This window comes from Falco biarmicus, chromosome 9 (genome assembly GCF_023638135.1).
Source record: "Falco biarmicus isolate bFalBia1 chromosome 9, bFalBia1.pri, whole genome shotgun sequence".
NCBI classification, from domain to species: Eukaryota; Metazoa; Chordata; class Aves; order Falconiformes; family Falconidae; genus Falco; species Falco biarmicus.
In genome coordinates, this window is record NC_079296.1 from 9,822,262 (window position 1) to 10,049,916 (window position 227,655).

At 51.0% G+C, this 227,655-nt stretch overlaps 4 protein-coding genes and 1 long non-coding RNA gene across 24 annotated transcripts; all 5 read left to right on the plus strand.

Moving 5' to 3' along the window:
* Window positions 1–17,985: 17,985 nt before the first annotated feature.
* Window positions 17,986–18,897, plus strand: LOC130155055 (P2Y purinoceptor 4-like). The gene has a single exon (XM_056351983.1). It carries the CDS (start codon window positions 17,986–17,988, stop codon window positions 18,895–18,897), a length of 912 nt encoding a protein of 303 aa, XP_056207958.1.
* A 16,329-nt stretch (window positions 18,898–35,226) lies between these two features.
* On the plus strand, window positions 35,227–43,125 carry LOC130155317 (glutamine synthetase). 2 transcript variants are annotated; one of them, XM_056352451.1, is made up of 7 exons: window positions 35,227–35,251; window positions 36,943–37,118; window positions 37,688–37,849; window positions 39,581–39,727; window positions 40,629–40,756; window positions 41,905–42,104; window positions 42,383–43,125. In XM_056352451.1, exons 2-7 carry the CDS (start codon window positions 36,953–36,955, stop codon window positions 42,702–42,704), a joined length of 1,125 nt encoding a protein of 374 aa, XP_056208426.1. In that variant the 5' UTR covers window positions 35,227–35,251; window positions 36,943–36,952; the 3' UTR covers window positions 42,705–43,125. The 2 variants fall into 2 exon arrangements, with proteins under 2 accessions (XP_056208426.1, XP_056208425.1); XM_056352450.1 differs by lacking the exon at window positions 35,227–35,251 and adding an exon at window positions 35,258–35,405.
* Window positions 43,126–44,417: 1,292 nt separating this feature from the next.
* Window positions 44,418–52,978, plus strand: LOC130155143 (uncharacterized). Of its 4 annotated transcripts, none has more exons than XR_008823930.1 (4): window positions 44,418–44,485; window positions 44,761–44,843; window positions 45,372–45,714; window positions 47,645–52,978. It is a non-coding gene; the product is annotated as an uncharacterized LOC130155143 (long non-coding RNA). The 4 variants fall into 4 exon arrangements; XR_008823931.1 differs by having other exon boundaries at window positions 44,434–44,485; window positions 44,742–44,843; XR_008823928.1 differs by having other exon boundaries at window positions 44,429–44,843.
* A 4,427-nt stretch (window positions 52,979–57,405) lies between these two features.
* On the plus strand, window positions 57,406–97,038 carry ARRDC1 (arrestin domain containing 1). 2 transcript variants are annotated; one of them, XM_056352112.1, is made up of 8 exons: window positions 57,406–57,602; window positions 75,426–75,536; window positions 88,707–88,757; window positions 89,315–89,469; window positions 89,952–90,134; window positions 90,507–90,683; window positions 90,867–91,323; window positions 92,228–97,038. In XM_056352112.1, exons 1-7 carry the CDS (start codon window positions 57,485–57,487, stop codon window positions 91,302–91,304), a joined length of 1,233 nt encoding a protein of 410 aa, XP_056208087.1. In that variant the 5' UTR covers window positions 57,406–57,484; the 3' UTR covers window positions 91,305–91,323; window positions 92,228–97,038. The 2 variants fall into 2 exon arrangements, with proteins under 2 accessions (XP_056208087.1, XP_056208086.1); XM_056352111.1 differs by having other exon boundaries at window positions 90,867–91,278.
* A 2,862-nt stretch (window positions 97,039–99,900) lies between these two features.
* Window positions 99,901–221,363, plus strand: EHMT1 (euchromatic histone lysine methyltransferase 1). 15 transcript variants are annotated; one of them, XM_056351290.1, is made up of 28 exons: window positions 99,901–100,035; window positions 159,206–159,293; window positions 169,992–170,548; window positions 173,137–173,178; window positions 180,196–180,373; window positions 181,835–181,971; window positions 182,932–183,120; window positions 183,783–183,863; window positions 185,799–186,039; window positions 187,738–187,869; window positions 189,786–189,931; window positions 192,635–192,778; window positions 194,347–194,573; window positions 195,269–195,433; window positions 195,935–196,017; window positions 197,326–197,432; window positions 199,384–199,506; window positions 201,918–202,019; window positions 202,794–202,898; window positions 205,576–205,730; window positions 206,562–206,729; window positions 207,114–207,258; window positions 208,226–208,303; window positions 209,476–209,591; window positions 211,917–212,003; window positions 216,331–216,409; window positions 219,382–219,557; window positions 219,852–221,363. In XM_056351290.1, exons 1-28 carry the CDS (start codon window positions 100,015–100,017, stop codon window positions 220,033–220,035), a joined length of 4,056 nt encoding a protein of 1,351 aa, XP_056207265.1. In that variant the 5' UTR covers window positions 99,901–100,014; the 3' UTR covers window positions 220,036–221,363. The 15 variants fall into 15 exon arrangements, with proteins under 15 accessions (XP_056207265.1, XP_056207268.1, XP_056207264.1 ...); XM_056351293.1 differs by lacking the exon at window positions 99,901–100,035 and adding an exon at window positions 120,627–120,710; XM_056351289.1 differs by lacking the exon at window positions 99,901–100,035 and adding an exon at window positions 120,762–121,301.
* Window positions 221,364–227,655: the final 6,292 nt, after the last annotated feature.

The following is a 227,655-nucleotide window of genomic DNA, read 5'->3' on the forward strand; positions in this document are numbered from 1 at the left end:
GGGAGACTTGGTATGTGGCTTTCCCTGTAAGCGAGAATCCCTTATCCAGCTTCCTTGGGATGAATGTCTTGCTTTGACTTTGGGAAAGTGGTATTTAGCCTAGAAAATGAAATGGCATGAAAATTCTTAACTCCTTTTTCAGGATAGTTCAGCCGTTTGAGGATGGAGAGCCCCACAGATTTTGTCTGCAGGTATATATAAATGTACTTGTCGCTGCCCTGAATTTTAGGTCTCCTTACGCTGGGGTTGTTCCTCAGAGGTGACCAGCAGCAGGGCTGTGTGGGGCAGGAGCTGTGCCACCGCCTGCACCCGAGTGCTCCAAGTCTCTCCCAGATGCAGAGAGGAGACTGAACACCATGGCAATTCAGAGAGCTTCTGGCCTTCATCACAGTTGTGACTGATGCTGCTTTATGTTTTCTTTTGTACAGTGGTAGGAAGCCTGTCCTGGCATACAAATGCCATTATTAATACAGCTGTCTCTCTGGGGACACGTCTTGATGGAGCAGCTTTTCAGGAGGAGTATTTCTGCAATTATCTTTGCAGCTCTGGTAGATCCCACTGTGACCACAGAACTCTCTGCATTCTCTGGCTTTGTTTTCTCACCTTTATTTCCCCTTCAAGCTGTTATGTTCATAAGGGCTGAGCCCAACAGGGCTTGTGGACCAGTCCAGACTGTCCCCATGGCTCCGAACCCACAGACATGCTCAGGGTCTCCTTGCCAGCACGCTCCCTCCACCAAACCAGGCTCAGCATTAAAAATCAAGGGGTGAGTCGGCTTCTGAGAGCTTCAGGTGGGTGTAAAACACTGATTAAGGGCAGCTCCACCCAAATTCAAGTGTTGAGGGCACATCAGACAGGGTTTCAGCTCCATGGTTGCTCCAGACTTCGCCATCCATGGAGATGCTCTGCATCCACTGCCCTTTCCCATGTCCTTTGTCCTCTGCTTCTTGCCCTGGGGCACCTGGCACTTATTGCCACCACCTTCGCCTCCATTCTCTGCTGCTGCTTCTGGTCTCTGAGCTGACCCCAGCAGACCAGGCAGTTCGACTGCCAGAGGTCTTTCCCACCTGGATGAGGGCAGGTGCCTTAACCCTTCCCTCCAGCAGGCTCCTGGGAATGCTGGCTCCCGGTGTCGTGGTGGCTGGGGCAGTGGGACAGCCGGCCGCGTGCTGGGCTTGGCTGGGTGGGCAGGGGGGTGATGCCTGGCTCTGTGTGCTCGAGCCCCGGCTCCCCCTGTGCTTACAGCCCAGGTCTGTGCCTGGGGCAAAGCACAGCTCAGCCTGGGGTGTTGAGGGACCCGGGGCTCACACGCGTTGTGAGCAGCGTGTTCTTGCCTGTTAGTCTCGTGTGCTGGGAATTCACTTATAAACTACCTCTAGGTTTGTGCTGGGTTTATATGTCAGCCCTTAAAATTAAGATTTTTCTGGCAGGAGACACTGTTGTTGGAAAGTTTCTTGCTTTCTAGGGGAATCAGATTTTAAACCTGGCTGATACCCCGCTCGGTAATGCAAGAATGACCGTCAGTGAACAGAGGATGCATTAGCACGTGGAGACCATGCTGAAGGCAACGAGGTCGGTTCAGCTTGAAGAAAGCAGCCGAACCATCCGTGTGGGTGGGTTTTGACCTGCTGGACCTGCAAGGGGAGTTTGATGAGAAGGACAGAGCTGAAGAACTGGATGCAGTGAAACCAGCTTCCTTGCAAAACAGTTGCACAAGGTGGAAGAGGCATCTCACCAGGGCTTATGGACAGCTGCACCCAGATGGGTCCATGTTGCTGCTGCTCCCGATCAGCAGGGCCGGTCCTCAGGGAAGGCGAAAAGCATCAGCATGGGACCACAGCGTCTGCACCCACCTGGGTTAAAGGCAGCAGCCCAGAAGCGAGCATCAGTGCCTTTCTCACCTCCTCCGGGTTCTGTGAACATCAGCTCTGTGGCAAGGAAGGTAAGAAAGGTAATTCCTGTAATGAGCCACCCAGCTTGAGCCAGACTAAACTCCTGCTGGTTCTTGTGCCTTTGTCACTGAAAAAAGTCCAGAACTCAAGAGGCAATTATTATTACTTGTCGTTTTAATATTAATTTTTTCCCTCAGACTAGCATCAATTCACTGTGCCAAAGCTGTGTTTTCTGATCAGAGTTAACAGAATTTAAAAGTAGTGAAATGTTTATCAAACCCTAGTGATGAGTCATTAGCAACCTGATACAAAGCAATCTGATGATTAAGAGCGCAAGTTTCATTTTTCAACCACATTTGTAGGTAGAAGCAATTAAAAATCCTCCGAAGAAATATGTCTCAGAGCATCTGTTCTTTGTCTTTTATTAACTGTTGACTCACATGAGGCTGTGGAAGGCGCTGATGGATTCTGCACTACCTCTTTTTCTTTTTAACCCTGAAAATCCCTTTTCCTGGCCGCTGTGAAGGCTGAGATCTGCTCCCTCCTGGCTCTGTTGGCAGTTGTATTGCCACTTGCCCGGCTGGTTCCAGATCTGTTCGACTTCTGAGCTGAGGAAGGCAACACTGATGTGGATGAGGGAGGAGAGAGGTGTCTGCACGTGGTGTTTGTTCCCCTGCTCATGAAGCCTCATGTCGGTGTGGGAGTCACTGGGCTGGAGTCGTTACTGGCTTGTTGCTCCCCAGGCTTCGTTTGACAACAAAGCAGCTGGTCCAGTAGGTCACAGCTGTTACCAGCCCACCGCCCACTCCAAATGAGCACCGTGGTCTCTCTTTAATCTCTAATGAATAATCTTCTAATTACAGAGGGCTTTTTACAGGCAGGTTCCTTGCAGGGCAGCCAAAGGGCAGAGAAGGGAAGCTGTTACCGATCTCTCCTCTCCCGGCAGGACAGCACTCACACCCTTTGGCTGAGGGCAAGTGTGTACGGAGATGGGGGAAGCACCCCTGCAACTAACAGCATCCTGCTCAGGGTGTTTGGTGACACCAGACCCTAGGACCTCAGGTGCACCTTTACTAGCACAGTACCTAAGTAGAGATGCTTCTACTTACAGATGCTTGTGGCCCGACTGCTGCCTGTGGGGGATCACTGTGTCTCCTGGGCACCACAGGGATTTTGGACCATGACCCCATCTAAGAGCTGCTTGGGCCTGATCTTCTCTTTAAACTTGTGTGTGTGAGGTTTGATGTTTCCAGCCCTTGACTATCCTGTTGGCTGGAGGGATCCCTGCAGCCCCTGAGCCCTGTGCAAGGGGAATGCAGATCACTGTCTTGTCAGCAAAGCTCTGAAGTTCCTTCAAAAAAGCCAGTAATTGCAACAAGGTCAACACACAGTTTAGGTCCACCCTGACTTACTGTAACAAAACAATTGCTGCTGCCTTTCTGTGATGCTGTTTGGAGATTCTGGGAGTTCTGGATCAAAGGTGAGCCTTGGGAATGGTGGGGTTTCTGGTTAAAGTCAGTTACACCATCTTCCAAGTGGAACAATGGGGTAATGGGTGCTTCCAAGGAGCCTGAAGGAGGGTGACATTTGGTGTTGCACTGTGCCCTTGGGGCTGCAATGAATATAAATGCTGACTGGCACCTGCCACCTCTATTTTTTTTTTTTTTAAATCTCTTCAGCAGTAAAGAGGCTTAGATTGTCATCCGACAAAGAGGGCAACAAGCCCTGAGTAGCAGAATGACCTAGTCCCATTCCTCAGTGCCTTTGCTCCAGCAATACACAGCCCAAAAGAATGGGAACGCTGCAGCAGTCAGGCTTGCAGGGGATTGAAGGGCTTGGTGACTACTCAAGTGTTGGGGGTTTTTCTTCCAGCCCAACTAGCTGGACTGAGTGCCTTGGACAGAGGAGCTCGGCCCCATCTCCACCCTGGTTTCACGAAGGAATTGCAAACCTGCACGTGCTAGTTCCACTGCTTCTGACTGAGATTGTGTCAGTGCACCAGTGGCTCAGCTATGTCACGGTTCCTTGTGTGTCTGCTTAAACTGTGGGTTGAAAGAGTTGTCCTCTGCATGGGTTTCTGCCCCACTGAAACTGGGGCAGGCTGCTTTGTATCCAAGAAGTTGCTTTTCCTGTCCTTCTGTTCTTCAGAGCCCACCTGAGTTCCAGGCTCTCTCAGGTCCTGCTTCCCTCTTACCTCAGGCTTGGAGAACTTTCTCCATGCCACTTCTTTCACTCAGCCTTCATCCATATTTGACCTGCTTGTCATTTTTGTAGACTTGCCTGAAAACAGCAGGAGAGAGGGATGATGTACCTGAGGAGTGCTGACTCTCAATTACAACCATTTGCAGAGCAGTGGACAAGTCGAGAAGCAGACCAAGGCTGCTCTGCAGGTTCAGGCTGTTTCAGCGCTTGGGTGCCTACGTCAGGCGACAGCCTTGCATGCCTCTGTGTATCTGTCCTGACTAATGACTGTACCAGGGTGTGCAAGAGCTGCTGCCGGCTCCGACCCTTAGGAGTCCCCAGCATGTTTGCTAACCGCTTCTTGGCCCTGCCGAGAGTACTCACGCGGGCTGAAAGACCCACGTCGGTGCTTCTGCTCCCACCCCACCGCTCCAGGCCGACGCCGAGGCTGTGCCCTTGGGCTGAGTTCAGGCGCTGGTGTGGGCTGGGGGAAGAAGGGAATCACCTGCAGCTTGGGGGGGATCTTGGGGTGCCACACAGCTTGGGCAGGGGGGTCCTGGACCCTCATACCACATGTCTGCTGGTGGGGCCCTTCAGTGCCATCCTGCCCTCCCCTCCCAAACTGGGCTCCAATCGCTCTAAAATCAGCCTCTCCCGTTCCTTGTTTGAGTCGTTTGCCGAAGAACTTGCTGCTGGTGACCAGTCACCAAGCTGCTGGAAACCAGCTGCTCTATCAGGAGCTCTTGGCTCTGGCAATAGCTCACAGGCTGTTGGCTTTTCTACATGACATTGTATTCAGGATAAATTGGTGAAATTTTTCACACAAAAAAATGTGTGTTAAAGTTTAGGTAGCTTTTTTAAGACTCAAAAAGATTTTCAGACCTAGGTGATGTTTGCTTCGGTATTGAGGATGGTCAAAGAGCAGAGGCAGCCTGCTGGGATTTTAGAAGGAGCATCAGTCCGTCAGGCTGTGATGTTCAGCAACAAGCAGATTTTTCAAAATGACTTTGTGTTCATCAGATAAAGCACCTAATACAAAACTAGGAGTAAGTTGTAGCGAATTGTCCTGCCGCTCTTACCTCAGCAATTTCTCTCTTTGATTTTGTGTAAAAAGCTGCTCTCCCCAGAACAAAAGAGTCACGTTGCCTTTACTCATTAAAAATTGCACATGTATAAAATATCAGTGTTGTCTTTAGACTAAAATCCCTTGCTACGTATGACTTGTACCATACATCAGAACCCATCTCCTGCAGCCTGGCAACTGTCTCTGTTGCTATAGGGACGGCTCCACTATCCTTTCGTGGAGAACCTCAAGTATTCCCATTTTTGTAGCTGTTAGAACACCTTCAGTCCTTCTTTGTTCCATTCACTTGCTCACTCCCATCCATGAGATCTTCTCCTCCCAATTTAGAGTTACTCAGCACTTCTGCACTCATAAATGACAGTACATCAGCCAGCTGGAGGGAAGTCACAAGCACTTCGAGGTGCATATTTGACTGGGGCGTTGATACTTTGGTTTATTTAATATGCAGGCATACTGTCTAATTAGCATTCCCCAGTGTGTATTAAATTTGTATTTAATAGAAAACGATGAAAATCCCTGGTTTCTGCATGCTTGTCTGCAGTTATATACCAAAGGGCAAAAGTTTCTAAGAAAACTCTGGCCTCAGGTGTTGGACCCCCAGGTAACGTAGCCGGAGTGAGCTGGGAAGCAGCTTCCTCGGGTGAGCTGGCTGCGACGTGGCACATTACGTGGCAGCCGTGCACGGCCTTGAAGATCTGCACAACCCAGCTCCGTGCTGGAGAGCAAGGCCAGCAGTGCCTGCGTGTCGGAGCTGTGGAGTTGAAGGTGACGAGGGTCCCTGTGTTTGCTCTCCTCTGGGCCACCTTTTCTGCACCGAACGGGCACAGCTCCATTAAGCAAAGGTAGGCTGGTTGATCTGCCTTCTTGCTTCTAGATGACCCTGATAATTAAGTAGTTGCAGAGGGCTTACTAGTCCACCTTTGGAATTTCACTGGAATAACATGAACTTTGAGCAAGATGGTTTTACTCATAAAAAACACACTGGGCGGGGGGGGGGGGGCATTTTTTGTTGTATTTATCCAAGTGTCTAAACAAGACCCAGTTATGCTTTTATCCTGCTAGAAATACCAGGCACATGTATTGCACTGTGTCCTGGTGGAAGGGAGAGGCTGAAGTGATCTAGTGTCGTGACCAGATCTCAGCTGAGCAGGATACTACGCTGCTGAACAGAAACATGTCGAGGGGCTGGGAGAGGAGCCGTGGTGTGGAAAAGACTGGAAGCTGTTGCACCACGGTTTTCCTGCACATCAGGTACCCCACCAGAGCTTTTCCACTGGGAAAACAGCAGCTGAAGGAATCAGAGGTAAGGAATAATGACAAGGAGAACAAAAAAGTGTGAGAAAAGTGAGTAGAAGAAAAGATTTCTCAGCTGCAAAATACTCGGTCACACTCCCAATGAACACTGGCTCGGTGCATCCCAGAATTCTGAGACACTGGGAAGAGGCAGCTCAGAGAATCCCTGGTCATTGACTGAGGGTTTTAATTTATTCCTTGCAGCCAGACAATGCTCCCCTTGCCGGCTTGTGGGCACCGCAGCCGCCTCTCCCCCCGCCACCGATCAAAGGGGCGCTGCCGAAGCCAAGCGGCTCTGGCGATGGAAGGGTAGGAAGCTCATGGCTGCGGAGTAATGCAGACAAAGCATGAGTGAGAGGGAGACAAAAGGGATGGAGTCCCAGAAGATGTGATCCACCCCGTTAAAGGAAACGTCCGTAGGCTCTGCAGCTGTGTTTATGCTGCTTCACGCAATAGGCACCAGCCTCTCATCCCCCCCGGGGAGATTTTTACAGCATTAATTCACTCTGCACAAAACCCAGCCTGCAAGGCTCCTCTTCAGCAGCAAACCTTTCATCCCTCCAGCTCCCCCCGTTCCCGAGAGCCCTGCCCGCAGGAGCTGCACCCCTCTGGCTGACCTCCCATCGCTCTCGATCAAATGTCACCTGTACCCAATGAAGCAGACCCCGAAGTGCCACGAATGGATCCCAGGATTCTTATTTTCCTTCTCTACGTGATGATCCTTCACGAGCTGGTGAGTGGCTGGATGGAGTACCAGAAGCAGATAGCCAAGCCAAAGAAGCAGGCGGGTCCGGTTTGGTCTTCTAGGTGAGTTAATGTCTATTCTGTTTCCAAAAGGTGAAGAACTCTGGTATGTGTTGATGGGGAGTGTTGTCTTTTGTGTACATACATCGGTCCTTATAGCTGTGTGCGTGCGTGTATCCTCCGTGCGCATTAATGCACAGCAGGAGGATTAAGGTCCATTAATCTTTCGAGCCTGTGTTGTCTGAATGTGTCCTGCACATTTGACACGCTCGCAGATAAATTTGCCCGTGATTTGTGGGATTTTTCTTTTGTGTGTGGAAATGTGCCGTAACTCAGCACAGTTATCATCGCTCAGATTCCCAATCAACACACCTGGAGGAGAAAAATGTGGGTAGCACAAGGAGCTACGCTTCATGCATGATATTCATCAATGAGGCACAAGCCTCTAGAGACTCTTTGCAATCAGAGTATTTCATGTTAAATCACTAGTGTGCATGTCACTATCTCGCCGTCTCCTCCCACTCACTGGGCTGTGCCCACTACACTAATTCCTTCCTTGTTTTCTGCCCAACAACAAAAATGAGCTGGAGAAATAAGGACACGAAAGAAAAATGCTGCGTGTCCTTAAAATTCAGCTGTTTCTGCAAACATGGTTTACTTGTAATAGTGGTCTTCATATTGTTGGGGTCTTGTAATGAAAGGTATCTCGGCAGCTATATATTGGCTGTGTGATTAGAGATGTGCACCCCAAGACCCAAAATTCACCTCCTGGCAGATCTCAGGCACCGGCTCACCGACACCTCGTAGCTTTGGACCGACAAAGACGCCTGTGACCCAGTTTGCTCTAGGTGTGACAGCTGCAGCGCGAGCGCATGGAGCTCGCCGCTTGCTCCTCACCCGAATCCCCTGACGTGCCGCAATCCCAGCCACAATCCCAGCCCCACTGTGCCTGGGCTGCACATCCCCACCCCAAAGGTATCTCCAGAGGTGAGACCACCAAGAGTGGCGCGAGGATGCGCCCACGGCTCGCTGGAAGTCAGCAGCCAGCAGGTACCAGCCTCTTCGTCTGCAGTTCAGGGATAAATGCACTGGTGGAATTTCCAGCCCACCGAGGCTGAGCTGCACCTTGCGCTGTCTGGTTGTACCAGTGAAATGATGAGCACAGGGAGCACGGCCATGGGTGGAGACAGCTCTGGTGCAGAAATAGCTTGAAAACAATGGAGCTGGCAGGGCTATAATTGAGGTGAGAGGCAGAATTCCTCGCTGTCTTCAAGGAGGAGGGGAGGGAGGCATTGAACAATTAACGTATGCTGAGGGACCCTGGTGCTAGCAAAAGGATGCAGTGCAGAAAACCTAACGGAATCATTTTATTTACGAGAGGCCACCAAACAACTTGCATCAGGCTGCTGGGATCATGTCACAGGACTGACTTTTTTTTTTTTTTTTAAGAGAACCTAAGGAAATTAGGCACACTCACTCTCAAGACACAAAATCTCCAGTGGTGCCATCTAACCCAGCCTCCTCTGGGGAGGTGGGACCAAGCCGGATGATTTGTGCAGGGCCCTGTACCCTGGGGACACCCCAGCCACCTCCAGCTGAGCTGAACGTGCAGCCCTTGCTGTGACGGCAGTCTTTGCCCAGCCTGTCCCTGCCCTAATACCTGCTCCTGCTGCTCCTCCAGCTGACTCCAGCCAGCCTGGGAAAGGAGAGCCACCAGACCTGCATGTCACACAGGTCATTCACAGGTTGCACGGTGAAGAGGTGAAGCTCTGTGGCCCGGAGAACTGGAAAATTACAGGATGAATTGGGATCCTCTCAGCAGAATTATGGTTGCCCTGCATGTGCACCCTGGTTCTGGTGTAGCCTGGGCTCATCCACCCCCACTGCAATAATGCTGAAGCTTTCTTGAGTGATGACCCCCATGATGTCCACGTGTGTGGACGTTGGGTGATGGCCACGTTTCCATGCTCAGAGAGCACCGCTGGAGCAGCACGAGGAAGGTTCCTCACGCCTCGCATAAGGTCAGGAGCAGCACAGCACCAAGCCGGCTCAGAAGCGAGGTTTGCACCAGTTGGTTCGATGCTGGACCAGGTACCATCCAGCCCAAGAACTGCCTGTCTTCTTGCAGCTGGTACAGTACCAGTATGAAAGCGTAAAGCACGCGGCAGTATCAGCTTTGATTTAATTGACAAAGTGACTGTACGCCCACACCTGTGCCAGACAAAGTACGGAACTGGGGCACCAAGCCCAGCTCAGCCCTGGTGTCAGCGGTGGTGGAGCGGGATGCTGCGCGCACAGCCACCAAGCATCAGCGCTGCTGGATACCACCTCCAGCTGGGAGGGATGGGAGCAAGGGGCTGGTGTGGTCTGGGATCCGAGGATTATTGAGTTTTAGGAAGGGTTTGCAGACATTGCTGAGGTAGCTGCCCGAAACTTTCCTGTAAGAGCTTAAACCTGAGCTGACAACAGGGCAGACCTCCCCAGAAGCGGTGGATGTAAGGCCACCCTGCTTCCCAGCACAGCCTCGAACTGGGCCAGTGCTGTGGTGGTGAAGCTTCACCTCCTGCCACGGGGCCTGAGTTGCCACCTCCCCAGCCTGTTAGAAGTGATTAACTTGAAAACCAATTAGGAAATTAAGTTATAAAGCAGCAAGCTAATTAGGGCATGAGGAAGCTGTCTCTTGCCTGTAGCCTCAGCACAGGCAGGGATTTCAGGGCTCTTCCTCCTTTTGTGGATGTTGAATAGTAACAAGCTCTGTTGTAAAGCAGCTTTTTCTCACATTCACAGCTTTTCCGCAGCGCTCTCTTCCTCCGCTCCCGGAGTGGCTGGCGGCTCCCCCACTGCCTGCCTCCATTCATCAGCTGCTGCTGGCGTCCAGTGTCGCTTCTGCTCCCCGCTAGGCTTTCCTCCACGACAGGCATGGGGGGAAAGGATACCTGGATGACATTTCTTGGTAAAACCACTGGGGATCAGAGGAGGAATAACTCTGAGCAGGACCTAGAAAGAGGAGAGATCACCGGACCCAGAGAACACTATTGCACAGCCCTTTTTGCAGGGAGGGGGAGGGGATGCGCTTCATCCCGTATGAATTTCACTGCAAATTCCTACAGAGACAGTTGTGCTTCACATCACCCTCTGCACTGGCAGGAGAAAACGCACGTTCACTGCACCAGTCTTTTGCAATCTTTGCAAAAGCTAGATAAAAAAGTGAATAGTGAAGGTGTTAGTGAGGAGGAAGAAAAGCAAAACCTGGGACCGAGTGCTTAGGGAGAATAGAAATGCCCAGGACAAGCGGGCCTGAGCATGAAGTCACCCCAGAAGAGCCCTAGGTGGGCACAACCCCACTGCTCCTGCAGCCGAGCCAGCTCTGCCAGGCTGTCCCGGGGGTCTCTGCACGTAGCGTGGTTGCTCGTGGCGTGGTTGGACCACCCCCCGGTTAACCCCCGGGGAGAACACGGGCTGTAACAAGGGCGGCAAAAGCCCAAAGAGCTGCCGGGTGAGGATGGCGTTGGGTCTCATGGTTTTAAGGAAAGCTGCTCAAAGGGGTTTGAAGGGGAAGTTTCGGCAAGCCAAGGGGTTTGGTTTCAGTGACCCCCCTGGCCAGAGTGGTCGGTGCCTGGGGCTCTGCCAGGCTGTTCATGGGATTCTGAGCTCGCATTTGTGCACCTGTAGTTCAGCAGCTGTTTGCAAGACCTCCAGTAGCTGGGACGGGAGGGTCCCCATCACCACTTGAGGTGCGTAGGAGTACCTCACCCCTAGGTCTCTGCAGCCCCGGCATCTGGAGCATCAGGGGCTGCAGCAGGGTCCAGTACCAGCCCTTCTCTCGGCAGCAGTGGTGGTGAACCCCTTTCTGCTGGCCAAAATTCTCTACCTGTTTAGGAGCCTCCACTAGCAGCAGGAGACATGTCCCGGCTCTGACCCACACCAGTAACGATGTCTCACTTTGTTCCCCACTAGCAATGCCACCAGATCAAACCGCTCCAGCTTCTCCCGGCCTCTGGTCCACTCCGTGCGCAGGGAGAGGTACCGGGACTGGAGGAAACCAGGGCGGATCATCCGGAAAGCGTGAGGGAGCATCCACCAGGGAGCGATTACTGAGCCAGAGGCAACCGTCCCTCGCAAGGTCCGCACCGGCACACCACCCTGCACCAGCCACCGGCGTGAGAGCATCCTCCGGGATCTGCAACCTGCTGCTTTCGTCCCATCGCTGAGCCTGGCACGACCGAGAAGGAAGGAGCCCCTGTCTCCAGGGAACCCATCCCTGCGCTGGGAGGAGCTGCGGGGGAGACACCCCAGCAGCACGGCCCGAGGTGGGATGAGGCTTTTGCCACCCAACACAGCGAAGTGACTTTTCTTTCTCCTTCCCAAAGGGTTGAGTAGATTCCTTGGGGGAACAATGAGATTTGCTCCTGCATGGGTGGCCCTGGGAAGCCTCCAAATGGTTTCAGGCTCCTCTCCTCCTGCTCGAGGATTGCGTGCCCAGTAAGCAGCATTTCCCAAAGTGACTGGAAGATCATTGGTGTCCAGTTTGTCACTGTTCCCAGGAGAACTTGCTTTCATTGGGGCACCCACTTTGGGAATGCTGGCTCCCCGTCAAGTCTCATGCACTGGGAGTCTGTAAATTTTTTTCTGCTTTTCCTCACCCTTGATAATTGAGTTACTCCAGGGTGGAAGGGGGAAAGCGCCCTGAACCAGTGACTCAGAGTTATGCTACCAAATGCAATTTACTGCAATGACCTTGTAATTAGCGTTCTTTGGAGCATTCTCAGCAGTCGAGCTAAATGAGAGCGACTTTCCAATGAGCAGATAGATGGGAAAGGAACACAATATTGCTCTTTTATCAGAGTCTGTGGTTTAGGAACAAAATTAGATTTTAGAGGCAAAAGTCAGTTGTCTCATCCTGCCACCCCACGGTAACAGTTGGCGCAGGGTGGGAATTGCTGGGCACTGGAGGGATGCTGACACTGAGCTCTAGCAGCCGCTCTCCGTGGCAGCACTGCCTGCTTTATTTGCTGAACAGAATGTTTGGCTCAGACGCAGCCTGTTTTTCTCATTGCCAACCATTTGTAAACCTGACTCAGATTCACAGACGCATTATCCAGAGGTAGATGGGGAAGGGAGTCGGGATAAATTATGCATTCATTATCCAGAAGCAGCCACCAGATACATTCGCACGTTTGTCTGCTGCTGGGTTGTTTGCAAATCATTCCTGCGGGTTGATGCTGTGTTTGTTCAGTCACCCAGGCAGGAGTCCCCTGGCCCAAGGCAGAGCTCCGTGCCTGAGCCAGGCATCCAGACCTCTGTGCCGCAAAGAGGGGCACGCGAGGGGCTGCCGTTTGTCTCCTCCAAAGTTAGACGTCAAAAGAAAGCTGGCTCAACTGTGCTCCAGGAGCGCCCAGTCCTCTATCCCAGGCAGGCTGGATAAGTAACTCGGATGTACACCTCTGCTGTTAGGGGGGATGAAGTTTTTGCCTTGGGAGATGAAGCTCATGCCTTGCATTCAAATATTTTTGAAAAGGGAGATGGGAGTGGCAGTTAACGCTTTCTGCACGTTTCCAAGCATGAACTCTGCAAAGATGTGCCTCTGCTCTGTGACGTGGTGGCTGTCTCCTGAGGTGTCCACTGCCCAGCCCAATACGTGCAGGTGCATCACGTGCACAAGTAACAGTGCAGCAAACGGAGAAGATGTCAGGAGGAAAAATGCTCAGAAAGCGTTTCTGGGTGGTGGGAGACTTTGCTTTCCTGGAGTTGTCTCTGGTCTTACGAGGGATGTGCAGCTGGGTGTTCTCCCTGCTCTTCTGCTAGAGCGCGTGTGAATTTGCTGGGAGCATTTGCTATGCAAAAAGTGTTTGAGTTAATTACTGAAGTGGTGCAGGGTCAGGCTGGGCTCCCAGCCTCAGCAGGACAAACGGACTCGAACGGGGACAGACCGACCGAATGGGGCAGGCAGATATCCCAGCTGCTGTATCCTTCAGGAACGGTGAGGGGACAGGTAGGCCTTGTTCTACTGATCACATGCTGGATTTACCCCTGTAAATATAGTCATGCTTATTTCCAATAAACTCTTTTGCATATACGATGTTTAGGTTGTTTCCATTCTCATTCGGGCTGTGCATCTCTCTACTGGTGTTGGCTTTCCCAGCCCAGGAGCCAGCGAAGGCGGTGGCTGGAAGCTACCCCAGAGGGACAGGTGGTGGTGTAGGGGGTGAGCCAGTGCGGCTGAAAGCATCTTTGATGCTGAATTGACAGCACAAACGTTTGTTCTCTCATCCTGTAAGCAGAGGAACACGTGATGCAGACCAGTCTCGCTTCAGATGGTTGTAGGCTTGGCTTTGGTTTTTTGCAAACATTCCAGTTGCTTTGCAGCTCTGTTGGAGAAAGTCCTGCCCAGAAACACACCTGGTGGTGGGGGCCGATGATGGTGGAGGGCTCAGGATCCACCAGTCGCCAGTGGTGCTCAGCCCAGAGACCTGAGGGAGCGTTGCAACCCAGCAGCCTCAGGCCAGACCCCCGCCGGGGCTCAGGGTTGGTATTTGCACAATTAACTGGGTTGACTAAAGGCTAATGAGGATGCAGCCAAGGGCAGCCAGCTTGCGTCTGTCTGCTGGGGTAACTGACGCCCCCGGTGGCGGGGGCTGGGTCTCATTCTGCACTCTCACCCCGCTGCTCCCCCATAGCACCCTTGGACGCACATTTGCCACCCACGGAGGGGAGAGGGTGACACCTCAGCGAGGAAGGGCTGTGCCATGACACCACCATGGCAAGAAACGACTCCGCACAGGAACCCCTGAGATGACACCCCATGCGCTGTGGCCAGCAACGTCTCTGACACAAAACCAGCACAGCCACTGTTCTTTATCATAAAAATAGAGAGTGATCTCCCTCCAAAAAAAGAATTGAGCGTGCTACTTGGTGCTCACCGCAGGCCACGGAGGCAGTGCTGCTCCTGGAGGGCCATGTAGCCCGGTGGAAGGGAGTCACCTCGTGTGGCCTCAGCCGTGTTAGATGAAGTCCCAGGGCGGCCGGCTGTGGGGGCTGCTGGCTCCACTCTAAACAGGCTCTGTGGGCTGTAGGCTGTACGCCAAATGCTTTTCTTAGAAACTTCCTTTTTGGCTTGAAATGGTTCAGAGAAATTTCTAGCCCTTCCACGGTGAGCCAGCGAAAGCCCCGCTCCTCCCGGGGCTGGCTGCTAGCAGGAGCATTCGGGGAGGTGCTACAGCATCATGTCTTGACCATCTGTGGAGTAACCTTCCTGCAGCGATTGTTTCCATCTGGTCCCAAAGAGTTCATTGGGATGGAGCATTAGGATTTCACCCTCTGGCCTTTTGATGTCAGCTGCGGATGCTGTCCTGCCTTACAAAGCAAGTGTGTGTATAAGTTAGAGCTGGTGGCAGTGAGTTTCATGAGTTGGGCTTGGATCAGAAGATTGCTGGAGTCAGCACAACTGGGGTCATCTTCTGAGTATCTCAGCAAAGCCCCTTGGGTTTTATCTTTTGCTTGGGAAAGAAGCAAGGAGACAGTTTCAGAAAGTCACATTTTCTGGCCTACAATATGATGCTTGTTCTTGTATCTGGTGTGACTCAGGGGCATGCCTCGCCATCCAAATCTTATGATCCCACCGAATCTGCAGCTTTTACTGAGCCAAAAGAATAATAAGCAGCACCTCAAACCCACTGTATTTAAATGCTATAGCCGAGTTCTTGGGCTGAAGCCCTCCCTTTGGTGTCAGATCCTGCCTTTGAGGTTATCACTACTTAGCTATTAGTGTCTGCAGTACCTGGAAACTCTGACTGCCTGCCCAGCTCACCCACGTGGCCCTGCTGCTACAGTCACCTACCTGCTGGCACCCCAGCGGTTTGGGGGAGCAGTATCACCTCAGCCCTGCTGAACTCTGCATCCCTCGATGCTTCCTGCTGTGGCTGTGGTGCTTGGCTGGGGTCAGGCTACGCACGTCAAAGCAACCGCATCACCTGCATCCTCAACTTGCAGGGACTGTGCTCCCCTCCCCAGCGTCTCCTAGTCCTTCCCCTGGGGAGAGCAACCCCAGAGGTTCTTGCTTTTGGAGGATTTTGAGCAAAAGCAAGCTGTTCTTGTAAATCAGCTGCTGCTTTTCCTGCCCGCAGTTCTTCAAGCTGCTGCGGTTTCATCACCTAGCTCTCCTTTCCATCGTACAGCCAAGGGTCACCGGAGCCCATCGGTTCCTCTCTCGGTGAGTCTGAAGGAGCTCGGCCACCAGCTGCAGCATGGACTGACTCTTGTGGGAGGACAGGGTAAGTCTCCCCTGCGGCTGTGCGTGATGCTTTATTCATATTCTGTTTTAACAGGAATCCGTTTCTAAAACTCTCCATGGGTGTAATTCCATGCAATGCTGTTGAGGTTTTCTAAGGGCTCAAACAGGTGAGGGTTTTTTACATAAAGAACAAGCAAAACCCCTGCAGTGCTCAGGGATGCAGGGCTGGATGCTGGTCCTCATTCCTCCCCTTCACATCCAGATTAGCTCTAATTCCGCTGCTGTTTTCCAGGAAAGTGTTTGGCTAATGGCTCAGGTAATTCACCTTCAACTTAAATGAAAAATAACTTTTTTTTCTCCTGCTTTGCCTTGTTAAGTTAAAGCAAATTTCAAATGTTTCAGTAATTCTTATGTATTTTCTTCTCACCGCTCAAAACGACTCCTCTCAGAGTACAGATCCTCTGGCTCTTTCATTAAGGAATTATTGTATATATTAAAATTTGCTTTCTACAGAGTGGGCATCAATTCTGAGCTGCAGCTAGTGTGGGGAAAATGAAGCCCATGACCTTGTGGATTTTTGTCACCCCAAGAGCTGAGCTGGTCATTGCCACCGCAGCAGTTCTGCTTTGAGTAGAGAAGAAAGGATCCACTTGCTGCCAGCGTGGCTGCTCTCTGCAACAGGGTAGGATTTCTGGAGCTTTGGGGATGATGATAATGATGCCAAAAGGCAGTAACAAAACAATATTAAAAAGTCCTTAATTTGGAAAAGTGTGCTTTTTGGGGAAAAATTGTGAGAGACAGAAAAAAGCCAATGGTTGATGGCTGCAGTAGCCGTAGACATCTCTGTATTAGAAGCCACCATCTTTAGCTAATGGCTTAGCAAATAGTAATTGGCATTCCCCAACCCCCTGGCTTAGACTCCCAGTTTTACCAAAATGGGCGATAAAGGCTAGATTAAGGAAATGGCACTGGTTGAGCCAGGTTTGGGGAAGCCCTGGTGAGGATGAGCTGGTTCTTGACCCCTCCTGAACTGTTCAAGCCGCATTCAGCCACCGCAGAGCGCACAGGAAGGGGCACTTCAAGTTCCTCTGGCTGACCAAAGCCAGGAGAGGTCAGAAGTGCCTCTGTCTGAAAATGCATCAGTCCTAAGAATGCCTTTAAGACTGTTTTCTCGCCAGGAGCTCACCCACGTCTCTCAGGATGTGGTGCAGAGCTGTGAGCTGTGACCGCAGCAGGGCAGGCTGAGAGCATCTTCCTGGAAATGGCTCATGACACGGAGCCATTATCCCAAAGAGCATTTTGGGGAGATGCTGGGATGCCACACAGTCATACCCCAAAGGTCAGAGTGAGCAATGACTAAGAGCCAGGGTGTAAATCCAGGTGTTCAAACATAATCAAAACTGTCTGATTTCAGAATTATCCACATATGGATGTGAGGGTCCCAGATGGCCAAGGAAATGTTTTACTGCTGGTGAGACATCAATGGGCTTAAAAGCTGCGTCCCAAAAAGGGACAGGCTTGGTGCCTGCCAGATGGGGCTCAGTGCTACCGTGACAGTCTCACTCCTTGCCCTGCCATCGCTCCTGCCAACGGGAGCCTGGCACAATTTTGGGTCCCCTCGTGATTACAATTGTGCTCAATGGAAAGAGCAGCTTTGGAGGATGCTGTGCCCCCAAACAGCCCCCCTAGCTGTTGGTACCACTAGCAACAAAGAGGTTCCCAAAGGGCATGAGCTGGTGTGGGTGGAGAGAGCATCAGCCACCTGCCCTGTGGTCCTCCCTCCAGGACAGAGACCCGACACGCACAGCAGAGACACCCCCTTCACCAGGCTGTGAACTAACAGCAGCACCTTGGACCCAGCGGGGTGTCCTGCTGGGCAGGGCGATGGGAGAAGTTTGGGTACGGCAGCTGAGCAAGGCAGACGGAGGGTGCACGGGGGCTGCTCTGTTTGCAGGGCTGGCAAGCCTGGCAGCGGGAGAGGGAGTAGGTCGGCGAGCTGCTTGCCAAGTGCACTGTAACAAAACCGGCTGAAATAATTGCACCGTGGGTGATGCTGGGATCTCACCAGTGATTTTAAATGCAGAGGCTTTTGGAGCCAAGCAGTAACAGCATCATCTATTTCATCTTCCCCCATCAGCAGTTAGTAGTGGTGAGCATTAAAGCTGCTCCTGCTGTTCCTTTGGAGCCCTTTCTCTTTCCTTTGCAGCACAATCAGAGAAAGTCGTGCTGAGCATGGCAGGTTTGAGCCCAGTTCCCACAAGGGTTATACACTTGCATGTGAAAAGCAAGACTTGGCCCCTTGCACCTGCCAGGTCTCCTCCTGTGGAGGCTGAGATAAACAGTGGTCAGCTTTTGGCCACAGGTCTTCAGGACCAAGGATCATTTGAAAACCTGACCCTGCTGCTTCAGCCACTGCTGCCTCTGATCCAGCTCAGCCTTAAGATGATGAGCTCAGGTGGTTTCACTGCTTGCTTTTCTCCACCCAGCCCTTGCAGGTCAGCACAGAGGGTTCTCCTAAGTCCTTGGAGCTGCTGGACTCCTTCATCTTCATGAACACTAGCATGGACTGCGTGGCCCAGAGCCTGCACCCCGCCATCCCTGCCCTGGGGACCCTTCTCCTGCTGGGCTGCATCCTGCTGAACGGCACAACCCTCTGGGTGTTCTGCTTCCGCATCAAGCAATGGGATTCAGGCATGATCTTGCAGTTCAGCCTGGTCCTGGGAGACGTCCTGGTCATCCCTGCTACTCCACTGAGGATTTCTTACTTCAGCCTCGGCAATCAGTGGCCATTTGGGCAGTTTCTCTGCCAGTTTGAAGTCTTCCTGCAGAGCATCCACATGTACAGCAGCATCTATTTCCTGACACTCATCTGTGTTCACCGGTACTTTGTCATCGTACGGTACAAGAGCAAGTCCGTCTGGAAGAAGAAGAGCTTTTTGAGAAAACTGTGCTTCTTCATCTGGCTCATCCTCTTTGTCCAAGGACTGCCTTTCTTCTTCTTCCTTAAGACTTCAATTGTCAGTGGCTCAGCAAAATGCCTAAGCATTTATCAGTCAGAATTGGCCTCTTTTTACTACTCCTACAACATGGTTTTGGTCGTGTTCTCTTTCCTCCTGCCCTTTGCCATTTCCTTGACTTGTGGAGCTCTGTTGGGAGCTGCCATTGCTAAAGCAGCAACAAAAAGCTCCAGAGGCAAGAAGATGAAAAGCAGGTCTCTGCAGATAATAACAGTGTCTCTGGTGATTTTTGCCATCTGCTTTGGCCCCCTGCACATCTTGAGGACTGTTGGCGTCGTTGTGAAGTACTATGGCATGTCTTGCAAGCTCTTGCACCAAGTGGAGTTTGCCTATTACATCAGCTGGCTGTTCACCATTGCAAACACCTGCCTGGATCCCCTGATTTATGTGTTCGCTAATGTCAAGTTTAAGAAGAGTTTTGCTGACTCCTTTCGCAAATGCTGGAGCACCAAGTGAGTGCGAAAGATCCGGGAGCCACTCTAGACATTCCTGGGAGATCCCGTGGAGTGGCTGCTGAAGATCCAGACCCTGAGCTTCTGCCTCCTCCTCCTCCCGTTCTGTCACACGTCCCCAAAGCTAGTGGTAGCAGCGCTGCAGGGGTTTCAGGGTTTCTCTGTGCTCCTCCAGTGTTATCGAGGAGTTGTTCCTGTGGGCAGGGACTGCCTGGGCTGTAGCAGCTCCAGCAAGGTGCTGCTCCTGCCGGTGCCTGGGTGGCTGGATCTCCCAGACGTGGGCTTCTCTACACTGCTGAAGTGGCCAAACCCTGTTGGGTGCAAGGGGAGGAGTAGGGGAAAAATTTACACCTAAAGTCCTAAATAATGAGAAAGTCCTGCGAAAACTGCCTTGAATTTCCTGTCCATTAATGTTTTGTGTTTCTTCTTGTCTGCGTGAAGCAGGGTCTGTGCGAGCGCTGAGCTGAGGAGTGTGCTACTCTGAGCCCAGCACCCCGGCACAGGGGAAAATAACCTGTGTCCAGGCACCTGCTTTTCCCTCGGCCACCCAGAAGCTCCCCAGGCCTGGAGACAATCCCAACCCAAGTGATGGGATCAGACAAACTCTTACCTATCAGTCGGCTCTTTTCAGATGAAAGGAAAAAGTGGCAGATGTTAAGCCATGGATGAGCAGTACAGGAGGGAGATGCACACATGGGGAAAGGTGCTTTACCACTTGCTAGGAAACCTGTTGGAAAGTCCTGTGAAACAGGAGTCAAGCCTTATCTCCAGAAACACTGGTCTGAAAGGCTGTGAGGAGCTACCCTCCATCCTAGCCTGGGTGGCAGCCAGCGAAGAGCAAGGCCTTTTACAAGAGTATGGGTGAAGAATGCAGAAAACTGGAGACTGGAGACAAAGCCTGTGTCCATCTCATTTTGGCATGTTACCTAGTTCACGTGAAGCTGAAGGTGAGCAGGGCCAGACCCCTGCCTCCTGCCTGCTGCCACCCAATGATCCCTTTGCCCTGCATCAGGGAACCAGCCTCGTGGTCTTCTCCTTCCTCCACTGCCCTACAGAGATGGGTGCCTGAGCCCTGGGAGCCCAACCACCCCGGCAGGAGCAGCTTCTCCTTCCAGGTGGTGGGAAGCGGCCCATCTCAAGGAGGGAGCCTGGCAGGAGCAGAGGGAGTGGAAGAGACTGGGCTCATGGGGACAAAACTGGTGAGCTGGGAGCTGGGTTGACCAAGACAGAAGAGGAAGAGTTGTGGGAGGCAGCATCTCTCGGGCTGGCCAGGGTTCCTACAGATCCTAAATACAGTATAACTGTGAAAAACATTATAATTTGGGGGTAGAGGTGCTCTTGTAACCCCTGTGTTTCACACTGAAGGATGCAAGAGGGCAGTGCTGGAGGCACTGGTTGCACGAGCTTGCAACTGGAGTTTTGTAGGGGAAGGTGAGGTACAAAAATGACATTACAGAGCTGTCACATTGTTCCCTTCAGTGCCGTGTGCTCCAGCCCTTCCCCTGCCTTGATTCACCTGTGTGAAAGAGACCCAGAGACCCAGCAGAGCTCAGTTGTGCTGAATAAATGCACTTGCACTTTCAGGCAAGTTTTCACATTGTCATAGTGTTGCAAACTGTGGGAAAGAAGGCAACAGAGCAAGTACAAGAGCCAGGGGCCAGAGAGAAGAGATGCTCCTCTGGTTAAGGCAATGGCCTGGAAGTTTGAGGGTTGTTTTTAGGCTTTGCTGTAAACTTAACTGTGAGCATGACACAGGGTCCATATTTCACTTCTCCATCTCTCAAATTGGTCTGAATTGTCCTTCTTCCCTTTTCTGTCCTGCCTCTTTCAAAGGAAAACCTGTGGTTACAGTTAGTAGCTGTAACTTGCTTTTTGTATCAGCAAAGCCAGAGAGACCTTGGTTTTGTCCAGGTTTTCTGGAGAATGCTGTGGTAAGTGCTGCTATTAGGGCAACAGGGAGCAAGTCCTCATCTCCCAGGAGGAGTTGGGTAGTAGTTGGGCTTTTCATCAAGGTTTTGGTTCCCAGTGCTCCACTTCAGCTTGGGTTCGAGTATCCTGGTTGTTGGATCTGCCTCCATGGCCACCTCTGACCACCTCCGCAAATGCAGCCCGTGCCAGCAGAGCCCCCCAAGTTGGCAGCAAGTTTCCTTAGGGCAGGTGTGGTGGGTGCCGTGTTTGTGCCCCCCTGTGAAGAGATGTCCTGGTTTTGCCTGGTACAGGCTAAATTTTTCTCCCCAGTAGCTGGTACAGTGCTGCGCTTAGGATTTAGCGCGAGAACAGCGTTGATACCACAGCGATGGTTTAGTTGTTGCGAAGTCGTGCTCACCCTGAGCCAAGGACTTCTCCGTTTCCCATCTCTGCCAGTGAGGAGGGGCACAAGGAGCCGGGAGGGAGCAGAGCCAGGACAGCTCACCCGAACTAGCCACAGGGCTATTCCATACCACAGGCCCTCATGCTCCGTACAGAGACTGGGGGGAGCTGGCCGGGGGCCACCGATCGCTGCTGGGGGACCGGTTGGGCATCGGTCAGCAGGGGGTGGGCAGTTGTATTGTGTCACTTGGGTGTTATCCCTCTCTCCCCCTCTCCTCATCATTAATACTATTATTATTGTTATTTATTTACTGTATTTCGGTTATTAAATTCTTCTTATCTCAACCAACAGGTTTTGCCTTTTTCCAATTATCCTCCCATCCCAGCGGGGTGGGGAGTGAGCGGCCGCCCGGCGCCCGGCTGGGTTCAGCCATGGCAGGAGGGGTGCAGCCCCCTTCCCCGGCACCCCTGGCACCCACCGTGCTGGCACACCGAGGCAGGTCTGCCAGGGTGACTATTCGGGAGGTTTTTAGTGCAGCAGCAGGTGCAGAAAGGCAGCTGCAGGGGTCTGCCTGTAATGTAACCCAACAAATAACATGTTTATCCTAGAAACTCCTATCAAGGGTAGGGTAGAGGTGACGGAGAGACTCACTTTCTAACTCAGCTTCTCTCTGCTAATTAATTCTTTGACTAATCTCCGCCTGCCTACCTCACTGAGGGCTGCTGTGAAGCTTAATTGAATTTGTGTCTCTAATGCACCTTGCAAGCTCGGGGGAAAGGTGGTGTTCCCTGCTGTTGGTAACATTCTGTTGGATAAATCCTGTTGCAAAACCCAGGCAGGCTCCAGAGCCCTTCCCATAGTGTGTGGGTGGCAGCAAACAGCAGCTCAGTTTGGGGCTCTTACTTAGAGGAGGAAATGTTTTTGTGTTGGTGATTTGATGCTTAAATAAGGGGACGTTTGTGTATGTCTGTGGAAAAGGTGGCTGTTCCTGTCCCCGGTCAAAGAGACAAGTCTTGTTTCAAAAGCCAGGTGAGCAAGATGGGAGAAGCAGAATCAGGATAATCCCTTTTTATTCCACCAGGGAGCACAGCTCTAATGATTTTGATGCGTCAACATTCGCCCTTCTGTTCTTAACTAACCGACAGTCACTCACTCAGGACAACCAGCTTTAAAATCCATCGTTGTTCAGGCAAGTACAGATACAGAAATTATTGGGAACCAAAACACATCTGCAGTCCTGCAGGTGAGTGTCATTACACCATCCTGCATTTAAAACCCAAGCCCTACCCTAAGCACTACCACAAATCCTATTGTCCATCCTTGATTCAAGCAGTTACTGAGTTTTTAGTAACCCCAGTAAAGTCACCCCATTCCAGACATGTTTGATTTGAAGAAACTTTTGGGAACATGGTCCCTATTCACTTGCTATGGGGAAAATGGTTTTAAGCTTTTAATGTTTTAAGGTGATTTTCTTATGCTTTTCTGAGATGAACTTGTGCGCTTACAAGGAGCATGATGATACCATCACCTGGTTAAATCCAGATTATCTATCACTGTTTGATCACTGCATCTTTACTGGATCTGGCCTCTCACCCTGAAGGAACAAGACAGACCACTTGCCCAGGGCACTGAAGGTCTGGTTCACAAGGCAAACGCGGCTGGTTCCTAGCGTTGAGCAAAGATGAAGATACTGATGGCTTCAGATGACTGACCTCTGCCACTTTCAGGTTTCCAGATCTTGACACCATCTTTTCCACCTTGGTTTAACTGACCTTGGTTCCCCCCAGCCCCAAGCCCTGGTTCACCCCTGAAACGCAGCCAAAGGTTGAGATTGGGAAAAGGGGATCAACTAACTCTCTGTAGCTGGGCAGAAGGGGAGAAGGAAGCCTGAGCTCAGCAGGAACGTTGCGGGTGATGGAGACTCATCCCCAGGCTGGTTCGCAGGTGGAAGTGGCTGCCTCGGGCTGACTGATCCTTCATCCACCCAGGGAGGGGGATTGCCATTGCCTGTTCTGCACAGACCAGCGCCTGTGAGTACCCCAGAGGTTGCTGACCCTCCCACAGGGCCATGATGAGCACCTTGTGACTTCCAATGATATTCCCTAGTTTTGAGGCAAGAAAGAGGCACCAGGTCCTCGCCCACTGTGCGCGTGGCAGAGCTTTAACGGGACAACTGAGCTCTTGTGAATGGTGGTGAGCAAGGGAACAACATTCATAATCCTGTTACTGGTCTCCTGTATTACTGGTCTCCTAAATCCTCCTGACTGTTTAGAGAATGGCTGCTGGTGGTGCTGTGGTGGATCTCAGCTGGGCTCGGGCTGGGAGTCCGCTGCGGCACGACCACAGCAGCACGTGCGGTGTTGCTTCAGTGACCTGAGCCCTTGCACTCACAAGTGAGAGACAGGCAAATAAACAGAACTCTGATGCCAGCATTGCAGCTGGTTCTCTGTAGAGCATAACGACCTTCTGGAAAAGCCCTAGTGAACCCAGCCCCAGAAAACTACCATGGCACCAAAGCCCCCTGTACAGCCTGGCAACATGGAGGCCCTGGTCCTGTGTTGATCCACCAGGTTTTATTTTAGATTTTGGTATTTAAGCTCACCAAGCAGCACAGCGAGGGTGGTGCTGTGGGAGTGAAGCCTGTTAAAAGACTATAAACCATGGAACCATCCCGGAGCACAGGCCAATGGTGCCCCTCCACGGGGCAGCTGGGTTCAACCTCCGGATTAAGCCAGTAGTTTCTTCCCAGATTGACACCAAACCCAAACCGTGTGGCAGGCTTTGCAAAGTACAACAGCGCTGTATTAAGGCTTGCCCTGTAGAGTTTCACACTGTACGGCGCATTGCACTGAGGTTTGCATCATATGGTGCTGCAGCACATGGCACACCTGGGAGCAGGGGTGTTATAACCAGGTCCTACCCGAGAGGCTGGAGAGCCGCTTCTCCACTTTTTAGCAGAAAGCTATCACTCCAGACGCAAACAATTCATTCTGTGGATTCCCTGGTTTTCCCACAACCTTTTCTCCCCCAGGGAAATATCAGCCTATTTGCATATTAAAGATGCTGGATGATGAGCTATTGAGAGGTTTTCTCATGATGTCAGAGCCCTCCTGAGCATTTCCAGTGGTTGCCGGTGGGAGGAAGGACTCCCTGGGGCCAGCTGGCTGCTGCAGTAGGGTTGGGGAAAGCCCTCAGCTTCATCCCTCTGTGCAGGGCTGGGGATCTGTTCCATTATCGCCTGAGGATCCCGACAGTACCGATCTGGTGTGTGGGCAGTCCATGCTGACAGCCTGCTGGCCCAGCAGGAACGATGGCCACTTACCCACATTTTTAGCTGGTGACTCGCAAACGTGCTTCCTGTTTATGAGTTGATAAAACCACAGCCTGCATGAACAAGCTGTGCCAAGGCTCAGCTCATCCCCCTCTGATGGTATTTACTGGATGCTGCCTGGTGCTACTGTGAAAGCTTTCTTCCTCTTCTGCGGACTGGTTGAGGTGGGAAGGGACATCTGGAAGTCATCTAGTCCAACCCCCCTGTTCAAGCAGGGTCACCTAGAAATAGTTGCCCAGGATAGTGTCCAGGTGGCTTTTGAGCATCTGCAAGGATGGAGATCCACAATCTGCCTGGGCAACCTGTGCCAGGGCTTGGTCATCCTTGCTGTAAAAAAAGTGTTTCCTGATGTTCAGCTGGAGCCCTCCTGGGACACACAAGAAGAAGTGTCCCTTGCTTCTTGTTCTAACACTGGACACCACTGAAAAGAGCCTGGATCTTATTTGCACATTCCTTCAGGTATTTCTAGACACTAATGAGATCCTCATGAGCCTTCTCTCCTCCAGGCTGAATGGTCCCAACTCCCTCAGCCTCTCCTCAAACGTCAGATGCTGCAGTGCATTCACCATCTTCATGGCCCTTCCCTGTGGATGGCAGGATGACCCTGTGATGTACCAACCACACCTCCTAGTTTGGTATCATCAGGAAAAATCGCTGAGGGTACGCTCTGCCCCATCATCCAGATCATTAATGAAGATGTTAAACAGGACTGGACCCAGGATTCCCAGGACGGACCCCTGGGGTACATAACTCCAACTAGATGTCCTGCCACTGATCACCACCCTTTGGGCCCAACCATTCAGCCAGTTTTCAATCCACCTCACTCTGCTCATCCAGCCCCCACAGCTGGATTTAGACCCAAGAGCTGGGGCTCCAAATCACTATGAGGGAGGAGATGAGCCACATTTTCAGGTTTGTGTCTGCATCCCAACCAGCTGGGAAATGGACTTCGGAAAATCTGCAGGTTGGTCATCAAGGGCAACTGAAATGCCACATCCCTTGAGACGTGCAAACCAGGAGCTTCATAGCAGCTTTTCTTGCTTCAAACACAAACAAAAGCAGCTTTAAAAGCTCCTGTCCTGGTGAAAGGATGAGCATGCCAGCACCTCCTGGGCTGCTTGCTGAGGGAGGCTCATACAGAATAAATGTTTGCGAGAGGGATTTGTGTGAAAAGGCACCTTTGAATGCTGCAGGCACTGCTTTTGGTTAAAAAAACCCACCACCTTCCCTGAAACCTGCCCCACCAGCCTCTGTCCAGCTGTGCACTGGGTTGGCTCGTGGCACCTGCTAGGGTCAATCCCACCAAAACCAGCACAAAACCAACCCAAATCCACTTCTGCTGGGAAAGGAGCCATCGCTGGCTGCCTTGTGGCTCAGTTTCTTTCTAGAAGAAGTCAAAGTTTATTTGCTACCCGTTATCCGATGCGGTTGCACCCTGTGAAGCTGCTCAGGTCCGGGCTGGGGCTGGCGTGTGCTGCTCAGCATCGTGGTCCTGTGGGGAGCAGCATCGCCCCAGCATGTGCTGAGCATGCGATGGCAGGTCCATGCCCACAGCCTCCCCCGCACCTGGCTGCCCCAAGCAGGTACCAGCCTTTCCAAGCCCACCCAGCCCAGGTAAAAAGGATTAACCAAAACAAAATCAGTGCCAGCCACCATCACCAGATTGGCACATGGGTCCCAGGGGAATGTCCCTCCCCAGCAGCAGCACGGGGAGACCCTGGGGCACTGTCACAGGCAGAGACATGCTGCTTCTTGCCCGTGCCAAGGAGCTGCTGAGGGCACCCCTCGCCCAGGCTCAGCGCCGCAGTGTGACCCCTGCTTGGGCAGCCGCAAGGTTGGAGGAAACACAGGTCGTGCCTGTGCAAAGGGAAAACAGGACACACGGCAGCCGTGTCTGTGCCTGGAGGCTTGTCTGTCTTAGAAGAAAATAACAAAGAAATGTATTTTTGCAGCCACACCGAGGAGCTGGAGGGGAGCAAAGGCCAAGGAGGGGCTGTGCAGCTCCTGGGGCTCTGTTTAGTGCCAGCTGCTGCAGAGAGCTCGCCCCAGCTGGGGGGAGTCCAGCTCAGAGAGGAGGAGAGGCATGAAATGTCACCACGGCCCCAGTGCCTCTTCCAGCCAGCTGCCAGGCATCACAGTGCCGTGCCTCAGTTTCCCTCCCTGCCCCTATCTGCTGAAGACTGTCACCCATCCCGAGGATGGAGAACCGGGGGAGGGATTTCCCTCTCTGCTTAGGAAAGCTTTGGGGTTGGGGTTCCTGATCCTACCCCCAGCCATTCCCCACTCCCAAGGGCTGCATCAACTTCCCCCCAGCACTGCTGGGGAAGGTGAGGGTGTGGGATGGAGGGTGATCATCCCCTGCAGCTGGAGGTGGGAGGTGCTGCTCAAGGACATTAAGCCCCAGGGGTGGGAGCAGCCCAAGGATGCTGCTTGGGGCTGGGCAGGGCTGCAGGACCCTTGTTGTGAGCACCAGGACCTACCTGGTAATGGCCAAACACGGTGTTATTTTAGCTTTCTGCAGCAGTGGTTGGCATGGGGAGGGTGATGGGGGTGCCTGTGGGCAGCTGGGGCTCAGCCAGCAGTACCCCAGGGGACTGGCACTGTCCCACCAGCCCCAGTGTAAGTGTCCCAGCACTGGCTCCAGGTGATGGCTGAGCTCCCCAGGGTCACCCAGCACAGCCTGCAGCCGGGCACTGGTTCCTGGCCTCCAGCCTCCCTTATTTTTCTAGGTCCACTCCCAGGTGAAGACTGATGAGGCCACCAGGGATGGAAAGTGGATGGCACCTGGGCCAAGGGCCAAGAGGAGGGTCCCCACCCAGGGCTCACCCATTGGTCTCACAGGATCTGGAGCACCTTGGCACCCTGGCAATGGTCCCCTCTGAACTTGGTGGTCCCTGGCTTGGTGGCACATATTGATGGCCATGGGCCCTTCCATGGGCAATATCGCTCTGACCAATATGGGAATGTTTCTGGATGGAGATCCCACCGGTGGCAATGCCACAGCTCCCTTGTGTTACAGCATGTTTCCCTGAGCTCTCCCAGTGGGAAACTGTGGGCTGCACTGGCTCGGCTGGGACAGAGGCTGCTTTGTTCCCACCTCCCCTCTGTCCCTGCTCCCTCCTGCCCCAAGCTGGGTCAGGCGCAAACAAGCGCATCCAGCCGGCTGCGAGGGATGGGTGGGTGTGTGTCCCTGCCTGGGGCATTGCCAGGGGCAGGTTTCCACCCTGCCTGGTTGGGATGGTGCTGCAAACCCCATCGGGGGGAGGGGCCATGAGCCTCCCTTGGCTCTGGGTGGGCACCCCCAGGGGGTTCCCATGGGCAGGCACAGAGCTGTGGGCTTATCGTGTTTTGGTGTTTGGGGGGGTTGGGTGGACCCCCAAGGGGTAAGGTTGGCACTGCCACTGCGGGATGGGGAACATTGCCCTTCCTCAAGCTGTCCTAGCTCCTGTATCCATCCCTCTTGGCCACCCTCCTCTTCCTCCTGCTTGGCCCCAGGAGGCTGAAGCAGGTCTGGATCTGCAGACAGGGCTGTCCTCAGCACTCACAGGGGACCCTCTGCGCCCCCAAGGGCTGCCTTCGCTGCCACCACCCAGCTTGGTGGCCCTGGCCAGGGCAACCTGAGCAGGTATTTACTTCAGTCCCATTAAATGAGGAGCTGTCCCCACTCTCACAGCAGTGGGTTTCATCTATGGGCAGCATATACCCCCTTGTGTTAGGGGCTTCTTTACTGTCTCCATTAATTCTCCTCACCCTTGCAGTGTAGAAAACCAGCAGTCATTTCCCTGAAGGTGCAATGAGATGGATGGATCCTCAGGCAGAAAGAGGCTGAAGTCCTCATAGCATACAGTCCATACATAGCATCGCTGTTGTCCCCCCAGGTCCCCCATGTGCCAAAGCAGGTGATGGAGCAGCTGGAGAGGGCTCAGCAGAGGGACCCTGTCTGCAGGAATTGTGGTTGGCTCTGGTAAAAGGGGCAGAGAAATACCTGGAGGTTTGTCCAGGGCTGAAGCAGGCTCTCGGTCCCGCAGGATGCTAAATTCAACTTTCCTCTGTGACTTCTGCTCTGACTTGTCTTGTGGCCACCTCAGCCTTTAGCCAAGAGGGCAGCAGAGCCCCTGTCTCCAGCAGCAGCTTGGGTAGAGGTGACATTACACCTGTAACTAGACCATCTCTGCCACCGTGCTGGGAGGCGAGCAGCCCGTTAGGAAGTTCTGCTGGTCCCAGACCGCTTTGTGTTCATGAGTAAGGAGTAAGTAGTGACTTCCCAGTGTCTCGAGGCTGAAGGGTGAAAGGGAGGGTTGGTTTAATGTTAGCAGCCTTGCTCTGGCTGTGCGGGAAGCAGTGCAATGGCCATCGGCCATGGAGATGCCAGATGAAGGGCATCAGTCAGATGAAGGGGGAAGCAGCCAGCTCTGGTCCTTGCGATGGGGTTTTGCTGTCCAGTTCTGGGCAGCAGAAGAAAAAGGTGCTGGAGGGGTGTTTTGTCCCATCCTGGGATGTGAAACAGGGAAAGGGGATGGGGGCTGCAGAGGGGGGCAAGGGTGGCCCAGGGCAATGGCTCTGGAAGGGTTAAGGCAGGCTGTGCCACCCGCTCCAGGAGGCTCCCAGGAACCAGCTCTGGATGTGGTGGGATGTCTCCAGCCACGATGGGGTGCTGCAGCCCTGCTGGCCAGGCTGGATGCTCAGACCTGGGAGTGCAGCCCCCCTGCCCACACATGTGCGGGGGCTGCCATGTGCGGCTGTGCCAGTTCTGGCTTCGGGGCTTTTCTGCCTCATGCCATCGGTTTGGCTGTTAATGGGCTAAGGCAGGGCAGGGGACGATGGGGGGCTGCATTGCCAGCTCGCCCCAGGGCGATGCTGGGAGCAGTTCCCAAGATTTGGACAATGAAAGAAACTGTATTTTGGTCTTGGTACTGTTTGGAAGAGGGTCATGTTGGGACAAGCACCCAAACCGGGAGTAACTCTGGGGTGCTTGTTGCTATGGCAGAAAAACGAACTTGCATCAGCTTAGTCTCTGCCGGGAAGGGATGCTCTGCTAGGGAAGAAAAGTACTTCCTTTCGAATCAATTTATTTGTGAAATGGGTTAAATGAGACCAAACTGAAGTGCTTGGCGGGCCTTTTTCCCCAGAACAAGGGAGTTTCTAGGGCCAGCAGGTTTGCTTTAAATTCACGTTAAAGCCCTCCTGAGAGGGGCTTCTGGGGTTACCTTTGTGGGATACAAAATGAGTCACAGACTCTGCAAGTTCAAACCGTGCTGCCCAAGGTGCTCAAGTGCAGCTGGCAGCTTTGCTCTGGGTTAGCTCAAAGTCAGCTTTTGCCAGAATTTGCCTTTTGTTTGTGCAAAAGGCTGCAATAAGCCGGCAATAAGGTGGTTTTCTTTAAAAATCAGGCTTTTGCCCCCCAAATATCTACCCAGCTGCACTAATGGCCTCAGACACCACACAGAACCACTTCAAGGCAGCCTTATTTTGTGTATCTAAGGCCAAATCCTGCAAGCTGTAGGAATTGCCTTAAAAAGTGCCTAATTTAGGGTTTTTTTTCTCCTTTAAAGTTCTAGCTCCTGAAAGCACGTGATTGCAAGGCGATGGCATTGCTTCTGGGGAGAAAAACACTGGTCTTGGGTAAGAACCAACCTAACAGAAACTACCAACAAAGAACCTCCCCCTATTTTCTTTGGAACCCCCCCTCGTGGCCTGACCCAGTAAACAGTCACGCTGGTTTGAGTGCCCAGGCTGGAATCAGGGAGGGCTTGATGTGAGCAGCGAGGGAAGTGAAAAAGCTTTGCATTTGTGTAAGACTGCAAAATCAAGTTGCCAAACAGGATATAGGCTGGGAAACCAGCTGGGTGAGGTGGCTGCGGCTGTCTTGCTCGGGTGCATCGCTTGCTGGTGGTTATAATCCTATTTCTGATAAATGGTAGTTAATCTTTTTGGTGGTTCACTGCTTATTTAGAGACTCTACTCAGAGCACTTTGCTGCTACGGCATTTCTGATGTGCTCTGAGATTTAGTTTTGTTAAAATAAATGCTATCGGTCAAAAAAATCCCCTGGCTTTGCATCCTGGGAGGCTGGCTGGAGCCTCTGGAGGGGTTTCAGAGGGTGGCAATGGGACCATTAGTCCTGTCCCCAAAGCAAAGAGCTGCAGAAAAAAACAGGAGCTGGGCAAGACTCCCACGGGACAGGGCTCCCAGCTGTCATGTGGGGAGCTCCAACTCGTGATTTCTTTCTCTAAAGAAATGAGAAGGAACTCTTCCCCATAAGTCACAGCTTGGTGGGTCCATCTCAGCAAAGATCATGGAGAAACTGGTCCTTCTGGGTGGCCAAGATACCTGCAGGCACCCCAGCCCCACCGCCTGTTCCCCGGCGAGCTGGGGCAGCCCTGCTCTGTGGCTGCTCCCGGCAGCTTTCCTCCCCGGCTCTGGGCTGTGGGTGACCCAGGGGAAGGCTTGGGTGAAATTTAGCCCGGCTGTTCACCTATCTAACGGGTTTTGTGCTCCTACTCATGCTGAGCCACCCTCTGCTGCTTTTCCTACACCATCAATCTGCAAATCGTAGCTCCTCGGCTGGAGATCGCCCCCTTCCACTTTGGCTTCCCAAGGTTGTGCATGTGCCGTATGCCCCCTTTTTTTCCCCCCCGGTTTCTTTCCTATAGCCTGAAGTGACTACCAGATGATTAAAACATAAATTCAAACAAAAACTTTGCAGGAGGAAACTGCTTGGGGTTTATACCTGGGGTTTGTTCTGTCTGTGGGCTGGAGGGGTGGGCATGCTCAGGGGTGGCGTGAGGATGCTCAGGGCAGCCCACGCCCTGTGCCCCTGCTCTGTGAGCCCTGTCTGCTGCTTGCTGAGAGCAACATTGCCCTACAAATGCACACACGTCCCTGAAGCTGAACAGAACCTCCAAAATAATTTGTAATAGCTTCCTGCAAACAGAGCCTAATGCACCGTCTGTGCTGCGAGGAGCTTGGGCTGTTACTGGCAGCTCACACCAGACCCGCGAGGCTGGATGGGGATCGCTGGCCTCGCAATGGGGTTTCTCTGTGACCTTGAGCAAGTTCCTCATCCCTCAAAGTCTGTAGATGTTGCAAGGTGTTACCTCCCCGTTGCCAAGAGGAGACCTCTCTTCCACAGCAGCTGCCCCAGGGGCGCTGTGAGCATGGGAGGGCATCCTTCCAAACCAAACCAGCCCAGCAAGGAGCTGCCAAAACCAGCCCGGGTGGCACGCGGAAGAAGGGACAAAGCTTTGCCACATTGACATTGAGCTGCTCCAGGATGAGTGCCTGATCATGCGCTATGAAGGTGGAGAGGCAGCTACACTACCCCAGGCCAAATACCCCCTTGTGTGTGCATGAACAGCAGGGACCTGCTTGAAATTCCTCCTCACCTGGCTCAGAGCAGGGTTTGAAGCCCCCACCAAGCCCAGGGAGACTCCCTGTCGTGGGCTTCCCCTGCCTGGATGGGGCTGGCTGTGGTGGATCTGGAGCCACCAGTGGATTGAAGCTGTCCCAAGGGGATAACGGAAGAAAATAATGGTTGGGGCCTCCTGGGCTTCCCTTGGGGTAGGAGTGAGTGGTGTGTGGCTGGGGTCTCCTGCCGCTGGCTTTGCCAGTGTGCGTGGGGGGAAATGGGTGGGATAAGTCTGAGTGGGAGGATCCCAGCTTTACAGGAGGGATGCAGGTTGGTGCTGTGCACTTTGGTGGCTGCCAAAGTACTGTTTGAGTTGGGATTGTGTGTTCCCAGGCACGTTGCTTGATGACAGACATAATTCTTTATGTGTATACATATCTATATGTGTGTGCGTATGTACAGAAGAAGGTATAGCAGTACTGCTTGAATGAAGAGAAAGTGGTTTGGGTGCAAACATGTAGACATAAGGAGATTTGTTGTTGCTTAAATGTGTTTTAACTGTAAAGGGAAACTGTCAGTTCAGCTGTTCTGTAGGAAAAATGTAGAAGTGAGTGTGGGGACAGGGAAATGTCAGCACAGCCTCCCCAAACAGGGTGCTGGGTGGTCCCTGCCAAACCGTTCAGCAGTGATCTGACCCACCTTGGCCACCTCCTGCTGCATCCCAGCAGCATCCCTGCAGACTGGCTGGGCCATGGACACCCTCCCGCTGGCCTTTCTTCACAGCATCCCCCTCGCATTTTCTTGGCTAGAGAAAATGCCTCTTCCCCAGCAGTGCACACAGGAAAATTCCCACCCACTCTCCCCCCACAGCCTCTCTAATCCCTTTATGGTGTTTGTGCTGGGCTCCCCCGCGCTGACCCTGCTCTTTGCCTTCCCTCTAATCTCCCCATCAAACAGTTTGGGTAGAAGAAAAAAACCCACAGATTGTTTGGTCCCAAACCTGAGAAGAGAACATGCTTTCCCCTGGGGCTCTGGGAGATGCTTTTGGGGTTTAACAACCTGGGTGAAACCCCCTCAGTTCTGAGCAGCAGCTTGAATCCTGGAGGATAATTTAGAGTAAAACCCAAACTCTCCATCCCAGTACTCTGCTTTCAGCTGTGCCCAGGGACGATCCCTTCTGGGCAGCCATGGGGAGGGGTCTGACAGCCAAGGCTGCAGGGTCCCCAGCCCCAATCCCCTGCCCTGCTGTAGCACCAGCTTGTAGCTGTGGTGAAGGGGTTAAAAGTCATGCCAGGAGGTAAGTCAGTCCATGTTTAACTCCTTCTTGGTAAAGCATATTGTGTTACTGACGTTTTTCAACTTGGAAAACTTGCTAAGGCTTTTATTGCTACTGTTAAAGCAAAGGCTTAAATAATATCTTCGGTGTATTTTGGCAAGGCTGAAAAACACTTGGGCTGATAAAGTCTCAAAGTCAGAGAGATAAAAACAGAAAATATTTAGGCCTCGGCCAGCGTTCCGCAGGAGACCTCTCCGGGCTTCGCTGGCTGCAGCTCGATGGCCATCACCCAAAAAAAGGTGTTGGGAAAGAGAACAGCCCCACCGTGTCCCACAACATCGCCTGCAGATGCCAGGCTATCCCTGTGGGTACCGGGATGGCATCTCAACCACAGCGGCAGAGGCGATGGTTCGTCTGTAGCAACAAGGTGGAATCAGCTTCTCTTCCTGCTGTCCTTTGTCTCAAGAAACGCTTCTGTGCCATGCCACAGCTCTGAATGGTCTTCAGCAAAGTCCCTTGGAGATTTGATCTGTGACCTTTTACTTCCACAAGGTCAACCCTGCTCCCTTCCTGCCTCCAGCCCCTCCGGCCACCTGACCTTGGGCCAGTCACTGATTCCCTGAGTCGGGTGCCTCGTGGTGGTTAATATTTACTGTACCTGGTGCAGAGGGGAGCAGGCAGGAACCCACTGATTGCAAAGAGTGTGGGTTTGCTTGGGGCATAAAATATTGTTCAGGAGAGGTAAGGATCCAGGTGTGAATTGCGTTTGGCATTATTAGAGTAATGTAGAGTTGATGCCGTAGAAATGGCTGAAATTAGACTGTGGTGAGGTAAGACTTGATCCCAAGAAAAACTGAATAATCAGGTGCCCTACACCGTATGGCAGAAATACTTTTTTCTGCTTCCTAAAATCCCTTTTGACATGAAATAATTCGGCATCAATTGAGCTGCTTCTGTTGCAGTGTTTGGGCAGAGGTGGGACCGTGGCCATGCGCCTTCAGGTTGGTGTCATCCCTACTGCCCCCAAACAGCCATAAACACATGGTGTTTGCCCTCCTGGGGCTGGGTGGGCTTTGACCAGGTGAGGGATTATCGGTGTTTATTCTGTCTTCCCCATTTGGGTATTTTGGTGCTCAGTGGTTCCAGCTGTTCAAAGAGGAGCTCTGCTCCCCAGTCCAGATTACTAGTGAGCATTAGCACAGCCTGAACTTTGCTTTGTTCCTCCATGGTTTGGAGTCCACTCATGCTTTGGGGTGTTTCCAAGCAGCTGGGCATGGCATATCCAAGAGGGAAGCTGGGGCTTTCTTTGGGGATAAAACAAGGTTCTCCCACACACAGCTGACTCGGGGAGGTGTGGGGTCTTGGCTGAACCATGGCATCTCACGTGAACACACTGGTTGCTGGTCCTGCAGTCTGCCATGAAGGATGCAACGCATCGGGCTCTGGAAAGGTGGCTCACCTCTCCCTGGGCTGGGGATACTTCCCAAGGGATGCAGGTCCATCTCCATCCTCCTTGCTTTTCGTGAAAGCTCAGCATCAGCTCCTGCTTTGCCAGCCCTGAGGCTGGTCCCATGGGCTCCAGCTCCCCAAGCAGGATGGAGATGGGTTCACAGGGCTGAGGGACCCGGCCAAGCCACTGACGCCTCTCTCACTCGTGCTGGCTTGGCTGCATGTTGCAATGCCTCCAGGAAATGCTGCTGCTGGGTTGCACACCCAGGGGTACGTTTCCTCCTGCACTGCCGCCCTGCTTAGGATGATTTCCAAACAGGAATGAGGAAATGCTGAGCTTTGCAACAACATTTGTGGAAGTGGCCCTAAAATACCCCAGAAAGGGAGGTGGCCGCTTTTGAGATGCGCCCCAGTTTCAGCTTCAGGAGACCCTGCACGTCACCTGGGCAGCATCAAGGACATGAGTGACACAGAGGAGGCTCACGTGGCTCTGCCACTGCTGCTGCTCCGCAGAACCTCAGGCACATCCCTGGGTGCCAACCTCCTTTGCACAAGCTCTGCTGGAGGCAGTGCCCATGGGCAGTGGGGTGGGTGACGTCTGGGCTGCCTGCAGCCACTGATGTCACCATCTGGGACCAAAATTGGTAATTAAGTTTTGCTTCCCTCTCTGCCAATCTCATTTCCTGGTTCTCGTGCAATCGCAGATGCTTTCAGATTCCTTCTCGGCTCTTTATCTGCCTGCCAGACCAAAACACCTTCAGAAGAACGACAGAGCTGAGGGTCCGGAGTCGGTGCCTGGTGAGGAGATGTGATGGGGGGCAGTTTGTGGGTCTGTGCCAGCGAGGAGGTGTCCTCGGTGAGGGCAACAACTGTTAAGGGATTTTTTTTAGCTGCTTTGGCGCAAATGTTTTACTGTTTAACAGAAAAAACATTCCTGGGGGTGAGTCATGCAGCCGCAAGCATTTGTCTGCCTTAAAGACTGGGGGAATTAGCAAAACCCCAAACTGCCTTGGAGCCCCATCATGCTTTAAAGCCTTTTCTCCTCTTCTAACATTGAAAAACTGCTTAAAAACAGAGGTTGGAGAGTCACGGTGAGCTCACCTGGCTGGGTTTGCTGGGGGTTTGTTTGAAATCCTACCCTCCTCCCAGAAAAAAAAATATACCGGAATATTTGAGATAACACTGGAGAGGCGCCGGCTGTTTGCGCTGGCACGTTTTGGATCTGTCTGCTCTAACAAATGTGAACTCTGTAACGCAGTATTATTTTCCATAAACAGAAAAGGCAGCAGCCCTTTTAATGAATCTAATTGAGATTTGGGTTCAGCTCAGTAGCTGGAAATTGCTGCTATATGGAAATAACCGACTGAAATTCACACCTGTTGGCTTAGATTTTTTTTTTAGGTGCCCATAAACCAGATCAGAGCCATGGCTGTGTGTGGGTAGTTTGGGGTTTTGAAGGTGCTTAGCTACACTCTGGTGTTTAAAAGTGTAAAGGAAATTGTACTTGAGCTCAAGGATTTATAGATGCAAGGGGCTGGAGCGGGTGATTTCGGTGTTTTCCCTGGAAAGCAAAGGCAGCCCTGCCTCTGTGGGGTGCCCAGGGCAGGATGGGGGGCACAGGGGTGGTGGTTGGGCTGCCAGGCACCTGGTTGCCCCCATCGCCAGATCTGGTTGCCCCTGTCCCCAGGGCCAGCCAGGCACACCCTGCTCTGTCCCCAGGCATGGCATTGTCCCAGCCAGGCTGGGGGTGCCCGGGGGGAGCGCACCCCTGGGCTCTGCACCCCGGCAGGGCTGGGGGGCACAGCACCCGCTCCGGGCATCCCTACTAAAACAGAGCCGGGGGGAGGGCACATGCAGCCAGGGGGTAAATAATATTTTCAATGAGTAATGCTTGTTCTTTTTTAATAAATAACTAGTTAATCAGCCTGTAACTTGTTATTTATTCACAAAGTGATATTTTAACAATATGAAAGTTGTTGTTTTTAGTAAGTAATATTTTAATAAGTAAGAAAGAAAAATCGTGCTGAGCGCTTTCACTCGGTACCGGGGGGTGGGGCGGGATCGTGCCCGCCTCGGGGCGGAGCCTCCCCGCGCCGGCGGCCGCCTATAAAGCCCGGCGGGCGCGGGCGCGGGCAGCGCTGGGGCCGGTGAGCGACGGGATCGCGGGTTCGAGCCCCGCGAGGGGACACTCGGCTTGGGAAGGGGACAACCGGGGGGGAGGTTAGAGGGTGACTTATTTTGGAAGGGTGGGGGGATGATGTTGCTTTTTAAAATAAATGGGAAGGGGGAATATGGGCTGGGGCTGATGCCACACTCACCTGGCACGCTCTCGCAGGGCCATCACCATGTCGGTGTCGCACAGCTCCAGGCTGAACAAACTGGTGCGGGAGCAGTACATGAGGCTGCCCCAGGATGGGTTGGTGCAGGTCACCTACGTCTGGATCGATGGCAGCGGCGAGGGTGTGCGCTGCAAAAGCAGGACCCTTGATAAGGAACCCAAGAACATTGAAGGTAACACTGCTGCTTATCCCCCTGGGTGAGGGGGGTGGGTGGTGGAGGGCCCTGAGCATCACCAGGGAAGAGCTGTGGGGTGCTTTGGACAGTGGAAGTTGGCACTTGCTCTTGCTGGTTGCGTGGTGCTGGTGATACCCGCTGCAGTTATCTCGTGGGGTGATACCAAGCAACAGGGTAAATATCCGGCCTGTGTCTCTGCGGTTTGCTTAACCTGCAATCTCTGTCATTAGTGCTGGGTGGAAGGGGAGGATGAGATCCTCACCCCTTTCCACCGGGCAAACAGGCATGGAGGCATGTCGGCATCCGGATGGGGTTTGCTGGAGGGAGGTGAAGTGGCAGGGCTGATCCTGCCCCAGTGGTACTGGGGGGGTGAACACACTGATGCTTGGTGAGCACTGCGGGGCTCCAGGGTTGTGCAAGAAATCCTTTGAGGCTGTCATCCCACGGCACTCTGTGCCCTCTGGGCTCTCCATCCCGGGTCTAAGCCTCCAGCACTTGGCACAATCCATATGTGAGATACCTTTTCCCAAAGTTGCTCCCACCTCTGTCCCCCTCCTGTATCACAGATGTCCCGGAGTGGAATTTCGATGGCTCCAGCACGGCGCAGGCAGAGGGCTCCAACAGCGACATGTTCCTGGTGCCTGTCCGCATGTTCAGGGACCCTTTTTGCCTGGACCCCAACAAGCTGGTGCTCTGTGAGGTGCTGAAGTACAATAGGAAACCTGCAGGTGAGCACCTCCAGCGAGCACCCCCAGCTCCCAAGGGTCACCCACTTATTATTTAGGGTGGCATCTCTCCAGGGGGCTGCTCGTTCTGGACCGCTGGCATGGGGGAGCAGCTCTCAGCACTGAGCACTTGGCCTGAGGCTCTGAAATTCAAGCTCTGGTGGCGGCGGTTGTTTGCTGGAACCTGTTTTAGCAGCGCAGGGTGAGAAGAGCAGTGAGATGTGGAGCTCGGGGCGCTCACCAGCTCCAGCATGCCCAAGGCGTCACCGGGCTTTTAAGCCCCAGTGCACCCAGCCCCCGGGGGGATTAGGGGGTGGGGGGCTGGAAGCTGCAGGGGTTTTAATGTGCTGGGTTCGTGGCCATTCTCGTTGTTAACGGGCAGCTGCAGAAAAGGAGGGAGAAGGTGCTGGGGTGGCGTGGGGTGGCTCGGAGTGACCTTTTCCAAGCATCCCCAGAGCGTGCTGCCTCTTGGTCTTATCACACAGGCAGAAGCCTGCAGTCCCGGTAATGTTCTGTCTGTCTGATAAAGCCTGAGTTGGAGGAAGGGAAGCCGGTTTGCAGGGACATGCCGAGGGGCTCCCAGAGGGGTTATTTGCCGGCAAATAGCCGGTTATTTACCAGTAAAGCGGGGCCAGTGTCCCCACTGGGTGTGTGGGGGAAGGGAGATTATCTGCGGGATGATGCACACATCTGCCTGGGAATGGAGAGGCTGTGGGCAGCTATGGTGAAAGACAGGGCTGGCTCCTTTTCAAATGGGGTCATGCCTTTTGGCCACGGGGGAAGCATCTGGGTTGAGATTGCTGCCCGGCAGCTCCTCTGTCAGAGCAATTTGGCAAGAGAGCTCCTGGGGCTGGAGCCGGGGCAGAGAGCTCAGCCCTGAGCCCTGCAGATGAGGGGGGTGCACCCTCCAGCTCTTCCCACAGTGGGTCTCTGTGGGTGTTAAGGTGCTGTTTGGGCTCTGGGGGGGAATTGCCTTCCCCCCTTCTCCCATCAGTGCTAGGGAGATGTCACCACTCTTCTCCAGCCCCATGCTCTGGGCGTATATCGTAGCTGCTCTGGGGTATGTTATTGTTATTTAAAGGCAGAATTGCAGCCTGGAGACTGCCTGTCTCTGCAGCAACAGTTTTTCAGCCTTCTTTTCCCCTGCTGTTTCAATCCAAGCTCTCGTTCCCCTTGCCTGGCATGTTGTCCCATGTCAGGATGGTTCTCTGGTATCTGGTATCTGTGTCTCCCTGGCAAAGCCCTGGTTGCCCTGAGCACCACGAAGGACCAAGGCAGGGCCAGCCAGCCTGGGTGCTAACCAAAACCATAGAGTTGGAGAAAGATAAGGATAATTAAGCTGGTAGAAAGAGGATGGGTGTGAAGTCGTGATGGGAGATGTACGGTGCCTGTTCCCAGATCTACCTGAGGCCAGTAGGACAGGGCTGCAGTATGGCTCCTGGTCTCTCAGTGTCTAAGAGGAGGATGTTCCTGGACCATTGGCAGTGTTTTGGAGAGTAGGCTAATTAAGCCCTCTTGGTCTGTGGCCTGATGCTGTAGTGATGGGCTGTCTCTGTGAGGAGGAAACCTGTGAGCAAGGAGTGTTGCAGGGAGGGGGGATTCACTCACCAGTTTCCTTGAGGCTTTTGTGGGAAGCACTTGGCAGTGGTGGAGTCTCAACCTCTGAGTGGGATGGAGCAGTGTGGTGGGTGCCTGCCCATGGCGTAGGTCTAACCCAGACCTCTCTGCTCCCAGAGACCAACCTGAGACACACGTGCAAGAAAGTCATGGACTTGGTTAAGGACAGCCACCCCTGGTTTGGGATGGAGCAGGAGTACACGCTGCTGGGCATCAATGGCCACCCCTACGGCTGGCCTGACAACGGCTTCCCCGGCCCGCAGGGTAAGTCCTCCCTCCCTTCCCCAACCCAAATGCCCCCCTCGGCTCCCACCTGCCTGCGTGGGAGCACTGCCCAGCAGCAGGCATCCTGTCCCTAACCTCAGGCACAGCTTTCCCGTCACGGCTGACACCCGGCAAGAGCCAGCACGAAGTCAGGAGCTGTTTGCCCAGAGTGCCGGGTGGCCCGTGGCTCACGTGAGCCGGCCAGCAGTGCCGCTCCTGCCGGACCCCAGTTGCACAAACAACTCAGCTGCATGACTTGTTTGGCAAGGGCTGGAGATCTCGGCTAGGAAAACCTCCTCCCTGTGGCTGTTTGGGAAAGGGCTGGCACATCTTGCCCTCATGCAGCAGCAAGCAAGCCCCAGCGCCTCAGTTGCCTCCTGGGAGAGGGCCAGGGGTTTCCCAACCTGACTTAATCAGTCTTTTGTGGGGACTGGCTGCTTTCAACATCTCCCTTCCCCCAGGCAAAGATCTTCCCCCAGATCTTTGTCTGACCTACTTGAATGAGGAAGAGCCATATACAACGACAGGGAGCTGCATTTTCCAGCCATGAACAATGCCGGCTGTTGTCAGAACCATCTTGGACACTTGATGTGCTCAGAGGGTCAGCAAGGTGCCGGGGGCAAACTGAGCCAAGCTTTTGTTATCTCCTGGCCACCTCCCAGTTGATGCATTGCAAGTCCTGTTTACTTGCCTAGATAAGGCTGAGGTTGCACAGATGAGCTGCTCATGCTGCTGATCCTGGAGAAGGGGTCGGTGGCTCCATGCATTGTGGAGGGCAACACCATTTACTCCCCACAAATCCACTGCAGATGACGGCTGGTACCTGGGAGTGGTGGGATTTCGCTGCACTGCTGTTGCTCCCAAAAGTTTTACATGGTGGTGACTCCTCTTTCCTTTCCAGGCCCCTATTACTGTGGGGTTGGAGCAGATAAGGTGTACGGGCGTGATATTGTGGAGTCCCACTACAAGGCATGTCTCTACGCGGGGGTGAAGATCTGTGGCACCAATGCAGAAGTGATGCCTTCCCAGGTACGTGTGGATGGCACCATGCAGCTCCTGCTTCCAGTGATGGATATGAGTTATCGTGAGGCTGGAATAACCCAGCAACTCCCAGCTCTGCTGGGATGCTAAATCCACTCCCCACATCAGTTTTGTCTAGGTGGGAGCAGGTGCACTGCTAGGATGAAAATGTACAAGTTTGATTTTTTTTCTCCTAACCCACCCTGGCGTGCAAATCCTTGCTTTTTGGGGCAGGCAAGCGAAACCGCAGCTGAGCCAAACTGCAGGTGAGCTCCTTGCAGAGCTCAGCCTGAGTCCTGGCAGCCTGTGCAGAGCTGGGTGCTCCCCTGCACTTCCCTTCTTCCTCAGAGGGGGGATGTAGGGGACAGCATGAGCCAGGATGGGCTGCGGGAGCAGCATGTGGAGCAGTGGGTGTCTGCATCCTGCTCCTCTATCCTGGGAGCTGGGAGGCTTGGATTTATTTAGGAGTCAGCTGGAGGGAGTCCCTGATTGCATTAGTGGGTGGCCAGACTGGCCGATGGTAATTTGGCCCTGCAGCCTGTGAGTCGCTGACTCTCCTGCTGCTGATGTGGCAGCGATAAGTGGGGGGCTTATCTGCAGTGTAGCTGAGGCAGGACTTTTAACAACCCTGCTGTTTGCCCTGACTTTTTCAGGGTCCTTCTTGGCTGCCTTCTGCATCCTGGGCTCGGCCAGGCCAGGCCAGGCCATGCCAGCAGCCGTAAATGTGTCACCCTCTGCTTAGTCACCGTGGGTGGCGCAACCCTGGCTCCAGCTGGGGAGGGAGCAGCACCGGGAAAGGCTAACAGGCTCCTCGTTAGTCCCCTGCCCTGTTTGCAGTGTGGGTTGGGGATCCTGCATGCCAGCAGCCCCAGCCCCAGCCTGGAAGGCAGGCGTGGTGCTTATTTCCCTCCATTTTGATTAAAACCCCTCTGATTTGCTCAGTTTAGTCATGAGCGGTTTATTCCCATTTCTTTTGTGTGCCAAAGCTGTCCTGTTGCTTAACTTCATACTCCCCATCCCTGTTGCTGATTCCCAAGGGGTAAAGCTCAGCCGTCGCCCAGGCTGGCAGCCCTTGCTGGAGGTGGTGGCAGGGATGTGATGGCTGGGGAGGCACAAACCTGCCCACCCTCACCAGCGCATCTGCTTGCCCCTTCCAGTGGGAATTCCAGGTGGGACCGTGCGAAGGCATTGAGATGGGCGATCACCTCTGGATGGCTCGGTTCATTCTCCACCGTGTCTGCGAGGACTTTGGGGTTGTGGCTACTCTGGACCCCAAACCCATGACTGGCAACTGGAACGGCGCCGGGTGTCACACCAACTACAGCACCGAGGAGATGCGGAGGGAAGGGGGTCTCAAGTGAGTGCTGGGGGAGTTGCCTGGGAGGTACCCACGAGTTTTGGGGTGTCCTTGGCCATGTGGCAGGTCCCCATAGTGCATGTGTCTCTGTACCTGTGCCAGTCAGGGCTGAGGCTGTCCCAGCTCATTTTATTTTAAAAACAGCTGGTCATATGAGAGTGTCCCTTGGGCTGTCCTCATCCCTGGACAGAAGGAAGGGGTGACAGCCTTCCTGGCCATGGGACCCCCCCTGCAAATGGACCTACTGACAAACCCCACCCCATTCTCCTCTCCCACAGATACATTGAAGCTGCCATTGAGAAGCTGAGCAAGCGGCATGACTACCACATCTGCGTCTACGACCCGCGAGGCGGCAGGGACAACTCCCGGCGGCTCACCGGCCACCACGAGACATCCAACATCTTCGAGTTCTCTGCCGGTGTGGCCAACAGAGGTGCCAGCATCCGCATCCCACGTCAGGTCGGACAAGATGGCTACGGCTACTTTGAGGATCGGCGGCCGGCGGCCAACTGCGACCCCTACGCGGTCACCGAGGCCATCATGAGGACGACGGTGCTCAATGAGACCGGGGTGGAGACCAAGGACTATGCTGACCCCTGAGGCTGCGGGGTGGGTGGAGGTTTTCATTTCCACACTAGCTTCTCACGTGGGATTTGTGCCTGTGCGGTGTCCTCGGCTGCAAGCTCAGACTCTTTAGGAACCTCGCTTCTGGTTTTGTGAAACGTCGCCTTAGAAATATATATATATTTTATAGTAAGAGGGAGGTGCCCAACCTATTTTCTCAACCACTTTTTTTTCTGGTTCCTGGTTTTAGATTGTTCATGGGGAGTTTTTTTTAAAACTTGGATTGAATTTTTTTCCTGATGGACTTTACACTGTGATGTACATAGATCCCTACATGGAAGCTGCAGCTGCTGCTGTTTGCACCTGGGGAGGGCGGGTGCTTTTTTTCCATATCTGTGTTGCAAGGAAATGATAATAAATAATTTTCCTGGCTGCGTGGCAGCCAAGTTATGCGGCAGCCAGTGCATTTTTCTGTAGCTCCTAGAGCTCTGTGGAGGATTTAATTTGGGTCTTGCTGATGAATTGCAGCTACTGAGCAGCCTGCACAGGGGCTGGAGGAGCTGAGATGCTGGAGGATCCTTGGGACAGGTGCCTGGGGCTACCTTGCCCCATTTGCCGGCAGCCGAAAGGCCATCATCTCCTTCCATCGTGATCCCCCGAAAGGCAAACAGAGTGGCCGAATGAGCAAACAGTGGCTGGGGCAGCAGCTGGCGGGCGTTTACACAGGGTGTGTGCTGCTGAGTCAGCAAAGGCTGCACAGCGCTGGGCACAGTGAGCAGCAGCTCCCCTGCAGGTACATCTTTGGGTGAGAGAGGGGAGCCTGGGACACCCCCGTGCTGCACCCCAGGCGATGCCTTGCTGCATCAGAGGGATGTGGTGCAGGTCTTTGGGTGGGAATCTCTCTACAAGGTGGGGGTTGTAGATTTTGTTCAAAGTCAAACCGTGACATAGGATGCTCCCCTGTAGATGGGGTGTCAAACGCATCTCCAACAGCCAGGCTCTTGGGGTCCCTCCATGCTGCCGCTGTGGGGAGGAGCTGGATGGAAGCATGGGGACAGCTCTGGTCCCAGTGACACCCTGAACAGGCAGGTCATGTCCCATGGTGGCAGTCACCAACAGAAGGGTTATCTGTAGGCAAGGGGAAGCAACAGCATGAATGGACAGGGGATGTCATGTTCGTTCCAGTGCAGTCATGAGGATTATGAAACTGGTTTTATGTATTTTTTAATCTAATGCAGTTGACAAGCCAAAATAGAGGACCCTGAGTCCCTCCTGTAGGTCACGGTGCTGCAGGGAGTGGGAGTAGCAGGAGCTGGGGAGGGAGGTGGCCATGCCCCGAACCACAAGCAGCCAGGAGCCCGCAGTGTCTCTGAGCTGCTCAAGCATAAATGTAATCCGGTCCCCACCCTAAGAAGCATAAATTTTCTTTCCAGAAATTGCTGTTTGGGATGTTTAATGTTTTTCATCAAAACCACAAGGCTGTCTTGTTTTCTTCTCATTTCTATGATGTCTTTAATGGGTAATTTGAGCACTGGGACAGTGACTGATGGATGCAGCTGGAAAATCAATAAAGAGCTAAATCTGGAACAGAAAGATTCATGTTTGTTTCCCTGACTGTACCAGTGGCTTAAAGTACTTCAGCTTTCATCATACTGTGCTGTACAGCCCTCGCTAAATTTGGGGAATCACGTGAATTTGCATTGCCAACATGCAAATGTCTTTGGTCAGACACAGCACTGTGGTACAGCTGAACACTTTGTACCTGTTCCTGGCTCTCACCCTGCGATTCCCCTCTGACAGAGGACTGTCCTCTTCAGGTGAGGACAGTGAGGCTCCAGGGGAGACCCAGGGACTCACCCCCAGCCACAGGTGGGGCTTTTCCCCAAGCTGGGATCAGCCCTGGCCACTGTTCACTGGGGATGCTGCTTGCTGGTCCCCACGCGGCTGGAGCAGTTGCGTGCTTGGACAGTTTCATGCTATCTTTTGCCAAACACAGATCTTCTTGTTTGTACTCTTTGAGGTCAAAATGGGCCAGAAACTATATGTCAGGGTTTTTTTAATTTCTTAAAGCAGGAGTGGTTCCTACCCACAGGGCCTGCGGCAGAGGGGAAAGGACACCAGCAAGTTCCCACAAGAGATGTTCTCAGAATTTTGCTGCGTTTGCAGATGTCGAAGGTGGGTTGTTGGGTTCAGCCAGCGGAGCAGGCACTGGTGATGGAGCCAGCCCTCAGGCTGAGGCTTGAGGCCGGGGGGGGGGGGGGGGGGGGGGGGGGCGGTGCCCCCAACCCCACCCAAGGGTTGGACAGTGCCCAGCTGAGATGCGCTCAGCATCGCCTGGAGCTCCCTGCTGGACCACCATGGGTGGGAGCGGCACGGGGACCCCCCAGCTGGAATGAACCCCCCGGACGGGGCTGCTGGGGCCGCTGCAAGGTGGGAAACCGTTTCCCAGGGCTTTCCCGAAGGCTTTCCCGACGGAGCGGGGCGGGGGGGGGGCAGGATGCTGCCGCGCTCCGCCGCCGCTCGGCGGGTCCCTGCTGCCCTCCGCAGGCGCAGCCCCGAACCGCAGCGAGCTGCCCCGCTACCCGCGGCTCCGCGGGGCGGCCGGCGAGAGCCGTGTTCCTAAGAAAGGGTTGTGGGGGACGAGGCCAGGAAGCTCTTCAAGAGAAGCTCCTCTTTTTTTTTCTTTTTTTTTTTTTTTCTCAGGCGCTGACCGTGCCTACCTGCCCCCCAGGACCACCCTGCGCCCTCTGGATGGATGTGTTCACCTTTACCAAATTTTGCATTTCCACATAAGCCCTCATGGATAGTGGCAAATAAATCCCGCTTTGGGCTCTTTCGCATACCCATCCCACCGCTCAGCTGGATGCATGGAGCTGGGTGCTACCAAGGGGTGCATTACCCCTCAGGACAGTTGTCCCCGGGGCTGTGACCGAGCAGATGGACAAGTGGCTCTGGCACAAGGACCAGACACCCACTGTGTCCCTTCCTTCATCTCCCACCACCGAGCACCCCAGGAAGGCACTGCAGAGGAGGACACACCGGGTAGGTGAGCATCACAACCACCCCGTGATAGGGAGTGACAGCATGGGAGCTTGCAGGCTTCTCAGTCTTCAGATCTCTTTTTATCACTATAAATTCCATTACTTCAAATTCAGTCAAGTCCTTCAGGATTTTTTTTTTTAAGCCAGTTATAAAAAGGACATTAGAATTACAGTTCTGGTGCTAACAATAGCATTACTCAAAGCTGCTGGCCAGAAGTAGAGAGCTCTGGGTAGAATAAAGACCTAAACTAAATTGTCAATAATAACTTCTTTTTTCCCCTCCCTGTCTTCCAGCCTCCACAATCTGCCCGGGTCTGTCCATCTTAATGAGTATTACAATGGTTTCAAATTAGATCTACAGAAAATTGAATTTTTTCCCCTCAGAAGCTTATTCTGGCCTTTAAAGGCCAGTGATCATATTTTGGTTTGTATAAGAGCATCTTTGATCTCAAAGGCTCTCAGCTTGTAGAGAGATACGGCTCATTACCAGCAATTCGATGCTGTTGAAATGCAGCCACAACTGAAAGGATGACAGGCACCGTGCTGCAGCACCCAACATGTCAGGAGAAGAGTTAGGGAGACGTTTGGCCAGGGGTGCTCGGTCCTGGCCCCGCACTGCCCTGCGTGGCTCTCCTAGACAGAGCACCGCTCTACTGACACCCAGCTGGCATGTAGGTGATCACCCTCCCCCAGGCAGGTGCTGGGTTTGCAGCCAGAGGCTTTCAGCACCGTTTGACTCCTGAAAGTATGGGATGAAAGAGCCCCAGCAGCCCAACCTAGCTCCAGGTGGGTTATTGGGGAGCCCCTGGGGACACCCTGGGTGACAGCAGTGTCTTGCTGAGAGGGTGATGCAGCCAGTAACCTGGCAATGCACAAGGGATTTTCTCATCTATTTGACTGGCCCATGTAGCATCGCTGCTGACCCAAGCATGGGGCTCAGGCACAGGTGCTGTGCAGGGAAGGGATCATGCTGGCTGCAGGAGACCTGCTGCTTGCTCACTGCTGGAAAGGTACAGCAATTAGACTTTCCAGGAAAGCCTGTTACCATAGCAGGGCACTGGGAGCAGACAGTCACTTACCTCATCCACAAAACAAGGGGGATTTAGTCTTGGGGGGGGTTCAATGGGCCCAGCAGCTGCAATTAGACCTCCCATCTGCTTCGCATCTAGATAGCGCAAAGCCGAGCAAATCGTGAGCAATGTGATGCCCTGTGGCAGCATCCACAGCCTGGGCGTTGTTTGTAGGGGCACTGGGGACAAATGATTTCATGGTGCGTGGTTGGGGGGTAAGATGGGGCTTGCACCTGGGTGTAAGAGAGGCCAAGGGGTCTGCCCTCCTGCTCCTGGGAGAGAAGGCAGCAGAGGCTGCAGAGTCTCTGCTCCTTTCAGCCATACTGAGGCAAGTAAAGAGTCCCCAGTGCCCTGGCAAGGATGGGGCAGGGTCTGCCTTGGTGCTCCCTGCTCCAGTGGGGGCTGCTGCTTCGTATGGACAAGGCTTTTTCATAGAGCAGTGCCATGAAGCCCACAGCAGTAGTTTGATAGTTGGTTTGAGAAAGGTCTGTAAAGATATCGACTCCCCCAGGTATTCCTAGAGCAGCCTCCACAGAGTCCTTAATGACCTGCAGCAGCCACCTCTGCTCACCCCAGCACCCATCCTGAGCACCCACTCCCAGTGATGGGTGAGTAGGGCCAGATAAGCTATCAAAAGCACCCTACCAGCTGGGGGCTAGATGAGGGCCAGGAGCTAAATAGGGTGTCAGGGCACTAACAGGCTTTAATGACCCTGACCAGCCTCCCCTGGAGCCACAGGCCCTGGGGGATCCATTTAAGCTCTGCCAGGGGCATCAGTCACTGCCTAAGTTGTTTTGAGGAGCGTTGGTCTCCTGACCTTAACCCATGGACTGATTTCCCAACTTGATCTGCTTTATCACTGTAGACCTGCTGAAAGATGACCAGGTGCCTCTCACTGATCCTGAACTGCAGGCTGATTTTCTGGCTTGATTTTAGACCTGTCTCATTGTGGGGAACTTCCCTGATGGTCTGTCTGGACTCCTGGTTGAACATTTCTACTACCTCTGCATCTGCCACGATTTGGAGCAGAGGAATGGGGTCCTTGCCGGTAAGACTGCCCCATAGCTGTGGTGTCTCTTCTGGCTTCCTGGACCTTTGGGAGCCCCTGGCCCTTGCTGTGCCCTAATGGGGGGTGGGGTGGTGGGGGTTGTATAAGGACTACCGGAGCACATACAGCATTATGAGAGAGGGAACTGTGGGGTATAGGTGTTAACAGGGCACTATCTGCTGGGGTGCTGTAGGACAGTCTCCTCTGCGATGCCCGTTGCAGCACTTGCCAATGCTGCTCCAGTGCAAGGACCTTGGAGACGGGTGTACCCACAGCTGGGGTGCAGAGGAAGGAGGTGACATGTTAAGCTGTGCAGCAGCAGTTGAGCTGTGAAGCTGCAGCTGATTTCTCAGGCATGCTGGTGCAGGGATGCAGACTTTGCACTTGTGGGTCTGGGATCAGATTCCTCACCGGTATCTGTCTCTGTTGTGCTGCCTTTTGAAGCACACACCGAGATGGCCACATTTCCAGCACGGAGTCAGCTCCCTGTAGTGATAACCTTGTGCACAGGCACCCATGTGAGGAGCTGGGAAACCAGAAACTTAGACCCCACAGAGTGCTCTTACCAGAGAAGTCCCCTGACTCTGCGTGGGGACAGGCAGTAGTAAACGGAGTCTGGGGAATTTACTTTCTTCTTCAATCCTTACTCCCCGCAGCTGCTGAGATGGGATGCCATGAGCAGGAACGTACTTGCAGAGGATGATGAGATGCAGTTGCCGTAATGTCTTTCTCTTTTTCAAGCCTATTTCATTTAAGCTTTTTGCAGCTCCCGCAGGTGCTTGGGTTGCAGCAAGGAAGGCAAGTGGTGAAATTATAATGGCAGAGCTTGCTAAGAGCAGGAGGGACAGGTTAAGCTATAGCTGTGCTGTAGTCAGGCAGGTGTCTGGTGGAGAGATGATTCAAACCCAAATGAAGTGATTTCTCCTGGTGCTGATAACTGTGATAACACAAATTGAATGCATTTGTTGGCCTTGATTCACATCACGGTGGGTGTTTTCAGTGGCTGAAATGTCAGTGCAAGGCAGGTTTTAGGAGGACTTAAAAAATAGCTGTAGTTAGGGCTGGGCTTGGAATATTTGCCCGTGGGAGGAGCATGCAAAGGTGATGGGTGCTGTCAGGAACCAGAGCTGCTAGTGAAAGAACTGGTTTCATCCTAAACCATCTCAAGCTCACAGGATATAGGGGAGACAGGGAAATGCAACTGTGATGACATAGTTCAGCCAAAGTGAGAGAAGTTTTGACAGCTTTGGCACCAGCTGATCTGTAAGGCAAACTCCAGCCCCAAGGAGAACGGTGAAGTAAAATCAATCTGGGCAGATTTAGCTAGGATGACTGTCTTCTCCATGGAGCTTAATCCAGGACATGGACCCGCAATGCCTGGGATGTTTCCACCTCACCCACATACTCGGAGAGAACTGAAGCACGCTGTTAACAGTTATCCTGGCTGTATTAAATCAGGCATACCATGCCTTTTCCCTCCTTGTCCTCAGAAAAGGGTTCCATGGCTTTTCCGTGCTTAGTATGTCCCGTTCCCATCTCCCAAGCCTTTTGAGGGAGGGAAAGGCTGTCAGGTCTTGTACATAGCTCACTGCTGGTCTGCCCTGAGCTGCCTTTCTCTGCTTTCTGACTAGTTGTGCTGTTATAACACACTGATCTACTCTTGGCTTTCAGTTTAAGGGGTGAAACTCTCAGATGCCGTGTGTGGCTCTCCAAGGCATGGGCTCTGCCCTCCCAGCTGCACCTGCTGGATGCTTCTCTGCTGCTTTCCTGCCAGGCTACACCCTTGTACCAACCCGGGGTTTGGAGGCTCTTGTCACTGCCTCTGTTGCGCTGCTTGTCTCAGCCCCTTTGGGACCCTGTGCCAGGACAGTCCCCAGGATGGGACAATGGCTTCAGCTCACACTGTCCCAGTAGGTAAACTGGGTGACTGTAGCTTGGCAGGCTTCCCCCACAGAGGCAGTGTTGGGGGAGTAGACATGGACACGCAGAAGCTCATCACGCTCAGCTCCTGTCACTGAGAGAGAGAGAGATGTGGAGGCAGACAGAGCAGTAAGGATGTACTGACAGCTTGTTGCCTTCACTTACCTCATGGTGGCAGGTGCTGGCTGCTTCCCCAGGGCAGTTTTGCCAAATTTATGTGTATTTTTTCTGCTGTCACCACCCTGCACCTGCAAATATAGACCTTTGAGGTGGGCTGGGCAGCTATCCTCTGTGCAGAGAGCTGGGGGCTGCTGGCAGGAGCAGTGTCCCAGGAGCTGCTCCTAGAACCTGTCATGAGCTGCTCGGTCCTCTGCTTGTGTCCCCCTGGGGACAGTGGGTTTGACTTTTTCCAGCTGGCCAAATACAAAGGCCACAAAGCAACTGGCTGCACAAGCATTGTTGTTGCCTGGTCAGCTGGTGAAAGTGGGTTGTAGACCCACCTTCAACAGCTCAGCTGGCAGTGTCATGGGCTGGCAGGAGACTTCCAGCACATGGTTCTACCTCCATGGAGGAGCCTCCATCAGCTCTTCATGTGAACAGCACCGTGCGGATGTGTGGCTGGGCAGGCGTTGCACATGATGTGCCAGTGGAGGACTTTTTAATGATGCCTCCAGTACTGGCCAAGGCAGGTTTGTCAGATGTGACTCACCTGCCTCATGACAAATCTGGCTGGCCAGACAAGTGACCTTTGAGTCTTGTGTATTAGCTCATGGAAACCCGAATCAACAATGACTGAGGAAAGGGAAATACCTGACAAGGAACAATCCCAGGACAGCCCCGCTGAGGAGCTGGGATGAGCAGGGGTAAGAACTGCAAGGTGAGGGGGGAGGGACACCCATGCCCCCCTGCTTTTTCCAACCAGCATCCACCCATAAGCCAGCCAGCCAGCAAACTCTTTTGGAAAGCATTACTTCACAAAGAAAAATGCTCAGTGGCTGACAGTGCCTCGGGCAGAGCACTGCTCTAGCAGAAGTTTAGGCTCAGAGGCCAACTCCTTCCCCCTCATGCCTGGGTCTGGGTGGCTTTCTGGCCCACCCTGTAGGGTGTCCTTGGGGCCAGCGCTGCTGGCGTGCTGTCCTGTCCCTTACCCAGGCCCTGGGTGATGGAGAAGGAGCTCTGCACGTAGGTTAACCTAATGCTGTAGAGGGGTGGTTTTGTTCAGAAGGGGACTTTCAGCTGTGTCATTAGGTGTTGGGCTGCTTGCTCTGCTGGAGCCGCTTGCAGCAGCAGATCGGTGGCTGGTCAACATCATCCTGAGCCTTGGTCCTTTGGGTGCGTCTGCCCCTGCACCAAGCCATGGTTTGGCTCAGACATCCCACTCCAGCATGTGCCAAGAGTTGCTCTCTGTGTTCCTGCAGGAGCAGCTGCCGAAACATGCTTTTCCATGCTGGGGATTGACATTTTTTGCTCTGGACACATGGAGTGACTGATGATGAGCAGGAAAATGAAGTGTTTCTCTCGGCAGCAGGGGGTGAGATGCGTGCAGAGGGAAGGAGTAGAATTCTCTGTGAATTGGCAAAGGCAGCCAGGTGTGAGAGAGAAGCATGGGTGTTGTGGGGTGCCCCCACCCCAGGGGTCTCAAGCTGGGTCATTGACATGTACTATCTCCTCTCCCTGGACACCTCCTCCTGGGCTGCGTGGAGGGTTGGGGGACTTCTTGGTGAGGACGGGGTCCATCCCACAGCTTTTTATCAACTAGAAGTGGGACATCTGAGCTGGGTGAGCAAATTAATCCAAGCAGGGGGCTGCTGAGCCACACAGAGATCCACTCCTTTAGTTGGCAGCTGTGGTGGTCTCTGATATCACTGTTGCTGCCTTCTATCCCTGGATATTCATCATTGCTTCTCTGCTGGAGGCCATCTCCACCACAGCCAACAACATGGGAGTGCTCCTCAGCCGATTCTGGGGGGAGTCCAGTGGATTTAGGTGAAAGTGCTGGAGGAGGTGTGATTGTGGACTTTGCACAGGAGTGGCTGATGAGATGTCACATCCCTGACAGTGAGTCTGTGGTGGAACAGGGGTCCCCACCAGGAGAGACGGTACCAAATGTCAGGAGTGTGGGAAGAGCTGGTGCCTGGGGTCGTGGCACATTGCTGTCTCAGCCAGCTATGCTGTGATGTTGTTAGAGGAGCCTGTTATGGGGAAAAGGGAAATAGAAGAACTGGGCAGTGAAGGGAAGGGAGACACGAGAGCCAGTCAAATACACATGTCTTGCACCTCAGGTGGTGATGAGGCAGGGTTAGCGACCTCACTGCTGCTGGACCCTCTGGCTGCCCAGGACACCTCTTGGGATGGCAGATGCCAGGTGTCGGGCCACCCTGCTCAGGCGGCACCGCAGTCCCCTGAAGGGATGCCCATAAGCCTTGACCTCAGCCTGCTCACGCATGTTAAACAGCGACTGCTGCCTTTCCCTGGCATTGTGCGAACCCCAGCCCAAATATGTGTAGGTTTGCAGTGAGGGAGAAATGAAAAAGCTGCCCAGTGCTGGGGGTATGACGGTGCAGCCCTTGGCTTTTGTTTGGCCCTTTTCTCAGGTGAGGTCCCGCTGGGATCACCAAGGGTGAGTAAATCCTCCCATTCCCAGAGCCCATAGGTGAGGGCAAATAAACCGTTGTCCCGGCTCTGCCTGTGCACAGATGCTGAGCCCTGGGGGGAAGGGAGGACAGGCGTCCCACCATCTGATCCTCCTCCCCAGTCCCACAATGAGCGAGAAGCTCTTCCAGCAAGAGATCAGAAACCCAGGCAGCACAATTAGAATTATAATAATAGTAATTACTGCCTTGCCTCTCTCTAAGGATTTTCTAGTGAGGCTCACCAGGTGCTGGCTGGGCATTAACTAATTAAAGCAATAGCATCCACGTGAAGGGGATGGGTGCCAGCTGGGTCACGGGACTGCAGCAGCTCAGCTGGGGGCTCGTGTTCTCCCTGCCCTCATCTTTATCCAGGCTTGGGGGGGGAAGGTTAAAAGGGAGGAGCTCGATTGGGAGGTACGTCCCCGAATGGGCCCTCTTACCGCAGGGATGAGGGTTAATGTATGGGAGAGAAGAAGAGCAGGTCAGGAGCACTCCGCATGCTACCCACGGGTGCTCCTCTGGTCCCCAGTGATGTGAGCTAAAGGGCTTGCGCATACCTCTGTGTGCGTTTGGGGATAAATAAACTCTAATGCATCAACTTCTGTGTGTGCACATGTCTGTACGTAGGAGGCTGCTCCTGCACGCAGATTTCCATCAACACACAAACGCCAGTATGTGGGCCTGCGTAGATACAAGCCAGCACAATAACACAAAGGCTGGAGAAAATGTTTCACAGGGAGAGACCTGAAGACCTCAAATTGCTCAGTTTATCAAGGAAATTGAGAAGTGTCTTGATTTTGGTGTGTAAGTATCACCACAAGGAGAAATTGCTTGGTGCTAAAGGACTCTTTAATGTCAAAGAACGAGAAGCCTGCCAAAGTCAGACTAAAAAGCAGGCACACATGTTAGCAGCTAAAGGGATGAGCAGCGGAAGCAAACTGCCAAGGGACATGGCAGGACTTTCTGTCTGTGGGTGAAGGGCAGCCTCATCTCTCTGGCGGAGATGTGTCTGCCAAATTATTCTGTAATCAGGCATGCAACATGAGTGTAAGCGGATGATATTTATTATGTTTTTACAGCCCCTTAGATCTGGTTTTTTTTTTTTTTTCTTTCTTACTCCTTGAACGAGGCCTGGGATGCTGTCTCAGGGTATGGGGTCATGAAGCATCCACGGGACAGAGCCCAAAGCTGCTGCCTGGCCTCTGTGCAGTGGCGTCTCCCAGCTCTGCTGTGTGGATTGTTCCTGATCACTTACTGCCCTTTTCTCATCAACCCCGGGAGCGGGGCTGCCACGTGGCCCTCACGTCTGGGAGGCTGGTGCAAATGTGGGGTGTATCAGGCAGATGCAGTTTCAGGCGCTGCTGCAGAGCCCTGGGACATCGAGATCCCAGAGCTTCGTACACCACTGGTGGGACATTTAGCTCCAATGTCACCGCATGCCCTTGCCTGCAAGCTGCCTTGCTGGCCCACAGCAGGGACACAGGGGACCTCTGCTGTGGCAGCCTGCGAGGAGAGGGCGGATGGGCAGGCTGAACCAGGCTAAAAGTCACTGTGAACTGGTGAAAGGTGTCAGCCCAAAACAAAGGAGTAATTGTTGTTGCTTTTAGTATCAGATGATGTGGTTGACTGGCCAGGGAATCAGCTGAGAAGCAGAGAAATTATTTGGAAAGGTAATAAACGTAAGTGTAATATAAATATGCCTGTATTACGGATTTTATATGCATACATAGGTATATGGAAAAATTATCAGTGTATATAGTGTAACTGTATCATCAGTGAGCCCTCTGTGGGCTCGTTGTTCACGTGTGTGTATTTTAGTCCAAGGGAAGCTTAAGAAACTTAATGGCCAACTTCCTTGGCCGTGCTGCTCTGCTGCTTTCTCTCTTCCTCCATCACAGCCGCTCCCCCGCGCGACCTCGCAGGGTGTGGTGGGCTGCCCAGCCAGCAGCAAAGCCCCTATCGCTCCCCTCAGCAGGACCAGGGAGAGGGGTTGGAAAAGCAAAACCAAGGAAACCTGAGGGTTGAAAGGCTCCTCATCTTGTATCAGAGGGGCGAGAGAGCAGGAGAAGCTAGGAGTGTCCCCAGGGTGCCCGGCAGCACCCTGTCTCGTCTGTCTCCCCAGCAGACACGCACCCTGAAGCAACAGAGCGGGTGGAAATCACTGTGCGCACTGCAGGCTGCCCCGGGGTGACATGCTGCTGCCTCACCCAGGAGTGTCCACATCATTAAACCCGCTATCAGTCACAGCTCAGGTATTCACCACCATTTCCGCGCTGCCTCACCCTGAGCACCCCCGGGTCCCTCGCTGGGCTTGGCCCCTGCCCGGTCAGACTGTTGCAGCCAGCGCAGGGGAAACTGAGGCATGGTCAGGTGAGGCTGTACCTCCTCTGTGTCACCAGGCACAGCTGCAGGACAACAGCTGGAAAGCCAAAAGAGGAACAAATTTGTCTGCAGACAACACCTATGGACTTAACCGTGAAGCCTTTTACATCTATAGATCAATACACGTAGTTATTACAAAACTCGCAGCTACAGCTGATCCCTTCGTGGGCATGTTTTGCCCACGCGTGACAGCATGTGCAGCTGCTCTCCCCCTGCAGGGCCTGTGGGCAAAGCTCTGTGCTGCAGGCACAGCACGGCTAAGGTGCCAGCAGGGGTATTTTATTGATAAATGTGGGGGTTTTTTAATAACTACTATGTTCTTTGTCAAGAAATTTCATGTTCCATGAAGTTAGGGGAATGTGATGGTGTCTGAAAGGAAAATTGTATTCTAAAACTAAAGTTGACAATTGTTTTTCTTTTCTCTTTTTAAATTTCCCTTTTAATAAAGGAAAAAGGAGGAAGGGAGAGCAGACAGAACCCAGAGGAAGTAAGATTTCCCACCACCACAACAAACCCTTCAAAACATTTTTTTTAAAGCATAATAATGGTTCAAAGTTGCAGGAAAGCGAATCTTTTGCAGTTTAACAAACATCCTTAGGTGATGGTTTGGTTTGGTTTTTTTTTTAGCTGCTCTGAATTTCAGCGCTGGTGAGTCCACAGACAATTAGATAACAGGCATGACTCTGGAGCACGGGCAGATGAGCAGGGAGGCAGGAATGCAAATACACATTTGACTCTAATGAGTAAAATCCTCCTGAACCTAGCACCACCGGGCCCCATACAAGGAACAGCAGGTGCCCTGGCATCGGATATATTGAATTATTCCCATCTAGTTACGTCTTACTAACTGCTATGCACAGTGTAGCTGTGGTCTGGGGGGTTAGTGCTGTTGCTGACCGTGCCATGAGAAGGGCTCCTGTATTTTGTGTCTAAGTACACTGTGCCTGTCTTGCAGTACTGTAGCTGTGCCACAGCATGCACAGCCGGGGCCGGAGCCCCAGTGCCTCTGTTCAGCAGCTGGCGCAGGAATCCTTTTTATTCACGTTGTGACCTTGGGCAAGCAACTTCACCACGCTTAAAATTAACTTTCCTGCAAACAAGGCGTGTAAGTCTCTTTGCGCCAGGAGAGCTATGGCACAGCGTGAAGGGCTTGGTTTTGGCAAAGGGTATTTTTTCACCCTGTTGTCACGCCTGTGGTGTCCCTCTGGGCCAAGGGTGCCATGCTGCCCCGGTGATGGGGTGGCCCCAACAGTGGAAAAAGCCCTGAGTCTTTGGCTGCTTTCCATGGGGGAACAGGGCTCAGCAAAATCTTCGGTAGCACAGGGTGCTTTTGCTGTCCCCCCACCCCCCAATTTGTTTGTTTTTGCTGGCAGAGCTAAACAGGGGCTGCAGAGACTGATGAAAGAGGCTGCAGGCTCGTCTCACAAAAAAACTGAGATGAGAAAATCAGTGAGCTTAGCTAGCCTGGCAAAACAAAAGCTAAGGGCAGCCCAAGGAGAGCGGTGTATGGATGCATCCCGGGGTACGCCCTGCAGGAGGAGATGAGCTGTTGAAAGCCTTGGCACGAGACCCTATAGGGGTGTACGTTGCCTGTGACTACATGCAGGCTGGAAACAAGGCAGCTTTAAACATCGGAGGAAGGAGGGCCTGGAAGGGCTTCCCAGCAGGAGCCTTGTGCACTGGGAGCTCACAAACTCCTTTGGTGCTTTATGAGGGATTTTAGGTTGTGACACTCACCATAAGGCAGCACGGAGGGTCCTGCAGCCCTGTGTGCCCGGGCTGGTATTGCTGCAGGTCCACGGGAGGATGTCTGTCTGTCTGGCCAGGTCCAGGCTGGGTGTGCTCTGCAGATAAACAGCCCGTTTCATACTTATTAATTCTGCCTGTGTACACAGCCTGCGTGCCAGTGGCCGGGAGGCCTCGCCGGGAGGTGCCTTTCCTCAGTGCTGCCTTTGGTGTGGATTTTACAGATGTTTTTTTATTCAATCACACAGCTCAGAGGGGGAACACGGCAAGTGTGATGGAGGGAAGCCGGCTGCTCGCCCTCAGCTTCCTGGGATACCTCGGCGGGGTCAGGCACCTTCACCCTGACCTGCTGGGAGCATGAGGCCGCCATTTACCCCTCAGCCCCAGGCGGCCATCGGGTCCCCTGCATTTGCCCCTTGCTGGATGCTTAAAGAGATTTGGGTTACAAAAATAGGAGGGGGAAGATGTGACAGCTGGGCCGGGAGAATTACAGGGAGGAGATCAGATTAGATGGAGAAGGGAGCACTCGGAGGCAAGATGGCCCCATGCTGGGACAGCTCCTTCCCTCACAGATCAGCCCTACAGGCCGCCCCTTCCCTCACAGCCCGGCCCCATAAGCTGCCCCTTCCCCCACAGCGTAGCCCCACACCCAGCTTATTCCCTCATAGCCCTGTTCCATAGCCGGCTTCTTCCCTCACAGCCCAACCAGACAGCCCAGCCCCACAAGCGGCTCCTTCCCTCACAGCCCGGCCCCATAAGCTGCCCCTTCCCTCATAGCCCGGCCCCACAAGCTGCCCCTTCCCTCACAGTCTGGCCTCACAGCCCAGCCCCACAGCCGGCCCTTCCCGCGCGGGGCGGGCCGGGGCGGGGCGGGGCGGGCGGGCGGGCAGGGCCGGCGCGGCGCGGCGCGGGGCGGCAGGTAGCGCTGCCGGCGGAGCGGAGCGGGCCGGGCCGGGCCGGTGGGGCCGGCGCGGCCATGGGGAAGGTGCAGCTGTTCGAGATCCGCCTGGGCGACAGCCGCGTCGTCTACAGCCCCGGCGAGCCGCTGGCCGGCACCGTCACCGTGCGCCTCTCGGGCTCGCTGCAGTACCGAGGTGAGCCCGCGGCCTGCCCGCCGCCTCCCCGGGGCCGTGGCTGCCCCCGCCCGCCTCTCCGGGCGGCGGGGCCGGGGGGGGGCCGGGCCGGGTTCCCGCCGCGGGGCCGGGGGGCGCGGGCTGCCCTCGCCCGTGGGGCCGCTGCCGGGGCGGGGGGGGACGCGGGCGGGAGCCGGGTCCGTCCCCCCGGCGGTGCTGGGGCCCGGGTGCTGCGGGGCTTGCAGCTCGCTTCCCCCGCTGCGGGACGGGCAGGAGCCGCCTGTGCGGGGGTATTTTCTCCTTTGCTTCCCTCTTACTTTTTACTTTTTCCCATGAAAAAAGCAAACAAACCAGCACCCCCGGAAAAAAAACCCCAAAAACACCCAGGGCGAGGGTGGCTCACAGGCACCGCCGGAGCCGGCGGGTGCAGGGCGGTGGCACCGGGGGAACCTGCGCCCCCCGCCGGTGCCCGCAGCGCCGTGGCGTCGGCCCCGGGGCGGGGCGGGGGGTCCCGGCGGCCCGTGCCCGGCAGGGCGGCAGCCACCCGTTTGCAGGCGGCTCCGCGGCGAGAAGGCGTTTGGTAACGTCTCACACGAACGTTCTGAGCTGTGGAAGTGCCGGTTCGGGAGATACCCAGGCTGTGTGTGCCGGGGAGGCAGCAGTGCCCCCCGCTGTGTGGGGGCTGTGGGCGGCTCTTGCTTCGAGGGAGACCCAGGCCCGGCTGGTACAGCGTGTTAGGGCAGGGGGATGGGGATGGAGCGTGTGTGTGTGTCGGGAGGTGAGCTGAGCTGAGCTGCTCGGTTTGGATTTTCCAAACTGGGAATGTGTTCCCCCACCCTAGGGAAGTCATTCGCATTTCCAAGTTACTTTTGTGCTCGATGCTGTGGAAGTGCAAACTGGTTTGCTGGATTTTGTCTTGCTTGCTTCCATGTGCACACTTCTTCCTTTATAACAAATTGTTGGGGTGGGGGAAACCGAAGACTGTAAAATGCAAAGTCCCTTGAACAGAGACGTCAGCCTGGGTGACGGTGGATACGCTTGCCTATGGCTTGCTTTTGCAAGCAGCTCTCCCCGTTGTCTGCAATAGCTTTTTGGAAGCTTCCTGAGGAAAAAGGTATCTAGGACAAGTGCAGACTTGTAGTCTCTTTCACTCCTCTCAGAGCAAAACAGTTGCACGGTCCAGCGTTTATCTTTGGAGGATACTCCCAGATGTACTACTCCCAGCAAACACGTTCTTAACGAAGTGTGGCTGACTTCCATCCTCGGCCCATCCCGTTGACTTCCACGCCTGTTCCTGAAGGTGCCTTTTGGATGAGATGAGAGCGTTTGGCCATGGAGGGCTCGGTTGTGCCAGCCCCTCGCACAGCCAGCTGACCACAGTTACACCTTACTGTTTTGTTTCCTCTACAGCTCCCATCTTGGAGGGGAGCAGCCAGGTTCTCTCTACACCAGATCTTTGCTTCCTGGTGTGCTGCACCTGATCATTGTGGGGAAGGAAGAAGGTGTCTCTTTGTTGTAGACCTTCTTTCTGCTTCCTTATTGCTTTGACTCTGTGAAGCTTCAGGGTCTGGCATCAATATTAGCCCTGAAGCCAGGAGGGGTTTTGCTGTTGGATCTGGTGTTTGATGCTGGGGCAAGGATTTTAGTAAGAAGCTGGGGCAGTTGAGCTCTAGGAAAATGGGCAGAAGTATGGAGCCAAAATCTGAGGTGGGCTGTGTGTGGCTGTTCCTTCTGCCTTGGTGTAGAGGTGACTTGAGCAGCTCTGTTGGGCTGAGGTCCCTGCATGTTGCCTCCACCAGCTGGGCTGGAAAACTTTCTGTTACTGGTGTCTGAACCTGCCCGAATAAGTCACATTGGGATGTGATGCCAGCATCTGCAGAGCACAAGGGTGACTTCTTGCTGTGCATCCTCCCTGCTGTTCTGGTGTTTAAACCCACACGCTGGGGCTGGGGATCTCTCAGATGGGGCCTCTCGCCTTCCTTCTGGCTGAAGGAAGTGTCTTGCCCTCCGAGGAGGAGGCTTGTGTAGCTGCTGAAACATCCTCCTTGGTTTGACAGCAGGCAACAACCTGCTGGGGAGAGGTCTCAAAGGGACTAGTCAGCCCCGTTGAGCTCCACAGGCTCAGCACGGGAGGAATCAGACAACCCCTGACACGCTGTAGCTTTCCTCTGGGATGTGAGGAGAGGTGGGTGGCATCAACTTTTCTGATACAGTATGTATACCTACACCTCTGTGACCAGCTATGGCTTTTCAGATTAATAAACAGCTCAAAGGAGAAGACACAAAGTCCTCGCCCAGTGCAGGTCTGGCTCACAGCACTGCGGCATGGTGCTTTCCATTTCCTGAGCTGGACCAGTCTGGTGGGGTGGCTTCTCTGTGTTGTGGTTTTTGAGATCACAGATGCCAGCAAGCCTGCCGATGACTACTTCACAGAGTAACTCGTTTCATGGCTCTTGAAAATTGCACCTTCTAAAAGGTGGACAATGCAAACAAACAAAGCTCGTTCTGCTTTTAGCTTGCTAAACAACCACCCAAGAAATCTTGGGTCATAGGAAAGCGTAACTGGAGACACACCTTTTGGGATCATAAATGCTTCCACCTACGCTGCCTTCTGTGTCAGCCCTGCTGACTAGCAATAAAGGCTGTTCCGTAGCACACCTTCAGCTGGCCTTGTGGCAGTGTCACAAAAGATGACTGACTGCCCTTTGATGACCCACACAGACCATTTGGGGTGGCATGCTTCTCCCTGTGGCTGTGCTGGGGTTAAGGTCCTTCCCGGAAAACTTCTGAGCCTTGGGGGAGAGCGCTAATGGGAATGCAGAATTCCTAATCATTGTGCCTGGCTTGCTGGGTAAATCATCAAACTCGGTGTACAAAGAATAATTAAGCTTAACAGGAAGCTGGCGCTGGGACAGCTGGAGAGGGAGTTAATTCGGGAGGAGGGAGAAGGGAAATAAGTTTGTTCAGAGCAGGGCAGGCGGCCCGGTTGCTGGCAGGAGCGTGCTGGGACAAAGGCTGGTGCTGCTCGGGGATGCTGGAGCACTTTCCTCTCAACTCTGCGGCTTCCAGGGCCCGTGTAGATTATTTCAGTCCTGCTGCCTGCCATTCGGCAAGCCTTCATGCGGGCAGAAGTGTAATGTTGAAATAACAGCCCTCTCTTGTGGGTCACTAAAGAAACCTGCGAGTGCTTTCTGGAGCAGATTTCAGCACTTTGCTATTCCCTACTCTATTATTTAGCTGTCCAGGTTTATGCAGTGATGACTTGACTTTAAAATCACTACCCTGAACTACAAAGCTGCAGACAGAAGTACCTATGTCTGTTCGTGCTCTAGAAGTACCCAGGTACGTAATTCCCATTTCTGCAGAGCAGAGAGCCTGTGAATCATAATTTCCTTCTCTAATCTTAAATGTAGTAATTTTTCTTACTTCTTATACAGAGAACCAAGAAGGCTGGTGGTGAAGAAGGGGTTTGAAAAGCAGGTCACTTGAAACCTAAGTATGTATCCGAACTAAAAGATGGCTTCTGTTTCCCTAGAAGGGCAGTAGGAAGAAGTTTGCGTTTGGCTAACATGTAAGGTGGTTTTGTTGTGTGTGTAACCTGTGCTGTTCCCGAGGGGAAGAGGTGACACTGAAGGTCACTGTTGGCCACAATCCTTTCTACTACCTGACCTCTGAAACAGAGGAGAATACTGTTCCTGCAGAAAGGCTGTGGCTTGGGCTGCTTGGGAAAGTGATGTTCAAAGCATGGATTCGGTCCCTGGTTCATAGTCTGAAGCTTGCTCTGTCCTGAGTCAGAAGTTTTTCTTCTGTAAAGGTGGATTTGAAATTTAGGTATAAATTTAGGTGTAAATGTAGGTGTGTAAGGTCACCTATACATCATCGGGGTGGGAGGAACCCCATGGTTGGTCTCCGCTTTGGGTGGCAGTGTGGAAGGGAGCGTGGCGCCTGCAGTGCAGAGCTGGGCAAGGGCACGGTGGGTTTGGAAGGCAGGAGCGGATTCAAAGCTGTTGCTGCCCCTGGCGATATAGGCAGTGCCCGGTGAGGTCCTTGAGCCATCCGGCATCCGCTAGCAGCGGTGGGTGCCAGCATGAGGGGAGGCTGGCACTGATGTGCAGGAATGCTCATACATCGTTCTGCAGCATCGCTCCAGCAGGCTGGATGGCTCCTGCTGTAGGCAAAGTGGATTAACTTTCTTTTCTCATTGTCTGGAGTGAGACAGCAGGGAGCTGTGTGGCCAAGTCTGTCTGAGGCTGTGGAACAAAAGAGGGATTTTTGCTCTCCTGGCTGGCTTGCTGCTAGAGCTCCAACTCCTCTGGAGTTAATAACTAATCACGAGATTGTTTTGTGTCTCTTGTCGCTGCAGTGTGTGCCTCTCTCTGCTGCTCCCCCCGCCCGCGCACCACTTGTGCTCATCTGAAAAACTCTGCTTGCTGCTTTCCTTGGCGAGGAGACGTGCTGCGGCCTCCCATCTCTTGTTTAACAAAATGGGAGAACAAGTGGAGCAGAGTTCTGTCTGTCTGATTTGCTTCCAAGTGTGACAAACGGGGTGTGAGTGCTTATTCCTTCCCAGCAGCAGTGCAGGGCTGTCGGAGATGTAGCTTGTCTTTCAGGGCTGGAGTCAGGTAAGCAGCAGGGAGGCTTCCTGGCTGGGAGGAGGAATTCTGTGGGTTTCCATCCCTCTCCTCCGGAGGCAGCTCCCCATCCCTGGCATGGCCCTGCAGGCAGGGTTGGGCGAGGAGGAGCAGCTGAGGAGGATGATGGCTGGGGCTAGCCCCTCTGCCAGAGGAGGTGTGTGTGCATGGACAGGCATGCTCTGCTCATAGCATGTTGTGGAATACCTTTTGCTGAAAGTCATCCGTGGGGAAGAGGAAATACGTCTGTAGAGGACACATAGCTGTCACTTGACTTGGCACAGTCTTGCTAGAGGCACTGACAGCCAGAAAGAGTAGGATGGGCATGCAGACCATCTGCTGTCTGGAGAAGGAGGTGACGCTTGGGCTCTTCCAAGAGAAGAAGGGCAATGGGTTGGTTGGGTTGTGCTGCGGGGCTGCTGCAGACCTGACCTGTGCAAAAGCGTAGAGAAAGGTGCTCTGCCAGGCACTGGGGCAAGTCTTTACTCCTCCTGCTCAGGGCAGCTGCTTCTGCAACAGCCTGGCAAGCATGCCAGGGGCTGGGTTTTGGTTTGGTGCCTCTGTTCTTGAGGGCTGATTGCTGAGATATCCAGCACACAGCCTTTAGGCTACTGTTGTGACCTCTGAAGCCTGGCAACAGGGATTGCTGTGGAAGTTAATTACCTCTTTGTGCTGCTCTTAAAATCTGTTGCTCTTCCCATCTCTTGTGTAAAAGTGCAAACTGCTTAGGAGAGGAGAAAATGAGCAAAGGGCCGGTCTTGAGAGTTTTACCTTGTGCACAGTTGTGCCTGTGTGTGCTCAGAGTCCCTGTGTCATGTCCAGGATCTGAAACAGGAGGTGAAATGGCTTCAGACCACAAAGATGTGCAGGCTTCTCTCTCCTCAAGATGGCTTTTTAACAGCAACTCCACATCCCCCAAGTCTCATTGATGGCCAGTTAAAACTAGCTGGTGAGGTGCCAGCGTCAAGTGTGAGCTGGGGGTTTTGCTGTGAATAAGCTTGTGCACAGAGGACTTACACCAGGAGGTGGGTAGCTGTGGCTGGGAACCACTTTGTCCAGCATCAGGGACCATTTGAAGGGGTGGGTCAGAGCCCTGTGATTGAACTGAATGCCTTGAGCTAACTCCCACAGGTGTATCAGGACCTTGAGACGCTGGGTGATGGCAGCAGAGAGGATATGGGGGGTGTCCTGAGATAAGGGTGGACGCTACTTTTGACCCTCTCATCAAGGTGAGGGTGACAAGCTAGTGCCAGCCTGGAATAATTTGAACACCTAGTTTAAAAACACCCTGACCTCTGAGCACCTTAACCTTGATTAAAAGTGGAGCTTATCACATATCTGTAGGTAGCAAAAAGGCTGTTTCCAAGAAGAATGAATCATTTCTGGAGCACTAATGCTTATAACTTCCAATCTTTTGTTCTTGCTGACGGAACCGTGCTCGGTCGTTCTGGCTTTAGCAACTCAGGCCAACAGTAACAATGCTGCTGCAGCTTGCTGTCCCTCCCTCCCAAATGCGCCTGCCTGAATCCCACATGCTCCCTACAATAACACTTGAATAAAACTAGCTCGGAAGGCAGCGTCTTCAGGGAGGAAAGCTCCATGTGTGCGGGAATGAATTGGTGCCGCCTTGATGGGGAGTGTCAGCACGGGACTGAATGTCAGGTCCAGGGTGCAGCTCTCGGTCACAAATGCTCCATTTTCTGTCTGCTTGGACCTCTGGAGGTGTCCAGCCTGGCCACAGGGACTGTCGTACCAACTTGTAGCCCTCCTCGCATAGCAGAGATCTGTTATGTATCTGGTGCTGTGGTAATAACAAGAACCTAAGTTGTCCTTCCAAACTGATGATCTTGCTATAAATAGAGAATCCAGCTGCTTGTATTGAATGGCATCACAGAAAATCATAGGAGCAGCTATTATGCAGAATGAAGTGGATTCTGGCTGCTTTCTCTGGAGATGGTGGGGCGGGGGGATTTCTTGACAGTTGAGACGTGTGAAAGCAATACTCGAGAGCTCGGTGTGGCGTATGAAGTCTTCAGCGGGGAGCAGGTGAGGCATGGTGGCTGGGATCTCCTGTCATGCCATCCCATGCTGTGCCTTCCTTCCTCCCCACTGGAGGACCTGCCTGCGCTGCTACCCGGGTGAAATGAGGGCTCACGAAAACGCAGGGTTGCTTTACTGCTTTACTCTTAAGGAAAAGGCACTTGAAACCTCTCCTGCTAGGGGGAGGTGAGTTGGCTTCGGGCTTGTGCTTGGGAGCTGCAGCAGCGCTGAAGCAGACGATTGGAGGTGTCTCAGCAAATTCTAGCTGCTGACTCACGAGTTTAGCACCTGGAGGAGGGGTGGCCGCAGGGTGGACGGGCCTTGGTGCAGTTATGCGTGGTTGCTTGTCCCCCGTGCTCTTGGCTTCTCTCCTTGTATGCGGGCTCCAACCCCTCATGCTGAAACTGTTGTTTCCAGGGTGGCTGAGCAGTCCTGAACTTGCTGCTTTAGTCCTTCTCAGTGCCTTGGAGGCGGAGGCTTGCTCAGGATGCCTGGTTATGGCAATATTGTCTCTGCTGAATCCTTTCAGCCCCAGGTGCACGTGGTGGGGGTTGTCCAGCCTGTAACAGACCTTTTCCTGGCTGACTGGGTCCTGAGCTGACTTTGCAAGTGTTCTTTTCTCAGGACGGAGGCCAGGTACTGGGGAGTTTGTGCCTGGGATCCATCCCTTGAGCCCCAGGAGGTGATGGAGGGGCGTCACCTCCTCTCCTGAGCATCTGCATTGCATCTGCAGGGCTGGCCGTGGCTGAAAAGACTGGGAGAGCTGTGTTGTGGGTGGCAGTGAGGATCTGCCAAAATGAGCATCAGCCAACAAGACTTATTGTAGCCTTAACTCCTAGACAAGTGTATCGGGGAGTCTCAGAAGAAAATGAGCATGACGCAGTCCTGCAGCAGAGTCTGGCCCACAGGAGCCCTTGTACCCGGGCATTACAGTAAGCCTGTTAAGCATGAATTTCCAGAAGTCTTTGAAGCCTTTATTTAGAAAGAGCCTGAGAAGGGAGTAGGCTCTGGTGAATCAACCTCTTTGTGGTAAGTAGAGAAACCTGATCAGTCGGCTATTTATCTGCCTTCAGTGGCTTTTGCACCCAGTGTGGAGGGGTGATGCTCCTGCGGTGGGAGCAGAGGGGCTGTCTGGGGGGAAGAGCTCGCTGAACCTGCTCTGAGATGTGGGAAGAACAGAGCAGAGCGCTGGAAGTGGTGGCAAACAGAGGTGTGTTCCCAGGACATCAGAGAGCTCAGCCTCGCTGGCTGCTCCTTGTATCAGGTGAATCGCTGGCTTGTTCTGCCAGCGAGGTGGGAGAAGATGCCTGGCTTTGCACTTGCTGGCAAAGAACAATCAAATTTGTGAATGAATTTAAAGGGGCAGTCTGTTACAGCGTAAACCTGACTGGTGTTAACACACCCAGCAAAAGCCTCCTGGGACCTGCAGCACTGTGTGGTGGACTGTGGTGGGGTTTCTTGCCTGGTTCTTCCTTTTTTAGACAGCCAAGTCAAGTGTACGGGAATATCATAACTGCTTTGGCCTAAAGTAGTGTTAAGTGCTGGGTGGAAACCTACTTCACTTTGGGCAAGCTATAAAAAAAGAGGTTCTGCTCTTCTGTTTCAGTGCTGCTCAGCCTGAGGAAGAGTGGCTGTGGTCCCTGGCTGGCTGAAGTGTTGAGTGCTGGCAAGTCCTGGTGTCCGTCAGCATTCCTGTGAGCTGGGGCGAGCTGCTGGCTCTGCTCCACATTGGGCATCTGGGACCTGCATTCTCCTCCTACAGGGCTGTTCTAGGGGCCAAACATTGAAGATTAAGATGCTCTGAGTGCTTATGTGTGTACAGCCTTGTTTTTTCTTTGAAGAGCACAGCTTGCTTATGTTCGCATTGTCCAGGGCTCACAATAGCAAGTTTAAGTGGCCCAGGTCCCCTGAAAAGGCTGGCAGTGAATTAGGATCTGTGTTGTTCAGGGGATTGTAAGTAAAACTCTCCTGGACCTCACTGAGATCCTAAATACGAGATGTTTCTGTACCAAGCTGGCAGCATGTGCTGCTGGGAGGTGCTGGTGCTGGCAGGCAGCCTGCAGCCCCGCAGAGCTGGGTGTAGCTGCTCGGGGCAGCGTGGCAAGGACGAGACCAGGAGCTGGGCTGCACCTGGGCTATGCCGAGCTGTACCGAGCGCTGGGCGAGAAGGAGGGAGCGCAGGCAGTGACAGGTCATGTTATTTGCAGAGATCTGCTGGGTAACAAGCTGAGCTCCTCTTTGCCGGTGTCTGACTTGCTACAAGCCCGGCCTGGAGCTTGTCTTGTCCTAGTAAAAGCACAGACGGCTGTCTCGTGGATGGGGCAAACAGAAGCGAGCCTCAAGCATAGCTCTAGAAGGAGGACAGGCATGCTGGTCTCTAAACAGGTCAGAGTTTTCCCCTTTGAATTTCAGTCCAGAGAAGTAGAAAGGAAAGACGTTTCTTGAGCTTGAAAGTTGGCTTCACACAGCAGAGTGGTTGAAGATCCACATGAAACGCTGCAGCTATCTCCACCAGCCTTCTGCTCCTCTGCAACCTCTCTGCATTTCCCCACTGATACTCAGAGGAATAGATCTTAGGAGAGGAGGCAGCGAGTGCTGGCAGTGTGGCTGAGGTGGGTGGCTGGCATGGGGATATTCGTAGTCAGCTGTGAGATCTGCCTCTTACTGCCAAATCCGTAGTTTCTCGCAGTGCCTCCTGTACTGCTGTCTGCTCTGGCTGTTCCCAGCACACAGGGTGTCTGCATATGCCATCGTGGCTTGGGAGGAAGAGGCTGGTCCCTCGGCACGCTGTGGTGGTGTGTGGTTGCTCTCCTTGCACAAGGACCCAAGGGCTGGCGTCGCTGACCCAGCCCTGTGTGTGGCAGCAGGTGTTGCATGGAGCAATTCTGCAGGGCCGTGCTACCTCTTTAGGATGGGGCAAGAGTTTGGGCTCCCAAAATGGGTCCGAGGTACGACTTTCTTCCCTGCTTTCTCTGTAGCCACTAATGAGGGATGCTGCCTGTCCCTGGTCCAGCCCGGGCTGTCCTGTGGGAAGGCCATGGTGCGTTGGTGGGCAGCCTGGCGCTGGTGCCTGCAGTGGGGAGGCCAGGGTAGGTGGCACGGTGAGGGCAGGGACAGCTGTGTGGCTGTACACCCCTGCCAGGCTGCGCGCATGGGCTCTGTGCTATCTGGCTGTGACGGTGCAGCCACCTCTGTCCTTGTGGGCTCTCAAGGCAGAGTAACCCCATTCCCCACACCTCTCTTCCCAGGCTGTTGGGTTGTCACGGCGCTAGGACCTGCATCAATCTGAAGCTTAAAAAAAAAACCCCAAACTTGTCCTTTTTTTGCAAGAGGCAGTTCTGGAGAAGGGATGCTGGGGGAGTCCTCTCTGGAGCACGTTTGGTGAGCAGTGAGGTGGCTGAGGCAGCAGTGATGTGGTGGGCATCGGGGTGAAGGGCAGGACAGGGTGCAGCCTGTTGGTCCACACAGATGCCACAGTGTTTGATGCCTGTTGCTAAGGAGCTGCTGTTGCCTTTGGCAGCAGGACTGGCAGATCCAAGGCACAGGCTTTGTGGCATGTGGGCATCCCCCTCCCACAGCCCGTGTGGCCTTGTTTGCCAGTGAGTTTTCCACCCACAGCCTGACATGTGCAAAGACAGTCTTGTTAAATGTGCTCAGCTGGGGATTTCATTCCAGATGTTTGAGATGACCCCTTCCTCTGAGGGCAGCCAACGTGCTGATAAAACACTGTGATGCTATAAATAAACCTGTCAGCTCTACAAGGGAGAGGAGCCTTCTGTTTGAACAGGAGTTTGTTCTAAACGGGAACCCAACAGTTTGCTTTCTCCTCTTGGGGTGTATGTTGACCTCTTACTCTGGGGAAGAGCTGGAAAGTATAGGTTTCCCTGTTGCTCTCAACCTGATGGAAGAAACTGCTTGAAGAGCGGAGAGGATCAACCTGCCTGGGGGAGGACTCTGAGAAGATTTGCTGCTTTGCTTTTCTACAGGCACACACCTGCCCAGTCTCCCTTTGGAGACTTCTGCATTTGCTAGAATGAGGACATCCTCCATGTGTCGATACTACCTGTGTGAACGTGCCACTCCTCAAGTTGGACTCTGGCTAAAATAACTCGTGCACAGCCAAAATAATGGCTGTGGGCGCTCTGCCTTCCTAGTAGAGCTGTTGCTCCCTCATTGTTGGTACAGGTGGAGTTTTCACCGGCTGTGTTGAGGAGCTGGTTCCTGCAGTATGGGGCTGCGTTTGTGGGTCTGGGCTTCCTGCAGGTCGTGTGGGAGACCCAGCGGCGTCCTCCTGCTAGAGCCTGACAGCAGGCAGATACAGCCCTGTTGCTACAGCCAGGGAGAAGAGGCACTTGTGGCCCAGCCCTTAGGATGGGTTTTGCTTAGTTTGGGCTTGCAGGGCTGGCTCTGCTGTCCTGGAAATCAGCTCACTGAAAGGTCAGAGCCAGGAAGGGAGGGACTGTCCCTTCCATGGCTGTGAGTCATTTGGCTGGTCCAGCCTCTTGCAGGGTGCAGAGGGCAAATGCCAACCTGAGGAAGAAATGGCTGAGCAGCAGATCTTGCTCCTGGAGGCTAAATGATGTCAAAGCTTGTGTCACTGCAGAGGGATCTGCAGGGTGGTCCTGAGCTCCAGCTGGGCTGATGTGTGGCAGGAGCATTGCCCGCAGCCAGCTGCACAGGGACAAAGATGGGTCAAACTGTGGCAACAACACAGTATTTTGCTGGGAGCCGGTCTGCAGCCTCAGAGTGGAGAGCTGTATTAGGTGTGACTTGTGTGATGGGCTGGTTGGTTGTGGGAGGTGGGATGTCCCCTGGGTCACAGGGAGCAACTGCCAAGTCCTTTGTGTGCTCGAGGCTGCTGCTGGTGTGGGAGATGCTGCTCGATGTGTGTCAGCTCCAGATAACTCGCCTCCCAGAGCCTGGCTGTGGGCTTGGGTTTGAGTTGAGACGGAAAGCATGAACTACTCTTCTAGACCACTCTTCTCCATCCACATTAGAGGCCGAATCCCCTTTCTGCCCCTGCGCTGGGCTCTTGGGAAGGAAGAAGATTAAAACCTTCCCAGACAATCCTTAACCTCGTGCCAGACTCGTTGCTGCCTCTAGCATTTGGTGTAAGCTCTGCTCACGCCTTGCTGGCTTGTGAAATGCTCAAGACTATTTGTGTCTCTGAGAACTGACAGGATGGACCCAGAAGGATGGGGACAGCTGAGAATTAATTAGGAGCTGCTGGTTTAATTAGTAGTGTCTCAGTATGTTCGTGCATGAGGGCTGGGTGCTGAGGGAGTAGCATATCTTGTGAGCATCCAGCCTTCCTGCTTAGCAGACTTGAGCCCTTTGTGTCCGGCATTGTACTGGTGTGTTGCTGTGTAAATGCCATCAGTACAAAGGCCTCATCCTGCCCCTCTTCAGGTTCTCAGTGTCCTTGGTGTCCACTTTCCAGGGAGCTTTTCTAGGAATTGCCCAGTCTCTACAAACTAGTTGAGACTAACTTGCTCTGTCTGTGGGTCTTGCTGTCTCCCAGGCTTTCTGTTTTCCCAGTACCATCTGGTCCCACTTTACTGGCAGTGTGGGTAACCTCAAACCCATCATCTTCATCCAGATCCAGGGCAGGGGCTTTACAGGGCCAGAAGACCTCAGGGCATACCAAAACTCATGATCTTTCTTGAACCCAGAGGTTTCACTCGAAGGTGGAGCTGTGTGTTGAGGTGGCCTCCTGCTGCCACTGTGACAGCCCATGAAGTCTGTCGAGGGCAGATCCCCGCTGCCATCGGTCAGGGAGTGGTTGGGGCTCAGGGCCATCCATCATCCCCTTCTCCCAGGGCTGTTTCTGACCCCTGGGGCATGCAGGGCCAGGGCGGGGGAGAGGTGGCTCGTTCCCAGCTCATGGGATGCTCTGGATGTACAGATGGCAGCTTGAGGAAATCTAATTAAAACGTGGTGACAGCTGCCTGCCGAGGCTCTGATGGAGGGGGATGAGGAAGGGGGGATCTGGCTTCCCGTGGCAGGTTTCCATGAAATGAAGACTTCTCTGATGCAGACTCACTTGTCTCCCACAGTGCTTCCTCTGCCTCTTCTCCCCCGTTATCTGGATCCAGTCCCACGCAAGTTTCCCAAAGGGTGTCTCAGTCCCCAGGTACCCTCTGAGCCCATTCCAAATGTGCGCCCCGGTCCGCTGTGCTGTGTGCGGTCACTACAGATGCACAGGGTGGCTTTGCCATCCATCTCGTCCCTTTCTCACAGGGCTGGGCGCCTCCTTCTCTGCAGCAGGGACGGCTGGAGCCTCCGGGTCCAACACACAGCTGGGGCCATGTGCTGACTCAAGCAGGCTTCAGCTGGCAAAAGCCCAGGGCTTTTTTTTTTTTCCTAAGTGCCATTTCAGAGCTCAGTCGCCAGCTCTTTGGCTGTCCTTGCTGAGGAAGGGGAATGACGGGACAGTCCGTTTGTCCTGCATAAGATGCTGCCAAATGCGACAGCCACCACCCTCCATGGTTTTTGCTGCTTCCCTTCCCCACCCCAGAAAACCCAAACCAACCAAGCTGTCAGCACCTCCTGCCCGCTGCTGCTGTCTGTTGCCTGTACCTGTTGCAGCAGGTGTGTGACACAGAAGCAACTTGAAGCCAGGGGTGGTCACTTGGGACTGGCCCTGCTGCTGCTAAGTGCAGGGTGGCCGGTGAGACATTGCTTGCTCAGCACGTCACTGGATTTTGGCAGCAGGGTTGTCCACACACAGCCTGCCCCTGGCAGGGGAGGGGGATGTCTGTCCTCAGCTTTCCTCTTGCCTGTGATGCAACACCAGCTCCCCACTGAAGGCCATCTTACTGGGTCACCAGAAAAAGTAATTTGAAGTCTATGGCTGCTCTCCTTAAATCACCTTGGAAGAAGGCAGACGTGCCCAGCTCCTGGTATCTCTATTTTTACTTCATGCAGAGATGGATATGGCTGAGCTGTCTCCTTTTATTTCCAGCATTTGGCACGTGCTGTAGCGTGTTGCTAAAGATGTGTCTGGCTGGATGTGAAGCTGCCTGCTTCCCTGAATCCCTGGGGGACTGCAGGGGTGAAGGGCTCTTGCCTTCTACATGGCTTCATAATGCTTTTCTTCTCTGCTTGCTGTTCTTTGCCTCCCCCTTCCACTTCCCGTACAGTTTTTTGACTTATTTTGACTGTATTTATTCAAAGCAGCCTGGATAAACATGGAGCAAGAGTGTATTAACTGGGGCCGCTGGTAGCACTGGATTCTAGAGACATTTTTAATGGGTTTCTAGTAACTGGAACTGGCCTGTTCTGATGTAGTAACCTTTAATTGCTCTATCTGCAGCTTGGCACAGAGATTTCCTTGGGAAGGCTCAGCACGTTTAGCCTCCTGACAGGCTGACAAGCTTTGCACCTCAGTTGGCTCCAGTTGCAGCAGCTCCAGTGGTGCTGGTTTGCCAGACCTGGCCCACCAATGCTGGTTTGAGCTTGCAGCGGCCCACGTGCCCGAGTTGTGCCTGTCAGCTGCCCCTTGCCCTCCTCCTGATTGTGGGCAGGAGTCCATACACAGTAGCTGGGCAGGTCCCCAGTGTCCTGCTTTGCCCATGGGATGCTCATGGAGAGGCTGACACGGTTAGGTGCTCCAGAACCTGGTTAGGAATAAGATGAATGGTTTGACCTGTTGAACTGGGCACCTCTGAAACCTCCTAGATAACCTGGGGGGAAATGAACCCTGCAGCTGCCAGGCTTTCCTGCTGGGGCTTGCTGTGGGGGTGAAATGGGGGGGCTCTCAGGCTCCCCCCAGCATTGCCCACCCTGTGGGGGGCTGGCTGGCGAGGGGGAGTGAGTTAGTCCACTGGCACTTCCAGGAGCCAGGGGGATGAGCTGGGACACGTGATCCCCATATCTGGCCATAGCTCTGCTGCAGGGCAATGTGTAAGCTCAGAGCTGTCGTCTGCTCCGTTTCTCCCCCAGTGAGGCAGAGAGAGCTCATGTTTCTGGAGCAGGTTGGAGAGGATGCTCCACAACAAATCCTCTGCCACCTGAACTGCTCCAAGGCTTGTCCTACATCTCATGACTTGGTGAGCCTGGTAATGGTACGCTAGCGGCTTTGGAGAGCGCAAAGGGAAGAGTTTTTCCATTGCTATGGAGTTGTTTTCAAGCTTTTCAGCTTTCTGCCCCTTTGCTTGCCCTCACGCACCGGGAATGGCAGCCCCAGGGAGTGTGGCGGTCAGGAACATGGCTAGAGAGGGCTGTCCTCGGTGGGGATGTGGGACTGGGACCCCTGAGAACCCCAGAGCTCTTCCTCCAGGGACCATCCCTCCTCTGTAGGCAGAGGCTGGCTGTGACCACACCAGTTTGGGGTGTCAGTGGTTAACTGAGAAGCCTGGGAGCTGGCAGCTCCTGTGCCTGCTATAGAGAACTCGTTATCTAGCTGCAGTGAGACTTTTAGATAAGGACTTTAGCTTTGATGGGGGGTTATAGGGGGGGTCCACAATCGCAGCAGGGACCACCAGGCAAGGGTTGGCTCCAAGTGTCAGGCTGCAAACCCATTGCCTTTGGTTGCTGAGTCTCTGTCTGCCGTGGGAAGGGAGATGGCCATAACATGTGTGTGTGTTCGAACATGCCCACCCACCTGCCTCCCAGGAACAGGAATGCCTCAGCACCGCAATGCAGCAAGCGGGCTTGGGCTTGAATTCAAGGCCATCATCCCCTTATCTGGGTGTTGCAACAGATGGTGGTGATCTGTAAACTTCTGTGGCGAAGGGAGGCTGGGGGGGAGCTGTTCAGGGGCTGTTCCTCCTGAAGGATGCGAGCGTTCCCCAGTTCTTGGTTGGGCTTTTCTCACTCGCATCTCCCCCATGTGAAAATGTGGGAGTGGAGCAGCTGTCTGTGCTAACTCAGAGCAGGACAGGCCTGTTGTGAGCCCAAACATGTGGTGGGATGTCCAAGGTGGGAGCGTGAGAGCTGGTACCAGCGTGTGAGTACACAGGCTGCCACCCTACTGAAACCACTCCCTGCTCCTTCTGGTGCTGAGACCCCTATGTGATTTTTGGCTCTGCCAGCTGGCAGAAGAGGACTGGATGTCACCCGGGGGTGCGCAGGCAGGTTCGGTGTGGTGGTTTGCTTTGAGAGGGGTCCTGTGTCTGCTCAGACCGGGTGGGCTGTGTGCCGTGATGTGGGCAGCTCCTGTTGTGGGCCACGCTCTCCTGTTCTCCCCCTGCCTTGGAAGTGCCGATGCACATCACAGACACAAAACAAGTGAGCCAGCGTGTCTTGCTTCTGTATTGATGTTTGGTTAATGAGAGTTGGCATCTGGAGCTGCTTATCCTTTGCCCTTGAGATAAAACAGCACTTTGACTGCAACCGGCTCTGGTATTCAAAGTCGTGATCAGGCCGTGAAGGTATGGCAGGAGATCTGACGGGGGAGGCTGTTCTTCGTTGTGGGATTAGAGGCTTTTAAGCCCTGAGGAGACCATTCTGCCTGAATGCATGTAGCAAAGCACCAGTAAGGGGTCTGAGGTAAGGGCTGTGCATTCCCCTTGCAAAGAGGGCTGGGTTTGGGTTTCTTTCCACCCTGTCTTGAGTCGGTGTGGAGGACAAGCTCACACTGGCCAGGCAGGTGCTCTGGAGAGCTGTTTGAGGTGGCTATAAGCAGCATCACTTGCAGCCCTTGGTGTCTGGGTAGGTGGGTGGAGGTGGTGAGATGCGCATGGCTGAGAAGGCTTGTGCAGTGGGGAGGGGGAGAGCTCCGAAGCCAACGCAAATTGGCCACCTTTCTCCCAGGGAGATGCTTCCTGTGAGATGTGGCTTGAATACAAGGGAGCAGATGGGTGAAATGGGAAGAGAGTCTGTCTGGTAGCGCCTGCCACCTTCCTGCCAGCAGAGCTGTTCATCTGGCAAATCTGGGGAGGGAATTCTGTGGGATCCATTAAAGCTGTTGCAAAACCTGGTGAGAATCAGGACAGGAGATGTTCAGGCTGGGACAACCCTGAAGGCCCAGTCTGTGTCTCGACAGGTCTGCCTGCGTCCTCCCTGCGTGGGGGTAGCACAGCAGATCATCTTGTGCTGTGCACCAAGGCCAGTCTGTCACGTTTGTCTGTCTCTTAAGGTGCAGTGTCGACATCAGAGCTCGATTTCAACCTCCCATGAATTGGCCAAGACTAACTGAAAATGTCTTGTGGGTACCTCTTCTGAAAGCCACGTAGCTCATTGCCACAGGGTGAGCTCTGGGGTGACTTTCCCATGGCAAGACACAAACATAGCTTAGATTACTGTCCTTGCTTTGGGAGGGTCAGATACTTCCAGACCTCGCTGTGTGGCTTTGCTGAGAGCCCTGTGTCTCTAACAGGAGGAGGAAGCCACTCACTTGAAGTGGTGTCTGGCTGCTGAGAAGCAACATGCTTATCAACGTGACTGGAGGTCCTGGTGAAGGATGAGCGTTAATGGCCAAAGTGCTTCTGCTGCAGTCCTTTGAAGCAGAGGCTGACCCCGGGACATGGGAGCAGTGTCCCACGAGCTGGGGATGTCCTTGTGAGGGTGGGTGGGCTGTGAACTCAAGCAGCAGCTGAGCTTGTTCAGGCTGTACTGGGGGGTCCAGCTCTCTGCTGCTGCTGCGGACAGGGCTGTACACCTTTTTTAGCAGGCTAACGGGCTCGTGCCAATGTATCTCTCCTTGCAGGGATGGTGGGACACTTGCTGGGATGCCCAGATACTTGTGTGGTGGGAGGTAGCAGAGCCCACTGCCACTCATCCCAGTCTGGAATGTGACAGCCATGCGTATAGGAGAGCATCACTGCCACAAAGGTCTCTGCTGTCAGCCTGAGCACCGAGGCTGATGCGCATATCGGGAAGGGGGATATTGCTTCATTTGGGACAAACTAGAGAGAGGGTTGCTGCTCAGGGAGCTGAAATCACTGCTGTTAAAGGCTTTCACAGTGCAAGGAGGCCAGCTCGAGGACTTGAAAGGTGATAATACCTGGGAATAGCACGGGGGTAGCAGGGAGTGTGCAATAGTGCTGTGAGTAAGGGGAAAACGTGCTTCTGAAATGAAAGCATGACCTGATTCCTTTGCTCCATTTTTCCACCCTGTATGGGTTTTCATGAGGCACTGCTGCACAAGTCCATATACAGTACCTGAAGCAAGCCTGAACCTGAGGTTTTGCTTTCTGCCGGTGCTTATGTGTGTGCTTTTTCTCAACAGCCATCAAGGTGAGCTGTGTTGGATCCTGTGGGGTGTCTAACAAGATCAATGACACAGCATGGACCGTGGAGGAGCAGTACTTTAACAGCACGCTGTCTCTGGCAGACAAAGGTAAGGTCTGCAAAGATGCGGTGGAGATCTGTGATTCTGAGATGGTTTACAGAAAAGTGTCACCAAGACTTCAGCATCTTCTCGATGTGGAATACCCCTTCATAGGCTGGCTTGGTCTGTGTATGGAGGATGGGAGCCAGTATTAGAGACTACAAGAGCTTAGAAGGAGCTGTGCTGAGAGGCATCCTGAATAGCTGCAGAACTTGGCCACCACCCTGCAAACACTGCTTGCATCCTCTGGCCCTCGTCTTCCTGAAACGGAGCTGCCAGCCGTGACTTTCAGTTTTTTTCAAGGCCCTGTGGGTTCACTCTGCTCCACTTCTTATGTATGTTGTCTGTGGTGGTCACAAAACACTGATCAAAGCTGGTCAGTAGAAGCCAGTTGTGGGCCAGGAGTAGTTTACACTGAAAGAGATGTGAAAGTGGCACTTGTCCTCCAAGAGAGATGCTGAGAGCATGGCAGCAGCAGCCTAGGACAGTTTGCCTCCACACCCCCTCGCAAGCTGAGATGCCCAGAGATAGCAACAGGGTTGTATTATCCCGTGGGGTAAAGTGACACCAGCAGCCTCTGGGGAATCTGGGCTGGAATGAATGCTGTCTTTCTGCTGTTAAATAGGTCAGCCTTACCACAAATAATTCATGCTGTGCCCTGGCTCCTGTTGAAATCGAGATGTGCCAGTATTCACCTGCTGAAGGCAGTGGCTGTAGCAGTAACTAACGTGGCAGAAGCCCCGGGGTAGCAGGAGCTCAGCCCTCTGATGCCGTTTTATCTAATAACAGGAAACGGGTAGAACAGAAGTGGCAGTTCCTGCTAGCTCAACAATTTTTCAAGCAGAGCTTTTAGCGTTGAGGGGAGACTGACCTCATCCTCGCAGCAACTGGCGAGAGCACTGCTTGCTCTCAGGCCCGGGAGAAGGGAGACAGCTGGCTGGCTTGCCTCTTGGCTTGGCTCATAGCCCAGGGGCTGCAGTTGGAGGTGAACTGCCTGGGAGGGCAATGAGAATTGTTCCTGATTTTTGAATGCAGCACTGAGCACAGCCAGAGCACCCAGCTGTGAATGTCAGGATAGCAAAATCCCGGAGGCTTTATAAGGTGCTGGGGGCCATTGAGCTTAGATGAGTTGGGAGCTGGAGGCTGCAAACAATTGTGGACTCCTGGAGAGGTTTAAACCTGCAACTGCATTGAAAAATGCACCTTCCGAATTTATTTTTTTTTTGTTTCTAATATTTAATGATTCAAGGGAGAGCTGTGATACTGTGGTCAGTTATGTCCTGGTAAAGCTGAGCTGTGGCAAAAGCCAACAAGGAGAGACAGGAGTGTGAAGAGGTGGGTGTGCTGTTGGTTTGCAGCCCCTCAGAGATTTTGATGGTCACTTCAGCAGTCCTTGTGAGGTTCCCTATGGGAGCCATCCCCTTGACAGCTAGGGCCAGTGTGGACTGGGAAGGATGGAAGGAAAATGCAGTAATGGCTACACGCTTTCATGGCTCTGAAACGCCCCCTTTGAAAGCCCGAATTCCAAAGACAGCCACAATTTGGTATTCCCAGCTCTTAAACTGTTCATGGAAAGCCCTAATCTTTTGGCTTCCAATTTTCTGGGACCCAGACTCTTGCGTATCACCCAGTGCAGTGCTGCTATCTGTCAGCCACTGTGTTGCAGACTCTGCCAGCCTTGAGCAGGCACCAGGGATGGGGTGGCAGGGCTGGGCTGCTCGCTCTGTGCCGGAGCCAGTCGTGGAGCTGGCAGCTGCCCAGCTGCCCGTCTGGAGTGTGATGGGACAAAACAGGCCAGCTGAAGTCTTCCAGAGCTACCACAGCTCCAGGCAAGCGAGGCAAGAAGTGGTAGTGCATGACTTACCAGGGATGTAATGAATTGAAGGGAAAATCTGAGGCATCATTGTCCTGTCTTGCAAAGCTGCAGTGCAATTATGGGGTGAAGCCTGGTCTCTGCTACCAGCAATCAGTCTGGAGCAGTGTGCCAGGTACTTACGGTCACTGACCTGTGCCCTTCAGCTTTTTGTGTCAGAGTGGACCCAACTGATGGGAGCTCTCAGCCTCTGGCTTCCAGCTGCAGGGAAGCAGATAAGAAGTCGGGCAGTCCCTGTGCGTGGGGTGGCAGCCAAGGGCAGTGCTCGTGGGGCATTTACTCTTTGCGTGACTGGTACAAGCTCAGGAGTTACTGTCCTGGACTTGCCATGTTTGTCCTGTGTCTTTCTTCAGGCAGGGTGGCTGGGCCCCTGTGAGAACATAGGGATGGGCTGTATGTGCGAGGGGACGGTATTGATGCTGCCTTTGGACCCGAATCCTCCAGCAGAGATGGCTTTGAAACCGTCCCTTGCAATTGCTGCACTGGCCTGTGCGGATATGGAAACAAAAGCCCTGGGGGCTGGCAGCACTCCAGCCTGTGTCGTGGGGAAGCGAGATAACGGCTATCACAGCCCTCGTGGTGGCATTGATGCATGTCTGGGCTGGCAGAGCAGCAAGGGAAGCCAGGCTGCTTCTCCGTGTCTGTGCCTCCGTACGTGCCTACCTGCCTTCCTCCTCCGAGGGCTGCTGGCAGCACAGCATCCTGGCACGGCACGTGCAGCGCGGCAGTGGCAGGGGTTCGCTGGGACAGTCATGCAGTGACCTGGTGCAGGCAGTGCCTTGGTGCTGACTCAGCCGTGGTGGTTTTAGGCTCCCCAGGAATAGCTCTCAGCTGCCCCAGCCTTTCCTGAACAGATCGTGAAGGAGCTTCAGGCGGGTGGACCATCCCTTGGGTGCCTGCTCTGCACAAAGCAGGGCTGTCCCTTTCCCTGTGCCTCTAGCCAGCAGTGTTCAGCAGCGACGAGCTTCTCCGGTGTCTGGCAGAAAAGCGGTTGCCTCTGGGGAGCTGCAGCCAGTGCTTGTGTGTGCTCCCTGGGGTGCCTCCCTTGCAGGTCTGACACTTGGCTGGGAGGGGAAACTGAGGCAGGCTTGTACCCTTAGGGCACGGGGTGTTGAGCTCGCTGATGGAAGCCCAGGGAGCAGATGAGTTCAGGGAGCTGGAAGCGTTTCCAAGCAAGGACCTCCAAAGGAGCATGGGGCCAGCTGGGCTGCTCACCCCCAGCACGTGCCTCCTTCCCTTCCAGCATCTGACAGCCACCGGTGAAAAGCAGCAGGCTCTGTGAGCAAAGGTTACTGCCGCTGTGGACAAATACTGCGGTGGCCTATGGGATGTCCTACCATGTGCGTAAAAATGTGTAGAACCCACCCAGGGTGAACACGTGCCCTCTTCTTTCAGGTGAGGGCTGGCTGTGCCCACCCATCCTTCTCACGCCTGGAAAAGCAAACAGCAGAAGGGCAGGCAGGGACCACAGGAGGCAACGTGCTGCCTTTCTGTGGTTCTGCAAGAGCGTCTTATCCACAAAGGGAGATGTCACCTCCCAGCAGCACAAATGGAAAACGAATGAATGAAGGGGAGGAATTTGCTTCTGCCTCAGAGGGCTCTTCTCTTCCTCTGTGTGTGTCCCCTTACAGCAATGCTGTTACCTCTCCTTTTTGAACCTGTGCATTAAGAAAACAAAAAAGGAAGGGGGAACAGCGTGTCCCCGCTTCAAGAGGTAACTGGCAGCCAGGCTGTGCCCTGGGGCAGGGGGTGGTGATGCCAGGCATCCTGCTGGCACCATCCCCAGCCTTCTTGCAGAGGGCTCATCCAGCCTGACAGCATCAGCTTAGGTTGAGGGAGGATCCCAGGTGTCCCTGAGGCCATGCAGCCAACAAATCTCCATCTTGCCTGTCTCAGTGCTCCAGTGGGGCCACAGCGGTGCTGGCACCTGGAGGACGGTGCAGCGAGGCGGATTCAGCCTGAAAGCCTGAAAAACAACCCGCCGCGCTCTGTCCCTTCCCACATCCTGAGCAGTAACTTCAAAAAACGATGATCTGTGTTCTTTGAGGACGTGGGGGGAAGGGGAGAGGAACTATCGAGCCTTAGATTGCTCTTTAAGCATGTAAGAGTGACACGGCACTTCTCCACCCACACACCGTTGCATTGAAATAAGTGAGGGGGCAGCTCATCCTCTGTAGCGTCAGCTGTTGCTTTTATTACCCACTGTTTTGTTGATTTTTTTTTTTTAATGGTGTACGTTGTATGAGAAATGAGGCGAGCCCTGAAATAGCCCAGATGCCCGCTTTGCAATGTCAGGCACTTGTTTAAGGCACTGGCCTCATCCTTAATTCCCCTTCTCTCCCACCCTCAGAACAGCATCCAGGGTGTGGAAGACTCAGCCTTGCCGTTGGAGCATCCGCAGGTTGGCGAGCGGTGTTTTTGTTACAGAGGACCCTGCTTGCATCGGTGCTGGCGTGGTGCGTGTCCCCACTCGAGCAGTGCGGCGGCCGTGCACTGGGAATTTCTCGCTGGGCTGGCCGGTGCCGAGCGGGAGCCGGAGGCAGCAGGCACCCGTGAGCTGCTGGGGGATTGTGCAGGGCTGCGCTGTAGCCTTGGCAATAACACACAAGTCAGCGGTTTCATGAACTCGAGCTCTTGACATAAAAGCTGCTGGAAAGTGCTGAGCATATACCAGCTGGTCTGGAGCCTCTGGCTGCTGTGTTTGCTGGAGAGCACACTGCGGCACTGGGGAGGTCACCCAGCCCACCGGTGGCTCTCGGGGGAGGCACGTTATTTGCTTCCTGGAGGGGAGGCTGATGGGGAGATTTGCTTTTCCCACTTGGCTTGAGTTTGACTTGTACTTCGACTATTCCCTGGTGCTGTTTTTTCTTGGGTCCTTTTTTTGTAAAGAATCGCAATAGGAGTGTGGGGGTGTTGGGTTTCTGTAGGTGTCAGCAGTGCAGGAGATCAAGTGCGCCAGTTGCCCTGAGTACAAAATAGCACCGCTTGTACCCGCTGCTCTTGGACAGAGAGATGCTTCTCTTGATCCTATATAATGGAGTAATTCAGCTCTGCGGAGGCCTCCTGCTCTTCTCTCCCTCCCCTGCTGCAGCTCTGGCCTTAATCAGCCACCGAGGAATAGGTCTGTCGTGTGCCTGTACCCACATGGGGCTGTTTTCTTTGGACACTCCGTATCTCCGATGGCACACACAGCTTTTGGCCCTGTGGATGGGTTGTGCATGGAAAGGCAGACTTTCATTTTTTTCATTTCCTTTAAATCCTACTTGTACCTGAGTTGAACCCGTGCAGGGAGCTGGCTGTAATTTCCAGTTGACCTTAGTTTTGGCAGCTTGTTAGCTAGCGAGAAGGCGCTGCAGGGAATTCCTGGCTGCTCCACGCGCTTCCTCTGCTGGCAGATTTCTTGCACAAATTGCTAAAAAGGGGCAGTTGTGCATCACCTCCTCTCTGGGTTCTCTGCCGGACTGGCACAACACCTTCATGGCCAAGAGTTGGCATAGGGTGACGATCCTGTCTTGCAGCTGAATTGCAGGAGCTTGGCGACCTGACTTAAGCAGGCATTGAGAGACTCTGTCTCTTGTTCTGTGCTCAGGAATCACTGAGCAGGAGGTAGTGAAGCAGCAGGTGATGCTCCTGGGCAGCCCCTGGCTGGGTGAGAGCAGGAAGGTGCCCGTGGGCAGTGGTGAGCCGTTAAAGGGTTCTGGAGCAGTGACTGCAGGGTCAGCCCAGGAAAACCACACGGAAGGAGCTGCAGTTGCTTTAGGTCACAGCTGCTTCCTCAGCGCTTCCCAGTTTCTTGCCTCAATAGATCACTGTTAATCCTCAGCGTTTTTTGCAGCATTGCCATACCACCAGATCCTGCTAATTCATTGAAAATCTCACGGAAAGTGGCTGACAGAGATTTATGAGCAGTGGCGCCCGAGCTTCAGTGCTGGTCTTTCCTGTGTGTTTTCTTCCTTCCTCTCTCCCGCCTGTGTTACAGAAAGGTTTACCTTGGCTGCTTTAACCGTATCGGAGCACTGGCTGTTGTTCCTTCTGCGTGTCTGTGTGCGTTCAGAGCCGGTGTGAGCAAGCTGCTGCTTTGAACGGGAGCTTGGATCATCCTGGGGACAGTGCTCCCTTGCTGCTGTACGGCAGCTCTGCTCACTGAAGTGCTGCTTCGTGGCCTGAGAGCTTGTTTGAGCGAAACTAATTTGAGCTAAATACGGAATCTTTCCCCGGCAAGTATGGCTGTGCTTGCTGGCAGGTCACTCTTCTGACTGTCAGCAGCTCCCTCTGAGGCACCTGTATCTGCTGCAGGGATAGCACGAGCAAGTGTGTGTGTTTACCCTCATTTGTTGTAGTTTGTAATCTCGTGTATGAGTTTAATCCACTAGAGGCCGAGTTGGAGTCCTCATGCTAAAGCTGCAACAGCCCAGCATTGCCTGAAGTGCCCTGACACAGACAAAATTAATGCTTCCCATCTGATCTCTGATACAGCCTCCTGCAAGCTAGTAGAGCTCTGACCACCTTGCTTACATCTAATACTCACTTTTCTGCCCTGCAAAGGTGGATGAGGGAGAGATGGGAAGGCAGGGGTGGTGAGCAGGGTGCTGGCTGTCAGGGCTGCAGCGACTGATGGTTCTTCCAGTAGCTGAGGAGTCGGTATCCTGTAGCACAGCATGGAGGCAGGGCTACCTGTTTCTCCACCCGAAAGTGGAAAACACAAACCTGCTGCTTTCCTGCTTGCTGCCTGGAGAGCCTCGAGAGGAAAGTACCCGAGTTGTGCATCAGCAACGCTGGCGTCAGTCTTCAGCACCTTTGGAGGAGCTCACCCTCCCTAGGGGAGAGGGAAGGCTGATTTTAGGCAGCAGGAAGACTGTTGCTACAGGCGATGGCAGGGGGACCAGCAGGCACAAAGTACCTTTCCGTACTACACGATTTGGCCAGCACAGTTAATGCATCACTCGCTAAGTAGCCAGAGAGAAACTGCCATATGGCTCACCCTGCTGTTCCTCTACTAGAAGAACCAAAAAATATGTGTATTCCAAAGGCGCAGCTTGTTCCCACTCTAGCATCCGTGCATGCAGCAGGAGGGAGCAGAGCCACTGCTGTCTGCTTGGCAGGTTCCAGCTGGAAAAGCCGGAGGTCGGGGCAGGAGCCCTGTTTTGGCTGCTGCCTGGCTCCTGTGCCTGGGATGCAGGGACACCTTCCAGGTTCCTAGTTGTGGCTATGGAGCAAATAGTATCCTCCTCTTTGGAGGACAGAGGGAGCAATACACAGATATTAATCTTTTTTGCCCTAGTCTAGCCATGGATGAAGCCTGCCAAGGCAGAGGTGTGTGTTGTGTACCGTGCGCTGCCGTTGCCTGGCCCTGCAGCCTGCTGTGGGCTCAGACATCTGGGCTGTCTCTCCCAGCACACTAGAGCATGAGATTTCACAGGGGTCAGTAATGTGGCTCGTCTTGAGTCTGTCGTGTTTGTGCATCAGTGACCAAGGCATCTCTCAGCCCTCTTATGGCTTCTCTCCAGTGCCTTCCCCCGCTGGCACCAACCTGGAGGTCCTGGCTTTGTTGTGGTGGCGGCCAGCCTTGCAGGGAGATGGCTGTGACTGCCTGTGGCTTCCAGCTGTCCAGGGATGGAGACACTGAGGCTGGGGGAGCCAGGCTGGGAGGAGGCGTTTGGCAGATGTCCTTGCGGTGGCACTGGTTTGAACATGCAGCCCAGGCAGATCTGGCCCCACCAGTACTGTAAGACTGACCTGTTTGCATGGGCCACTAACTGAGAAAGCTGCAAAACAGCCCTGGGAAGCCCAGGTGGGATGCAGCAGGTCGGACTCTGTGTCCTTGCCTGTGTTGGTTTCTCCTGAAGCCCAGCCCTGCCCTGCTCTCATGTGGGGGCAGAGGCTGCCAGAGGACCTTTCCCAGCCCTCGGTTGGCTGCTGGCAGGGCAGGGTGTGGGCAGCAGCTTCCCCTTGCTCTCGGAGGGATGGTGGTTTTGGAGGGCTGGTGACTTCCTCTGGCTGCTGGTTCCACCTGGGCAGGTGCCTGGCAGCCAGGAGCCAGGGAAGCTGCACTGCTCAGAAGAGGCTCCAAAGCCTTTCAGCACCTGAGCTGTGGCGGAGTAAGCCCAACTTGGATCATTTGTTTAGCAGTGTAAATACAGACGTGTGGTCATTTCACCCACACACAGTTATGACGGTGTCGTGTTTTCCCATGTGGTTGTGCAGCAGCATGCTGGTTTGCGGTGAGCGTAGAGAAACCTTTGTGGGTCAAAGCAAAGCTGTGTGCCAGGAGGGAATGGTGCATCCAGCAGCTGGGTAGGCTCAGGGACATGCTCAGCTCGAACTTTGCCTGGGAGCCCCATACAGCCCTGGGGAAAACCCGTTCTGTCCCTCCACTGCACACCGGTGTGACCGCAGGTGCCCCAGGTGCTGTGGGACAGTGCTGCAGCATTGAGGTCTGTCGCGCCGTGCAGGCTGGGCTCGGGGCCATGCTCCCCAGCGCTGGCAATGCTTTGCAGGCTCTGATCGTGCAGGGGAACCCCATCAGGCTCTGGCTGTGTCACCACGTTACCTCCTGGGGACCCGGCAGAGGGCTCAGCATCAGCTCTCTGGATCAAAGCATTTCTTTTTGGGTCCGGCCAGGCCTCCTCCACATCCACTGGTGCAAGTGAACAACCCCCCATCCCAGTGCGGAGCGGAGAGGAGCAGCTGAGCCGGGAACGGGAGAACCCATTTGCTTCCAGACAGATCTCCACTGTATTCAGGGAAATCTCCAAGGTCACTCTGCTTTGCACTGTAAGACAGCTCTTCCGCATCGTTTGCATGTTGTTGGTGCTGCTGCTGCTTGTCTGAGTTTATTCTTTTTCCAGGCTGTCTGGGGTAGCAGCTCCTTTCCCTCCAGGAATTTTTAGGGAGGATGTTTCGAAAGGCCGTGCAGAGGCAGCCAGTCTGCTGGCTCAGTTCCTATCGGGAGGAAAGGCTGCTGCAGGTATGGCCCCACAGCAGAACCCTGCTAATCCAGCTGCCTGTGTTGCCTAATGGATTTCTCAAGGTATTTTTAGCTGCGTGTAAACTTCAGGAAAAGCTTTTTTGCGGCTGAACACACTATGGCCTTTGTTCAGGCTTCTGGCAATGGGGAGGTAATGGCTCAGCGCAGCTGCGGTGGCTTGCACAGCCCTTTCCTCTCGCAGTGTGTTTGCAAGCTGCTCGAGAGCATCGCAGCCTGCTGCATGGGGCTCTGGGAGATCCCTCGAGCGATGCTGGACCCCTGGCCTGCACTTGCCCGTGCACACACTGTGGCTTCGTTTGGCAAAGCTGCTGGTTCAGGAGCAGCTTGGAAAGGAGCTTTCAGGCAGGGCTGCCTCCCTCGGGTTTCTGCGTGGTGGGGTGGCTGTTGGAGGAAACCATCTCACCTCTGCCTGCTGTCAACAGCTGTCTCTGTTGCAAAGTCAATTTGCAAGTGAAATTAGCGCATTAAACGTCCTGGATCTTTCCTAGAAGCTCTCAGGGCTGGAAGGATAGGGGCAATGAGCAGCTTCCTATGGGCTTTGTGTCCGCCTTGCTGCCTGGATGCTGGAGTTGCACAGGAGATGCAGCTGGGCAGGCAGAACAGTTTTGCATGCTGTCTGTGCATGCTGGCCCTGTCCTGCTGTTGTGGTGGCTGTGCAGGTTGAGTGAGCATTGCAAGTGTCCCTTGCGGGGAGCCGAGGTGGCTTTTGCTGCTGTTTTCCACAAGAGAGGTGCCTGGGTGCTGGCACAAGGTTAGACTGTGCCCTGCCTGTGCTCACAGGGTGGCTGGGACAAGGGAAATTGCAGATTTTCCCCATTATATCAAGACCAGTCAGCATTTGGAAATAGAAGCTCAGCCTTTAGGAGCAGAGTTGCCAGCTGGAGAGTTTAAAAGTAGTTGCCACCTCCCTTCCCTCTGTAAGGGGAGACTCAGCTTGGGACTTGTCAGCTTTCCACCTGCCAAAGGCACCAGACACATGGCAGAAGACCAAAATGGCTTTGTAATCCCAGGCAAGTTGAACATGGAGCCTCCACTGTGTGCTGGGGGAGCTTTGGCCAGGAGAGATGAGCAGGAGCCCAGGAAGGAGCTCCAAGGGTGCCTGCAGCTGGGATTGGGGGTCCCCAGGCAGGTGGAGGGCTGAGGGTGCTGCTCCTGTCATAGCCTTTCCACCAGTGACCTGCCCAAACAGCTTCCATGCTCACAATAAGGCCAAGAAATGCAGGTGTTGAGCTGGATGCTGGGGCGCGGTGGGCAGCTGGCTGTTAGCTGTGCTAGAAGTGAAGCCGCCTGCAGTGGTGGCTGCACCTGTGGGTAGGACCTGGGTGCTCGGTCCAGCCTGCTGGAAAATTCCCTGTACCTGGAGGATCTCCGGGCAGGCATAAAGATGCTTCCCTCTCTTTGGGGGAAGAAGAGTGTGGGCTGGAAGGAGCAGGTCTGAAAACAAGAGCTACTGCTAATTGCCTGCAGCATCTCTTTCCTTAATGGAGTGGAGAACAGAGCTCACTGCATTTTCCTGGCTGCCTGCTTGGTGTAGGACAGAGGTCTGGGCTCTCGTGGCTGCAAGCCAAGTGCTACTGCAGTGCCCTCGGTCTGCGTGCACTGGGATGGGGAACAGCTTTAGTCTGGGATGGCTGGTCTTGAAACTCATCACCGGCTGTGAAGAGCAGGAATGGCCTTTTCTAGCCCTTACGGGCAGTTTGTTGTGGGCAGGAGCTGTGGGAGGAATTTGCAGGCTGCTCCCTGCCCCAGGTGGGCTCACAGCCAGTCTGGGTACGCCGTGAGCCAACAGGTCTTAGGGTGCTTGGGTCTGAGCTGTCGGGGTCATCCGTGCTGACCTGTGGGCAGTTCTCACTTGGTGACTTGCTCTGAGGCTGGGCTACCTGTGTGGAAACTGTGCCAGGGCACCGAGTCACGCGGTGGCTCCAACAGCCAAACCACATCCTCTGCGAGTGATGCTGGCCATGCACGTTGCTGTGAGAGTGTTTTGCCTTGCTTGGTGCTGCCGTTGGCAGAAACCTTCAGGACCCCTGGCTTTCTGCAGGGGGTTAGGAACTGTGAACGTGAGATGCTTGCAGGTTCACCTCCAGCACGACTTTCTGTTGGTGCACGTGAGCTGGGTAGGAGCTTGGCCGAAAGGACCTGTTGGATCATGCTGCCTGTAATGTGGAAGAGGAACTTTCACTTTGTGGAGTCCATGAGCTTTTCCTGAGGGTCCTGGAAAGCTCGTGAAGTTTCATGCTCCTCGCAGGAGACTTGAAATCACTGCCTGCGTGTTCATCTGGGGCTCTGCAGGTCAGACAGCTGGAAAGTCTCCAGGTCTTGGTGAAAACTCAGCGGCCACTGCCCTTTGGGGCTCTCATCTGCCTTCTGTCTGCATTGCAGTGACAGGACTTGCTCCCTCTCCCTTTCAGGTGGAGCCAGTCCCCTTAGCGCAATGCAGAAGCTGTGCGGGAGAGTTGACGTATTCCACTTTATTGATTCACTTTCCGAAAGTGAAATGATAATAAGGTCAAAGTTGAACGGTGCCCGGTGAAAGGCAGAAACCCTTGGAGCAGCACCAAGCTCTGGCTTAGTTGAGCGATTCGGATTAGCCAGACTTTACCCCGTAGCCGACAAGCAGAGGCACCTGCTGCATCTCAGCTGCTGCCCTGCACGGAGGGATGCTGCCCGGGGAGGGGGCAGGAGGAGCTGCCCTGCTCTGCCTGTCCCAGCGCTGCAGGCAGCAGTGCCGGCAGCGGGGGCAGTGCCTGGCTTTGTGCCTCCACCTGGTGACAGGACCTGGTGCTGCATTTTAGCCTACATAACCCGGGTTTGGGGGGCGAGGAGGGAAATCACCGGGGGGTTGTTCCGGGTGGGGTGATGGGAAGGAGCAAGTCTTGCTTGCTCCTCTTTGTAAGGGCAACGTGTATAAATAGCCATCGCTCAGTTCTCTCCTGACTTGCCTTTGTAGCGCTACGCGAAGGGATGCTTGTCGTGCTATTTATGGTGCCTGCCTGTGCGCTGTGGGCGGGCTGTGTGCAAACTGGGGTGTCCTCAGGTCCCCGAGGGGTGGCTGAGCAAGTGGAGGGGCAGAGGTGCAGCTTTTTATAACGTGAAGGATGCACTGAGTCAAACGTCACCTCCCCTGCTTCCTGCCTGGATTGCAGTGCCAGGGAGGGGGATTTACCCTTCTCTCTTCCCCACCTCCCCCCGTCACGTAATCCACTTAATCTCCCAGCGATAGGACTCTTATTACTGTCAGCTCTGCGGAGCCAGCATTGCTAACAGGCAAGCTGTCTCCGTCTTGCATCAACAAAAGTGCCAGCCAAATCCGGAGCCTTGGTACCTGCAGCAGTGATCCTGCAAAGCAGAATGAGCACAGCGTGGTTTCATCGGTATCCGGGTCTCCTCTTAGCACTGCCGCTTTACAAACAAAACCTCTCCTGTTTACACGTATTTAACAAATGTGGATACACCTTAGTGCTTTCTTACTGAAGGCAGCTTCGGGAGCTGCCCCTGTGGGTCAGTTCAGCCATCACGCTGCCCTGGGAAGCAGCTGGAATCTGGATGGGAGTGCTGGAGGGTGGATGGGGTTGGGGAGTCTGAGTCTGTAGCGGTGTCCAGCCGTGTGCTGAGTCTTGGCTCCGATCCGTGCCCTCCAGGCCACTGTTGTAGGGTGGGATATGGTTAAAGAAAACCAGTGATGAGGTTTTAACGTTGTGGTAACTTTTTCTCTGCTCCTGTTGTCTAAGCAGCCAGACTGGGGTACTGCAGGTCCCTTCTTGGGATTGGGGATGGGTTTGGGAGATGGACCTCTGTTTCCAGCTCCTAAACACTGCGCAGTCTGCATGGGGCTAGGTATGTGGCTGAGGCTGTAGAGGCTTGATGCCCACCAAACCTCCTTACCACCCTCTGACAGTGCCTGTGCTTTCTCACCTTCCCTCTGACTGGCTGTAGCCTGCTTGAAGAAGGATAAACACACAGCAACCCTTCTCCATGCCCTGTCAGTAGTCTGGGGCTAACCACTTGCCATGGTACTGGGATCCCTTAAACTCTGCCCCAAACTACCTTATTTACTGGGTATCTTAACATAGAACCAGTCATTGGGAATGAAGCCGTCTCCCGTCCCAAGGAGTGGTGGTGGCAGCAGATGCTCCTGGTGACTCGAGCACTGCTCGTTGCATCTGCAGTTGTCCAACTGGCTGTAGGCAGCTGAACAAGTCATCTGTTATTCCCCAGGTGGTGACCTCTCGCTCCAGAAGATTATGCTCTCCAGAAGATCATTACCATTCCAAGGCAATGGCCTGTCCAACTTACCTTTTACTCTTGTTTCCCACAGGGGTCCTGACAGCTGGAGAGCACAACTTTCCCTTCCAGTTCCTGCTGCCAGGTATGATGCATTGGCTGAAGGCAGTTCCATGTAAGCCTTGGCTTTGGCAGCCTCTCGAGGTGTGCTGAGCAGGGCTTGGGCTGGATGGCAGAGGCAGGCTGGCAGCTTGGCCTGGAGATGCTACGGGCAGCAAGCGTGAGGTCAGCCACAGACAGCAGAAGAGCTTAGAGAAGTAGGTACTTTCTGTGTTGGTGCAGAGCCGGGTCTGAGCTGTCGCTGGTGCCTCTCCAAGCGTGCCCCTGTGAGCTCTTCAGGTGTGTGCAGGGGTCCTGGTCTGTAGCCATCCATCCATCCTGCACAGTGTGCCCAGAGAGAGGATCTCTGCTCTTGCGCCTGTGGTTGCAGAGGATCCCTTCTGTAAGGAGGTTGCAGCAAGGCCTCTGAGTGACCTAGGTGTTCAGGTCTTTTTTGGGGGTGTCTCTACGTGCTCTGTCTCTGAGGTGCTTGCAGAACTCCTCAGGTCAAGAGGAAAGCTGTTTAAAGGGACTGTACTTCCAGTTTGGAAATGCTTGGTCTGACTCAGCCTTGCGATCCTCCTCTTTCTCTCTCAACTCCAGCCTCTGCTCCTACATCATTTGAAGGCCCTTTTGGCAAGGTCCTCCATCAGGTGAAAGCTGTGATAGACACACCTCGCTTCTCCAAGGACTACAAGTGCAACAAGATCTTCTACGTTCTCTGCCCTCTCAACTTGAACGACATCCCTGACATCGAGGTAAGAACAAGGAGGAGCATGGCTGGGAAGTGCCGAGGCTTCAGCTCTTGTCCTTACCCTGGCATGCTGTCTAGGGAATAACTGTGTGGTTGGACAACTCTCTGACCGCATGCCTGGACTGTGCAAGAGCAGGATAAGGACTCCTGATCTGTCCTGCCTTGCCATCTGTCCCTGCTCCAAGCAATTTTTGACTCTTCTGCATGTTGCTTTGAAAGATTTAGGTGAACGTTCAGCACTCGGAGGTACTGGCCAGTATCACCAGGTGCTTGCAGAGACCTGGGTTTAGGGAACTTGCTTTGGAGGCAAGAGTGGCTAATAGAGCAGCGAAACTGGGGAGATGGAGAAGTGAGACCTGTTGTCTGTGGTAGTGCTGTGTTGCTGGTTCTTTGTGTCCTCTTAGACTGGTATTTCTGCTTGAATCTTTGAGTGTTTCCCGGGAGGCTCTCTTGAGCCAACATCTCTGTCTCTCTGCTGTCCTGCAGCAGCCCAACACTATGTCAGTCACCAAGAAGTTCAACTACAAGCTTGTGAAAAGCGGCAACATTATCCTGACTGCCACCTCGGATCTGAAAGGGTACATCGTGGGGCAAGCCATCCAGCTCCGCACAGACATAGAGAACAAATCGGGCCGGGACACAGGGGCCGTGGTAGCCAGTCTGCTCCAGGTAACCGTCCCAAAGCACAATTCTTTGGCTTGTGCTGGTACTCCACTCCCCTGCGACCTCTATGAATCTGGGGCGGTTCTCCCCAGTGTGCCTCTCCGCTGCTGGGAGGTGGCAGAAAGGAGTCCAGACCTCTGGCTATCTCTGTTTCTCTCTACCTCCCTGGGGAAAGAGGTGGTAGCACTTGTCTTGCTTAAACCAACTCAGTCTGTCATACAGTGATGGGTATTTCTGCTCTGTAATATGCACGTTAGGTTTATGCTTGTGCTTATTTGACAAAGCAGTTGGGTGGTTTTGTGTACCGGGTTAGGTTTGTGGGAAACAGAAGACCATCTGCAAGCTTTCTGCTAGCTGTATTTTCTCCTGTCCATACAGAAAGTGGCTTATAAATCCAAGCGGTGGATTTATGACCTGAGGACTATCGCAGAGGTGGAGGGCTCAGGAGTGAAAGCCTGGAAACATGCAGAATGGAAGGAGCAGATCCTTGTGCCAGCACTGCCCCAGTCCATTCTGCAGGGCTGTAGCCTCATACATATTGACTACTACATCCAAGTGAGTACACCAGTAGCCTTGTGGAGCTCCAGTGGGCTGTGCTGCAACTTCTGTGCTCTCTGCTGGGTTGAGCTCAATCACTGAACTCCGTAGCTGTGTGGTGTGGGTGGCCCTCACATCAGGTGAACCTTCCCAGTGCAGTCTATAATGAAGAGGATGCCACTGTTTTTCCTTCTCTTCCAGGTTTCCCTCAAGTCGCCAGAGGTTTCCGTCACTCTCCCCATTTATATTGGGAACATTGCCGTGAACAGGGTACCTCTGAGCCCCTCCCGCTCCATCCAGCACATACCGTCTGCAGTGGTACCCAGTGCCCCGCCGGAGGAAGAGGAGGCTGCCAGTGGTTATCACTCGATGGACAATGTCTCGATCCCCACCAAAAGCCATTCCCAGCAGCAGCCGTTTAGCTACGCCCCAGGACTGAGCTTCCAGGAGATAAGGGTGGACTCGGAGCAGACGGGCTCCCCAAACCATCCCACGCTCTGCCTGTCGACGGGAGCCACTGTCCCTTACTACGCCGAGGGGAACGTGGTGCCCGTCCCCACGGCCAGCTCGCTCATTTTGCCTCCAGAGTACAGCACGTGGGGCTACCCATACGGTGAGCAGCCCGCTCCTGAGATCTGAACGGGCTGGCAGCGCGCTGGTAAATGTCTCCTACCACGAGAGTTCCTTTGCCAGCTGTGAACTGGGTGGGAATACAGGGAAGTCAGGCTGCTGGGGTCCGATGTCAGAGGGGATCATGAGATCTCTCTGCCTGCTTTAGCCTCCGCAGGAGTCCCCTCTTACAGCTGTAAAAGCCGGCTGTCCGTTCCCACATCTGCACCCGTGCCCGCCCTGGGCTCGTCGTGAGAGGATCTCCCTGTTCTTAAATGAGCTTCCAGCCTCCCACTGATAGAAAAACTTCTTGGCTTGCGGTGAGGCTGGTGGGAGCAGAGCCAGGAAAACCGTGTAACTGAAATCTTCTGTCTGACTTGGAGTGGGCTTGCAGCTGGTCTGAAGACACAAGCTGCGGGGGTGGGAGCTGAGAGACTGTCCAGGGTGGAAAAGCTTGGGGAAATCCCAGCGTGCTGGATGCCTGGAGCTGTGCTTGTCCCAGGCGGCTGGGATGGCAGGGGCCAGCAGTGTCTGTTAGCACAGTCCTGCCCAAATAAACCTGTCTGTTAGCACCGGCGTGATGAGGCACTTGGTGTGTCACTTCAGCCCTGGCTTGGGGTACACGGAACGCAGGTCACCTGTGATCTGGAGGTGTTGGAGTACGTGAGGATGCTTGTGAAAGAAAGGGAGGAACAGGACAGGACTCTGAGGTGCTGATTTTAACCCCTGTAGGTGTTAGCACAGGGGTGGGACTGGCTGGCTCACGTTCTACGTGCACATGTGCAAACCCCATCTATTTCAGCAGGGCAGGGTCCTGGAGAGGGAGTGCCTGTGTGCATGACATGTGTGTTGTTAGCAGTTTGCCTTACTCTACGCTGAGTTACATGGACTGGGATGAAGGGAACCTCCCAAACACCCACCATAACGGCTCTTATTCTTTTTTTCCCCCGCAGAGGCACCTCCATCCTACGAGCAGAGCTGCAGCAGTGCCAACTCCAGCATCAACGGCAACTAGCCTCCCCTGCTTCGAGTCCCGCTGGCGCTGCCCACCCCCAGGCGCCACGGTTCACCTGCCTACCGCAAAGTCTGGTACAGCACAAGGTGTCTTTTTATCTCTCTGGCTGCTTGGTGGGGTAAATGGCACATCCCTGCCCAGGCTTTTTAAGTCTCTTTCTAGGGAGGGGGGAAGAAAACCAAAAAGGGCAGCCAGAGCAGCCTGTGTGTGCATGTAGGAGAGGTCTGGGAAACTGAACTGTCTCCTGCTGCTGCACCAAGTGCTGGAGAGCTGGTTTTGCCCCAGGGTTGCCCTCTGCAGCAGCTTGTGTTAAAGTACTGTAGTCAACACTAACTGCTTTACTATCAAAGCACCTGCGATGCCTTATCCGAAATGCTCCTGACTTGGCATGTCTCCACTGTAGGTGAAGGCTGGGCTGTGTGAACTTTCTCGTCTTTTTTAGGGGCCGTGTGCTCTCCAGAAACAGTTTCGACAGCCCTTCCTCCTTGTCCTCATGGGTCCTAAGGGTAGCTGAAACAAGAGGTTTCTTGGAGTAAGCGGGTTCAGAAGGTCAGGGACTCTCAAAAAGCCAAAAGCACAAGCCCTCGCTGTGCCCGTTTGTGCGGTGAGTGACCGGCAGCCTTTGGCCCTCACAGTGGGCTGCACCGCTGCCTGCACGCGGTGAGCTCGCTGGGGCACGTGCTCATGACGCAGGAGGCCGTGGTGAGCTGTGGAGGCAGAGCCCGGTGTTACCGTGGGGTGCCTGCCAGCCCGCTTCTGGCCTTTCCCAGCAAGGGCGACTTTTCTCTGAAAAGCCTTGTAGCAGACAGCACGTCCTTGCTCACTGCTAGACCGCAGCGCCCAGGCTGAACAGCGCTAGCCAGCCTGCAAGCGGGGGGGACCAGATCCCCTGTGTCCCATCTCCCAGCCCTGCAGGGTGCCCTCTCCATCCCAGCTGCCACTGCCCAGGCCAGAATTACGTGACGACCAAGTTACAAAAGTCAGTCCAACGCTACCTCTGAGTCTGCCCAAGGACCCTGTCCGTGGAAGCCCATCCCTCGGGACAGCCCTCCCGCGGGGCTCAGACGGGTGTCCCTTGCGGGAGCGGTCAGTGCCACCAAGCCAGTGCACGAGGGTGCTTGGCCGGGGGACTGTTCTCGCCACGAGCTGGTGCTGGTTTACTGCTCGTCTCCTGAGCCACAGCAGAGTGCAAAAACGAGCAAGTGGGAACACAAACAGCTACAGCTCGTTCGCAGCCTCTGCCGGACCTGGCAGGTCAGGGGAAGAAGCTGGTGGATGTAAAACAACATTTTTCTTTTTGCGCTTCTTTTTTTACCCCTCCTCATTTAGCTTTTTTAGTTATTGACTGCCCAAGCTGAGGAAACCACAAACCAGATACTCAAGAGCTGCAGGCATCCAGCCACGGCTGAAATTATGGGCTGCAGACCTTTGGCATCCCTGAGGACTGGCCTCCAGGCTGCCTCACACTGGGCAGGCAATATCTAACAAACCCGTTAGGAGCACTGCAGCCTCTGCCACCTCATTTTAGCTCGCCGCTGCACACCCCTGGCAGGCAGCTGGGGACAAGCCCTGTTTTGCACTCTTTTCTTTGCAAATGCTTTTTATTATTATTTTTTTTTAAGTGTTGAACTGCTTTAAGGATAGTGTAGAGAAGGTGCTGTTCTGAGCAGTGCTGGCACAACGTGCACCAACGTTGATAGAATGATTGTCGTTGTCCTTGAATATATATATATATATATATATGAGATGAAGTTTTGTTTTTAATGATTGAATTCATAAATACAAATTTTAATGCTGTATTTAATAAATTATTCTAAGAGAAATGCTGTGCTTTTTCATCCATTTCTGATGCTTATTCATGTGCCTGTTCATGCCAAATCTAGGAATGCACCTTGCTGATTTCTTACAATATGAAGCAAGTTTTTTGCTCTTGCCAGAAAGGATGGTGACTTTTGCCAAGGCAGCTCAGGGAGAACAAGCACGATGCAGCCTGACCGTGGTGCTAGGCTCCTAGTTCCAGATGGCTGGAGGGAGTTTGGCACTGTGTGCGCTTGGCTCTGGAGCACTGCTGCTTCCCTGGCCCTGTGTCCCAAAGCTGTGGTTTGTCCAAGTGGCCCATGGGTCTTGGGCAGTGCTCTCTGCTGCCTGACTGGAGAGGTGAGCCGGTGGGGAGGAAGGGGAGAGTGGATTCTCCCTTCAGGAGGATGGAGATGGAACAGCCAAGGACTGGCTGGAAGGGCTGGAGACCACCAGCCCATGCCCTCTCCTAAAGGGACATTTGGAATAAACTTAGAAAAGTGGAAGAAGGCTCCTTCCCATACCCACAGTTTGGTGATACCATGTCTGAAGCATGTAGGTGTTGCCTAAATGTTGTCATGGCAAGTAGCCTGAGGTGTGATCTGCGTCTGAGACACAAGGATCCTTCTTCACTCTCTGCTCAACTTATGCTTCTGCCCAGCTTTTATTAGTTAAAGACTCTCTCCTTTGCCTGGTGGTCTGTGCCTGCCACGAAAAGCATTCTTCATCTGCAGGGGGTCAAAGGCAGGTGCTTGTTTGTTCATAATGGCGCATCTCTTCCCTGATGCTCTTCCTCTTGCTCCCAGTTAGCTGAACCTGTTTTGCTTGGCTCAGCCGGTGGCTCTTGTGCCCTTCCTTGCTGTTGGCAGTACATACCCTTCCTTCCAGGTCTCAACCCACGTCCCTTCCACAGCTCTGGAAAAATTCCTGTGAGTTGTCAATGCTTCTGGACCTGCTGGGTTGGACTATGGGCTTCTGAGCCAGCCGGGATCTGGGAGAGGCAGCCTGGGCTGGGACTGAGTTCCCGGATCCTTGTTCGCCGTCCCTGAAGCTGAGCTGCTGGCGACATGTCTAGCCCATGTTTCTTGGCTGGAAAATTTGATTGCTGTTTGGTGACTGTGGCCAGAGCCACTGGGCTGCCTTTCTAGACCCCCAGCCAGTGTCTGCCCACCTTGTTTTAACCTTCACAGCTGGGAACGCAGTGTTCGCGGTGGAGGCTGGAGAGGAGAGGCCAGCTGTATCGCACACAGCTCCTGTGTTGTGCCCAGCATCTCTGCAGCACTCCCGTGCACCTGAGCTTGTTCTCCAGATTGTTTGCTACGAACTGGTCCTTCAGCACCCGATGCTGCACGTGGAGTCCACTTTGCAAAGCAAGGAGCAGGTGGGCACGCTCTTCTTCGCTGCTGAGGAGTGTCCATCTCCCCTGGCTGCTGTGGAGGGAGCGGGAAGGAGTCGGAGCTAGGCTTCATGGTGGTCCTCATTCTTTTGGATGCTGGGGCTGGGCACGCACAGCTCCTGTGGAGCGATGCCTCTGTCAGACCCGCGAGGCAGCTCTGGCCAGGATGCAGCAGGTTATCGCCCTGAGTTTGGCTCTGAGCGCCCTCGCTGTTGTGCAAGCAGCCAGCCGTAACCAGCGCAGCACCGTGATTTCCACCATTCCTGCCCAGCCTTGCCTGTCCCCCAGCGCTGCGGCAGGGAATTGAAGCCTGACACAAAGAGCCTTGTTCGTGTCTCATGGACCCCTTTGAAATGGTCCGGGACTGCAGGATGGAGGAGTTAGTCCAGCTCTTCTTAAACCCGCCTGCAGCTGGCCCCAGGGTGCTGTGGCAGCGAGGTGCTTGGGGTACGCGAGTGCTTTGGGTGAGCACGATGAGGCAAAGCCCGGTGCCTGGCTTTGAGTACGTTCCCTTCTGGAGAGGGCGAGCAGACAATCCCTGCCCTCTGCCTTGTTGCTGTCTCTCTTCTCTGCAGCCTCTCCGGCTTCAGCCTCTCCAAGTCCTGGGGAGTTTCTCTAGGCTCTTGGTCATCCCTCTCTCCTCTTTCTGAACTCTGGAATAAAGAGGGGGAAAAAACCCTTTTTTTCCGAACCCAGCTCTGGGTGAAAAAACTTCAGTACATAGGAATTCAAATTCCTGGCTCAAATTTTTTAAGCAATTGGTTTTGGTTTGTTTGAAATGGGGAGGGGAAGTGGTGGGACATGAGTGAAGCTTGAGCTAATTGTTTCCAAACTCAGCATTCAATGGAAAATACCAAAAACATCATCTGCCTTTTTTTTTCCTCTGCTTCTTTTTTGTCCTTCATGGTTTTGTTCTTGTCCTGCTCTCCACATGTGCTGCCTTCATGTTTTTGGCTTTTTCGTTGTTGTGTCCTACTAAACTCTGCTTTGGCACCTGTTGTCCCGCTGCCCACAGGAGATTGGGAAGGGGGGGACGGGGGACACACGGAGGCTCTTATTGTTGGACCAGTGAATCTTTTTTAGCTTTCCACTGAACTTCCAGTAGTTTTGTAGAGGTAAATATTTTCTGCTAGGAAGTTTTCCTGTTGAGCCAGCACAAGAGAGGAGACAAAGGGTTTTCTGAGGTCCGTTTGGTTTTTATTCTGTATTTGTAAGTATTTCCAACTATCTGCAAGAGGAATGTCCCATCCCTCCTCCCCAAGAGAGACTGGTGGGGTAAAACCCTCAAAACTCGTGCCCTTTCTTGTACCAATACTCATGGCTGTAATTCTTTATCCCTGTGGTTCTCTTTACAGATTTTGGGGTTTTATACAACAATATTTGTGACAGCTCTGTACAACCGGAGATTTCTGCGCAATTTATTACTGGGTTTTAAAATGTAAACTAGTGGTTTTACATGTTTGCCACGGCTTTGGGGGGAGTATTTTTGTCCTGGGTTTTAAAACACCAAATGTAAAGATCTGAAAGGGTAAATAAAGCGCTGCTTTTTTTTTTTTTTTTAAGACCATGGGTGCTTTTGCTGGGGGTAGGTGTTTGATGAGCACAGCCTGTCCGCTGAGACCCACCGGGAGGGCATCGGTGGGCGAGAAGTGGCCATCAGCTTTCAGAGGCGGCATCCACAGCGGCAGCTGGAAGGGAAAAGCTGGTTTATGGCCAAGGCGATGGCAGAGCCACGTGTCCCCCGGCCCCGGGCAGCCGCTGCGGGGGGAAGATGCTGCTGGGGCCATCTCGGCTGTGCCCACGCTGCCGCCATGGGGAAGGGCCCAGCTGGAAGGACGTGGAGGACGGAGGAAGCGCCGGGGCGGTTGGTTGGTCTCTTCCTGCTGGCAGGAATCCCAGGATGTGGCGTCCGTCCCTGCTCGGCCGGCTCGGTGCGGGAGAGGGCGATGTCAGCCTGGCTGGAGAGCCGCGCCGCCACGGCCGAGCTGCGGGCTGGCCTCATGCTGCCTGGGGCTGAGCCCCTGCCCCACGCTGCCTGGGGCTGAGCCCCTGCCCCACGCTGCCCTGGGGCTGAGCCCCTGCCCCACGCTCCTCTGGGGCTGAGCCCCCAGCCCAGGCTCCCCCTGGGGATTGAGCCCCTGCCCTATGCTCCCCTGGGGCTGAGCCCCTGCCCCACGCTGTCTGGGGCTCAGCCCCTGCCCCACACACCCCTGGGGGTTCGCAGCAGGGAAACGGGGCAGTTAATGGCCAAACAGGTCTCGCCCTTGCCCCGTTCACTGTAACCGGCCCGTGAGGCTGAACTAGGTGGGCCGAGACCCGTGATGGCAGGCGGTGGTGGGCTGCGAGGGCTCGCTGCCTTCACGTTATTTCTCCTTGCGGGAGCCTCTTCCCTTCCTGACGGCCCAGGGAGGTTTGGCCCAGGTGTCCCCAGCTCCCGCTCAGCAAGATGAAGCCCCAGCAAAGGCACAGGGAGGGGGGCCAGCAGCCCCTGGCCCTGCTGCTGCACCCACTGCCCTCTCCCCCCAGCCCCAAGCACTGGTGTGAGGGTCTGGGGGAGCCAGGGCTGGGTGCGGGGGTCTGGGGGAGCCGGGGATGGATGCAGGGGTCTGGGGAAGCCGGGGATGGGTCTGGGGGTCTGGGGGAGCTGGGGCCGGGCATGGGTGTCTGCGGGAGCTGGGACCGGGTGCAGGGGTCTGGGGGAGCCGGGGATAGGCATGGGGGTCTGGAGGAGCCAGGGCTGGGTGCAGGGGTCTGGGGGAGCTGGGGTGGGGTGCGGGGGTCTGGGGGAGCTGGGGCTGTGTGCAGGGGTCTGGGGGCCGCAGGGTGCAGGTGGGCGCTGCCCTCCCTCCCACGCCAGCTGAGCATCCCCAGCACAGCGCGGTGGTCCCGGGTGACGCCGGGTTTTTGCCGCCGCGCCGCATCGAGGGGCTGGGGGCTGGCGACGGACGGTCACTCCATGCTGGGGGGAGCCAAGGGGGAGGACACCCACCCTCGCCACCACCGGGGCAGGGAGCGAGACCCCGGGGACGCGCCTGGGACCCCAACGGCAGGGACTCCGCGGGGGGATTCTCGGGGGGATTTTTTAGCTGCTACTAAACCGGGGCGCGGCGGGGGCCGGGCTGGGCAGCGGCTCCCCCGGCCGGTCCCGCCTCAGCCCCGGGGACTCTTATTTTGACCGCGGCGCGGCCGGGCGGGGGCAGCAGCAGCCGCGGCCGGGCCCGGCTCCGGGGCCGCGGGGGGCCGTGGGTCCGGGGCCGGCCCGTGGGGCTCCGGGACCGGCGCGGGGGCCGTGGGGCTGGCTGCCCCTTGCCCTCCCGGGGGCGGCAGCGCCGGGGGAGTGGGGCCGCCGCCTCTCGCTGCGGTCTGGGGTCTTGCCTGCAGCCTCGGACGGCCATTTGGGGTCTGTCACCCCCCAGAGAAGCCCCCGCACCCCGGCACTCGCGGCTCTGCTGGGTCCGGGGGTCCCGGTGGGGCTGGGGGTGGCAGCCCGGCGTGGGGCCGGGGCTCCGTGGGTGGGTTACAGGGGCTGCCACCAGGGCAGATCCTGGGGTACCCCCGTGCGGGTACCGGGGGGCGCCTGTGCTCGCCACCCCGGAGCCTCCTGGCTTCCATCAGGGCAGCGATGGCCGCCCGGCACCGGGGCGGGGAGCCCGGCGGTGTCCCCAGGCGCAACCCCCCAGCAGAGCAGGGTTTGTGGAGAAAGGCGGCAGAAGATGGGGGGACCCTGGGGTGGCTGGTCAGAGATCTGTGAAGTGACATCGGGCCACCCAAAGCCCTCCTGCCCCCGGTTCCCTGCCCAGCAAGAAGCTAGCCGCAGCCGGACCCCCACACCTCGATGTGGCTCCCCGGCTGCGGAGCCCTTGGGGGGGGGGGCGTTTATCTCCCCCTTGCAGTATCTTCTGCTTTACTGAAGAGCTGTAAAAGGGATAATTGTTCTGCAATCATGGCTTTAGGGCCTGGGCGTTGGGAGGGGATTTGGGGTGTGTGAAAGCAGCTACAGGGGATATGAGAAGGGGACAAAGACGCTCCGTGGGGTGTCCCCCTTCCCCTAGCCCACCCGTCCCCGGCTGTAGCAAAGAGAGGTGCTTAAGGCTGGGATCGGCTGGTGCTCTGGCCCCACGCCGGGCCGCAACCGCGGGCAGCAGGAACACAGCCCATGGTGGGGTACCCCCCACGGCACGAGGGGCCAAGGCCACCGTGGCGGGGTCTCCCGACAGAAGTAGTGAGGAGTCCGCGGTCCGAGGGGTGCCGGCGCGGCCGTGCGTGGGGAGCGAGGGTCCCCGTCCCACCCGTGTCCCCGTCTCACCCCATCCTCATCCCACCCCCTGCCCGGCGCCGGCTGTACGGCCGGCAGCTGGTGGGCGCCGCCATGATGCCGTACGGCCGGAGGGGCGCCGTGGGGGCCGCCATGATGCCGTACGCATGCGCGATGGCCGGCGGAGCGTCTCCATTGAGAAGAGTGAGGGGAAAGGGGCGGAGCCAAGGCGTGAGGAGCCGCCGAGGGGGCGGGGCTACGCTCCGGGGCTCCGGCCATGGCCACAGTGGATGCCGAGGTGAGTGAGAGCGGCGGCGTCCATCTACCCGGGCGGGGGGAAGGAAGATGGGGGAGCGTAGAGTGGTATCGCCCAGGGCCAGGCGGGTTCTGTCGGAGGCCTGGAGGGGGGCCGTGCCCCCGCCGCCCCATGGTTCAGTCCAACTCCTCTGAGGGGAAGAATGTGGGAGCTGCTGCCATTGTGTGTAGGGGGGCCCGGGACTCTGTATAAGTAACACCCCTCCGCGGTGAGTCAGTGGTATGGGCCATACAGATTCCGGGGTTCCCCCCAATGGGAGCGAGTGCGTGTGGCGGAGGCGGGGGGAGCGGCGCGGCCGCCATCCATGTTCCGGGGCCCCCCATGCGACGGGGCGCCGGGCGGCGCTGGAGCGGCTCCATCCAGAGTCCAGGGCCGGCCGGGCGCGGCGGTAGCGGCGTGGCCGCCGCTATGAGCTATGCAGGGTCCCGGGCGGCGGGCCCGCGCCCGTGCGGGGGCAGGCATGAGGCATGCAGAGCCCCGGGCCCGCGCGGCGGCGGGGCGGCCCCGGCCCGGCCCCCGGCCCGCCCCCGGCAGCCGGGCCGCGCTGCGCTGGGCGGGAGCAGCCGGCGGGCGGCCGGGGCCCGGTGCGGGCCCTGCGCGGGCGGGAGGCGCGGCAGGTGCTGTCCGGCGGGCTGTGCCCGCGGCCTGCGGCTCTCTGGGCAAGGGCGGCCCGGCGGGGCAGCCCCCGGCGGGGAAGGCCGTGGAGTTTTCCCTCAGAAAACACTCGGGAGTTTCCCCAGGGGCCGAGCGCGCCCGGCTCCCGCCTGCCCTCAGCGCGGCGGGCCCGGCAGCGGGGCCGGGGGCTGCCGGGGAGCCAGGGGCGCTCAGGGTGGCTGCACACACACACACACACCCCCTCCGGCCGCAGCCAGCACGGGGTGCGGGGGCTTCCAGCGCGCTTTGCCCATGTGTTGTTGGGGTTTGACTGTGAGCGCAAACCTTGAGGAAATTCTGGCGTCGCATCCAAAATCCCCAAAGAAAATGAAGTTTGCCGTGTAATGACAATTGGCTGTAATTAGCCAGAGCTGGAAACATCCCCAAAGAGTTCGGCTACTCCATGAAACTACGTGAGTGGCACGTGGAGCTGGGACACTGCGCCTGCAGTGGGTCTTTGTGCCAGGCTGAAACTTTCCCCCCTGGTTTTGTTAATACATTATAAACTCTTTTTATAAAAAGTCTGTTTGCCCTTTTGTTAGAGTGTATAAACTCTTGTAGGTCTGTTTGCCCTCAGGTAAACACCAGCTTGCAGCATGCTGGCTGCTGAGCCTGCCCATGCAGAAGGAGCGCTGAGGTGGTGATAAAAACTATATATATACCTCGTATAGAAACTAACAGTGCCCTGTCACTGCAGCCCGCTGCTGTTACCTCAGGACCTCTGGGCACCTTGCGGCTCAGGTGTGCCAGGTTGTGCTGCAGCCTGTCCCAGCGCTGTCCCTGAAACACCGCGGTCGGAGGGCTGTGCTGCCGCAGGGAGCTTCTGCCCCGCCTGGGATGAGGTCTGTGGCATGGCCACACAGGTGGCAACGGCGGTTCCTTGTGGAGCACTGCAAAGAACAAGTTCTTGGACAAGATTCCCTTCATTTTTGGTGGGAGTTTTGCCCAAGGGTTTCCTTTACGGTTTGTGTTCTATCACAACAGCGGTTCTTTGGGAAGCGCTGCAAAGAACAGGTTGAATTAGTACTCAGACAAGATTCCCATCATCTTTAGCGGGAGTTTTGCCCAAGGCTTTCCTTATGCTTTGTGTTCCATCACAACTGCATCTCAAGGCCTGATCCTTCTGCCCTTTGTGTGTGCTTCTGAAGTGAATCAGGTGTTAATTTTGCCTGTGATAGAGGAATCAGCCCTCAGGTGCTCGTGTGACTCCACAGTTGGGTTTTGCCTTCGGCTACCTCCGTGTGATTGCTTTCAGGAGAGCGCCATGGCTGTAACAGGGGCAGGAGTTGGCTCACAAATCATCAACTTTTAATGCACAGGTTAGTCTCAACACTACAGATGCCCATCTTTTATTTTGGGAAGCATCTCCCAGCAGTCCTGGCTGGGTCTGCTCTGTACACAAAGCATCAAGAAACATCGCTCTTAGAATCAGGCTTAATATCCACAGATGTTGCTGTGGATTATGGAGGGGGAACGATCACTCATTTGGAGTTTAATTCCTCCCCTCCCCCATAAACTCAGACAAATCTGAGGCCAGAGGGGAGGAAGTTGGTATAAATCAGGCTGGAATTTAGAGACTGGAGGAGATGCTCTTTGCTCCCCCAGCGCTGGCAGGGGAGAGCAAGGATAAACATCCCGCAACTGTGATGGTCTGCCATGTGCAAGATGGAGCAGAAACGAGGGATTATTTCACTTGAGAGAGGGGCAGAGGTGTGTTGCTGGGAGGAGATAACTGCTCCACGCAAAGAGCTGGGTGGGAGTGGGCAGGTTGGAAAGAGTGCTGTCTGTGTGTCTCCAGGGAGTGTCCATACCACCTCTGCAGATAAGGTTGTTGGCTGTTAAAGACAAAAGCTTCCAGTATAGAATAGCTCCTTGGCAAATCTTGGTGTTGATGGGTGAGGGAGAATCTCTCTGAGCACCAAGTTCTTTGTAAGTTCTCAGCTTTAAACTTCGATGGTTATTCTCTTCTGGGTGCCTTGCTCTGAGGCAGCCCCAAGTAATTTCTGTGCTTTGGTTGAGCTGCCAGGTAAGTAGCCATGCTGCAGTCATTAGGCACAGTAACCACATTGCTTCAGAGAAGCCTGGTCTTGCTGCTGCTTTGCTTTAGCAGGTCTCTTGTGTTCCGTCTGGTTTGGGACTTTCACGTATTTTAGACCTGCTGCAGTTACAGTGCTAAAGATTAAAGTTTTAAATAAATGGGTTTGTCTTGCTCAGCCAGTTTTTTATTGATAGTGCAGGTTCATTTAATTTGATGCTGCTACTCCAGTTTGCATCGGTTTAGTGAGGAGACTCAGCTGACCTTGTGTTTGTGTGTTTCCTAAAATGATTGTTTGGTGTGAACTTGAAAGAGAGGTTTCAAGCCATGATGTTTTTCCTCAGACTCGTGCTAACCTCAGGAAGGCTGGTGCCTGCATGCTAAGCAGGAAGTAAGGTGTGTGTGTGGCTTTGAATGAAGTGGTTCTCTTCAGAAGTCACACTGCATTTTTCATCATTTTTTTTTCCTCCTATCTGTTCTGATCTGTAACATCTTTTTTTCTGGAGATGCAGCTTTGATCTTTAAAGTGAAGAGACGGTGTGCAAGCCACATAGAGGACAGATTTCCCCACTGCTCAGCATCCTCAGCTGAGGTCGGATCTCCGACGAGTTCAGCACCCAGCAGCTCCCCACCTTTTAAAGGTGAGGACTCAACAGGCTGAGCAGTTTTTGCAAATCAGGCTCGCGGTGCTGAGGCTTTGCCCTGGCTTTGATCCTTGCTCTCATCCCCTCAGCCAGCTGGTGCCGGCAGCTCTGTCGGCAGCCCTCCGCCTGTTCAATGAACTCCCCACTGGATTAAGGGGCAACATTCACTCATGTCAAAGCGCTTCCTATTCACGGGTCCCTGGCTGGAAGGAGGTTGCTGTAATAGGCCACTGAGTGCAGCAGTGATAATAGGAAAAGCCAGGACCTAATGAGCAGTGCCTTTGAGCAGTGAGCACACAGATGACTACTTCGGTTTCCCACTTTCTGTTTTGCAGGTGACGTGAAATCCAGTGCTTCTTTCAGGCCTGCCCTGCCCTTCCTCCTCTCTCATTTACTCCTGCCAGCTGGTATTGCAAGTGAGGAGAGGGCTTTGCTTTCCCAGGGCTGTTGCTTTTAATACGGAGTCTGTTTCAGTAAGTTACAGCAGGAAAACTTGGTGCGTTTAATCTTTTCTACTTTGTGAGCTGTCTGGGAGCCTGCACTTCTTGATGGCTGCAGGACAGCTGTTTCCCTTGGTCTCCTTAGCACAGTGAGCTATGTCAATACTACACTGACATGAGACTGTGAACGCGGGCAAAATATGTGTGTTTTCAGTTGTCTTAAATTTCTTCTGGAGTACCAGGGTTAATACATTTTATCTGTGTCTTTGTATGAAGAGAGAAGGTAGTTTTTCCCCTCTCTGATACTAAAAGCCTAGTAAGGAGATTTTTAAACTTTTGTCAGTTAGGGGCTTTCGCACAAGGGTTGCTTTGTTGACATGTTAAAATTGCACACTACCCTGTCCAGGACAGAATTTTGCCCTCTATCAGATGGATGCTAACGTTTACTTCCAAAACATGGGTTCTCGTGTGCTGAGCAAGCTGTGGGCTAGCATAGGCCCTTTGGGAACTCATCCTTTTCTTCCACATGGAAAAACTTTAAATAATAACAGAATGGGCAAATGCGGCTTCTGAAGTTTTAAGAAAGCCTTAGAAGTGCCCTTCAGTTGTGTTAAGCTAACGTGGCTGAGCCAATGTGACTAAAGAAAGCATCTGAAGAACGTTTAGTCAGTCAAGGCAGAATCAAAGGCCTGGTTTATACTTTAAAAAAAGCCCTTCCAATATAATTACGCTGGCTGGAGAGGATGATTTTTCATTTTCCCTTGCTGAAATAGTCATGCTAATATAAGTCCTTGCTGTGGACGTAGCTGTATTAGCTTAGAGGTGATTTTAGACCAAGGTAGTTTATTTTTTGCTTTCCAAAGCAGAGGCTTGGTCTACATTTGAGAAGTTTTGCCGACTTAGTTATCTGTCCGTGAATGCAAAGAAATTGCTCTCCCCTCCACCATAGCTGTGTCAGCAGAAGTCCTAGTAGAGATGCAATTACGAGCAAAACCCCCAACAACAGCCAGAAAAAACAAACAAACAAACAGCCAGCTCTTCTGTGGAGGGAATGGATTCGAGCTGTGCTGGCAGATAGAGCTGGATGTGCCCTCACCTTGCAAACAGCTGTGCCAGCTGATGAAGGCATTAGCATCCCTTGGCGGTTCATTGCCGCTAGCAGAGAGTGATCTACCGGTACCCTGGGGTATCACATTTCCAAATGTGCATGAGAGCAGCTGATATCGAAATGATTAGGGACTGATGCTGTTGTGTTGCCACTGCTCTGAAATGCTAGTTTGGGGCCTTGCTCTTGATCAGCTTGCCTGGTGTTTTGTCATCTGTCTCTTCCCCTCCTGAAGCTGCGGTGATGCCACCTGCGTGGCCTCTCCGCTCGGGAAGCGGGGCTGTGGAGGGGATGGCAGCAGGCTGTATTCCTCTGGCTTTTCCCTAGCAAAATGTTTGGAGCAGAGGGCAGCTGGCGCCTGTGGTTTGGGTCACTGGGTCCCAGAAAAGGAGGAGGTGAAAGGGGGGGTTGTGCTTTGTGCAGGACAGTGAGAGGTGCGAGGGGTCTGTGTGAGTGCTTCAAGACACGTTTCACTGGAGATTTCCCTTTTCTTGACTGTCATGGGAGCCAAAGGTCGCCGCTGAAAGGCTCACCTAGCTGTCTGTGTCTCCGGTAGATCAGGGAGAAGTTGTGTGAGTCTGGCCTCCCTCAGTGTGTGGGCAGGCACGTCCCCTTGGTGATGGCTGGTGACTGGTTGAAGCGGTAAAGTAAATCCGACCAGGAGTGGAAGAGTTTGCTGTAGCCCTGCTGGCTTAGCTTGGCTGCCAACCTCTGTGAAATGCATATAAACCCAGAATAAACTGTACTTATAAAAGCGCTTGATGCTGGTATCACGGCGTCTAAAATAGAAAGGCTTTCCTGCTTTTAATTAAAAATTTCTAGCATAGGCAACGTATCAAGGACATCCAGCGTATCCTCTTTTCAAGTAGGAAATGTTCTTCCAAGAGGATTCCTGTTTCCTTAATGCCCAGCCTGATCCCCTCCATTGTCTTGCTGTCTGCTTCCGTACCAGCTCATTTTGCCCGAGTTTACATTTAAGATTGTTTGGCTCCACTGAGGAGTCCCCCCGGCTCAAACACGCTGCCTGCCGTAAACTGCAGACAGCTGCTGAGCCAGGTGAGCTGACACGGTGTAGGGCTGAGCTGCTTGTGTGTTCAGGGGACTGGCTTGGGTGTGGAGGTGGGCTATTAAATATTAAATCCATCCTTTTCAGTGTCATATCTCCTTCTCAAGGGAGAGCTCTCAGAGGCAGTGGTGAGCAGTGTCAGTTTAGGACAGCGAGACGGTGAGTGGGATGGACTGGTAGCGTCGAAAATTCAGGTCCACTTCGGTTTGCATACGGCTAATCATCCTGCAGGGACAGCACATGGGAGAGGGAGGAAATTTGCAGGTGGCGCAACTGGGGAGGAAGTAAATACAGAGCAAGATAACCAGGCTGACACGGATAGACTCAAAATAAAGCCAGGTAAGTGACTTTCCCCATTTGTTACAGGGAAATGTAAAAATTATGCAAAGAGGGATAAAAATAATCAAAATCATTAGAGCTTCTTGAGTCAGCTGGAGCAGTACATGACCCAGAAGATAGTTATGAGCTTGCCATGGCTACAGCATTCAAAACCAGCAGCGGAGAACTGGGGAACTGAGCAAACTGCGGAGAGCAGAGATAATAGTGGTGCCCAGAGAGCATGCAGCAGGCCCATTACCTGTGATTTGGGGCAAAGCATTTGAGCCAAGTCCAGGAGGCTTGTGATGCTGCAGAAGAACGTGCCTGCTTGTGCTTGTCTTGTTGCTAAGAAGAAGAAGAACATGGTGCTTACTGCTTCTGGGAACAGAGGGCAGCTGGGGTGAATCTGATGGCGTCAGCCATCCGTAGAGCTGAAGGGAACATAGCACGAGAGCACGGGCACCTCTGTGGAGACAGAATTGCAGTCCCGGTGTCCAAACTGAAATATGCTGTGCTTTGGCCTTGGTTATATTAAGTGTCTATGTGTCCTTCAGAGTGCTGCTTCAGATTTTTTTAATTGATTTTAGAACTCAAGTGTAGATGTGGACAGATGTATTTCAGCACATTAACTGGCAAAAGGGAACCCTGGTCTCCCCAGGACTATTGGCCATGACCTGCTGATGCATTTGAATCAAATGCAGTGAAATACATTTTTTTTTTCCTTTTTTTTGGCCTCCTTTTCCTTTTAAAGCGTGAGCTGCTGGATTCTTAAGAATCTCAGCTACCTTCTTCCTCTCCAGTCGCACATTTCTAGTCCTTGCAGTTTCAGAGGAAGTTATAATAGGTAATTTCTCCCAAAGGCTTAAAGCCAGAAGGCATATTACCCAAATGTTTTATCCAGCTTCTGTGGTAACTAGGGATGCTTCGTACTGCTGGCCCAGAGCATTCAGAAGCTATAGTCTGTTTCTCTCAAAAATCATAATATTGTTTCAAGAAGTGGGAAATTAAACATGCACGTGGTAGAAGAGTTAGAAAGGATTAATGGGTTTCAAAATTACATGTTTTATCCAGCTGTTGATTTGGGAACTGAAAGGACGCCTGTCGCAAAATCAGGAGGTAGTTACTGAAATGTGATGCTCGTCGGTGTCCAGTGAATGCAGATGCCCAAAGGCCTTTGACTGAAGGCTGTGCCCTACCTCTAAACCAACTCTAAAGTTTTTGATGCTGCATTAACTCAGCCCAGGTGCTTGCAGTTGGGCAGCAAAGCCTGTTCTTCCCTGTAGTTTTAATTTATCCTCTCGATAATCTCAGTTCCTGGGGTGTTACCCAAGGCATGTTTTTATGCTGCCCTTGACTGAAGTTCATTCCCTGTGAGTTTTGCTTTAGGCACGTGGCAGGGACTTGCAGGAAGGTGCTGGAGGCTGGCAGCGCCGTGCGGGTGGTGTCAGCCCTGCGCACCCCGTGTATCGCTGGCCAGGGGGATTCAGGGGCTGGAGAGGCAGCACCTCCAGCCTGGAGGTCATCAGGACCTGCACTAAATAGGAGATGGATGTTTTAAGTCACTTGCATTTTTGAGACCTGAGAAATTAACTTTTTTTATTTTTTTTTTTAATGCCTTTCTTATACCCAAGGCGGTAGGTAGTGAATATGCAACCTGGCAAACGTGGGTTTATCAGTGTAAAGGGAGCGTGTGTATTGGGGAGATGACAGCGTTAACAGTCAGGCTGTGAGCTGGTTCATAGGATTCCGTCTAGTATCCTGTTGGCCTGCGAGTTTGAACATAAATCTTCAGATTATGAGGACATAAAGGATAAGTCTAAATATTTCATTAATTGAGGAGCATTATTAATATTTGATAGATTAAATCAACACCCAGAAGGCTTTGCAAAAAAGCACGGCTGCTGAACTGGTAACCAAGATATTAGGTGGTTTTAATTGCAAACTTGTTTGTAATAGCTTTTGTCAACTCTCTGTTTTAAATGTTAAGGATCTGTGAATTCCAGACATTAGAAATCCTTTTGTTCTTTGGATTAGGGAGGGTAGTTTTTAGTGCTGCTAGGATGCATTGTTTCAAGTTGGTGCTTTAATGCCTTCTTAATATGCAAAGATGATTGTTTATAAGCAGGTGTCCTGTAGGACCTGGAGATGACATCTGGAATATTTGATCTTTTTTGCCACACTTTGAGGAGAAACAAGGAGTGTTCCTTTAAAGATGGCTTTCGGATGAGATGTAATATTTACTCTTGCTGTACTGCCAGATCCTGTAGCTTTCAGAGCGTGTGTGGAGAGAGGAGGTGAAGAGCCATGCTGTCTTTTAATCAACATCCCCTTGTACCAGGGAAACGCCACCAGTGAGCAAACAAACAGCTACTGAGCACATTTGTTGAAGATTCGTCTGCTTTGACTTTTGAGAATTTACAGTGGGGAAAGGTTAGCACTGCCTCCGGCTTGTATCGTTTGAAAAGGCCAGCGAGGGGGCATCATATTCTATCTCGGTTATTTCCACATTGTTTTCCAGTCTGCAAGTTGTACTTCCCATCTTTTTTTTAAGATTTAGACCAGGTGTCTCTCATACACAGTGTACTCTGTGCCTGACTCCCACGTTTTTGGTATTTCTTTGTCTGTGAGTTTTATGGTCTCCTTCCCTGTTGAAAGCACCCTGCGTGCTGGCAATACGGTTATGTTCTTGGGTTTCTAAGAGTTTTGCACCTTTTCTCACATAGCTCTACGTTGATAGCACATTGGTCTTGATCTTTTAGGGCTTTTATTAAAAACTGTTTGGATTGGTGTCTTCTCAAATCCACACCCCTAGGCTATCCTCGTGTTTTATAGACATAATTTATCTTCTCCCTCTTTGTGACAGCAGGCGTAAAATTTTGCCTTTTGCTGCGGATGCAAATGGTGCTTTATGCAGTGACAAGATGTGTGTTATGTTGCTGTTGCTGCTGCTTGGCCTGGAGTTGTGGCTGGAGGCTGCCGTCAGCAGTGACACACGACACAAAGATCCTCCTCGCCCCCAGCCAGCACTGAAATACAGGTCCTGGTGTGATCCCAGAGGGATCCCAGAGGCAGCCTGGCCGCGGAGGAGAAGGTCAGGAGGTGATGAGGGATGAGGGTGATTTGTCAGGTCTGAGGCTTGGCTAGGGCTAGGAAGTTTTACCAGCCAACTTGCCTTTCTTCACCGGGTCTTTGTTTGCAGCCATGCTTCTGCTGAAAGGCAGAAACGGCAGCTCCTCCATTGGCTGCAGGAAACCACCTCCCCATGCGGCACAAGCCCTTGATGAACAGGCGCTGCGGCCGAGTGCCAGCGTGGATGCGCTCCCGTGGCAGAGCCGCTTTGGCAGCCGCGAGCCCTGGGCTCTTGCTTGTGGGGTGCTGGCTCCTGCCAAAACAGCCTCCTGCAACGAGGAGGAAAAACAGCTGGGAGGGGGGATTTCCATGAGATCTGCCTTGAAACGCACCTACCCGAGGCGCCTGGCAGCGCACTGGTTTGAGCTTGCGGTGCCTCTTGGCTCAGTGAGGGCAGGTAGGCCCCCATGGAAGCGCTGGGATGTTCTCGGCGAGCTCCCTGTAGTGGGGAGGTGGGATACGGTGTCCCCCCCCCCCCGTGCCTGTGATCCAGCAGCTTGAAGCCGATGCAGGGGCAGAGCTGTGTAATGTGCGCACATGGCCAAAGAGCCCATGGCGGGAGGCCCTGTCATGTGTATTTATACATCAGATGCACAGGGATAGTCTAAATTCTTCTTTAAATGACAAAAGCTCCACAAGTGGAAGCTGGTGTGGGGCTGCCAGGAGCTGCTCCTGATGCAACAGTGTCTGCTTTTAAAGAGAAATGTGACCGGTGACAAGCCACCGAGGTTCCTGCGTGCATTTCCCTGATGAGTCAGATATCTTCGCTTGCACTGGGATGGTAATGCTGATGCAGTTGCTGATTGCTGCCAAAGCAAGGAGTCCACACAAGGAGATTAGACAACAGTCCTTTTCCCTGCTGGGTCTTCATTAACATTTTCTTGCTGATGTATTATTAATTAAGCTAATTTTTATTGCCCTGTAAGTATAGATGGTGCTTTGCAAGCACGGGACATAACCTGCTTGTTTCGCAGAGTTTCTGGAGTGTGTGTTGTGCCATGTGCAAAATGAGTATTGGAAAAACTGACTGTGCAGTAGAATATTGAAGTAAAGTAAATCTATGGGTTTTGTTTTCTTTTTGCCTTCTTACTTAGCCGATGCCCCGTTTTGTGGCTGACTGGGGCTGGAACTTGAGCTGTATGTGCAGAGAGCTGAGGACCTTTATATGCCCTGTATGCAGAATTAGTGCAGACGGATAATAGGACTTAAGTGTAAGGAGAGTTTGCAGCGTTGACCCCTCCATAACATGGAAGATTACATAGACTGAAGTAGAGTATTACACTAAAAAGAGTGTGGGACCTGATCCAAACCCACAGAAATCAGGGAGGGATTTGCCATCAGCTTCAGTGAGAGGCAGCCTGCTTGCAGTGTACACAAGCAACGGGGCAGTCAGCAATTTAAACAATAGAGGTTCAAGAACTGTCCAAAAAAGGCTGGGTGGTGGAGTCCGATTATGAGACTTAGACTTTGTCCCTGCTGAAAAGCCACTGTGCCCAAGATGACTTCCTATCGTAGTCTTGTTGAATGCCAATGAATTGAAATTCTGCTAATTGGCCTGCCATCCCATTGTGCTTTGTCTACTGCAAACGCAGTGTCCTTGCTGTCAGCAGCTTGTGTGCCTTAGAGGTGCAGCCGGGCGCCGCCGGTGCAGGCGTATCTGCCGGGGAAGGGGTGGGCTGTCATCTCCAGGTTTGCTGTTTCAGCTCAGCTTGAGATCTGCGTGTTTGGAAGTCCCTTGAGTCTGCTGAGGTTACCTGTGTAGATCTGTACGGGTTGCTTTCTTGTGAGGTCTGTGAGGTGGCCTCTTCATCCGAACGTGTCCCTTGGTTCCTTTGGTGCTGGTGGTGTCCCTGGGGATGAGGGGAGGCTCCCACTCTGGAGCTGTCCTGGTTGAACACTGTGGCTGGGTTCTGCAGCCTGTGCTGCTGCCCCAGGCTTTGTCCCTGCGGCTGACAGGTTGATGTTTTGCCACCTGTGATGCTTTTCCAGCGAAAACGGAGGTAATCTTTTTTACAAAGTTGTAACACTTGATTTGGTGTTAGAAGCCTGTAACTGGGACTGTTGTGGAAAGGCAGAATGTTAATTTTTAAATGTACAGATTATCTTCACTGGGTAGGAGATGGCAAGTGACACAAGTCAAAGTATTCACTGCTTTATATGCTCTGGTTTATGTGCTCTGGTTTCTGGCTTCATTCCTTGAGATCATGGGTGGGCCTGATTAAGAGAAATAGAAAACTTCTAGAAGCACGTGAACTACTTGTGACAAAGCCAGTATGGCTGCAAATGTCCAGCACCTCTGTTTTGGACTTCTCATAGCAGCATTGGTCTTTACCTTGAAAATGTGATCTAATTTTTCACACATTCTCTTATTCCATTCTTAAATTAGGCTAATGTATCCTGTTCCAGCCTATGCAATTATTAACAAATGTATGCAATTATGGGATCTATTGTACAGTCATTCTGTGCTCCTTGCTAGGAGAAGTCCATTTTTAATAAACAAATCTGCTTTGACAACGTGTCGCTGACTTTTCTAAAACAAAATGTTGGGTAGAAAAGTGACTAGCGAATTTTCCTCTTTTATTTTTAAAAAAAAAACCAAACCAACACATCTGTTTCTTTTTTTATGTGGTTTTGCAAGAGCATAGCAGTTGCAGCTGGGGGTTCAGGCCTAGTTTCACATTGCAGGTGACTGGAGGAAAGCAGAGAGGGGACTAATGGGGCTGGACCCCCATCAGCATCCTCTGCTGTGGGCTGCGACATGGCCACGCGGCCCAGCCGTGCCCAGCGCAGGTTTCTCCCAGCCACAGTCTGGCTGTGGCTGCATCTGACCCTGCAAAAAGTGCTGGGAAAAGCTCTGCTCTGTTGGTTGATTCAGCCGTTTTATTTATTTTTTTTTTTGAATGAGAAAAAGCCCTTAATATTTTGGCATGAATTCACAATGCTTTCTTTTATTCCGTGCGTGACAAAACCATGTGGTTACAGTCTCTTGCTGGGTAAGGTCCACTCCTTCGTGGGCTGCCATCAGAAGTTCAAGGCGTATCTTAAATCCTACTTAAACCTCGCTCTGCAGTGGATCCGCTGCATTTGGCTCTGGACACAAGAGTGGGAAGCAGTGTGTTACATTGAGTACTAGAAGTTCAATTTCATGGAAGGCAAATCAACCCGTGTTTTTTTCACAGCCTTATCAGAGCTTCGTGAAGGTTTAGGCAATGTAGGCTACGGTTTCTGTTAATTGTAAATATTCCTGTGTGTTATGTCACCGGAGGAGCAAAGGCAGGAGGGAGAGGTTTTCCTGCCTCTGCCAGACGATATTACCTCTTCTTTGGGTTGCCAGCCACGTGTGTCCCAACAGCTTGCGCTTCCAGCATTGTTGTCCAGGGAGTGCCAGACACAGGCCACCTCTGGAAATGAATTTCCAAGAATACAGTCATTTCCCCATTTCTTTCTACAGGAGTACTTGAATCAAAATTTTTGCTATTCTCCATATGAATTCAGGGACTTTTCCTAAGCTTAGTTTTAGAGCTAATCTTCACGCAGACGCTGCCATTATCTTGGTGATGTGTCTCCTCCCCTTAACTCACCAGCTGCACTGTGGCATTAAGCACGTCTGTCTCTCCTGACACCGGAGTGCTGTATCGCGGTGCTGCCTTCTGGGCTGAGCAGCATATGGGAGGAGTAGTTAAAATCTCTTATCTTTTCTACTAGATCCTCTGAGTCCCTTATGTGACAGCATCAGCTTCTCCAGGGATGTGGTGCCCAAAATCAGACAAACCCCCTTTCCTGTCCTGACAGCCCCCTGTGAGTGTGCTGGGTGGTCTACCTGTGACATAGGTTATTTATGTGAATGCAGCCTGGTGTGGGAATGAGCCCACGACACCTCGTGCAATGGTGCGCTGCGGATCCAAACCAGGCAGAAGAGGAGCACAACCATGTGCAGCCGAGCGCTCTGCTCTGTAATTACCTAAGGCGGCTAGACAGGTACGTTTCCATCTTGCAAACGTTTACACATCTGAGTAATAATTACTAATATGCCATAGTATGCAGCATCACGGGGAGAGCTGTTCATCGGTGAACATAAGGGCTCAGGTGCTGGCTGCACCATGGGTGCAAGGCTGGATCCCTAAGCCCTGGCGGTGTGGCTAGGTGTGAGCCGTGCCTCTGTCCAGGAATGCTTCCTTGGGAAGGCTGTGCAGGTGTCTTGGGCTGGTGGAGTGTGGGTGCAGTTCTACTGGCAAAATCAGCCCTCCTGTGTGAAGCAAGCTACTGCCAGGGCATAAAGACCTCCCAGCTGAGGGCTGCAGAGGTGTGCTCCTCACAGCCCTCCGCAGCACGGCGGCGAAGCCAGGAGGTGGGGGATGCTGCTGGTGTGTATTGAACAGCATTTGCAGGTTTTCAGCCACGAGCCACTGGATTTGTAGAAATAACCGTTGACAGGATGGTCATGGCAGTTCCTATGCATGTTGAAAGCTATGACTATTAATTAAGATTGTACTGTGAGAGCTCATTTACATCCAGCTCAGCATATACAGGCTGAACCTCTACAAATCCTAATTAACAGTTCAAGTTAGCACTTCTGTATTGATACAGCTAATTTGTGTGAAGACACAGGGCTTAGCCATGTCGACAGAAGCACATTTGTGCTGGTATGAATGTAGCTGTGCTGCACATCATATAAGTGCGTTGACCAAAGTCATGTTTCTGTTGGCATGACTTTGAATATACTTTGAATTGTCTCAACAGAACTGTCATGCTATAAAGGATGCCTTTATCAGGGAGAGCTAAAAAGATGCAAAAATTGTGGATGGACCAGTAATCAGGTCCTTGAATTAATTTACTTATTTTTACATTATACTGTTTCAGTGTTTGTCATTCCATGTGTTTGTATTTTTCTGTGTTTGGGATTTTCTTTTTTTTTTTTGGAGGTGTTTGTTTTTGGTTTTTTTTTTTTTTAATGGGTCAAATGGGGAACAAACTATTTTGGAAACATACAAACAAAAAGCTGGAACGTAGATGCCAGTTGAGGTGAGACTGGACCATATCCCACTGCACATTCGCTTTGCATGCCTCGTGAAAGGTTTGTTGTTGAGCAAAACAGAGGAAGGCTCAGGGTGTGGAGGAGGCAATGATTCTCCCAGAGCTGCGAGCAGGCACTCGAGGAGGCATGTGAGCATTGATACCTGCCTGTTCTGGAAGGTCCCAGTCACAGTTTTGTGCTATCAGGGCCTTTGGATCAAGTTGCAGCAAAACCCTTCAGTTTTCCTGAGGTCTGAATTCTCCCCGTGCATTACAGCAGCTTGAGAGCGTGGGGCTTGACCATCTGTTCCCAGAGCAAGGCAGGCGGTCAGCGCTGTGATCCTCATCCTCAACAGTAACTTCTCCACCTTTGAATTTTAATTCAGAGGGTGGATAAATAATGCTCATCCTCTTCACTGCTTGGTTTGTAACCTGTACAGGTGTTACAAGCCAGAGGTGAGGCCACATCAGAGCCTTGAAGCTGGTACTGCCTTTGCTAGCCATCATACTCACTTTCACAAGCCACCATGAGAATTTTTGCCTTTGTCAGCTTCACTGAGGCATTTGCTTAAGCTTTGAAAAAAAAATTATGTATTTTTTTTTGGCTTTCGTACTTCCAGCCAGATGCCTCCAGGACTTCCTCTCTGATACTTCTCCTTAGTTTGTCAGCGTGGTTTTTAATCCCATGCCAGTAGGATATTAAACATCTGTACAGCAAATATGACTACTGCAAGTGGCTTGCTTTTCTTAGCTACCTCTCAGAGACTTCTGGAAGTAGTTGGCAGACTGAAGGTTGAAAGCCACTGGTGTAGGTGACAGGAAGACCAGGCACAGAGGGACAGTTTTTGGTAAATGAAAGAAGGACCCCTTTAAACAGTGTTCTTTTCTCTTGAGAGACAAATCTGTTAGTCAGGTCCTCGTGACCAGTGCAGGGCAAAATGAATCCATGTGCGTGTCAAGTACGAGGATCTTCTGAGCTCTTCCGAAGTTCTGCAGTGCTAAAACTGGTGCTGCAGGCAGCACGATGCAGCACACACAAGCCACCGTGGATTGATTTTGAACAGTGGGTTGCAATCACACAGAAGTCTGCTGTTTGCTATGCTCCCACTCGCCACACTCCAGCAGGTAATGTTTACAATTGGGGACTCTGCACACATCTTTGGTGTAGTGTGTCCATGCTGAAAGTGCTAGAAGGGACAAAGGAAAGTCCCTGTATCTGTCTGCTTTGAGGATTATTTTCTAAAGCATCCATATTCATTGCAACCACGTGGGCTGTTCTGACAAGCCCTGGAAGGTGCACTGAGATCCCATTAAGAGCCTAATTTTGTCTGCTCTGCCCAATAAACTTCTGGAATTTAACCTACGTTGGATTTGTCTGGTGGGAGGTACTCTGACCACATCTCCTTCTGCAAAGGCAACCTGCCAGACGTGCAAGCAGGGATTTACTTTGCCTTTACAGAAATGTCTGTCCCTAATTCTGCCTCTCTGCACCGAAGTCAGCTGTGAGGTCCCACACTGCAGTGGCACGTTCGTGCTGGGCATGAGATGATGGCTCATGAAGAGGGCAATGCCTTGGCTGGTCCTGGGGCTCCTGACAAGAAGTAGACATGGGGCTAAGCTGCTGTAATTTCTAAATTATCATTCTGCCCACCGAAAGTATTGAAGATGGCAGTTCCCTGCTCTAAGGGAGGTCTCTTGGTCCATTTTACATTCTTGCTATCTCCTTGATAACATCCTCGGTGGGGTCGTGGAGCCCTTTTGTTCTCTGCTCTAGTTTCTAGCATTTGTTGCTCTAGCAACACTTTCAGACCCAAAGCAGCGGGATCCTGGTGCTAACACACGCTCCGTTTTAAAAGAAGGAAGCAGAGCACAACAGGTGATCACCGGCTTTTGTATGGAATGGTCGTGCCTTGAGGTCTGAAGGAGGAACGGCAGGTTGCGATATCTCCTCGTCTTGCAGCTGGCATTGTTTTCATTGTAGAAGATGAGAAATAGTCTTCTGTTACTGCCGCATTTACAGTTTGTGACGGTGCTGTATTATTTTCCTTTTCCAGAGTATGCCAACGCAGGTTAGGCTGAGGCTGTGTATCCATCGAAGCCAGGCCCAGAGCTGGCAGCAGGATTGCTTTCCTTTGTGGGGAAATAAATAACTATCTCAGTGGTCAGCACCTCCAGCGGTTTTGCAGGCTCCCCTTTAGAGCTGTGCAAAAGGAGTAAGGACTAGACTGTCCTTCCAGTGTGGATGCGCAGACCTGCTATTTATCTGGATCTTTGGAGGGGGAGAGGAAAGAGCACTATATTTTATACCAGAAAAATGCAGGTGGTGTGTGAAAATAATTCTGGTAGGCTGCAAAACTCAGGAGTCCGCTGTTGCTCTGGAGTGCGGTTTGTGGGATCCTGTCAGCTGCTTTGGCATTTTGTGGCTTTACTATAAATGGCAATAGTGATGCAGTGTTATGTGTTAACACAGTTTTTTTCTCCCAAGCGCTCTTCCATGCTTTGCCACGATGTTGCAGACTAGACTGACAGTGTAAAAGCCACCTGTAGATGCTTTGTGGGTAAGAAGTGGAGAAATCCTTTTCAGATTTCGGGCATACATTCCCACAGCTTCCTGCTGTCCCAGCCACTGATGAAATGAAGAACCGAGTGCGCTGCGTGTTGCTAGAGGAGGAAACCTCAGTAGACTCCTCCACAAGAAGTCTGACCCAACTGGCGAGTGCAGTTGAAGTAATTCGTTACCTGCTGCCTTTCACCTGACCTTCTTTCCCAGACCTCTGAAAGATGGTGAAGACTGAGGATGTGTCCTCAGGTGCCTGTGTTTTGTAGCAAATGGAGTGAGTACCAGTCATGGGGTTGATCCTGCTTCCAGTGGGTCACCCCTTTTTGTTTAGGTATCAGGCTCAAAATCTCAGGTTTTTTTCAAGCTAGTGTGATTGGAGATGCTTAGTCTGCAGTATTTGGTCATCGTTATACAAATATGTTCCTTCCTGGGACCAGTGGGCATGTCAAACGAAGCAAGATGCCTCTGTGCTCTGTTCTTTGGGAGCTGCTGGTGGGACGGTCCCAAGTCACGCCACCTTCTTCTCTGATGTCTCTGGCATTGCCTAGAGCCCTGGCAGCCTGCCTAGGTGGGTCACAGCTACACTGCAGCATGGTGGCGGGGCTGCCCCAAGCTTGATGAATCTGGGACACTTCTGCAGCATAAGCAGAAAGCTTCACGGGCTCCAGGGGTCTTGGATTTACGATGCTTGTGCAACTTGTTGGTACGTTGTTTACCCCCTCCTGTGCCAGCAGGTTAGCACCCGATGCAGAGGATGCAGCATCCTGTAGGCCGCCGCCTACCTCCTCTAGCAGCAGAAGCAGAATTATTTATTAAGTGTTGCTCTGTTCTTTTGGTACTTTTAGATTGTTTCTGTGACTTGTGCAAGAACCCATGGGTAAACAGTGAAGGTACCAGAGTTTCTAGGTTCTGCAGTACTAGATAGAAGGTTGCCGATGCTCTAGGCTTGTGTTCCAGCTGCGTGATCTCCTGCAAATTACATAGGCAGTTCTTACCTCTTTTCATACAAATGAGTCTTTAAAGGCAGTCTGCACTGAGAGCATAAAATGCCTACAGGAGTTTTCGGCAAGGCTGGTTTTCTTCTCTGTTGTCTGTTGCACAGTGTTGGCACCACTGGATTTAATAGCATCACCTCTGGGTCACTCCGAAACGTGGAAGAGGAGCCTTTGGCTCCCATACTTGTATCATGTTTAGTCCATGAAAGAGCAAAGAAGTGCATTTCCTAGGATGAAATGATTAATTGTATAGCCAGGGTATAGAGGTCACAGCAGGGATATTAGAAAGATGCCATCAGTTTGCTGTCACGGTGGTGTTAAACAGGCTCTTGCTGCTATTTCCGAGGCTCCCAGGGTACAGTGAGGTGGGTCACAGGGAGCCAGCCAGGAACGGTGATGTGCGTTTGGAAGGCTGCCCCGCTCTGCTTCTTCCCTACAAGTGACTGTTTGAAGGAGAAGGGGTTTGCTTCCTCCTCTCTCATCTTCTTCGTCCAGCTGCAGCTCTCATGCTGCTCGTGACAAGTGAGTGTCAGAGGTGGATTTCACCACGTCATGTACTCTCTCTTCTGCGGTATATTAGCAGTACGCCACCGTACCGTTCTGCAGGAACCTCTCTGTCCTAGCTGCTTTTTCAGCCAGGTTGAAGGCTGGGTGGGTTTTTAAATGATGATATTTTAAAATTTGAGAACAGCTTTGATTTATTGACCTGCTGCCTCTATGAATCGAGCTGTCTGGGCTGGCATCTGGAGATAAGAGGCTGTCGAGTAATTGCTTATTATTGACCGATTGCCAGCTTGGGCTGTTTGCTTGAAGAAGAATCAATAGCAGTCAATCTTCAAAGTCTAAACTCTCAGGGAGTATGACTGGTTTCCAAATTGGGAATGACAGGTCAGGATAACTCCATATCTGATATCCCAACTTCGTGTTTGAGTGTAATCCTGCAATGGAGGAGGAAGCGCAGGACATGATCTTCCTGCATCAAGGCTTTCACGTCTGCCTGCTCTGCAGTCTGGGATTTTTCTTCGCGGGGATTTTCAGGGACAGATTCTGCCCTGGCTCCAGACCTTCCTCTGAGAAGTTGGAGCAGCCTCAGCACTACCTGAGATACGTGGGAGGCCAGGGCAGGATGAGTGCAGGCATCGTTCATTAAGTCCCCAAGGGGTAGAGCTGGGAGGGGTGGACGAGCAGCCTCTGCTATGACACATCCAAACCAACCAGTTTGGATGCTTTATAAATAAAACAATGCGTCTATTTTAATGCATGGTAACAGAGATTTCCTTTCTGTGAGTGATTCTATTTAGGTGACAACAGAACAAAATATCCAGTGTCACCATACGTTTTATCATTCCTTATGGAGACTTGTCGCTATGGTGAGCGTTCATTTTAAAAAGCAGACATAGCCCTTATTTAACACTATCATGACATGTTGCCTTTTTTGTAGATTCACGTGTAGGGCTCACAACATAAAAGGGGCTTCATGTCATCAAAGGCATTCAAGACTTTTTTTCCTTTTTTTTTTTTTTTTTATAAATGTTTAGATCTTTGTAGTGGCTGGGGTGAAGGCTGGCGACTGGATTTGCGAAGCAATCTCACACCTTTGGCTGTAGCCCACTCCGGATTTTCCCCAGCGCTCCAGGGATGCTGCAGGGTCTCTGTCCTAGACTCAAGCAGGGTTTAAAACTTGAAATAAGAGCCTTTTGTGGGGGAGGGGGAGGCTTGAATCTCTATCAGCTACAAAGAGCAATTAAGCAACAGGACATAAAATAGATAAATGGGAAGGGGAACGGCAGTAACCCTGGTAATATGGGAAGATGAAAATGGAGGAATCTGCTTCTAAAGCATAAATATTTGTCCTTAATTTTGGAGCTTTGTTTTCACCAGGAAAACTGGGATTTGAGGTGCACCGTGTGGGGTGAGGGAGGAACACCTCACGAGGAGCAGTTTGATCTACAGTGGTTGAGGAGGGAATGGACAAGATTACTGGAACAGCCTTGTTTAGATACTGGATTTGTTGTCTACTAGCAAATCCTCATTTGCATGGGTCCTTAATCTGTGGAGTTAAATGTGTCTCAGGATCTGTTACCTACTGTGATGCAGAGTTGGGAACTAGGTTTTTAAAGCTGTTCCTTTTTATTTGAACGTTCCCCCTCCCCTCCCCTCCACCCCCCAAATTACCTCCCTGATTATTTATTTTTTTAAAAAAAGCAAAGATGAGCCAACGAGTGACACAAAGGAAAAATCTGCCGGTGAGAAGGAGCTATTTTTGACTTAGGATTCGGTGGGTGAACTGTCCACCAGCTTGTAGAGAAAAGTCAAGATCAGACATTTAAAACGTGTGTCGCAGGGAAGCCACTAGCCCCCCCCCTTCCTGACAGGGCACATGAACGTGAAATCTATAAACCTCGTTGGAGGTGGAGGGTTGGGCAGGGATCCTCTCTGGAGCCCTGGGAAGGGATCAGCCCTTATTTTTGGGGGGCTGTGTAACTTTGCCTGTAGTCCTGAAATGGCATTTCCTCATGTCTGCAGCAGCCCTCATTTCATGAAATGGATGCAACTGCTGAAAAAAGATCTCGCGTGAGCATGCTCACTGGAAGATTAATCCTTTAGAGGGAGTTGGAGAGTTAAGCTACTGTAATTTCTCTGCAGTTGGCTGCAGTAAACAACTGCTCTAAAGACACGAGGAAAAAAATTGACGGAGGTATATGGGATTAATGTACATATCTTTTTGTGTTTCTACTTTAAGGTTGAGGGTTTGCTAAAGGTTTTTTGTCTAAGAGCTGGGGAAGAGGGATCTGTGTAATGATTTTATGGGTGACCTTCATGTTGTGGTTTCTGTTTTTTCCTCCAGGCCAAAGCAATCCTATTTCCGTGCAAGGCCACGCTGAGGCACGGGCTGGCTTTCTAGAGCTGGGGTAGAGCACCAGGGTGGCTTTGTGTTGAGTTAAATGGTTGTACGAGGGTACGAGGCGAGGCCTGCTGCACGTTGAGCTGTGTTGGCAGAAGGGAGCTGAAAACACCTAGTCCTGTTTGGTTGTGATCAGAACCCAGCGGGGCTCGAGATCTCGTGCTTCTGTTGGGAAAGAAAATGTGTCAAGGGATTAGCTTTGATTGCCTACAGAATAATAGTCTTTTTCTTTTTATTATTTATTTTGCTCCCCCTCCTCCCCATGCCTGAGGAGCTGCAAACCTGTGTCAGATGGGGGAAGAAAAATAATCGTTGAGCTCTTTGGCTTTGCTTTAAAGGATGATCGCTTTTCGCATGTTGAGGAGCGAATGCCTTGCCAGCGAGGTAAGTGTTGCAGGCACACGGGTTGCATCAAGGTGGAACCCAGCTCCTTCCTTCCCAAGCGCTGCTTTCCGGGTGCATCCTGGAGGAAGGAAAACCTCTCCTGGCTCCTAGAGAGTGAGCAGTGTTTTGTCTGCTCGCCTCCAGAAAGTGTGGGTGAAGGAGGATGTGATTTACCACCCTTGATGCTTTCTATCCGCTTCCTCCAAATACTTACAGCACAGGCGATGGAGGGCCGGCCTGGGGGCTCCCAGGACATCCTGCAGGAATACCTGGGTGGCTTGATTTTTCTCGGGCTGCTTCAGCGCAGTGCTTGAGCTGGGAGAAGCAGTGCTCACTAACCACAGCTTGCATCTCTACCTCTTAAAAACATCTAGCTGATCCCTCTAAATGATGAGGAACTGAAGGTGAACTGCCAGCAAAATGTGCCTGGCTTGGGGGGGTGGGGGGGTGTGGTGTGGGTAAGGGCATCGTTTTGAGTGTTCCTAACTGGAATAAATCGCCCCCCTCGAACTCGAGTTGTTAGAGATTGTCCTCAGCAAGTCACCAGGGCAGTGTGGGATGGGAAGAAGGGTACACCCTTCCTCCTTTCCAGGGAGTGAAGAAAATAATAGGTGCAACTCAGCCTTTGCCACTGAAAACTCATTGCGTGGCTGTGGTAGCAGCCCTGATGTTACCCGGTATTACTTTTATGTCCAGCCGCATGTATTGGAAAGTGGCTTCGTATTTCCTTGGAGTGGTGTGAAGAAGGGAATAATAATTCAATAATTTTGCAAATGTCAGTGGTTCCCACTAGATTCGTCCTGTGGTAGCTGTCAGCTTACATGTGACACACAGGTGGATGCTAATGCTGTCGGATGAGTTCAGAAGGGCAATTCTATTACAGACTTGGCTGAGCTCGAGGTGCTGCGTATTTGAAAAAGAAAAAAATTCTGCCACCCCAATGTTGAGGATTTTCACTTAGTCCCTCCTTTTCCCCTCCTTTCCAGAAGCTCTGGCTAGCACAGATTGTCTGTTCTGTGGACGGTTTTAGGGAACATTGGTGGCTGTGTGCGTAGGGGGAATAATTAGCTACCAAATGCAAATAGATTGTTTCTTGCTGTTTCAAAATCATTGTAATTTCTATTGAGGGTGGGTTAATTATATCTTTGTTTTGATGGGTGTAAGGAAAATGATAGAGATATAGCAATATAAATCTATATAAGGAGGAACGTTGTTTTCAGAATACTGTTTTGGAAATTGTGAGAACAAAGACTTGTCTCTTGGAGGACCGTGGTTCTGTCGGGATTCAGCGGTGTTGCGTGTTTCTCAGTGGTGGATGAGTGTTTTCTGTTTCAGATTTTTCTCTTATGCCAGCGACACATCTGCCACCACGACAAGGAGTTTGTAGTACAGAGGAAAACTATCAAGTTCTGGTGAAAGTGCATTTGGTTGAAGGGCTGGGACATAGCTTTTTGAAAAGCCAAGGTGAAAGCAAGAAAGTGAAAATAGCCCTTAGAATTTATGATCAGAGTGTAACAAAAATACATCTTTAACCAAAAGTGTGTAAGCAGGGGGCTGCTTTACCGGTACAGTACCCAGAGGTCCCTTGGCACCAGGACTGGTTCGTAGGCTGAAATGAGGTGCTTGTCCCTGGTCATCACTGTCTTTCCCTCTTGCAGTGGGCCACTTTAGGGAGCCTGGGTCCATCAGCTCATTCTTTATCGCAGCCTCACCAGGAAAGGGAATTGGGTTCATCTCTGAAACGGTTTGGACTGGCTGGAAACTTTTTCCTTCAGTCTCCAGTACCAGGGTGGGCATCTCTGGCACCAGAAAACAGGGGAAAGGCTCAGCAAAAGGACAAAGGTGATGCTGTTTCCTCAGTGCCATGCCTTTTGGCTCGAAGCCAGGGAGCAAAGCCCTCCTACTCTTCCTGTTTTAGAGTAAAATGGGGAAAACGAGCCGTTTGCAGTGGCTGAGGAGAGCCCCTAGCACGGAGCGCTGTGCTTCAGCCTTACCACACCTTGGGCGGCTGGAGACTTTGTGCCTCCGGGTCGGAGCAGCTTTTGCAGAGCCTCAGCCCACAGCTGCTTCCCTCCTGCGCAGGGCTCTTCGGTGCTGAGAAGACGTTCAGCTCCTCTCCAGCAAGCTCTGGAACTGCTGAGTCTGAAAGGGAAAAAAAATAATAGCTACAACCAAGTTTAATTTGGTCGGTTTAAAATTTGTGGATCTGTTGGTTCTTGGGCTCTGCCAGAGGAGCTCTGCAGCTCCCTGCCAAGGTGTTCTCATGGAGTGGGCACGCCCGTGCAACCCCCCCAACCCTTTGGTATGGTTAAACGTTGGTTCTTCATTCAACCTGGGCTGAAATGGGGGCAGTGCCTGTTGTGGGGCAGGTGGTGAGCCCCAGCAGCCGAGGGGATGGGGCACATCAGCGCCGGCTGTAGGAGCAGCAGCCTACAGGGAATGGGGCTGTCGGTGGGGAGGCAACAGCCAGTGCTCAGGCTGGTGTCATCTGGGGGGAGCAGAGGTGTCATCCCACCCGAAAACCTTCCCCCGGGTGTTTCACTCCTGTATCCTGCCCGTCAGCACACTGGGGCTGTGCACACTGTGGTGGTGCAGGGAATGCAGCGCAGGGGACTCCTGATGCTGTTACCGAGATGAGTAACTCGAGTTTTTCAGGAGGCTTCATTGCCTGAATTTGCAGGCTCCTGTCTTTAGGTTTCTGTGAGAAAACCTGCCTGTATGGCCAGTTTTGTCTCTTCCTCCATCAGCATAACTTGGTGCAGTGGAGGAACTGAAACCTGAATGTGGGACTTGCTCACATCTTTGGTATTGTAGCAGCCAAGGACTGCATTCAAAACAGAAAGAACAAAATGGAACTGAATCTTACAGGTCTATCTAAAGAAACCTTATGCAAACCTGGCAATCACAGGGAAAGTTACTGCGCTGGGTAATGCATTGCATCAAGGTCCTGGTCTTTAATAATCAAATGCTGACCACTTCAAAGCCCAGTGTTTTTGCATCTCACCCTTCTAACTGCTTCAGCCAACCTTTAGTCAATTGGCAATGACTTGAAAACCAGACATTATGATATAAGCCTTGTAATTATTTGCTGTGATGAATCCTCTTTCTGCTGTGAAGCTGTGTGGAAGGGTTTTCTGTAATGCGCAGCATTTCTCCACCTTCATGCCTTACTGAGGCTCGCTTCAGAGGAGAAGTTTTATCTCCTGCTCTCCAGCCTTCCTGGGCATTTTGGAATCCGGCTTACGGCTGCATTTCAGCTTCTTTAACACCCTGAACCAGCTCCTTGCTGCTGCAGCCTCCTTCGTGCCCTTTCGCAGCGCTCTCCCTCTGCCCCGAGCCCTCCGGCTGGGCTGCCAGCTCTTCGCAGGTCCTGGGGAAAGCAGGGAAGGGTCTTGTGGCATCTCCCCGGCGGCTCCCATGGGATCTGCTCCAGGGGCGCTGGTGGAGCTCTGTTTTGGGAGGGGACCGGAGCAAGCCTGAAAGCAGCAGCTGGCAAAGAGGACTCCCTACCCCCCTTCTTCCTGAGGATTAATAAGTGAAGTTATGGACATAGGGGAAGGAGCTGCATTTTTTAACCTGGTTGTGAAATTAGTAGAATAACTACCTTTCCGGTGGTGGATGAGGCTTAATGAATTGATCAGTGTGGAGGAGGACGTAACATTTGGGCTTCTGAGTGTTAGAAAAGCAATGCACTGCAGTATGTTATGCTTGGGAAAATACGGTCTGTGGTGAAAGGGAAGATGGAAGAAAAATCCTGCTTTAAAGACCTGCCTCCACCTGCAGGGAAAGATGGAATTAAACAGACCAGGGAGAGAGCAGAAATGGAGGAGACAGGGCTGTGGGCATAGCAGCCAGAGGAGGAGAGGACCAGGAGGGATGGATGGATGGGGCTGTGCTGGAGGAGGAGGCTGCTTTTGAAGGTGGTGGTGAAGTGACTTGGTAGCTCCTGAAAAAAAAAAAAAAAAAAGAAAAGGGAAGGCAATGAACTGCAGGTGATTCTTCAAGCGCCATCTAGTCCGTGACCTACTTGCTGCCACAGTGATTTGCAGTTCGAGAAGCAAACAGAAGACATGGCTGTTCCCCGTGGGAAGGGCAGCGGTGCCGGTATGTGCGGGAGCTTTTTCTAGTGGTGCTTTCTCCAGCTGCTGCAACGTGGCTGTGCCTGGGCACCTGGAGTTTGTAGAGCCACTGCTGGAGAAAGCAAAGGGAGCAGCTTGGAGCCATGCATTTCCCTCTGGTGTCACAGCAGTGGGGGGGGGCCGGGGCCGGATCCTGGAACCAGGCTCAGATTTATGAGCTGGCATAAACACGTGGGCTCCTTGATGCACGAGCGAGCTCCGTCCCCAGGAGGGGTGCGGGGCACTACGTAACTGGCCTGTCTGGGGACATGGCTTGCCAGGACATGATACGAACAGTAGGAATTATTCATCCCTAACCTTCTTAATAATCCACTGCAAACTAAGAGCCTGCTTCTGCTCCTTCAGGAGGCCCCACTAACTGATCATTCTTAATCTCATCTTATTTTCCAGATCATCAATTTGATTTCTCAGTACTTTTACAGTCAGTGTTCCTGGGAATCTGTGCCTCCATCAATTACCTCTCTTTCTTTTTCAAGGCTGTAGCAACCTTGAACCACAGTTTCCATACTATTTTTATAACTCACACTGCTTATTAGAGGAGTCCTTCAGAAATAACTGTACAGTTCCTACCAAGATATCCCAAAATTTTCTCAGTAAATAGTAACTCCGTCTCTTGCCAATATGAACTTGAAGGCTCTCCTTTTCCTCTTACTCACTTCTCCCACTGGGGTTTGGGATTTAAATGTCTTACCTTTAATTTAATTGCTAAATGGAGGTATACATGCATGTCACGGTGTATCAGATACTCCTTTAACCATATTAATCATGGTGCTGAGCATCACGTGCTACAGGCTGGTGTCAAATAGTGGCGTTGGTAAGACAGTCGCTCTTCTGCTTTGCATTCATCAGCAAGCATTAGCATATAACCTTCCTTTGCTTGCTTTTGAAACTGGTTCTGATAACTTCTGCAGTGGCTGAAATCCAGATAAATTCATTAATCTCAACGGACTCAATGTGGATTTACTGGGGGCAGAGCCCTGGATGGGAAGAGGACCCTAAAAAGCGGTGACCTGATGTTGTCAGTGCCCAGTGCTGTAGCTGTGCTTGCTCCTGTGGCACCTTTCCCACTCGGACTGGGGCTGCTTCAGGCTTACCTCTGTACAAAATGAGATTGGCAAGTGGCCTTTGTGACTTTTTTTTGGGGTGTTCTAAGTTGCTATATTAAAAAATTAAAACAGTGGCTCCAAGAGTGTCTGAAATGACCGTCTTCCTCCTGCTGATGGCATGTAGTGAGTTAGCAGTCCAAGGTTATTTAACTCCAAAACTTCTGCACTTGCCTTGCAGACTCCATCCAAGAATATCTTTTCTTCGGAAAGAAAAATGAAAAAAAGTCCTCTGTTTTTCATAAGTTGTGAATTGTGTTCTTGTCTAAGCTGATTATTTTATTTATTCCAATAATCCTCTCTTCTAGAATAAAGGAAAATTAATTGTCTTCCTATTTCCGTAATGATTTGCCCTTCAGACAGTTGCCAGGCAAAGTGCTTAAAACCTGAAATGAAAAGATGGTGAATGTTTAAGATCACTGAGCTACTGTAGGAACATGTTTGTATTTTAATAGGGTGGTATTCAAGTAGTCCCAAAGAGTGCTATTTGCTCAGTGTTCTGTAGGATTATGAAGTTGGTTTTTTTTTGCTTCTGCATATGAAAATGGGGTCAAGCCTGCTGTGGTAGATAGTGCAAGTCTTAATGTAGGATTTTGCTAGCAATATGGACTGCCTGCAGTTGAAGCCTTAAAATTATCCGGCATTAATGGGGAGCGTTGTCCTTGGGCTTTGTGGTGTGTGTTTGCTGGAAGGTGGCTTTGCTGCATTTCAGTGCCTGGAGACGGGCAAGGACTGACTGACTTACAGGTGTGATGGGACAAGGTTTTCCCTGCAAGAGCTTTTCAGTGGCACCTGCCTGGCCCTTGGTTATTTTTAACTTTGTCTTTGGCTGAAAAAAAAAAAGTTACCTGATTAATTTGGGAAAATGCTGGAATGCTTCCTTAAAAGGCTCAAAAGTGATGTACGATCCGGTGATGACTCTCAGAGCTAAATTAGAGCTTTTGTGGGTGCGTTGGTTGAGGAAGGGAGTTTCATATTTTATCAGCTAACACATTTATTTTTTGATACCAGACTAGGCGTTGAGGGCTCCTGACTAACCGGGCACGCTGGCGAAGCTGGTGTGGACGCAGCGGCACAGCTCCGGATTTAGACCAGCACCAGGGGCCTGGTGAACCTGCCTGCCCTCTGCTTCGCTTCCCAGTTTTATTGCCATGAACTTTGAGAACTGGGGATGGCCGTGCTTCCAGTGGGGGTTTAGACTGAGGGTGTGCAAAGAGAAAAAAGCACAATGTATTAAAAACAAGAGTCTTGCATGATGAGAAGTGTTTGATGCCCAGTCATCCAGGTCCCCATAAGCATTGCACATCCAGGTGTGGGCTCCCAGGTGCAGGGAAAAGGTGCTGGCACCAGACCTGGATGTGGCCCTGACTCATTCCTCATCTCACAGCGTGACCGGAGGCACTGCAGACAGTTTCAATGCTGTGTTTCAACACAAGAAACCACATGGCAATAAATTCCTCATACCTGTCGTATGTTCCTTCTCCCCTTACATGAAATTGCTCCAAAGGAGCAGAGTGCAATCCATCGTGGAAGAGAGAAGGGTGGGGGTTAATTCATTTTCATGATCTTTCCGTAGCACTTGGTCCAGCTAATAGTGATTTGTCTTACTTGGCTGCTGCAGTAATCCTGTGAGGGACCCACTGGGAGAAGGCTCGGCACAGAGCCCGTGGCCCCCAGGTATTTCCATGAGCTGAAGAGTATGTGTGATCCCACCTGTTGCGTTTACAGCCAGAGGTTTGTGCTGCCATCTCAAGGAGAAGAAGAATGGAGGTATCTCAATACCACCCAACCCCAGGAGACTGCTGTACCTGGGTGGGATAGCAGCCCATTGCCCAAATGGCCCTTAGCACGAGGGAGCGAGGGGGGCTCTCGCTTGGGTAGAGTGAGCTTAGGGGACATAAAACCAGGTGTGTGAATGTCCACCTCAGGTCTCACCTGGTAGTGCTGGGCATACAACAATCTTTTTTGTTAAACATTGTAAACCTGGCAGGGGAATTAATTAAAGTGAGTCCTGACAGCCTTTGGTTTTGCCAAGGACTGATTTCAGATCGCTCTCCCTGCTTTTCATAGGCGAGATCTCCCTCCTCCCTGTTCAGAAGTCCTGGGGTGGTGTAGGTGTAGGCTGCGACACAAATCCGCCCAGTGGTGTTTGTTCTGTAGCTGGTCTGCATTGCTATTGCTGCTGTCGGTACACTTGGCTTATTGCACGTAGCATGGAAGAAGATATCCCAGACAGAGAACACTCAGGTGGCCACCTCCTGTCTGTGAAAGTTGCTCTTGATTTCATTTTTTTAGGCTCAGTCTCTTAAGTTGCAGATGGAGCTGTATTTCCAGGTAGTACAAACCCATACAGTTCATTGAAGTAGGTGAAAATACTCCTAATTTACAGCAGTTACGGTCTTGACCTGTAGGCATAAGCTACGTAGGTATGATGTGGAGGGAAAAGCCTGAATTTTATCAGTCACACAGAGGCTTGCTTGCATAAAAGAGCTCTATGCTGGCTGGCATGGTTGTCAGAAGGGCTTTTGAAACAGCAAAGGTTGTGAAATAGTGGCAGGGAACAAGAGGACAGGAGCTGGGCAGAGCAGCGTGCTACCCTTCCTGTAGCACAGCAAAGACTGGGAGCGTGGGTGGTGATGGCTGTATTTTGTAAGGCACCTTCCTCATGCTCCAGGCGTTCCGTGTGCTAGGCAGTGACCTATGAGCCTTTTTCAAATGAGAGGAGTTTTATAGACATAGTCTTTTCTCCTGATCTTTTGACGGCTCTGCAGGAGTAACTGTTTGTTAGCTGGGGGCTGTTACTAGTCCCGTGAGACAATACTGCTTTTGAAAATTAATAATATTTTTTTTTTAGTCACCACCACTATTCTGTTCATCTTGTCCTTTTGCCTCCTGTTCCCCAGGGGAGTTTTTGCCCTTCCTGGATCTCATCCTGATTCCTGCTTGCGAAAACAAATCCCAGGTTGCTGATGAAATCAGTTGTCTGATGAGCTGCATCATCTATGATTGTGCAGGGAGGGAAGGAACTGGTGCCCTGCCAGAATAGCAGTGCATTAATACTGTGCTCTGGCTAAGGGCATCCAATCTTCCTTTCTGTGTATCCTCTGTGTAGCTGAAGTAAGAGGAGTTTATCATACTTGGGTCCTCGAGAGTATTACCTCTTGGCTGTGTGGTTAGGACTAACTATTGCACAGCATCAACAGCCTTTCCTTCCTCTCCCCTCCCGGCACCTCAGTTCTGTGTTACACATGCACAAGAGATGGGCTGAAGGGGCAAACAGATCTCCATCGTGAGCGATGAGCCTGTCAATGAACGTTTTCATGCCAGCAGTATCACTGTATGTTCTGGTCTTTCACCCTCTGGAGCTCACAGACAAGGAAATGATGAGAAGCAGGTGATGGGAGATGTTACCTGCTGGGGCTGCCTGCTCAGCTGCTCCTGCTGAGCAGCTCCCCCGGGGAAACACCTCTGTGTCCTGCATTTTGGAGGGCACAACTCGTTTCGACTGTCCTTGCTGCGGAGCAGCCTGGGCTGACTCGTTTTTCTATTGGGCACCTTGGTGATGAGCTGGCGTGCCCAAGGTGGTCGCCCCAAAGGCATCGCTGGGTCCTGTGTGACCTTCAGGTTGCAGAGGGATTCACGATGAACATGCATCTAGTAGGCTGCATCTGTGTAAAAAAAACAAAAAAAAAAAAAAAAAAAGTGGCTTGTTCCTCTTTTTTTTTCCTAAGATCAGTAGAATTGTTGGCTTGGAATGTTTTGGTCTGCTTTTTGGTGGTTGTGGTTTGCTTTGTCTCCATGCACCTACAATGTCACGGCGCCACGCACAAGTGTTCGTAAAATCGGAGCCATCTGGGTGGCCTGGGGCTGAGGCTGGGGAGGAGGGGGAGGCATGGCTTCCAGGAGTCTGGTTAAAAATCAAACTGCTGGATTTGGAGTGACAGCTCAGCAGTAGCTGCTTGTCTCTGTTTACTTTTCCTTGGGATTTGGAAGCTCGCACAGGCCCTGTGCGCTGCGGCGTGGACGGACACGTGGGTTTGCGTGGGGTTCGTTCTGCCCGTGGAATCGGGCTGGGGCACATCTGCGGGGTTGCGCCTCGGCACGGTGGGCTTCTCACTCTTCCCACAGAGCTCTTGTCTGAAGAGACACCAACAGACGTTTGCTATTGATTCTTTGTCTGGAGAGAGAAGTAGAGTGTTTTATATATATATATTTATATATATTTTTATCTCTCTCTCTCTATAAAATTAAGCGAGTATATGTGTGTGTGTGTGTCTATATTTTAATACATGAGATTAACCCAACAAACTTCCCTCTTTCTGAGTCACCGCTGCGTTTTGAAGCAGGTGGAAGACTTGCCATGGCTGAGAAGATGGTTGTTAGACCTTTTTGAGGTTTCCAAGGCTCAGAAAAAAAAAATGAGGAATGGATGATTTAGATCTGTAACAACAAGAACAAAAAAACCCCAAACAAAAAAATCTTTATCACGTTTCAGATCTTACACACACACACACACACACCCCACTTCCAAATGTGCTTTTTAAAGAGTTACAAATGCTTGTTGGCATAGAAACTACAGAATCTGAGTGAAGCATGCAAATGTAAAAGGAGCCATTCTGCCTGAGCAACATGGACTGAGTCTCTGCAAAGCTGGCTGAAATCTTTTACGAGGCAAAGAAAATTGTCCAGATGTTGCTCGAATTATAATGGCACTAAATATTTAGGTTTCTCAATTTGCACTGAAATCCAAAAAAGCTTGCAATGTAGTGAATCAGATCCATTACCAGTGGGCTTTCTTTTCTTATGAAAGAATTTGTAGTCCAAAAATATTACTAAAATCTGTTTGGCTCTGAGTAGTGCCAAATCCTCATTAAAACATGTGGATATTTCTGTGGTTTAATCTGTTAGAAATGCATTGGGGATCCAGTTATGTTAAATTAAGCAACAATATTGGCCTGGATGTTGTTTGAAATATTAAATGTGGCAGTCGGAACACCAAGCAAAATGTTTGCACATTTTAATCACTTGATGAGTAATTTTTTAAAAATTTTATTCTGAGGAATGATCGAGAGTGGTTAAAAACCCTCCCTGCTCTGCTCCGTTTGCCTCCTTCCCCCCGCCAGGCTCCTGGAGCATCCCGGTTCCTTGCCTCCCCTTGCAGCGGTGGGCTCTGGGAGGATGCTGCTGCCTCTGAGGATGCTCCTGGCCACCTCCCGTGGTGCGGAGCCCATGGATGTGCCGGTGTAGGCCTCCGAAATCCTTGATGGGAATCTAAAAAGCCAGCACAGCCCAGCAGAGGTATGCACCACGCCAGGCTTTCCTTGAAAGGTTTTTACTGCCGATTCTTCGCTCCGTTGGGGTTTCCTAAAGATTGCCTTGGACAAAATGCCTCTAAACTTAGATGGCTGAGCGGCACGTAGCAGCAGGTTGTCTCCTGGATAGTTTATCCCAGGTGCTGGAGGGTCCGGCAGCATGATGCTGTGCTCTGCACCGGGCTGTGCTGAGGATGTTGCTGTTGGGGGGCTCCCCTGCACCTCTCCCCCCGGCAGGTGAGGCCATGGGTTGCAAAGGCACTTCGTCTTGCCCAGTATTTAATTTCATTTTCTCTTTTTTGCGTTTGTTTTGGTTTTGGTTTTTTTTTTCCCCCAGTTAATTGCCTCATGGGGAGGCAGGCCCCCTTTTTTCTGCTTTAAGTGCAGCTGTGCCAAGGAAGGGCTGCGCTGGTGCGAGTGGTGCGGAGGATGGCCAAAGGAGCCATGAAGCACTGCTCGGGCTGTAGTGCCCAGGCACGCACTGGTAATGTATAGCACGTAAAAAACACCACTGCTGGGTAGGTTTGTAATGGGCTACGGGTCCGTGTGTCTTTGGTTTTAAATTTGACACATTGCAAAAATAGTTTTGTATTGCTGCCTTGCTCCTTGTTTGAGGTAAAATGAGAATAATCGGGTCTATTAGCAGGTTTTTTTCTACAGCCTTTTGTTTTGGGGCTTTTTTTGTTGCATGGCAGCTTGTGTTGTATTAAAATGAGCACCTAGCTGGAAAGTGGTACAAAGCAGGATCGGATTGCCAGTACCTGTGTGTGACTTGATAGCATTCACACCTCTTTGTTGTCGGACACAAAAAGGGCAGTGTGGAAGCCTAGTAGGCTCAAAATTCAACCATGCTTTACTCTTTCTGTTTTTCTTTTCCTCTTTAGTATAAAGTGCATACTTTTCTGTGGGATGGTTAGGTGTTTGTTTTTTTTTTAAAAACCCCACCAAACGAAACCGTCTGAAGGTTCAGTGCAATTTCCTTTATTATTTTAATTTCAAGAATAACTATATGATGATAAATGGGGATTCTTAGTGATTCATGATGGCAGAAAGCAAGTGAAATATAAAGTATAATGGAATGGAGGTCATCGCTGTAAATGTCCTCTGCAAAAGTAAACAGGCTTGCGGGGAGGGGAGGCAGAGGTCTAGAGTCAGAAGAGAAATCAGCATCAACCCTTCTTTTGGCTAGTTTTTGTGGCTGTGAAATGCACCACGTGGAGGGTCCAAGCCCCAACAAGATCCTTGGCAGGAGGCTGATGGCTCAGTCATCACTTGTTTGTTCGATTGCTCATCCCGTTGTCCCTCTCTTGGCTTTGTCTGCTTCACTGTAGGGACCTCATAGCACAAATTAACTTCAAGCAGGTGCTTGATTTATTTAAGCAGGGTTTTTTAATGCTTAAAATGTGTCACTCGGTTAGACCAAAGTGTCTTGAAGCTTGCAGAGTCAAGGCTGTGGGATGCGGGAGAGGCTCGGAGGGATGCTTTCCCCCTGCTCTGTGTGTTAGCTGTGCAGGGCTGGTCAAGACCCCCTTCCCCGGGGTGACAGTGCCAGCAGCCTTGCCCAGACCACCTTCACCTACAGGGTCCACAGCACCTTTTCAGGGTAACCATGAGCTCTGGGGGGTTTGATTAAGCAGTAAAGGCTGGATTACCTGCAGTTGTGAGTGTTGTATGAGAAGGGATGTCTGGTGTTGCCTGAGCTAAGAACTGTGGGTGTACAGAGAGGCTTCAGCTCCACCGCTTGTTCGCTCACCAATTTGATTTGCAAAGGGATGTTTCTCTTCATTGTTGGACTGGGTTCATATTTTTGCTGCACTAATACTTGCTTAACAGTTCGCTTTACAAGTGGGATAGGAGCAGCTGTTTAAAACAAATTTTCAGGTGGGATCCAGTATGCATCCGACAGAGCAGCATCATTAGTTGGGCAGGACAAGGTAGGTCAAGCTTGTAGAAAAATCTTGAATAAATGACAGAGAAGCAAGAAAACTCTTCCTTGTACTTCCACGTATGTGGATGTGTGTGCATATGTATTCAGTTATATACATTATCACTTTTCATCGGTCAGGCATTAACGGGGAAGAGTATTTAGATTTATCCCTTGGTTACATTAGGATACGAGAGACTACTCCTGTGTAGCACTACCTTCCTGTCTGTTGAGTCAGTGGAGTGTGTGTCTGTCTTTGGAGTGGATTTGGTGGGTTTTGAGACTGGAGCAGGGATGTTGGCGGGGTTTTTTGCCTTTTGTTTCCATCTGGGTTCTCTCATTTTCAGAGTCTGCAGAATAAAGCAGTTAAGCCTTGTTGCAGCCTGCACCTCGAGGTGAGCAGCAGCAGGATCTTTGTTTTAAAACCTGCCCCAAGAGGATAGTAGGAAAGGATTAGAAAGGCAGAAGTGGGATGGAAAGAGTAAATTAGAAAGAGAGGAGAAAGAAAATAGAGGAATTAAAAATAGAGGAAGAGAGTTCAAAACAGGAGAGAAAAAATGGAGTGGATGATGAAGATTTGAGGTGTGAGGGGTTGGGTATCTGTGTGTGTGAACAACCGCAAACAGAAAAATCTCTCATCCCAAAGCAAGGTTAAAGGACAGGAGCCTCTCTGTGTAGGCGAGAAGGTGGGAAATGGGTGAGGATGGCCAACAAAATGAGGGATTGGGAAGCAAGTACCAATTGTTGTCTCTGCAGCAGGCTGCGGAGTATTTGCTTTAATTGTCCTTTATGCCAGTGACTAAAAAGTGACACAAAAAAAGGGTCCAGAGCCCTGGATATGGATGGGGTGATGAATGGGAAGGACTGACCCATCTGTTCTCCACAGGGAGCATCTCAGAGGGTTGGCAGTTCCCATCATTTAGGAGAGGCTGTGGGGAAGGCAGTGCTCTACCAGGCTGAGAAACCTTCTGATTTTGAAGGTCTCCCACAAAACCTGTGAATGGTTGAAGGGAGAGGACATCGAGCACAACTGTACCTGGCTAATGAATGAAGAAATTGTGTAAGTCACATTTCCCACATCTGCTTCATGGTTGTGTCACAGTCTTGCACTGTCCACAATGCCAAAAGCGCCGTGTTTGCATCAGGACTGGGGACTGTTTCAGCGCTGCAGCTCAGTGACGATAAAGGATTTTTTGACCTCTACATCTCAATTTAATTTAATTTGCAATTTTATCCTATGTACCTAGCAAAGGCAAGGTAATATAATTTTAACTTCCTGTAACCTGGCTTCAGGTAGCCCTTTTAACACAGACATGCATTGGCTCTTGCAGTGAAGATAGATCCTCCATTTAATTGTCAATTAAATGGCAAGAAAGAAATGAATTGTGTCGCTGTTAGACACTGGAAGTCTGAAAGGCGTGAGCTTGGTGGAGTTTCCTTCTTACCAAGAAGTCTGGCTTTCACTTCTAGAAGTGTGTTTTATGTACCTGTCAAAATACTTGGTGAATTTTTATGATGACTTAACAGGCTGAGCTGACCTTCATTCTGTAAGGAGCTTGTTGTAATGCAGCTGTGCAAATCAACACAGCTGGATCCATTGGGTTGTAGCTCTTTAAAACAAAATGATGGCAGCAACCTTCCTTCTTCCCAAGCAGATTGGCAGACTTCTGGAGGTGAAGTTAACTGATGGGTGGAAGGCAGCATTACAGGGATTAGAAATGAGGTATACAAACCTGATAAAAATAAATGGAGAAGAATCTCTCAGTTACTGGACTCTGTTACTTTATATATACATCTTGGTGTCCTTCCTTCATCACTCAGATCCGAAGAGAAGCTCCCATTTACGAGCATCCCTCCCTGCAGAGTTAATCTTGCTGTATAAACACGTGAGACTGGGACTTATTTAGACTGGTGTGTATGAACTACACTGCTGCAGGAAAATTCGTATGCACTTGTGTTACTTAGGAACTTTCTTTTTGTTTTGTTTGTTTGCTTGTGCATTGCAGTGGATGCAACCTCTTCTTGAGGTTTTATAGTTTAAGTCAAACTTTGATTTATGACATCTATTCAGTCTCCTTGGGAATGGGGCATATCTAGATTAGCAGAGGAATATGCAGGGGTTTATAGGAACTTCTGCAATGCTTTTTTTCCATATGGAGAGGAAGAAGAGTGTTAAATGCAGTTTGAAATGACAGGCGTTTTGGGTTGCTTTACAGCTGACCCTTTACTCTGTTCCTTCTAAAGCAGGGCTTAGGAAAAAATATATTGGTGCTCCTGGCGTCTCACAGCATATTGACTTGTAAATACCCTCCCTTGCAGGTTTTCACACCAACATCTGAAGCGTGTCAGGAAAGGGGAATATAAAAAATATTACTGTGATGATGGCAGTACCCAAGGGATGTTCCCATTATAACCATCTGGGCTGTTGTCATTATTGTCATTATCTGTGTGGGTCTTTCCCTCCCTCTTTCTTAAAGGGGGGGAAAAAAGCTGCTGAGCGATCTTCCTGCTAGGATAAGAATATTGTCTACCTGCAGTCAAGGCTTAGAAGTGTTTGTGTTTCTATTGAGTGTGGATACGTTACACCTGAGGTGGCAGGGAGAAGACAGGACAGCAGTCTCCAGGGCAGATGGCACATGGATGGTGCTCGGGGCTGGCTGGGCTGTCCCTCCCTCGCAGGCTGGGGACCTTGCTAGAAGTCTGCGCTCTTTGGGTTGGAATTGTATGGTGGGCAGCAGAATGGTCAGGGTACGTATATACCCATGCAATAGATTGCAAAGGATTTTCCTTCCTCTGAGGGTTTTTGCTTTGAACCCATATATCGCTAAGCCTCAACGAGGGCACGTTTCTTTGGAAGCAGTCCCACGCGTTTCAGCGGGGACTTGTTTTGGTGGCTTGGGTGTTGGGAGCAAGCCCCATACTGCGGCTCCCAGGTGCGGTGCCGGAGCACAGCCGCAGCCCCCGCCTCGACGTCAGTCTGTCGCGAGAACTGAATGCACGGAGCAGGCAATGAAAAAAAGCTGAGCGATGCTTGCCAGGTGATGCAGCAGCTCTTCGCTTGAGTCTCACCCGGCTCATCCCGCAGGCTGTGTGAGGTGTCAGGGACCTGCCACCGTAACGCTGTGCAACACCCTTCCTCCGTGACGGGGTCTGGCTGTAGGTTGTCAGCTGCTGACTAGCAGGGAGTCCTGGAAATCTTTGTTGAGGGCCATATCCTGCCCAGCTGGCTGGTTTTTCTTGGCTTGAGTGTGAAAACAAAGCTGAAATTCAGTTCCCCAAGTGAAGCAAGAGCCTTTAATCAAAGGTGCACGGGAACGAGCTGTCTTGGTGTGATGCTCTGGTTGTGGGTTTTGAAGTCAGTGACAGGGAAGATCCAGCTGCTAATAAGTTTCATGTGAAACTCCAGAGCTTTCAGCTACCGAGCAAATGTCTTACAAAACTGCTCGAGGAAAGGAAGCAAACTTCTGCAGTCCCTGACTTTGTTTAATTGAAGCCTGAGAGTGATCAAGCGGCTGCTGAAGGCTGGATTTGGCTTCCTGTTACAGAAGAAAAATACTCAGGATTTTCTCCCACCCCCCACCCCCCCACCCCCCCCCCCCTATTGCCTGTGCACTTTTATTTTATTTTATTTTATTTTATTTTATTTTATTTTATTTTATGTAGTATTACCAAACCAGAACCAACCACTTCTGCTTGCCTTTTCTCTGGGGTAAGGCTGCATGAGAGTGGAAGAGACACTTCCAGAGGTCCATGATGCTTTTGAAGCACACTTGAATTCAGATCAGCACGGGGACGAGAGTCTGGGCTCTGTACAGAGCACTAGAAGGGTGAAGCCCTTTCCTGTTGCTTGTGTGATAAAAATAGTGCAAGTAGTCTTTTTTTCAGTGTGCAAAACTTCTCTTCAGTAGACTCCAGCCTTCCCTTGCTTGGCCTCCAAAACAGATTTTGGATGCTGTGGCCAAGAGCAAGCAAAGGAGGAGAGGGGCTGCTGTGCTCAACCGCAGACGTTCATCCGTCCCCTGTTCTCAATTCACCTCTCTGAGAGCTGGTTACATTATTGCAGCATTTTGTGTTGGTTTTGGGTTTTTTTCTCCTTGTGTTTTGCTGTGTTTTGAGTCCTTCCGTTTAAAATGTGAGGGGGTGGGGTGGGGGGAAGATGGGAGAATTTAAGGGAAGTAATTTTTTGAAATACTAGTTTAATTTTTTATGTGAAACCAGAGCTTAATTTTCAAGTGTACTGACCATTTGGATCTTCCTATAGTGTCTCTGTATCACTAGGAGATGCAGGGTCCCGGCAGGTCTCAAAGACTCTGCCTGAGCTGGCCACCCAAAATCGGCGTGTGACTCTTGATTTGTAATTTGTTGGGTTTTTTGTTGGTTTTTTTTTTTTTTTTTTTTGTGTGTGTGTGTGTTTTGTTTTTTTCCCCCCAGTGCTTTCATGTGAGAAAGCACCAGAATGAGAGAATGAGCTTATCAGTCTTCAGACCTGAGCTTTAGGTACCATCCTCATGCTTGTCCTCTGTATTACAGCAAGTCTTTAGCATTGTAGCTCTGGGAAGCTAAGCAAATAGGATAGTTTAATGATTTGGGCATTAAAATAAATCCCATGACTGTCATCCCAAATTTAATCTGTGTTCAGAAGTCACCAGATGTACATGGGGCTCACGGCATCCATCGGCTCTTTGTTCCTCTGATACCTGCAAGCAGCACGCTGAAGGGGCTGCCGGGATGGAGGGGGAAAAGAAAGGGAAGGGAAGCAGTAGTGAAATTTGTTAGTAAGTGGTGTAATCTCATTCTATTTCCACATTTGCTTTTGTTTCAATACAATATTTCCACCTAAGTGTTTGCCAGGTGTTTAATGCATCTGCATTAAAAAACTGTAACCAGGCTTATTGCCCCAGGGGCTTTGAGCTGCAGCCCAGTTATCTGAATTTATTGCTCCTGTTGGTTGATTCAGATGTGACTGAGTTCTTGCGTGAGCCTGGGCTGTGTCCTGGTGTCACAGATCCACCCAGCTTTCAAATCTGGCAATGGGCATAAAAAGCTCCTTAGTGATTGCAAGGTCACTGTTTTGGGTAAATATTTCCCCTCCCCTCCAAAAACATGTTAGTTATAGGGAATATTATAGAGAGGGAGGAAAAAATACTGATCTGTTACGTACATTGACGTGTTTTGCATTTTGTGGTTGTTTTTAAGTAATGGAGGATAAGATTGTTTTTTTCAGGGGAGCTTAAAGTGCTCAGACGTCACTGAGATTCAAAGCCAGGTCATCCCAGACGAGCTGTCCCAGCACGTTCTTTGCTGCTCCAACTTGGCCAGCCGAGGTGACTCAGTAAATCAGCAGTAAAGTGTGACTTCATGGCCAGGTCTCCTGTATCATGTTCCTCTGCTCCATATGTTTGTGAAGGACCGCTCCAGAAATTTTTGGCAGTTAGCTCTCCAAGCCTTGATTGTCCCATCTGCAGAATGGAGGCATCAGTGTTGCCGGCTATTCCCATCTCTTATTATAAATTGCTTCTAAAATGTCCAAAGTAGTAGTATTGTTGCAATGCATTTAAGCAAATCAGTATCTGTCGGGTTCTTTTTTACATGGTGATGTTTAGATGCGGTTTTGAGTACATGCTTTGGTTTTTGATCAGGAAGAACTGGATTGTTTTCCTTGCTCTTCCCCCAGGATTCATGGTGGCTGGAGCAGTCTTCAAAACCCCTTACTTGATTGCAGCAGGAATGGAAACCTGTGTTAGTCATCTTGAATGCTCTTCAGCCACATTGGAAGAGTCAGTGGGCTGAAGAGAGATTGTTTTTTCAAGCCTTAGGGTGAGACCCTTGGGCAGTTCTGCTGGACATCTGCAGAGTTTCGGGGTGTTTTGGTGCTCTTTGTTTACAGTTTGCCCTCCAGGTGACTGCAGCGGTCCCGCCGTGAGCATGTTCAAGAGGGCAGCAATTCTGCTCTGCCAGTGTTGTGGCATTTGCAGACTCTGAACCTCTTTGGAGTATCTGGTGCATTGGAGTCCAAGGCCTGATTTTCCGAAGTGTGAAGCATTCAGGGGTCACATCAGACAGGGACAAGAGACGTGTCAGGCTCTGCTCCCTTGGATACAAAGGGAATCTCCTCAAGCAGAGATTGCAACCCAGCCTCGGCCCAAGCATGTTGGGAAATGAACTCTGTGCTAAGTCAGCCTCCTGCACGGCATGTTTAAGGGACCATAATTTTATTTGCTGTTCTCCTGTGTGTCCATTTTATGCCGTATCTGAACAGATTCTTTGAAAGGTGCTGAGCTGCTGTAGTTCCTGACAAAGGCTCTGGAGGCTGGAGGAACTGCCTGCCTTTGCAAATGAGGCTGTGGAGACTCAGACGCTTTTTGCCCTCCCTCCTCTTTCTTGGCCGCACAGGGCGGTTGTGTGTCGTCGCCGTAGGATTTACTGGCTTCAGCGGGAGGACCTTTGATGTGAGCAGGCTCTAGGAGAAGAGTTACAGCTGCGTGCAAAGGCTGGCTTCCCACTTCAGCCCTAATGCATGCCCTCGGTGGGAAAAAGTTGGGCTTAAAACTGGCACAGCATGTCTAGAAGATGTTACCGCTTTCTTTTTTATTAAGCTTGTGTTGACTCTTCAGTCTGTGTTGAAAGCAGGTGTGTTTTCAGCTGTACTAGTGTATCTTTTGGAGCGATGTGGTAGGAGCAATACAGGGTTTCCCTCTTAAGTTGTTCCTCCACTGGAACCAGCGCTGCTAGCCTAGGTTAAGAAAATGACTCTGGTTTTGCTTTTTTTTTCTTCTTTTTTTTTCCTCTTACCTGTCCCTAAGGAAACAATATAAATGCCATGCCTCGAGTGTGTATCTATTGAGGGAAAAAGGGATTTTTAAATAGCGATGAACTGTGGTTTTCCCTTAGTGCAGCCAGCCAATTGTTCATTAGTGAAATATATTAATAATTCTCTTATGAACCTTGTTGGTAAGTGAATCTGCTTTAATTCCTTTGTATCAACAAGAGCTGCAGGTATGTATGTCTTCGTTACATAAAAAAAAAAAAAAGGAAGAAAGCAATGCTTGCAAATTGGTCTTTGTTTCCAAGGAAACAAATTTGACATGCTTGAGCTGTGCTAGATGCAAACACTGCTAGATTCAGCAGACATGTCTCGGGATTATATGGTCTGAATATTATTTTTAAACTACCTCCAATTTAAAAGGGAAGGAAGAGGACGAGAATAGAATTTGTCGGCAGGGTTTACCAATCTGTGCTTAATGAAAGCACTGTGCGGTGTCTTAGAGTTGCCTGATGTGTAGAGAGAATCACGTCCTGCGCTGAGCATGGAGGTCCCTGATGAATGTGCCTGGAGAAGGGGCAGGCGGGGGCCATCGGCCACCGGTGAAACCCTTCTGCAGAAACAGACTCTTTGACACGGGCTCTCTGTGCCAAATTATGATGATTTATCCTGGGTCACTTTACCAAAGCTTTTGTGCTCTAAAATTATGTTAGTAAAATGCAACTTGGCGTGAAAGGCTGCCTGGCGTGCAGCAGTCAAATGCGAATACTGTCCCAAATAATTCGCTAAAAAGCTGTTGCCTGATGTTGAGGATTGGGCTGAGTTTATCGGGGAAGAGATGGGAGAGCAATATTAGGGGTTGTTTGCGGAGCGTATCTGACACGAACGTGCTGCGGGCTGATGAATATCTCAACTTTTGGGTTATTGCATTGTACAGAAAGTCTTTTAGTGTTTTTGTGATTACTTCGGAAGTTTGGTTCAGGAAAAAGCTGGGGTTTGGCATTCATCTGTCACCCTGATTATTTTTCTGAAATGCTGTGTGGATAAAATCACTTTGATTTATTATTATTATTATTATTTTTTAGTCTTCCTTTGAAGAATGAAAACTCCAGCACTGAAGCAGACACTGTACATACATGGCAGAAATATTAGCCATCCATGCATGGGAAACAAGCACCGCTTGGCAGAGTGCACACACAATTAACGGATTTGAACATCCAGAGTTGTTTTTGGCTTGGGCCCAACATCAGGAATAGGGTATACATTAAAACTTTGTTGGGATTAAAGAACTGATTTTTTGCCCTGGCCTGCAAAGCTTTCCTTCTGCAACAACTCTCTTTGCTTTCTGGAGCAGCTCTGTGAGCTGGTAGGGATCTGTAGGGGATGTGCAAAGGATATACAGGGAAATACAAGTTTTTAAGGAGCAGTCAAGTTCCATGTGCAGATCGCTTGCAGTATGCAGGGCTGTCGTCCTCCGGCACTGAAAATACCTGGTGGACTTCAGCGTTGTGTGTCTTTGCATATATTGTTGTTTGGAAAACGGGAAAGGGTAAACACCCTCCCCCCCCCCCAATAATCCTCTATTAATTCTTTGAAATGGTCCTGCTGCATTGAGGAGACAAGGTGACGATGGAGTAATTTCGGGGCTGACTAGTGGAAAAACAAACCTCTTAAAATTGAGGTCGTTAGGAAAACACAGCATGAGGTGTGTTGTACTGTAGTCTCTCCCTGCCCCCCCCCCGCCCTCCCATCCTGCTTTTTAACTTTCTTGCAAATGGAGTTAAAATAACCTTGGAGGTGATAGAGGGTAGACTGGAGTAGGTTTAGCTTTAAGATGGATGGGAAGCACTATTTGCATTGTGAGCTCAGAGACTCAGTTGAAGACCATTGGGGGGGGGGAAGGGGGGGAATAATATTAATGGCATTTCATGAAAATATTGTAATTTGTGGAAGGCCCAGAATGAAAAACCTGCTGGTTTGAGCATCACTAGGAAATGCTCCCTTTTGCACAAGGCTTGCCTGAGACAGGATTTTCCTTGCTTTTGTTCTAAAACAAGACGCTTGCTGCCTAAAAACGCCTGTGATCCCTGCAGCGAGAGCTTCACCTCCTTGATAGAGGATGGAAACAGGAAGGTTGGCCTGATTGGGATGAATCCTGCACCTTTTTTTTTCTTTTTTTTTTTTCCCTCTTCCTAATGACACTTCCTTATGCTTACATTTCATTAAAGCTCTGAAATGGCTGAAGATCAGCCGGTACTGAGCATGCTCCGGGGTGGAGGCTGCACCCATAGAGTGAGATGGATTTGTGGCTGGAGGAGGGATAGGCCTGGAGTCAGGATCTGGAAGGACCCAGCAGCTTCCCACAGACGGGACGGAGGTAGGGCAAATCCCACCGATTCCTTCCCGTGCCCCCGGGCCGGGGGGAGCGGGGAGACTGGATGAAGTAAAAACTGTTGGAATTGATTCAAAAGCAGCATAGTTAACCACTGACACGAGATGGCTTCAAACCGCTTCCTGCGGATCAGCGGGGAGGGGTTTTAAAACCCTGACCTTTACCGACTGGCGAACCTATATAAAGAACGGACCTGTCTCATGTTAGGGTGGTGACATAAAGTGACAGCAGGCAGGGGCTGGCAGCGAGGGCTGCGGGGACTTGCTGGGTTGTGCCTTCATATTGGAATGGCATGTGATCGCGTCTCAGTCGTGGGCTGCGCGTCTCGGTCACTAATTATTATTAATGGGAAGCCTTGCAGGGCGCAGACCTGCTCTGCAGTTTAAATCCAGATCCGTCTGTGATTGTGGGAGGGTGAAAGAATGTAAAACTCAAACTCCCTTTTTTGGACTTACTTTGCATTCCAAGAATTACAAACAAACCTTGCCACATCAGGTCCTCCAAACTGGCAAGGAGAGGAGGGAATATAGATGTGTTTATTCCTTTGGCTGAGAGATTTTCCATGTTCCTTGCAGGGGTTTTAACATGTTGACGAGTGAGTTTTGGGGAAGGAAGGGGACTCTGAATTGTGCCAGGTTGGGCTCTTGGATTTCATCTGTAGTTGCCAGCTTTTTACAAGGAGCGTGTAAGCACCAGCAGGTGTGTGCTGCGTGAGCTGATTGACTCCAGTTGTTGTACAAGCAAGCTGCGTGGTAAGGTGCCAATAAAACATGTACGTTGGCCCTCGGTGTCTGTATTGGTGAGGTGTAGGGAAGATCTGACCATGTGGAGCAGGGGGTGAGATGTCAGCCGGGAGCCCCAGCCCTCACAGACCCTGTCTCCCATGGGGTGTGTGTCATTGGGTGCCCGCGCTTGTTTCAGCTCGGCTGTAAGTCAAGGTAAGGCAAGAGGTTTGCTCTGCTTTGGGCGCTGCGAATACGTTGGTATTACAAGTTTATTGTGTTTTATTAATGGGAATCACTGCAATCACGGTCTGTCTTTCGGGTGTGTGCAGTGAGGTAGGTCAGCTCTTTCTTCAGGGCAACTCTGGCTGCTTTTCAGGGGGTGATCGGCAAGGAGCAAAACATCAATTTTTATTTTATTGCTGTGGCTCAGGTGATGGTCTCACCCAGTTGGGTCAGTCTGCATGGTGAGTCACTTCATCACCTAAAGTAACTTGCCTGTTCATTGCCTGCTTCTGAATTTCTTGTGTGCCCAGTGCTTCCTTGACGTTTTCTGAACCAGTTTGATAATGTCAGCCCTGCACTAAGCTGGTGACCAGTTTGCTTACTGGTGTTGCTTTTATGGTCCCTGAAAAAAGGCCTGCTGGAGCCCCAGCTTGCTGGCTGGCCATGCAGAACTTCTCTTACTCTTTAACAGATGCTGGGTTATTGACGGTTGGATGAGTGCACAGAGAAAAGCATTTCTGTAAAATAAATGGCATTGTAATTGCATAATGAAAGGAAGAGGTTTTGATTTTCTTTGGTTCTGGTGGGGGCTGCGTTCACAGCTTTTCAGAATTTATCCCGGTGGCTTGTTCTCCTTGGGCGATTCTGGTGATGAGGTGATCTCAGCCCCAAGCTTTCATGTATGGTCTGTCTCCCTTGATGAGGAAATTTGACTTAAAACAGTTTCAGATGCTGGAAAACCACTGGTGTGATAATTTCCTATTGTGCTTGTGCGAAAGGTGTAAGGTAGCCTTAAAGACCCACTGCCACCTTATGGCAGTTGCTGAAAAGCAACCTCTTTAGAGCCAATTCTGTATACACATCATGCTTGCTTTATTTCTCCACTCTTCTTAACTAGTGATATTTGCATGAAGGCAGGAGCTTTGTTTTTAAAGAGTTCATCTGCTCCTTCTGTTCCTTGCAGAAATTTTATAATGTCAGCGGAATTGCTTGTAGAGCCATCAACTGCGATATTTCATAGGCGAGTTCATGATGTGGGGAGAGACACAAAAGCATCATGAAGCACTGCTTCTCCTCCAGCGAAGAACTTGGCTTATTTTCATGCGAATGCCCTAATCCTTAAAAAAAATAGGTGTGAGGTCAAAGAACAGGGACACGTTGAACACGTGAGGCTCATCGGCAGAATCTACACCCGAGCTCCAGCGTTTGTTTCAGCGAAGTGTTGCAGCAGAAGCCAGATCGAATGTGAGCAGCCATTTTTACAGCCGCCTCTGCTGGCACAAGACTGCTAATGAGCCGGATGGCTTTGCACGGACATGGGTCTGATTCCCACCCCATCTACTGTCCCCCAAATAAACCAACAAAACATTTGCCTGTGGAGCGAACGGTGAGTGCGGTTAAAGGGATGAGCTTGCTCGCTGTTGCTGAGACAGGATTGCTGTATTTAGGATCCTTCTCGAGCAAGGCTGTGTTTGTATGGTAGGAACTCTTGATATGCGATAGCTGAATGAAGGGGAGAAATGGTGTTTTTAGATTTCCAAAATAGAGCTGTGGTTACTATAAGTTAAAGCTGAAGGAGTTTATAATTGGGAACTGTTAGGAATACAGTATGTTCTAAATTACAGCTGTCTGGCCAATATGCTTCTAAATAAAGTTCTAGGATTGCCCTGTAAATGAAATACTCAACGCATATTCTTATCAAAACATAGCAACATCTCCCTGAGAGCTTACGTCTCAACATCTGTCGCAGCAGACTCTTTTTTTTTTCTTTCTCTTTTTCATTTTTATTCTTCTTCTTGATGTGTGTGATGTACTCAATGTCGCGTCTCCGGGAACATTTCATGTTTCCTATTAAGTAAAAGCAGTTTTCAACTTTGCTGGGGAAAGAGGGGGAGGAAGGGAGATGGCTTGGAAGCTTTGAGGGGGGAAAAAAGCAAGTTTTGAAAGGTGGAGAAAGCTGCGATTCCAGAAGCGTGCATGAATGACTGCTTGCTCCTTGGAGGTGGTTACCTGAGCCTGGAGCCAGACATCCGCGCTCCCCTGGAGGATGCTGAGGACACTCAGTGTGTCCTGGGACGTTCTGGTTAAGAAGTGTCACATGTAATGGCTGAGGAGGGAAGGGAGGCACTTTAACAGCTTCCTGCAGAGCTGGGGAGTGGTTCGTAGCAGTGCAGGAGCAAATCAGGATTCCAGCAGGAATGCTCATCTTATATCGAAAGTCCCTTCAGCTTGTCGCGCTTTTGGGATTGCTTCCGGGGAGGCTGAAAGGGAGCTTCGGATTTGAGCAGCTGGAGGGTCTGGAAGAAGAGGAGCCTGATTGAAATAAGGAGAACCTCTTGTGTTTTGCAGACCTGAATATTGTTCTTTCTATGGAAAGAATAATCTCCCCTTGCTTCCCACTTGTGCTTCCTCTGCAAGGGAGCTGTGAAAATGCCATACGTAATGGTGTAATTAAGCAAAAGCCCCGAGGAACCCGGTGTCCTTTGTGAAGAGAGGTTGTTGTGCTGCTGCCTTCCTCCTGAAAATGTGAGACTTCTGAAAGGGATATTCTAGCCTTGAATCAGAGAATGGAGGCCACAGAGTGCAGGAGGAAAAACACCTTGCGGTTCTATGGGCCCTGATCAAAGGTGCTTTGAAAGGGGGGTGCTGTGCTGTCTCGTGCTGGCTTGGGGGGGAAACTGCTGGTGTGTACTCGGGTTAAATAAAGGAGAGAGTCTCACGGGGCACAGGCTTGTTCTTGTCCTACACCATTAGAAAACCTGCTTCTTTGGCCAGCCTGGGACTGGATCTCTAACCAGCTGGTTAGGAAAGAGCCTACTGTGGCACCTGACCTCTACAGAATGGGGGAGATGGGGGTCCTGGGGGTGCTGGGGCAGGAGATGCTGCTCTGACAGCCCTGCTCAGGCACAGGGGAAGCTTCTTTCTCCTTTCGGGTGGCATACATTTGAAGTCTTATTTATCAGTGCACAAGCAACCCCTATAAACGCGGGTCTGTGGAGTGCTGCTGGTATGATGGCGATCGATCGCTTTGCTCAAGTTGGTTGTTGAAGCACCTGTGATACCCCGATCAGCTTTGCTTTTTCTTTCTTTTAAACAGTGTTTAGTGCTTTCAGGGATGGCTGTGAGATGGGAAAAGCATCTCTGGTAGCTTCTGCTCTCTGTATATATTTAACCTTGGCAGTAAAAACATGTCTAGTGTTGAGATGGAGCGGGGAGTGCTGCCCTTCTGCATGCACAGGAAGGCTGAAGCGTGGTGCTCCATCGCTATTTTATCTGTGAAAGGGGATGTTGACTGTGGTAGTTCATTGATACTGCCTTTGTTAATAACTTTGTTTCTATTTCTGGATATTTAATGAAAGCTTGGTAATTTCATGCTGCAAGGAAGGGCAACGTGTCAACTGTTTTAAAGCCATCTTTGGTTTGAACTACAGTACTCTTTTGATGCAGTGGATAATACAACTTCTGCCTGTGTAGTCAGTTTTTGTTGCTTTTGTTTGGGGATTTTTGAGTTTGTCTTAAATGGGTTACCTCTACACCTCTCAGTGACTGATAGAAAGGCCAGGACAATCTCATTTTGTGTGTATTAAAACTTAAGATTTACATCAAACAAAAACCCAGTGGGTGAAAGAGCGAGCCTCCCTTTATACTGTCACCTCAAATATTTCTTCCCTACGAATTTCAGTCATCTCAGTTTAGCCTTGTGCGTGTTAACTGTTGAGCAGCGAAACTTCTGCAGAGTGTGGAGAGGAAAACAACGTCCTCGTAGCCGAGGCAGATCTGTAGCAGGCTCTTCTGCTTCTTTAACTATTGCTGTTTTACAGATGTGCCCTGGACATGGTGGTGAGTTAGGTGCTTGGGCTGGAGAAAATGTGGCTGGTTGGTGTTTCCAGCCTGCAGTGCTGCAGTGGCAGGACACGCTCCTGTGATGCTGGATACAGAGGAGGGGATGGGCAGAGCAGAGCAGGCGACGGCTTCGTGCTCGAGCTGAAGGCCTGACTGCTTGCCTGCTTCTGGTGCAAAGTGTACGGCAAACTGAAGCCTTGGGCTCCTCAAAACCTCACTATGGATTGCAACGGCTTTTTTATCTCCCTACAGTGCCGGCTGCTCCCTGCCCCCCCAGCCCACAGTAACACATTGCACTCAGCTCATCTTCATTTTAATGTCTGCTCCTAAAGAGAACCATCTTCTCTTCTCTTGCATTATTTTTTTTTTATTATTATTTTTGAAAGTGTTTTTCCTTTGGCCAGGAGCAAGCGGGTGGTGCCACAGTCCAGCGCTGTTTCCTCTTCCTCCTGGCCTCCTCTCCGGGGTTGCTGGCCGCCCTCCCCCTGCGCGGTGGGAGGTTCTCCAGCTCCATACGGGCTCCAGCAGCCTCCTGCTCCTGCCTCCCATAAATGCCAGCCTTGCGCTTGAACCCCTTCCAGCCCATCTCTGCTTACAGATGTTCCTGTGACTTGCTCTGGCAGTTTTACTGGGAGCTTGAGCAGATGCGGAGGTTGCCAAGAGTTTATACTTAATTGTTAAGTGGAACAGAGGCAAACTACTTTTATTTTGAAGCTAAAATTTCATCTTTTATCTTGCTGGCTGGGCCAAGCTGTATCATATGGTTTGACATGGGCTGAGCTCAGAGCTCCTGCACCCACTAGTGCACTACCACTTCACTAGGGTTTTCCCCCCTCATCCCACCCCCCCACCCCCCTCTTTTTAACGACTGCGTTCGTGATACCCTTTTAAGGTTGGTTGTACCAGGTCAGGTTGTCTTATTAATCCCCAAAGTGAAAAACAGCTCTCCTTCAGCTCAGCAGATCGGATCTCGAATGCATTTGCAGTTGGACACTGCACGCTGCATCAGTTTAACCCGTGTGCCTTCATCCCCGCGCTCAGGGGTCGGGCGCTTTATTAAGCAGAACCAAATTGTCACGGGAGCATCCCCCGGCCGCGCAGCATCCCTGCCTGTCCCTCCCGCCTCTCCTTTTCCTGCGGGCAAGGGCTACTCTTGAAGGCCACCGAGAGAGAACACCTCGCTCTATGGTTTAAAAGGCTTTTTATTTTTTTCAGGCGAGCGATCAGTTTTGAGGCCTGGCACCCTGTCAGAAAGTTGACAGATGATCTGCATTACCGGTGCGTCCCCGGGATGCCCGGGATAATCGCGCTCCAATGGACGCCCTGGAGCCGGCAGGTTCTCTGTGAAATGGCTGCAGCTTGGAGGGAGCAGTGAAATGGTCTCCTCTGGGCATGCTCACTCTGTAGAGGGAGCTTTTATCACATGAGCAGAAACTGAATCACGGCTCATGAGGATCTGGAATATGCAACTCTTTGAGTCTTCACCAGAAGAAGACAACAGATGTCCGCAGGTACCGCAGGGTCCACCTCCCGTGCCTCGCACAGAGCGGCTCCCCGCCGGCCCTGGCCGCAGGCAGGCTGGGGAAGGAGAAGCCTTGGAGAGGAGGAAGACAGTTTGGGGAATCATGGCTGGGGGTTATTTAGTTATGTGCTTCTGGAGGGATGAGTTCTGCTGCCCGCTGCGCGGGCGTGCGTGCATGCGGGGGAGCGGGCTGCGGCGGCTGGCCTGGCCCCAGCGGTGCTGTGCGGCTCGCTGCCGGGTGCTGGGCCATGGGCTTGCAGGTTCCTTGGCATCCCACGGCGCCTGGCTCCGGGAAAGCTCGGCCTTTGTTTCCTCACGTCTGGGTGGGCTTTTATTTCTCTTCTGAGGTGGGGAGGCTTGTTTGGGGCTGGTTTTTTTGGTTTGTTTGTTTTGTTTCGATTTTTGGTGCTTTTTAAAAAAAATATTTTTTAAAGTGTGAAGTTTCTGGAAAATTCTCCCAGCTTGCAGCTCTTGTAAGCAAGAAGCGCAAACCTTGGGGTGTCCAAGCTGCTTGAAGGCTGAACTTCCAAAGGGGAGGAGAGGGCCTGAGGCCACATGGCACCTCCTTGCTCAGCTCCTTTGAGAGCTTCTGCTTGCAGCAGGCGAGCCGGCAGCTCATATCTGCGGGTGGAGGCAAAAGCGAACATTATTTTGCCAGGAAGAAGAAATAATCCTTTTTATTTTGGGGTGGCTTCCTCCCCCCGCCCCTCTCTCTCTCTTTTTTTTTTTTATATATAGTAGCTTGCAATCCAAGGGAACAGCTGATTAAAATGAAACATCCGTGGTTGATTTCATGGCAGGAGGCCCATGTCTGCAGTTTATTTTAAAGGTTGCCTGAAATTCAGATCACTGGTCCTGCCATGCTCTTGGGTTTTGGTGTTGGTTGTTGGGGTATTTTTTGCTGTCATTTGTGTTGTGCGCAGACAGCTCTGTTGGCTGCCATGGACCTCGGTGGGACTTGGGGTGGACACCGAAGGTCCCAGAGCCATGGGGGGTCCAGGCAGCCCTGGCAGCGGGCAAAGCGCTGCCCTGAGCTTGCTGTGTTCTAGAGAGACCCCTGAAGCTGCCATGCAGACATGATACAGAATTTTCAATCCAGGAGCGAGATGTGAAGATGGCATTTAAAAGATTAGGGAGCTTACAGGATGATCTGTGGTACCTAATCTAAATATCTACCGTGTCTCCACTGGACTATAAGTACGCTCACTGCTCGTCATCTAGAGGATGTCTGCTGAAGGAAAAGGCATCAGAAGAAGCCAGGAGAGAAACAAGATTTCATTTTAACAGCGAAGAGGCCTTGATGTGCTGCCTGATCAGCTCCCATCCAAGGCAAAAAAATGTGCTTTGGGTTTGGTGAAGGAGACAAGCAACCAAAAACACACTGAGGTGTGCAACGTGCGCTCTGGTGTGGTGGTGACCACAGTGACACTGGTGTGACAGCCGGCCGAAAACAGCTAATGCTCCATCCCTGCCGGCTGATGCCCTTTGAAAAGCATCTGTGGAGAGACGCTGAAAAGCCTGACCTACTTTGGAGGGAAGAGAGAAGCCCGAGGTCTGGACTGGACTTCACGCTGCTGCTGAGCAAGGGTTAAGAGCCCCAAAGTGGGGCCTTGGGTTTCTTCCCCCTCACATATTTAACTGACTTTTTAAGTGCCAGCACGAGCTCTTCCCCTCTTCCCAAGAACATGTTTGGACAGAGCACACATGGGGCATATTTTCTGCTGATCAGCTCCTGTTAGATGAACCCTGGGCCTGGGGGCAGGATCAGGCCCAGGACTGGGGTTCGGGCAGCAGGTGTTGTCCTGGGGCCGCTGGAGCCTCCTAAGGGAAGAGGACCACATGCCTCTTGTGCAGTGGCAGGGAGCTATTTTATTCCGGTAAACAAGGAGTTTTAAGGAGCTTCACCCTTCTGGCTAGCTGGTTTGGGCGAGGGCTGGCTTGATTCCTGCTGCTCCTCTTCGTTGTCCTTTTGTGGCTTTTCCCTGAAGTTTTTCCTGCTCCCCTTCCCACTCCTGGAGCCGAGAGCAGTCGAGGAATCACCGCGGCAGGAGAGTTACCTTACTTTTGTAACTCGGGGCTCTGACAGTGCGTGCTTCCCGCCCGTGAGGCTGGGAAGACCATATGTTCCTGCAGTGACATGTAATGTCAGTGATTTGGAAACGAACCTTGAATTTATAATCCTTAACTGCCATTTTCAGCCAGTTATTTTTTGACTCCTGTGAATTTCGACTTTTAATAGCAAACCCTCCTTGCAGAGGAGACCCTTCTGTCCCCTCGTGTTTCCCTTGTTCCCATGGGATCCGTCCCTCCCAAGGGTGAGGTCCTTGGTCTCTTGGGTGGAGGGGGAATGTCTGGCTTTGCTGTATGGTGGTGCTGGTCCTGGAGGGGGGCAGAGGAGGAGGACGGGCAGCAGGCAGCACTGCCTGCCAGGATTTACAGTAGTCAGGAAAGCAGCAGGAGCGAAGCCCACAAACTGTATGAGCTAATTGGAAAGCATCCTTTAAAAAAAATAGAGGGGGAAAAAAGGTAGAGCAAGCTTTCTCAAAAAATATGTTGGGATCCAACATAGCAGGTTGCTTCCCCCAATCAGGTAATTTATTTATCTTTTTTCCTTCGGTCCCCATCAGGAGGGGGAAGGCTGGTGGACCTGGTGGAGAAGGGTTGAGGCAGTGGGGGTTAAGAAGATGTGACGTGCAAATGTCTTGCCTGCAACGCAGCCATACTGTGTCGGAGCAGCACAGTGCCTCTCGCAAAGGAAGCTTTTCACAACTTGTCCTTGTTCCAAGGGTGAGGAAACTTCCAGCTCTTCTGGCATTTTCTCTCCGTCATAAGTCAGAGCTGCTTTCACCTGTAAAGTACGATCAGCTTGGATGGGGAGAGGACTGGAAAGGAGAGGGGCTGGGGAGCAACCTTGCAAGGCTTTTCATGGAGCTTTTGGTGTTAAATGAGGAACTTTTCCCCTCCTCCTCCTCCTCTCATTTTCCTGTGTGCCTGCAAAAATACTCTGGTTTGCATTTAAAGGAGAAAACTGTATGTGCTGGGACTAAGCCAACTTGTTTATTCAAGGGAAATACCATATTTCCAACCCTTTCTCTCACTGAGGAAGGCTTGACAGAGGATGGCAGACTGGGCTGGGTATTATATTTTTAGGCGACATCGAAGCACGGTTGTGATTCGAAGAAGCTAAAAATCATGGCTGGCATTTTGCATCGAGCTCTGCGAGACCTCTCCTCCACCAGCTCCCCCCCAGCCCCCAAAGAGCTTAACTTCTCCCCCCAAAAGCAGGTGGATTTTGACCTAAATCAAGGAGGGAAAAGGAAAAAATAGACAGACAAACAAACAAAGAAAAGGAACACACACAAAAAAAAACAAACAACCCAAACAACACAAAACCAACAACCAACCAACAGACCCACCACCACAAACCCACAGCCTGCTGCTTTTGCAATTTCCCTTCTCCAAAGCGGATTTTTATGGCGAGGGGCTGGGGGGCCGCGAGCGGTCGGGAGGCGAACGCCTGCTCCTCTCCTCCTGTCAAAAAATGGCAGGTCAGTGTGTGTCTGTAAACAATGCCGTTATGAAATGGCAGCGCCAGGCCGAGCTGAGCATGCTCGGGAGCAGCCTGCAGGGGGAGGTGAGCCCAGAACGATGAGCTAATTCAGTGCAATTCTTGGGATTGAAGGAAAAGACCAGGCTCCACTCTTAATGACAGAGCAGAAAAAAAAGGCCCCACGCCGGGGACGAAGCCCGTAGGCCATGGAGGAGAGGGTGTGAGGATCTCCCACCTCCAGGACTTCGGGTGCTGGGCAGCGCTGTGTCGCTTTCTCACCCTCCAGGAGAGTAAAGCCTTGGTGAGGTTTTGCTGTAGTTATTAGAGGGACAGGCCCGAGGGTGCAAGTTTTATTATGTGTTTTTTTTCATTCTTCTTCTTTTTATTATTATCATTATTTTTCTCCCCCCTTTTCCTCGTCCGCTTTTCTGGCTCGCAGGCATCGCTGTCTTGCTGGTGGCCTCCGGATGGCTGGAGGTGGCCCAGGTGGAGGTGGCATGGGCACCGAGCGAGGTCCTCCAGGTCCCCCGGGAAGCCCGTGCGGGGCCTTCCCTGCGCTGCCGCCCCAAGGAGACCCTCCGCCGGGCGCCGCCGGGGCGGGCAGGGGGCGAGGGAGCTGCTCCGCTGGCTGCCGTCGTTTGGGGGCGGGAGGAAGAGGAGCACGGAGGCTGAAGAGGTGCCTGAGCCCCGTCGATGGGGGCAAGCTGTCTTCCAGCTCCTCCGCCCCGGGCTGCTGCAACCTGCTGGCTCCAGGCTCCTCTTGGTGCTATGGTTTTATCCTGGCTGAGCCTTCCTGGGGACCGGGTGTTTCTGAAATGGCTGGTGTGCTTTTGCTAGAGATAGTGATGGATCTTGGTCTCCATTTTAGGGTTTTCTTCCCCGTCCCCCTTCCCCTCACGGGTGCTAGGAGAAGGCAGGCAGCAGCTGTACTCCTTGCTAACCTCAGGCTGTGGAAGGAGGAGATGCCTTTGTTTGCTCTGGATTTACACTTGCCTGCACGTACCAGTTGCACTGGCTTTAACTCTACTGGGACACAGCTAGATGGGTACAAGGCTTCCCAGTGTGGAGGCAGTGAGGGAGCGGGAGTGGGATCTCCCCTTCCAGGAGGGCATGGGCTGCGCAAACCCCCCTTGCCTGAAGCCTGCACGCCATTGTGGACCGCGTTGCCTTCCGAGAAGTCACTTTAAGTCCTGTTGTGTTCCATGCACGTGTCTCCTTTTCCCCAGCTGTTGCATGCAGGGACCTTGCGCCTCGTTTCTATGCTTCCCCCTGTTTCGGGAGTTGATTTGTACGGCTGGAATAGGAGAAAGGACATGGGGGTCGAGGAGGAAATGTTTCTTTTCTTTTAGGGAGAGCCTGGATGAAAGGAATTCGGGAGACAAAAGAATTGCAGAGTTTGATTTGGGGACAAACTTCAAGCTGAGGGCAGTGCTTGTTGTGAGCTGCAGATAAAATTCCATGTTCACATGATTGCACGAGGCTTACAAGGAAGTGGCCTTAGCCTAAAAAAAAAACAAAAAACCCCACCACCAAACCAAAAAGGAGCTTTGAGACTGGTGACTGCTTTGTAGGCCAGGTATGCTGCTGGTTACGTTTCCTTCCTTCTCCAGATCAAATGCTTCTACTGCTTCTAATGACAGGCCCGTGGTCAGCGTCCCCATGAGCAGTGATCCCAGACCTTGCCCGTGTGCAGCAGGACTTGAGCAGCGCCGAGATCTGAAATGAGCAGCCTTCGCACGCCTACAAAAGAAACACTCTCTTTCTACAAGTGTTTTCTTAATCATTACTTTCAGCATAGTTAACTGCAAAATGTTTGTCTTCTTTTTAAGGCAAAGGTTATTATGAGCAAGTTGGTTTGGGTTGTGTTTCTGGTTTTGGTTGTGTTTTTTTTCTTTAGCAGAAGAAGGGAGGGAAAAAAGAGTGAATGAGAAGCTGCTGCTGCTGCCGTTGCATCATTTATTGAGAGCTTTGCCTCCCTGCCTTGCTGCAGTGTATTGCAAACCTGGCCGCTGCCTTGCACGGGAGGTGGAATCCTGCCCTGCAGAAGGGCTGGCGGGGGCTCTGCCTGTGCCCCGGCCCCACTGGGCACCTGCACTGGGGTACATGCCCCAGCTGCTCGTGGGGAGCGATGTCCGGTGGTGTCACCTCCGAGGGGTTGGTGTCCACCTCTGGGCTGGAGGCTTCGCAGGCCGGGCAGGATCAGTCCTGTCCGTCCCGCCAGCTCTGCAGGCAGATGTGTTGGTGCAGCTGCTGCCCCGAATGGGAGCGAGCAGTTTCAGGAGGGTCCTCCTGCGCCCAGCCCTCTTTCAGATCGACGGGCTTTAGCTTAGCTGCATGGCTCCAGTCAGAACAACGCTGCTGCAAAGCCTCAGGTTCCTAGACGGTTGATTTTTAAGACAAAAAAGAAAAAAAAAAAAAAAAAGACCCTGGTGAAGGTAGACATCTTAGCACATCAACCTCCGCTCCTTCCTGGTCTGCCTGGAGAGAGCTCTGGTTCATGATGTAACTCACTGGTCTCTTGGGCTTGGTAAGCTGCAATACGTTGGAGTTCTGCTGTGCATGTATTGTCTTTGACTATAAAACCTGTTTGGACCTTTGCGAAGGGCACCCGGATGGCTGATGAAAATGCCAAGGAGGAGGCTGAGAAAGCTCTTTCTGTGTTTCCCAGCTTTGTTCTTTTTCTCTTCTTCTTCTTTTTTTTTTTTTTTTTTTTTTTTTTGGTGGGCTTTTTTTTGTTTGTTTGTTTGGGGGGTTTTGTGGTTTTTTTTTTTGTTTGTTTTAAAGGCACCACTGTAGTTTCTAGTCGTTGTCTGGAAATGCTGCAGAGCTTTCCTTGGCTGGTCTGACCTGTCCTCCATCCCCTCCAAAGACCTCTTGGAGGAGAGGAAGCCTGTTTTCATGTAAACAGAGGTTGGAGAGGAAAAACTAAACCAGCACTCGCTCCTCTGCTTGGATCCTCATGGCTTTTAAAGCCCTCTCAAAGACCTGCTCAGTCTTTCTTAAGATGGAATAATTTTTTTTCTTCCCCTTGAAAGCTAAAAATAAAAGTGTTGGGGCGGGGGGGATGCTTCGTTGGTGCTGGGTGCGCTTTATGGAGGCTCCCCAGCACGGAGGGTGAATAATCAGGCTGGGGTCGGCGAGGGAATGGAGGCGGACGGCTGCGGGAAAGGGGGGAAGGAGGGGAAAAAAAATAATGGAGAGAGTGAGACTTTTATTGTGAAGCAGCTTGTGCTTGGCAGTTGGCTTTTGTTGGGACTGCTGCAAGAGCAGGCATTTCTCGGCGGGGAGGGTGGGTATAGGGTTTCCCTGCCAATCGGGAGCCGACGGATTGGGGCATGGGGAGTGTGAGCAGTAGGGAAGTTTGCTTTGAATGTGAGGGAGGGGAGGGGAAAAAAACCCCAACCAACACACACACAAAAAATGGAGGTATTGACACTTGCGGTGAAGTTGCTCTAAGTTGGCTGGGTGGAGCCGTGGACTGGTGGGAATGAACGGGCAGCGTTGCTTGGCTGGTGCTGGGTGCCCCCGGTGCTGGGTGCCCCCGGTGCTGGGTGCTGCATCTGCCGGCTGGTGATGGAGCAAGGAGGGGAGAGTGCTGGCCTGGGGGTGAGAGGCTTCGAGTGCTTTGCAGAGGTTTCCTGTAGCTTCCTTTTCATCAAAATGCTTCCAAATTCACAGTTGGCTTCTTTTTTTTTTAATTATTATTTTATTTTCTACCTTGATGCAGAGTTTTTGTTTGTTTCAGAGCAAGGCATGGAAGTTGCAAAGCCGCTGCTGCTGCTAGCCAGGGATGTGTGTCTGAGATAGGAACTGGGAGACCCCGTCAGGTGCCACCTCACTCAGCCTTGCCCTGGCACACAGCTTTTTAACTCCCACAGGAAAAACACCATGGTTTCTCTCTTGGTGTTGGAATTTCTGCTTTGAGAGCTATCACTGCTGGGCAAGAGCCAGGGCAGCCCCAAGCTCCTGGTAATTGCAGCGAGGAGGGAGGGTGCTCATTAGCTGCCAAGGTCTAATTGACTCCAGGGTCCCTGCAGTGGCTTTTCTTCAGGCATCATGGGCTGAGCAAGCAGCAGTGCCTCTGTGGAAGGGAGAGCATGGATGCTTTGTGGAGTTGGGGGTACTGCTTGTAAAATAAAGAAAAACTTAGAATGGAATGGCTAAGAATGACCTGCTGGAAATCCTGGGGCTTCTAGCAGCAGTCAGCTTCATAGCAGGAATATCAAGACCTTTCCTTGTTGCAGCAAAGGTTGGGAAAACAGGCTGGTCCCTCTTAGACTGAGGCTCTTTATGTGCTGCCGGTGTCTGTGGCGAGGACCTGGGTGCCCCTTCCCGTGGGTGGGAGCCGTGGGGCTGTGCTTGAACCCCGGCTCTCTGCAGCTCTCATTGCCTTAGTCTTGCAGCAGGGTAAGTCCATGAGAAAAATGAAGTTATTCCCAGTTTACAAGAAGTCCGGCTAGAGGAGAGGTAGGGTTTACAAGCAAATGCTTGCAGCAAGGTTATGTAGTATTGGATTAGCAAATATATATATATAAAAAGCTGGTCTATGTTTAAACTGTGGGCTGTGTTGTTATGGTTGTTCCTCAGTGGAAGCTGTGGGCCAGTGTCTGGTGGAGGTATGTTCTGTTCCAGGCTATCTGATCAGTTGGCAGAGCAGAGGTTTCAGATGCTTACAGCTTGCATTTTTGGTCTGTGCCTGAAAATCTGAAGGTGGTGTGCTTGGGGCACAAGTTCCTTCTTGCTGAGAGCATCTAGACGTGGCCGTGTTTGCTGTTTGCTTGCGCTGGGGGGCAGGCAGCCACCCACAACCACCTTCCTTCTCACTGGAGGAGCGATCCTTGAAGGTGCCCTTGGCTCCACACGGGTGGGCTCGGCAGGCGGTGCAGGCTTTCCCAACCAACCTGCACCCAGCTGGTGTCCCTGAATCTTCGCCTTCCCACCAGCTGTGTGTTGCCTTGTATGTAGTGTTGTTCAGGTGCAGGGCAGGGTGGTCGTGCAGGCACCCAGGGGCCAGGGACCTGGTGCTGGATGAGCCCTGGCTGGCTTCACGGGGTGGGAGGGCTGCTGAAATCAGGGGGAGCAGACCCCGCTGCAGGACGTGGCATTGCAGCTGAGTTCATGTGGAAACGAAAATGACAAAGGTGGCTGGTAATAGCGATCAATCGCAACACCAGAGCTCATGTCCCCTGCTAGCTTTGGACAGAAAGTTGTGTGGGGAAGGGCGAGCCACTGCTGGGGATGGTTTTGGAGCTGGTACCCGCCTGTGTGCATCCCATCTCTTTTGCTTGTTTTACGGGAGATGGGCAGGTTGCTTTTTTTATTATTTTTTTTCCTTTATCACTCAGTGTGCTTTAAATCTTGTGATTTGCATGGCTGCAGGCACCATCTGCTCTCTGTGGTGGCCTACAACAGTTGGCTTGACCTGGGCTTATTCTTCTCCTGCGAGGCCGGCAGTGTGCGGTGAACCCTTCACCCAGCCTGGCCCCGGCCCCGGCAGTGGGCAGCTCTGCAAGGCAGTTGCCTTCTTTACCTTTCAGAACAGCTTGTCTCCTTAAACTGTGTCAAATAAACCCTTCTTTTGTGCGTTTGGGGTTTTTTTAAATACCTTTCTCCTTTTGTTTTGTTCTGGTAGCTTCTTTTTTTTGTCTTCCCACCTCAAAAGGCAAAGGGAAGGTATTAAGGCTGCAAACCTGATCTGGCAATGTGACTGCAGGTGTGTGAAAGGCTGAGGAGACGAGCAGGTGTTCCTTTTTTACAAAGAGGAGAAAAAAGAACAATTACTTTCTATAAAATTAAAAATAGAGCTCGCTAACTATAATAAACATGGATGTTAGGAGTGATGAGTTAGCTCACTGATGGTTTGCAGTTTGTATGTTACATTTGAATGAACTACAAAAAAACTCCAGACAAACTACCAAAAGCATACTCGGGCTGTAAATGTTGATAGATGATGTGTGTGATAGATCTGCCTTCCCCTACCCAAAATCTAAAAAGTTTGGGGGGAATAAGGGGTCACCTCCTCGAGATGCCTTTCGTGACTGTTTTAATCCGCACCTCTACAGACACGTTCAGCTGGATTCCCAAGCACGTTACGCTGGGAAGATCTGCCTGGCTGCATCTTGACCAAAGAGTCGTGAGGTCTCGGCCCTGGGCACAGCTCGAAGTCCCTCTGCTTCTTGGGCGAGACGGGCTGTCAGCTGGGGCGAGCCTTGTCGTTCTTTATCTTTGACCTGTGCCTTGGTGGCAGTTTCCTGGCAGCGTTATTTTGCAGAATGAGGTTTGCTGGTGATGTAAACAGGATGTGTCCATGATTGTCTCTTCTTTTAAACGCAACGTGTGTATGATCGTTGAGCTAAACCGTGCTGTTTTCTTTTTTCCCACCCCCTGTCCCTTCTCTCCCCACCCCTAGCGAACAGTGCTGAGTAAGGGAGAGACAAGGAAAGACGCCTGCATGAAGACTGAGCTGCTGAAAGATATCACCAACAGCAAAGAGGAAGGTGAGCGTCTGCCTCGGTTGAGGGCCAGACCTTGTTGTGAGGTTGGCATGTGATGGGAACAAAACTGGGGGTTCGGAGATGGGTTCTGTCCCCTGAGCTCCCACAAACAGAGTAGCTCCATTCTCCTGTGTTTATTCTGAGCAGGGCTCTTCCCCAGAAGATGCAGATTTGCTTTTCAGTCCATCTATTGCCACCCACCTAAAGAACGGTATCTAATTTTCACTTCTGCTTTGGTGTGGCTGTGAAGCACAAAGGAATTACTTTGAACCTCCTCTGTGTAACTTGTTTTAACTGAACTCTGATCCCCACCACACGATGACCTAGCCCTTTTCCTCCCTCTATTAAAGTTAACTTTCTGTTCTCCTGTGAGTTCCTGTGTTGCTCCAGATCAGGCACCAACTGCTGCAGGATGGCCGGTGGGGTTAGACACTCCACCCATCATGCTGTTGTGGGATGCTTCATGATTTCTCCCTTGTTTCTGCTTGCTTTTACTTTGCAGGATGCAGAGCACATGTTAATTTGACGAAGTCTTTCCTGTGTAGTTCTCTATGAGTTGCATGCACACAAATCTGAGGTCTAATTTTTCCTAATCTGGGATTAGGAAAAAAAAAAAAATCACCGCCCTTTATCTTTCACCCCTCTCTTTTCTTTCCATGGCTTTATTATTCCTTTATTAGTTACTTCTCGTAGCTCTGCAGGGATCTGATTTATTTTTGTTCTCCGTTCCATAATAGAGCATTTGAAAAGCACTGAACTAGTCCCATCAAAATACCTAGTCTTAGATAGAAACAAAATTTTGAACTTAATTCAGGTGTGGTGAGGACAGCATTGCTTTTTATTGCTCTTCTGTCCAGCATAATTTTTTGTCAAGCTGCTCTAGTTAGAAAGTGAAGCTCAGAGCAGGCAAAATACTGAGTGCCGTGTCAGATGTGGCTGCAGTGCTTGCATATTAACTGGGAGCATGTGAGCGCTGCTGCTGACGCCGGTTGCGTGTGGACCTCTGGTCTGGGCAGACCAGAGACGAAGCCTGAGGTGTCCGTGGGAGGTTGTGTTACTCTGGGAGGAGGCTCTTGCTTCGATCCCTTGCCTTGCTTGGCTCAGGACTACAAAGTTAGTTTATTTAGCTCTTGGTTGATCCAAAGGTAAGTGTCAAGAGCCTATGGAGGTAAAAATCCAGGAGGAGGGTGGGAAGAGACATTTCTGTGCCATGTATATCTTGACTGATTTTTAATTGAAGCAAATGCTGTGTATCAAAAGGGAGCTGAAAATGGTCCCTGGGTAGGAAAGGTCTCGAGGCTTCCCAAGGTGCTCAAATTCTAATCACTGCAGCTTATTGTCCAGTCCTGTTACAGGGGAAGGAAGGGTCCTAAAAGGAGAACTGCGCAGTCTCCATTTTTGTGGCAGTGTTCAGATTGTACCCTTCTCTTCCCAACCGTACCACGTGTGTAAAAGACAATGCGTATTTGCGTGGTTGTTGTGCTCTATGCATTGTTCTTTGCTGACCTCCGTTACCCAGCTGTGATCATCATAGGAGTTCGATTAGCAGTCCCTAAGGTCTGTTATTAACAGTGTTTAGCATTGGCAGAGAATTTATATTTTTGAGCATTGCATAAACATGAAGTCATTATGGCAGACTTGCAAGATGGCATGAAATAGTTTCTTTGAGCCTTGTTTCCTGACTCAGGGATGAGTGGCAGCATACGGAGCTGGGATGTGTAGACTGGAAAAGCACTCTGAAGTCTTGAGATTTCTCTGTTTAAGTTTGCTTGAATAGTCTTATTTTTCCTTTAGCGAGGAGGATGGCACCAGTACAGTTTTAATATTTTCATCCAAGGACATAGCGGGATTGAATGCACCCTCAGCAAGGTTGCAGATGACACCAAGCTGAGTTGCTCTGAGCAACCTGATCTAGTTGAAGATGTCCCTGCTCCCTGCAGAGGGGTTGGACTAGATGGCCTTTAAAGGCAACAACGTTGGCCTGCAACATAAGGCTAGATCTGTTTTGGGTTTTAGTCCCTTTGGGAGAATCCCCTTGGCAGGTTATCTGTCAGTATTAAACCTGGGATCTAAAATTTTCAGGGGCTTGAACTTGCAGATCCAAAGGCTGACTAGAGGTGCTGTTTGGGCTAAAGACTTAGTGTGAATTATTGTGGTTTTCCCTCTTTTTACTCCCCCTTGACTCAGAAGGGTACTGGTACTGAGGTCAGTATCAGATCCCCATTTGCACTGTATTAGCACATACCATAGCTCTGCTGCTGCCTCTCTGAATGGCCTTTTCCAAGTTACACGTCTGTGTCCAAGAGGAGCCGGGAAATTTCAGTAGCTTGCAGCCTTGAATGAGATTTAGGGGGTCTGTCTCCCAAGCAAGGCACATCAGCGCCACTGCAGCAGTGCCTACGACTGCTGTCTGACTCCACCACTGATGATCACCATCACGTTGGAGATCTCTGTGAAGATCCCTGGTTGCAGGGAAGGCTTGTACTCTTGTAGGGCAATAGCTGAGCTGCCCCAGTTTATCATCTGCTGGTTTGAAGCAGCACATCGTCTTTCTTGGTTGTCCTCAGTGTGCCATCCTGCCATTTGTGGCAACGGTAGCTGCTGCCGCAGGGAATGCGTTGTTGGTGCAGTGGGCTGGGGCAGGGGCCTGGGAGGGTGCTCCTGGGGGGCAGCCTGGGCGTCGGAGAGCCTTGGGTGGGCAGTCGTGGTGTTTTGTTCTTTGTTGTGCCAGTGGAAGGTATTGCAGAGATGCAGTGTGTTACCAGCTGGGATGTCCTCTTCTGGCTTGATCCTGGCACTGATGAAGAGAAATAATTGAACTATAAATTTAGCGTACATCTGTAGAAACAAGATCTTTGTGTGTTCCCAGCACTTCCATTTCCAGTTCTGGGGTTGAGTCCCAGCCCGCGTGAAGCCAGTGTAAGCTGTGCGCTAGACTCAGTGTCCCCTTCTGTGTAAAATTGCTCAATACAGATAGAAAAAAACGAGCTATGCATGAGACTGTTCTGTTGTCCTTGGGGAGACGTTCCAGTTCAGTTGTGGGGAAATGTTCCAGTTCGGTTTTACATGTGGGTGTGAGTTTAGGTCCGTCTTTCCCTTTGACAGGGAGATTGAAGAGATGAGCAGAAAAAAGTTGCTCTCATGTTTTATTAGGCCATATTGTCTTTAGTCTGACTCAGAGAGAAACTAATTAAAAAGTGGTTTCTTTGCAAGAATTACAAGTGATTTCAGTTCTTCTCCTAATGTACATAGCTTCTAACCCTGTGCTGCATCTCACTTGACCTTTCAAGGCAAACCGATCTTTTTCTGATTCCCCAGCCCCAGAGGTGGAAAGTTCCACTAAAGCAGTGGCACGAAGGAGCAGGAAGGGGAGTTGGTAACGAAGTTCTCCATTAGCCTCAGCGTTCTGAGACTTCACCCGAGGCAGCTGTTTTACAAGAGCCACGGTGCTGGAGCGTAGTGCTGGATGAGACGTGCACAGTCACTTTGCTCTCAAATAAACTGAAAACTACTTTTAGAGAGTGTCAGAGGTTTAAATTCCTGGAGGCCCCCCCTCCCCCCCTTCTCTGGTGTGTGTATTTCTTTTTCTCCTTCTTACTACAGATAGGAAGCTGCCATGAGTGAGGGAAGTGCTGCTTTCCACTGAGCAGCTGCAGCCTTTGCATCCCCAGGTGCAGGGATGGCCGCTTTAAAAGGAGAAAAAGAATAATCTCCTCGCCTCAGCAGACTAAGCACTTGGATCCCCTGCTGAGACCGACAGACAGCCAGGAGACCAGACGAGCAAAATGATGCTTAGGTATTTTAAATGTTCACCCAGATGTGCACCCAGGTGCTCTCGGTGTTCCAGACCCCTGTGCCAGGGGAGGCTGTGCCCTGCAGCAGGCAGGCTGCGGCAGCAGAAGGAACGCTCGGAGCTCCGGCAGCCCCAGAGGGCTGCCAGAGCAGGAGCATCCCAGTCACAGCTGGGCTCGAGGCCTTGTGGCCAGTGCTGTAACACGGTGGACCCGATCCCACGGCAAAGGAACAAATTAATTTCACGCAGGCTGTTAAACTGCTTTGAGTCCCCGCCGGTATTCACAGGCAGCCCACCAGCAAGATGCTGAATCCCATTTACCCAGCCTGTGTAATCTCAGTATTGAGCATTCACAGCACAAATTGTTCTTTTTTTCTTTTGTTTTTTTAACTTTTCTTTTCCTGTTTTGACTCTCAGTGTGTCTGAGGAGATGGGAAGCAGTGATACTGCCACAGGGTGACAGTGCTCCAGGGCGCTGGGAGGAGTGGCACTTGTGTTTTGGAAATACAAGGCAGGCTCCTGTATGGATATCACCTGCCTTCACGGATTTAAAGGGGTGAGGGAAAGAAGAGAACATCAGTAACTCACCCCAGAGAGGAATTTTGCCCTGAGAACATAATTCTGCTCATTTCTTGGCTTCAAAATGCTCCGCTTTTTGGCTTTAGTGATAGAGGTGGTGCATTCCTTTCCAGTGGATACAGGATCTCCAGCCACCCATCCTCTCTAGTCTGTGTGGTTTCAGTCTTTTTTGTGTCAGTGGGGCTTCTCTCTACTTGACAATTTAAAAAAATTTTTTTTTTTTTGACTTGGAGGAAGAAGGGTGGAGGGAACAGTTGCAACACAAGGATTATAAGCAGGTGCATTTCCTGCTCTTAAAAGTTTATCCAGCAGGGTAGTTGGGTATTGAATAAATGACGTTGGTATCTGTGGTGTTTTAAAGATCATCTGCAAAGTGCTTAAGGTAAAACACATGTGGAATATGCATGTGTGTAGTACTTGTACAGCAGCACTTCAGAATCCTGAGCTTTTCACTGATGCTCAGTCTTTGCTTGTTTCAGAATCTGATGTTTCTCCTGCGGCGGCTGAAGCCTCATGGCTCTGCTGAGCTGCCCTGTGTTCCGTGCTGGGCACTTGAAATGTGTGGAAAATACCGTGCAAGCCGTGGGCAGCGGGGTGTCTTGCCTCTACCAAGTTGTTCAGAAAAACGTGTAAAAGTTCCAGATCAGATATTAGTGCATTTGCTTGTAGGATAGGGTTTTTTTCTTTTTTTTTTCCCCTCGGACTAGTGATGATTGCATTTTGGCCTTTGCATAAGGGCTCATAATGCTTGGGTCTTTTTCTTACTTTGTCTCATTGAGCAGTGAGATCTGAATTTAAAAAAACCCAACATTTCAGACTAGAGCGTTCTCAAAGTAAGACAGTTTTGAGCTGATCGTCTGGCTGTCTGAATGTGGGAAGTTTCTGGTGGCTGCTCATCCCTTTTGGTCCCACAGAGGCGATTCGGTTCCTTCTGGCCGTGGCTGGGCTGGCTGGTGGGGCCGGCAGCACATCTGTTAGACAGGCTGTGCCTTGGGCAGGTTCTGGCAGGCTGGAGCGAGCTCCGGGGCAGGACGGGAGCCAGGTCTGGCTCTGCTGAAAGGGCTGGAAGCCTTACAGGCAAAGGCAGTGGAGAAGAACCCTCACTGCAGGAGTCTGGGCTGAGAGAGCAGAGGTGGGTTTCATTTTGCCTAATTTAGGGGTATTTTTTGAAGTTACGGTAATTCTGAACTAGCCCAGCTAATTTCTGCTTCTACGTGGTAGGCATGTCTGGTGGTGATTAGTTTATCTGAAGATAGATGCTTGAAGTCAGAACGTGGTTTTTTGGAGCCGTCACCTTCACTCCGTTGGTTGGAACAGTGGCTTAGGGCACCCTGGTGTTTGAGATACCTTTTAGGTACCTAAAATTTGATGAGGTGTCCTCATCCTGTGTGACAGCTTCTCCCCAACTTCCATAGGATTCTGTTCTCTACATGGGAATATCATTTCAATTTTGAATGACTATGATATTAAGAAGAAAGCTTAAGACTGAAACTTCCACAGAGGGTCTGCTTGAGCCGGGGGAGAGGTGGGAGGGCTGAGAACTCTGCATTGCTTTTAATGAGTTATTAATTCAGCTAAGTGATTTAAATATATTTCTGATTATTCTTTGCCACGTGGAGTTGCAGGGATAATGATCTGCATGACTTGCTGAGTCTTAAATTCTTTGTGTTACTAAAATGCAGTCAAGCTCCTAAATAATACACCTTTGCTGAAGTTTGTTGCAGCCTGGAAGAACGCGCATCATAACAGAAAGTAAATCTCTTGGGCAAATTACCTGTCCTACACGTTGCTGGATTTTAAATTAATACCAAATGCTTGAATCGGGATGCAGGCAGCATTGTGGTCAATGTGGCAAGCTGCTACTGCTGCATATGGCGTAGGGGATGCTTAAGGGAGCCCTGAAAATACTGGGATGCTTCTAGTAAATGAGGTTACACTTCCGTGGACATAGGCTATATCTTTCTACGTTTCTTCTTTTTTTTTATTAAAGAAAGAATGGTGTTAGATTAAAGAACAGTGAGTGAGTTGGAGTGAAAAGTGGATATGGAGGAAATGTTTTGGTGTACTTCGAAGGAATGAACGCTGTCAAGTTGTAAAGTTTTAGAGAAATACTGATTTTAGGGTTTTATTCAGTCGCACTTGCAGCGCAAGAGCAGAAGAGCTGTTGAACAGCATTTTCAAGAAGAGAACTTGTTGCCACAAGGTGGATTTGAAGCCAAAATTTTAGCAGGTTTGCAGTGAAACCTTTTTTTAATAATGGAAAAGGGGAGATGTAAAGGTCACATCAGGAACAAGTGTTTCTTTAGCTGTCTGGTGCTGTTGAAGAGCTTCTCTAAGCTGTTTTATTCAGTATTTCTCCATCGTGATGTTCCTGCTGTCTCTAGTTTTGTGTTCTTATCCCCATCTATAGGCCATATTTCAGCAAAAGTGTAAATATATATTGAATTGTGTCTATTCAGCAATGCTTGTAAATGTGTATTTAGTGGAGCTAAGACTTGTTGAACGTGGTCAGACTTGCAGACGTGTCCTGTGACAGAAGGATGGAGCAACGGAGTTAGAGGCAGAGCATCATGGCAAGTGGAACAGTAGCCTAGCCTGGGATGGCAACCCCTATTTTCCTGTTACCAGACCAGGTACTTTGGTTGTGAAAGCCAGACTAGCTTACTGGGGTTACGACATCTTATTAAGCAATGTAGCTCCTGACAGAAACTAGTTCTTCGTGGGGTCTCTTCCATTCAGTGTCCAGGTAGCGCCTTGGGATGCCGAGCTCCTCCAGTGGGCGGGTTGGCTGTGGTGCTTCTCGCAGGAGCTGTGCGGGAGCTCAGTCTGCAGGAAACAACGCTGTTCCAAACTATTTATCAATTTGTTTTAGTGCTGCCAGAAAAGGGAGCAGGAGGGTGGAAATGGTTTTTCCCCAAAGCAAGCAGCAGCTCAGGACAGCCCTGCCTGCGGTGTTTCAGACTTCTTGGATGTTGGAGAGGGACATGGTCTCTCTTCCCATTCCCACTGGCCTCTGCTGACTCTCGCCAGCCAGCGAGCTGGGTGATGACAGTTGCCATGATAGTTTTTGTCATGTGGATGCATGTCTGTTAGGCACCGAACCGTAACACCCCACCGGTGGCAGCACAGATGTTTGGGGCTGGAGCTGAAAGCCTTGGGACCTTGCTTTGCCCTGCAATGTGAGCAGTCACCTCCGGCAGGGCAGAGTGGGTGCGTAATCCTGTTAAATCAAAACCATACCCCTGACCACTGCTGTGAAGTTGTGCGCAACTTCAGGGACTATGGAATTTCCTCTCTTTTCTTTTGTCAAATCTCTAGTCATACAGATTTGGATGTCTGGTGCCTGTTTATAGGGGATTGATGGCACTTCCACAACCAGATTGCATTTTGCACACTTAATGAGAGTGTGTGTGTGTGTGGGAAACCGTATGTGGGATTTTAATTTTAGCTTCATAGATTTTTCATAAAGTCTGTGACGTTTTCTGGAGGAATGCAGTTACTCTTTCCCCTAAGGCAGTGCTCTAATTTACCTTGTTTTGGTTACCTTTGTGGCAGGTAGAGTAATTCTTGCCCTCTGCTTTTACAGTTTATCTAATACACAGCCACTGCAGTTACTTGACTGCTGTGGTGGGAGTGCACAGAATTTAAATCAACAAATATTGAAGGCTTCATTCTTCCAGGTGCCTAGTGCTGAGTGCTAGAAACCTCCGTCTGTGGTTAGGGAGCTCATTTTTTGTTTTCTTCTGGCACTGACTTTAAACAACTGTTTCAGCAAATGGCCACAGCATGACCTTTTAAAGACACTGATTGTGGAAAGAGAAACAAGGACTGAAAGAATAAGGGCATGGCTGTTGGTTCCCTCTGTCCAAGACCTTGCTAATAGTTAAATGAGTGAAAAACTTAGCACTTTATCTTCTCCCAGAGTTGTTGCTACCCAAAACAAACCCTTGTGTGTCTTACCAGAGCTTTCAGTACACAGAAGGTGGTTTGGGTGCTCAGAGAGGGCAGCAGATGGAGATGATGGCTTTGAGTCATGCTTGGAAAGCCAGTCAGTTACTGCCTACTGGAGGTGGGGGTTCTGCCTCTGCCCCCTTGTGTGTGCTTCAGCAAGCACCGAGGAGCTTGTTTTGGAGCTCTTTTTGGAGGCTCTGAGCCAGCAGATTCCGCATGGGAGGCAGTCACAGACTGGGTAGCCTGAGTTTGGGGGGAATGGACTGCTTAGTGCAGGTGTCTCGTCGGGAAAAACAGCCAGAGTTGAACCCCAGCGAGGAGATACCGCTCGTCATCAGGGTCTGGAGACACCTTCCAGTAAGATGCTTTGTGCCCAGTGTCTGTGGCTTTCAGTTGGAAATACGGAGCCAGGACTAGGACTGTCCCCCTTGTAATTTATGGGTAGGACTAGGCTGGAGCAAGTTGGGCACTGCAGCAGGTCCTGGAGACCCACCTGGGCAGAGCCCTCACCAACCGGGTTTGAATTCAGCACTGACCGTGCTTCAAGCTGGAGGTCGGATTGGGTGGTCTAAGCGTATTGACCGGTTCTAAGGAGGCTTTCAGTTTGGTGCTGGAAATGTTTGTCTTTAAATCTCAGATGAACACCAAACCCAGGAAGTTTAGGGAATAATACGGTTGTTTCAGGTACTAGAATGCTTTTAGAGTCTAGATCTGCAGTGCTGTTTGTGCAGAAATCTGTATCAGTGTCTTTTAGGTCAACCCAATGGTAAGGAGATGGACTGAATGAATGCATTGGAAAGGGGTAGAAAGGAGGGGGAGGCCCTCAAATAGTTGGGGAGAGATTTTTCTTCCCAATTGTCACTGACTGGAGAGGGAATGTGGTGCGTTTTGGGAAGAGCAGTTCTGGCGAGCTGTGCAGCGCTGCTTCTCCTCCCCGCAGATGTTTGCACTGAGCTGCCTGTGCTTGGGGGCATGCAGCAGAGCTTGGCTTCGAACAGTCAGCCCAGGTATATTGGACTTGACATCCTGGGATTCAGGATCTTGGATCTTCTTCATGCTTTAGCCTTGCATCAGGTTTTTGCCAGGTCGAGACATTCAGGGTGTTGTTTTCCTTCGAGTGTTTGGGCTTCAAGAGCAGCATGAAATAAGATGCTGATACCCAGCGTGCTGGTCTGACTTGCAGCGTTGTCTGTTGATTTGACTCGGGCTCCTTCTGAATACTGTAGGTGAAAATTGCTGTGATTTGAGCTGGTTGTGAATCAGTCCTACCTGCTTTGACAGCCCACTCGAACAGAGCTTTTGCTGGTACTTCTTGTGATGCTTTTCATAACTGTCTGGCCTCTGGAAGGAAAACAATACAAGGAATCCCTAACAGCAGGTTGATTTAATCATTTTACTGATCGTGCCAGTGAATTGTTATCACTCGGGGTTGCCTGGGGAGCTGCTAGTTTGTCATGTTGGAAACCTTTCTGCAAGTGCATGGCATTCGTACTTGGATTTTTTTCAGCTCAGGTCTGGAATCTCTGATGGGACAGATTCATCGATGGGGGAAGAATGTTTGGAAAGAAGGAAAAAACCCAGTCTTTTTACATGGACACTCCTGGTTTATCTGTGCATGAGCTTTTAGTCAGTCATGCTGCATTTGAATCATGTAATTATTTTAGTCTAGGATTGCATTAACATGCTTCGCTCCTGTCTTTACTCTGGCTGTTGCCTCTGAAATGACACTGCTCCTGCGCTGCTTCATCCCAGCGCAAGAGCCAGTCTCCAGTGGACAGCATTGCCAGGAGAGCTGTGATGGCCAGGGGGTTATTCCTTGCAATGTTTCATGTAGTGGCAGAGCCCTGATGTAGACATTTGGCTGCTCAGCTGTGTCTGTGCCACAAGAGCTCACCCATACAGCCCCACCAGCAGGCTTTTCTTGTCTCAGTCTGGCATTGTGAAGAGCTTTGCCAGAGATCTGAATGGGAGATTGGACAGCATTTTGTTTGACATGCGAGGTGTTGACATATGGTCCAATAAATGTAGTTATTGGAAAAGCTAAAGATAATATTTACCTTGAAAAATCCATAGTTGGGGAATAAATGGCCACATCTGCAGCTGAGGCAAGTGAGAGTGAGTGCACTGCTTTCAACTGAGCCACCCACCCCAGTTTTCACCATCTGAGGATCCAGGCAAGCCAGTCAGGTAGGTAAGCAACCTAAATGGAGAGATATATGTGTAATATATCTTTATACATATAGCAAGCAGTGTTCTGGAGGAGAGATTTGTTCTTCGTTAGCCACTGTAAGTAGCTGTACCTTCTTTTTGGAGTGTTGATACTGCTTGTGACCCTTTTCTTCCTCCTCTCTTCCTCCTTACCCTCCCTTTTTCTCCAGGGTTTAATGCCATGGCTGCAGATGAAAGTGCTACAGAAAAGCAAGCGGGGGAACCAAAAATGGCAGTAGACGGTGAAACCAATGGTTCCTGTGAGCACAGTGAAGCTGGTAGCCACCCAAACCCAGCTAAAAACACTCAGGACAATACGAAAGTGAGCCAGCAGGACTCCAGTACTAAATTAAATAGGATAGCAGAAAATGGCATTTCTGAACGAGATGGCGAGACTGGGAAGCAAAACCATATGAAAGCTAATGACTTCACACAGACTTCTGTAACAGGGAGCAATGGATATATTCTAACCAAGCAGATGGCACAGGAGCAACCTCTAAGGACTACCAGCACCTTTGCTTCTCTCACCGGCCATGCTGCAAAAACCCTTCCAGGAGGAGCAAGCAAAGGGAGAACTGTGGGCTCCTTTTCTCAGATGCAAGCCACGATGCCAGCCAAGCTCGGGGAGGGCAGTAAGGACATGGATGCTAAAAAGGCCACCGCTGCTAACGCTGAAGTCAAGGTCCACAGAGCACGGAAGACAATGCCTAAACCCACCCCTAGCCTGGTAATGTATATGGGCTGCTGCGATTGCTCTTGGCTTGCTCTGTGTGTGTGAGAGGGATACCTTGCTGCATTGGGAACACCTGCAGTTCGGAGGTGTCCTGCTGAGTGGATTGATTATTTTTTTATTGCATATATTTTATTTCTGTTTTTTCCCTCTCTTCCTACAGAGAGACAGAGGTGTTAAAACAGTCACATGGCTACCATCAGCCCTCTTCCCCAGTGTGTTTCTAAATATGTAATTGATCAATTACCTTCTCCGACAGATTTATGTGAGACACTAAATGGCCTTTCTCTCTTGGCTGTATCGCTCATCAGCCATCAGCTGAAATCCAGAGCTGCTTGTGAAACAAATTATATTTCTTACAAGTTTGACCCAAAGGAAATTAAGCATAGCGTGTTAACTTGAGGCTTCTCCTAAGCTCGGAAGCTGTCAAGAAGCTGATATGTTAGGCAACTTGATTGCATTGCCATATCGTTACAGTGGTAAACCAGATGATGTTTTCTCTCTCTCTGTTGCCTGCAGTAATGCAACTTGTTCAGAAATCTTCACTCCAGAATGCTTAGGGGTGGATTTACCATCGCTTAAACAGAGTTCTGCCTTTTTTTCTAGGAGGCAAAAGGAGATGGGAAGTCATCTGGTGCATTGATGTTGTAGCAGGGTGAACAGAAACGGGACTTTGTCACTGGCCAAGTTTGGTTCTTTTGGTTATTTTTGGGTTCTTTTGCCAAAGGTAGGGAATGGATACTGGAACAGGCAGATCTCCACTGTGAGCACTTGGTCTCCAGCCCTGTGACGCTTTATATTTAGCTGCAGTGAGCTAGATCCTCTCATTGTGCTAATGATGGAGAGAGGCTGGCCTTTAGGTATCCTGCACCTAGGAAAGGATTACGAGCCTTGCTTGGCAATGTGAGTCACACCCAGAAATAAATGGGAAGCTGCTGCAGCTTCGTAGGGGTTGGTGCAATGGATTGTCGTTAGCTCCCAGCATGTCATGGCCCAGCACATGCAAAGTGATCCTCAGGTGGCACCCACGTGTTGCAGCTCAGCAATAATACAAGGTGAAGGTCTCAAAGCTGTGAATCGCTGTGGTTTGGAGTAGGGGAAGGCAGGAGAAAAAAAAAGATGGGTGGCTCCTAGCCAGCCACAGATGGGGAAAGGTGCCCTTGGCTGTGGCACCACCTGTGCCTCCGGAAGCAGGTGGGAGTCCAAAGAGCACATCAAGATTATAAACCTCATGGGCACCCAGCCTCAGCAGGAGGGCAGAAACCACGCCTGCTATGATTTCTCAACCATTCTCCTAAACCGCTGATTTCCCCTCTCTCTTCCCCTGATTGCATTTAGGTTCTCTCGCTCCTGCACCCCTGCTGTGTTTTCTGGCTAGCAGGCAGGGAAGCCCAGATGCAGTACATGCAGCCTGATGAAAAGCTCGCAGAAGGCTGTCTCCTACCCAAACAAGGCTTTGCGACCAAAACTGCCTCTCAGCTTTCCTCCAGCAGCCTGTTGTGCGCTTAAATTAGGCCGGGCAAACCCCCAGACCCTTGTGGAATTTGACAGGGAGGGATCCCTTGGGGCTGAGCAATTGAAAGAGGCAATTCCCTTCTAAAAGATGAGTGCGAGGTTAGGAGGGAGTGTTTTCTTCATTCATATTTGATGATACATCAAAAGAATATTTTTGTGCAGCCCCTTGGGCTTCAAGGTTTGTCTCTAGAAAGCTGTGTGCTGCGTCTACGAAGGCTTGCAGTGCGCGGGTGCTGGAGTGGCTGTGACCATGCTGTTGATCATTACTTGCTCACACAGTAACAGTGGCTTCAAAAACTGAAACATGCAGTTGTTGGGTGCACAGCTTGTCCTCAGCACCTCTGCCCATTGCCCTGGGGCTTAAAATAGGGAGAGAAACAAAATTCGCAGGGAGGGTGGTAAGAAGAGGCTGTTCCCATGTGCTCTGCTCAAGCCTTAGCATCTGAATGTGAAACCAAGATTTGATCTCGTGTCTGCAAGACAATGAAACAGCTGTTTTGTTCAGCCTTCCTGATAATTGCTGCCTAATTTTTCCCCATTGTCTTTCGAATTTACATGCTATTTTCTTTTGGTAGCAGAGTCCTTGCTAGTTGTCATTTTCCTGTCCTGATGATTTCTCTGTTGAGCTGCTTGTAAGAGGCTCGGCAGCACGGCACTGCAGTCACTTTTCACGCACCACCCTCCACGTTCATACTTTTTCCCCTTCAAAAACACCACCATAGCAGGTGCTGTATTCCAGGAAATAAATTGTGGAAATCACCCAGAATTGACGTTACAGTACACAGTAATTTTCTTCGCTAATATTTTTTAAAGCATTGTTGTTTTCTTGGTAGACTGTTCTTGCTGACCTGTGCTGCCTGGAGGAGGGGAGGAAGGTATTTTGTTGTTTGCAGGGTGTAAACATTTGTTCCCACTGGCTCCTGCAGAAACCCACTGGGGCCAAGAAGTTATTTTCTGTAATCCAATAGCTGTCAGGGGACCTTGGTAGCCTTTTCCTGCGCATGTGGATTGGTCTTTGAAAGGAAGAAAATAATTTTCTCACAAATTTAACCAGCTTTTTCTCTGTTTAGGAGTTGCTTCCTGAATTGGGATCGAAGCTGAATCTGAAACAGGTGACAGTTTTAATTGATATTGTTGCATGTTAAGGTGGTTTTTGAACAGAGACCTCAGAAGAGTTTTTGGCAGCATCATTTCTGCTCCCCTTCTGAATAGCGCAGTTGCACAAGTTTTGCACCTTTTGGAATAATCTTTCTTTACTTCCTCATTCATTTACAATCCCATTAAGAACTCAAAGGTTTCCAGGGCCAGGCAACAGACTGAAAGGCAAGTGTATGCCTGTGTGTGTGTGTGTCCTGTGCTTGGAGAAGGCCCCTCCTGCTTAGAAACTCCAGTTTCTGAGCTTAATACCACTAAGACGTGTCTGGAAGGGATAAAGGATGGTAAAGGTAGTGAAAGCATGCTTAGTTCTCTCTTGAGGTAGGAAGAGCAGGTGGCTGAATTGGGAATTCCAAGTTACGTATCCATTCATTATGTGGTGACCACGAGGCTGTAGTTTGAGGTGTGTGTCCCTGGGGGTATTTTTTTATGCTGTGCAGAGGATGGGGTCAGGGGAACTGAACTGTCAGAAGAAATAGTGCAGAAATCCATGACATTAATCTCTCAGCCTGATTCACAGTGTGAGTCCAAAATGTAGAGTACCAGTTTAACTAGCGGAGACAAAGCCTGGGAAGGAAGGAAAGAGGAGCTTGGAGCAGGAGACACTTTGCTTGTGTTGGTGTTTCTACCGGTATGCATCAAACTATACCTTTAAGCAGCGTTGCCACTAAATATCTGACCCCAGGACTGGTAAACTGCTTTCTTTCTGTGTGCACACAGGTGTTGCTGTTGCTGTATTGTTTTCCATGTCAATGTCCAGCAGTACTTGCAGCAGTGTGCTGACAAGGTCTGTGGGATGCTCTGCAGGAGCTCCTGGCCTAAGAACATCTCATGTTCATCTCTGGGGGCCAGGCAGGCGGCAGTTGGTGGTTCGCAAGCATCTGGGATTGCTCAGCAGGCTAAGACCTTCTAATATGCAGAAAACTCAAATGGTGATGGAGATACTGTCTCCTTGGGGGGAAAAAAATAAAAAGAGAGTACAGAGCAGAGTGAGATAGAGTCTGCATCTGATTGCAATGCTGCGGTCAGCTTGTCTGGACCTGGAAGGTGCACCCATCAAGGAACCCTCTCCAGATGGGTACCCAGGTGTGCGCAGGCAGACTGACAGTGCAAAGTCCATGTTTGTGAGCTTGGCCACAGCTTAATATCCCCTGTGGGAAATCTTCAGGCATGATGAGGCTATAGGCTACCCCTGGACTTCTTATGTAGAGGGTTTACTGCAGAGGAAGGTAGAAAATGAACGCTATTGCGCAGTACTTTTAATTGTATATTTAACTGGTTGTGCTTGTGCTGCTGACACGGCCACACTGGCTGGGTGGCTGCTCCAGCTGCTGACCACAGCCCTCAGAAATAACTGTCCCAGTCCCAGGTCACCAGCAGACCTGTTTCTGTCAGGAGGCTTGCTGTGGAAACTGGTTTGTGTTACCCGGTTTCATTTTGACTGGTGTGTGACACTCCCTTCCTCTGGAGCTGCTCCATCTAGGAGGGCACAGGGATGAGGAGTGGGGTGTCCTCCCCCTGACCCAGCAGAGCACACACCTCTGAACGATGCAAGTTCGGAAATCCATTAAATGCATGTTTGTAGCTTGGTTTAGGAACGTCTACACTTAAGCAAGTCTGCCTGGCAGCCTAAACTGCTACGATTTTATGCAGATATGACCGCACACAAATTGTAACCAAGTCGCACCAGAATCCCGCTTCTAATGGGCTTGTTAATCTGCAGATAAAAGGGCGTTAATAGGTGGATCAGCCTGGCAGCTTGTTTGGTCTAGATGAAGACCAAAGCCATGCAGGTTTTTTTTATTGCTCCAGGGTAAGGCTTAGGCAGTGGCTGGAATCCCCAGGCAGCTGCGCTGAAATTTGGTGGTGAAAAGTGTAATTCTGCAGCAGTGGAGGAAAGGGAGAGTAACACCACTACAGCTCCTACAGGCGCTGTCATCTGCTTGTGATAAATTTTTTATAGCAGGCTGATATTTCTTGCTTAAATATCATTCACCAGTTGTTAGAGGCAGATACCCCTGGGAGCTGCTGCTTTGTGGTGTTCAAAGGCAGCGCCTTGGTACAAATCTCGTTACCCCTCTGCGTGATGGATGGAGAGAAGCGGGTTGCTCCGTGACAGCTGCTGTGTTGCCCGGTGGCGGTGGCAGTTAGTTTAGTCCTCCTGGCTAGTTGGCTTTGGTTTCAAGCTCGTACTGTGCTGGAGATGAAAGTCCTTAAAAGAAGAGAAATAAGGCAGCTCGTATATCTAAGCTGGAGATGGTTTCAGGTGTCGAGAGCGAACAGCACTCCTGCGGCACTCGTCAAAGCTGCTCTGCTCCAAAGCAGGACCTGCGGGACTTTTGCCGGTGTCGTTGCATCCTTGCAGCAGCACACGGATGGAGTTCTGGTCTGGCTTCTCTTCGGTTGTTCCTAGCTTGCTTGATTTGGTAATAGAAAGACCTCTTAATTGCTGGGCTGTGGTAAGAATGCAGCGTGCAGTCTATCAAATTAGCGTGGGGTTTAATTAGTAAGGTTTGTTTATTCTGTATTTTTGCTTTGGGGAAGGCTAAAAAAAAAAGGGATATTCTGTCTTTTGCCATTTTTAGTAACTTCTTCCTGCTGCGGTAGGGGACTTAAGTGCCAATAATAGAAACATGGTCGATCCTATTAAAATGTAGAGAGCACTTGAGTTTAATATTTATAAACATGTAAAATTCTCTGTTCATGTCCCAGCCTAAGCAGTTTGCTTGATTATTTTTCTCCCAGTGGTGTCGGACATAGTTGTGGTCCCATTTTTGCTGTTTCCAGACACAAGCATCTCTAGAAATGCTGGCCTGAGCCTTGGAATAGCTGTCTTCAGCTACTTGGCTATTCCTTGCAATGCCCAACATGAAATAGTGACGTTACAGCCTTTTCCATGGAATGAGCTGATACCACGTGAGAAGCTGCAAGAAATGAAGATGTAGTGACACAGTTACTTTCTTTCTCTATTGTTTTTGGTCCTTTCTTGGCCTTCAGTGGCCCACACGTGTGGTGGTTAGGACAACATGTGAACACAGGGAGCTCAGACTGAAGTTGCCTTTGCATGGGATTCTCCTCACCGTGCTTCTTTAAAACTGGAGATGAAAACTGTGCTTGACTGTTAAATATAATTGAGGGGAAAAGAAAAAGACCATGGCTGCTTTGGACAAGGATAACACACAGCAGTGGCGTTTACAAGGGTCAGGAATAGTGCTTCTTGCTTCTAATTTTGCTGTTTGCAGTGGAGCCCATGTAGGTGTTAGATGAAAGCACCTCTGCTCTCTTGAATGTTTGTTGGTTTAAGGGAAGGAAGATGATCTTCATCCAATTTCTGGGTGTAGGAGTCTGCTTAGTTAAAAATGTGGGCAACTCAAAGTGTGCGTGGCCTCGTTAGTATTCTTGGCAGATCAGTCCGTGCCCAACAGATCACTGACAGCCGTGCGTCGCTTTCCCGGCGTGGTCGCTTCTGGTGCAGGCTCCGGCATTGCTGGTCTGCATTTTCCACCTTTAGCACAGGACTCTGGATCTTCAGAAAATGAAGCAGGGGCGTGTTAGCATTTGTCACAGCAAATTGGATGTGTAGATGTTGACTAGCAATCAGCTCCACTGGGTTCTTTGAAGTGCCTGCTGTTGGCAGCCCCCTTTGTGCTTTGCCAGCACGAGTGTCCTCTGCTGTTAAAAGGTAAGAGAGGCTGTAAGCCAAGGAGCAAGAGTTTGCTTGGGATGGATCCTGAGCTGCAAGCAGTTTTATAGGTACCTGCTTGATGCTGTGCTTGTGCTAGGAACCGGGAAGGCAGGAGGAACCCATCCATCATGAAACTGGAAGAAGGAGCGTTCACTGCTATCAGCTGTGCCAGTGACTGTGTAGCCCACAGAGGTGGCTTGGAGATGGGTCCTACCAACCTGGGGCAGGGGCATGGGGTGGCAGGGCTGGAGGTGGCTGCTCTGCCTGCCCTGCCTCTTCTGCAGGAGAAACCTTGACCTGAGGTTTTCCTTGGACAGCCTTTTCCCTAGCAGGGAACTTGGTGGAGCTAAATGGATGTGCAGTCTTTTGAGAAGTCATCTGATGGTGCTGGGGGCTTGCAGGTGGATTTGTGAGCTTTGCGTTTAAGTGGATTGCTGTAATCTGGGAGCAGCATTTACATTTGGAGCAGATAGAGCAGAGCATAAAGGCTCAGTGTTGGAGACCAGGATGGGCTGTACCTACAGGCTGGAGTTAAGGAAGTGGCAGAATTCAGAGACATTAGAAATGCGAAAAGAATACAAAGTTTCATCCACTGAACACTCTTACTTGCTGGAAGAGTAAAATTTAATCAGAACAGTAAAATTCTGGTTAAAAAAAAAAACAGAACAGTAAAAACTTCTATCTAGCTAAGAATGATGAAAGATGGTGAGAAGACTCAGTGTAAGTGCTTTCAAATCTTTGCTGATCCTTTTTATTATAATCCTTAGATTAATATTTATATATATATATATTTATACACAAACACACGTGTGTGTGTGTGAGATACATATGTTTTACTGCTGGCCTGCTCAGCTTCCCATCCCATCAGGCTTCCTGAGAGATCTGGTCACCTCTCTGTGGGAATTCGTGTTCTTTAACATTACTGCATATGCCTCCGAGTAATAATCCAGATCTCACAAGGCTTAATTTGGTTTAAAAAACTAGTTTACTGGAATTGCCATGAAAAAGTCACATTTAACAGTTGTCTAGCAGCCCTATTGAAGATTTTAAATTTATTTCCATACTGTAATTACAGGGGGAGAGAAAAACCCCAAGCTAATAACATACTAGTTTTTCATTTAAAATTTGATTACGTTCTTCCAAACCATCTGGCATGGTCTGAATGTGAATTCTTGATGTTTTGGAGTAGCAGCACATTTTATCAGAGACCAGTTGCAAGAACCTGCACTTAAAGAACAAAAAATGCAGCCCTTGCTTATACTTGTTGCAGGCAGCTCTGTGTCAGATCTGCCTCTCCCAAGCTCATTTTTCTAATTTTAAGTTAAAAATGGAAAGCAGTGGATGTTCCAGGGGACTTGGGAATTCTCAGAATAATCTTGTAGCCAAGAGTTACCGTTAACCTTTAGATCTGTAAACTAGGGAATTTTAAGAAGTATAAATAGTATTGTTGAGACTATCATTGGTATACTGTGCCCAGCACTCCTGACGTACATTTTGAAGGGGTAGAACAAGTGGGAGCAGTCTCAGAAGTGATTCAGTGTCCAGAAAATGATCCTATGGACACTTAATTTGCTCATTCTATTAAACTTACTGAAGAGAAAGTTGGGTGGTTTTTTTTTAAAAAGGAAGTTGGCCATAGTCTATAAGTATCTGCTTGGGGTGAGAGTTTCTGATGATACAGGGCTTTTTAATTTAGTTGAAAAAGCATAATGCATTTAATTATTTGACAGCGAGAGCAATTAAGCATTGGAACAACATATCAAAGGATATGGTAGATTTATTGTCTTTGAAATTGTTAATCCAAGACTAGATGCCTTTTAAGAGAAGATGTGGCAATTCAGCCATAAGTTATGGGCTTGATGCAGGACTCATTGGCAGTTTGATGGCCTTTTTATGCAGGTCATTTTTGATTATCATTATGGCTTTTCTGTCTGTGACCGAGTCCTTGCTTTCTGCCAGCAGTGTGCACGTGGCAGAGCCATAATTATGAGAATCAGTCGCTTCCCCATTTGTTCACAAGGTCACATCACTTGAAAGCAGTGTCTGAGAGCGCCTATCTGAACCTGGACTTTAAAGAGTGTTTTTATTTCTTGCTTCTTTTTATTCCTATCTTTCGTTTGCTTGGGTTCCTCTCTTCTGTTTTGGTATTTCAGCTGTTGCTTCAGAAGTCCCATAGGAAGTATTTTCCTGCAAATGGAGCAGCACTAAAACATTGCCACTGCAGACCTCATGGTCTGCTAACTGTGCTTTTGGTTTTGTGGAGCATCTTTGCCAAACCTGCCTCCTACCTGACAGCTGAGTGGACAGATGTATGGAGAGGCGTGGATGCAGCTAGGTCATCTGTTAAATACATAAGAGGGGCAAATCCAGTGTAAAATGTCAAGTCAGAGTGGCAGCATTTGCCCCGTGCTCTGTTAATACGGTGGTTGCTGCCAAAGGTGCAGCGCTGGGATGTGGAGCTGTAGGAACCCTGCTTTCCTGACCAAAGATGCTGGATGAAACTTTGCCTTAAGTGCAAGCTCAAGTCAGAGGAGGTGCAAACTGCCTTGGGACCTGGGAGCCTGGCCCCAGCGACAGGCAGGGCAGTGGCAACTACAGAATTCTCGTGGTTTTCAGTAGGAGCTTGTAGCTTGCTCTGTTTGGTGTTGCAAAAGCTGGGTCAGGAGTGCCTGCTTTAAAGTAAGCTTGGGCAGGTCTGTGCTGCGCCAGTGGCATGAACCTGCAACATCAAACAAATGCCAACTTTGCCCATGTTTTGTTGTATGCCAGGCTAGAGGTGGGAGCCTTTGCTAAGATCTGATGGTGCCAAATGCTGTCCAAAAGGAAGGATGCCTTCCCGTTGCTGCCTGCTTTTCCAAAACATCTCTGCGAGACTGTTCTTGTGCATGCTTGATGTGACAGCCATGCCTGGGGAGTGTTTCAGGGAATAGATGTTATTTGTTGCATTTGTCCGTCTTCTCCAAAGCCAACCAAATGCCTGTGTAAATAGTGTCTGATCCTTTCCGTGACTGCAGTTGCTCTGGGTCTGCCACTCTGCCTCTGTGAGGTAGCCTCTCACCCTCAAAGGCAGCAGCCTTCACCCAGTGAGCGGGCAGCAGACTGGGAGTGTTTTGCAGTCTTTAGGCAAAGTACCATTATGTGCCAGAGCAGGGGCTGTGCGCATTTGTTCCGGATGCATGGTCCTGTCTTCAAAAGATTATGCTTGAGAGAAAGGAATTAAGTTTATTTTCTGATTATTATTTTTTTCTTTAACTGCGGAGGTGCAATTTACCTGTGTTTTGTTTTCCAGCATGCAAGTAAAGACCCCAAAGATGGGAGAGACAGCAGAGATCAAAAAGAATCCAAGGAGGAAGGCAACAAAAACATCCTGGAGTTTGGGAAGCCGTTGCCGTTGCCCTCTCTCCCGGGCCTTCACCAGTCACTACCTCAGAACCAGAGCTATGTGGCCACCACGAAGTCGCAGACAGGTAAAAAGGAGAGAGTTAAAGTCCTCGGCAGCACCCACCTCCCAAAGCTGCGTGTGTGTGTGGCTGAGTGGGAGGTGAGGGAGGTTAAGTGGGAGGTGAGGGAGGTTAGGTGGGAGATGAAGCAGGTTAACCTCGTTAACTGAAGCCTCCGTTAGTACCTTTTTCCCACTGAATGTCCTTCGGGGTTTCCTTTCTGCTGGCATCGGTAGGGCTGCTGCCACAGACCTCGCTTGGCAGAGGCCGTTTCATCTGGCTGCTTCTCTGCAAGTGGCTGTTGCGCTGCAAGCGCGATGCTGGTGTCCCCTGGGCTCCCTTCTGCTCACCTCTGGGTGTTGTACAGGGCGTCTTCTGGCGGTCCCCTGTTAAAGCAGCCTCCCAAGTGAGGTCCACCAGTTTTCTGCTCCACAGGGAAGGACTGCATGGCACGTGCTCCCTTGTTTCGTGGGGTGCAGGTCCCTCCCAGGTGGCGTGGGCAGGTAGACGTGCTGCTCTGTCAGGCACCACCACACACCAAGGATCTCTCTTCTGCTAAAGGTTTTTGTTAGAGGAGACACTTCCATCCCGTCTTCCTCGGTGATGCTCTGAAGATGTTTCTGTCAGGTCTGAAGGGCTTTGTATATCACCGCGACAACTGCTTACTGTGAACTACAGCCTTATAAATAAAATTAATTGGGTTAACAGCGTTCTTTTGAGAGGTCTCTTCGTACATTTTTGGTGAAATTTCATCATAGTGGGAGATGAGGAAATGCTTTCAAGGAACAGTTTGTGCAACTGCAAATGATAATACTGGTACTGAGGCTGGCTGTTCCCTGCTGTATGCTATTCTTAAAAGAGTCCCATACTAAGAGTCCTTCTGATGTGTGTTCACCAAAGACAGCATCAGGCAGTGAAGTGTGATGACTGATTTGATTAGAAGGCCAGAAGGGAGACTTAACAAATTAAGACCCAATCAAAGTAGTGAAAGGAATCAAACAAACTTTCATAGTAGGTGTGAAATGAGGTTAAATGGCAAACGGCTTTTTATTTCAGGTACCTTTTCCCTGTGTGTTCTTCAGTTATTGTACAATTGCTTTCCTTGTAAGTCGGTATTATTAGCCTTGCAGTATCTATTTGAGCAAGTTGGATTCTATTCAGCCTCCTACAGTGGAGCAGTACTGCCAAACACAGGCTAATTTAAGGATTTGATATTATGTATGGTGATGGAGGGACCAGAAGGAGCGTGGCGAGGGTACTCAGAATTTGGGTGGGTTTGCAGCCCTGGCAGAAAGCTCTTTGTCTGTTTGCACATATGCCTGTGTCATCTTTTGGTTGACTTGTAAATAAACTAGTTGGAGGGGAAAGCCTTTTTCTCAGATCGTGCCCTCAAATGTGATCTACCCCCATCTCTCCGCCTCTACTCTCTGTCCTTTACTCTTTTGATTCCTGAGCAAACTTTGGGGGTTTTTTGCTTCTCTTTTCCAGCTGCTGCAGTATCTCGGAAGAAAAAACGGAGAATGGGAACCTATAGCCTGGTTCCCAAGAAAAAGACCAAAGTGTTAAAACAGAGAACAATGATTGAGATGTTTAAGAGCATAACTCATTCCTCTGCGGGTGCCAAGGTAAGGGGAGCACTGAACCCGCTGGACGTGTTTGTCGTCACCATATGTGTCTCTTGTCCTGGCACACCAACCCCCTGTAAAGGCAGGAGTGTGCTGGCTTACTGTGGTTGCCATCTTCCATTCTGAGTCTGCATCTTCTCTCTGGTGACAGCATCCTGCCTGTAGCAGCCTTACTGCCTTGAACATGTTTTTTTGAGAGGGGTTGGTTAGATACCAGCTCTTAAACAAACGTTTTCCAGTGGATGTTCCCCTTCTGTCTGATGAGTCCTGTGGAAATGTGGAGAGATTGCAGGCATGCCCCACGTGGTAACTTTTTTGTTTCAGTGTCCTCAAGGTAACGCTGTATAGTGTTGCTGCTTGAGGTTGTGCAGCAAAACAACTGGTTACTTACAAAGGTTTAAACAGGGACTCACTCCTTTTCGATTTCAATTTTGAAAAAATTTTGAAAAAAAAAAATACTGAAAATAAATTTGATTTAAAAAAAATCAAAAAGATCAAATTCTGCTCTTGTTGCAACCCATGCCCTGAAGTTTTGGTCTTCAAATTCAAGGAGGACAGTGCTAGGCTTTCATGGAGTGGTGTGAAAATCCTCTATGATTTAACTTCCCTTTCCATTCCCTCAGAGACCTTCAGACATGCCCTTCCATGTTTGAATTGGACTGCAGGGTTCTGTCTGAAGGCTCCTGCCCAGCAGCCTTCCCTTAATGCCTCGTACAGCCACGTGAGTCTGGAATGACTCCTCGTGGCTCCTTGGTCCCCAGACTGACAGGGGTAGGTGACACATGGCAGGCTCTCAGGCTGGCTTTGCTGACAGCACTGATGAGCTCCAGAGGGAAATTCAGCCAGCTTCCCCTGGCAGCTTTAGGGCTCCTAGCACGGAGGTGGTCTGGGGTGCGTTCAGCTGCTCTGTCCTGTGAATTGATGTTGTCTCTGTGGCTTGTGTGCTTGGATGACTTTCAGAGCGAAAAGGACCTGGGTGATGCCAGCCCTCATGTGAATGGGGAAAGCATAGATGTAGACTCTGAAGAGGAAGACTCTGATGAGTTGGAAGAGGAGGATGATCATGGAGCAGAACAGGCAGCTATGTTTCCTGCAGATGATAACAGGACCTCTAAAGACAGCGCATCCGATGCAGACAATGCCAGAAAGGTACTCGCATGTCCTGTGCAAGACTTGGAGCGAGATGGGGCACTGCTTGTACACGTGGGGTAGGACTGGCATGAGTTGAGGCAATTTCTGGGTTTTCTAAGCCTGCAGGATGGCACAGAGTGCAGCAGTGGTAGTGAGACTTTTCAATGGTCACTTCCTGCTCCCCACTGCACCTGTGAGAGTTTCCCCACCAACCCCCCAGTTTCAGCCTTGCTATGTAGGTAGGTCTGTGGTCCACTACACATGCAAAACCCCCACCATGTTTCGTTATGGGATTCACTGAACCAGTAAGAGACATCTTCCTGATCTTGCTTGTAACAGGCCGGTAAAGCACTAAAATCAGTTTAATTATTTTTTTTTTTCCCCCCAAATCATGCTACATGCTGTAGACATGAGGCTGGTTTTGGATAATGAAGGAAGTTAAGATACGGTTGGAAAACTTGCTTCTGGAGTCAAAAGATCTTTTCCCTTTACAATCCCCCATGAATATACCATGACGTGCATTAGCAGCCTTGGAGTTGTTGCCCTGGAGAGGAAATTCTGTTGGTGCATGTGCAGGCTGGGGCTGGGTGCTGGGCGCAGCAGGGTGATGGGGTGATGCTCCACTTTGAGACACCTGGCTTGACTGACTTTTTCTGTTCTTGGGCAAATGGCGGCTGCAGATTGATGATGGTGAGTCTGAGGAGGAGCAAGAGTCTGGAGAGTCTGGGGAGGAGGAGGAAGATGGAGATGAATCTGACTTGGTAAGCCTGGCTGCTAGATGTCTTCCAGCCTTTGTCCTGTTGATAATAACTTCCCTTTTGCACTGCTGCCAGAAGGAGAGAGCCAGAGAGCACAGGGGTGTAGTTTCATGCCTCTTCTACAAAACTTACTCTCGGAAACCACCTACACACAGAGTATCGTTTTCTACAAGGTGCTGAGCCCTGATCTGCGTTACAGTTAATTGCTTTCTGATGCTAATTAATGGGCCGATGTTGTTCTCAACAAGACGTTGTCTGCTTTAAATCATTGGAATGTTAGTAGAAATATTTAAGGATGCTTAAATTCTTCAGATACAGACTTGGCAAGTGGTGGGAGCCAGCAACGTGTTCTTACAGCCTGAAGCTCTGCGTGGCTTTTTGGAGCTCAGGTGGAGTTGTTCACAAATCCATTGGCCCAGCCCACAGCCTAAATTCACGTTGATCTGATGTGCCACCTCGCAGCACCAGATGAGCAGCTCTTATCTGGGAGACATACAAATAGCAGACAGACAGATACAACAACACTCCTCTAGGAGGTTGTTGTATAGTGCTAGGGCAAGACTTTCACCAGCTGCTGGTGATTTTTACTTTTTGTTTTTAGATGGCTGGTGAAGAGAACCCAATTATTTTTTTTTAATTTAAATTGTTGTTCATCGATTGTCCCCTGCCCTCCCCTTTACTTAAAAATTTTGCTCCCTTTCCACAGCATCTCAAATTGAGGAGCCAGCATTTAAGGCACCCCAGCTCTTCAGTCACCTTGAGAAAATTCTTGGCTTTATTTTTTTTATGTTTTGGGCTGAAGGTAAAAATGACTGTACCAAGTGAATCACTGAAGCACTTTAGGGTCTTGTTCCTTGTGCTCTGACACTACAGGAGCCAGAGAGGACCAGGCAGCAGGGGCTGTGTAGCCTGCCCCTTTCTTTGGGTAGCTGACACCAATCTGTAGCGTTAGCTCAAACCAAAGGTTGAACTTGCAAGTCCAAACTCCCAAGTCATACCTCCACATCCTAGACGGTGGTTTTTTCTTGCTCATATCTGGTGAGTCAGTCAGTTCCCCAGACAGGGACTGGCTCAAAAGCAAACCTCTCCCCCACAAGCAGTGTCATGCAATTGATGTAAGCCACGTGGCAGGGCGCAACTGAGCCCACACTTTGGGACAGTTATCAGGGACAGCATAGACACACCGGACAGCTGCCCCGGAGAGTCAGGGCTCAGCACTGCCTTTGCCTGGCTTCCCTCACTGATAACAGGGCATGGTGCAGCACCGGCTTCCTATGAAGGTAGGGTGTGATCCAGGGACTGCTAGTGGTAGCAGGAGGTTTGTTGTAGGCTTTGGTGGGAGACAGATAAGCATCAGGAGCTGACAGTTCCAGTTTGAACATGAATTTTATGATTGATGCGTTGAAGACTGCCTTACAGGGTTGGGGTGCCTGATTCCGTGTCCCACGTTGACTTTAAAAACCCACCACAGGCAACTGTATTTTCTTAAACCCAAACCCTGTTTAGATTCATATATGTCTGAATATTTGCTGCATGATTAGTCTGTGCTACCATGTGCTGTGCTCGGGGAGGGGGCTGGTGCTACCCTAAAGTTCAATTCCCCAGACTTCATCCCAACCCTGTAAGGTGGCTCTTCAGGTGCAAGGTGGGGTTGTGTTGGCATTTTCTAGCATGACTGTGGAGCAATGTGAATATTTTAGTTTGAAAAACCCACAGTTTTTCTGGGGAGAAGCTAAAAGTGTGCATGTGCCTGCATACTTGCCTTGCTGCGTGGAGGTGCTCGGCTACTACTGTGATGAGTGTGGTGTAAGAGCCTACGTGGAAGAGAAAGTGAAGCATGCACTATTGAAATGACAGGAAATACACCCACACATGTGCTTGTGTTTCCTTTTCGTCGTTCTAAAGACATCTTAGCACCACTTGGTTTTAAACCCCCAGTCCTTAAGGCCTTTTCGCACAACTCAAGCTGCGAGAAGGCTCTTTCGCATGGGCGCAAAGGACTGCTGGGACGCTGATGCCAACATGCCTTACATGCACGTGGCCTCTCTGGTTATTCAGAGCTCAGAGTCCAGCGTCAAGAAGAAGCTCCTGAAGAGGAAAGGAAAGACGGACAGTCCATGGCTGAAACCCACCCGCAAGAGGAGACGGAGGAATAAAAAGAAACAAGCCAGTGTGCTAGGTAACTAACTAATTGTGGTTTGTTCCTTAACTACACAGAAATTAGCCTTCCAGGTGGAGGGCTACGGACCTGAGGCAGTGGCTGTTGGCAGGGCTCACTCTTCCTTTACAAGGGTGTATGATAAACCAGGGTGTGAACTGGCATCTCACTTGCCAGTAGCTGCTGGTGGGCACACTTGAACAGCAGAACACATGTGAGGTGGCATGCTGGAGGAATATTTTTTCGTTCATGAGCTCCCTTTATTTTAGAGTATCCAAACAAGACCTCACGGACTTGTGTCCGCGTGGACTCATGTCCCATGAGCTCGGGGAGTGTGGTTAGATGCAGAAGGGAAAGGAAGAACCACCCCGGAGTGATACTCAGTTGCTTTTGTGTGGATGTTTGTCCAGCTGAATGCAATGTGCAGGTTGTCTCTGCTTATTCTGAAAGCGCTGCAAGGTTTGTAATGAGCTACCTGTGGCCCAGCTCATGGTGTGGACGTTGTTCAGGGGGTCACCCTTGTTTGACCTAAGTTACCCAGCACTCAAAAGAAAGTTTCAGTGGCCTTTGTCTTCTGAAAGCTGTGGGGAGACCCAGCAGTGCAGGCTGGGTGTGATACTTCTTCAGGAAAGATAACAACATGGGGAAAAAGAAGTGGATGGTCTCAGGAGTGAAGCTCTGTCTTCAGCTTTGTTATTGAGGTTTCATGCACCCATTGCCATCAAAGGGCTTATTCTTCTGTGCTTGCTAATTCTTTGCAAACAGGCCTTTTTTTTTTATCAGCAGATTTGTGGCTACTTCTGAGCTAAATGACCATGTTTCAGCCACTCTGTGCCTGGGGTTTGTCAGCTGTCTGACTTGCTCCTCTTCCTCCCACTGCAGCCCTTTTCTCAAGACGAAGCGGGGGCCATTGAACCCTTTCACAGCAAATAGCTAATTCTTCATTTCAGATGCAAACTGGTTTTCTGCCCTTTCAGTAAAGGTGGCGGCCAGTCTTCCAGGCTAACAAAAGTCTCTTGGCCAAGCTGGAGTGGGAGAAGCAAACCAGGAGAGGAAGCGAAACAGGGGTGCGCAGAGAGATTTGACAATTCCCGTGAAGGCTCCGAGGGATCCCCGTGCAGTCTCTTCCCAGCCAGGGATCCCCGTGCAATCTCTTCCCAGCAGCAGCTTTGTTCACTTAAGAGCCAGAACTTGGCTTTTATGTTTTTCCCCTTTCCATTAAGCGGAATGTCGCCTGTCTCGCCCTCCGTGGGATGCAGGTGATGAGCTGGCTGGCTCTGCCTGGCCGGGGTGCCCCTGGAGCCCTTGGCAGTGGCTGGGGCAGGAGGATGCGCCAAGCCCTGTTGCAGCCCTGCCTCGTGCCATCTCGGCTGCTGCTGGTGCCTACAACAGCAGGCAGATGTGCCTTTCAGAGGCAGAACTTGTCTCATTTATTCTTTTTTTTTTTTTCTTTTTTTTTTTCCCATGTGTTACCTAGTGGAAAATCTTTGTGATCAGACAGGGGAGGAAATCGGAGATCGATCGTGCCATGTATGCCCAGATGTTGCATTTCCATAATTCAGTGCGCGGTGTGCTCGTGGCTTCTCTGAGGAGCCTGCATACAGCCTGCTGGCTTAAATATGGCCCCGACACCCGCACGTGCCTGCAGGCGCGTTTATTTCTTGTTTTAGTCTTTTCTTTTTTTCGTCGCTGTGTAAATAGGTGTGTGTTTCCATCTAGGTGCCGAAGCCTATAAACCATCTCTGGGAGGCAGAGAGGGCCCCGGCCAGGAGAACAGCATGGAGTACATGGAGGTGTCCCTGGATTCCCTGGATCTCCGGGTGAAAGGAATCCTCTCCTCGCCGGCGGGAGGTGAGAGGGGCCGGGATGGAGCCGGGATGGGGCCGGGCCTTTGTTCCACGGGGCGCAGCTGGGCGGCGCGGGGGCCAGGCTGCCCCCTGGCGGCGGGGACCGGCACTGCCGTTGCGCACCCGCCGGCCCCTCTGCGCCGGGCTGCGGCGGCGATGGGGGACCCCAACTCGGGGATGGGGCATCCCAGCCCGCGGAGGGCGTGGTGGCTTGGGAGGGCACCCTTCAAGGGGTGCAAGGTGCTGTGCCAGCCCTCTGGTCCCACTGGGCAGCTCTCTCCGTTCCTTGAAGGATGCTGGTTTAGCATCTCCCCGCATCGCTGCTGCTGCACCCCAAGATCCTCTTGTTCAGCCCCAAGAAGAGGAAGGACTAGTGTTGGTTCCTGGATGCTCACCCCGGGCTGCTGTTACCAATGCTGAGCTTGCCTCAGATCCTGTATCTCCTGGCTGACCTGGATCTGTCCGTCTGTCCCCATCACTCTCACGCTTTCCAAGGGTGTCTGGCTCTTCTGCTGGAGGCGCATCAAGGAGCGGCTGGGAGTGCTCAGCACCAGGGGAGGGTCCGGCTGGATGAGGGATGCTTTCACCAGAGCCTCTGGATGTCAAAAAGATTGTGAAAGTGGCAGCTCGGAGGGTGAAGAAGGAGCTTTGTGATTTGCAGTACTAGAAGAAGATCTTAAACCTTTTCAGGTCTTGACAGGTTTTTACATGAAAACTGCAAGGACTTTCCCTCTGCTTGTGTGTCTTGAAATACCCCATCCGTGCTCTTGGCTTGGTCTTGGAACTTTTTGGCTGAAGGAAACCCTTTACAAGATGAAAGGGACTTGTGCTCTGCTGATGGGGCCGTGCCCAAGGGCAGGGTGCTGCGGGGGAGAGTGCTGCCATTGCCAGAGCAGCTAAAGAGGAATCTCCCCCAGGAATGAAATTAGTCTTCAAAACTTTGCAGCAAAATAATTCCCCTTTCCAAAGCTGAAAAGCCAGCAGCACGCTTCCTTCACGCTGGGACTCAGTCCCACAGCAGCCTTGGGTGGGGAGAGCTTGTGGCACTTCAGGGTGAGCCACTCCAAAGGCAAATGTGTGAGGGTTTGCTTCTGTATTAAAAATGTTGCAGAGGTGTTACAACTGTGTAGGATTAGAATAGGAGGGTAGGACTAGAAGCAACCCCTTTGTCATTAGGCCAGTGTTTTGCAATCACAGGTGACCTCGTGATTGAGTTGAATCCAGAGAAGCCACAGGAACGTTCACTCTGTGCCCCCGTACCTGGTGGTGAGCCCCCTCAAAAGCCATTATCCACCTTTACATAGGTTTGAAAATGTTTAAAATCTGAAAGAGATGAGGAGAAGGCAAGAACATCTCAGCGTCTTGTTGCTTTCTTTTCCCTGGTTTGTTGTCTTTCCAAAATAAATAATTCTTGGTTGACTGAGACCAAACAGTCCCAAGAATTTTGTTTTCCCATCTGTGTAATAAGCCTCTACAAACAGAAGTTTATGCTTTCCTGATCTTCTCTATTTATCACTCCACTAACTATTCAAATTTCTAGTGCCGGCTGGTTTCCTACAAACACTCTGGTGCCAGAGCAGTGTTGTGGGGCAGGTGGGGAGGAGAGACAGGCTGGTAAAAATCTGTACCTAATCATTGCTTTTCCTTGTTGAGGTTTTCTCAGAGTAAACTGTTCTTAACTTACTATTCCTGATTTCAGCACAGTCAGCAGTGGTGTGGCTGGACTTAGAAAAGTACAGGATGCTTTTCCAAACTCCAGCTGGTGTAAGAAAGGGGTCTCAGAGGGGTTAGATAATGCCTTGAGAGCATTTCAGGACATGAAATGGGAAGATGCCACGGGACAGGGGTGGTGTTGACGGGCTGCATCCTTTCTCCGGGAAGAGAATTTCTGAGTTGATTTACTGGTCTTCTGTACTCCAGGTCTTTCCAATGGTCCTGAAGCAATGGAAGTAGATGGTCTCCAGGAAGTCCCCCTCTGTAGCTGTCGAATGGAGACCCCCAAAAGCAGAGAGATCACCACGCTAGCCAACAACCAGTGCATGGCCACGGAGAGTGTGGATAACGAGGTAGGAGCCTGTCTTTCAGCTTCTCACAGACTTTTCTGCTGAGGACAAAGACACAAAGAATAAAAAGCTGTGGCAGGAACACGTGTCGGGTCACGCAGGGGCTCTGCAGCCTGCTAGAGTGGGAGCCCACTGGTGTGCGGGAATGGCAGGGCAAACACCTCATTGCTAAGCTGAGGGCTCCGGCGCTCTGCGTGTGTCGCACGGTTGGGTTGAAGCACGCAGAAGGGAGGAGGTGGTGCGCTCTGCAGTTGGAGAGGCGCTGGGTGGATCTCTCCTGCTTGTCCTGGCCTGTGCGGCTGGATCAAGTTGATGTAACTGGCACACTTGAGGCCAAGTGGGCTAAAATACATTAGCATGCATCAAAGTGAGAAAATCCAATCAGAGGAAGCTTGGAGCTGGTTTCCCTTGACTACGAAGGAGCTGATGCAAACCTTTCTGTAGCCAGCTCTTGAGCTTCGGGAACTTGGCATGCCCTCCGCCGGCTCAGCCTGCCCCAGCCTTCCTCTCTCTTCCTTCCCTAAGAGGCTTCTGTGACAAAGCTTCCTATGTCCCGGCAGCCCTGCGCAGCCTCCAGGTCTGGCTGACTGAAAATTACTGCACTCGATGCTTTTCAGTCGATCACAGCTGGGCTAGTTGGGCTCTGCTGGTTCCAGAAGTGTGGAATTAAAGTGGCAGAAGTGACCCTCTCCCAGAGGCTGGAGAGTGAGACTGCAGGACAGGAACATACTTGGTAGATCCTCCTTTTGCTGGGATGCTCTTGGGTTTCTTCTAAGCTTCAGCTGGCTGCAGTCACACTGCAGTGCTAGGATACTTGCTGGTAGTAGGACGGGGAGTGAGAATATCCCTGGTTCTCCTGTAGGATCCCAGGAGAAGGGTGGATGGAGGAAGAAAGGGATAATCAGATTGGCATCCCAGCTCTGCTTCTGTTAGTACATGCTGGTACCTACAGAGAAGGGAGTTTCTGAAGCATGGCAGAATTGATTCATTAAGGGGAGAATGCCCTGAAGACTTCCAGGAGAGAGGGGGACCCCAGGGTTTCTAAATAAACGAAGGGCAGTGAAAGAGTTCCTTCTCGTGTATGTGGTGGTTTGACAGTTCTGTCCCTGGATAAATCAGAGAGGAATAGCAAAGGCCATGCTTTATGTTAGATTCTTTTTCATAATGGGATAAGTGACTCATAGATGTTATAAGAATATTATATGTGTGAATAGTGGGTTCTCCAGACTGTGATGTCCTTGGAGAGTGTTATAAATAGTTATGAGCACCCTGCTGCACTCTCTAATGGTTGGAAAATAGCAATTAATCATGTCGTAGTTTTTTAGAGTTTCTAACAAATAAGTAGTGTGACATAGTAATGCAGGGGCTTCCTCACATGGACAGTACAGCTTTTCACGTGTTAATGAAATTTCCTCAGCTCATAAGTAAAAAACGATGCAATGGTCCTATCCTGCCACCCCTGCAGCCCCTGGGGTCTGTGTGTTAGCGGTGATCAGGCTAGCCAAAGTCTCACAGCCACAGGTAGACTTTGCAGCTGGAGTTTGGGTAAGTTGAGTCAGAGATTCTAGGGGCGAGTGGTGAGCCTGGGTTAAAACCCGTTCTCTTTTTTTTCTGTAGGGGTGTTGATTCTGCAGGAGAAATGGAATTTTAAAAAAGAAAAATTAGAGAGAATGTCTAGTTTTGTTGAGAAAAAGCAGCAGATGAAAGAACTAGACCAGAGGGACAGTCTGCTGGTGGTGAGCAGGTTCCTGACTGACTCCTCTGCTCACGGTGACAGCACGCAGTAAACCATGCACAGATTTCAGTAGGGACGTTTCCTTGTAGCAGCCTTTCATGTTTGTATGTCTAGTTTATGAATGTCCTTTGCCAAGCATCTGGGGAAGGCAAGGTTATTATCCAGAGGAACTTAGAGAACCCAAATGGCGTTGTGGCACACTAGCAGGTGGCAACAGAGTTGTGAAAATGTAGAGGTATGAATGGGGGCAGCAGGAGGAAACGCTGATCCTTCTGAGGCAGCAGAACGAGTAGCACTGATAGAAAAAGCGAGCCCCAATTACGGAGCCTGCTGTCATTAACAGAACAAGGTGGTGCACGAGAAGACAGCATTCTAAGCCCAGAGCTGTACGTTGGTGAAATCCTTCAGAAAACACGCTCAAAGTGTGACGTTAGCTGAGCTCTTGTGAAAGCCTGGCTATTCATCCCTGTGGTCTGGGCAGGGGCCAGTGCTGGAACCAGCGCAGGCGATAACTTCCCTAGCAATGAAGAGCAATTATTTTCCCTTTATCTTCCTGTGACTTACGCTTTTGAACAGTAACAAGATTTAGTGCATATGGTCTTGTTCTCTTGGTCACCGACACCCACTCTTCCTGGCAAAAGGAGAGTGTATGTTGTGTGAGTCAGGCCCCTGGGACTGCCCCTTCTGCCGCTGCTTGGCTGTTGCGTATTTCCCGTGATGATTTTTTTTTTTTCCTTGCAAGGGGCAAAGGGCCCGGGGTCCACATGCATGTTAGTAAATGATGCATTTCTTCCTGAGAGAGCAGCTTTCACAGCTTCCTGCTGCACTGCTAATGCTATCTGGCACACATCGGAATTACTGTGAAAAAGCCAGGGCTCATCAAAGCAGTGTGCAAAAATCTTCCTCCGCACAAGCACAGAGAGTGTTTTGGTCTCCAGTAATTTCATTTCCTTTAATTTCTCCTGTTCCAGCTGGGCCGATGCACAAACAGTGTGGTTAAGTATGAACTGATGCGCCCGTCTAACAAAGTCCAGCTTTTGGTGCTGTGTGAGGACCATAGAGGGAGGATGGTGAAACACCAGTGTTGCCCTGGCTGTGGATACTTTTGCACTGCAGTAAGTCCGTGCTCTCGATCTAGGGAAGGGGGTACCTGTCGCAGTAGCTGGAAGAGCTGAAGGTGGAGATGGTACCTAAAGGGGTTTACTGACTTCCTGGCATCAGCTCCACCTCGTTCCACAGCACATCAGGTGGTGTTTTCAACAGGGATGTGTGTGAGGGTAGCTGCAATCGTCATCTTTTATTTTCCTGGAGACCCTGAGGGGTGTTACCGAAGGGTTTTCACTGGGATTTCACACCGTGGAAGACTTGCCTTAGGAACAAATTTCTTTGGAACAAGGTTTTCTTTTCTTTCTCTGTACAGACCAATCACATCAAAAATTGTATTAGTTTGGTTTGTAAATGAATCTGTGTACACACATCTGTGTCCCCCCAGCCTGTTCACGACGGTTTAGGTGGGGAACCTGAGTGATGGCACTGGAACAAGGCAGTCTTTGAGATCTGCTGCTGCTTCCTCCACCTCTGCCACTGAGGTTTTTAATAGCATTGGTCCAGTCCTTTAAGTCATCATTGTCCTAGTTTCCCTGTTGTTAAAGCTGAAAAACACCAGTTGAGGGCCTCACGGGGTGACGAGAAGGCTTAATTGTCTGATGGTAGTGTTCTTCAAGATGACTCAATGAAAGATGCTACAGTAGTCTTAAGCGTTATTGTAATAAATGGAGCCATCCTGGGTTTTCATGCTGAGTCAAAGATCATTTAAAAGATAAAATCCTCAAAACCCTTAAAGGCATTTTGCAAAGCTGAAACAGAGTTAATTAGATTGCTTGGGAGGACCGTGAATTCAGGAGAAGAGTGGGTTTTAACTAGCCTTCCCTTACATGCTTGTACGTCTCTCAGTGACATGTCACTTCACACAGGTGAACCTGGGAGGGTTTGTCTGTGCTATCCATCACTAGTAACACAGAGCACAGCAGGGCTTCGGGTAGCACTGGTACCACAGGGCAGTGAACTCTGGGGTACCCTCAGTTCAGTTCGAAGGACTTCGCTGGAAAGGGAAACTTAATTTTAAGCAAAGTTGCCCAAGTTTGTTGAATGTGCAGTCAGCCACATTATTGGCATCAAACAGCGTATGGGGCTGGTCCAAGCAGGGAGGTCGCATACGTGAAGTTACATTGGGGTGACAGCTGATGTAATTATATTCATGTAGGTCCTTGAATGGTTTGTGCGCAGGTTTGTTGGGTAGTTTTCATGCTGGCTCAGCACATAGGCCTGAAGTTTTCTTTTTCCAGTTTTGGGGGCGTCCTTACAGTACACTGGCACTTCTAGGAACATAAGTGAGAACTTCAAGCGTTAAGAGGAAAGAGCTGGAAATTGGGACTTCTTGGTTCTGTTTCCCAAGCACAATTAAAAAACTTGCTTTGCAGTCCCTAACCGAGTGAGTTTTTTCTCCCATTACCTTGCTTTTGTTCTTTTCTAAAGAAGTGGCAGTGCTTGCTTACTGTATTGGAAGCGCCAGGGACAAGAGTGGTGATGAAAGAAGTGTTTAAGAGATCTGCGGATGAAGCATGTAGAAGGGGTAAGGCATGTAGTGACCAAGGTGTGAATTTCTTCCATGTGGTCTTTTTAGGGCACTTTCATGGAGTGTCAGCCGGAGAGCAGCATCTCCCACCGTTTCCACAAGAACTGTGCCTCCCAGGTCAACGACATGAGCTACTGCCCACACTGCGGGGAAGAGGCCTCCAAGGCAAAGGAGGTGACAATAGCAAAAGCAGACACGACCTCGACGGTGTCACTGACCTATGAGCAGCAGAAACCAGCGGCTGTGGAGGGAAGGGCTGACACCACGACAGGGAGGTGAGCTCAGGAGACCATACTTTGCGTTGGGATGCTTGTGCTCCTCCTGATGGAGCAAAGTGCTTTCTGGTCCTGCTCTGACAACCCAAACTCAGCTGCAGGAATCTGCAAGTGTGTTTCGTTTTGCTCTTTGTGCTGGAGAAGAGCACAGCAGCCACAGGGTGAGCTGGGGCAGAGACTGTGAAGATACGGGGGGTTCAGGACTTAAACCCATTCCTTCCTCTTGTTGTTAGGAATGGAAGTAGTAGTGGAACAAGTTGATGTTGCTAGGTCTGCTGAGTGACAGGGAAATTCATGAAGTATCGAGCTATAGCTCCTGACTTTCACCAGTGGGCACAGGTATAAAGAGAGGATGAAAATGCAGAGGAAAGCACAAACCAAGCCATCCCCGTGTTGAAAAGTGCTCCGAGTTCTTGTCTGACCTGATCTTGTTCTGGTGGCTGTTACAACTTGTGCTACATTCCGGGGTTTCCTGTAGCACAGAGTACATCAAATTGTAATCATAGGGCAGTGCAGCTCTTCTTTGGGGCAAGGTCTTACCGAAAAGGCTGTATAATATATTGGTTTGTGTTTCAATTTCACTTAAGCTTATCTGTATTTAAAATCCATTTCCTTTCCTTCTTTGGCATAAGATACGCACTGTTGTGTATTTTTAATGGTTGTGCTTTGGCTGTCTCTCATTTTTTTCTCTTCAGTGGCACTGGGTCACGGTTGTCAGAGGAAGACAAGCCAGAAAGTTCAGCTGCTGAGGGGTTTGACATGGCTGGGTCTTCAGTTTTTCCAAAGCCTACTACTAGCCTGACCCAGGGACCGGTTAAAGAAACTCTGGAAAGTGCCCTGATTGCCCTGGACTCCGAAAAGTAAGAAAAAGACTGCTGGGTCCCTCCAGTTCCCAGCGAAGCTGCTTAACCTAGAGAAGAATGAGGTTTAGCTTCTCTGGATTTTGGTCCCACCCAGACCCTTTTTCAGTCGTTTGTCACCCCCAACAGATCACTGATTGAAGAGAACAGTTACAGCTCTAAATGTTGCATTGCTTTATCTGGAGGATTTAGTTTTTCACTGTCCCTCCAACCACAGCTGTAACTATTGGGAGTGCCTGTTCACAGTAGTAAGACCCAGAATCTGTTGGTGAGCGGTGCTGAGTAGATACGGCCCTTGTTAGCCCAAGGCTGGCTGTGGTCGGGGCTGGAAGTTTTAAGACCTCCTTCTGGAGACTTGTTGTTCTTGTGTTTTGCTGCACTCTGGAGCTGTGCCATAGGGACAGACTTTGTCATGCATGTGGGGTAGCAGCGGGGTGGGATGAAATACCAGGAGTGTTATTCAGTGAGTATTAATTGTGCCTCTTGCCTCCCCTCCTGTAGACCCAAGAAGTTACGGTTCCATCCAAAGCAGTTGTACTTCTCTGCGAGGCAAGGAGAGCTGCAAAAAGTCCTGCTTATGTTGGGTAGGTGGCTCCTTCCCAGGACATTGCGTGTCTGGCAGTACTCCCAGCTCCTGCCAGGCAGCTGCCAGAGTCCAGTTCCCAGCATGGCAGGACGTCATATTCCCCACTGCCCCCTGTGAGTGGAGTTGGAGGAGAAAAGACACTTTACAAGTGATGTGTCATTGGAAATGGCTTCATCTTTCTGTGAAATGTGGACCTGCTCCCAACCTGTTTCTGCATTTGGGCATGGTTTTATCCAGAGAAGCTGTTTCTGTCCCCAGGTGACCTACATGTGATTTTCCCAGTCCCACAGAACTTTTTCTCTCCATGCCATGGGATAGTCAGGTTTTTGCATCCAGTAGAGAGCTAAAAAGGTGGGAGTCTGCTTAAGCTGGGAGGCATGAGCAAGAGAGCAGAAAGAAAGAGCCCTTCAATATACAGGGTTTGTTTTGGGGTACATTGTTGTCTGTCACCGGATGACTTGGAGCTGCTGAGCTTCTTTTTACCAGCAAATATTCCGGAGGAATCTCCCCCTTTGAAGGACACAGTGTTTCCTTGGGATCATTTCCTTTCCACTCCAGTACTTTGCAGTACATTTTTGGATGCTTTCTGTTCTTGTCATTTATCAGATTCTTCTTTTTTTGTCTAGCAAGTGTTAGCTTCATTGTTTGTGTCTTCAATAGCACAAAAATGTTATTCATTGATATTTAACTACGGCCTCATCATATGCAACATGTTATCATGCCCAGACATCTTTGTCTGGCTGTCATCATCGTCTGTCAGTCTTTGCACAGCTGTGTGAATCTCTGGCCAGATCCCGGGCTTGTGTTAGTTGGAGAAGCTCCATCCATTTTGTAGCCCTATGTTTGCAAGGATGCAACAAGGATTGCTAATATTAATTGCAGTTAATAGTGGTGAGACAAAAAAGCCCAGGTAGTACCGACTCTGTCTCCAACTTCTGTGTTGCTTTAAACAAAGCAGCTTTTTTTTTTCTTTTTATCATTGTATGGTGTTTGTTGGTTTTATTGCACTGAGAGGTGGTGAATTGTGAATCTGAGGAAGACAGCCTGTGCAGAAATTGTAATGCCTTGAAAGGTATTAAATTCCATGGTGTTTCTGAAACTCTTGGTTGGAGGGCTGTTGCATATCAAATGTCTGTGGGACTACCCTGAGAGCTTTCTGGCTCGAATGTGTAGTGAGCCTTTAGAAGGACTGAGGATGGGCTGGGAAGCTGTCCTTTAAAAGCCTCTAGCTGAGACCAGATTCTCCTGTTACGCTTTTCTCTGATCTCTGAATTGAGGTTGAAAGCATCTCTGCTTTCTTTTTCAGTGGATGGGATTGACCCCAATTTTAAAATGGAGCATCAGAATAAGAGAACCCCTCTCCACGCTGCTGCTGAGTCTGGCCATGTGGACATCTGCCATATGCTGATTCAGGTCTGTCTGCACTTACATTCTTCTGTACAAGCAATTTTCTGTGGTTTTTGGTCTCCTCCCTCACATGGCTAAAACACGCTTGGAAATCAGCACTGAAGCATCCCTCCTGTAAAAAAACCTTCTCGTTCTCAGGGTTTGCTAAGGAAGGAGTGGTGCAGAGTAACGTGAGGTCTTAGGTCACAGGACTGAAGCTGTCTTTCTAGGCTGTTCTCCAAGCAGGCTTTGCTCTGGGCAATGAGCATGTGAAACTTCGATGCAGGGCACAGTGGAGCACGTGGGAGCCGCAGAGCAGAGCGGTGTTCCAGCGCAGGCTGACCGCAGGCAGGCTGCACGTGGGCTGCAAGCTGCTGCCGCGTTGCTCTTTGTAACGAAGGCAGGTAGGCTCTGGAGCCCGGAATGTAGCAGACCCTGTCTTCCCTTCTGTCAAAACCTGAATAACTCCAGCAGGATTTTCCTCTGTGATGTAAATGTCCCGCACGTGGACAGGAGGGAAGGAAAGATGCAAGTTTGGCTTGTTGGCTGAGATTTGGATTCTAATTGAGGGAAGATGGTCAAGGACAAAGAGGTGCTCTTGTTGACCCACTCCAAAATGACGTGAAGAAAAAAGGATTTTAAAAGTTACAGCTTTTGCGTTTTGTACTGGCGTACATGGTCCGGAGTGACTGGAAGTATGTTTTCTTTACCCTGTGTGACTGGTAAACCTTAAAGGGCTTTCGAGAAAACAGCAATGCCACATCTCTGAAAATGAGCCTGCTGAGATGTTGCATTTCAGTGTCTGGAGTTAAGATGCTTTCGGAGTGCTGTCCGAAGATGCAGCTATGGCCCTACCCTGCTGCTCTCACTCACTTCAGTTACTGTACATGAAGGCAATGGAACGACTTGTATTAGTAAAAGGAACAAAATTGGCAAGGGGTGACAAACAATTTGAACTGAGTCTCACTAGGGTTGGCTTGTATCCAAGGTCCTTCATCTTCTTGTCTCTTCCCTGATGTCTGGCTACTGCAGTAGCACAGTATTTGGCTGGGAACGTCCCCAGCTTGTTAAACTCAAAGTGCCTCTTCTCTGGTCTGGTTTAAATAGCTGCAGCTATTTAAAAGTGATCAAAACAAATGCATTCAGTGGGAGGCACCTGGAAGCCGTGGGGCCAACTTCTTGTGCCAGGTGAACCTGGGTCAGTGTGTGGCTGCTGTAAACAGCTCTGTGCTTCACCCGTACGTACGCCTGCGTGGCCTGCCCGGAATTGTGCCATCTCTACAATTTTCTTTTGGTTTTAAGTATTGGGTGGGTTATTGAGCTAAGCTGAAGAGTTAAAGCAGGCAAGGTACATGACACAGTAGTGTTTTGGAAAAAAGTAAGATTTTGGTCCAAGGTACTCCATGTTGAACTGAACAGATTCTCAGAGACCTCTAGAAATGTTAACGTTGACTTCAACAGGAATAGTTAGCCAATCTCTAGGACTTTTTTTTTTTACAGCTCCTGCCTCTTGCAATCAGCAAGTTGTTCCTACTGCTTGTGACATTGGGAAGAGCTGGTTGTTTTGTTCATTGTGTCTGTAGAAATGAAAGGCCAGGGAAAATGAAGCTGCTGGAAAAAGGAGGGGGCTGATTTTTCCAAATTGTTACACAAACAGTATCTAGAATGTAGTGATACAAAATCCATTAATAACAGGAGATATTTAATAACAGCTCTTGGCTTCCTTATGCCCCAGTTACTGGCTGTAGAAGGCAGGAGAGGGGGCAGACAGTGTGTGCTGCTTTCCAAAACAGGTGAAGTTGGACTGCCGCCTTTCCTGGTTTTATTTCTTCCCCCCCGCCCCCCCCCCCCCCGCCTCTGCTTAATATGGCTAAATTTCAGGGAAAAACTTCCTACGAAATTTCTGCTCCCACATCCTTCCGCTGCTAACTGGTGATGATTATAACTGTCCTTGTGTTTGCCTTGGCCTCTGTAACAGGCTGGTGCCAATATAGACACCTGCTCTGAAGACCAGAGGACCCCACTGATGGAAGCAGCAGAAAACAACCATCTGGAAACTGTGAAATACCTTATCAAGGCTGGAGCACTAGTAGATCCTAAGGTAGCAGTTTATTTCTTCTCTTTTTCTCCTGAAGAAGCTTCTGTTCACCGTTTCTTTCTTGATAGGTTTTAAGTCTTGGGTGGGAGTACACAGGCAGAGGGGGAACGGACCTGCTTGTCTTGGGCGTGAAGGCTTGGCGAGGCTGTGCTTGTTGGTAGGATCATTCTCACGGTGCTGTGTCCTGGCTGGGAGCACTCTGGGGCAAGTGCTGCCACTCGCTACATTAGTTTGTGGCCCCAAATGTAGCAGGTATTTGATTTTGTATGGGGACCACTAAGTATTAGTGTCACAAATCCATTGCATTTGAATTTGGAGTTTGATTTCAGAGTTTCCTTCTCTATAGACTCTAATAATGAGGATTTTAGGGTGACATTTTAAAATGAGTTGGTAATTAGGTGCTTGCCAAGCCAGCAAAAATGACAGAGGAAGCTTTGCTTTCCAAAGGACTGATGTGTGGTTTCTTGCAGTCACGCTGCGGTGGCAAAATTGGACCCCATCTTTAAACTCTACCCTTTAATTTAAACAAATACAATAAAATGCAGCTGTCTGTTTGCCTTCAGCATGCTCTGGTTACTTTGCAATCTTGGAAAATGTACAGATCGTTTATTAGTCCCATAAATCAGATGCTATTTGGAACACAGGAACCCTCCCCATGTGAACTTCTTATTGTTACAACCTGCTGCTGTAGGCACGCTCCTCTGCTATTGCTGGGGAGTACGGCAGGGTCAGGATGTTCTTTTCGTGAAGGAGCTAGCAGGGCTAGGAGGATTGCACAAGATATCGAGTGCTGCCCACCCCGAGCCTTAAAAAGATCCTCAGGAGCCTGGTTCTGAGCTGGGAAGGGGGAAAAGACAGGACAGGCACATGTGAGCTCATGCTGGCCACTCTCCCAAGTGTCTTGGAGCAATCCAGATGTCTCTCACCTGATTTGTTCCTGTGGAAGAGAAAAGAGGGGGGGTTTAGCTTTTAAAGGAAGGAAGAAAATCCTGAGCTTGCAAAAGCAAATTAGAAGCCCGAGATCGCATCTGAAGTCTAGACTAGTTTATTATGTTAATTAGTTTCTTGCACCAAATTAGTCATCTTTTTGAAAGCAGCAACATTGCAGTTTAAAATCAGCCATTTCGATGAGGAATCCAGACGGTAACTGCTGTGGGTGTGCTGAGCCTGCCCAGCCTGGCCCAGCAGGGCTGCTAGGTGGAGGGGATGCTGAGGACAGCGGTGGGGTGGATGGGGGCTTCTCAGACCCCTGGGTGAAGGTTTTGATCCTGTTAAAAACCCACCCACAAAATCTGCAGGAACTTTTTTATTAAAATGTGCCTGCTGCCTGTAGGGTTGAGAAGCTGCACTTGGCTCATGCTAATTTGAGGGGAAAGCTGTAGCATGATTCAGGTATGGCAGGCAATATGGGGATGTGGAAATCCCTTCTTTACCCAAAGGAGCCCACACAGTGTAACCCCTACCCCAGGATGTCCCATCCTTGCTCAGAGGGTTGCTCCCCAGCCCTGTGCCACCACACTCTCAGCTCTGCTCCATCCAAAAACTCTCACCTCCAATGTTGTTTCCAGAGTCTTAGCTGGAAGGAATCATTTGGGTTTTCAGTCTTTCATTTCCTCCTCCTTATTTCCTGGTCTCTGGGCCTTGCAGCTTGCTCGTGGGATATAAATGCCTGATAAAAATCAGGCTTCAGCCACTGAGACCTTTCCTGTTAGTGTGGGAGTGTCTCTGTCGTGACTCACAGCCTGTCCCATCTCCACCGGACCCTGTATTCTCAGCTCCCAAAGGCATTTTTCCTTTCAACCTTCACGTTCTGTTGTTTTTGGTTTTGTTTTTTTTTTTTTAATCTCCTATCTCAGTAGATGGTTGCAGGCACACTGGGGACTTGGTCTCTTGGCAGCCTGGTAGCCCCTGGTACCCCTTCGCCCTGCTGCCAGGTGCTGGGATAATAAGGCCTTGTGCTAATAAAACACAGCAAAAAAATCTGGTATTGAGACAAAGCTGATGTAAAGTGCAAGCTCTGCCTGTGTAAGGGATTTCTGTCTCCCCTTGGCTCTCCAGCACATGGAGAGGAAGAGCTGGAGAGGGTCTGTTGTGGAAGGGGAGCATCAGTCTGTCAGGGTTTGGGGCTGGTACCTTCCCTAGGCTTTGCCAAGGCATCTGTTCCCATAGCCTTTGCACTCTCAGCCTCCTACTCTTGCATGGGTTGCACCTCTGAGCTGTGTGTAGAGCTCCCTCTGCTCAGTGCTGGCGTTGGTTTGTGCTCTCTCCACTCCTGGCAAGGGGCTGGGGGGTTTGGAGTCCTCTGCTCTGTCTGAGAACTTCCCTGATGTTCCTGAGCATCACTGGTGTCATGCCAACATGGGAAACACTAGGAAGCCATGTCTCCTGGGTGCTTGTTCTGTGGTTATGTCCAGGATGCGGAGGGCTCCACGTGTCTGCACTTGGCTGCCAAGAAGGGGCACTACGATGTTGTTCAGTACCTCCTCTCCAACGGGAAGATGGATGTCAACTGCCAGGTGAGGCCTTTCTGCAAGGGTAGAAACTGCTTTTCTCAGGTCAAGGACTCAAGTCTCAGCAGTGTGGGCAGTCATTGCTCAAATACAGTCCTGCTGCTGGGGGGCACCTGAGGAATTACGGGGTGACAATGCCATGGGCATCCTGGTTGCTAGAGAAGGCGATCCTCTCCACTGACCTCATGGAAACTTTCGTTCCATGTGCCTTCATCTGCATTTTGTCCTTGACCCTGGATTTGCTGGTGGAGCTCTTCCTAGCAGCAGGGGTGGTAGCATCGTGGGTGTGCTGTGGAATGGGTCGAGCCTGGCACTCGCCATGGCAGAGCTTAGCCATTGCTGTAGGGTGAGGCATTGGGGTTCCTCGTTCTGGGGGAAGGCCAGCTCCCCCAGGCTTCTTGGGGAGCTTTTGTAAGAGCTTTTACACAAGCTGGATGTTTGTTGTGCCTTCTGGACAGTCAGCTGTGTTTGAACAACCAGGAGATCCATTGCCGGTGTGTTGAGCTGCAAATAAACTCCAGCCTGCTAGGCGTGTTGGTTCAAATCATGCTGGGCATGCAGGACCCTGAGGGACCTCTCCCTGGAGTGGTGGAGACAAGGATAGCGATGAGACACAGACATGGCGAGGGAAGGGGTCTGTGGCTCCCAGGCAAGGTGCTCCCAGGCAAGGTGCACCCTGCTGCGGCTGCCAAGGGGCTTGTGAAGCCAGCAGGAGGCTGAAGCCAGCAGGGCATTGTCCTGCCCGTTCTGCATGTCTCACCCTTTCCTTTCCCTCCTCAGGATGACGGAGGCTGGACGCCGATGATCTGGGCCACCGAGTACAAGCATATTGAGCTGGTGAAACTGCTGCTTGCGAAGGGGTCAGACATCAACATCCGCGACAATGTAAGGTTCTTCCTGGAATCCGTTTCAGAAATGAACCACGATCTCTGTCTAAAAGCCCAACAAACCCAAGGAGGCAGATTCTGGGCTCAGTGCAGGGAGGCGCAGTGGTCCCTTGACACAGGTAGTTTGGGGCAGTGAGTGAAAAGTACCTGGTGGGAGAAGTTTCCTCCGTATTCTGGGGAGAAGTTTAGAAGCTGGCAAGAAGTCCTTTTCCTTCAGCTCTTCTGACACAGCCCATAAGGATGCTGTACGCAGCGCTGCAGGCTGCAGTCAGCTCTGTGCCTTGCTGCTTCTTACGCACCTGGGTCCACCGTGCTGCCACTTGCATGCTGCGCCAGGCAGATCCCCCTCTAGTCCAGACTTACCAGCTCCACGTTGGTCACAGGCCAGTGTGCACTGGGCATGGGTTAGGGTTAGGGGCATCCTGCGTGCTTTTTGAGGGGCGTAAGCTTGTGCTTAGGTGTTCTGGATGGATTGGGCTGACCCTCTGCCAGCAAGTAGCACAAGCCTGGCTTTTCCTAGGCATAACAGGCATGTAGCCACCAGTGTGGAGCGAGCGTGCCCAGGCTGGCGGCAAAACGTGCTGGAGCTGGCTCTTGGCCTGCTATTCACCTCCGTAAATCCTGCTCAAGTGGGATGTGCTCCATATCTGAGTCTCTGGGAGCTCCATGGGCCCAGCAGTGCTGCCTGTGGGGCTGTGCCAGGCAGTTTCACAGGGATTTCCAAGTAAGCAGGGAAGATACAAGGGAGATGTTGTCTCCTTTTTTCCCCAGTCATCCAGCTTTCTGTTCAGGAGACTCATTATAATATCAGCACTGCTCCTCTTCTTTTTTTCTTAATAGTATGTTTCTCTTTCTTTCTTTTTTGTCTCTAAGGATATTGAAACCCCAGAAGTACCTGCAAGGCAGGCTTGAGTGTGAACCGGGGTGTGATTAGATATTCCAGGCACTGGCCTGAGAATAGTTTGAGATAGTGACATAGTTTGATAAATGAAAGGTAACTGGCTTCACTGCTTTCTTCACGGAGTTTTTACAGTGAAGTACCTTCCCCACCATCAGTTCACGCTCTAGCATGCCTCATGGCAGTCTGTTTTGTTGTCCAGGGCTCCTAGTGCTTTTTTAATCCAAGGGATTTAAGCAGCTGGTTTGTATTTGTCTCCCTAAACGCCTCACTTTATCTTGGGTGCTAGCAGAGGTAGGTGTTGGCATGTTTGTCTCCTGGGGCTCAGAAAGGCTCCAGCTGTGCCTGAGGAGTTGCCGTCCCCAGTCTGAAAGCCCTGCTGGGTAGGAACCTCCTCGATAGCTTAGATAGTTCCCAGGCAGGTCTGGATCTGATACTGTGCCTAAAAGCAAAAGTCGAGGGGACTTTCTGGGTTGCTGCGTTGCTTCAGAGCCCTACTGCTGACTCTGAACAAAACTGACTTGTTAGATCTGTCACAGAAGCCTTTTGGCTACCAGTTACAAGATCACACATTAAATGATGAAAATCAAATCAGCTCAGTCAACAATTTACTTGAAAGAAAAATGTCCTCTTAGTAGATGTATGTATGGCGTATCCGTTACTGTACCTAGGTTTGGTGTCTCCTGATTGCAGTCATTAAGAAGCAATGTCACTTGTGCTGGGAAACATCATACTCTGGGAGAAATGCTTTGGATTGTAATTATGCCGCTGTTAGGCAGTAGCCGATGCAAGGTGGAGCAGCGAGCCTAGGTGTCTGTAACCTGTCTGAGCGGCAGCACATGGTGTGCAATCGACAGGATTAATTTTTTCTGTAGATCGGTACATGATATGGTTAGAGTTTGGTTTTTTTTATTCTAGATGTTACCATAATGGGAGGCAGAAGCCTTATAGAAAAAGGGCTCCCCACTCCCTGGTGTATGTCAGTACACCCATTTAAGGAGGGATATAAGTTAAGTTGCGGTGACTTAAAGATGTGCTTTATTTTTGCTTAAAAAAAAAAACCAAAGGAGAAAAGTTAGGTGATCATTACTATTATTGCACTGTTGTAATGGACGTCTTTAGAGCTTGTCGTGGGGAAGTGTTCAAAGTGTGCTGCAAATTGCACTGTAACAGAAAACAGAGTATCATCGCTTAAAATATCTCCATCAAAAAGATGAGTGTTCAGCTATTTCTAGTGCCGCTAGTGAGAGATGAGTACATACAGTATTTAAGAGATGCCTGAAGTCGGATTGATTGCTTTCCCTGTGGCTCACGGTTCGCTTTCTAGTACCTTCATATACCCTGTAGCTTGTGCTCTGCTCTTATTCTCTTAATTTTGTAGCACTGGGAGACATGCTGGCTTTTCTGTCTGTCTGGGCTGGGGAAGCTCAGCTTCTAGCCTTTTCCAGCATGTTTGTTCATGTCTGTCACCTCTCTCATGGATTGATCCAGATTGTTTTGTGGCTTAGAGACAGACGATTTGCCTGCATGTATAAGGCAGGCGACGGACCGCTTTATGTGCAGCCTCCCCGTCGTTGGCGCGCGGAGGCGGCGGGAGTGAGAACTGCCTGCTCGTCTGCACGGAGATTTCCCTGCCCGCCCTGGCAGTCCCAGCCAGAAGGAGCAACGCCGGGAAGGAGACTGCAAGCCACATGTTGCATCCTGCAGGTGTAGAGCTCCCAGAGCGATAGGGTTTTAAGGCACTAAACAGCCTCTACTCTGTTTTCTTTCTCTCCAGGAAGAAAATATTTGTTTGCACTGGGCTGCTTTTTCTGGCTGTGTTGACATAGCGGAGATACTGCTGGCTGCTAAGTGTGATTTACACGCAGTGAATATTCACGGGGACTCGCCCCTGCATATTGCAGCCAGAGAGAACCGCTACGAGTGTGTCGTGTAAGTACAGCTCCAGTCCAGCCACTTCTCTCCCCTCCCCTGGTCACTTCTTTTTACTGGATGCAGGCTGGCAAGCTCAGGAGATCCTGGGAAACGCCTTTGGCATTTAAACACAAACCAAAATTGCGATGGAGGGCTTGTTTCTCCATTGCCTCGCTCCTGGGGGCACTGGGCCTGAGCTACCAGCTGCTGCCAGAGCTGGTGTAAAACATCAGAAAACGGGGAGTGGTCCTGGAGCCTTAGGCAGAGGGCTCGGGGGGCTGTACTCAGCCTGGGCTTCCCAGCAGAAGGGTGTCGGGCATCCTCGATTAAAGCTTTTTTTTTCCTCCCCTACTCGCCCTACAACTAGCCAGGCATAATATGGTAACAGGGCTTTTCCTTTGCTCCATCGCTGCTGTGAATGAAGTCCCCGTGTGTACTCACCAAAAGCTAGTGAGTATAAACAAGGGCCAAGTTCAACACCAGTTTTCTGCGGGACTGTTCCGTTTCCAGCCGACTCTTCCCACCCCATATCTTTCCCTGTCGGAGAGTTTCAAGCCTGTCTGAAGTTAGGCTGGTACCAGCCAGGTACCTGTCACGCCTGAAGCAAGGCGAGGTTTGCCTGGAGCTCTCGTGAGTGCCTAGAGCTCCAGTCTGTGGCTTCTGCCAGCGCCTTCACCTAGAAGGATTCACTGAACCATGCTTAATAAAGAAAACTCAGGTGATTATTCACTACTACAGATTCTTCCTTGTCCCTTAAGGGCTGGCTGGAGGATGCAATTCAGCTTGTTTTCCCCTTGCACGGTTTCTTGTGGGGAATGCTTAACCTCATCCTTCCTTACTGTTTTGCAGTCTCTTTCTTTCCCGTGGCTCTGATGTCACTTTAAAGAACAAGGAGGGTGAGACTCCACTCCAGTGCTCCAGCCTTAACTCTCAGGTCTGGGTGGCCCTACAGATGAACAAGACTCTCAAAGAATCATCTACTGACAAGCCTGCCCAGATAGAGAAGGTTGTGAGCAGGTGAGAATACGCCTGGCTTTGCTTGTGGGTCATGAAATAAAGCCTTTGCGCGGGGGCGACAGGGGACCTGGTTTAAGAAAGGATTGCAAGTGCATGCTTAGCTTTTTTAATTAGTGTGAAGGTCAGTTTGGGCTTAGCAAGAACGAAGCATATGCTGATTCAGACCTTGGTTTGTAAATTCATCCTCCAAATGGAAATACTCACAAGCAGAACAATCTGTAAGACGGGGCGGGGAAAAAATGAACTCAGTTCTAGTCTGTGATGCTTTCAGGCTTTGAGTGCTCAGTGATCAAAGACAGTAATTCTGCCCCAGGATGGCATCTGAATGGCCCCTTGTTCAGCAGAGCTTTTCTCCTGTGACAATTCTCTTTCTCCTACTGACAGAGACATCGCCCGGGGTTATGAGCGGATCCCAATTCCCTGCGTCAATTCAGTGGACAGCGAGCCTTGTCCTAGCAACTACAAATATGTTTCGCAGAACTGCGTCACCTCCCCAATGGACATTGATAGAAACATCACTCATTTACAGGTGAGGAATCGTGCATATCCACATGTTTTTCCTTGTCCTGGTGTGTGCATTCAGAGATGTTGCAGTGCACTGCACCTCAGAACAGGTTTTGCATTCAGAATGGTCTATGTCTAGTACTAATATTGCCATCAAATTCCAGCTCAGGCTGTAGTCCTGAACTCCAGCTCTTGCTCTAGGAGGTGAGATTCTGCTTTTCTTTGTTTCCAAGACTTAAGCTAACCTCTGCATTCAGTCGTGTGCTGTAGCCTCAGCCATCTTGTGCTGGCTGATGTGGCTCCCATTTATCCTTTTCCTCTGTTCTGTATCTGGAGAGTTAGTGAGTTGGTGGGAGACCTTCCTCATGCTGTCTCCCTACCGACTGCAGCATCCAGGCCAAGGTCTCTGTTGTGGTACTGGAAGTCCCTGAAGAACTGGGTTGTGAAAGCAGAGGTGAGGAAGCGCAGGGTGAGGGTGACCCCTCTGGGCACAGCTTTCAGGTGGCCCAAGTGACCTTCCCATGCCTCAGCCCCTGTTGTGCAGCAGCTGGTGGTGGGACTGTGCTGGCTGGTGGAGTGCTGGGGAAGCAGCCAGCTGGAGCACCTGTGTGGGAGGAAGCAAGCAGCAGGGGAGGACTGAGACATCATGTTGCGTCATCTCCCAGCTCTGGTCCCTCCTTGGAGCTTGCCTTGTCCTCAAGTGTGGAGTACAGCTCATAGGGCATGGAGGGAGGTTAGTGACACAGGGGAACATCTTCTCATGAGAAAGGAAGGTGGCTCAGTGTGAGATTCTTTCCTCACATTCGTTGCACACAGAAATAAAGAATGGAGTGAAGATGCCACTGGACTGATGAGACTGATTATCTTTCTGGCTAATGAGCTGCAGCAGGAGAAAGTGAAGACTTGAGGTTTTCTCTCTGACCCAGTCACAGAAGTTGCTCTCTCAGTTGAGTGAGTGTGGTGTGGAGTTAACCCCTTTTCTTCTCTTCCAGTATTGTGTGTGTATAGATGACTGCTCCTCCAGTAACTGCATGTGTGGCCAACTCAGTATGCGCTGCTGGTATGATAAGGTGAGGACACAGAACCTCCTCTTGGGCTAGACCAGTACCTGTGAGCTGAACTTTGCACGTTCAGTAGTACCTTGAAAACAGTTCCTTGCACAACTCCTCTCTTCTTGTGTTAAAATGCCTAAAGTTGTAGTCCCAGCTTTGAGATGTATGTGACAATAACGAAATGAGTACTCAGGGAAGCTTTTCTAGTGTTACTTATTTGTGTTACTGTCATGCCAACTGAGCCATTAATTATACCCATGTGATAGAGAACATTTAATAATCCATGCGTGAAACGGCTTCCGTTTCAGAGCAACGTAGGAAATGCTGTAATATCTGAACAAGGGGAGGGTGGTAGAGAGATTTTTTTCCCCTGCTTTTATTTATTGTGATCCTTCTGGATGAAGACAAAGTAAAGATGTTTTAACTGCAACATTGCCAGAAGCCTGGTTTGTTTTGGGTAAGTGTGCTTCAATCCTCCAGGGAGGTTTTGAGGTTAATATTTGGACAGGTTCTGCTAAGATCAGAAGTTCTGTGAATCTCGGCAAGTTTCTCCCAGGGGGAACGTTGGCATCTTTCTTTGCTTTGTAGCCATTTTATTTACACGGTAATAGGTGATTACATCTTTCAAGCCTTAAAAGCCAAATTTGTTAAATATGATGAACTGCATCTATCACTTCTTTAATCCTACGTGGTTGGTAAATAATTGAATTGCAGCCTTTTTGGGACTGTTATTTGGGAAGATAAGATAATGTGGTTCACAGAACTTGGGTGTACTGGCCTTGTACTCTGGAAGTTTAGGCTTTATTCCAGAGACAGACTAAGCGTCTGCTTCTCCCCTCCAGCACTGCAAAATGATAATAATGGTGATGCACACCGGCTTTTTGCACAGCACTGTAAGATGTGGTTTTGGTTGTGCATAGGATGATGCCAGGCAGCAAATATCTAGACCGTTTCTTGCTGTTTGTCAGCTGTCAGTGATGGTGGCAAGTGTGCCACTGTCGGAGTGGAGGAAAACTACTGCAGAAGTTGAGATCTGGTGCTGATTTTGGGGAGCTCAGGGCCTGTCTCCACCTTGGGGTGCTCTGGCCTGTTCTTACACTTGGGGGAATTTCTGCTCTCGGCCTGCCTCTGGTTTGGAGGGGTCACAGGAACAGACAACTAACCCAGTCTTGAATGCCTCTCCTCTTCAGGATGGCCGACTCCTGCCTGAATTCAACATGGCTGAGCCACCACTGATCTTTGAGTGTAATCACGCGTGCTCGTGCTGGCGAACCTGTAGGAACCGGGTGGTGCAGAATGGGCTCAGGTGAGAAGGAGGATCCAAACGCAGCTTATCTTGGCAAGACCAACACCAAACTTTTGAGCTTTCTGGCTCTCTAGTCTCAGCTCACCCATGAACCCACAAAAGCCCCAGACTTCCCGAGATGAGACAGGAGGTGGGGCAGGTACCACCGCACATGCAGTGTGGGATGCACGTGGGTTCCTGCGTGCTGCTGGTGGGAATGGAGCAGCAGTGGGTTGATGAGCTCAGTTAATATTTGCACCCTGTCCCTGCCACGTCGTGTAGGAACCGCAGTGTTCTTTCATCAGCCTGACCATGAAACATACAAAGGGCTGGTGGGTTTGCATGAACAGCCTAGATGTAACTTCTCAGATGGAGATCTGTGAAGAAAATAACAGCAACAGAAACGGCAAAGCCTTAATTTAGAAGATCTTGTGAGTTAGCAGTCTATATTAGAAATATAGGCCAGCATGCCCAGACTTGGCTGCTTAAAATTTCCAAGCTACTGGCGTGACTCCCCCTGAATTGCATACCTGAATACCTTTTGGTCTCCGGTGCTGCAGATTAGGCTGTTCAGGTTTTGGTGCCAGGCTAAAAATGTACGTGTTTTGTTTTGGACCTCTGCTATGGAGAAGTTTGCCACTGCACTATGTTCAGAGGAATCCCACTGGAAAAAAAGCCTTTTGCAAATTTTTTGTAGTACTGACAACACTTTTTTTTTTGCAAGCTTTGTAGTTTCAATGACATTTCAAAATGTTAAAAATAAGTAAGGAAAAAGCTCGATGTGTTTCCACAGAACTTTACCTCTCTGGTTTTCCCTGCCAAGCTCCAGTGCTCCATTGTCTACGTGGGTGTTTATTTAGGAGCTGTACAGCTAGAGCTGTTGCTTTTACATTTTTGCTTTGCTAAAGTGTTGTGCTGAAAGATGGGAAGGGTTGGAAACCCAGCCATGAGCCTGGGAGAGCAGCTGTGTTGGAAAGCTGGCGGTAAGGTCGTCAGGTGCATGGCAGAGCTGTGCCTGAGGTCCCTGGGGAGGCAGTGCAGGGAACCTCTCGCGTTTGGGCTGCGGTGTGACACATGGGTGCTCCTGCTCCATTTTCAGTGCTTCCTTTATCAGATTCGCTCCAAATTAACTCTGCTTGGCAGCACACACGTTTCCATCTGGCAGGCTGACCCAGCTCAGCTGGGAAGCTGAGATCGGAGCCGTGGTCCTGCTGCTGTCGGTGTTGGTCCCGACAGCAGAGCCTGAACCTGAGCTTGGCTCTCTGTTCCGCTGTGATGGATGAGGCAAAACATGGGGGAGCTTCCTCAAGCCTGAAATACAGTGTTAATAACTGGTTTCTCTGAGGGCAGCCGTTCTCATGAAGTCATGTTTTGCCCTGGTGAAGGATGCAAGAGTTGTGAGCGAATATGGGAAAATGCACAGCCCCTGGTTTGAGCTGACGGTGCAAGGATGGGATGGGTGGGGGGAAGAGGAGACAAGTACTGGAGAAAGCAACAGGATGAAGTTAAGGTGAGCATTGGGTTTCTCTTTGTTCCGATAACAGCGTTGCTGAGAGTGGGTTTTGGTTCCCTCGGGGACAAGAGCGAGCCTTCCCTAGCCCTGGAGACTGTTCATCCTGCACTTAACTCAAGTTCTGGCTGAGCAGGAGGCAGAATGACTTACAGGATTGTTTCTCTGCCTATAAACTCCCCATCAGTAAAATTCCACAGAGCAGCTCTTACACCAAGAAGTTTCAGGTTGCAGTGTTTCTTCCTTGTCTTTCAGCCAGGGAGCTGGATATGATGGAGTTGCTAAATGCACTGGCCTCAGCAGAGGGCAAAGGGATCAGAGCACTTAGCTCAAGGTGTTCTTAACTCACTGTAGGCTCCTGCAGCACACCTCCTGGCAGAGCTGCGTTGCCTTAAGTCCCCTTCCACCTTCCCTGCCTTCCCCTGAGCGCAGGGGGTGTGCATGGAAAGGAGAAGAAATGGTGGTGGTGGGATTCTGGTATCCTAGTGTAACCACACAGAGCATCCAGTGCCGTACCCTCTTCCCCAGCCCCTCGTGTGGACCTCACAAGGTGCAGCTGGGCAGGAGGAGGGGTTGACAGGTGCCCATCCCTTGTCCCCAGGCAGTTTCCATCCCAGCATCTGCCCACACGCTCTGAGCAGCAGTGGGAGTGGAGCGTACCCGCAGTGGTGCCAGCATGAGAACTGGGGTGGGGGGTGGATAGTTGGATATTGAAATCCTCTTTGAGTTTGCAGTGGTGGAAGGAAGGTTGCTGGCTGTTTTGCTCATCTGTCAGAAAAGTCGTTGCCATTCTGCAGAGTGCTGCCATTAAGGTGGCTTTGTTTCCTCTTTTCCAGGACTCGATTGCAGCTTTACCGGACACAAAAGATGGGCTGGGGTGTGCGAACAATGCAAGACATTCCACTGGGAACCTTTGTGTGCGAGTAAGTTATTCAGCTTTCATTAGCTCACACAAACCGTGCTTCCCGAGGGCTGGGTCGTTACACCTCTTTAAGGCAAAGAAGTGGTCACCCAGCCAAGCTGCTTGCCCTCGGTCAGAGGTTTCCTGACTCCATTTCCTATTGTGTGTCCTTTTCCTCATGGCATGGAGCTTTCTCCACCCCTCTCTGTCTTGCTGGAAGCGGTGCTCAGCTCTCACCCCTCTGAAACACAAACGGTGCTGGGGGGGTGGGAAATGCATTTGGGTTGTGCTGCGAACGTGCTCAACTCACATGTTCATCGTGGATATGGGACATTTAAGGCCAAGGCACTTTGAAGCAACTTTTTTCATATTGGATCTTCTTCCGTTTCAATACTGATGTCTCAAGAGGTTTTCCAGTGTCACAGCTCTGGTTTTAGTCTGATTCAGCAAAACAATGAAGCGCTTGGCGTTAAGCACATGTTTCGGCCCTGATTCAATAAAGTACTTAAGAACAAAAAATGTTCAGATTTACGTCAAGTGAAAAAAATGCTGTCAAACCCCATGGTTTTTAGGCTTTAAAGTGGTATATGTACTTTATATTTTGGAAATATTTTGGGAAATGTTCTTTCCATTGCAATAGTACAGTGACTTAAGACCTTCTAAATAAGGCTGGACTCATGATCTCCATGGAAATAGCTGCTGGGGTTTTGTGGAAGTAGTTATTGATGTTTTATAGAATTGGATTGGGGGTTGAGGAAGATTATTGTAGAATTTAAAAAAAAAAAGGGGGGGGAAATAAGAAAAATCTTCAGTGGATCAGCCAGATATTTCTTCCCTGTTAGGAGCTGCTAGATGATAAAATGTTTTTTTCAGAGGTGAAGCTTAAAACTGCTGTTTATGGGGAGTGTCTCAGGTCCATCTTCAGGTGAGGTTAAATACCAAAGGTCCTGGTGTCCTGGTTTAGCACCCAGAGTTGAGCCAGAGCCTGCGAGTAAACTGCTCTCAAAGAAAAAAGGCGCTGACTTGACCAAATCCTACTGGAACGCTAACACACGAGAAGAATAAGCTGTGGTGAACAGGCAGCCCAAGGAAGTGGGGCAGCCCTGCATGACGGTGTAATGAGTGTGTTGTAGAGCACATCAGAGCTGATGGGATGCAGATACCACAACCATGCTTAACTCTTCCCTCCACCCTTGCCAGGAGCTGCTGACACTGTTTCAGTGGTAGGCGCTATCTTCTTCATTATCTAAATGAGCTGCATACTAAAAAGCTGAGCTAATTTATGTCTTGCCCAGGTGCATTCCTCCTAGTCTCCATCACTCTCACAAATTATTTACTCAGCTCACCGACTCGACTCGCAGTTCTCCTCTCCTCCTCAAGCCGGATTGCATTGCATTGATGTCCTTCCTGTGATTCTTTATGGACAACCTGTAGACCTGGTTTCTTCTTCTCCTCATCTCTGGCAAAGAAGCCCCAGTGCCAGCAGTGCTCGGGGGCTGCTTGCACACAGCAGCTCCCAGGATTCGCTCTTGTGGAAGAGCATTTTGCATTTAACTCCTGGTTTAGAGCCCTGAGCAGGTAGTAGTTTTGTATGGCAATTATGCTGCTTCAGAAGGATGATAATTGGTGTAAGGATGACTTTTATTTCATAGTTTTTCACATATGCCCACGTATGTGAACTGTAGTTCTCACAGCATTTTTATTTTGCAAAACTCTGCTGGTCCTGGCTGTTTCTGTGTGTAAATCGTAGAATCACAGAATGGTTTGGGTTGGAAGGGACCTTAAAGATCATCTAGTTCCGCCTCCCCTGCCATGGGCAGGGACACCTTCCAGGAGACCAGGTTGCTCCAAGCCCCATCCAGCCTGGCCTTGAGCACTTCCAGGGATCCACAGCTTCTCCGGGCAGCCTGTGCCAGCGCCCCCGCCATGAAGAATCTCTTCCTAACACCTAATCTAAATCTACCCTCTTTTAGTGCCTTTCTTAAACACACCCTACTTTTCAGCCTGTCCTGTACTTCAGATACCTCTCCCCTTTTCTCTGTAATCACTCCAAAAGCAGGGTCACCCTCCCTGCCCCAGTGGGGTCCCGTGGAATTTTTAAGCTTTCCACTTGCAGATGCTCAGGGTACAGGTTTCTCCCTGGCCTCTAAATGTGTCACTGCTCAGAAGCTGCTGTTCTTCACCCTGTGCTGATGTTGCTGTGGGTTGTTTTGAATGTGAGGTGGTGTAACGGCTCGTTCTGGAAATGGCACAGCTGGTCAAGGGCTTTTACTGGAGAGGCTGTGAATTAGCAGGATGCAGAAACTAGAGGCTTGTGAGGATCTGGTCTGTTCCTTTCAGTGCACAAGCATGGTGGGGTTTTCAAATATTTTCTGTACAAAACAGTGATGCTTTAGTAAGATACCATCTGCATTGAGCCAGATATTTTAGCTACACCTTCAGCCAGAGAAGCCCCAGGCATCCCATCTCCCACACCCCGGGGAAGATGCTGGAGCCTGTGCTAGGGACTCCCTGCTGGTTTTGATCCCTGTGTGGAGTACCCTCTGATCTTGCGGTGATGAGTGGCACTGAAAACCTCTTGAGATGTGGTTACTTGCCACCAGCATGCTGAACACCTTGCTGACAAGGACGCTGGCTTGACTTCGGGGGTTGTTAAATGAAGGGGCTGATGCTCCTGCGCTCTTCTGGGTAGGAACACGTACCTCTTGGACATCCCTCCGTAACTCTGGACCAGGGAAACTTTCGGACTAGGGAAACTAGGGAACCATCTGATCTGTAAGCAGGCTTGGAAAGGAAATGAGTTACAGGAATAGTCTTTAAAGGAACATCAAACCAACAATTTTTCATTAGGTTGTCGGGTTTTGTTTCACTGAGTTGTAAACCTGAAGTGGCTGTCCCTCAGCAGAGTGTCTCTCCGTGCAGCATTATTCAGCTGTTTTGCAGCTGCTGCTGGCTACTGTGCCACGCTACAGCAATTTCTCTCCCTCTGTGGCCATCGTCTATCACTTCAGGTCACCACCGAGCGTGTGATTTCCAGTAATGCCGCAGCCTTACGGGAGCGCTTAATAAATAACAAGATGCAGTGGGGGCAAACGGGAGGATCACATGCGGTAGCAGCCTCATGCTCTGGCAGCGCAACTTGGCCAGACCGCTCAGATCTGGGAACTGCAGCCAACTGATCCCTTGTCACGGAGCACGTGGGTCCTCTCCAGGTTAACGTCTTGTGGCTCTCCTGTCCCCCAGCCCTGGAGGGAAACGCTGCCTTGAGCCACAGGGGGAAATGTATACAGTTGGTTAAGGCTTGCGAACGCTATGAGAGCTGCAGAGGAATAATGTGATAATGGCTGCTGCTCCTGGAAGTCTCTCTTGATGCTGCGAAGATTTTTTATTCGCATTGTGGATCCTGTGCTTATGATTAATTAGCATTGCATCGCAGGCCAGGAAGACTTGCAAACCAGAACCTGCTGTGCTGTTGCTTCTTTCTTGTATCCTTGCTCCGGCTCAGTACCCCTCCCCTTGTGTCTCTTACCGATTGCAAACAAGTCAGGGCAGGGGGTGTTGAACCTTGACAGTCCAAAACTGTTCCAGACGGAGATGGGGAGACAAATGTGGGAACACCAGTGCAGCAGGGACTGCTGCAGCAAGGGGGTTTGCATCAAAACCAGCCAGGCTAAGCAGCACATGCTTCGTGGTGGTCAGAGAACCTGATTGTAATCTGCCTTACACCTGGTTTTCCAACAAGGTGGTTGTTACTGGGATCCCAGCTCTGATGTATTCTGATTTGAGAAGGGTTGAGAAGGAAGCCTAGATCCTTCCAGGGATCTTGCCAGGTTAGGTTTTACCTAAGACTTTTAAAACTTTCAAAGGTATGTAGCCTATGTAATCAGTCACAACACCCAGGAAAATACAGGAAGGACAGACACAAACATTTTACTTTGGGCTGTAAACAGCGCAAGTACTGCAGTGGTGTATAGGAGAGCCAGGACACGAGTCTGACCATGAACATAAGGAGAATTGGATTAATGTGTTGATCTTGGCCAACAAAGTGATTTGCCAAAGGAAACAAAGTCCTCGGGAAAAAGTAGATTTTGTTGGAAGGAAGGCTCCATTTTTAATATTAAAAGTGTTGCCCTGAAAAGATGGAGTCTGGAGCCAGATTTCAGCTGCCGTAAATTGGCAAAGCCCGGTTTGCCTTGGTGGCTCTGAGGTGACCTGCACTGCTAAGGCTGTGGGTTGCTGCCTGTGGCTGGGCTGCATCCCTTTCTTTCCCTCTTCCCAGAAAGAGGTGTCTAAACCCAAGCTTGTGATTGCATGAGCGTCTTATTTCTTCCTTTCCTGTTTGTCTGCAGGTACGTTGGTGAGCTGATATCCGATTCCGAGGCAGATGTCCGTGAAGAGGACTCCTACCTCTTCGACCTTGACAACAAGGTACTGTATCTGAAGGTGTCTAACAAGACAAACCCAAGGTCTTGCCTCTACAAAAGAGCAAAGAGAATATTTGCCTCCGTCTTGACGTGCAGCACGATCTGAAAGCTTGCAAAGAGGAAGACCACGTCCTCACTGCGTTTTAATAAAAATATAGAGTGGCTGAGGTAAGGCTTATTACCAGCAGCACTGGGCCACCGCGGTCCGTGCTGCCCACACCAGTTTTGATGCCAGGTGCTCTTCTGTCAAAACCGTTCGGGGTTCCTGAGTTCAGCTGTTCCGTTTTTGATGCTCAAGTGTTTATATGTAGGCTTGCAGCTGTGTTGATTGGCAGCTCTGTAATTTCTTCATAAAAAGATGAGCTGGAATACTGAAAGAAAAAAAAAACCACCACCAAACTAACAAAACCCCCTGTTCACTTACAAAGGGATCCATCAGATACCCTGGCAGGGACTTGTGGCTTGTTCTACGGGTAGTTACCCCGTGCTGCTCTTGGAGGGCTGTCTTGGAGCAGAAATCTGGCTTCGACAAGTGCAACCTAAAGCTTTTAAGCAGGGCCATCACTCCAGACTTTCCTTGGGAAAGGAGGAGAGGAGAACGGTGAGCTGAGGACTCAGAGGAGTGGGGTGGCTTCCAAGGAAGCCTGTTAAACAGTGTCTGTCTTGTTTCTGTTGTCAGCTAGTGGCAAAGCAGCTTTGCTTTATTGTTTTTTTTAAAGTGACACACATTCAGCCACTGAAAAAAGGTAAGTAATGAGCCTTGCACTCGGTCTGAAAACAGCGAGGTAAAGCTGTAATTACAAAGTTGAAAAGCAGCAGGGACTTCAGCCTGGTTTGTGTGTTTATGAGCAAGAGCCCACCCGGGCCTTGCCTTGCCTTTAGGTTGGCCTCTGGCTGTCTGTCTTGAGGGAGAACCTCTGCGTTTGCTCTTACAAAGCCTTCAGTGAAGCCAGGAGGGAGACCTAAATCCAGGCATAGGCATTGTTTTTTCAGGGTATCTTCAACGTGGAGCATCCCTAGAAAACCAGGCACCAGGTCATTGAGTGATGGTCAAAAGAAGCCCCTTGGGCCGGGCGGAGGGCAGGGCAGAGCCAGCCGGGTCCTGCGACCTCCTGAGGGATGGGAAATGGCTCCGGGTGTGAATCCCAAGCCTGGGACGGGCAGCCTTGGGGTCCTGGTGTGTCCTGGAGGGGTGGCCTGAATGGGCTTGCGCTGGAGTGGAAGGGTGTGGCTGGGTCATCATTTCTGCTATCCCTGTTCCTTGAGTTGTCACTCGAGTCCACATGCATGGTGAATCGTTCAGTGCACCAGGTCCTGCAGGCACCTCCCATTCTAGGACTGAAAGAGGGCAAATGTCACACCGCCAAAACTTCCTGCCATTGCTGGGTTCCCAGGACGGAGGCATAGCATAGCAGGTGCTCTCTGAGCTTCCGCCGGTTGAAGGGATAGCTTTCTTGTCTCTGTACTGGAGAGCTGGGAAAACTCGTGCTATTTCTGGGAAGAAAGGTGAGGTTGAGTTTTAGCTGCTGTGGGTGCTTTCTGTTATGTTAAGCCACCCCTTTCCCCCGTGGAGGCTTATCCTCCTCGGTCCTTGCTCACACGGGTGGCCCTGCTGCACTCTGTCGAGGGGAGGCAGCGGCTGGACTGCCTCCCTGCTTGCCTCCCTGCTTGCCTCCCTGCTTGCATCCCTGCTGCATCCCTGCTGCATCCCTGCTGCATCCCTGCTGCATCCCTGCTTGCATCCCTGCTGCATCCCTGTGGCCCCTGCGGGCACAAAGGGCTTTCCTGGCCATCCTCCCTTCTCAGACACCCCAGTGCCTTCCCGCCCTTAAGGAGACTCACCTCCCCCCAGAGCAGATTCACATTTTCTCCCTTTCCTCCCTGGTTGCCACCATGTGTCCGTCAGTTCCCGATACCCTCAGAGCAAGGTGGGAAGCAGTTTGCTCTGGGACTTGTCCTCCTCAGCAGCTTCCCGGTGAGGTCACCGCCTGTGTTGGTCAAGGCACCTCTGGAGAAAAACACCTCGGCTTGCAGAGAGCACAGGTCTTCCCAGATGGTCACTGGATGTGGTAGTGGGTGATGTCCTCACCAACCACGGCTTTCCCATGGATGAAAGCAAGGGGGTGACGGGAATGACTTGAAACTAGAGCTGGTAATACTGTGTGTGATATGGGACGGTGTGGGGTGATGCCTCCCCCAGTTGTTGGGACATCTCTCCTGGGCTCCTGCACCAGTCAGGTGGTGTGATCTGGCACAGCTCATCCATTAATGATTGCAAGGTGCTTGCCCAAAAGGGAGTTTGAGCACTGCTAATGGATCCTTTTGCTTTTGGCCTCTTCGCAACTGAAATTAGCTTCTGTAATTAAAGTCTCTGCTTTGCACAGTCATTCTCTGCTGGAATAAAAAAGCCCTGAGGGGCGTTCTTTTATTTTCAAGGAAGACAAAATATTACTGCTCTCTGGGCAATCTGGAAAGGGAATTTCTGTGTTCTCACTTTCACTTTTATCTGCAAAACCCTGTGTTTTCTGGAGGCTCTGGCTTTGTGTTTCCTAGCTGTCATGTTCAATTAGAGGACAAACAAGATGCCTGCTCCCCTAACCAGTAGCTTTTACCCGTAAGGTGTCTGTCTGCAGCAAACATCCATCCTGCTACGCCAAACCGGTGCTTTAGCAGGGCAGGGCTGGGGGATAGCTGGTGTCCAGCCAGTGTCAGGGCATTTTAAAAGGTCTTTGGGCTTGCGGGGGCAGAGTGTCTTGCAGAAAACTCTTATTTTTAGGATACTGTTGAATATAAACGTGTGTGTGTGTTGAGTCCCTTCAGACCCACAGTGGGTGTCCTGCCCTGGTTGTTCTTGAAGCTTCCCGGAGTTATTAGCGGAACGACCAGTAGTTTGATCATTTGTTTTATTTAAACAAGTAGCCGGGATAGTACTAAACCCAACCTCATCTAATGAAAGATGCCACGTTTCTCCCCTAGGATGGAGAGGTGTACTGCATAGATGCCCGTTTCTATGGCAACATCAGCCGCTTTATAAACCACCTCTGTGAGCCAAACCTCATCCCAGTGCGAGTCTTCATGTCGCATCAGGACCTCCGCTTTCCCAGGATTGCCTTCTTCAGCACCAGGCATATAGAAGCTGGAGAAGAAATCGGGTAGGTGGTGTCCCCAGGGGCCGCCGCTGCCTTGTGTGGGGAAGGACGGGGCGCAGAGTGTGAAAGCTCTGCTGCTCCTGAGCTGGTTCTCTCCATCCCTTTGCTCCCCGGGCCATGTCCCCAGGGTCCCTCGGGGATCCCACGAGCACACTCCATGCTCTGAAGCTTTGCAAAAACCCAGATGGTGGCAGCGCGGAGGGTCGCCGACCCCGGCATCTCATGACGGTGCGGGGTCCCTTTTGCTCCTCAGTGTTGCTGCTTTGCAGTGACCCCATCTCTGTCTCTCTCTTGCAGCTTTGACTATGGAGACAGGTTCTGGGACATCAAAGGCAAATACTTCAGCTGTCAGTGTGGTTCACCCAAGTGCAAACACTCGAGCTCAGCACTGGCCCAGCGGCAGGCGAGCACCTCGTCCCAGGACACGCAGGAAAATGGGCTCCCCGACACCAGCTCTGCCACAGCAGCCGGCCCCTTTTGAGGCTCCCCGCTCCACAGAGACTGACTTGTTTTAACCCTATAGATTCACATACTGTCTGAATTTCCATTTAAAGAGAAAAACAACAACAACAACAACAAAAACCACAAAAAAAAACCCACACAAAAAAACCCCACTCAAGGAAAGCCAAGGGTTCGTGACACTTAGGGCTGTGCCACCGACTGTTACTTGAGGAATAAGTAAAAGCAAATCCCGCCTCCGTGATGTTGTTCTCCCCTCCCTGGTCCTGGAAAGCTGCTGGTTTTCACAGTTGCGTGTGGAGGGGTGGCTGTTGCGTTTTTTTTTTTTCCATGCAAGCTGTCCTGGCCTCCATCTCTTAATGTGCTAAGTGTTGTCAGAGCCAAGGGAGAGCCGCCCGTCCTCCGAATATTGTTAATTGAATGGATCGCACATGCCAAGTCATCTCCAGTTCACTTGTAATAAACTTTGAATACTTGATGGGACTTTCTTTCTAACAGCTGGGGGGAGCGGGGAGGGAGAGGGAGGTGCTGGCACTTGGGTTTGCTTGGCACAGCCCCAGGGCAGGTTCTGCTGGTTGGTTTTTGTTGGTTTGTTTGTTTTTTTGGTTGTTTGGTTTTTGTTTGTTTTTTTTTTTGTTTGGGTTTTTTTTTTTTAAGTCAAGTCATGATTTTCTCCCGCATCTCACAGGACATTGCGGTGGGACCTTTCCCTAGGAGCTAGAGGGCATTTCTAACAAATACCCTCCTTGTTACCAAATCCACCGGCTTTTTTCTCTTCTGAGGAGAAGAAACCCACAACCCTTACAAATCCCTTTGCTCCCTGGCCCTCTCCCGAGCCGACCAGAGACACTTCCCCTGAGACCCCGCTCCCTCCCAGGCTTTCTCCGTTACAAACCAGCTCGTCTGCGCCGCTTGGCCGTGTTACTGTCTCAGTGTTCGGTTCGTCTGTGGAAGGATTTCCCTCGCCCCATCGCAGTAGCGGTTTTAGAGAGGGAAGGTCGAAGGGGATTGTACAAGACACTAACTTCTTAAGAAAATCAGGTTTTTTTCTTTTTTAAAAAAAATAAAATGAATGAGATATATATTATAGAGAACCTCGACTCACGTCTGCCGGCTGGGGCGAACAGACAGGACGTGTCACGGCAAGAAGATCCTAAGATGCTACCAGCTCGTCTGTTCCCATCACTTTTCTCAATGCTGGGCACCTTCGATTAATTTTTAAGCCACATGCTATGAGGTTTCAATAAACTGTTTTATTTTTTACCATTAACTGAAACATTGGGGACTAGCATTAAAAAGAATAATAAAAAGAAAACCACAAAAAACCAAAAAAAAAAACAAAAAACAAAACGACAACAAAAAGAAACCACAAAACAAAAACGGTGCTGATTCTGGTGTGATTTTTGCTCACCACGTGAATATAAACTTATCAATTGTATAAAAAGAACAAAGTGATTTTAGTATAAAAATGCAGGAAAAAAACAAAACTTTTTTTAAATTGTTAGTATTGTAGTGTGAATAAATTTGCCATCACCTTTTGTGTGGTGGCTGGGCAGGTCATTATCTTAATTTTTTTTTTTTTTGCATATACCTTTAAATACTGTAATTAGTGCAGTAACAGTTTTTTTTGTTCATCTCTTCTAGAACATTCATAAAGCCGTCATGTTTATTATTATTATTTTTTTCTGTTAATGTTTTTGACAGTTTTAAAGGAGCAGTCTTTTGGCTCTGATCATTTTCTTGTTCTGTTTTCAATGAAATCAATAAAAAAAGAAAAAAAAAAAAGTGCTTTAAAAGGAGTTTGGCCTCTTTGTCTGCCTGCGGCGATGGGGCTGAGCTGGCGGGGATGGCACCTCTGGCCGGGTGTGAGCTTCTCATCCTTGGGTGCAAAAGGAAGACGAAGAAAACAAAAAAACCCAAAAGCCAAAAGAACCCTGCATACTTTCAAGCAAGAAAAAAGAAGCGTGACTGTCTGCTTTTTATTTTGTGGGATTTGGTGTTTGGTTTTTAAATTCTGTATAATCCTTCGGTCGAAGTTGTCCTGTTTGGGAGCCTGGGCTCTGGCTGGGGCTGGGCAGTGCTGGTACCCACCGGCCATGCAGGGCGCGGAGGGACCCATCATGCCTCCCCATCACCTGCATGGAGGCAATTAAATAAAATTAAATGAAAAAGCCCAAGGAAAGGGGCAAGGGGGAGAATCTCCTACTCGCCAGCAAACCCTGTTTCCTGGCACAGGGAGGAACTGTGGGCCTCCACGGGTTTGTGGCCAGGGCAGGGGCTGGGTTTGGGGGGTGCTGTGGGGTGCATGTCCTGGGGGAGCAGAGCTGGGGGGTCCCCAGGGTGCCAGGTGCGGGTGGGGGCAGCCGGGGCTGCGTGACTAAGCACAACCACCGCGCGCCCTCGCCGTCAACCTGAGAATAAGCGACTGAGTCACTGCCAGTCGATAGCTCATAAAAATATTCATAAACAGCAGGAAAAGCCCGGCCCGATGCCAGCTGGGAATGGCAGGCATGGGCAGGGCTTCAGCTGTAGCCTCACACGCTTGCCCACCTCTCACCCCACCTGGCAGGAGCCTTCATCACCTGCAGAGCCCCGGGGATGCCCTCAGCATCCTCACTGACGGGCGGGTGGCTTGCAGGCAGCTGGTCAGTAAAACGCGGAGTCTGCAGGTTGCGTTGGGTCGATGAGAAATGAGTTTTTTCTGCTGGAATTGCTAAAGGTGCCGTTAGGAACAGCCAGAGCTGGTGGGGAACGCAAGCAGAGCCCTTGAAGACATCCATGTGCCCTCACACCTTGAGACCATTTAACTCTGGGCTAACGCTAATTATAATCATACATTCCAATATTGTATAATTAAACACTATAATGAAAATAATATGCTTTAATTGGAGGTGAGAAGTGGAAAAACCCCCAGAGAAATGGAATCTCTGAACATAACTTTCTCGACATCAATTGTTTGCCTGGGGTTGAGGGTGGGCAGCACACGTGCTCCTGGGGGTCACACGCTGGTGGTCCTGAGCGCAGAGGGGATTCGTACCCGGTGGAGACGGGAGGAGGTGGAACCCTGCCGGCTGGCACACAGCCACAGGTAACACCAGCACCGCCGGGTGTTGCTTTTGCTTTTCGGTGCAAAGAACTGTGAATTAAAAACACCCCTTCCACGCCCCACCACATCCCGGCAGGTAAGGGGGAGGTGGAGAGGGGCTGCCTGGTCTGACATCACGGTGCTGAGCAGGGGGCTCTGGGGCTGGGGTGCGCAGGTGAAGCTGCCTCAGCCGCTCTGCTGGCCTCATGCAACTGGGGCAGGGGCTTGTTGAGATGCTTCGTTTCAAAGGATGCAACAGTTTCAGCATTCACATTTCCCCCAAGCTAAGCTGCTCTGTCCCCAGTTGATGGCTCCTTCCGAGCTGTAGGTGCCAAGCCTCTGCTGCGTGCACCCCAGGCCGCCCGAGGAGGTGCCAGGAGCTCTGATTTTGCTTTTGTTTGAGAGAAATTTCTTTTCTTTTAATGCGGGGAGAGCATCTGCCCCAGGCTTTGCTCTTGAGCAGCTGGTAGACGCTTGGCACATGGCAGTTACCAGCACGGGAGGATTTTCTTTTCCTTTTCAGCTGCCGCCTTGCACGGGGCCAGGAGCCTCCCCTCGCCTCTGCTGAGGATGCAAAGGAGCCCTCCGTCACTCTTCGGCCTTTTCCAGGGAATTTCACTGCTTGGCACGTGATACTTTGGGCTGGCCCCATGGTCAAGTAACTATCCTAGGGAGCAGGACCAGGGCTGGATGCTGCATTTGGGTGCCGAGCTCAGGCAGGGCGTGGGGCTGAGCTGTGGGGGGATTTTGTGCATCCCACAGCATCCCACCCCCACCCATGTGGCTGGAAGGAGGGTAACAGGGCGAAAGCCCTAATTTCACAGAGCTAGAGGAGACACTGTTCTCCTTCCATCCCTGCTCTCCCCTTCTTTCTCCCACTGGATCCTCCCAGTGAAGCTGGGGACCCCCAGACCAAGGGGGGTGCACAGTGGGTCTGCACAGAGCTGGGTCCTGTGGGACAGGGTGTGATGGCCCCTCCTGGGGGGCTGCACCACACTCACGACTCAAGGCACGTGGCAGGCATGTGTGGATCCACGACAGGAGCAGTGCCGGGCAGTTCAGGGTGCCTTGTTGGGGTCCAGGCTGTGGCGCTGGGTCGGGCTCCTTCCTGCACACCTCCCCCCTGCACCCACTCCCAGTGGGCATCGCCCCCCCTGTAGCTATAGGGGAGCATCGTGCAGAGGCCAGTCACCTGCTCTGGGGCCGGCAGATGAGACGAGGATGGATCAAATCCAGCTGCATGGGATCACCCGGCACTGACCCACGCGAACCCTCTGCACACCGAGCAGGTCATGGAGTGGGTGAGCTCGTGCGGGCTCGTCTCTCGGGGGGCTGCTGGGCACGGTGGGGTGTCAGAGGCACCCGAAAGGCAGCATCCATTGCCCTGCAGCTGAACTGGGCCAGCGAAGCCATAAAATTACCCTGAAATAATGAAGCTGATCTGGCTTCTCCTCTTTATAGACATCATCTCTCCCTTCCTCCCGCAGCTATAATCTCCCTTGCGATGAACCGGGAGCGATGGCTATCCTGCAGCCTGGGAGCAGCAGCTAAGAGTTATAAAATCTTTATAAACGTACAGTCTCACCCCACATCTTATTCCTGAGTCTTTGCCAGAGCTGGAAGAAATATTAGTTTATCTCACTGATAGCACAGAATATTCCCCCGTCTGCTGAAAGAGCTCCCTTATCACCATTTTAATTTCCTTTCTGGTGCTACAGGGTGGCATGAAAAGCCACAGGTGCTATCGCTGTTGGCAGGGAAAGGCCTCGATGTCCTGGCCGCTGGCTAGGAGAGCCTCGCGCCAGGCTCAGGGTCAAGTGTAAAGTCTGCAGACGGGATGGGAGCGATGAAGTAGGTGAGGGCGAGGTGCTGGTGCTCTGGGAGGTCAGACTCAGCCCCCCCCATCCCCTCCTCAGGTATTAGCAACGATCTACTAAATGCCCAGGAAAAGCAAATATTGCTTAATGCGGGCTGCGAGCAGGGGCGCAATGCTGCCATTGAAGCTGGGAGGGGGAGGTTGAACAAGGACAGCCCCGCACATGAGTTTTCCTGCTCGACTCTGCCTTTTAATTTCTGTTTAACCAATGTGAGAGTCATTAAAGAGGGCTGGACACCCAACGGCTACATCGAGCTGCTGCTGGGGCTCCCACTGTGCTGGTGGCGCTGGACGGAGCACACCGGGGGGCGATGCCTTGCGGGAGGTACCTGCGTGCTGTGGAAGGTGGCAGTGCCCAGGTGGGGAACGGCACCGCAGTGCCAAGAGAAACCAAAGTCCCCGGCTCCGTGCCAAGGAGCTGGGTGCCCAGGAGCTCACAGTGCAGCCTGCTGCTCCTGCGCAGGATGTGGCTCAGCCCACTGAGACCCAGCCCCAGTGACCGAGGGCTTCATCCCCAGCCTGGTGAGCCTCGCCTCTCACCAGCCCCTTGGGTTACCTCTGCTCTTACTGCAGCATCAAGGGGACCTCAGCAACCTCTGCAGCAAGGAAATGTCCCCGTGCCCGGGCACTTTGTATTTATAATGAATGGATGCTCCCCAGCCCTGCTGGGATGGGTGGGGAAGTGGAAGGAAGGAAACCCAGGCAATGAGTGTCCCGACAGCGTTACACCCTGAGCAGCCTGTGCTCAGCACTAGCGTAAGGAGCCCCAAACTGTTGGGGTTTGTTAAACAGCTGTTTGCCATCCTCTCTTTTGGAAGCCTGAAAGGTTTGCAGGTACCTAAGACAAAGGCCCTCGCCCTTCTGGGACCAGGGGGTTTATGCCCCAGGGCTGTTAATGCTCTTACTGAGCCATCACAGCCTGATGTTTGGCTGGAATGAAATTCATCATGACAGCAAAATTCCCCAGCTGACCTGGTAGGAGCAGGGCATTGGGACAGTAAGCCAAGACTTTGTTTAAATACTTGGAGCTCTGCTATCTGACAAGAATGACAAGAGATTACATTAGGAAAAGGGCTGGCTATTTTAAGAGGGATCTGTTTGCCAAATTCCCTGGCGGCAAAAGTCTTTAATACGGCTGCAGGAATAGAAAGCGTCGGACACATATGGATCCTACGCGCCCAGTGAACCACTGAGGGTGGGTTTGCAAAAGGCATAAAATGCCTCGAAGCCCAGGCAGAGCCGAGCGCCTTTTGGGCTGAGTTAATTTTAAGAAGGTGACTGTGGGAGCAGGGCAGGGACAGGGAGCTGTGGGGACATGGAAGGATCAAAGCTGCATTTTGCATTTGGGACGTTTGTTTCCTCCCCAGGGAAAGGGGTGACAGGGTAAGTGTTACCAGCTCATCCTCTTTACAGATAAATTAGTTCCCACCCCATCGCCCTGGCTGCCCTTCCAGGGAATGCTTTAAAGCACCAGTGCTGGGGACCTGTGTGGTGATGCCTGACCTGGGCCTTGCTGTGTGAGCAGGGGGTCAGTGGGGTGTTCTGTAGATGAATAAGTTGGAGCAGAAGTAAGATGAGCATTTGTGGTGTTGATGAGGGGGAAAATATACAGTTTTTTGGGCTAGAAGTTCTCTCTGCTGGGGTGTTGCTTACTGCATCATGCTAATCCCTTGAGAGCCCAGCAAGGTGGGTGTCTGGAGCCCACCGTATTAAGGGTGTAAAGCACCTGATTGTTAAGGGCTTCCTCTCCTCTGAAGGAGCCTCTGTCTGTGTTTTCAGAATGAGGTTGATTTAAATGGTGATGTGTTTGCCTATGATGTGTAATAAGCTAAAAAAAAAAAAAAAAATCAGCAATCCTTGTTCAAGAAGCAGAACAACATGCAAGAAATCACTGATGTTTTAATTCCTTCTTTCAGAAAATATAGTGGCAATGAAGTAACGGTGATGGGTAAATCATAAGTCTTCTGCATGGCTCACTTGTACTAGATAAAGTATAAAGCCTCACTGGTGCAGGGCTCAGGATGGGCAGAAAATATTCTACCTGAGCAACAGCAATTAGTGCACTTGGCTTTGTCTTTGCTGTGCTCTGTAAATATAATTCTGAACAGCAAATAAGCAGATAAGCTTTACCCAGACATAGTAAGACGAATATCCTTTTCTTCTGCCTCTGCTGGGAAGAGAATTTCTTTCTAGTTGTGCAGCTGTTGGAGAAAAATAGCTGGAATAAATTGCTTGGGAATTTGTGAACAGCAAACACGGCCCGCAACATTAGTGAAATGACTGTATAAATGAGTCAAAAAGGATTGGGGGGAGTATTCTCATTTATATCATGAATATCCCTTTGACACAGACTTCAGCTGAAAGAAGTTCAGAAACTTCTGTGGCACGAAAGCATTTTGTTCTGCTGATGATTGTCTGCATTATCCCTCCTGCTGCGGCAGGGACCTGCTTTTCTGCCCATGGTGCAAAACTCCAGGAGCAGCCGCAGCTCTTCTGGGGAGAGTGGGTTGAGTTGGGTACCCAGCGGGATGCTGGAGCTGTGCACCTTGGGGTGGAGAAAGAGCAGGAGTTGATGACTCAGTGGGCAGATACATGATGCTCAGCATCAGCACCCTGTGCCTGCACAGGAGCAGGGCAGTGCCAATCGGCGGGTTTTAAATGGGAGGCAAAAATGAATTCAG

Excerpts from the sequence above, each read along its gene's own strand:
- EHMT1 (XM_056351287.1), top strand. The coding sequence starts at position 149,173 with ATGAGGATCTGGAATATGCAACTCTTTGAGTCTTCACCAGAAGAAGAC. Across the intron at positions 170,549-173,136 it reads CTAAACCCACCCCTAGCCTG|GAGTTGCTTCCTGAATTGGG; the intron begins GTAATGTATATG and ends TTCTCTGTTTAG. Across the intron at positions 194,574-195,268 it reads GCTGACACCACGACAGGGAG|TGGCACTGGGTCACGGTTGT; the intron begins GTGAGCTCAGGA and ends TTTTCTCTTCAG.
- ARRDC1 (XM_056352111.1), top strand. The coding sequence starts at position 57,485 with ATGGGGAAGGTGCAGCTGTTCGAGATCCGCCTGGGCGACAGCCGCGTC. Across the intron at positions 57,603-75,425 it reads GGGCTCGCTGCAGTACCGAG|CCATCAAGGTGAGCTGTGTT; the intron begins GTGAGCCCGCGG and ends TTTTCTCAACAG. Across the intron at positions 90,135-90,506 it reads TGGTAGCCAGTCTGCTCCAG|AAAGTGGCTTATAAATCCAA; the intron begins GTAACCGTCCCA and ends CTGTCCATACAG.
- LOC130155055 (XM_056351983.1), top strand. The coding sequence starts at position 17,986 with ATGGACTGCGTGGCCCAGAGCCTGCACCCCGCCATCCCTGCCCTGGGG.
- LOC130155317 (XM_056352451.1), top strand. The coding sequence starts at position 36,953 with ATGTCGGTGTCGCACAGCTCCAGGCTGAACAAACTGGTGCGGGAGCAG. Across the intron at positions 37,119-37,687 it reads GGAACCCAAGAACATTGAAG|ATGTCCCGGAGTGGAATTTC; the intron begins GTAACACTGCTG and ends CCTGTATCACAG. Across the intron at positions 42,105-42,382 it reads CGGAGGGAAGGGGGTCTCAA|ATACATTGAAGCTGCCATTG; the intron begins GTGAGTGCTGGG and ends CCTCTCCCACAG.